We start from the raw sequence: 288,358 nt of genomic DNA on the forward strand, positions 1-288,358 counted from the left end.
GTCCGCAACTAGAAACTCTGCAACTAGAAACTCCGCAATTAGAAACTCCACAGCTAGAAACTCCACAACTTCAAACTTCACAGCTAGAAACTCCGCAACTAGAAATTCCACAACTAGAGACTCCGCAACTCTTAACTCCACAACTTGAAACTCTGCAACTAGAAAATCCCCAACTAGAAACTACACAACTAGAATCTCCGCAACTCGAAACTCCGCAACTACAAAATCCACAACTGGGAACTCCGCAACTAGAAAATCTACAACTAGAAACTCGAAAACTAGAAACTCCAAATTTAGAAACTCCGCAACTAGAAACTCCACAACTTGAAACTCCACAACTAGAGACTCTATAACTAGACACTCCACAACTAGAAACTCCACTACTACAGACTCCACAACTACAAACTTCACAACTAGAAACTCCACAACCAGAAACTCCGCAACTAAAAACTCCACAACTAGACATTCCACAACCAGAGACTCAACAACTAGAGACTCCACAACTACAAACTCCACAACTAGAAACTCCACAACTAGAAACTCAACAACTAGAAACTCAACAACTAGAAACTCCGCAACTAGAAACCCAGCAACTACAAACTCCACAACTAGAAACTCCACACCTATAAATTCCACAACTAGAAACTCAACAACTAGAAACATAGCGAATAGAAACTCCACAACTACAAAATCCACAACTAGAAACTCCACAACTGGGAACTCCGCAACTAGAGACTCCACAACAAGAAACTCTGCAACTAGAAACTCCACAACTAGAAACTCCACAACTTGAAACACCACAACTAGAGACTCCATAACTAGGAACTCCACAACTAGAAACTTCACAACTACAGACTCCACAACTACAAACTTCACAACTAGAAACTCCACAACCAGAAACTCCGCAACTAGAAACTCCACAACTAGAAGTTCCACAACCAGAGACTCAACAACTAGAGACTCCACAACTAAAAACTCCACAACTAAAAACTCCACAACTAGAAACTCCACAACTTGAAACTCCGCAACTAGAAACCCAGCAACTAGAAACTCCACAACTAGAAATTCCACAACCAGAGACTCAAAAACTAGAGACTCCACAACTAAAAATTCCACAACTAGAGACTCCACAACTAAAAATTCCACAACTAGAAACTCCACAACTAGAAACTCCACAACTAGAAACTCCGCAACTAGAAACTCCACAACTTGAAATTCCACAACCAGAGACTCAACAACTTGAGACTCCACAACTGAAAACTCCACAGCTTGAAACTCCACAACTTGAGACTTCGTAACTGGAAACTCGGCAACTAGAAACTCAACAACTAGAAACTCAACAACTAGAAACTCCACAACTAGAAACTCCACAACTACAAATTCGACAACTAGAAACTCCAAATTTAGAAACTCCGCAACAAGAAACTCCGCAACTTGAAACTCCACAACTACAAACTTCACAACTACAAACTCCACAACCAGAAACTCCGCAACTAGAAACTCCACAACTAGAAATTCCACAACCAGAGACTCAACAACTAGAGACTCCACATTTAAAAATTCCACAACTAGAAACTCCACAACTAGAAACTCCACAACTAGAAACTCCACACCTATAAATTCCACAACTTGAAACTTCACAACTAGAAAAGCATTAACTAGAAACTCCACAACTAGAAACTCCCCAACTAGAAAACTCCGCAACTAGAAACTTCACGACTAGACACTCCACAACTTGAGACTCCGCAACGACAGACTCCGCAACTAGAAACTCTGCAACTAGAAACTGCACAGCTAGAAACTTGCAACTCGAAACTCTGCAACTAGAAGCTCCGCAACTAGAAACTCCACAACTAGAAACTCCAACTAGAGACTCCACAACTAGAGACTCCGCAACTAGAAACTCCACAGCTAGAAACTCCGCAACTAGAAACTCCACAACTAGAAACTCCACAACTAGAAACACCGCAACTATAAACTTCACAACTTGAAACTCTGCAACTCGAAACTCTGCAACTAGAAAATTCCCAACTAGAAACTACACAACTACAATTTCCGCAACTCGAAACTCTGCAACTACCAAATCCACAACTAGAAACTCTACAACTGGGAACTCCGCAAGTAGAAAATCTACAACTATAAACTCGAAAACTAAAAACTCCAACTAGAAACTCCACAACTAGAAACTCCATAACTAGAAACTCCACAGCTAGACACTTCGCAACTAGAAACTCTACAACTAGACACTCCACAACTAGAAAACTCCGCAACTAGAAACTCTACGACTAGACACTCCACAACTAGAAACTCCATAACTAGAAACTCCGCAACTAGAAACTCCACAACTAGAGACTCCATAACTAGGAACTCCACAACTAGAAACTCCACAACTAGACACTCCCCAACTTGAGACTCCGCAACGACAGACTCCGCAACTTGAAACTCTGCAACTAGAAATTCCGAAACTACAAACTCCACAGCTAGAAACTTGCAACTAGAAACTCTGCAACTAGAAACTCCACAGACAGAAACTCCACAACTACAAACTTCACAACTAGAAACTCCACAACCAGAAACTCCGCAACTAGAAACTCCACAACTAAAAATTCCACAACCAGAGAATTAACAACTAGAGACTCCACAACTAAAAATTCCACAACTAGAAACTCCACAACTAGAAACTCCGCAACTAGAAACACCACAACTAGAAATTCCACAACCAGAGACTCAAAAACTAGAGACTCCACAACTAAAAATTCCACAACTAGAAACTCCACAACTAGAAACTCCACAACTAGAAACTCCGCAACTAGAAACTCCACAACTTGAAATTCCACAACCAGAGACTCAACAACTTGAGACTCCACAACTGAAAACTCCACAGCTTGAAACTCCACAACTTGAGACTTCGTAACTAGAAACTCGGCAACTAGAAACTCAACAACTAGAAACTCCACAACTAGAAACTCCACAACTACAAATTCGACAACTAGAAACTCCAAATTTAGAAACTCCGCAACAAGAAACTCCGCAACTTGAAACTCCACAACTACAAACATCACAACTACAAACTCCACAACCAGAAACTCCGCAACTAGAAACTCCACAACTAGAAATTCCACAACCAGAGACTCAACAACTAGAGACTCCACATTTAAAAATTCCACAACTAGAAACTCCACAACTAGAAACTCCACAACTAGAAACTCCGCAACTAGAAACCCAGCAACTAGAAACTCGACAACTAGAATCTCAACACCTATTAATTCCACAACCTAAAACTCCACAACTAGAAACTCAACAACTAGGAACTCCACACCTAGAAACCCCACAACTAGAAACTCCACAACTAGATACTCTACAACTAGAAACTATGCAACTAGAAACTCCGCATCTAGAAACTCCACAGCTAGAACGTCCGCAACTAGAAACTCTGCAACTAGAAACTCCGCAATTAGAAACTCCACAGCTAGAAACTCCACAACTTCAAACTTCACAGCTAGAAACTCCGCAACTAGAAATTCCACAACTAGAGACTCCGCAACTCTTAACTCCACAACTTGAAACTCTGCAACTAGAAAATCCCCAACTAGAAACTACACAACTAGAATCTCCGCAACTCGAAACTCCGCAACTACAAAATCCACAACTGGGAACTCCGCAACTAGAAAATCTACAACTAGAAACTCGAAAACTAGAAACTCCAAATTTAGAAACTCCGCAACTAGAAACTCCACAACTTGAAACTCCACAACTAGAGACTCTATAACTAGACACTCCACAACTAGAAACTCCACTACTACAGACTCCACAACTACAAACTTCACAACTAGAAACTCCACAACCAGAAACTCCGCAACTAAAAACTCCACAACTAGACATTCCACAACCAGAGACTCAACAACTAGAGACTCCACAACTACAAACTCCACAAATAGAAACTCCACAACTAGAAACTCAACAACTAGAAACTCAACAACTAGAAACTCCGCAACTAGAAACCCAGCAACTACAAACTCCACAACTAGAAACTCCACACCTATAAATTCCACAACTAGAAACTCAACAACTAGAAACATAGCGAATAGAAACTCCACAACTACAAAATCCACAACTAGAAACTCCACAACTGGGAACTCCGCAACTAGAGACTCCACAACAAGAAACTCTGCAACTAGAAACTCCACAACTAGAAACTCCACAACTTGAAACACCACAACTAGAGACTCCATAACTAGGAACTCCACAACTAGAAACTTCACAACTACAGACTCCACAACTACAAACTTCACAACTAGAAACTCCACAACCAGAAACTCCGCAACTAGAAACTCCACAACTAGAAGTTCCACAACCAGAGACTCAACAACTAGAGACTCCACAACTAAAAACTCCACAACTAAAAACTCCACAACTAGAAACTCCACAACTTGAAACTCCGCAACTAGAAACCCAGCAACTAGAAACTCCACAACTAGAAACTCCACACTTATAAATTCCACAACTTGAAACTTCACAACTAGAAAAGCATTAACTAGAAACTCCACACCTAGAAACTCCGCAACTAGAAAACTCCGCAACTAGAAACTTCACGACTAGACACTCCACAACTTGAGACTCCGCAACGACAGACTCCGCAACTAGAAACTCTGCAACTAGAAACTGCACAGCTAGAAACTTGCAACTCGAAACTCTGCAACTAGAAGCTCCGCAACTAGAAACTCCACAACTAGAAACTCCACAACTAGAGACTCCACAACTAGAGACTCCGCAACTAGAAACTCCACAGCTAGAAACTCCGCAACTAGAAACTCCACAACTAGAAACTCCACAACTAGAAACACCGCAACTATAAACTTCACAACTTGAAACTCTGCAACTCGAAACTCTGCAACTAGAAAATTCCCAACTAGAAACTACACAACTACAATTTCCGCAACTCGAAACTCTGCAACTACAAAATCCACAACTAGAAACTCTACAACTGGGAACTCCGCAGGTAGAAAATCTACAACTATAAACTCGAAAACTAAAAACTCCAACTAGAAACTCCACAACTAGAAACTCCATAACTAGAAACTCCACAGCTAGACACTTCGCAACTAGAAACTCCACAACTAGACACTCCACAACTAGAAAACTCCGCAACTAGAAACTCTACGACTAGACACTCCACAACTAGAAACTCCATAACTAGAAACTCCGCAACTAGAAACTCCACAACTAGAGACTCCATAACTAGGAACTCCACAACTAGAAACTCCACAACTAGACACTCCCCAACTTGAGACTCCGCAACGACAGACTCCGCAACTAGAAACTCTGCAACTAGAAATTCCGAAACTACAAACTCCACAGCTAGAAACTTGCAACTAGAAACTCTGCAACTAGAAACTCCACAGCCAGAAACTCCACAACTACAAACTTCACAACTAGAAACTCCACAACCAGAAACTCCGCAACTAGAAACTCCACAACTAGAAATTCCACAACCAGAGAATTAACAACTAGAGACTCCACAACTAAAAATTCCACAACTAGAAACTCCACAACTAGAAACTCCACAACTAGAAACTCCACAACCAGAAACTCCGCAACTAGAAACTCCACAACTAGAAATTCCACAACCAGAGACTCAAAAACTAGAGACTCCACAACTAAAAATTCCACAACTAGAAACTCCACAACTAGAAACTCCACAACTAGAAACTCCGCAACTAGAAACTCCACAACTTGAAATTCCACAACCAGAGACTCAACAACTTGAGACTCCACAACTGAAAACTCCACAGCTTGAAACTCCACAACTTGAGACTTCGTAACTAGAAACTCGGCAACTAGAAACTCAACAACTAGAAACTCCACAACTAGAAACTCCACAACTACAAATTCGACAACTAGAAACTCCAAATTTAGAAACTCCGCAACAAGAAACTCCGCAACTTGAAACTCCACAACTACAAACTTCACAACTACAAACTCCACAACCAGAAACTCCGCAACTAGAAACTCCACAACTAGAAATTCCACAACCAGAGACTCAACAACTAGAGACTCCACATTTAAAAATTCCACAACTAGAAACTCCACAACTAGAAACTCCACAACTAGAAACTCCGCAACTAGAAACCCAGCAACTAGAAACTCGACAACTAGAATCTCAACACCTATTAATTCCACAACCTAAAACTCCACAACTAGAAACTCAACAACTAGGAACTCCACACCTAGACACTCCACAACTAGAAACTCCACAACTAGATACTCTACAACTAGAAACTATGCAACTAGAAACTCCGCATCTAGAAACTCCACAGCTAGAACGTCCGCAACTAGAAACTCTGCAACTAGAAACTCCGCAATTAGAAACTCCACAGCTAGAAACTCCACAACTTCAAACTTCACAGCTAGAAACTCCGCAACTAGAAATTCCACAACTAGAGACTCCGCAACTCTTAACTCCACAACTTGAAACTCTGCAACTAGAAAATCCCCAACTAGAAACTACACAACTAGAATCTCCGCAACTCGAAACTCCGCAACTACAAAATCCACAACTGGGAACTCCGCAACTAGAAAATCTATAACTAGAAACTCGAAAACTAGAAACTCCAAATTTAGAAACTCCGCAACTAGAAACTCCACAACTTGAAACTCCACAACTAGAGACTCTATAACTAGACACTCCACAACTAGAAACTCCACTACTACAGACTCCACAACTACAAACTTCACAACTAGAAACTCCACAACCAGAAACTCCGCAACTAAAAACTCCACAACTAGACATTCCACAACCAGAGACTCAACAACTAGAGACTCCACAACTACAAACTCCACAACTAGAAACTCCACAACTAGAAACTCAACAACTAGAAACTCAACAACTAGAAACTCCGCAACTAGAAACCCAGCAACTACAAACTCCACAACTAGAAACTCCACACCTATAAATTCCACAACTAGAAACTCAACAACTAGAAACATAGCGAATAGAAACTCCACAACTACAAAATCCACAACTAGAAACTCCACAACTGGGAACTCCGCAACTAGAGACTCCACAACAAGAAACTCTGCAACTAGAAACTCCACAACTAGAAACTCCACAACTTGAAACACCACAACTAGAGACTCCATAACTAGGAACTCCACAACTAGAAACTTCACAACTACAGACTCCACAACTACAAACTTCACAACTAGAAACTCCACAACCAGAAACTCCGCAACTAGAAACTCCACAACTAGAAGTTCCACAACCAGAGACTCAACAACTAGAGACTCCACAACTAAAAACTCCACAACTAGAAACTCCACAACTTGAAACTCCGCAACTAGAAACCCAGCAACTAGAAACTCCACAACTAGAAACTCCACACTTATAAATTCCACAACTTGAAACTTCACAACTAGAAAAGCATTAACTAGAAACTCCACACCTAGAAACTCCGCAACTAGAAAACTCCGCAACTAGAAACTTCACGACTAGACACTCCACACCTTGAGACTCCGCAACGACAGACTCCGCAACTAGAAACTCTGCAACTAGAAACTGCACAGCTAGAAACTTGCAACTCGAAACTCTGCAACTAGAAGCTCCGCAACTAGAAACTCCACAACTAGAAACTCCACAACTAGAAACTCCACAACCAGAAACTCCGCAACTAGAAACTCCACAACTAAAAATTCCACAACCAGAGAATTAACAACTAGAGACTCCACAACTAAAAATTCCACAACTAGAAACTCCACAACTAGAAACTCCACAACCAGAAACTCCGCAACTAGAAACTCCACAACTAGAAATTCCACAACCAGAGACTCAAAAACTAGAGACTCCACAACTAAAAATTCCACAACTAGAAACTCCACAACTAGAAACTCCACAACTAGAAACTCCGCAACTAGAAACTCCACAACTTGAAATTCCACAACCAGAGACTCAACAACTTGAGACTCCACAACTGAAAACTCCACAGCTTGAAACTCCACAACTTGAGACTTCGTAACTAGAAACTCGGCAACTAGAAACTCAACAACTAGAAACTCCACAACTAGAAACTCCACAACTACAAATTCGACAACTAGAAACTCCAAATTTAGAAACTCCGCAACAAGAAACTCCGCAACTTGAAACTCCACAACTACAAACTTCACAACTACAAACTCCACAACCAGAAACTCCGCAACTAGAAACTCCACAACTAGAAATTCCACAACCAGAGACTCAACAACTAGAGACTCCACATTTAAAAATTCCACAACTAGAAACTCCACAACTAGAAACTCCACAACTAGAAACTCCGCAACTAGAAACCCAGCAACTAGAAACTCGACAACTAGAATCTCAACACCTATTAATTCCACAACCTAAAACTCCACAACTAGAAACTCAACAACTAGGAACTCCACACCTAGAAACTCCACAACTAGAAACTCCACAACTAGATACTCTACAACTAGAAACTATGCAACTATAAACTCCGCATCTGGAAACTCCACAGCTAGAACGTCCTCAACTAGAAACTCTGCAACTATAAACTCCGCAATTAGAAACTCCACAGCTAGAAACTCCACAACTTCAAACTTCACAGCTAGAAACTCCGCAACTAGAAATTCCACAACTAGAGACTCCGCAACTCTTAACTCCACAACTTGAAACTCTGCAACTAGAAAATCCCCAACTAGAAACTACACAACTAGAATCTCCGCAACTCGAAACTCCGCAACTACAAAATCCACAACTGGGAACTCCGCAACTAGAAAATCTACAACTAGAAACTCGAAAACTAGAAACTCCAAATTTAGAAACTCCGCAACTAGAAACTCCACAACTTGAAACTCCACAACTAGAGACTCTATAACTAGACACTCCACAACTAGAAACTCCACTACTACAGACTCCACAACTACAAACTTCACAACTAGAAACTCCACAACCAGAAACTCCGCAACTAAAAACTCCACAACTAGACATTCCACAACCAGAGACTCAACAACTAGAGACTCCACAACTACAAACTCCACAACTAGAAACTCCACAACTAGAAACTCAACAACTAGAAACTCAACAACTAGAAACTCCGCAACTAGAAACCCAGCAACTACAAACTCCACAACTAGAAACTCCACACCTATAAATTCCACAACTAGAAACTCAACAACTAGAAACATAGCGAATAGAAACTCCACAACTACAAAATCCACAACTAGAAACTCCACAACTGGGAACTCCGCAACTAGAGACTCCACAACAAGAAACTCTGCAACTAGAAACTCCACAACTAGAAACTCCACAACTTGAAACACCACAACTAGAGACTCCATAACTAGGAACTCCACAACTAGAAACTTCACAACTACAGACTCCACAACTACAAACTTCACAGCTAGAAACTCCACAACCAGAAACTCCGCAACTAGAAACTCCACAACTAGAAGTTCCACAACCAGAGACTCAACAACTAGAGACTCCACAACTAAAAACTCCACAACTAAAAACTCCACAACTAGAAACTCCACAACTTGAAACTCCGCAACTAGAAACCCAGCAACTAGAAACTCCACAACTAGAAACTCCACACTTATAAATTCCACAACTTGAAACTTGACAACTAGAAAAGCATTAACTAGAAACTCCACACCTAGAAACTCCGCAACTAGAAAACTCCGCAACTAGAAACTTCACGACTAGACACTCCACAACTTGAGACTCCGCAACGACAGACTCCGCAACTAGAAACTCTGCAACTAGAAACTGCACAGCTAGAAACTTGCAACTCGAAACTCTGCAACTAGAAGCTCCGCAACTAGAAACTCCACAACTAGAAACTCCACAACTAGAGACTCCACAACTAGAGACTCCGCAACTAGAAACTCCACAGCTAGAAACTCCGCAACTAGAAACTCCACAACTAGAAACTCCACAACTAGAAACACCGCAACTATAAACTTCACAACTTGAAACTCTGCAACTCGAAACTCTGCAACTAGAAAATTCCCAACTAGAAACTACACAACTACAATTTCCGCAACTCGAAACTCTGCAACTACAAAATCCACAACTAGAAACTCCACAACTGGGAACTCCGCAAGTAGAAAATCTACAACTATAAACTCGAAAACTAAAAACTCCAACTAGAAACTCCACAACTAGAAACTCCATAACTAGAAACTCCACAGCTAGACACTTCGCAACTAGAAACTCCACAACTAGACACTCCACAACTAGAAAACTCCGCAACTAGAAACTCTACGACTAGACACTCCACAACTAGAAACTCCATAACTAGAAACTCCACAACTAGAGACTCCATAACTAGGAACTCCACAACTAGAAACTCCACAACTAGACACTCCCCAACTTGAGACTCCGCAACGACAGACTCCGCAACTAGAAACTCTGCAACTAGAAATTCCGAAACTACAAACTCCACAGCTAGAAACTTGCAACTAGAAACTCTGCAACTAGAAACTCCACAGCCAGAAACTCCACAACTACAAACTTCACAACTAGAAACTCCACAACCAGAAACTCCGCAACTAGAAACTCCACAACTAGAAATTCCACAACCAGAGAATTAACAACTAGAGACTCCACAACTAAAAATTCCACAACTAGAAACTCCACAACTAGAAACTCCACAACTAGAAACTCCACAACCAGAAACTCCGCAACTAGAAACTCCACAACTAGAAATTCCACAACCAGAGACTCAAAAACTAGAGACTCCACAACTAAAAATTCCACAACTAGAAACTCCACAACTAGAAACTCCACAACTAGAAACTCCGCAACTAGAAACTCCACAACTTGAAATTCCACAACCAGAGACTCAACAACTTGAGACTCCACAACTGAAAACTCCACAGCTTGAAACTCCACAACTTGAGACTTCGTAACTAGAAACTCGGCAACTAGAAACTCAACAACTAGAAACTCCACAACTAGAAACTCCACAACTACAAATTCGACAACTAGAAACTCCAAATTTAGAAACTCCGCAACAAGAAACTCCGCAACTTGAAACTCCACAACTACAAACTTCACAACTACAAACTCCACAACCAGAAACTCCGCAACTAGAAACTCCACAACTAGAAATTCCACAACCAGAGACTCAACAACTAGAGACTCCACATTTAAAAATTCCACAACTAGAAACTCCACAACTAGAAGCTCCACAACTAGAAACTCCGCAACTAGAAACCCAGCAACTAGAAACTCGACAACTAGAATCTCAACACCTATTAATTCCACAACCTAAAACTCCACAACTAGAAACTCAACAACTAGGAACTCCACACCTAGACACTCCACAACTAGAAACTCCACAACTAGATACTCTACAACTAGAAACTATGCAACTAGAAACTCCGCATCTAGAAACTCCACAGCTAGAACGTCCGCAACTAGAAACTCTGCAACTAGAAACTCCGCAATTAGAAACTCCACAGCTAGAAACTCCACAACTTCAAACTTCACAGCTAGAAACTCCGCAACTAGAAATTCCACAACTAGAGACTCCGCAACTCTTAACTCCACAACTTGAAACTCTGCAACTAGAAAATCCCCAACTAGAAACTACACAACTAGAATCTCCGCAACTCGAAACTCCGCAACTACAAAATCCACAACTGGGAACTCCGCAACTAGAAAATCTATAACTAGAAACTCGAAAACTAGAAACTCCAAATTTAGAAACTCCGCAACTAGAAACTCCACAACTTGAAACTCCACAACTAGAGACTCTATAACTAGACACTCCACAACTAGAAACTCCACTACTACAGACTCCACAACTACAAACTTCACAACTAGAAACTCCACAACCAGAAACTCCGCAACTAAAAACTCCACAACTAGACATTCCACAACCAGAGACTCAACAACTAGAGACTCCACAACTACAAACTCCACAACTAGAAACTCCACAACTAGAAACTCAACAACTAGAAACTCAACAACTAGAAACTCCGCAACTAGAAACCCAGCAACTACAAACTCCACAACTAGAAACTCCACACCTATAAATTCCACAACTAGAAACTCAACAACTAGAAACATAGCGAATAGAAACTCCACAACTACAAAATCCACAACTAGAAACTCCACAACTGGGAACTCCGCAACTAGAGACTCCACAACAAGAAACTCTGCAACTAGAAACTCCACAACTAGAAACTCCACAACTTGAAACACCACAACTAGAGACTCCATAACTAGGAACTCCACAACTAGAAACTTCACAACTACAGACTCCACAACTACAAACTTCACAACTAGAAACTCCACAACCAGAAACTCCGCAACTAGAAACTCCACAACTAGAAGTTCCACAACCAGAGACTCAACAACTAGAGACTCCACAACTAAAAACTCCACAACTAAAAACTCCACAACTAGAAACTCCACAACTTGAAACTCCGCAACTAGAAACCCAGCAACTAGAAACTCCACAACTAGAAACTCCACACTTATAAATTCCACAACTTGAAACTTCACAACTAGAAAAGCATTAACTAGAAACTCCACACCTAGAAACTCCGCAACTAGAAAACTCCGCAACTAGAAACTTCACGACTAGACACTCCACAACTTGAGACTCCGCAACGACAGACTCCGCAACTAGAAACTCTGCAACTAGAAACTGCACAGCTAGAAACTTGCAACTCGAAACTCTGCAACTAGAAGCTCCGCAACTAGAAACTCCACAACTAGAAACTCCACAACTAGAGACTCCACAACTAGAGACTCCGCAACTAGAAACTCCACAGCTAGAAACTCCGCAACTAGAAACTCCACAACTAGAAACTCCACAACTAGAAACACCGCAACTATAAACTTCACAACTTGAAACTCTGCAACTCGAAACTCTGCAACTAGAAAATTCCCAACTAGAAACTACACAACTACAATTTCCGCAACTCGAAACTCTGCAACTACAAAATCCACAACTAGAAACTCTACAACTGGGAACTCCGCAAGTAGAAAATCTACAACTATAAACTCGAAAACTAAAAACTCCAACTAGAAACTCCACAACTAGAAACTCCATAACTAGAAACTCCACAGCTAGACACTTCGCAACTAGAAACTCCACAACTAGACACTCCACAACTAGAAAACTCCGCAACTAGAAACTCTACGACTAGACACTCCACAACTAGAAACTCCATAACTAGAAACTCCGCAACTAGAAACTCCACAACTAGAGACTCTATAACTAGGAACTCCACAACTAGAAACTCCACAACTAGACACTCCCCAACTTGAGACTCCACAACGACAGACTCCGCAACTAGAAACTCTGCAACTAGAAATTCCGAAACTACAAACTCCACAGCTAGAAACTTGCAACTAGAAACTCTGCAACTAGAAACTCCACAGCCAGAAACTCCACAACTACAAACTTCACAACTAGAAACTCCACAACCAGAAACTCCGCAACTAGAAACTCCACAACTAGAAATTCCACAACCAGAGAATTAACAACTAGAGACTCCACAACTAAAAATTCCACAACTAGAAACTCCACAACTAGAAACTCCACAACTAGAAACTCCACAACCAGAAACTCCGCAACTAGAAACTCCACAACTAGAAATTCCACAACCAGAGACTCAAAAACTAGAGACTCCACAACTAAAAATTCCACAACTAGAAACTCCACAACTAGAAACTCCACAACTAGAAACTCCGCAACTAGAAACTCCACAACTTGAAATTCCACAACCAGAGACTCAACAACTTGAGACTCCACAACTGAAAACTCCACAGCTTGAAACTCCACAACTTGAGACTTCGTAACTAGAAACTCGGCAACTAGAAACTCAACAACTAGAAACTCCACAACTAGAAACTCCACAACTACAAATTCGACAACTAGAAACTCCAAATTTAGAAACTCCGCAACAAGAAACTCCGCAACTTGAAACTCCACAACTACAAACTTCACAACTACAAACTCCACAACCAGAAACTCCGCAACTAGAAACTCCACAACTAGAAATTCCACAACCAGAGACTCAACAACTAGAGACTCCACATTTAAAAATTCCACAACTAGAAACTCCACAACTAGAAACTCCACAACTAGAAACTCCGCAACTAGAAACCCAGCAACTAGAAACTCGACAACTAGAATCTCAACACCTATTAATTCCACAACCTAAAACTCCACAACTAGAAACTCAACAACTAGGAACTCCACACCTTGACACTCCACAACTAGAAACTCCACAACTAGATACTCTACAACTAGAAACTATGCAACTAGAAACTCCGCATCTAGAAACTCCACAGCTAGAACGTCCGCAACTAGAAACTCTGCAACTAGAAACTCCGCAATTAGAAACTCCACAGCTAGAAACTCCACAACTTCAAACTTCACAGCTAGAAACTCCGCAACTAGAAATTCCACAACTAGAGACTCCGCAACTCTTAACTCCACAACTTGAAACTCTGCAACTAGAAAATCCCCAACTAGAAACTACACAACTAGAATCTCCGCAACTCGAAACTCCGCAACTACAAAATCCACAACTGGGAACTCCGCAACTAGAAAATCTATAACTAGAAACTCGAAAACTAGAAACTCCAAATTTAGAAACTCCGCAACTAGAAACTCCACAACTTGAAACTCCACAACTAGAGACTCTATAACTAGACACTCCACAACTAGAAACTCCACTACTACAGACTCCACAACTACAAACTTCACAACTAGAAACTCCACAACCAGAAACTCCGCAACTAAAAACTCCACAACTAGACATTCCACAACCAGAGACTCAACAACTAGAGACTCCACAACTACAAACTCCACAACTAGAAACTCCACAACTAGAAACTCAACAACTAGAAACTCAACAACTAGAAACTCCGCAACTAGAAACCCAGCAACTACAAACTCCACAACTAGAAACTCCACACCTATAAATTCCACAACTAGAAACTCAACAACTAGAAACATAGCGAATAGAAACTCCACAACTACAAAATCCACAACTAGAAACTCCACAACTGGGAACTCCGCAACTAGAGACTCCACAACAAGAAACTCTGCAACTAGAAACTCCACAACTAGAAACTCCACAACTTGAAACACCACAACTAGAGACTCCATAACTAGGAACTCCACAACTAGAAACTTCACAACTACAGACTCCACAACTACAAACTTCACAACTAGAAACTCCACAACCAGAAACTCCGCAACTAGAAACTCCACAACTAGAAGTTCCACAACCAGAGACTCAACAACTAGAGACTCCACAACTAAAAACTCCACAACTAGAAACTCCACAACTTGAAACTCCGCAACTAGAAACCCAGCAACTAGAAACTCCACAACTAGAAACTCCACACTTATAAATTCCACAACTTGAAACTTCACAACTAGAAAAGCATTAACTAGAAACTCCACACCTAGAAACTCCGCAACTAGAAAACTCCGCAACTAGAAACTTCACGACTAGACACTCCACACCTTGAGACTCCGCAACGACAGACTCCGCAACTAGAAACTCTGCAACTAGAAACTGCACAGCTAGAAACTTGCAACTCGAAACTCTGCAACTAGAAGCTCCGCAACTAGAAACTCCACAACTAGAAACTCCACAACTAGAAACTCCACAACCAGAAACTCCGCAACTAGAAACTCCACAACTAAAAATTCCACAACCAGAGAATTAACAACTAGAGACTCCACAACTAAAAATTCCACAACTAGAAACTCCACAACTAGAAACTCCACTACCAGAAACTCCGCAACTAGAAACTCCACAACTAGAAATTCCACAACCAGAGACTCAAAAACTAGAGACTCCACAACTAAAAATTCCACAACTAGAAACTCCACAACTAGAAACTCCACAACTAGAAACTCCGCAACTAGAAACTCCACAACTTGAAATTCCACAACCAGAGACTCAACAACTTGAGACTCCACAACTGAAAACTCCACAGCTTGAAACTCCACAACTTGAGACTTCGTAACTAGAAACTCGGCAACTAGAAACTCAACAACTAGAAACTCCACAACTAGAAACTCCACAACTACAAATTCGACAACTAGAAACTCCAAATTTAGAAACTCCGCAACAAGAAACTCCGCAACTTGAAACTCCACAACTACAAACTTCACAACTACAAACTCCACAACCAGAAACTCCGCAACTAGAAACTCCACAACTAGAAATTCCACAACCAGAGACTCAACAACTAGAGACTCCACATTTAAAAATTCCACAACTAGAAACTCCACAACTAGAAACTCCACAACTAGAAACTCCGCAACTAGAAACCCAGCAACTAGAAACTCGACAACTAGAATCTCAACACCTATTAATTCCACAACCTAAAACTCCACAACTAGAAACTCAACAACTAGGAACTCCACACCTAGAAACTCCACAACTAGAAACTCCACAACTAGATACTCTACAACTAGAAACTATGCAACTATAAACTCCGCATCTGGAAACTCCACAGCTAGAACGTCCTCAACTAGAAACTCTGCAACTATAAACTCCGCAATTAGAAACTCCACAGCTAGAAACTCCACAACTTCAAACTTCACAGCTAGAAACTCCGCAACTAGAAATTCCACAACTAGAGACTCCGCAACTCTTAACTCCACAACTTGAAACTCTGCAACTAGAAAATCCCCAACTAGAAACTACACAACTAGAATCTCCGCAACTCGAAACTCCGCAACTACAAAATCCACAACTGGGAACTCCGCAACTAGAAAATCTACAACTAGAAACTCGAAAACTAGAAACTCCAAATTTAGAAACTCCGCAACTAGAAACTCCACAACTTGAAACTCCACAACTAGAGACTCTATAACTAGACACTCCACAACTAGAAACTCCACTACTACAGACTCCACAACTACAAACTTCACAACTAGAAACTCCACAACCAGAAACTCCGCAACTAAAAACTCCACAACTAGACATTCCACAACCAGAGACTCAACAACTAGAGACTCCACAACTACAAACTCCACAACTAGAAACTCCACAACTAGAAACTCAACAACTAGAAACTCAACAACTAGAAACTCCGCAACTAGAAACCCAGCAACTACAAACTCCACAACTAGAAACTCCACACCTATAAATTCCACAACTAGAAACTCAACAACTAGAAACATAGCGAATAGAAACTCCACAACTACAAAATCCACAACTAGAAACTCCACAACTGGGAACTCCGCAACTAGAGACTCCACAAAAAGAAACTCTGCAACTAGAAACTCCACAACTAGAAACTCCACAACTTGAAACACCACAACTAGAGACTCCATAACTAGGAACTCCACAACTAGAAACTTCACAACTACAGACTCCACAACTACAAACTTCACAGCTAGAAACTCCACAACCAGAAACTCCGCAACTAGAAACTCCACAACTAGAAGTTCCACAACCAGAGACTCAACAACTAGAGACTCCACAACTAAAAACTCCACAACTAAAAACTCCACAACTAGAAACTCCACAACTTGAAACTCCGCAACTAGAAACCCAGCAACTAGAAACTCCACAACTAGAAACTCCACACTTATAAATTCCACAACTTGAAACTTGACAACTAGAAAAGCATTAACTAGAAACTCCACACCTAGAAACTCCGCAACTAGAAAACTCCGCAACTAGAAACTTCACGACTAGACACTCCACAACTTGAGACTCCGCAACGACAGACTCCGCAACTAGAAACTCTGCAACTAGAAACTGCACAGCTAGAAACTTGCAACTCGAAACTCTGCAACTAGAAGCTCCGCAACTAGAAACTCCACAACTAGAAACTCCACAACTAGAGACTCCACAACTAGAGACTCCGCAACTAGAAACTCCACAGCTAGAAACTCCGCAACTAGAAACTCCACAACTAGAAACTCCACAACTAGAAACACCGCAACTATAAACTTCACAACTTGAAACTCTGCAACTCGAAACTCTGCAACTAGAAAATTCCCAACTAGAAACTACACAACTACAATTTCCGCAACTCGAAACTCTGCAACTACAAAATCCACAACTAGAAACTCCACAACTGGGAACTCCGCAAGTAGAAAATCTACAACTATAAACTCGAAAACTAAAAACTCCAACTAGAAACTCCACAACTAGAAACTCCATAACTAGAAACTCCACAGCTAGACACTTCGCAACTAGAAACTCCACAACTAGACACTCCACAACTAGAAAACTCCGCAACTAGAAACTCTACGACTAGACACTCCACAACTAGAAACTCCATAACTAGAAACTCCACAACTAGAGACTCCATAACTAGGAACTCCACAACTAGAAACTCCACAACTAGACACTCCCCAACTTGAGACTCCGCAACGACAGACTCCGCAACTAGAAACTCTGCAACTAGAAATTCCGAAACTACAAACTCCACAGCTAGAAACTTGCAACTAGAAACTCTGCAACTAGAAACTCCACAGCCAGAAACTCCACAACTACAAACTTCACAACTAGAAACTCCACAACCAGAAACTCCGCAACTAGAAACTCCACAACTAGAAATTCCACAACCAGAGAATTAACAACTAGAGACTCCACAACTAAAAATTCCACAACTAGAAACTCCACAACTAGAAACTCCACAACTAGAAACTCCACAACCAGAAACTCCGCAACTAGAAACTCCACAACTAGAAATTCCACAACCAGAGACTCAAAAACTAGAGACTCCACAACTAAAAATTCCACAACTAGAAACTCCACAACTAGAAACTCCACAACTAGAAACTCCGCAACTAGAAACTCCACAACTTGAAATTCCACAACCAGAGACTCAACAACTTGAGACTCCACAACTGAAAACTCCACAGCTTGAAACTCCACAACTTGAGACTTCGTAACTAGAAACTCGGCAACTAGAAACTCAACAACTAGAAACTCCACAACTAGAAACTCCACAACTACAAATTCGACAACTAGAAACTCCAAATTTAGAAACTCCGCAACAAGAAACTCCGCAACTTGAAACTCCACAACTACAAACTTCACAACTACAAACTCCACAACCAGAAACTCCGCAACTAGAAACTCCACAACTAGAAATTCCACAACCAGAGACTCAACAACTAGAGACTCCACATTTAAAAATTCCACAACTAGAAACTCCACAACTAGAAGCTCCACAACTAGAAACTCCGCAACTAGAAACCCAGCAACTAGAAACTCGACAACTAGAATCTCAACACCTATTAATTCCACAACCTAAAACTCCACAACTAGAAACTCAACAACTAGGAACTCCACACCTAGACACTCCACAACTAGAAACTCCACAACTAGATACTCTACAACTAGAAACTATGCAACTAGAAACTCCGCATCTAGAAACTCCACAGCTAGAACGTCCGCAACTAGAAACTCTGCAACTAGAAACTCCGCAATTAGAAACTCCACAGCTAGAAACTCCACAACTTCAAACTTCACAGCTAGAAACTCCGCAACTAGAAATTCCACAACTAGAGACTCCGCAACTCTTAACTCCACAACTTGAAACTCTGCAACTAGAAAATCCCCAACTAGAAACTACACAACTAGAATCTCCGCAACTCGAAACTCCGCAACTACAAAATCCACAACTGGGAACTCCGCAACTAGAAAATCTATAACTAGAAACTCGAAAACTAGAAACTCCAAATTTAGAAACTCCGCAACTAGAAACTCCACAACTTGAAACTCCACAACTAGAGACTCTATAACTAGACACTCCACAACTAGAAACTCCACTACTACAGACTCCACAACTACAAACTTCACAACTAGAAACTCCACAACCAGAAACTCCGCAACTAAAAACTCCACAACTAGACATTCCACAACCAGAGACTCAACAACTAGAGACTCCACAACTACAAACTCCACAACTAGAAACTCCACAACTAGAAACTCAACAACTAGAAACTCAACAACTAGAAACTCCGCAACTAGAAACCCAGCAACTACAAACTCCACAACTAGAAACTCCACACCTATAAATTCCACAACTAGAAACTCAACAACTAGAAACATAGCGAATAGAAACTCCACAACTACAAAATCCACAACTAGAAACTCCACAACTGGGAACTCTGCAACTAGAGACTCCACAACAAGAAACTCTGCAACTAGAAACTCCACAACTAGAAACTCCACAACTTGAAACACCACAACTAGAGACTCCATAACTAGGAACTCCACAACTAGAAACTTCACAACTACAGACTCCACAACTACAAACTTCACAACTAGAAACTCCACAACCAGAAACTCCGCAACTAGAAACTCCACAACTAGAAGTTCCACAACCAGAGACTCAACAACTAGAGACTCCACAACTAAAAACTCCACAACTAAAAACTCCACAACTAGAAACTCCACAACTTGAAACTCCGCAACTAGAAACCCAGCAACTAGAAACTCCACAACTAGAAACTCCACACTTATAAATTCCACAACTTGAAACTTCACAACTAGAAAAGCATTAACTAGAAACTCCACACCTAGAAACTCCGCAACTAGAAAACTCCGCAACTAGAAACTTCACGACTAGACACTCCACACCTTGAGACTCCGCAACGACAGACTCCGCAACTAGAAACTCTGCAACTAGAAACTGCACAGCTAGAAACTTGCAACTCGAAACTCTGCAACTAGAAGCTCCGCAACTAGAAACTCCACAACTAGAAACTCCACAACTAGAAACTCCACAACCAGAAACTCCGCAACTAGAAACTCCACAACTAAAAATTCCACAACCAGAGAATTAACAACTAGAGACTCCACAACTAAAAATTCCACAACTAGAAACTCCACAACTAGAAACTCCACAACCAGAAACTCCGCAACTAGAAACTCCACAACTAGAAATTCCACAACCAGAGACTCAAAAACTAGAGACTCCACAACTAAAAATTCCACAACTAGAAACTCCACAACTAGAAACTCCACAACTAGAAACTCCGCAACTAGAAACTCCACAACTTGAAATTCCACAACCAGAGACTCAACAACTTGAGACTCCACAACTGAAAACTCCACAGCTTGAAACTCCACAACTTGAGACTTCGTAACTAGAAACTCGGCAACTAGAAACTCAACAACTAGAAACTCCACAACTAGAAACTCCACAACTACAAATTCGACAACTAGAAACTCCAAATTTAGAAACTCCGCAACAAGAAACTCCGCAACTTGAAACTCCACAACTACAAACTTCACAACTACAAACTCCACAACCAGAAACTCCGCAACTAGAAACTCCACAACTAGAAATTCCACAACCAGAGACTCAACAACTAGAGACTCCACATTTAAAAATTCCACAACTAGAAACTCCACAACTAGAAACTCCACAACTAGAAACTCCGCAACTAGAAACCCAGCAACTAGAAACTCGACAACTAGAATCTCAACACCTATTAATTCCACAACCTAAAACTCCACAACTAGAAACTCAACAACTAGGAACTCCACACCTAGAAACTCCACAACTAGAAACTCCACAACTAGATACTCTACAACTAGAAACTATGCAACTATAAACTCCGCATCTGGAAACTCCACAGCTAGAACGTCCTCAACTAGAAACTCTGCAACTAGAAACTCCGCAATTAGAAACTCCACAGCTAGAAACTCCACAACTTCAAACTTCACAGCTAGAAACTCCGCAACTAGAAATTCCACAACTAGAGACTCCGCAACTCTTAACTCCACAACTTGAAACTCTGCAACTAGAAAATCCCCAACTAGAAACTACACAACTAGAATCTCCGCAACTCGAAACTCCGCAACTACAAAATCCACAACTGGGAACTCCGCAACTAGAAAATCTACAACTAGAAACTCGAAAACTAGAAACTCCAAATTTAGAAACTCCGCAACTAGAAACTCCACAACTTGAAACTCCACAACTAGAGACTCTATAACTAGACACTCCACAACTAGAAACTCCACTACTACAGACTCCACAACTACAAACTTCACAACTAGAAACTCCACAACCAGAAACTCCGCAACTAAAAACTCCACAACTAGACATTCCACAACCAGAGACTCAACAACTAGAGACTCCACAACTACAAACTCCACAACTAGAAACTCCACAACTAGAAACTCAACAACTAGAAACTCAACAACTAGAAACTCCGCAACTAGAAACCCAGCAACTACAAACTCCACAACTAGAAACTCCACACCTATAAATTCCACAACTAGAAACTCAACAACTAGAAACATAGCGAATAGAAACTCCACAACTACAAAATCCACAACTAGAAACTCCACAACTGGGAACTCCGCAACTAGAGACTCCACAACAAGAAACTCTGCAACTAGAAACTCCACAACTAGAAACTCCACAACTTGAAACACCACAACTAGAGACTCCATAACTAGGAACTCCACAACTAGAAACTTCACAACTACAGACTCCACAACTACAAACTTCACAACTAGAAACTCCACAACCAGAAACTCCGCAACTAGAAACTCCACAACTAGAAGTTCCACAACCAGAGACTCAACAACTAGAGACTCCACAACTAAAAACTCCACAACTAAAAACTCCACAACTAGAAACTCCACAACTTGAAACTCCGCAACTAGAAACCCAGCAACTAGAAACTCCACAACTAGAAACTCCACACTTATAAATTCCACAACTTGAAACTTCACAACTAGAAAAGCATTAACTAGAAACTCCACACCTAGAAACTCCGCAACTAGAAAACTCCGCAACTAGAAACTTCACGACTAGACACTCCACAACTTGAGACTCCGCAACGACAGACTCCGCAACTAGAAACTCTGCAACTAGAAACTGCACAGCTAGAAACTTGCAACTCGAAACTCTGCAACTAGAAGCTCCGCAACTAGAAACTCCACAACTAGAAACTCCACAACTAGAGACTCCACAACTAGAGACTCCGCAACTAGAAACTCCACAGCTAGAAACTCCGCAACTAGAAACTCCACAACTAGAAACTCCACAACTAGAAACACCGCAACTATAAACTTCACAACTTGAAACTCTGCAACTCGAAACTCTGCAACTAGAAAATTCCCAACTAGAAACTACACAACTACAATTTCCGCAACTCGAAACTCTGCAACTACAAAATCCACAACTAGAAACTCTACAACTGGGAACTCCGCAAGTAGAAAATCTACAACTATAAACTCGAAAACTAAAAACTCCAACTAGAAACTCCACAACTAGAAACTCCATAACTAGAAACTCCACAGCTAGACACTTCGCAACTAGAAACTCCACAACTAGACACTCCACAACTAGAAAACTCCGCAACTAGAAACTCTACGACTAGACACTCCACAACTAGAAACTCCATAACTAGAAACTCCGCAACTAGAAACTCCACAACTAGAGACTCCATAACTAGGAACTCCACAACTAGAAACTCCACAACTAGACACTCCCCAACTTGAGACTCCGCAACGACAGACTCCGCAACTAGAAACTCTGCAACTAGAAATTCCGAAACTACAAACTCCACAGCTAGAAACTTGCAACTAGAAACTCTGCAACTAGAAACTCCACAGCCAGAAACTCCACAACTACAAACTTCACAACTAGAAACTCCACAACCAGAAACTCCGCAACTAGAAACTCCACAACTAGAAATTCCACAACCAGAGAATTAACAACTAGAGACTCCACAACTAAAAATTCCACAACTAGAAACTCCACAACTAGAAACTCCACAACTAGAAACTCCACAACCAGAAACTCCGCAACTAGAAACTCCACAACTAGAAATTCCACAACCAGAGACTCAAAAACTAGAGACTCCACAACTAAAAATTCCACAACTAGAAACTCCACAACTAGAAACTCCACAACTAGAAACTCCGCAACTAGAAACTCCACAACTTGAAATTCCACAACCAGAGACTCAACAACTTGAGACTCCACAACTGAAAACTCCACAGCTTGAAACTCCACAACTTGAGACTTCGTAACTAGAAACTCGGCAACTAGAAACTCAACAACTAGAAACTCCACAACTAGAAACTCCACAACTACAAATTCGACAACTAGAAACTCCAAATTTAGAAACTCCGCAACAAGAAACTCCGCAACTTGAAACTCCACAACTACAAACTTCACAACTACAAACTCCACAACCAGAAACTCCGCAACTAGAAACTCCACAACTAGAAATTCCACAACCAGAGACTCAACAACTAGAGACTCCACATTTAAAAATTCCACAACTAGAAACTCCACAACTAGAAACTCCACAACTAGAAACTCCGCAACTAGAAACCCAGCAACTAGAAACTCGACAACTAGAATCTCAACACCTATTAATTCCACAACCTAAAACTCCACAACTAGAAACTCAACAACTAGGAACTCCACACCTTGACACTCCACAACTAGAAACTCCACAACTAGATACTCTACAACTAGAAACTATGCAACTAGAAACTCCGCATCTAGAAACTCCACAGCTAGAACGTCCGCAACTAGAAACTCTGCAACTAGAAACTCCGCAATTAGAAACTCCACAGCTAGAAACTCCACAACTTCAAACTTCACAGCTAGAAACTCCGCAACTAGAAATTCCACAACTAGAGACTCCGCAACTCTTAACTCCACAACTTGAAACTCTGCAACTAGAAAATCCCCAACTAGAAACTACACAACTAGAATCTCCGCAACTCGAAACTCCGCAACTACAAAATCCACAACTGGGAACTCCGCAACTAGAAAATCTATAACTAGAAACTCGAAAACTAGAAACTCCAAATTTAGAAACTCCGCAACTAGAAACTCCACAACTTGAAACTCCACAACTAGAGACTCTATAACTAGACACTCCACAACTAGAAACTCCACTACTACAGACTCCACAACTACAAACTTCACAACTAGAAACTCCACAACCAGAAACTCCGCAACTAAAAACTCCACAACTAGACATTCCACAACCAGAGACTCAACAACTAGAGACTCCACAACTACAAACTCCACAACTAGAAACTCCACAACTAGAAACTCAACAACTAGAAACTCAACAACTAGAAACTCCGCAACTAGAAACCCAGCAACTACAAACTCCACAACTAGAAACTCCACACCTATAAATTCCACAACTAGAAACTCAACAACTAGAAACATAGCGAATAGAAACTCCACAACTACAAAATCCACAACTAGAAACTCCACAACTGGGAACTCCGCAACTAGAGACTCCACAACAAGAAACTCTGCAACTAGAAACTCCACAACTAGAAACTCCACAACTTGAAACACCACAACTAGAGACTCCATAACTAGGAACTCCACAACTAGAAACTTCACAACTACAGACTCCACAACTACAAACTTCACAACTAGAAACTCCACAACCAGAAACTCCGCAACTAGAAACTCCACAACTAGAAGTTCCACAACCAGAGACTCAACAACTAGAGACTCCACAACTAAAAACTCCACAACTAGAAACTCCACAACTTGAAACTCCGCAACTAGAAACCCAGCAACTAGAAACTCCACAACTAGAAACTCCACACTTATAAATTCCACAACTTGAAACTTCACAACTAGAAAAGCATTAACTAGAAACTCCACACCTAGAAACTCCGCAACTAGAAAACTCCGCAACTAGAAACTTCACGACTAGACACTCCACACCTTGAGACTCCGCAACGACAGACTCCGCAACTAGAAACTCTGCAACTAGAAACTGCACAGCTAGAAACTTGCAACTCGAAACTCTGCAACTAGAAGCTCCGCAACTAGAAACTCCACAACTAGAAACTCCACAACTAGAAACTCCACAACCAGAAACTCCGCAACTAGAAACTCCACAACTAAAAATTCCACAACCAGAGAATTAACAACTAGAGACTCCACAACTAAAAATTCCACAACTAGAAACTCCACAACTAGAAACTCCACTACCAGAAACTCCGCAACTAGAAACTCCACAACTAGAAATTCCACAACCAGAGACTCAAAAACTAGAGACTCCACAACTAAAAATTCCACAACTAGAAACTCCACAACTAGAAACTCCACAACTAGAAACTCCGCAACTAGAAACTCCACAACTTGAAATTCCACAACCAGAGACTCAACAACTTGAGACTCCACAACTGAAAACTCCACAGCTTGAAACTCCACAACTTGAGACTTCGTAACTAGAAACTCGGCAACTAGAAACTCAACAACTAGAAACTCCACAACTAGAAACTCCACAACTACAAATTCGACAACTAGAAACTCCAAATTTAGAAACTCCGCAACAAGAAACTCCGCAACTTGAAACTCCACAACTACAAACTTCACAACTACAAACTCCACAACCAGAAACTCCGCAACTAGAAACTCCACAACTAGAAATTCCACAACCAGAGACTCAACAACTAGAGACTCCACATTTAAAAATTCCACAACTAGAAACTCCACAACTAGAAACTCCACAACTAGAAACTCCGCAACTAGAAACCCAGCAACTAGAAACTCGACAACTAGAATCTCAACACCTATTAATTCCACAACCTAAAACTCCACAACTAGAAACTCAACAACTAGGAACTCCACACCTAGAAACTCCACAACTAGAAACTCCACAACTAGATACTCTACAACTAGAAACTATGCAACTATAAACTCCGCATCTGGAAACTCCACAGCTAGAACGTCCTCAACTAGAAACTCTGCAACTATAAACTCCGCAATTAGAAACTCCACAGCTAGAAACTCCACAACTTCAAACTTCACAGCTAGAAACTCCGCAACTAGAAATTCCACAACTAGAGACTCCGCAACTCTTAACTCCACAACTTGAAACTCTGCAACTAGAAAATCCCCAACTAGAAACTACACAACTAGAATCTCCGCAACTCGAAACTCCGCAACTACAAAATCCACAACTGGGAACTCCGCAACTAGAAAATCTACAACTAGAAACTCGAAAACTAGAAACTCCAAATTTAGAAACTCCGCAACTAGAAACTCCACAACTTGAAACTCCACAACTAGAGACTCTATAACTAGACACTCCACAACTAGAAACTCCACTACTACAGACTCCACAACTACAAACTTCACAACTAGAAACTCCACAACCAGAAACTCCGCAACTAAAAACTCCACAACTAGACATTCCACAACCAGAGACTCAACAACTAGAGACTCCACAACTACAAACTCCACAACTAGAAACTCCACAACTAGAAACTCAACAACTAGAAACTCAACAACTAGAAACTCCGCAACTAGAAACCCAGCAACTACAAACTCCACAACTAGAAACTCCACACCTATAAATTCCACAACTAGAAACTCAACAACTAGAAACATAGCGAATAGAAACTCCACAACTACAAAATCCACAACTAGAAACTCCACAACTGGGAACTCCGCAACTAGAGACTCCACAAAAAGAAACTCTGCAACTAGAAACTCCACAACTAGAAACTCCACAACTTGAAACACCACAACTAGAGACTCCATAACTAGGAACTCCACAACTAGAAACTTCACAACTACAGACTCCACAACTACAAACTTCACAGCTAGAAACTCCACAACCAGAAACTCCGCAACTAGAAACTCCACAACTAGAAGTTCCACAACCAGAGACTCAACAACTAGAGACTCCACAACTAAAAACTCCACAACTAAAAACTCCACAACTAGAAACTCCACAACTTGAAACTCCGCAACTAGAAACCCAGCAACTAGAAACTCCACAACTAGAAACTCCACACTTATAAATTCCACAACTTGAAACTTGACAACTAGAAAAGCATTAACTAGAAACTCCACACCTAGAAACTCCGCAACTAGAAAACTCCGCAACTAGAAACTTCACGACTAGACACTCCACAACTTGAGACTCCGCAACGACAGACTCCGCAACTAGAAACTCTGCAACTAGAAACTGCACAGCTAGAAACTTGCAACTCGAAACTCTGCAACTAGAAGCTCCGCAACTAGAAACTCCACAACTAGAAACTCCACAACTAGAGACTCCACAACTAGAGACTCCGCAACTAGAAACTCCACAGCTAGAAACTCCGCAACTAGAAACTCCACAACTAGAAACTCCACAACTAGAAACACCGCAACTATAAACTTCACAACTTGAAACTCTGCAACTCGAAACTCTGCAACTAGAAAATTCCCAACTAGAAACTACACAACTACAATTTCCGCAACTCGAAACTCTGCAACTACAAAATCCACAACTAGAAACTCCACAACTGGGAACTCCGCAAGTAGAAAATCTACAACTATAAACTCGAAAACTAAAAACTCCAACTAGAAACTCCACAACTAGAAACTCCATAACTAGAAACTCCACAGCTAGACACTTCGCAACTAGAAACTCCACAACTAGACACTCCACAACTAGAAAACTCCGCAACTAGAAACTCTACGACTAGACACTCCACAACTAGAAACTCCATAACTAGAAACTCCACAACTAGAGACTCCATAACTAGGAACTCCACAACTAGAAACTCCACAACTAGACACTCCCCAACTTGAGACTCCGCAACGACAGACTCCGCAACTAGAAACTCTGCAACTAGAAATTCCGAAACTACAAACTCCACAGCTAGAAACTTGCAACTAGAAACTCTGCAACTAGAAACTCCACAGCCAGAAACTCCACAACTACAAACTTCACAACTAGAAACTCCACAACCAGAAACTCCGCAACTAGAAACTCCACAACTAGAAATTCCACAACCAGAGAATTAACAACTAGAGACTCCACAACTAAAAATTCCACAACTAGAAACTCCACAACTAGAAACTCCACAACTAGAAACTCCACAACCAGAAACTCCGCAACTAGAAACTCCACAACTAGAAATTCCACAACCAGAGACTCAAAAACTAGAGACTCCACAACTAAAAATTCCACAACTAGAAACTCCACAACTAGAAACTCCACAACTAGAAACTCCGCAACTAGAAACTCCACAACTTGAAATTCCACAACCAGAGACTCAACAACTTGAGACTCCACAACTGAAAACTCCACAGCTTGAAACTCCACAACTTGAGACTTCGTAACTAGAAACTCGGCAACTAGAAACTCAACAACTAGAAACTCCACAACTAGAAACTCCACAACTACAAATTCGACAACTAGAAACTCCAAATTTAGAAACTCCGCAACAAGAAACTCCGCAACTTGAAACTCCACAACTACAAACTTCACAACTACAAACTCCACAACCAGAAACTCCGCAACTAGAAACTCCACAACTAGAAATTCCACAACCAGAGACTCAACAACTAGAGACTCCACATTTAAAAATTCCACAACTAGAAACTCCACAACTAGAAGCTCCACAACTAGAAACTCCGCAACTAGAAACCCAGCAACTAGAAACTCGACAACTAGAATCTCAACACCTATTAATTCCACAACCTAAAACTCCACAACTAGAAACTCAACAACTAGGAACTCCACACCTAGACACTCCACAACTAGAAACTCCACAACTAGATACTCTACAACTAGAAACTATGCAACTAGAAACTCCGCATCTAGAAACTCCACAGCTAGAACGTCGCGCAACTGGAAACTCTGCAACTAGAAACTCCGCAATTAGAAACTCCACAGCTAGAAACTCCACAACTTCAAACTTCACAGCTAGAAACTCCGCAACTAGAATTTCCACAACTAGAGACTCCGCAACTCTTAACTCCACAACTTGAAACTCTGCAACTAGAAAATCCCCAACTAGAAACTACACAACTAGAATCTCCGCAACTCGAAACTCCGCAACTACAAAATCCACAACTGGGAACTCCGCAACTAGAAAATCTATAACTAGAAACTCGAAAACTAGAAACTCCAAATTTAGAAACTCCGCAACTAGAAACTCCACAACTTGAAACTCCACAACTAGAGACTCTATAACTAGACACTCCACAACTAGAAACTCCACTACTACAGACTCCACAACTACAAACTTCACAACTAGAAACTCCACAACCAGAAACTCCGCAACTAAAAACTCCACAACTAGACATTCCACAACCAGAGACTCAACAACTAGAGACTCCACAACTACAAACTCCACAACTAGAAACTCCACAACTAGAAACTCAACAACTAGAAACTCAACAACTAGAAACTCCGCAACTAGAAACCCAGCAACTACAAACTCCACAACTAGAAACTCCACACCTATAAATTCCACAACTAGAAACTCAACAACTAGAAACATAGCGAATAGAAACTCCACAACTACAAAATCCACAACTAGAAACTCCACAACTGGGAACTCCGCAACTAGAGACTCCACAACAAGAAACTCTGCAACTAGAAACTCCACAACTAGAAACTCCACAACTTGAAACACCACAACTAGAGACTCCATAACTAGGAACTCCACAACTAGAAACTTCACAACTACAGACTCCACAACTACAAACTTCACAACTAGAAACTCCACAACCAGAAACTCCGCAACTAGAAACTCCACAACTAGAAGTTCCACAACCAGAGACTCAACAACTAGAGACTCCACAACTAAAAACTCCACAACTAAAAACTCCACAACTAGAAACTCCACAACTTGAAACTCCGCAACTAGAAACCCAGCAACTAGAAACTCCACAACTAGAAACTCCACACTTATAAATTCCACAACTTGAAACTTCACAACTAGAAAAGCATTAACTAGAAACTCCACACCTAGAAACTCCGCAACTAGAAAACTCCGCAACTAGAAACTTCACGACTAGACACTCCACACCTTGAGACTCCGCAACGACAGACTCCGCAACTAGAAACTCTGCAACTAGAAACTGCACAGCTAGAAACTTGCAACTCGAAACTCTGCAACTAGAAGCTCCGCAACTAGAAACTCCACAACTAGAAACTCCACAACTAGAAACTCCACAACCAGAAACTCCGCAACTAGAAACTCCACAACTAAAAATTCCACAACCAGAGAATTAACAACTAGAGACTCCACAACTAAAAATTCCACAACTAGAAACTCCACAACTAGAAACTCCACAACCAGAAACTCCGCAACTAGAAACTCCACAACTAGAAATTCCACAACCAGAGACTCAAAAACTAGAGACTCCACAACTAAAAATTCCACAACTAGAAACTCCACAACTAGAAACTCCACAACTAGAAACTCCGCAACTAGAAACTCCACAACTTGAAATTCCACAACCAGAGACTCAACAACTTGAGACTCCACAACTGAAAACTCCACAGCTTGAAACTCCACAACTTGAGACTTCGTAACTAGAAACTCGGCAACTAGAAACTCAACAACTAGAAACTCCACAACTAGAAACTCCACAACTACAAATTCGACAACTAGAAACTCCAAATTTAGAAACTCCGCAACAAGAAACTCCGCAACTTGAAACTCCACAACTACAAACTTCACAACTACAAACTCCACAACCAGAAACTCCGCAACTAGAAACTCCACAACTAGAAATTCCACAACCAGAGACTCAACAACTAGAGACTCCACATTTAAAAATTCCACAACTAGAAACTCCACAACTAGAAACTCCACAACTAGAAACTCCGCAACTAGAAACCCAGCAACTAGAAACTCGACAACTAGAATCTCAACACCTATTAATTCCACAACCTAAAACTCCACAACTAGAAACTCAACAACTAGGAACTCCACACCTAGAAACTCCACAACTAGAAACTCCACAACTAGATACTCTACAACTAGAAACTATGCAACTATAAACTCCGCATCTGGAAACTCCACAGCTAGAACGTCCTCAACTAGAAACTCTGCAACTAGAAACTCCGCAATTAGAAACTCCACAGCTAGAAACTCCACAACTTCAAACTTCACAGCTAGAAACTCCGCAACTAGAAATTCCACAACTAGAGACTCCGCAACTCTTAACTCCACAACTTGAAACTCTGCAACTAGAAAATCCCCAACTAGAAACTACACAACTAGAATCTCCGCAACTCGAAACTCCGCAACTACAAAATCCACAACTGGGAACTCCGCAACTAGAAAATCTACAACTAGAAACTCGAAAACTAGAAACTCCAAATTTAGAAACTCCGCAACTAGAAACTCCACAACTTGAAACTCCACAACTAGAGACTCTATAACTAGACACTCCACAACTAGAAACTCCACTACTACAGACTCCACAACTACAAACTTCACAACTAGAAACTCCACAACCAGAAACTCCGCAACTAAAAACTCCACAACTAGACATTCCACAACCAGAGACTCAACAACTAGAGACTCCACAACTACAAACTCCACAACTAGAAACTCCACAACTAGAAACTCAACAACTAGAAACTCAACAACTAGAAACTCCGCAACTAGAAACCCAGCAACTACAAACTCCACAACTAGAAACTCCACACCTATAAATTCCACAACTAGAAACTCAACAACTAGAAACATAGCGAATAGAAACTCCACAACTACAAAATCCACAACTAGAAACTCCACAACTGGGAACTCCGCAACTAGAGACTCCACAACAAGAAACTCTGCAACTAGAAACTCCACAACTAGAAACTCCACAACTTGAAACACCACAACTAGAGACTCCATAACTAGGAACTCCACAACTAGAAACTTCACAACTACAGACTCCACAACTACAAACTTCACAACTAGAAACTCCACAACCAGAAACTCCGCAACTAGAAACTCCACAACTAGAAGTTCCACAACCAGAGACTCAACAACTAGAGACTCCACAACTAAAAACTCCACAACTAAAAACTCCACAACTAGAAACTCCACAACTTGAAACTCCGCAACTAGAAACCCAGCAACTAGAAACTCCACAACTAGAAACTCCACACTTATAAATTCCACAACTTGAAACTTCACAACTAGAAAAGCATTAACTAGAAACTCCACACCTAGAAACTCCGCAACTAGAAAACTCCGCAACTAGAAACTTCACGACTAGACACTCCACAACTTGAGACTCCGCAACGACAGACTCCGCAACTAGAAACTCTGCAACTAGAAACTGCACAGCTAGAAACTTGCAACTCGAAACTCTGCAACTAGAAGCTCCGCAACTAGAAACTCCACAACTAGAAACTCCACAACTAGAGACTCCACAACTAGAGACTCCGCAACTAGAAACTCCACAGCTAGAAACTCCGCAACTAGAAACTCCACAACTAGAAACTCCACAACTAGAAACACCGCAACTATAAACTTCACAACTTGAAACTCTGCAACTCGAAACTCTGCAACTAGAAAATTCCCAACTAGAAACTACACAACTACAATTTCCGCAACTCGAAACTCTGCAACTACAAAATCCACAACTAGAAACTCTACAACTGGGAACTCCGCAAGTAGAAAATCTACAACTATAAACTCGAAAACTAAAAACTCCAACTAGAAACTCCACAACTAGAAACTCCATAACTAGAAACTCCACAGCTAGACACTTCGCAACTAGAAACTCCACAACTAGACACTCCACAACTAGAAAACTCCGCAACTAGAAACTCTACGACTAGACACTCCACAACTAGAAACTCCATAACTAGAAACTCCGCAACTAGAAACTCCACAACTAGAGACTCCATAACTAGGAACTCCACAACTAGAAACTCCACAACTAGACACTCCCCAACTTGAGACTCCGCAACGACAGACTCCGCAACTAGAAACTCTGCAACTAGAAATTCCGAAACTACAAACTCCACAGCTAGAAACTTGCAACTAGAAACTCTGCAACTAGAAACTCCACAGCCAGAAACTCCACAACTACAAACTTCACAACTAGAAACTCCACAACCAGAAACTCCGCAACTAGAAACTCCACAACTAGAAATTCCACAACCAGAGAATTAACAACTAGAGACTCCACAACTAAAAATTCCACAACTAGAAACTCCACAACTAGAAACTCCACAACTAGAAACTCCACAACCAGAAACTCTGCAACTAGAAACTCCACAACTAGAAATTCCACAACCAGAGACTCAAAAACTAGAGACTCCACAACTAAAAATTCCACAACTAGAAACTCCACAACTAGAAACTCCACAACTAGAAACTCCGCAACTAGAAACTCCACAACTTCAAACTTCACAGCTAGAAACTCCGCAACTAGAAATTCCACAACTAGAGACTCCGCAACTCTTAACTCCACAACTTGAAACTCTGCAACTAGAAAATCCCCAACTAGAAACTACACAACTAGAATCTCCGCAACTCGAAACTCCGCAACTACAAAATCCACAACTGGGAACTCCGCAACTAGAAAATCTATAACTAGAAACTCGAAAACTAGAAACTCCAAATTTAGAAACTCCGCAACTAGAAACTCCACAACTTGAAACTCCACAACTAGAGACTCTATAACTAGACACTCCACAACTAGAAACTCCACTACTACAGACTCCACAACTACAAACTTCACAACTAGAAACTCCACAACCAGAAACTCCGCAACTAAAAACTCCACAACTAGACATTCCACAACCAGAGACTCAACAACTAGAGACTCCACAACTACAAACTCCACAACTAGAAACTCCACAACTAGAAACTCAACAACTAGAAACTCAACAACTAGAAACTCCGCAACTAGAAACCCAGCAACTACAAACTCCACAACTAGAAACTCCACACCTATAAATTCCACAACTAGAAACTTAACAACTAGAAACATAGCGAATAGAAACTCCACAAGTACAAAATCCACAACTAGAAACTCCACAACTGGGAACTCCGCAACTAGAGACTCCACAACAAGAAACTCTGCAACTAGAAACTCCACAACTAGAAACTCCACAACTTGAAACACCACAACTAGAGACTCCATAACTAGGAACTCCACAACTAGAAACTTCACAACTACAGACTCCACAACTACAAACTTCACAACTAGAAACTCCACAACCAGAAACTCCGCAACTAGAAACTCCACAACTAGAAGTTCCACAACCAGAGACTCAACAACTAGAGACTCCACAACTAAAAACTCCACAACTAAAAACTCCACAACTAGAAACTCCACAACTTGAAACTCCGCAACTAGAAACCCAGCAACTAGAAACTCCACAACTAGAAACTCCACACTTATAAATTCCACAACTTGAAACTTCACAACTAGAAAAGCATTAACTAGAAACTCCACACCTAGAAACTCCGCAACTAGAAAACTCCGCAACTAGAAACTTCACGACTAGACACTCCACACCTTGAGACTCCGCAACGACAGACTCCGCAACTAGAAACTCTGCAACTAGAAACTGCACAGCTAGAAACATGCAACTCGAAACTCTGCAACTAGAAGCTCCGCAACTAGAAACTCCACAACTAGAAACTCCACAACTAGAAACTCCACAACCAGAAACTCCACAACTAGAAACTCCACAACTAAAAATTCCACAACCAGAGAATTAACAACTAGAGACTCCACAACTAAAAATTCCACAACTAGAAACTCCACAACTAGAAACTCCACAACCAGAAACTCCGCAACTAGAGACTCCACAACTAGAAATTCCACAACCAGAGACTCAAAAACTAGAGACTCCACAACTAAAAATTCCACAACTAGAAACTCCACAACTAGAAACTCCACAACTAGAAACTCCGCAACTAGAAACTCCACAACTTGAAATTCCACAACCAGAGACTCAACAACTTGAGACTCCACAACTGAAAACTCCACAGCTTGAAACTCCACAACTTGAGACTTCGTAACTAGAAACTCGGCAACTAGAAACTCAACAACTAGAAACTCCACAACTAGAAACTCCACAACTACAAATTCGACAACTTGAAACTCCAAATTTAGAAACTCCGCAACAAGAAACTCCGCAACTTGAAACTCCACAACTACAAACTTCACAACTACAAACTCCACAACCAGAAACTCCGCAACTAGAAACTCCACAACTAGAAATTCCACAACCAGAGACTCAACAACTAGAGACTCCACATTTAAAAATTCCACAACTAGAAACTCCACAACTAGAAACTCCACAACTAGAAACTCCGCAACTAGAAACCCAGCAACTAGAAACTCGACAACTAGAATCTCAACACCTATTAATTCCACAACCTAAAACTCCACAACTAGAAACTCAACAACTAGGAACTCCACACCTAGAAACTCCACAACTAGAAACTCCACAACTAGATACTCTACAACTAGAAACTATGCAACTAGAAACTCCGCATCTAGAAACTCCACAGCTAGAACGTCCGCAACTAGAAACTCTGCAACTAGAAACTCCGCAATTAGAAACTCCACAGCTAGAAACTCCACAACTTCAAACTTCACAGCTAGAAACTCCGCAACTAGAAATTCCACAACTAGAGACTCCGCAACTCTTAACTCCACAACTTGAAACTCTGCAACTAGAAAATCCCCAACTAGAAACTACACAACTAGAATCTCCGCAACTCGAAACTCCGCAACTACAAAATCCACAACTGGGAACTCCGCAACTAGAAAATCTACAACTAGAAACTCGAAAACTAGAAACTCCAAATTTAGAAACTCCGCAACTAGAAACTCCACAACTTGAAACTCCACAACTAGAGACTCTATAACTAGACACTCCACAACTAGAAACTCCACTACTACAGACTCCACAACTACAAACTTCACAACTAGATCTCCACAACCAGAAACTCCGCAACTAAAAACTCCACAACTAGACATTCCACAACCAGAGACTCAACAACTAGAGACTCCACAACTACAAACTCCACAACTAGAAACTCCACAACTAGAAACTCAACAACTAGAAACTCAACAACTAGAAACTCCGCAACTAGAAACCCAGCAACTACAAACTCCACAACTAGAAACTCCACACCTATAAATTCCACAACTAGAAACTCAACAACTAGAAACATAGCGAATAGAAACTCCACAACTACAAAATCCACAACTAGAAACTCCACAACTGGGAACTCCGCAACTAGAGACTCCACAAGAAGAAACTCTGCAACTAGAAACTCCACAACTAGAAACTCCACAACTTGAAACACCACAACTAGAGACTCCATAACTAGGAACTCCACAACTAGAAACTTCACAACTACAGACTCCACAACTACAAACTTCACAACTAGAAACTCCACAACCAGAAACTCCGCAACTAGAAACTCCACAACTAGAAGTTCCACAACCAGAGACTCAACAACTAGAGACTCCACAACTAAAAACTCCACAACTAAAAACTCCACAACTAGAAACTCCACAACTTGAAACTCCGCAACTAGAAACCCAGCAACTAGAAACTCCACAACTAGAAACTCCACACTTATAAATTCCACAACTTGAAACTTCACAACTAGAAAAGCATTAACTAGAAACTCCACACCTAGAAACTCCGCAACTAGAAAACTCCGCAACTAGAAACTTCACGACTAGACACTCCACAACTTGAGACTCCGCAACGACAGACTCCGCAACTAGAAACTCTGCAACTAGAAACTGCACAGCTAGAAACTTGCAACTCGAAACTCTGCAACTAGAAGCTCCGCAACTAGAAACTCCACAACTAGAAACTCCACAACTAGAGACTCCACAACTAGAGACTCCGCAACTAGAAACTCCACAGCTAGAAACTCCGCAACTAGAAACTCCACAACTAGAAACTCCACAACTAGAAACACCGCAACTATAAACTTCACAACTTGAAACTCTGCAACTCGAAACTCTGCAACTAGAAAATTCCCAACTAGAAACTACACAACTACAATTTCCGCAACTCGAAACTCTGCAACTACAAAATCCACAACTAGAAACTCTACAACTGGGAACTCCGCAAGTAGAAAATCTACAACTATAAACTCGAAAACTAAAAACTCCAACTAGAAACTCCACAACTAGAAACTCCATAACTAGAAACTCCACAGCTAGACACTTCGCAACTAGAAACTCCACAACTAGACACTCCACAACTAGAAAACTCCGCAACTAGAAACTCTACGACTAGACACTCCACAACTAGAAACTCCATAACTAGAAACTCCGCAACTAGAAACTCCACAACTAAAGACTCCATAACTAGGAACTCCACAACTAGAAACTCCACAACTAGACACTCCCCAACTTGAGACTCCGCAACGACAGACTCCGCAACTAGAAACTCTGCAACTAGAAATTCCGAAACTACAAACTCCACAGCTAGAAACTTGCAACTAGAAACTCTGCAACTAGAAACTCCACAGCCAGAAACTCCACAACTACAAACTTCACAACTAGAAACTCCACAACCAGAAACTCCGCAACTAGAAACTCCACAACTAGAAATTCCACAACCAGAGACTCAAAAACTAGAGACTCCACAACTAAAAATTCCACAACTAGAAACTCCACAACTAGAAACTCCACAACTAAAAACTCCGCAACTAGAAACTCCACAACTTGAAATTCCACAACCAGAGACTCAACAACTTGAGACTCCACAACTGAAAACTCCACAGCTTGAAACTCCACAACTTGAGACTTCGTAACTAGAAACTCGGCAACTAGAAACTCAACAACTAGAAACTCCACAACTAGAAACTCCACAACTACAAATTCGACAACTAGAAACTCCAAATTTAGAAACTCCGCAACAAGAAACTCCGCAACTTGAAACTCCACAACTACAAACTTCACAACTACAAACTCCACAACCAGAAACTCCGCAACTAGAAACTCCACAACTAGAAATTCCACAACCAGAGACTCAACAACTAGAGACTCCACATTTAAAAATTCCACAACTAGAAACTCCACAACTAGAAACTCCACAACTAGAAACTCCGCAACTAGAAACCCAGCAACTAGAAACTCGACAACTAGAATCTCAACACCTATTAATTCCACAACCTAAAACTCCACAACTAGAAACTCAACAACTAGGAACTCCACACCTAGAAACTCCACAACTAGAAACTCCACAACTAGATACTCTACAACTAGAAACTATGCAACTAGAAACTCCGCATCTAGAAACTCCACTGCTAGAACGTCCGCAACTAGAAACTCTGCAACTAGAAACTCCGCAATTAGAAACTCCACAGCTAGAAACTCCACAACTTCAAACTTCACAGCTAGAAACTCCGCAACTAGAAATTCCACAACTAGAGACTCCGCAACTCTTAACTCCACAACTTGAAACTCTGCAACTAGAAAATCCCCAACTAGAAACTACACAACTGGAATCTCCGCAACTCGAAACTCCGCAACTACAAAATCCACAACTGGGAACTCCGCAACTAGAAAATCTATAACTAGAAACTCGAAAACTAGAAACTCCAAATTTAGAAACTCCGCAACTAGAAACTCCACAACTTGAAACTCCACAACTAGAGACTCTATAACTAGACACTCCACAACTAGAAACTCCACTACTACAGACTCCACAACTACAAACTTCCCAACTAGAAACTCCACAACCAGAAACTCCGCAACTAAAAACTCCACAACTAGACATTCCACAACCAGAGACTCAACAACTAGAGACTCCACAACTACAAACTCCACAACTAGAAACTCCACAACTAGAAACTCAACAACTAGAAACTCAACAACTAGAAACTCCGCAACTAGAAACCCAGCAACTACAAACTCCACAACTAGAAACTCCACACCTATAAATTCCACAACTAGAAACTCAACAACTAGAAACATAGCGAATAGAAACTCCACAACTACAAAATCCACAACTAGAAACTCCACAACTGGGAACTCCGCAACTAGAGACTCCACAACAAGAAACTCTGCAACTAGAAACTCCACAACTAGAAACTCCACAACTTGAAACACCACAACTAGAGACTCCATAACTAGGAACTCCACAACTAGAAACTTCACAACTACAGACTCCACAACTACAAACTTCACAACTAGAAACTCCACAACCAGAAACTCCGCAACTAGAAACTCCACAACTAGAAGTTCCACAACCAGAGACTCAACAACTAGAGACTCCACAACTAAAAACTCCACAACTAAAAACTCCACAACTAGAAACTCCACAACTTGAAACTCCGCAACTAGAAACCCAGCAACTAGAAACTCCACAACTAGAAACTCCACACTTATAAATTCCACAACTTGAAACTTCACAACTAGAAAAGCATTAACTAGAAACTCCACACCTAGAAACTCCGCAACTAGAAAACTCCGCAACTAGAAACTTCACGACTAGACACTCCACAACTTGAGACTCCGCAACGACAGACTCCGCAACTAGAAACTCTGCAACTAGAAACTGCACAGCTAGAAACTTGCAACTCGAAACTCTGCAACTAGAAGCTCCGCAACTAGAAACTCCACAACTAGAAACTCCACAACTAGAGACTCCACAACTAGAGACTCCGCAACTAGAAACTCCGCAGCTAGAAACTCCGCAACTAGAAACTCCACAACTAGAAACTCCACAACTAGAAACACCGCAACTATAAACTTCACAACTTGAAACTCTGCAACTCGAAACTCTGCAACTAGAAACTACACAACTAGAATCTCCGCAACTCGAAAATCCGCCACTACAAAATCCACAACTGGGAACTCCGCAACTAGAAAATCTACAACTAGAAACTCGAAAACTAAAAACTCCAACTAGAAAATCCACAACTAGAAACTCCAAAACTTGAAACTCCGCAACTAGAAACCCAGCAACTAGAAACTCCACAACTAGAAACTCCACACCTATAAATTCCACAACTTGAAACTTCACAACTAGAAAAGCATTAACTAGAAACTCCACACCTAGAAACTCCGCAACTAGAAATCTCCGCAACTAGAAACTTCACGACTAGACACTCCACAACTTGAGACTGCGCAACGACAGACTCCGCAACTAGAAACTCCACAACTAGAAACTCTACAACTAGAAACTATGCAACTAGAAACTCCGCATCTAGAAACTCCGCAGCTAGAACGTCCGCAACTAGAAACTCCACAGCTAGAAACTCCACAACTAGAGACTCCACAACTAGAGACTGCACAACTAGAGACTCCGCAACTAGAAACTCCACAGCTAGAAACTCCGCAACTAGAAATTCCACAACTAGAGACTCCGCAACTCTAAACTCCACAACTTGAAACTCTGCAACTAGAAAATCCCCAACTAGAAACTACACAACTAGAATCTCCGCAACTCGAAACTCCGCCACTACAAAATCCACAACTGGGAACTCCGCAACTAGAAAATCTACAACTAGAAACTCGAAAACTAAAAACTCCAACTAGAAAATCCACAACTAGAAACTCCAAAACTTTAAACACCACAACTAGATACTCCACATCAAAAATTCTACAACTAGAAACTCCACATTTAGAAACTCCGCAACTAGAAACTCCACAACTTGAAACTCCACAACTAGAGACTCCATAACTAGGAACTCCACAACTAGAAAATCCACAACCAGAAACTCCGCAACTAAAAACTCCACAACTAGACATTCCACAACCAGAGACTCAACAACTAGAGACTCAACAACTACAAACTCCACAACTAGAAACTCCACAACTAGAAACTCCACAACTAGAAACTCAACAACTAGAAACTCCGCAACTAGAAACCCAGCAACTAGAAACTCCACAACTAGAAACTCCACACCTATAAATTCCACAACTTGAAACTCCGCAACTAGAAACTCCGCAACTAGAAACTCCACAACTAGAGACTCCGCAACTAGAAACTCCAAAACTAGAAACTCAACAACTAGAAACATAGCAACTAGAAACTCCACAACTACAAAATCCACAACTAGAAACTCCACAACTGGGAACTCCGCAACTAGAAAATCTACAACTAGAAACTCGAAAACTGAAAACTCCAACTAGAAACTCCACAATTAGAAACTCCACAACTAAACACTTCGCAACTAGAAACTCTGCAACTAGAAACTCCGCGACTAGAAACTCCACAGCTAGAAACTCCACAGCTAAAAACTCCGCAACTAGAAACTCCGCAACTAGAAACTCCACAACTAGAGACTCCGCAACTAGAAACTCCACAACTAGAAACTCAACAACTAAAAACTATGCAACTAGAAACTCCGCAACTAGAATCTCCACAGCTAGAAACTCCACTACTAGAAACTCCACAACTAGAGACTCCACAACTAGAAACTCCATGACTATAAACTCCACAATTATAAACTCCACAGCTAGAAACTCCACAACTTGAGACTTTGCAACTAGAAACTCGACAACTAGAAACTCCACAGCTTGGGACTTCGCAACTAAAAACTCCACAACTAGAAACTCCACATCTAGAGACTCCACAACTAGAAACTCCACAACTAGAAACTCCACAACTACGAACCTCACAACTAAAAACTCCACAACTAGAAACTCCGCAACTAGAAACTCCACAGCTAGAAACTCCACAACTTGAGACTTCGCGACTAGAAACTCGGTAACTAGAAACTCCACAACTAGAAACTCCACAACTAGATACTCCACAAATTGAAACACCACAACTAGATACTCCACAACTAGAAATTCCACAACTAGAAATTCCACAACTAAAAACTCCGCAACTAGAAACTCCACAACTAGAAACTCCACAACTAGAAACTCCACAACTTGAAACACCACAACCAGATACTCCACAACTACAAATTGGACAACTAGAAACTCCACAACTGGAAACTCCACAACTTGTAACACCACAACTAGAGACTCCATAACTAGGAACTCCACAAGTAGAAACTTCACAACTACAGACTCCACAACTACAAACTTCACAACTAGAAACTCCACAACCAGAAACTCCGCAACTAGAAACTCCACTACTAGAAGTTCCACAACCAGAGACTCAACAACTAGAGACTCCACAACTAAAAACTCCAACACTAAAAACTCCACAACTAGAAACTCCACAACTTGAAACTCCGCAACTAGAAACCCAGCAACTAGAAACTCCACAACTAGAAACTCCACACCTATAAATTCCACAACTTGAAACTTCACAACTAGAAAAGCATTAACTAGAAACTCCACACCTAGAAACTCCGCAACTAGAAATCTCCGCAACTAGAAACTTCACGACTAGACACTCCACAACTTGAGACTGCGCAACGACAGACTCCGCAACTAGAAACTCCACAACTAGAAACTCTACAACTAGAAACTATGCAACTAGAAACTCCGCATCTAGAAACTCCGCAGCTAGAACGTCCGCAACTAGAAACTCCACAGCTAGAAACTCCACAACTAGAGACTCCACAACTAGAGACTGCACAACTAGAGACTCCGCAACTAGAAACTCCACAGCTAGAAACTCCGCAACTAGAAATTCCACAACTAGAGACTCCGCAACTCTAAACTCCACAACTTGAAACTCTGCAACTAGAAAATCCCCAACTAGAAACTACACAACTAGAATCTCCGCAACTCGAAACTCCGCCACTACAAAATCCACAACTGGGAACTCCGCAACTAGAAAATCTACAACTAGAAACTCGAAAACTAAAAACTCCAACTAGAAAATCCACAACTAGAAACTCCAAAACTTTAAACACCACAACTAGATACTCCACATCAAAAATTCTACAACTAGAAACTCCACATTTAGAAACTCCGCAACTAGAAACTCCACAACTTGAAACTCCACAACTAGAGACTCCATAACTAGGAACTCCACAACTAGAAAATCCACAACCAGAAACTCCGCAACTAAAAACTCCACAACTAGACATTCCACAACCAGAGACTCAACAACTAGAGACTCAACAACTACAAACTCCACAACTAGAAACTCCACAACTAGAAACTCCACAACTAGAAACTCCGCAACTAGAAACCCAGCAACTAGAAACTCCACAACTAGAAACTCCACACCTATAAATTCCACAACTTGAAACTCCGCAACTAGAAACTCCGCAACTAGAAACTCCACAACTAGAGACTCCGCAACTAGAAACTCCAAAACTAGAAACTCAACAACTAGAAACATAGCAACTAGAAACTCCACAACTACAAAATCCACAACTAGAAACTCCACAACTGGGAACTCCGCAACTAGAAAATCTACAACTAGAAACTCGAAAACTGAAAACTCCAACTAGAAACTCCACAATTAGAAACTCCACAACTAAACACTTCGCAACTAGAAACTCTGCAACTAGAAACTCCGCGACTAGAAACTCCACAGCTAGAAACTCCACAGCTAAAAACTCCGCAACTAGAAACTCCGCAACTAGAAACTCCACAACTAGAGACTCCGCAACTAGAAACTCCACAACTAGAAACTCAACAACTAAAAACTATGCAACTAGAAACTCCGTAACTAGAATCTCCACAGCTAGAAACTCCACTACTAGAAACTCCACAACTAGAGACTCCACAACTAGAAACTCCATGACTATAAACTCCACAATTATAAACTCCACAGCTAGAAACTCCACAACTTGAGACTTTGCAACTAGAAACTCGACAACTAGAAACTCCACAGCTTGGGACTTCGCAACTAAAAACTCCACAACTAGAAACTCCACATCTAGAGACTCCACAACTAGAAACTCCACAACTAGAAACTCCACAACTACGAACCTCACAACTAAAAACTCCACAACTAGAAACTCCGCAACTAGAAACTCCACAGCTAGAAACTCCACAACTTGAGACTTCGCGACTAGAAACTCGGTAACTAGAAACTCCACAACTAGAAACTCCACAACTAGATACTCCACAAATTGAAACACCACAACTAGATACTCCACAACTAGAAATTCCACAACTAGAAATTCCACAACTAAAAACTCCGCAACTAGAAACTCCACAACTAGAAACTCCACAACTAGAAACTCCACAACTTGAAACACCACAACTAGATACTCCACAACTACAAATTCGACAACTAGAAACTCCAAATTTAGAAACTCCGCAACTAGAAACTCCGCAACTTGAAACTCCACAACTAGAGACTCCATAACTAGGAACTCTGCAACTAGAAACTTCACAACTACAGACTCCACAACTACAACCTTCACAACTAGAAACTCCACAACCAGAAACTCCGCAACTAGAAACTCCACAACTAGAAGTTCCACAACCAGAGACTCAACAACTAGAAACCCAGCAACTAGAAACTCCACAACTCGAAACTCCACACCTATAAATTCAACAACTTGAAACTTCACAACTAGAAAAGCATTATCTAGAAACTCCACACCTAGAAACTCCGCAACTAGAAAACTCCGCAACTAGAAACTTCACGACTAGACACTCCACAACTTGAGACTCCGCAACGACAGACTCCGCAACTAGAAACTCTGCAACTAGAAACTGCACAGATAAAAACTTGCAACTCGAAACTCTGCAACTAGAAGCTCCGCAACTAGAAACTCCACAACTAGAAACTCCACAACTAGAGACTCCACAACTAGAGACTCCGCAACTAGAAACTCCACAGCTAGAAACTCCACAACTAGAAACACAGCAACTATAAACTTCACAACTTGAAACTCTGCAACTCGAAACTCTGCAACTAGAAAATTCCCAACTAGAAACTATACAACTACAATCTCCGCAACTCGAAACTCCGCAACTACAAAATCCACAACTAGAAACTCTACAACTGGGAACTCCGCAAGTAGAAAATCTACAACTATAAACTCGAAAACTAAAAAACTCCAACTAGAAACTCCACAACTAGAAACTCCATAACTAGAAACTCCACAGCTAGACACTTCGCAACGAGAAACTCCACAACTAGACACTCCACAACTAGAAAACTCCACAACTAGAAACTCTACGACTAGACACTCCACAACTTGAGACTCCGCAACGAGAGACTTCACAACTAGAAACTCTGCAACTAGAAACTCTGCAACTAGAAACTGCACAGCTAGAAACTTGCAACTCGAAACTCTGCAACTAAAACTCCGCAACTAGAAACTCCACAGCTAGAAACTCCACAACTAGAAACTCCAAAACTAGAGACTCCATTACTAGAAACTCCAGAATTAGAAACTCCACAACTAGAAACTCCACAACTTGAGACTTTGCAACTAGAAACTCGGCAACTAGAAACTCAACAACTAGAAACTCCACAACTAGAAACTCCATAACTAGAAACTCCGCAACTAGAAACTCCACAACTAGAGACTCCATAACTAGGAACTCCACAACTAGAAACTCCACAACTAGACACTCCCCAACTTGAGACTCCGCAACGACAGACTCTGCAACTAGAAACTCCGAAACTAGAAACTACACAGCTAGAAACTTGCAACTAGAAACTCTGCAACTAGAAACTCCACAGCTAGAAACTCCACAACTACAAACTTCACAACTAGAAACTCCACAACCAGAAACTCCGCAACTAGAAACTCCACAACTAGAAATTTCACAACCAGAGACTCAACAACAAGAGACTCCACAACTAAAAATTTCACAACTAAAACTCCACAACTAGAAACTCCACAACTAGAAACTCCACAACCAGAAACTCCGCAACTAGAAACTCCACAACTAGAAATTCCACAACCAGACTCAACAACTAGAGCCTCCACAACTAAAGATTCCACAACTAGAGCTCCACAACTAGAAACTACACAACTAGAAATTCCGCAACTAGAAACCCAGCAACTAGAAACTCGACAACTAGAATCTCAACAACTAATAATTCCACAACTTGAAACTCCAGAACTAGAAACTCAACAACTAGAAACTCCACACCTAGAAACTCTGCAACTAGAAACTCCACAACTAGAAACTCTACAACTAGAAAATATGCAACTAGAAACTCCGCATCTAGAAACTCCGCAGCTAGAACGTCCGCAACTAGAAACTCTGCAACTAGAAACTCCGCAATTAGAAACTCCACAGCTAGAAACTCCACAACTTCAAACTCCACAACTAGAAACGCCACAACTAGAGACTCCACAACTAGAGACTGCACAACTAGAGACTCCGCAACTAGAAACTCAACAGCACTCCGCAACTAGAAATTCCACAACTAGAGACTCCGCAACTCTAAACTCCACAACTTGAAACTCTGCAACTAGAAAATCCCCAACTAGAAACTACACAACTAGAATCTCCGCAACTCGAAACTCCGCAACTACAAAATCCACAACTGGGAACTCTGCAACTAGAAAATCTACAACTAGAAACTCGAAAACTAAAAACTCCAACTAGAAACTCCACAACTAGAAACTCCAAAACTTTAAACACCACAACTAGATACTCCACAACTAAAAATTCCACAACTAGAAACTCCAAATTTAGAAACTCCGCAACTAGAAACTCCACAACTTGAAACTCCACAACTAGAGACTCCATAACTAGGAACTCCACAACTAGAAACTCCACAACTACAGACTCCACAACTACAAACTTCACAACTAGAAACTCCACAACCAGAAACTCCGCAACTAAAAACTCCACAACTAGACATTCCACAACCAGAGACTCAACAACTAGAGACTGCACAACTACAAATCCACAACTAGAAACTCCACAACTAGAAACTCCACAACTAGAAACTCAACAACTAGAAACTCCGCAACTAGAAACCCAGCAACTAGAAACTCCGCAACTAGAAACTCCACAACTAGAGACTCCGCAACTAGAAACTCCAAAACTAGAAACTCAACAACTAGAAACATAGCAACTAGAAACTCCACAACTACAAAATCCACAACTAGAAACTCCAGAACTGGGAACTCCGCAACTACAAAATCTACAACAAGAAACTCGAAAACTGAAAACTCCAACTAGAAACTCCACAATTAGAAACTCCACAACTAAACACTTCGCAACTAGAAACTCTGCAACTAGAAACTCCGCAACTAGAAACTCCACAGCTAGAAACTCCACAGCTAGAAACTCCGCAACTAGAAACTCCGCAACTAGAAACTCCACAACTAGAGACTCCTCAACTAGAAACTCCACAACTAGAAACTCAACAACTAGAAACTATGCAACTAGAAACTCCGCAACTAGAATCTCCACAGCTAGAAACTCCACTACTAGAAACTCCACAACTAGAGACTCCACAACAAGAAACTCCATGACTATAAACTCCACAATTAGAAACTCCACAGCTAGAAACTCCACAACTTGAGACTTTGCAACTAGAAACTCGGCAACTAGAAACTCAACAACTAGAAACTCCACAACTAGAAACTTCACAACTAGAAACTCCACAACTTGAAACACCACAACTAGATACTCCACAACTACAAATTCCACAACTAGAAACTCCACAACTAGAAACTCCATAACTAGAAACTCCGCAACTAGAAACTCCACAACTAGAAATTCCACAACCAGAGACTCAACAACTTGAGACTACACAACTAAAAACTCCACAGCTAGAAACTCCACAACTTGAGACTTCGCAACTAGAAACTTGGCAACTAGAAAATCTACAACTAGAAACTCGAAAACTGAAAAGTCCAACTAGAAACTCCAAAATTAGAAACTCCACAACTAAACACTTCGCAACTAGAAACTCTGCAACTAGAAACTCTGCAACTAGAAACTCCACAGCTAGAAACTCCACAACTAGAACGTCCGCAACTAGAAACTCTGCAACCAAAAACTGCACAACTAGAAACTCCATAACTAGGAACTCCGCAACTAGAAACTTCACAACTACAGACTCCACAACTACAAACTTCACAACTAGAAACTCCACAACCAGAAACTCCGCAACTAGAAACTCCACAACTAGAAGTTCCACAACCAGAGACTCAACAACTAGAGACTCCACAACTAAAAGCTCCACAACCAAAATCTCCACAACTAGAAACTCCACAACTAGAAACTCCACAACTAGAAACTCCGCAACTAGAAACTTAGCAACTAGAAACTCCACAACTAGAAACTCCACACCTATAAATTCCACAACTTGAAACTTCACAACTAGAAACGCATTAACTAGAAACTCCACACCTAGAAACTCCGCAACTAGAAACTCCAAAACTAGAAACTCCACAACTAGAAACTATGCAACTAGAAACTCCACAACTAGAAACCCCTCAGCTAGAACGTCCGCAACTAGAAACTCTGCAACCAAAAACTGCACAACTTGAAACTCCACAGCTAGAAACTCCAAAACTAGAAACTCCACAACTAGAAACTCCACAACTAGAGCCTTCACAACTAGAGACTCCGCAACTAGAAACTCCACAGCTAGAAACTCCGCAACTAGAAACTCCGCAACTAGATACTCCACAACTAGAGACTCTGCAACTATAAACTCCACAACTTGAAACTCTGCAACTCGAAACTCTGCAACTAGAAAATTCCCAACTAGAAACTACACAACTACAATCTCCGCAACTACGAAATCCACAACTAGAAACTCCACAACTAGAAACTCCACAACTAGCCCAACTAGACACTCCGCAACTAGTAACTCCACAACTAGACACTGCACAACCAGAAACTCTTGAACTAGAGACTCCACAACTTGAAACTCTGCAACTCAAAACTCTGCAACTAGAAAATCCACAACTATAAACTTAAGTAGAAACTCCCCAACTAGAAACAACACAACTAGAAACTCCGAAACTAGAAACTCCACAACTACGAACCTCACAACTAGAAACTCGACAACTAGAAACTCCACAACTTGGGACTTCGCAACTACAAACTCCACAACTAGAAACTCCACATCTAGAGACTCCACAACTAGAAACTCCACAACTAGAAACTCCACAACTACGAACCTCACAACTAGAAACTCCACAACTAGAAACTCCGCAACTAGAAACTCCACAGCTAGAAACTCCACAACTTGAGACTTCGCGACTAGAAACTCGGTAACTAGAAACTCCACAACTAGAAACTCCACAACTAGAAACTCCACAACTAGATACTCCACAAATTGAAACACCACAACTAGATACTCCACAACTAGAAATTCCACAACTAGAAATTCCACAACTAAAAACTCCGCAACTAGAAACTCCGCAACTAGAAACTCCACAACTAGAGACTCCATAACTTGAAACACCACAACTAGATACTCCACAACTACAAAGTCCACATCTGGAAACTCCAATTTTAGAAACTCCGCAACTTGAAACTCCACAACTAGAGATTCCATAACAAGGAACTCCACAACTAGAAACTCCACAACCGGAAACTACGCAACTAGAAACTCCGCAACTAGAAACTCCACAACTTGAAATTCCACAACCAGAGACTCAACAACTTGAGACTCCACAACTGAAAATTCCACAACTAGAAACTCCACAACTAGAAACTCCACAACTAGAAACTCCGCAACTAGAAACTCCACAACTAGAAACTCAACAACTAGAAACTATGCAACTAGAAACTCCGCAACTAGAATCTCCACAGCTAGAAACTCCACTACTAGAAACTCCACAACTTGAGACTCCACAACTAGAAACTCCATGACTATAAACTCCACAATTAGAAACTCCACAGCTAGAAACTCCACAACTTGAGACTTCGCAACTAGAAACTCGGCAACTAGAAACTCAACAACTAGAAACTCCACAACTAGAAACTTCACAACTAGAAACTCCACAACTTGAAACACCTCAACTAGATACTCCACAACTAAAAATTCCACAACTAGAAACTCCACAACTAGAAACTCCATAACTAGAAACTCCGCAACTAGAAACTCCCCAACTACAAATTCCACAACTAGAAACTCCACAACTAGAAACTCCATAACTAGAAACTCCGCAACTAGAAACTTCACAACTAGAAATTACACAACCAGAGACTCAACAACTTGAGACTCCACAACTAAAAACTCCACAGCTAGAAACTCCACAACTTGAGACTTCGCAACTAGAAACTCGGCAACTAGAAACTCCACAACTAGAAACTCCCCAACTTGAAACATCACAACTAGATACTCCACAGCTACAAATTCGACAACTAGAAACTCCACAACTAGAAACTCCGCAACTAGAAACCTAGCAACTAGAAACTCCACAACTAGAAACACCACACCTATATATTCCACAACTTGAAACTTCACAACTAGAAACGCATTAACAAGAAACTCCACACCTAAAAACTCCGCAACTAGAAACTCCACAACTAGAAACTCCACAACTAGAAACTATGCAGCTAGAAACTCCACAACTAGAAACTCCACAGCTAGAACGTCGGCAACTAGAAACTCTGCAACCAAAAACTCCACAACTAGAAACTCCGCAACTAGAAACTCCACAACTAGAGACTCCGCAACTATAAACTCCACAACTTGAAACTCTGCAACTAGAAACTCTGCGACTAGAAAATTCCCAACTAGAAACTACACAACTACAATCTCCGCAACTACAAAATCCACAACTAGAAACTCCACAACTAGAAACTCCACAACTAGACACTCCGCAACTAGTAACTCCACAACTAGACACTCCACAACTAGAAACTCTTGAACTAGAGACTCCACAACTAGAAAACTCTGCAACTAGAAACTCCACGACTAGACACTACCCAACTTGAGACTCCGCAACTAGAAGCTCCACAACTTGAAACTCTGCAACTAGAAACTCTGCAACTAGAAAATCCACAACTATAAACTTAAGTAGAAACTCCCCAACTAGAAACAACACAACTAGAAACTCCGCAACTAGAAACTCCGCAAATAGACTCCACAACTAGACACTTCGCAACTAGAAACTCCACAACTTGAGACTTCACAACTAGAAAAGTCCGCAACTAGACACTCCACAACTGGACACTCCCCAACTTGAGACTCCGCAACGACAGACTCCGCAACTAGAAACTCTGCAACTAGAAACTCCGAAACTAGAAACTCCACAACTACGAACCTCCAACTAGAAACTCGACAACTAGAAACTCCACAACTTGGGACTTCGCAACTAGAAACTCCACAACTAGAAACTCCACATCTAGAGACTCCACAACTAGAAACTCCACAACTAGAAACCCAGCAACTAGAAACTCCACAACTAGAAACTTCACACCTATAAATTCCACAACTTGAAACTCCGCAACTAGAAACTCCGCAACTAGAAACTCCACAACTAGAGATTCCGCAACTAGAAACTCCAAAACTAGAAACTCAACAACTAGAAACATAGCAACTAGAAACTCCACAACTACAAAATCCACAACTAGAAACTCCACAACTGGGAACTCCACAACTAGAAAATCTACAACTAGAAACTCGAAAACTGAAAACTCCAACTAGAAACTCCACAATTAGAAACTCCACAACTAAACACTTCGCAACTAGAAACTCTGCAACTAGAAACTCCGCAACTAGAAACTCCACAACTAGAAACCCAGCAACTAGAAACTCCACAACTAGAAACTTCACACCTATAAATTCCACAACTTGAAACTCCGCAACTAGAAACTCCGCAACTAGAAACTCCACAACTAGAGATTCCGCAACTAGAAACTCCAAAACTAGAAACTCAACAACTAGAAACATAGCAACTAGAAACTCCACAACTACAAAATCCACAACTAGAAACTCCACAACTGGGAACTCCGCAACTAGAAAATCTACAACTAGAAACTCGAAAACTGAAAACTCCAACTAGTAACTCCGCAATTAGAAACTCCACAACTAAACACTTCGCAACTAGAAACTCTGCAACTAGAAACTCCGTTTGAAACTCCACAGCTAGAAACTCCACAGTTAGAAACTCCGCAACTAGAAACTCCGCAACTAGAAACTCCACAACTAGAGACTCCGCAACTAGAAACTCCACAACTAGAAACTCAACAACTAGAAACTATGCCACTAGAAACTCCGCAACTAGAATCTCCACAGCTAGAAACTCCACTACTAGAAACTCCACAACTAGAGACTCCACAACTAGAAACTCCATGACTATAAACTCCACAATCAGAAACTCCACAGCTAGAAACTCCACAACTTGAGACTTTGCAACTAGAAACTCGGCAACTAGAAACTCAACAACTAGAAACTCCACAACTAGAAACTCCACAACTTGAAACACCACAACTAGATACTCCACAACTACAAATTCCACAACTAGAAACTCCACAACTAGAAACTCCATAACTAGAAACTCCGCAACTAGAAACTCCACAACTTGAGACTTCCAACTTGAAACTCGGCAACTAGAAACTCAACAACTAGAAACTCCACAACTAGAAACTCCACAACTAGAAACTCCACAACTTGAAACATCACAACTAGATACTCCACAACTACAAATTCGACAACTAGAAACTCCGCAGCTTGAAACTCCACAACTAGAGACTCCATAACTAGGAACTCCGCAACTAGAAACTTCACAACTACAGACTCCACAACTACAAACTTCACAACTAGAAACTCCACAACCAGAAACTCCGCAACTAGAAACTCCACAACTAGAAGTTCCACAACGAGAGACTCAACAACTAGAGACTCCACAACTAAAAGCTCCACAACCAAAAACTCCACAACTAGAAACTCCACAACTAAAAACTCCACAACTAGAAACCTAGCAACTAGAAACTCCACAACTAGAAACTCCACACCTATATATTCCACAACTTGAAACTTCACAACTAGAAACGCATTACCTAGAAACTCCACACCTAGAAACTCCGCAACTAGAAACTCTACAACTAGACACTCCACAACTAGAAACTATGCAACTAGAAACTACACAACTAGAAACTCCACAGCTAGAACGTCCGCAACTAGAAACTCTGCAACCAAAAACTCCACAACTAGAACCTCCACAGCTAGAAACTCCAAAACTAGAAACTCCACAACTAGAAACTCCACAACTAGAGACTCCACAACTAGAGACTCCGCAACTAGAAACTCCACGGCTAGAAACTCCGCAACTAGAAACTCCGCAACTAGAAACTCCACAACTAGAGACTCCGCAACTTTAAACTCAACCACTTGAAACTCTGCAACTCGAAACTCTGCAACTAGAAAATTCTCAACTAGAAACTACACAACTACAATCTCCGCAACTACAAAATCCACAACTGGGAACTCCGCAACTAGAAAATCTAGAATTAGAAACTTGAAAACTAAAAACTCCAACTAGAAACTCCACAACTAGAAACTCCACAACTTGAAACACCACAACTAGATACTCCACAACTACAAATTCCACAACTAGAAACTCCAAATTTAGAAACTCCGCAACAAGAAACTCCACAACTTGAAACTCCACAAGTAGAGACTCCATAACTAGAAACTATGCAACTAGAAACTCCACAACTAGAAACTCCACAGCTAGAACGTCCGCAACTAGAAACTCTGCAACTAGAAACTCCACAACTAGAAACTCCACAGCTAGAAACTCCAAAACTAGAAACTCCACAACTAGAAACTCCACAACTAGAGACTCCACAACTAGAGACTCCGCCACTAGAAACTCCACAGCTAGAAACTCCGCAACTAAAAACTCCGCAACCAGAAACTCCACAACTAGAAATTCCACAACCAGAGACTCAACAACTAGAAACTCGACAACTAAACATTCTACAACTAGAAACTCCACAACTAGACACTCCGCAACTAGTAACTCCACAACTAGACACTCCACAACTAGAAACTCTTGAACTAGAGACTCCACAACTCGAAAACTCTGCAACTAGCAACTCCACGACTAGACACTACCCAACTTGAGACTCCGCAACGACAGACTCCGCAACTAGAAACTCTGCAACTAGAAACTCCGAAACTAAAAACTCCACAGCTAGAAACTTGCAATTAGAAACTCTGCAACTAAAAACTCCACAGCTAGAAACTCCAGGACTAGAACCTCCACAACTAGAGACTCCACAACTAGATACTCCACAACTAGAAACTCCACAACTTGAGACTCCATAACTAGAAAATCCACAACTACGAACCTCACAACTTGAAACTCCACAACTAGAAACTCCACAACTACAGACTCAACAACTACAAACTTCACAACTAGAAACTCCACAACCAGAAACTCCGCAACTAGAAACTCCAAAACTAGAAATTCCACTACCAGAGACTCAACAACTAGAGACTCCACAACTAAAAATTCCACAACTCGAAACTCCACAACTAGAAACTCCACAACTAGAAACTCCGCAACTAGAAACCCAGCAACTAGAAACTCGACAACTAGAATCTCAACACCTATTATTTCCACAACTTGAAACTCCACAACTAGAAACTCCACAACTAGAAACTCAACAACTAGAAACTCCACACCTAGTAACTCCGCAACTAGAAACTCCACAACTAGAAACTCTACAACTAGAAACTATGCAACTGGAAACTCCGCATCTAGAAACTCCACAGCTAGAACGTCCGCAACTAGAAACTCTGCAACTAGAAACTCCGCAATTAGAAACTCCACAGCTAGAAACTCCACAGCTAGAACGTCCGCAACTAGAAACTCTGCAACTAGAAACTCCGCAATTAGAAACTCCACAGCTAGAAACTCCACAACTACAAACTCCACAACTAGAAACTCCACAACTAGAAATTCCACAACTAGAGACTCCACAACTCTGAACTCCACAACTTGAAACTGCAACTAGAAAATCCCCAACTAGAAACTACACAACTAGAATCTCCGCAACTCGAAACTTCGCAACTACAAAATCCACAACTGGGAACTCCGCAACTAGAAAATCTACAACTAGAAACTCGAAAACTAAAAACTCCAACTAGAAACTCCACAACTAGAAACTCCAAAACTTTAAACACCACAACTAGATACTCCACAACTAAAAATTCCACAACTAGAAACTCCAAATTTAGAAACTCCGCAACTAGAAACTCCACAACTTGAAACTCCACAACTAGAGACTCCATAACTAGGAACTCCACAACTAGAAACTCCACAACTACAGACTCCACAACTACAAACTTCACAGCTAGAAACTCCACAACCAGAAACTCTGCAACTAAAAACTCCACAACTAGACATTCCACAACCAGAGACTCAACAACTAGAGACTCCACAATTACAAACTCCACAACTAGAAACTCCACAACTAGAAATTCCACAACTAGAAACTCAACAACTAGAAACTCCGCAACTAGAAACCCAGCAACTAGAAACTCCACAACTAGAAACTCAACACCTATAAATTCCACAACTTGAAACTCCGCAACTAGAAACATAGCAACTAGAAACTCCACAACTACAAAATCCACAACTAGAAACTCCACAACTGGGAACTCCGCAACTAGAAAATCTACAACTAGAAACTCGAAAACTGAAAACTCCAACTAGAAACTCCACAATTAGAAACTCCACAACTAAACACTTCGCAACTAGATACTCTGCAACTAGAAACTCCGCAACTAGAAACTCCACAGCTAGAAACTCCACAGCTAGAAACTCCGCAACTAGAAACTCCGCAACTAGAAACTCCGCAACTAGAAACTCCACAACTAGAGACTCCGCAACTAGAAACTCCACAACTAGAAATTCCACAACTAGAAACTCAACAACTAGAAACTCCGCAACTAGAAACCCAGCAACTAGAAACTCCACAACTAGAAACTCAACACCTATAAATTCCACAACTTGAAACTCCGCAACTAGAAACTCCGCAACAAGAAACTCCACAACTAGAGACTCCGCAACTAGAAACTTCAAAACTAGAAACTCAACAACTAGAAACATAGCAACTAGAAACTCCACAACTACAAAATCCACAACTAGAAACTCCACAACTGGGAACTCCGCAACTAGAAAATCTACAACTAGAAACTCGAAAACTGAAAACTCCAACTAGAAACTCCACAATTAGAAACTCCACAACTAAACACTTTGCAACTAGATACTCTGCAACTAGAAACTCCGCAACTAGAACTCCACAGCTAGAAACTCCACAGCTAGAAACTCCGCAACTAGAAACTCCGCAACTAGAAACTCCACAACTAGAGACTCCGCAACTAGAAACTCCACAACTAGAAACTCGGCAACTAGAAACTCAACAACTAGAAACCCAGCAACTAGAAACTCCACAACTAGAAACTCAACACCTATAAATTCCACAACTTGAAACTCCGCAACTAGAAACTCGGCAACTAGAAACTCAACAACTAGAAACTCCACAACTAGAAACTTCACAACTAGAAACTCCACAACTTGAAACACCACAACTAGATACTCCACAACTACAAATTCCACAACTAGAAACTCCACAACTAGAAACTCCATAACTAGAAACTCCGCAACTAGAAACTCCACAACTTGAGACTTCCAACTTGAAACTCGGCAACTAGAAACTCAACAACTAGAAACTCCACAACTAGAAACTCCACAACTAGAAACTCCACAACTTGAAACATCACAACTAGATACTCCACAACTACAAATTCGACAACTAGAAACTCCGCAGCTTGAAACTCCACAACTAGAGACTCCATAACTAGGAACTCCGCAACTAGAAACTTCACAACTACAGACTCCACAACTACAAACTTCACAACTAGAAACTCCACAACCAGAAACTCCGCAACTAGAAACTCCACAACTAGAAGTTCCACAACGAGAGACTCAACAACTAGAGACTCCACAACTAAAAGCTCCACAACCAAAAACTCCACAACTAGAAACTCCACAACTAGAAACTCCACAACTAGAAACCTAGCAACTAGAAACTCCACAACTAGAAACTCCATACCTATATATTCCACAACTTGAAACTTCACAACTAGAAACGCATTACCTAGAAACTCCACACCTAGAAACTCCGCAACTAGAAACTCTACAACTAGAAACTACACAACTAGAAACTCCACAGCTAGAACGTCCGCAACTAGAAACTCTGCAACCAAAAACTCCACAACTAGAACCTCCACAGCTAGAAACTCCAAAACTAGAAACTCCACAACTAGAAACTCCACAACTAGAGACTCCACAACTAGAGACTCCGCAACTAGAAACTCCACAGCTAGAAACTCCGCAACTAGAAACTCCGCAACTAGAAACTCCACAACTAGAGACTCCGCAACTTTAAACTCAACCACTTGAAACTCTGCAACTCGAAACTCTGCAACTAGAAAATTCTCAACTAGAAACTACACAACTACAATCTCCGCAACTACAAAATCCACAACTGGGAACTCCGCAACTAGAAAATCTAGAATTAGAAACTTGAAAACTAAAAACTCCAACTAGAAACTCCACAACTAGAAACTCCACAACTTGAAACACCACAACTAGATACTCCACAACTACAAATTCCACAACTAGAAACTCCAAATTTAGAAACTCCGCAACAAGAAACTCCACAACTTGAAACTCCACAAGTAGAGACTCCATAACTAGAAACTATGCAACTAGAAACTCCACAACTAGAAACTCCACAGCTAGAACGTCCGCAACTAGAAACTCTGCAACTAGAAACTCCACAACTAGAAACTCCACAGCTAGAAACTCCAAAACTAGAAACTCCACAACTAGAAACTCCACAACTAGAGACTCCACAACTAGAGACTCCGCCACTAGAAACTCCACAGCTAGAAACTCCGCAACTAAAAACTCCGCAACCAGAAACTCCACAACTAGAAATTCCACAACCAGAGACTCAACAACTAGAGACTCGACAACTAAACATTCTACAACTAGAAACTCCACAACTAGACACTCCGCAACTAGTAACTCCACAACTAGACACTCCACAACTAGAAACTCTTGAACTAGAGACTCCACAACTCGAAAACTCTGCAACTAGAAACTCCACGACTAGACACTACCCAACTTGAGACTCCGCAACGACAGACTCCGCAACTAGAAACTCTGCAACTAGAAACTCCGAAACTAAAAACTCCACAGCTAGAAACTTGCAACTAGAAACTCTGCAACTAAAAACTCCACAGCTAGAAACTCCAGGACTAGAACCTCCACAACTAGAGACTCCACAACTAGATACTCCACAACTAGAAACTCCACAACTTGAGACTCCATAACTAGAAAATCCACAACTACGAACCTCACAACTTGAAACTCCACAACTAGAAACTCCACAACTACAGACTCAACAACTACAAACTTCACAACTAGAAACTCCACAACCAGAAACTCCGCAACTAGAAACTCCAAAACTAGAAATTCCACTACCAGAGACTCAACAACTAGAGACTCCACAACTAAAAATTCCACAACTCGAAACTCCACAACTAGAAACTCCACAACTAGAAACTCCGCAACTAGAAACCCAGCAACTAGAAACTCGACAACTAGAATCTCAACACCTATTATTTCCACAACTTGAAACTCCACAACTAGAAACTCAACAACTAGAAACTCCACACCTAGTAACTCCGCAACTAGAAACTCCACAACTAGAAACTCTACAACTAGAAACTATGCAACTGGAAACTCCGCATCTAGAAACTCCACAGCTAGAACGTCCGCAACTAGAAACTCTGCAACTAGAAACTCCGCAATTAGAAACTCCACAGCTAGAAACTCCACAACTACAAACTCCACAACTAGAAACTCCACAACTAGAGTCTCCACAACTAGAGACTGCACAACTAGAGACTCCGCAACTAGAATCTCCACAGCTAGAAACTCCACAACTAGAAATTCCACAACTAGAGACTCCACAACTCTGAACTCCACAACTTGAAACTGCAACTAGAAAATCCCCAACTAGAAACTACACAACTAGAATCTCCGCAACTCGAAACTTCGCAACTACAAAATCCACAACTGGGAACTCCGCAACTAGAAAATCTACAACTAGAAACTCGAAAACTAAAAACTCCAACTAGAAACTCCACAACTAGAAACTCCAAAACTCTAAACACCACAACTAGATACTCCACAACTAAAAATTCCACAACTAGAAACTCCAAATTTAGAAACTCCGCAACTAGAAACTCCACAACTTGAAACTCCACAACTAGAGACTCCATAACTAGAAACTCCACAACTAGAAACTCCACAACTACAGACTCCACAACTACAAACTTCACAGCTAGAAACTCCACAACCAGAAACTCTGCAACTAAAAACTCCACAACTAGACATTCCACAACCAGAGACTCAACAACTAGAGACTCCACAATTACAAACTCCACAACTAGAAACTCCACAACTAGAAATTCCACAACTAGAAACTCAACAACTAGAAACTCCGCAACTAGAAACCCAGCAACTAGAAACTCCACAACTAGAAACTCAACACCTATAAATTCCACAACTTGAAACTCCGCAACTAGAAACATAGCAACTAGAAACTCCACAACTACAAAATCCACAACTAGAAACTCCACAACTGGGAACTCCGCAACTAGAAAATCTACAACTAGAAACTCGAAAACTGAAAACTCCAACTAGAAACTCCACAATTAGAAACTCCACAACTAAACACTTCGCAACTAGATACTCTGCAACTAGAAACTCCGCAACTAGAAACTCCACAGCTAGAAACTCCACAGCTAGAAACTCCGCAACTAGAAACTCCGCAACTAGAAACTCCACAACTAGAGACTCCGCAACTAGAAACTCCACAACTAGAAATTCCACAACTAGAAACTCAACAACTAGAAACTCCGCAACTAGAAACCCAGCAACTAGAAACTCCACAACTAGAAACTCAACACCTATAAATTCCACAACTTGAAACTCCGCAACTAGAAACTCCGCAACAAGAAACTCCACAACTAGAGACTCCGCAACTAGAAACTTCAAAACTAGAAACTCAACAACTAGAAACATAGCAACTAGAAACTCCACAACTACAAAATCCACAACTAGAAACTCCACAACTGGGAACTCCGCAACTAGAAAATCTACAACTAGAAACTCGAAAACTGAAAACTCCAACTAGAAACTCCACAATTAGAAACTCCACAACTAAACACTTTGCAACTAGATACTCTGCAACTAGAAACTCCGCAACTAGAACTCCACAGCTAGAAACTCCACAGCTAGAAACTCCGCAACTAGAAACTCCGCAACTAGAAACTCCACAACTAGAGACTCCGCAACTAGAAACTCCACAACTAGAAACTCGGCAACTAGAAACTCAACAACTAGAAACCCAGCAACTAGAAACTCCACAACTAGAAACTCAACACCTATAAATTCCACAACTTGAAACTCCGCAACTAGAAACTCGGCAACTAGAAACTCAACAACTAGAAACTCCACAACTAGAAACTTCACAACTAGAAACTCCACAACTTGAAACACCACAACTAGATACTCCACAACTACAAATTCCACAACTAGAAACTCCACAACTAGAAACTCTACAACTACAGACTCCACAACTACAAACTTCACAACTAGAAACTCCACAACCAGAAACTCCGCAACTAGAAACTCCACAACTAGAGACTCCATAACTAGGAACTCCGCAACTAGAAACTTCACAACTACAGACTCCACAACTACAAACTTCAAAACTAGAAACTCCACAACCAGAAACTCCACAACTAGAAACTCCACAACTAGAAGTTCCACAACCAGAGACTCAACAACTAGAGACTCCACAACTAAAAGCTCCACAACCAAAAACTCCACAACTAGAAACTCCACAACTAGAAACTCCACAACTAGAAACTCCGCAACTAGAAACCTAGCAACTAGAAACTCCACAACTAGAAACTCCACACCTATATATTCCACAACTTGAAACTTCACAACTAGAAACGCATTAACTAGAAACTCCACACCTAGAAACTCCTCAACTAGAAACTCCACAACTAGAAACTCCACAACTTGAAACACCACAACTAGATACTCCACAACTACAAATTCCACAACTAGAAACTCCACAACTAGAAACTCCATAACTAGAAACTCCGCAACTAGAAACTCCACAACTTGAGACTTCCAACTTGAAACTCGGCAACTAGAAACTCAACAACTAGAAACTCCACAACTAGAAACTCCACAACTAGAAACTCCACAACTTGAAACATCACAACTAGATACTCCACAACTACAAATTCGACAACTAGAAACTCCGCAGCTTGAAACTCCACAACTAGAAACTCCATAACTAGGAACTCCGCAACTAGAAACTTCACAACTACAGACTCCACAACTACAAACTTCACAACTAGAAACTCCACAACCAGAAACTCCGCAACTAGAAACTCCACAACTAGAAGTTCCACAACGAGAGACTCAACAACTAGAGACTCCACAACTAAAAGCTCCACAACCAAAAACTCCACAACTAGAAACTCCACAACTAGAAACTCCACAACTAGAAACCTAGCAACTAGAAACTCCACAACTAGAAACTCCACACCTATATATTCCACAACTTGAAACTTCACAACTAGAAACGCATTAACTAGAAACTCCACACCTAGAAACTCCGCAACTAGAAACTCCACAACTAGACACTCCATAACTAGAAACTATGCAACTAGAAACTACACAACTAGAAACTCCACAGCTAGAACGTCCGCAACTAGAAACTCTGCAACCAAAAACTCCACAACTAGAAACTCCACAGCTAGAAACTCCAAAACTAGAAACTCCACAACGAGAAACTCCACAACTAGAGACTCCACAACTAGAGACTCCGCAACTAGAAACTCCACAGCTAGAAACTCCGCAACTAGAAACTCCGCAACTAGAAACTCCACAACTAGAGACTCCGCAACTATAAACTCAACCACTTGAAACTCTGCAACTCGAAACTCTGCAACTAGAAAATTCTCAACTAGAAACTACACAACTACAATCTCCGCAACTACAAAATCCACAACTGGGAACTCCGCAACTAGAAAATCTAGAATTAGAAACTTGAAAACTAAAAACTCAAACTAGAAACTCCACAACTAGAAACTCCACAACTTGAAACACCACAACTAGATACTCCACAACTACAAATTCCACAACTAGAAACTCCAAATTTAGAAACTCCGCAACAAGAAACTCCACAACTTGAAACTCCACAAGTAGAGACTCCATAACTAGAAACTATGCAACTAGAAACTCCACAACTAGAAACTCCACAGCTAGAACGTCCGCAACTAGAAACTCTGCAACTAGAAACTCCACAACTAGAAACTCCACAGCTAGAAACTCCAAAACTAGAAACTGCACAACTAGAAACTCCACAACTAGAGACTCCACAACTAGAGACTCCGCCACTAGAAACTCCACAGCTAGAAACTCCGCAACTAAAAACTCCGCAACTAGAAACTCCACAACTAGAAATTCCACAACCAGAGACTGAACAACTAGAGACTCGACAACTAAAAATTCCACAACTAGAAACTCCACAACAAGACACTCCGCAACTAGTAACTCCACAACTAGACACTCCACAACTAGAAACTCTTGAACTAGAGACTCCACAACTAGAAAACTCTGCAACTAGAAACTCCACGACTAGACACTACCCAACTTGAGACTCAGCAACTAGAAGCTCCACAACTTGAAACTCTGCAACTCGAAACTCTGCAACTAGAAAATCCACAACTATAAACTCAAGTAGAAACTCCCCAACTAGAAACCACACAACTAGAAGCTCTGCAACTAGAAACTCCGCAACTACAAAATCCACAACTAGAAACTCCACAACTAGGAACTCCGCAACTAGAAAATCTACAACTAGAAACTCGAAAACGAAAAACTCCAACTAGAAACTCCACAACTAGAAACTCCACAACTAGAAACTCCACAACTAAACACTTCGCAACTAGAAACTCCACAACTAGAGACTCCACAACAAGAGAGAGCACAACTAGAAACTCCACACCTATAAATTCCACACCTTGAAACTCCACAACTAGAAACTCCACATCTAGGAACTCTACAACTAGCAAATCTACAACTAGAAACTTGAAAACTAAAAAATCTAACTAGAAACACCACAACTAGAAACTCCGCAACAAGAAACTCCACAACTAGACACTTCGCAAATAGAAACTCCACAACTGGAGACTTCACAACTAGAAAACTCCGCAACTAGAAACTCCACGACTAGACACTCCCCAACTTGAGACTCCGCAACGACAGACTCCGCAACTAGAAACTCCGAAACTAAAAACTCCACAGCTAGAAACTTGCAACTAGAAACTCTGCAACTAAAAACTCCACAGCTAGAAACTCCAGGACTAGAACCTCCACAACTAGAGACTCCACAACTAGATACTCCACAACTAGAAACTCCACAACTTGAGACTCCATAACTAGAAAATCCACAACTACGAACCTCACAACTTGAAACTCCACAACTAGAAACTCCACAACTGGGAACTCCGCAACTAGAAAATCTACAACTAGAAACTCGAAAACTGAAAACTCCAACTAGAAACTCCACAATTAGAAACTCCACAACTAAACACTTTGCAACTAGATACTCTGCAACTAGAAACTCCGCAACTAGAACTCCACAGCTAGAAACTCCACAACTAGAAACTCCGCAACTAGAAACTCCACAACTAGAGACTCCGCAACTAGAAACTCCACAACTAGAAACTCGGCAACTAGAAACTCAACAACTAGAAATTCCACAACTAGAAACTTCACAACTAGAAACTCCACAACTTGAAACACCACAACTAGATACTCAACAACTACAAACTTCACAACTAGAAACTCCACAACCAGAAACTCCGCAACTAGAAACTCCAAAACTAGAAATTCCACTACCAGAGACTCAACAACTAGAGACTCCACAACTAAAAATTCTACAACTCGAAACTCCACAACTAGAAACTCCACAACTAGAAACTCCGCAACTAGAAACCCAGCAACTAGAAACTCGACAACTAGAATCTCAACACCCATTATTTCCACAACTTGAAACTCCACAACTAGAAACTCAACAACTAGAAACTCCACACCTAGTAACTCCGCAACTAGAAACTCCACAACTAGAAACTCTACAACTAGAAACTATGCAACTAGAAACTCCGCATCTAGAAACTCCACAGCTAGAACGTCCGCAACTAGAAACTCTGCAACTAGAAACTCCGCAATTAGAAACTCCACAGCTAGAAACTCCACAACTACAAACTCCACAACTAGAAACTCCACAACTAGAGTCTCCACAACTAGAGACTGCACAACTAGAGACTCCGCAACTAGAATCTCCACAGCTAGAAACTCCACAACTAGAAATTCCACAACTAGAGACTCCGCAACTCTAAACTCCACAACTTGAAACTCTGCAACTAGAAAATCCCCAACTAGAAACTACACAACTAGAATCTCCGCAACTCGAAACTTCGCAACTACAAAATCCACAACTGGGAACTCCGCAACTAGAAAATCTACAACTAGAAACTCGAAAACTGAAAACTCCAACTAGAAACTCCACAACTAGAAACTCCAAAACTTTAAACACCACAACTAGATACTCCACAACTAAAAATTCCACAACTAGAAACTCCAAATTTAGAAACTCCGCAACTAGAAACTCCACAACTTGAAACTCCACAACTAGAGACTCCATAACTAGGAACTCCACAACTAGAAACTCCACAACTACAGACTCCACAACTACAAACTTCACAGCTAGAAACTCCACAACCAGAAACTCCGCAACTAAAAACTCCACAACTAGACATTCCACAACCAGAGACTCAACAACTAGAGACTCCACAACTACAAACTCCACAACTAGAAACTCCACAACTAGAAATTCCACAACTAGAAACTCAACAACTAGAAACTCCGCAACTAGAAACCCAGCAACTAGAAACTCCACAACTAGAAACTCAACACCTATAAATTCCACAACTTGAAACTCCGCAACTAGAAACATAGCAACTAGAAACTCCACAACTACAAAATCCACAACTAGAAACTCCACAACTGGGAACTCCGCAACTAGAAAGTCTACAACTAGAAACTCGAAAACTGAAAACTCCAACTAGAAACTCCACAATTAGAAACTCCACAACTAAACACTTCGCAACTAGATACTCTGCAACTAGAAACTCCGCAACTAGAAACTCCACAGCTAGAAACTCCGCAACTAGAAACTCCACAACTAGAGACTCCGCAACTAGAAACTCCACAACTAGAAACTCGGCAACTAGAAACTCCACAACTAGAAACTCAACAACTAGAAACTATGCAACTAGAAACTCCGCAACTAGAATCTCCACAGCTAGAAACTCCACTACTAGAAACTCCACAACTAGAGACTCCACAACTAGAAACTCCATGACTATAAACTCCACAATTAGAAACTCCACAGCTAGAAACTCCACAACTAGAAATTCCACAACTAGAAACTCAACAACTAGAAACTCCGCAACTAGAAACCCAGCAACTAGAAACTCCACAACTAGAAACTCAACACCTATAAATTCCACAACTTGAAACTCCGCAACTAGAAACTCCGCAACAAGAAACTCCACAACTAGAGACTCCGCAACTAGAAACTCCAAAACTAGAAACTCAACAACTAGAAACATAGCAACTAGAAACTCCACAACTACAAAATCCACAACTAGAAACTCCACAACTGGGAACTCCGCAACTAGAAAATCTACAACTAGAAACTCGAAAACTGAAAACTCCAACTAGAAACTCCACGATTAGAAACTCCACAACTAAACACTTTGCAACTAGATACTCTGCAACTAGAAACTCCGCAACTAGAACACCACAGCTAGAAACTCCACAACTAGAAACTCCGCAACTAGAAACTCCACAACTAGAGACTCCGCAACTAGAAACTCCACAACTAGAAACTCGGCAACTAGAAACTCAACAACTAGAAATTCCACAACTAGAAACTTCACAACTAGAAACTACACAACTTGAAACACCACAACTAGATACTCCACAACTACAAATTCCACAACTAGAAACTCCACAACTAGAAACTCTACAACTACAGACTCCACAACTACAAACTTCACAACTAGAAACTCCACAACCAGAAACTCCGCAACTAGAAACTCCACAACTAGAGACTCCATAACTAGGAACTCCGCAACTAGAAACTTCCCAACTACAGACTCCACAACTACAAACTTCAAAACTAGAAACTCCACAACCAGAAACTCCACAACTAGAAACTCCACAACTAGAAGTTCCACAACCAGAGACTCAACAACTAGAGACTCCACAACTAAAAGCTCCACAACCAAAAACTCCACAACTAGAAACTCCACAACTAGAAACTCCACAACTAGAAACTCCGCAACTAGAAACCTAGCAACTAGAAACTCCACAACTAGAAACTCCACACCTATATATTCCACAACTTGAAACTTCACAACTAGAAACGCATTACCTAGAAACTCCACACCTAGAAACTCCTCAACTAGAAACTCCACAACTAGAAACTTCACAACTAGAAACTCTGCAACTAGAAACTCCACAACTAGAAACTCCACAGCTAGAACGTCCGCAACTAGAAACTCTGCAACCAAAAACTCCACAACTAGAAACTCCAAAACTAGAAACTCCACAACAAGAAACTCCACAACAAGAAACTCCACAACTAGAGACTCCACAACTAGAGACTCCGCAACTAGAAACTCCACAGCTAGAAACTCCGCAACTAGAAACTCCGCAACTAGAAACTCCACAACTAGAGACTCCGCAACTAAAAACTCCACAACTTGAAACTCTGCAACTCGAAACTCTGCAACTAGAAAATTCCCAACTAGAAACTACACAACTACAATCTCCGCAACTACAAAATCCACAACTAGAAACTCCACAACTAGACACTCCGCAACTAGTAACTCCACAACTAGACACTCCACAACTAGAAACTCTTGAACTAGAGACTCCACAACTGGAAAACTCTGCAACTAGAAACTCCACGACTAGACACTACCCAACTTGAGACTTCGCAACGAGAAGCTCCACAACTTGAAACTCTGCAGCTCGAAACTCTGCAACTAGAAAATCCACAACTATAAACTAATGTAGAAACTCCCCAACTAGAAACAACACAACTAGAAACTCCGCAACTAGAAACTCCGCAAATATAAACTCCACAACTAGACACTTCGCAACTAGAAACTCCACAACTAGAGACTTCACAACTAGAAAACTCCGCAACTAGACACTCCACAACTGGACACTCCCCAACTTGAGACTCCGCAACGACAGACTCCGCAACTAGAAACTCTGCAACTAGAAACTCCGAAACTAGAAATTCCACAGCTAGAAACTTGCAACTAGAAACTCTGCAACTAGAAACTCCAGGACTAGAACCTCCACAACTAGAGACTCCACAACTAGATACTCCACAAATAGAAACTCCACAACTTGAGACTCCATAACTTGAAAATCCACAACTACGAACCTCACAACTTGAAACTCCACAACTAGAAACTCCACAACTACAGACTCAACAACTACAAACTTCACAACTAGAAACTCCACAACCAGAAACTCCGCAACTAGAAACTCCAAAACTAGAAATTCCACTACCATAGACTCAACAACTAGAGACTACACAACTAAAAATTCCACAACTCGAAACTCCACAACTAGAAACTCCACAACTAGAAACTCCGCAACTAGAAACCCAGCAACTAGAAACTCGACAACTAGAATCTCAACACCTATTATTTCCACAACTTGAAACTCCACAACTAGAAACTCAACAACTAGAAACTCCACACCTAGTAACTCCGCAACTAGAAACTCCACAACTAGAAACTCTACAACTAGAAACTATGCAACTAGAAACTCCGCATCAAGAAACTCCACAGCTAGAACGTTCGCAACTAGAAACTCTGCAACTAGAAACTCCGCAATTAGAAACTCCACAGCTAGAAACTCCACAACTACAAACTCCACAACTAGAAACTCCACAACTAGAGTCTCCACAACTAGAGACTGCACAACTAGAGACTCCGCAACTCTAAACTCCACAACTTGAAACTCTGCAACTAGAAAATCCCCAACTAGAAACTACACAACTAGAATCTCCGCAACTCGAAACTCCGCAACTACAAAATCCACAACTGGGAACTCCGCAACTAGAAAATGTACAACTAGAAACTCGAAAACTGAAAACTCCAACTAGAAACTCCACAACTAGAAACTCCAAAACTTTAAACACCACAACTAGATACTCCACAACTAAAAATTCCACAACTAGAAACTCCAAATTTAGAAACTCCGCAACTAGAAACTCCACAACTTGAAACTCCACAACTAGAGACTCCATAACTAGGAACTCCACAACTAGAAACTCCACAACTACAGACTCCACAACTACAAACTTCACAGCTAGAAACTCCACAACCAGAAACTCCGCAACTAAAAACTCCACAACTAGACATTCCACAACCAGAGACTCAACAACTAGAGACTCCACAATTACAAACTCCACAACTAGAAACTCCACAACTAGAAATTCCACAACTAGAAACTCAACAACTAGAAACTCCGCAACTAGAAACCCAGCAACTAGAAACTCCACAACTAGAAACTCAACACCTATAAATTCCACAACTTGAAACTCCGCAACTAGAAACATAGCAACTAGAAACTCCACAACTACAAAATCCACAACTAGAAACTCCACAACTGGGAACTCCGCAACTAGAAAATCTACAACTAGAAACTCGAAAACTGAAAACTCCAACTAGAAACTCCACAATTAGAAACTCCACAACTAAACACTTCGCAACTAGATACTCTGCAACTAGAAACTCCGCAACTAGAAACTCCACAGCTAGAAACTCCACAGCTAGAAACTCCGCAACTAGAAACTCCACAACTAGAGACTCCGCAACTAGAAACTCCACAACTAGAAACTCAGCAACTAGAAACTCCACAACTAGAAACTCAACAACTAGAAACTATGCAACTAGAAACTCCGCAACTAGAATCTCCACAGCTAGAAACTCCACTACTAGAAACTCCACAACTAGAGACTCCACAACTAGAAACTCCATGACTATAAACTCCACAATTAGAAACTCCACAGCTAGAAACTCCACAACTAGAAATTCCACAACTAGAAACTCAACAACTAGAAACTCCGCAACTAGAAACCCAGCAACTAGAAACTCCACAACTAGAAACTCAACACCTATAAATTCCACAACTTGAAACTCCGCAACTAGAAACTCCGCAACAAGAAACTCCACAACTAGAGACTCCACAACTAGAAACTCCAAAACTAGAAACTCAACAACTAGAAACATAGCAACTAGAAACTCCACAACTACAAAATCCACAACTAGAAACTCCACAACTGGGAACTCCGCAACTAGAAAATCTACAACTAGAAACTCGAAAACTGAAAACTCCAACTAGAAACTCCACAATTAGAAACTCCACAACTAAACACTTTGCAACTAGATACTCTGCAACTAGAAACTCCGCAACTAGAACTCCACAGCTAGAAACTCCACAACTAGAAACTCCGCAACTAGAAACTCCACAACTAGAGACTCCGCAACTAGAAACTCCACAACTAGAAACTCGGCAACTAGAAACTCAACAACTAGAAATTCCACAACTAGAAACTTCACAACTAGAAACTACACAACTTGAAACACCACAACTAGATACTCCACAACTACAAATTCCACAACTAGAAACTCCACAACTAGAAACTCTACAACTACAGACTCCACAACTACAAACTTCACAACTAGAAACTCCACAACCAGAAACTCCGCAACTAGAAACTCCACAACTAGAGACTCCATAACTAGGAACTCCGCAACTAGAAACTTCCCAACTACAGACTCCACAACTACAAACTTCAAAACTAGAAACTCCACAACCAGAAACTCCACAACTAGAAACTCCACAACTAGAAGTTCCACAACCAGAGACTCAACAACTAGAGACTCCACAACTAAAAGCTCCACAACCAAAAACTCCACAACTAGAAACTCCACAACTAGAAACTCCACAACTAGAAACTCCGCAACTAGAAACCTAGCAACTAGAAACTCCACAACTAGAAACTCCACACCTATATATTCCACAACTTGAAACTTCACAACTAGAAACGCATTACCTAGAAACTCCACACCTAGAAACTCCTCAACTAGAAACTCCACAACTAGAAACTTCACAACTAGAAACTCTGCAACTAGAAACTCCACAACTAGAAACTCCACAGCTAGAACGTCCGCAACTAGAAACTCTGCAACCAAAAACTCCACAACTAGAAACTCCAAAACTAGAAACTCCACAACAAGAAACTCCACAACAAGAAACTCCACAACTAGAGACTCCACAACTAGAGACTCCGCAACTAGAAACTCCACAGCTAGAAACTCCGCAACTAGAAACTCCGCAACTAGAAACTCCACAACTAGAGACTCCGCAACTAAAAACTCCACAACTTGAAACTCTGCAACTCGAAACTCTGCAACTAGAAAATTCCCAACTAGAAACTACACAACTACAATCTCCGCAACTACAAAATCCACAACTAGAAACTCCACAACTAGACACTCCGCAACTAGTAACTCCACAACTAGACACTCCACAACTAGAAACTCTTGAACTAGAGACTCCACAACTGGAAAACTCTGCAACTAGAAACTCCACGACTAGACACTACCCAACTTGAGACTTCGCAACGAGAAGCTCCACAACTTGAAACTCTGCAGCTCGAAACTCTGCAACTAGAAAATCCACAACTATAAACTAATGTAGAAACTCCCCAACTAGAAACAACACAACTAGAAACTCCGCAACTAGAAACTCCGCAAATATAAACTCCACAACTAGACACTTCGCAACTAGAAACTCCACAACTAGAGACTTCACAACTAGAAAACTCCGCAACTAGACACTCCACAACTGGACACTCCCCAACTTGAGACTCCGCAACGACAGACTCCGCAACTAGAAACTCTGCAACTAGAAACTCCGAAACTAGAAATTCCACAGCTAGAAACTTGCAACTAGAAACTCTGCAACTAGAAACTCCACAGCTAGAAACTCCATGACTAGAACTTTACAACTAGAGACTCCACAACTAGAAACTCCACAACTTGAGACTCCATAACTGGAAAATTCACTACTACGAACCTCACAACTTGAAACTCCACAACTAGAAACTCCACAACTACAGACTCCACAACTACAAACTTCAGACTAGAAACTCCACAACCAGAAACTCCGCAACTAGAAACTCCACAACTAGAAATTCCACAACCAGAGACTCAACAACTAGAGACTCGACAACTAAAAATTCCACAACAAGAAACTCTACAACTATAAACTCCACAACTACAAACTCCGCAACTAGAAACCCAGCAACTAGAAACCCAGCAACTAGAAACTCCACAACTAGAAGCTCCACACCTATAAATTCCACAACTTGAAACTTCACAACTAGAAACGTATTAACTAGAAACTCCACACCTAGAAACTCCGCAACTAGAATCTCCACAACTAGAGACTATGCAACTAGAAACTCCACAACTAGAAACTCCACAGCTAGAACGTCCGCAACTATAAACTCTGCAACTAGAAACTCCACAACTAGAAACTCCACAGCTAGAAACGCCAAAACTAGAAACTCCACAACTAGAAACTCCACAACTAGAGACTCCACAACTAGAGACTCCGCCACTAGAAACTCCACAGCTAGAAACTCCGCAACTAAAAACTCCGCAACAAGAAACTCCACAACTAGAGACTCCGCAACTATAAACTCCACAACTTGAAACTCTGCAACTCGAAACTCTGCAACTAGAAAATTCCCAACTAGAAACTACTTAACTACAATCTCCGCAACTACAAAATCCACAACTAGAAACTCCACAACTGGGAACTCCGCAAGTAGAAAATCTACAACTATAAACTCGAAAACTAAAAACTCCAACTAGAAACTCCACAACTAGACACTCCGCAACTAGAAACTCCACAACTAGACACTCCACATTTAGAAACTCTTGAACTAGAGACTCCACAACTAGAAAACTCTGCAACTAGAAACTCCACGACTAGACATTACCCAACTTGAGACTCCGCCACTAGAAGCTCCAAAACTTGAAACTCTGAAACTCGAAACTCTGCAACTAGAAAGTGCACAACTATAAACTCAAGTAGAAATTCCCCAACTAGAAACCACACAACTAGAAACTCCGCAACTAGAAACTCCGCAAATAGAAACTCCACAACTAGACACTTCGCAACTAGAAACTCTACAACTAGAAACTATGCAACTAGAAACTCCACAACTACAAACTTCACAACTAGAAACTCCACAACCAGAAACTCCACAACTAGAAACTCCACAACTAGAAGTTCCACAACTAGAGACTCAACAACAAAGGACTCCACAACTAAAAACTCCACAACTAGAAACTCCACAGCTAGAAACTCCACAACTAGAAACTCCGCAACTAGAAACTCCACAGCTAGAACGTCCGCAACTAGAGACTCTGCAACTAGAAACTCCGCAACTAGAAACTCCACAACTAGAGACTCCATAACTAGGAACTCCGCAACTAGAAACTTCACAACTACAGACTCCACAACTACAAACTTCACAACTAGAAACTCCACAACCAGAAACTCCACAACTAGAAGTTCCACAACCAGAGACTCAACAACAAGAGACTCTACAACTAAAAACTCCACAACTAGAAACTCCACAGCTAGAACGTCCGCAACTAGAGACTCTGTAAACTAGAAACTCCGCAACTAGAAACTCCACAACTAGAGACTCCATAACTAGGAACTCCGCAACTAGAAACTTCACAACTACAGACTCCACAACTACAAACTTCACAACTAGAAACTCCACAACCAGGAACTCCACAACTAGAAACTCCGCAAATAGAAGTTCCACAACCAGAGACTCAACAACAAGAGACTCCACAACTAAAAACTCCACCACTAGAAACTCCACAACTAGAAACTCCGCAACTAGAAACCCAGCAACTAGAAACTCCACAACTAGAAGCTCCACACCTATAAATTCCACAACTTGAAACTTCACAACTAGAAACGTATTAACTAGAAACTCCACACCTAGAAACTCCGCAACTAGAAACTCCACAACTAGAAACTATGCAACTAGAAACTCCACAACTAGAAACTCCACAGCTAGAACGTCCGCAACTAGAAACTCTGCAACTAGAAACTCCACAACTAGAAACTCCACAGCTAGAAACTCCAAAACTAGAAACTCCACAACTAGAAACTCCACAACTAGAGACTCCACAACTAGAGACTCCGCAACTAGAAACTCCAAAACTAGAAACTCAACAACTAGAAACATAGCAACTAGAAACTCCACAACTACAAAATCCACAACTAGAAACTCCACAACTGGGAACTCCACAACTAGAAAATCTACAACTAGAAACTCGAAAACTGAAAACTCCAACTAGAAACTCCACAATTAGAAACTCCACAACTAAACACTTCGCAACTAGAAACTCTGCAACTAGAAACTCCGCAAATAGAAACTCCACAGCTAGAAACTCCACAGTTAGAAACTCCGCAACTAGAAACTCCGCAACTAGAAACTCCACAACTAGAGACTCCGCAACTAGAAACTCCACAACTAGAAACTCAACAACTAGAAACTATGCCACTAGAAACTCCGCAACTAGAATCTCCACAGCTAGAAACTCCACTACTAGAAACTCCACAACTAGAGACTCCACAACTAGAAACTCCACAACTAGAAGTTCCACAACCAGAGACTCAACAACTAGAGACTCCACAACTAAAAGCTCCACAACCAAAAACTCCACAACTAGAAACTCCACAACTAGAAACCTAGCAACTAGAAACTCCACAACTAGAAACTCCACACCTATATATTCCACAACTTGAAACTTCACAACTAGAAACGCATTAACTAGAAACTCCACAGCTAGAAACTCCGCAACTAGAAACTCCACAACTAGACACTCCACAACTAGAAACTATGCAACTAGAAACTACACAACTAGAAACTCCACAGCTAGAACGTCCGCAACTAGAAACTCTGCAACCAAAAACTCCACAACTAGAAACTCCACAGCTAGAAACTCCAAAACTAGAAACTCCACAACTAGAAACTCCACAACTAGAGACTCCACAACTAGAGACTCCGCAACTAGAAACTCCACAGCTAGAAACTCCGCAACTAGAAACTCCGCAACTAGAAACTCCACAACTAGAGACTCCGCAACTATAAACTCCACCACTTGAAACTCTGCAACTCGAAACTCTGCAACTAGAAAATTCTCAACTAGAAACTACACAACTACAATCTCCGCAAATACAAAATCCACAACTGGGAACTCCGCAACTAGAAAATCTAGAACTAGAAACTTGAAAACTAAAAACTCCAACTAGAAACTCCACAACTCGAAACTCCACAACTTGAAACACCACAACTAGATACTCCACAACTACAAATTCCACAACTAGAAACTCCAAATTTAGAAACTCCGCAACAAGAAACTCCACAACTTGAAACTCCACAAGTAGAGACTCCATAACTAGAAACTATGCAACTAGAAACTCCACAACTAGAAACTCCACAGCTAGAACGTCCGCAACTAGAAACTCTGCAACTAGAAACTCCACAACTAGAAACTCCACAGCTAGAAACTCCAAAACTAGAAACTCCACAACTAGAAACTCCACAACTAGAGACTCCACAACTAGAGACTCCGCCACTAGAAACTCCACAGCTAGAAACTCCGCAACTAAAAACTCCGCAACTAGAAACTCCACAACTAGAAATTCCACAACCAGAGACTCAACAACTAGAGACTCGACAACTAAAAATTCCACAACTAGAAACTCCACAACTAGACACTCCGCAACTAGTAACTCCACAACTAGACACTCCACAACTAGAAACTCTTGAACTAGAGACTCCACAACTAGAAAACTCTGCAACTAGAAACTCCACGACTAGACACTACCCAACTTTAGACTCCGCAACTAGAAGCTCCACAACTTGAAACTCTGCAACTCGAAACTCTGCAACTAGAAAATCCACAACTATAAACTCAAGTAGAAACTCCCCAACTAGAAACCACACAACTAGAAACTCTGCAACTAGAAATTCCGCAACTACAAAATCCACAAGTAGAAACTCCACAACTAGGAACTCCGCAACTAGAAAATCTACAACTAGAAACTCGAAAACGAAAAACTCCAACTAGAAACTCCACAACTAGAAACTCCACAACTAGAAACTCCACAACTAAACACTTCGCAACTAGAAACTCCACAACTAGAGACTCCACAACAAGAGAGAGCACAACTAGAAACTCCACACCTATAAATTCCACACCTTGAAACTCCACAACTAGAAACTCCACATCTAGGAACTCTACAACTAGCAAATCTACCACTAGAAACTTGAAAACTAAAAAATCTAACTAGAAACACCACAACTAGAAACTCCGCAACAAGAAACTCCACAACTAGACACTTCGCAAATAGTAACTCCACAACTAGAGACTTCACAACTAGAAAACTCTGCAACTAGAAACTCCACGACTAGACACTCCCCAACTTGAGACTCCGCAACGACAGACTCCGCAACTAGAAACTCTGCAACTAGAAACTCCGAAACTGAAAACTCCACAGCTAGAAACTTGCAACTAGAAACTCTGCAACTAAAAACTCCACAGCTAGAAACTCCAGGACTAGAACCTCCACAACTAGAGACTCCACAACTAGATACTCCACAAATAGAAACTCCACAACTTGAGACTCCATAACTAGAAAATCCACAACTACGAACCTCACAACTTGAAACTCCACAACTAGAAACTCCACAACTACAGACTCAACAACTACAAACTTCACAACTAGAAACTCCACAACCAGAAACTCCGCAACTAGAAACTCCAAAACTAGAAATTCCACTACCAGAGACTCAACAACTAGAGACTACACAACTAAAAATTCCACAACTCGAAACTCCACAACTAGAAACTCCACAACTAGAAACTCCGCAACTAGAAACCCAGCAACTAGAAACTCGACAACTAGAATCTCAACACCTATTATTTCCACAACTTGAAACTCCACAACTAGAAACTCAACAACTAGAAACTCCACACCTAGTAACTCCGCAACTAGAAACTCCACAACTAGAAACTCTACAACTAGAAACTATGCAACTAGAAACTCCGCATCTAGAAACTCCACAGCTAGAACGTTCGCAACTAGAAACTCTGCAACTAGAAACTCCGCAATTAGAAACTCCACAGCTAGAAACTCCACAACTACAAACTCCACAACTAGAAACTCCACAACTAGAGTCTCCACAACTAGAGACTGCACAACTAGAGACTCCGCAACTCTAAACTCCACAACTTGAAACTCTGCAACTAGAAAATCCCCAACTAGAAACTACACAACTAGAATCTCCGCAACTCGAAACTCCGCAACTACAAAATCCACAACTGGGAACTCCGCAACTAGAAAATGTACAACTAGAAACTCGAAAACTAAAAACTCCAACTAGAAACTCCACAACTAGAAACTCCAAAACTTTAAACACCACAACTAGATACTCCACAACTAAAAATTCCACAACTAGAAACTCCAAATTTAGAAACTCCGCAACTAGAAACTCCACAACTTGAAACTCCACAACTAGAGACTCCATAACTAGGAACTCCACAACTTGAAACTCCACAACTACAGACTCCACAACTACAAACTTCACAGCTAGAAACTCCACAACCAGAAACTCCGCAACTAAATCTCCACAACTAGACATTCCACAACCAGAGACTCAACAACTAGAGACTCCACAACTACAAACTCCACAACTAGAAACTCCACAACTAGAAATTCCACAACTAGAAACTCAACAACTAGAAACTCCGCAACTAGAAACCCAGCAACTAGAAACTCCACAACTAGAAACTCAACACCTATAAATTCCACAACTTGAAACTCCGCAACTAGAAACATAGCAACTAGAAACTCCACAACTACAAAATCCACAACTAGAAACTCCACAACTGGGAACTCCGCAACTAGAAAATCTACAACTAGAAACTCGAAAACTGAAAACTCCAACTAGAAACTCCACAATTAGAAACTCCACAACTAAACACTTCGCAACTAGATACTCTGCAACTAGAAACTCCGCAACTAGAAACTCCACAGCTAGAAACTCCACAGCTAGAAACTCCGCAACTAGAAACTCCGCAGCTAGAAACTCCACAACTAGAGACTCCGCAACTAGAAACTCCACAACTAGAAATTCAACAACTAGAAACTATTCAACTAGAAACTCTGCAACTAGAATCTCCACAGCTAGAAACTCCACTACTAGAAACTCCACAACTAGAGACTCCACAACTAGAAACTCCATGACTATAAACTCCACAATTAGAAACTCCACAGCTAGAAACTCCACAACTAGAAATTCCACAACTAGAAACTCAACAACTAGAAACTCCGCAACTAGAAACCCAGCAACTAGAAACTCCACAACTAGAAACTCAACACTAATAAATTCCACAACTTGAAACTCCGCAACTAGAAACTCCGCAACAAGAAACTCCACAACTAGAGACTCCGCAACTAGAAACTCCAAAACTAGAAACTCAACAACTAGAAACATAGCAACTAGAAACTCCACAACTACAAAATCCACAACTAGAAACTCCACAACTGGGAACTCCGCAACTAGAAAATCTACAACTAGAAACTCGAAAACTGAAAACTCCAACTAGAAACTCCACAATTAGAAACTCCACAACTAAACACTTTGCAACTAGATACTCTGCAACTAGAAACTCCGCAACTAGAAACTCCACAGCTAGAAACTCCACAGCTAGAAACTCCGCAACTAGAAACTCCGCAACTAGAAACTCCACAACTAGAGACTCCGCAACTAGAAACTCCACAACTAGAAACTCGGCAACTAGAAACTCAACAACTAGAAACTCCACAACTAGAAACTTCAGAACTAGAAACTCCACAACATGAAACACCACAACTAGATACTCCACAACTACAAATTCCACAACTAGAAACTCCACAACTAGAAACTCTACAACTACAGACTCCACAACTACAAACTTCACAACTAGAAACTCCACAACCAGAAACTCCGCAACAAAAAACTCCACAACTAGAGACTCCATAACTAGGAACTCCGCAACTAGAAACTTCACAACTACAGACTCCACAACTACAAACTTCAAAACTAGAAACTCCACAACCAGAAACTCCACAACTAGAAACTCCACAACTAGAAGTTCCACAACCAGAGACTCCACAACTAAAAGCTCCACAACCAAGAACTCCACAACTAGAAACTCCACAACTAGAAACTCCACAACTAGAAACTCCACAACTAGAAACTCCGCAAGTAGAAACCTAGCAACTAGAAACTCCACAACTAGAAACTCCACACCTATATATTCCACAACTTGAAACTTCACAACTAGAAACGCATTAACTAGAAACTCCACACCTAGAAACTCCTCAACTAGAAACTCCACAACTAGAAACTTCACAACTAGAAACTATGCAACTAGAAACTCCACAACTAGAACCTCCACAGCTAGAACGTCCGCAACTAGAAACTCTGCAACCAAAAACTCCACAACTAGAAACTCCAAAGCTAGAAACTCCAAAACTAGAAACTCCACAACAAGAAACTCCACAACTAGAGACTCCACAACTAGAGACTCCGCAACTAGAAACTCCACAGCTAGAAACTCCGCAACTAGAAACTCCGCAACTAGAAACTCCACAACTAGAGACTCCGCAACTAAAAACTCCACAACTTGAAACTCTGCAACTCGAAACTCTGCAACTAGAAAATTCCCAACTAGAAACTACACAACTACAATCTCCGCAACTACAAAATCCACAACTAGAAACTCCACAACTAGACACTCCGCAACTAGTAACTCCACAACTAGACACTCCACAACTAGAAACTCTTGAACTAGAGACTCCACAACTGGAAAACTCTGCAACTATAAACTCCACGACTAGACACTACCCAACTTGAGACTTCGCAACGAGAAGCTCCACAACTTGAAACTCTGCAGCTCGAAACTCTGCAACTAGAAAATCCACAACTATAAACTAATGTAGAAACTCCCCAACTAGAAACAACACAACTAGAAACTCCGCAACTAGAAACTCCGCAAATATAAACTCCACAACTAGACACTTCGCAACTAGAAACTCCACAACTAGAGACTTCACAACTAGAAAACTCCGCAACTAGACACTCCACAACTGGACACTCCCCAACTTGAGACTCCGCAACGACAGACTCCGCAACTAGAAACTCTGCAACTAGAAACTCCGAAACTAGAAATTCCACAGCTAGAAACTTGCAACTAGAAACTCTGCAACTAGAAACTCCACAGCTAGAAACTCCATGACTAGAACTTTACAACTAGAGACTCCACAACTAGAAACTCCACAACTTGAGACTCCATAACTGGAAAATCCACTACTACGAACCTCACAACTTGAAACTCCACAACTAGAAACTCCACAACTACAGACTCCACAACTACAAACTTCACGACTAGAAACTCCACAACCAGAAACTCCGCAACTAGAAACTCCACAACTAGAAATTCCACAACCAGAGACTCAACAACTAGAGACTCGACAACTAAAAATTCCACAACAAGAAACTCTACAACTATAAACTCCAAAACTACAAACTCCGCAACTAGAAACCCAGACTAGAAACTCCACAACTAGAAACTCCACACCTATAAATTCCACAACTTGAAATTTCACAACTAGAAACGTATTAACTAGAAACTCTACACCTAGAAACTCCGCAACTAGAAACTCCACAACTAGAAACTATGCAACTAGAAACTCCACAACTAGAAACTCCACAGCTAGAACGTCCGCAACTATAAACTCTGCAACTAGAAACTCCACAACTAGAAACTCCACAGCTAGAAACGCCAAAACTAGAAACTCCACAACTAGAAACTCCACAACTAGAGACTCCGCTACTAGAAACTCCACAGCTAGAAACTCTGCAACTCGAAACTCTGCAACTAGAAAATTCCCAACTAGAAACTACTTAACTACAATCTCCGCAACTACAAAATCCACAACTAGAAACTCCACAACTGGGAACTCCGCAAGTAGAAAATCTACAACTATAAACTCGAAAACTAAAAAATCCAACTAGAAACTCCACAACTAGACACTCCGCAACTAGAAACTCCACAACTAGACACTCCACATTTAGAAACTCTTGAACTAGAGACTCCACAACTAGAAAACTCTGCAACTAGAAACTCCACGACTAGACATTACCCAACTTGAGACTCCGCAACTAGAAGCTCCAAAACTTGAAACTCTGAAACTCGAAACTCTGCAACTAGAAAATGCACAACTATAAACTCAAGTAGAAATTCCCCAACTAGAAACCACACAACTAGAAACTCCGCAACTAGAAACTCCGCAAATAGAAACTCCACAACTAGACACTTCGCAACTAGAAACTCTACAACTAGAAACTGTGCAACTAGAAACTCCACAACTACAAACTTCACAACTAGAAACTCCACAACCAGAAACTCCACAACTAGAAACTCCACAACTAGAAGTTCCACAACTAGAGATTCAACAACAAGAGACTCCACAACTAAAAACTCCACAACTAGAAACTCCACAACTAGAAACTCCACAACTAGAAACTCCGCAACTAGAAACTCCACAGCTAGAACGTCCGCAACTAGAGACTCTGCAACTAGAAACTCCGCAACTAGAAACTCCACAACTAGAGACTCCATAACTAGGAACTCCGCAACTAGAAACTTCACAACTACAGACTCCACAACTACAAACTTCACAACTAGAAACTCCACAACCAGAAACTCCACAACTAGAAGTTCCACAACCAGAGACTCAACAACAAGAGACTCCACAACTAAAAACTCCACAACTAGAAACTCCACAGCTAGAACGTCCGCAACTAGAGACTCTGTAAACTAGAAACTCCGCAACTAGAAACTCCACAACTAGAGACTCCATAACTAGGAACTCCGCAACTAGAAACTTCACAACTACAGACTCCACAACTACAAACTTCACAACTAGAAACTCCACAACCAGAAACTCCACAACTAGAAACTCCGCAAATAGAAGTTCCACAACCAGAGACTCAACAACAAGAGACTCCACAACTAGAAACCCAGCAATTAGAAACTCCACAACTAGAAACTCCACACCTATAAATTCCACAACTTGAAACTTCACAACTAGAAACGTATTAACTAGAAACTCCACACCTAGAAACTCCGCAACTAGAAACTCCACAACTAGAAACTATGCAACTAGAAACTCCACAACTAGAAACTCCGCAGCTAGAACGTCCGCAACTAGAAACTCTGCAACTAGAAACTCCACAACTAGAAACTCCACAGCTAGAAACTCCAAAACTAGAAACTCCACAACTAGAAACTCCACAACTAGAGACTCCACAACTAGAGACTCCTCCACTAGAAGCTCCACAGCTAGAAACTCCGCAACTAAAAACTCCGCAACAAGAAACTCCACAACTAGAGACTCCGCAACTATAAACTCCACAACTTGAAACTCTGCAACTCGAAACTCTGCAACTAGAAAATTCCCAACTAGAAACTTCACAACTACAATCTCCACAACTACAAAATCCACAACAAGAAACTCCACAACTGGGAACTCCGCAAGTAGAAAATCTACAACTATAAACTCGAAAACTAAAAACTCCAACTAGAAACTCCACAACTAGACACTCCGCAACTAGAAACTCCACAACTTGACACTCCACATTTAGAAACTCTTGAACTAGAGACTCCACAACTAGAAAACTCTGCAACTAGAAACTCCACGACTAGACATTACCCAGCTTGAGACTCCGCAACTAGAAACTCCACAACTAGAGACTCCACAACTATAAACTCCACAACTTGAAACTCTGCAACTCGAAACTCTGCAACTAGAAAATTCCCAACTAGAAACTACACAACTACAATCTCCGCGACTACAAAATCCACAACTAGAAACTCCACAACTAGACACTCCGCAACTAGTAACTCCACAACTAGACACTCCACAACTAGAAACTCTTGAACTAGAGACTCCACAACTAGAAAACTCTGCAACTAGAAACTCCACGACTAGACACTACCCAACTTGAGACTCCGCAACTAGAAGCTCCACAAATTAAAACTCTGCAACTAGAAACTCTGCAACTAGAAAATCCACAACTATAAACTCAAGTAGAAACTCCCCAACTAGAAACCACACAACTAGAAACTCTGCAACTAGAAACTCCGCAACTACAAAATCCACAACTAGAAACTCCACAACTAGGAACTCCGCAACTAGAAAATCTACAACTAGAAACTCGAAAACTAAAAACTCCAACTAGAAACTCCAAAACTAGAAACTCCAAAACTTTAAACACCACAACTAGATACTCCACAACTAAAAATTCCACAACTAGATACTCCACAACTACAAATTCGACAACTAGAAACTCCGCAGCTTGAAACTCCACAACTAGAGACTCCAAAACTAGGAACTCCACAACTAGAAACTTCACAACTACAGACTCCACAACTACAAACTTCACAACTAGAAACTCCACAACCAGAAACTCCGCAACTAGAAACTCCACAACTAGAAGTTCCACAACCAGAGACTCAACAACTAGAGACTCCAGAACTAAAAGCTCCACAACCAAAAACTCCACAACTAGAAACTCCACAACTAGAAACTCCACAACTAGAAACTCCACAACTAGAAGCCTAGCAACTAGAAACTCCACAACTAGAAACTCCACACCTATATATTCCACAACTTGAAACTTCACAACTAGAAACGCATTAACTAGAAACTCCACACCTAGAAACTCCGCAACTAGAAACTCCACAACTAGAAACTATGCAACTAGAAACTACACAACTAGAAACTCCACAGCTAGAACGTCCGCAACTAGAAACTATGCAACCAAAAACTCCACAACTAGAAACTCCACAGCTAGAAACTCCAAAACTAGAAACTCCACAACTAGAAACTCCACAACTAGAGACTCCACAACTGGAGACTCCGCAACTAGAAACTCCACAGCTAGAAACTCCGCAACTAGAAACTCCGCAACTAGAAACTCCACAACTAGAGACTCCGCAACTATAAACTCCACAACTTGAAACTCTGCAACTCGAAACTCTGCAACTAGAAAATTCCTAACTAGAAACTACACAACTACAATCTCCGCAAATACAAAATCCACAACTAGAAACTCCACAACTAGAAACTCCACAACTAGACACTCCGCAACTAGTAACTCCACAACTAGACACTTCACAACTAGAAACTCTTGAACTAGAGACTCCACAACTAGAAAACTCTGCAACTAGAAACTCCACGACTAGACACTACCCAACTTGAGACTCCGCAACTAGAAACTCCACAACTTGAAACTCTGCAACTCGAAACTCTGCAACTAGAAAATCCACAACTATAAACTCAAGTAGAAACTCCCCAACTAGAAACCACACAACTAGAAACTCTGCAACTAGAAACTCCGCAACTACAAAATCCACAACTAGAAACTCCACAACTAGGAACTCCGCAACTAGAAAATCTACAACTAGAAACTCGAAAACGAAAAACTCCAACTAGAAACTCCACAACTAGAAACTCCACAACTAAACACTTCGCAACTAGACACTTCGCAAATAGAAACTCCACAACTAGAGATTTCACAACTAGAAAACTCCGCAACTAGAAACTCCACGACTAGACACTCCCCAACTTGAGACTCCGCAACGACAGACTCCGCAACTAGAAACTCTGCAACTAGAAACTCCGAAACTAAAAACTCCCCAGCTAGAAACTTGCAACTAGAAACTCTGCAACTAAAACCTCCACAGCTAGAAACTCCAGGACTAGAACCTCCACAACTAGAGACTCCACAACTAGATACTCCAACACTAGAAACTCCACAACTTGAGACTCCATAACTAGAAAATCCACAACTACGAACCTCACAACTTGAAACTCCACAACTACAGACTCAACAACTACAAACTTCACAACTAGACACTCCACAACCAGAAACTCCGCAACTAGAAACTCCACAACTAGAAATTCCACAACCAGAGACTCAACAACTAGAGACTCCATAACTAAAAATTCCACAACTAGAAACTCCACAACTAGAAACTCCACAACTAGAAACTCCGCAACTAGAAACCCAGCAACTAGAAACTCGACAACTAGAATCTCAACACCTATTATTTCCACAACTTGAAACTCCACAACTAGAAACTCAACAACTAAAAATTCCACAACTAGAAACTCCGCATCTAGAAACTCCACAGCTAGAACGTCCGCAACTAGAAACTCTGCAAATAGAAACTCCGCAATTAGAAACTCCACAGCTAGAAACTCCACAACTACAAACTTCACAACTAGAAACTCCACAACTAGAGACTCCACAACTAGAGACTGCACAACTAGAGACTCCACAACTAGAATCTCCACAGCTAGAAACTCCGCAACTAGAAATTCCACAACTAGAGACTCCGCAACTCTAAACTCCACAACTTGAAACTCTGCAACTAGAAAATCGCCAACTAGAAACTACACAACTAGAATCTCCGCAACTCGAAACTCCGCAACTACAAAATCCACAACTGGGAACTCCGCAACTAGAAAATCTACAACTAGAAACTCGAAAACTAAAAACTCCAATTAGAAACTCCACAACTAGAAACTCCAAAACTTTAAACACCACAACTAGATACTTCACAACTAAAAATTACACAACTAGAAACTCCAAATTTAGAAACTCCGCAACTAGAAACTCCACAACTTGAAACTCCACAACTAGAGACTCCATAACTAGGAACTCCACAACTAGAAACTCCACAACTACAGACTCCACAACTACAAACTTCACAGCTTGAAACTCCACAACCAGAAACTCCGCAACTAAAAACTCCACAACTAGACATTCCACAACCAGAGACTCAACAACTAGAGACTCCACAACTACAAACTCCACAACTAGAAACTCCACAACTAGAAATTCCACAACTAGAAACTCAACTAGAAACTCCGCAACTAGAAACCCAGCAACTAGAAACTCCACAACTAGAAACTCAACACCTATAAATTCCACAACTAGAAACTCCGCTACTAGAAACTCCACAGCTAGAAACTCCACAGCTAGAAACTCCGCAACTAGAAACTCCACAACTAGAGACTCCGCAACTAGAAACTCCACAACTAGAAACTCAACAACTAGAAACTATGCAACTAGAAACTCCGCAACTAGAATCTCCACAGCTAGAAACTCCACTACTAGAAACTCCACAACTAGAGACTCCACAACTAGAAACTCCATGACTATAAACTCCACAATTAGAAACTCCACAGCTAGAAACTCCACAACTTGAGACTTTGCAACTAGAAACTCGGCAACTAGAAACTCAACAACTAGAAACTTCACAACTAGAAACTTCACAACTAGAAACTCCACAACTTGAAACACCACAACTAGATACTCCACAACTACAAATTCCACAACCAGAAACTCCACATCTAGAAACTCTACAACTACAGACTCCACAACTACAAACTTCAGAACTAGAAACTCCACAACCAGAAACTCCGCAACTAGAAACTCCACAACTAAAAACTCCACAGCTAGAAACTCCACAACTTGAGACTTCGCAACTAGAAACTCGGCAACTAGAAACTCAACAACTAGAAACTCCACAACTAGAAACTCCACAAGTTGAAACATCACAACTAGATACTCCACAACTACAAATTCGACAACTAGAAACTCCAAATTTAGAAACTCCGCAACTAGAAACTCTGCAGCTTGAAACTCCACAACTAGAGACTCCATAACTAGGAACTCCGCAACTAGAAACTTCACAACTACAGACTCCACAACTACAAACTTCAGAACTAGAAACTCCACAACCAGAAACTCCACAACTAGAAACTCCACAACTAGAAGTTCCACAACCAGAGACTCAACAACTAGAGACTCCACAACTAAAAGCTCCACAACCCAAAACTCCACAACTAGAAACTCCACAACTAGAAACTCCACAATTAGAAACTCCGCAACTAGAAACCTAGCAACTAGAAACTCCACAACTAGAAACTCCACACCTATATATTCCACAACTTGAAACTTCACAACTAGAAACGCATTAACTAGAAACTCCACACCTAGAAACTCCTCAACTAGAAACTCCACAACTAGAAACTTCACACCTAGAAACTATGCAACTAGAAACTCCACAACTAGAAACTCCACAGCTAGAACGTCCGCAACTAGAAACTCTGCAACCAAAAACTCCACAACTAGAAACTCCACAGCTAGAAACTCCAAAACTAGAAACTCCACAACAAGAAACTCCACAACTAGAGACTCCACAACTAGAGACTCCGCAACTAGAAACTCCACAGCTAGAAACTCCGCAACTAGAAACTCCGCAACTAGAAACTCCACAACTAGAGACTCCGCAACTATAAACTCCACAACTTGAAACTCTGCAACTCGAAACTCTGCAACTAGAAAATTCCCAACTAGAAACTACACAACTACAATCTCCGCAACTACAAAATCCACAACTAGAAACTCCACAACTAGAAACTCCAAAACTAGACACTCCGCAACTAGTAACTCCACAACTAGACACTCCACAACTAGAAACTCTTGAACTAGAGACTCCACAACTAGAAACCTCTGCAACTAGAAACTCCACAACTAGACACTACCCAACTTGAGACTTCGCAACTAGAAGCTCCACAACTTGAAACTCTGCAGCTCGAAACTCTGCAACTAGAAAATCCACAACTATAAACTAATGTAGAAACTCCCCAACTAGAAACAACACAACTAGAAACTCCGCAACTAGAAACTCCGCAAATATAAACTCCACAACTAGACACTTCGCAATTAGAAACTCCACAACTAGAGACTTCACAACTAGAAAACTCCGCAACTAGGCACTCCGCAACTAGAAACTCTGCAACTAGAAACTCCACAGCTAGAAACTCCATGACTAGAACTTTACAACTAGAGACTCCACAACTAGAAACTCCACAACTTGAGACTCCATAACTGGAAAATCCACTACTACGAACCTCACAACTTGAAACTCCACAACTAGAAACTCCACAACTACAGACTCCACAACTACAAACTTCACGACTAGAAACTCCACAACCAGAAACTCCGCAACTAGAAACTCCACAACTAGAAATTCCACAACCAGAGACTCAACAACTAGAGACTCGACAACTAAAAATTCCACAACAAGAAACTCCACAACTATAAACTCCACAACTACAAACTCCGCAACTGGAAACCCAGCAACTAGAAACCCAGCAACTAGAAACTCCACAACTAGAAACTCCACACCTATAAATTCCACAACTTGAAACTTCACAAATAGAAACGTATTAACTAGAAACTCCACACCTAGAAACTCCGCAACTAGAAACTCCACAACTAGAAACTATGCAACTAGAAACTCCACAACTAGAAACTCCACAGCTAGAACGTCCGCAACTAGAAACTCTGCAACTAGAAACTCCACAACTAGAAACTCCAAAACTAGAAACTCCACAACTAGAAACTCTACAACTAGAAACTATGCATCTAGAAACTCCGCATCTAGAAACTCCACAGCTAGAACGTCCGCAACTAGAAACTCTGCAACTAGAAACTCCGCAATTAGAAACTCCACAGCTAGAAACTCCACAACTACAAACTTCACAACTAGAAACTCCACAACTAGAGACTCCACAACTAGAGACTGCACAACTAGAGACTCCGCAACTAGAATCTCCACAGCTAGAAACTCCACAACTAGAAATTCCACAACTAGAGACTCCGCAACTCTAAACTCCACAACTTGAAACTCTGCAACTAGAAAATCCCCAACTAGAAACTACACAACTAGAATCTCCGCAGCTCGAAACTCTGCAACTACAAAATCCACAACTGGGAACTCCGCAACTAGAAAATCTACAACTAGAAACTCGAAAACTAAAAACTCCAACTAGAAACTCCACAACTAGAAACTCCAAAACTTCAAACACCACAACTAGATACTCCACAACTAAAAATTCCACAACTAGAAACTCCAAATTTAGAAACTCCGCAACTAGAAACTCCATAACTTGAAACTCCACAACTAGAGACTCCATAACTAGGAACTCCACAACTAGAAACTCCACAACTACAGACTCCACAACTACAAACTTCACAGCTAGAAACCCCACAACCAGAAACTCCGCAACTAAAAACTCCACAACTAGACATTCCACAACCAGAGACTCAACAACTACAGACTCCACAACTACAAACTCCACAACTAGAAACTCCACAACTAGAAATTCCACAACTAGAAACTCAACAACTAGAAACTCCGCAACTAGAAACCCAGCAACTAGAAACTCCACAACTAGAAACTCAACACCTATAAATTCCACAACTTGAAACTCTGCAACTAGAAACATAGCAACTAAAAACTCCACAACTACAAAATCCACAACTAGAAACTCCACAACTGGGAACTCCGCAACTAGAAAATCTACAACTAGAAACTCGAAAACTGAAAACTCCAACTAGAAACTCCACAATTAGAAACTCCACAACTAAACACTTCGCAACTAGATACTCTGCAACTAGAAACTCCGCAACTAGAAACTCCACAGCTAGAAACTCCACAGCTAAAAACTCCGCAACTAGAAACTCCGCAAATAGAAACTCCACAACTAGACACTTCGCAACTAGAAACTCCACAACTAGAGACTTCACAACTAGAAAACTCCGCAACTAGACACTCCACGACTGGACACTCCCCAACTTGAGACTCCGCAATGACAGACTCCGCAACTAGAAACTCTGCAACTAGAAACTCCGAAACTAGAAACTCCACAGCTAGAAACTTGCAACTAAAAACTCTGCAACTAGAAACTCCACAGCTAGAAACTCCATGACTAGAACCTTCACAAGTAGAGACTCCACAACTAGAAACTCCACAACTTGAGACTCCATAACTAGAAAATCCACTACTACGAACCTCACAACTTGAAACTCTACAACTAGAAACTCCACAACTACAGACTCCAAAGCTACAAACTTCACAACTAGAAACTCCACAACCAGAAACTCCGCAACTGGAAACTCCACAACTAGAAATTCCACAACCAGAGACTCAACAACTAGAGACTCCACAACTAAAAATTCCACAACAAGAAACTCCACAACTAGAAACTTCACAACTAGAAACTCCGCAACTAGAAACCCAGAAGCTAGAAACTCCACAACTAGAAAGTCAACATTTAGAAACTCCACACCTAGAAACTCCGCAACTAGAAACTCCACAACTAGAAACTCTACAACTAGAAACTATGCAACTAGAAACTCCGCAACTAGAAACTCCACAGCTAGAACGTCCGCAACTAGAAACTCTGCAACTAGAAACTCCGCAATTAGAAACTCCGCAGCTAGAAACTCCACAAATAGAAACTCCACAACTAGAAACTCCACAACTAGAGACTCCACAACTAGAGACTTCACAACTAGAGACTCCGCCACTAGAAACTCCACAGCTAGAAACTCCGCAACTAGAAACTCCACAACTAGAGACTCCGCAACTCTAAACTCCACAACTTGAAACTCTGCAACTAGAAAATCCCCAACTAGAAACTACACAACTAGAATCTCTGCAACTCGAAACTCCGCAACTACAAAATCCACAACTGGGAAATCCGCAACTAGAAAATCTAGAACTAGAAACTAGAAAACTAAAAACTCCAACTAGAAACTCCACAACTAGAAACTCCACAACTTGAAACACCACAACTAGATACTCCACAACTACAAATTCCACAACTAGAAACTCCAAATTTAGAAACTCCGCAACAAGAAACTCCACAACTTGAAACTCCACAAGTAGAGACTCCATAACTAGAAACTATGCAACTACAAACTCCACAGCTAGAACGTCCGCAACTAGAAACTCTGCAACTAGAAACTCCACAACTAGAAACTCCACAGCTAGAAACTCCAAAACTAGTAACTCCACAACTAGAAACTCCACAACTAGAGACTCCACAACTAGAGACTCCGCCACTAGAAACTCCACAGCTAGAAACTCCGCAACTAAAAACTCCGCAACTAGAAACTCCACAACTAGAAATTCCACAACCAGAGACTCAACAACTAGAGACTCGACAAGTAAAAATTCCACAACTAGAAGCTCCACAACTAGACACTCCGCAACTAGTAACTCCACAACTAGACACTCCACAACTAGAAACTCTTGAACTAGAGACTCCACAACTAGAAAACTCTGCAACTAGAAACTCCACGACTAGACACTACCCGACTTGAGACTCCGCAACAAGAAGCTCCACAACTGGAAACTCTGCAACTCGAAACTCTGCAACTAGAAAATCCACAACTATAAACTCAAGTAGAAACTCCCCAACTAGAAACCACACAACTAGAAACTCTGCAACTAGAAACTCCGCAACTACAAAATCCACAACTAGAAACTCCACAACTAGGAACTCCGCAACTAGAAAATCTACAACTAGAAACTCGAAAACGAAAAACTCCAACTAGAAACTCCACAACTAGAAACTCCACAACTAGAAACTCCACAACTAAACACTTCGCAACTAGAAACTCCACAACTAGAGACTCCACAACAAGAGAGAGCACAACTAGAAACTCCACACCTATAAATTCCACACCTTGAAACTCCACAACTAGAAACTCCACATCTAGGAACTCTACAACTAGCAAATCTACAACTAGAAACTTGAAAACTAAAAAATCTAACTAGAAACACCACAACTAGAAACTCCGCAACAAGAAACTCCACAACTAGACACTTCGCAAATAGAAACTCCACAACTAGAGACTTCACAACTAGAAAGCTCCGCAACTAGAAACTCCAAGACTAGACACTCCCCAACTTGAGACTCCGCAACGACAGACTCCGCAACTAGAAACTCTGCAACTAAAAACTCCACAGCTAGAAACTCCAGGACTAGAACCTCCACAACTAGAGACTCCACAACTAGATACTCCACAACTAGAAACTCCACAACTTGAGACTCCATAACTAGAAAATCCACAACTACGAACCTCACAAATTGAAACTCCAACACTAGAAACTCCACAACTACAGACTCAACAACTACAAACTTCACAACTAGAAACTCCACAACCAGAAACTCCGCAACTAGAAACTCCAAAACTAGAAATTCCACTACCAGAGACTCAACAACTAGAGACTCCACAACTAAAAATTCCACAACTCGAAACTCCACAACTAGAAACTCCACAACTAGAAACTCCGCAACTAGAAACCTAGCAACTAGAAACTCGACAACTAGAATCTCAACATCTATTATTTCCACAACTTGAAACTCCACAACTAGAAACTCAACAACTAGAAACTCCACACCTAGTAACTCCGCAACTAGAAACTCCACAACTAGAAACTCTACAACTAGAAACTATGCAACTAGAAACTCCGCATCTAGAAACTCCACAGCTAGAACGTCCGCAACTAGAAACTCTGCAACTAGAAACTCCGCAATTAGAAACTCCACAGCTAGAAACTCCACAACTACAAACTCCACAACTAGAAACTCCACAACTAGAGTCTCCACAACTAGAGACTGCACAACTAGAGACTCCGCAACTAGAATCTCCACAGCTAGAAACTCCACAACTAGAAATTCCACAACTAGAGACTCCACAACTCTAAACTCCACAACTTGAAACTCTGCAACTAGAAAATCCCAAACTAGAAACTACACAACTAGAATCTCCGCAACTCGAAACTCCGCAACTACAAAATCCACAACTGGGAACTCCGCAACTAGAAAATCTACAACTAGAAACTCGAAAACTAAAAACTCCAACTAGAAACTCCACAACTAGAAACTCCAAAACTTCAAACACCACAACTAGATACTCCACAACTAAAAATTCCACAACTAGAAACTCCAAATTTATAAACTCCGCAACTAGAAACTCCACAACTTGAAACTCCACAACTAGAGACTCCATAACTAGGAACTCCACAACTAGAAACTCCACAACTACAGACTCCACAACTACAAACTTCACAGCTAGAAACTCCACAACCAGAAACTCTGCAACTAAAAACTCCACAACTAGACATTCCACAACCAGAGACTCAACAACTAGAGACTCCACAACTACAAACTCCACAACTAGAAACTCCACAACTAGAAATTCCACAACTAGAAACTCAACAACTAGAAACTCCGCAACTAGAAACCCAGCAACTAGAAACTCCACAACTAGAAACTCAACACCTATAAATTCCACAACTTGAAACTCCGCAACTAGAAACATAGCAACTAAAAACTCCACAACTACAAAATCCACAACTAGAAACTCCACAACTGGGAACTATGCAACTAGAAACTCCGCAACTAGAATCTCCACAGCTAGAAACTCCACTACTAGAAACTCCACAACTAGAGACTCCACAACTAGAAACTCCATGACTATAAACTCCACAATTAGAAACTCCACAGCTAGAAACTCCACAACTAGAAATTCCACAACTAGAAACTCAACAACTAGAAACTCCGCAACTAGAAACCCAGCAACTAGAAACTCCACAACTAGAAACTCAACACCTATAAATTCCACAACTTGAAACTCCGCAACTAGAAACTCCGCAACAAGAAACTCCACAACTAGAGACTCCGCAACTAGAAACTCCAAAACTAGAAACTCAACAACTAGAAACATAGCAACTAGAAACTCCACAACTACAAAATCCACAACTAGAAACTCCACTACTGGGAACTCCGCAACTAGAAAATCTACAACTAGAAACTCGAAAACTGAAAACTCCAACTAGAAACTCCACAATTAGAAACTCCACAACTAAACACTTTGCAACTAGATACTCTGCAACTAGAAACTCCGCAACTAGAAACTCCACAGCTAGAAACTCCACAGCTAGAAACTCCGCAACTAGAAACTCCGCAACTAGAAACTCCACAACTAGAGACTCCGCAACTAGAAACTCCACAACTAGAAACTCGGCAACTAGAAACTCAACAACTAGAAACTCCACCAATAGAAACTTCACAACTAGAAACTCCACAACTTGAAACACCACAACTAGATACTTCACAACTACAAATTCCACAACTAGAAACTCCACAACTAGAAACTCTACAACTACAGACTCCACAACTACAAACTTCACAACTAGAAACTCCACAACCAGAAACTCCGCAACTAGAAACTCCACAACTAGAGACTCCATAACTAGGAACTCCGCAACTAGAAACTTCACAACTACAGACTCCACAACTACAAACTTCAAAACTAGAAACTCCACAACCAGAAACTCCACAACTAGAAACTCCACAACTAGAAGTTCCACAACCAGAGACTCAACAACTAGAGACTCCACAACTAAAAGCTCCACAACCAAAAACTCCACAACTAGAAACTCCACAACTAGAAACTCCACAACTAGAAACTCCGCAACTAGAAACCTAGCAACTAGAAACTCCACAACTAGAAACTCAACACCTATATATTCCACAACTTGAAACTTCACAACTAGAAACGCATTAACTAGAAACTCCACACCTAGAAACTCCTCAACTAGAAACTCCACAACTAGAAACTTCACAACTAGAAACTATGCATTTAGAAACTCCACAACTAGAAACTCCACAGCTAGAACGTCCGCAACTAGAAACTCTGCAACCAAAAACTCCACAACTAGAAACTCCACAGCTAGAAACTCCAAAACTAGAAACTCCACAACAAGAAACTCCACAACTAGAGACTCCACAACTAGAGACTCCGCAACTAGAAACTCCACAGCTAGAAACTCCGCAACTAGAAACTCCGCAACTAGAAACTCCACAACTAGAGACTCCGCAACTAAAAACTCCACAACTTGAAACTCTGGAACTCGAAACTATGCAACTAGAAAATTCCCAACTAGAAACTAAACAACTACAATCTCCGCAACTACAAAATCCACAACTAGAAACTCCACAACTAGACACTCCGCAACTAGTAACTCCACAACTAGACACTCCACAACTAGAAACTCTTGAACTAGAGACTCCACAACTGGAAAACTCTGCAACTAGAAACTCCACGACTAGACACTACCCAAGTTGAGACTTCGCAACGAGAAGCTCCACAACTTGAAACTCTGCAGCTCGAAACTCTGGAACTAGAAAATCCACAACTATAAACTAATGTAGAAACTCCCCAACTAGAAACAACACAACTAGAAACTCCGCAACTAGAAACTCCGCAAATATAAACTCCACAACTAGACACTTCGCAACTAGAAACTCCACAACTAGAGACTTCACAACTAGAAAACTCCACAACTAGACACTCCACAACTGGACACTCCCCAACTTGAGACTCCGCAACGACAGACTCCGCAACTAGAAACTCCTAACCTAGAAACTCCGCAACTAGAAACTCTACAACTAGAAACTATGCAACTAGAAACTCCACAACTAGAAACTCCACACCTAGAACGTCCGCAACTATAAACTCTGCAACTAGAAACTCCACAACTAGAAACTCCACAGCTAGAAACGCCAAAACTAGAAACTCCACAACTAGAAACTCCACAACTAGAGACTCCACAACTAGAGACTCCGCCACTAGAAACTCCACAGCTAGAAACTCCGCAACTAAAAACTCCGCAACAAGAAACTCCACAACTAGAGACTCCGCAACTATAAACTCCACAACTTGAAACTCTGCAACTCGAAACTCTGCAACTAGAAAATTCCCAACTAGAAACTACTTAACTACAATCTCCGCAACTACAAAATCCACAACTAGAAACTCCACAACTGGGAACTCCGCAAGTAGAAAATCTACAACTATAAACTCGAAAACTAAAAACTCCAACTAGAAACTCCACAACTAGACACTCCGCAACTAGAAACTCCACAACTAGACACTCCACATTTAGAAACTCTTGAACTAGAAACTCCACAACTAGAAAACTCTGCAACTAGAAACTCCACGACTAGACATTACCCAACTTGAGACTCCGCAACTAGAAGCTCCAAAACTTGAAACTCTGAAACTCGAAACTCTGCAACTAGAAAATGCACAACGAGAAACTCAAGTAGAAATTCCCCAACTAGAAACCACACAACTAGAAACTCCGCAACTAGAAACTCCGCAAATAGAAACTCCACAACTAGACACTTCGCAACTAGAAACTCTACAACTAGAAACTATGCAACTAGAAACTCCACAACTACAAACTTCACAACTAGAAACTCCACAACCAGAAACTCCACAACTAGAAACTCCACAACTAGAAGTTCCACAACTAGAGACTCAACAACAAGAGACTCCACAACTAAAAACTCCACAACTAGAAACTCCACAACTAGAAACTCCACAACTAGAAACTCCGCAACTAGAAACTCCACAGCTAGAACGTCCGCAACTAGAGACTCTGCAACTAGAAACTCCGCAACTAGAAACTCCACAACTAGAGACTCCATAACTAGGAACTCCGCAACTAGAAACTTCACAACTACAGACTCCACAACTACAAACTTCACAACTAGAAACTCCACAGCCAGAAACTCCACAACTAGAAGTTCCACAACCAGAGACTCAACAACAAGAGACTCCACAACTAAAAACTCCACAACTAGATACTGCACAGCTAGAACGTCCGCAACTAGAGACTCTGTAAACTAGAAACTCCGCAACTAGAAACTCCACAACTAGAGACTCCATAACTAGGAACTCCGCAACTAGAAACTTCACAACTACAGACTCCACAACTACAAACTTCACAACTAGAAACTCCACAACCAGAAACTCCACAACTAGAAACTCCGCAAATAGAAGTTCCACAACCAGAGACTCAACAACAAGAGACTCCACAACTAAAAACTCCACCACTAGAAACTCCACAACTAGAAACTCCGCAACTAGAAACCCAGCAACTAGAAACTCCACAACTAGAAACTCCACACCTATAAATTCCACAACTTGAAACTTCACAACTAGAAACGTATTAACTAGAAACTCCACACCTAGAAACTCCGCAACCAGAAACTCCACAACTAGAAACTATGCAACTAGAAACTCCACAACTAGAAACTCCACAGCTAGAACGTCCGCAACTAGAAACTCTGCAACTAGAAACTCCACAACTAGAAACTCCACAACTAGACACTCCGCAACAAGTAACTCCACAACTAGACACTCCACAACTAGAAACTCTTGAACTAGAGACTCCACAACTAGAAAACTCTGCAACTAGAAACTCCACGACTAGACACTACCCAACTTGAGACTCCGCAACTAGAAGCTCCACAACTTGAAACTCTGCAACTCGAAACTCTGCAACTAGAAAATCCACAACTATAAACTTAAGTAGAAACTCCCCAACTAGAAACCACACAACTAGAAACTGCAACTAGAAACTCCGCAACTACAATATCCACAACTAGAAACTCCACAACTAGGAACTCCGCAACTAGAAAATCTACAACTAGAAAGTCGAAAACTAAAAACTCCAACTAGAAACTCCACAACTAGAAACTCCAAAACTTTAAACACCACAACTAGATACTCCACAACTAAAAATTCCACAACTAGAAACTCCAAATTTAGAAACTCCGCAACTAGAAACTCCACAACTTGAAACTCCACAACAAGAGACTCCATAACTAGGAACTCCACAACTAGAAACTCCACAACTACAGACTCCACAACTACAAACTTCACAACTAGAAACCCAGCAACTAGAAACTCCACAACTAGAAACTCCACACCTATAAATTCCACAACTTGAAACTCCGCAACTAGAAACTCCGCAACTAGAAACTCCACAACTAGAGACTCCGCAACTAGAAACTCCAAAACTAGAAACTCCGCAACTAGAAACTCCACAGCTAGAAACTCCACAGTTAGAAACTCCGCAACTAGAAACTCCGCAACTAGAAACTCCACAACTAGAGACTCCGCAACTAGAAACTCCACAACTAGAAACTCAACAACTAGAAACTATGCCACTAGAAACTCCGCGACTAGAATCTCCACAGCTAGAAACACCACTACTAGAAACTCCACAACTAGAGACTCCACAACTAGAAACTCCATGACTATAAACTCCACAATTAGAAACTCCACAGCTAGAAACTCCACAACTTGAGACTTTGCAACTAGAAACTCGGCAACTAGAAACTCAACAACTAGAAACTCCACAACTAGAAACTCCACAACTTGAAACACCACAACTAGATACTCCACAACTACAAATTCCACAACTAGAAACTCCACAACTAGAAACTCCATAACTAGAAACTCCGCAACTAGAAACTCCACAACTAGAGACTCCACAACTTGAAACATCACAACTAGATACTCCACAACTACAAATTCGACAACTAGAAACTCCGCAGCTTGAAACTCCACAACTAGAGACTCCATAACTAGGAACTCCGCAACTAGAAACTTCACAACTACAGACTCCACAACTACAAACTTCACAACTAGAAACTCCACAACCAGAAACTCCGCAACTAGAAACTCCACAACTAGAAGTTCCACAACCAGAGACTCAACAATTAGAGACTCCACAACTAAAAGCTCCACAACCAAAAACTCCACAACTTGAAACTCCACAACTAGAAACTCAACAACTAGAAACTCCACACCTAGAAACTCCGCAACTAGAAACTCCACAACTAGAAACTCTACAACTAGAAACTATGCAACTAGAAACTCCGCATCTAGAAACTCCACAGCTAGAACGTCCGCAACTAGAAACTCTGCAACTAGAAACTCCGCAATTAGAAACTCCACAGCTAGAAACTCCACAACTACATACTTCACAACTAGAAACTCCACAACTAGAGACTCCACAACTAGAGACTGCACAACTAGAGACTCCGCAACTAGAATCTCCACAGCTAGAAACTCCGCAACTAGAAATTCCACAACTAGAGACTCCGCAACTCTAAACTCCACAACTTGAAACTCTGCAACTAGAAAATCGCCAACTAGAAACTACACAACTAGAATCTCCGCAACTCGAAACTCCGCAACTATAAAATCCACAACTGGGAACTCCGCAACTAGAAAATCTACAACTAGAAACTCGAAAACTAAAAACTCCAATTAGAAACTCCACAACTAGAAACTCCAAAACTTTAAACACCACAACTAGATACTCCACAACTAAAAATTACACAACTAGAAACTCCAAATTTAGAAACTCCGCAACTAGAAACTCCACAACTTGAAACTCCACAACTAGAGACTCCATAACTAGGAACTCCACAACTAGAAACTCCACAACTACAGACTCCACAACTACAAACTTCACAGCTAGAAACTCCACAACCCGAAACTCCGCAACTAAAAACTCCACAACTAGACATTCCACAACCAGAGACTCAACAACTAGAGACTCCACAACTACAAACTCCACAACTAGAAACTCCACAACTAGAAATTCCACAACTAGAAACTCAACTAGAAACTCCGCAACTAGAAACCCAGCAACTAGAAACTCCACAACTAGAAACTCAACACCTATAAATTCCACAACTTGAAACTCCGCAACTAGAAACTCCGCAACAAGAAACTCCACAACTAGAGACTCCGCAACTAGAAACTCCAAAACTAGAAACTAAACAAGTAGAAACTCCACAGCTAGAAACTCCGCAACTAGAAACTCCGCAACTAGAAACTCCACAACTAGAGACTCCGCAACTAGAAACTCCACAACTAGAAGTTCCACAACCAGAGACTCAACAACTAGAGACTCCACAACTAAAAGCTCCACAACCAAAAACTCCACAACTAGAAACTCCACAACTAGAAACTCAACAACTAGAAACTCCACACCTAGAAACTCCGCAACTAGAAACTCCACAACTAGAAACTCTACAACTAGAAACTATGCAACTAGAAACTCCGCATCTAGAAACTCCACAGCTAGAACGTCCGCAACTAGAAACTCTGCAACTAGAAACTCCGCAATTAGAAACTCCACAGCTAGAAACTCCACAACTACATACTTCACAACTAGAAACTCCACAACTAGAGACTCCACAACTAGAGACTGCACAACTAGAGACTCCGCAACTAGAATCTCCACAGCTAGAAACTCCGCAACTAGAAATTCCACAACTAGAGACTCCGCAACTCTAAACTCCACAACTTGAAACTCTGCAACTAGAAAATCGCCAACTAGAAACTACACAACTAGAATCTCCGCAACTCGAAACTCCGCAACTACAAAATCCACAACTGGGAACTCCGCAACTAGAAAATCTACAACTAGAAACTCGAAAACTAAAAACTCCAATTAGAAACTCCACAACTAGAAACTCCAAAACTTTAAACACCACAACTAGATACTCCACAACTAAAAATTACACAACTAGAAACTCCAAATTTAGAAACTCCGCAACTAGAAACTCCACAACTTGAAACTCCACAACTAGAGACTCCATAACTAGGAACTCCACAACTAGAAACTCCACAACTACAGACTCCACAACTACAAACTTCACAGCTAGAAACTCCACAACCAGAAACTCCGCAACTAAAAACTCCACAACTAGACATTCCACAACCAGAGACTCAACAACTAGAGACTCCACAACTACAAACTCCACAACTAGAAACTCCACAACTAGAAATTCCGCAACTAGAAACTCAACTAGAAACTCCGCAACTAGAAACCCAGCAACTAGAAACTCCACAACTAGAAACTCAACACCTATAAATTCCACAACTTGAAACTCCGCAACTAGAAACTCCGCAACAAGAAACTCCACAACTAGAAACTCCACAACTAGAGACTCCACAACTAGAGACTCCACAACTAGAAACTCCACAGCTAGAAACTCCGCAACTAGAAACTCCGCAACTAGAAACTCCACAACTAGAGACTCCGCAACTAGAAACTCCACAACTAGAAACTCAACAACTAGAAACTATGCAACTAGAAACTCCGCAACTACAAAATCCACAACTAGAAACTCCACAACTTAGAACTCCGCAACTAGAAAATCTACAACTAGAAACTCGAAAACTAAAAACTCCAACTAGAAACTCCGCAACTAGAAACCCAGCAACTAGAAACTCCACAACTAGAATTCTCCACACCTATAAATTCCACAACTTGAAACTTCACAACTAGAAATGTATTAACTAGAAACTCCACACCTAGAAACTCCGCAACTAGAAACTCCAAAACTAGAAACTATGCAACTAGAAACTCCACAACTAGAAACTCCACAACTAGAGACTCCACTACTAGAAACTCCACAGATAGAAACTCCGCAACTAGAAACTCCGCAACTAGAAACTCCACAACTAGAGACTCCGCTACTAGAAACTCCACAACTAGAAACTCAACAACTAGAAACTATGCAACTAGAAACTCCGCAGCTAGAAACTCCGCAACTAAAAACTCCGCAACAAGAAACTCCACAACTAGAGACTCCGCAACTATAAACTCCACAACTTGAAACTCTGCAACTCGAAACTCTGCAACTAGAAAATTCCCAACTAGAAACTACACAACTACAATCTCCGCAACTACAAAATCCACAACTAGAAACTCCACAACTGGGAACTCCGCAAGTAGAAAATCTACAACTATAAACTCGAAAACTAAAAACTCCAACTAGAAACTCCACAACTAGACACTCCGCAACTAGAAACTCCACAACTTGACACTCCACATTTAGAAACTCTTGAACTAGAGACTCCACAACTAGAAAACTCTGCAACTAGAAACTCCACGACTAGACATTACCCAGCTTGAGACTCCGCCACTAGAAGCTCCACAACTTGAAACTCTGAAACTCGAAACTCTGCAACTAGAAAATGCACAACTATAAACTCAAGTAGAAATTCCCCAACTAGAAACCACACAACGAGAAACTCCGTAACTAGAAACTCCGCAAATAGAAACTCCACAACTAGACACTTCGCAACTAGAAACTCCACAACTAAAGACTTCACAACTAGAAAACTCCGCAACTAGACACTCCACGACTGGACACTTCCCAACTTGAGACTCCGCAACGACAGACTCCGCAACTAGAAACTCTGCAACTAGAAACTCTGAAACTAGAAACTCCACAGCTAGAAACTTGCAACTAAAAACTCTGCAACTAGAAACTCCACAGCTAGAAACTCCATGACTAGAACCTTCACAAGTAGAGACTCCACAACTAGAAACTCCACAACTTGAGACTCCATAACTAGAAAATCCACTGCTACGAACCTCACAACCAGAAACTCCGCAACTAGAAACTCCACAACTAGAAATTCCACAACCAGAGACTCAACAACTAGAGACTCCACAACTAAAAATTCCACAACAAGAAACTCCACAACTAGAAACTTCACAACTAGAAACTCCGCAACTAGAAACCCAGCAGCTAGAAACTCCACAACTAGAATCTCCACACCTATTCCACAACTTGAAACTCCACAACTAGAAAGTCAACATTTAGAAACTCCACACCTAGAAACTCCGCAACTAGAAACTCCACAACTAGAAACTCTACAACTAGAAACTATGCAACTAGAAACTCCGCAACTAGAAACTCCACAGCTAGAACGTCCGCAACTAGAAACTCTGCAACTAGAAACTCCGCAATTAGAAACTCCGCAGCTAGAAACTCCACAAATAGAAACTCCACAACTAGAAACTCCACAACTAGAGACTCCACAACTAGAGACTGCACAACTAGAGACTACGCCACTAGAAACTCCACAGCTAGAAACTCCGCAACTAGAAACTCTACAACTAGAGACTCCGCAACTCTAAACGCCACAACTTGAATCTCTGCAACTAGAAAATCTCCAACTAGAAACTACACAACTAGAATCTCTGCAACTCGAAACTCCGCAACTACAAAGTCCACAACTGGGAACTCCGCAACTAGAAAATCTAGAACTAGAAACTTGAAAACTAAAAACTCCAACTAGAAACTCCACAACTAGAAACTCCACAACTTGAAACACCACAACTAGATACTCCACAACTACAAATTCCACAACTAGAAACTCCAAATTTAGAAACTCCGCAACAAGAAACTCCACAACTAGAAACTCCACAACTACAGACTCCACAACTACAAACTTCACAACTAGAAACTCCACAACCAGAAACTCCGCAACTAGAAACTCCACAACTAGAAATTCCACAACCAGAGACTCAACAACTAGAGACTCCACAACTACAAACTCCACAACTAGAAACTCCACAACTAGAAACTCCACAACTAGAAACTCCGCAACGAGAAACACAGCAACTAGAAACTCCACAACTAGAAACTCCACACCTATAAATTCCACAACTTGAAACTCCACAACTAGAAACTCAACAACTAGAAACTCCACACCTAGAAACTCCGCAACTAGAAACTCCACAACTAGAAACTCCACAACTAGAAACTATGCAACTAGAAACTCCGCAACTAGAAACTCTACAACTAGAAACTCCGCAACAAGAAACTCCACAGCTAGAAACTCCACAACTAGAAACTCTGCAACTAGAAACTCCACAACTAGAAACTCCACAACTAGACACTCCGCAACAAGTAACTCCACAACTAGACACTCCACAACTAGAAACTCTTGAACTAGAGACTCCACAACTAGAAAACTCTGCAACTAGAAACTCCACGACTAGACACTACCCAACTTGAGACTCCGCAACTAGAAGCTCCACAACTTGAAACTCTGCAACTCGAAACTCTGCAACTAGAAAATCCACAACTATAAACTTAAGTAGAAACTCCCCAACTAGAAACCACACAACTAGAAACTGCAACTAGAAACTCCGCAACTACAATATCTACAACTAGAAACTCCACAACTAGGAACTCCGCAACTAGAAAATCTACAACTAGAAAGTCGAAAACTAAAAACTCCAACTAGAAACTCCACAACTAGAAACTCCAAAACTTTAAACACCACAACTAGATACTCCACAACTAAAAATTCCACAACTAGAAACTCCAAATTTAGAAACTCCGCAACTAGAAACTCCACAACTTGAAACTCCACAACAAGAGACTCCATAACTAGGAACTCCACAACTAGAAACTCCACAACTACAGACTCCACAACTACAAACTTCACAACTAGAAACCCAGCAACTAGAAACTCCACAACTAGAAACTCCACACCTATAAATTCCACAACTTGAAACTCCGCAACTAGAAACTCCGCAACTAGAAACTCCACAACTAGAGACTCCGCAACTAGAAACTCCAAAACTAGAAACTCCGCAACTAGAAACTCCACAGCTAGAAACTCCACAGTTAGAAACTCCGCAACTAGAAACTCCGCAACTAGAAACTCCACAACTAGAGACTCCGCAACTAGAAACTCCACAACTAGAAACTCAACAACTAGAAACTATGCCACTAGAAACTCCGCAACTAGAATCTCCACAGCTAGAAACTCCACTACTAGAAACTCCACAACTAGAGACTCCACAACTAGAAACTCCATGACTATAAACTCCACAATTAGAAACTCCACAGCTAGAAACTCCACAACTTGAGACTTTGCAACTAGAAACTCGGCAACTAGAAACTCAACAACTAGAAACTCCACAACTAGAAACTCCACAACTTGAAACACCACAACTAGATACTCCACAACTACAAATTCCACAACTAGAAACTCCACAACTAGAAACTCCATAACTAGAAACTCCGCAACTAGAAACTCCACAACTAGAGACTCCACAACTTGAAACATCACAACTAGATACTCCACAACTACAAATTCGACAACTAGAAACTCCGCAGCTTGAAACTCCACAACTAGAGACTCCATAACTAGGAACTCCGCAACTAGAAACTTCACAACTACAGACTCCACAACTACAAACTTCACAACTAGAAACTCCACAACCAGAAACTCCGCAACTAGAAACTCCACAACTAGAAGTTCCACAACCAGAGACTCAACAATTAGAGACTCCACAACTAAAAGCTCCACAACCAAAAACTCCACAACTTGAAACTCCACAACTAGAAACTCAACAACTAGAAACTCCACACCTAGAAACTCCGCAACTAGAAACTCCACAACTAGAAACTCTACAACTAGAAACTATGCAACTAGAAACTCCGCATCTAGAAACTCCACAGCTAGAACGTCCGCAACTAGAAACTCTGCAACTAGAAACTCCGCAATTAGAAACTCCACAGCTAGAAACTCCACAACTACATACTTCACAACTAGAAACTCCACAACTAGAGACTCCACAACTAGAGACTGCACAACTAGAGACTCCGCAACTAGAATCTCCACAGCTAGAAACTCCGCAACTAGAAATTCCACAACTAGAGACTCCGCAACTCTAAACTCCACAACTTGAAACTCTGCAACTAGAAAATCGCCAACTAGAAACTACACAACTAGAATCTCCGCAACTCGAAACTCCGCAACTACAAAATCCACAACTGGGAACTCCGCAACTAGAAAATCTACAACTAGAAACTCGAAAACTAAAAACTCCAATTAGAAACTCCACAACTAGAAACTCCAAAACTTTAAACACCACAACTAGATACTCCACAACTAAAAATTACACAACTAGAAACTCCAAATTTAGAAACTCCGCAACTAGAAACTCCACAACTTGAAACTCCACAACTAGAGACTCCATAACTAGGAACTCCACAACTAGAAACTCCACAACTACAGACTCCACAACTACAAACTTCACAGCTAGAAACTCCACAACCCGAAACTCCGCAACTAAAAACTCCACAACTAGACATTCCACAACCAGAGACTCAACAACTAGAGACTCCACAACTACAAACTCCACAACTAGAAACTCCACAACTAGAAATTCCACAACTAGAAACTCAACTAGAAACTCCGCAACTAGAAACCCAGCAACTAGAAACTCCACAACTAGAAACTCAACACCTATAAATTCCACAACTTGAAACTCCGCAACTAGAAACTCCGCAACAAGAAACTCCACAACTAGAGACTCCGCAACTAGAAACTCCAAAACTAGAAACTCAACAAGTAGAAACTCCACAGCTAGAAACTCCGCAACTAGAAACTCTGCAACTAGAAACTCCACAACTAGAGACTCCGCAACTAGAAACTCCACAACTAGAAGTTCCACAACCAGAGACTCAACAACTAGAGACTCCACAACTAAAAGCTCCACAACCAAAAAGTCCACAACTAGAAACTCCACAACTAGAAACTCAACAACTAGAAACTCCACACCTAGAAACTCCGCAACTAGAAACTCCACAACTAGAAACTCTACAACTAGAAACTATGCAACTAGAAACTCCGCATCTAGAAACTCCACAGCTAGAACGTCCGCAACTAGAAACTCTGCAACTAGAAACTCCGCAATTAGAAACTCCACAGCTAGAAACTCCACAACTACATACTTCACAACTAGAAACTCCACAACTAGAGACTCCACAACTAGAGACTGCACAACTAGAGACTCCGCAACTAGAATCTCCACAGCTAGAAACTCCGCAACTAGAAATTCCACAACTAGAGACTCCGCAACTCTAAACTCCACAACTTGAAACTCTGCAACTAGAATATCGCCAACTAGAAACTACACAACTAGAATCTCCGCAACTCGAAACTCCGCAACTACAAAATCCACAACTGGGAACTCCGCAACTAGAAAATCTACAACTAGAAACTCGAAAACTAAAAACTCCAATTAGAAACTCCACAACTAGAAACTCCAAAATTTTAAACACCACAACTAGATACTCCACAACTAAAAATTACACAACTAGAAACTCCAAATTTAGAAACTCCGCAACTAGAAACTCCACAACTTGAAACTCCACAACTAGAGACTCCATAACTAGGAACTCCACAACTAGAAACTCCACAACTACAGACTCCACAACTACAAACTTCACAGCTAGAAACTCCACAACCAGAAACTCCGCAACTAAAAACTCCACAACTAGACATTCCACAACCAGAGACTCAACAACTAGAGACTCCACAACTACAAACTCCACAACTAGAAACTCCACAACTAGAAATTCCACAACTAGAAACTCAACTAGAAACTCCGCAACTAGAAACCCAGCAACTAGAAACTCCACAACTAGAAACTCAACACCTATAAATTCCACAACTTGAAACTCCGCAACTAGAAACTCCGCAACAAGAAACTCCACAACTAGAGACTCCGCAACTAGAAACTCCAAAACTAGAAACTAAACAAGTAGAAACTCCACAGCTAGAAACTCCGCAACTAGAAACTCCGCAACTAGAAACTCCACAACTAGAGACTCCGCAACTAGAAACTCCACAACTAGAAGTTCCACAACCAGAGACTCAACAACTAGAGACTCCACAACTAAAAGCTCCACAACCAAAAACTCCACAACTAGAAACTCCACAACTAGAAACTCAACAACTAGAAACTCCACACCTAGAAACTCCGCAACTAGAAACTCCACAACTAGAAACTCTACAACTAGAAACTATGCAACTAGAAACTCCGCATCTAGAAACTCCACAGCTAGAACGTCCGCAACTAGAAACTCTGCAACTAGAAACTCCGCAATTAGAAACTCCACAGCTAGAAACTCCACAACTACATACTTCACAACTAGAAACTCCACAACTAGAGACTCCACAACTAGAGACTGCACAACTAGAGACTCCGCAACTAGAATCTCCACAGCTAGAAACTCCGCAACTAGAAATTCCACAACTAGAGACTCCGCAACTCTAAACTCCACAACTTGAAACTCTGCAACTAGAAAATCGCCAACTAGAAACTACACAACTAGAATCTCCGCAACTCGAAACTCCGCAACTACAAAATCCACAACTGGGAACTCCGCAACTAGAAAATCTACAACTAGAAACTCGAAAACTAAAAACTCCAATTAGAAACTCCACAACTAGAAACTCCAAAACTTTAAACACCACAACTAGATACTCCACAACTAAAAATTACACAACTAGAAACTCCAAATTTAGAAACTCCGCAACTAGAAACTCCACAACTTGAAACTCCACAACTAGAGACTCCATAACTAGGAACTCCACAACTAGAAACTCCACAACTACAGACTCCACAACTACAAACTTCACAGCTAGAAACTCCACAACCAGAAACTCCGCAACTAAAAACTCCACAACTAGACATTCCACAACCAGAGACTCAACAACTAGAGACTCCACAACTACAAACTCCACAACTAGAAACTCCACAACTAGAAATTCCGCAACTAGAAACTCAACTAGAAACTCCGCAACTAGAAACCCAGCAACTAGAAACTCCACAACTAGAAACTCAACACCTATAAATTCCACAACTTGAAACTCCGCAACTAGAAACTCCGCAACAAGAAACTCCACAACTAGAAACTCCACAACTAGAGACTCCACAACTAGAGACTCCACAACTAGAAACTCCACAGCTAGAAACTCCGCAACTAGAAACTCCGCAACTAGAAACTCCACAACTAGAGACTCCGCAACTAGAAACTCCACAACTAGAAACTCAACAACTAGAAACTATGCAACTAGAAACTCCGCAACTACAAAATCCACAACTAGAAACTCCACAACTTAGAACTCCGCAACTAGAAAATCTACAACTAGAAACTCGAAAACTAAAAACTCCAACTAGAAACTCCGCAACTAGAAACCCAGCAACTAGAAACTCCACAACTAGAATTCTCCACACCTATAAATTCCACAACTTGAAACTTCACAACTAGAAATGTATTAACTAGAAACTCCACACCTAGAAACTCCGCAACTAGAAACTCCAAAACTAGAAACTATGCAACTAGAAACTCCACAACTAGAAACTCCACAACTAGAGACTCCACTACTAGAAACTCCACAGATAGAAACTCCGCAACTAGAAACTCCGCAACTAGAAACTCCACAACTAGAGACTCCGCTACTAGAAACTCCACAACTAGAAACTCAACAACTAGAAACTATGCAACTAGAAACTCCGCAGCTAGAAACTCCGCAACTAAAAACTCCGCAACAAGAAACTCCACAACTAGAGACTCCGCAACTATAAACTCCACAACTTGAAACTCTGCAACTCGAAACTCTGCAACTAGAAAATTCCCAACTAGAAACTACACAACTACAATCTCCGCAACTACAAAATCCACAACTAGAAACTCCACAACTGGGAACTCCGCAAGTAGAAAATCTACAACTATAAACTCGAAAACTAAAAACTCCAACTAGAAACTCCACAACTAGACACTCCGCAACTAGAAACTCCACAACTTGACACTCCACATTTAGAAACTCTTGAACTAGAGACTCCACAACTAGAAAACTCTGCAACTAGAAACTCCACGACTAGACATTACCCAGCTTGAGACTCCGCCACTAGAAGCTCCACAACTTGAAACTCTGAAACTCGAAACTCTGCAACTAGAAAATGCACAACTATAAACTCAAGTAGAAATTCCCCAACTAGAAACCACACAACGAGAAACTCCGTAACTAGAAACTCCGCAAATAGAAACTCCACAACTAGACACTTCGCAACTAGAAACTCCACAACTAAAGACTTCACAACTAGAAAACTCCGCAACTAGACACTCCACGACTGGACACTTCCCAACTTGAGACTCCGCAACGACAGACTCCGCAACTAGAAACTCTGCAACTAGAAACTCTGAAACTAGAAACTCCACAGCTAGAAACTTGCAACTAAAAACTCTGCAACTAGAAACTCCACAGCTAGAAACTCCATGACTAGAACCTTCACAAGTAGAGACTCCACAACTAGAAACTCCACAACTTGAGACTCCATAACTAGAAAATCCACTGCTACGAACCTCACAACCAGAAACTCCGCAACTAGAAACTCCACAACTAGAAATTCCACAACCAGAGACTCAACAACTAGAGACTCCACAACTAAAAATTCCACAACAAGAAACTCCACAACTAGAAACTTCACAACTAGAAACTCCGCAACTAGAAACCCAGCAGCTAGAAACTCCACAACTAGAATCTCCACACCTATTCCACAACTTGAAACTCCACAACTAGAAAGTCAACATTTAGAAACTCCACACCTAGAAACTCCGCAACTAGAAACTCCACAACTAGAAACTCTACAACTAGAAACTATGCAACTAGAAACTCCGCAACTAGAAACTCCACAGCTAGAACGTCCGCAACTAGAAACTCTGCAACTAGAAACTCCGCAATTAGAAACTCCGCAGCTAGAAACTCCACAAATAGAAACTCCACAACTAGAAACTCCACAACTAGAGACTCCACAACTAGAGACTGCACAACTAGAGACTACGCCACTAGAAACTCCACAGCTAGAAACTCCGCAACTAGAAACTCTACAACTAGAGACTCCGCAACTCTAAACGCCACAACTTGAATCTCTGCAACTAGAAAATCTCCAACTAGAAACTACACAACTAGAATCTCTGCAACTCGAAACTCCGCAACTACAAAGTCCACAACTGGGAACTCCGCAACTAGAAAATCTAGAACTAGAAACTTGAAAACTAAAAACTCCAACTAGAAACTCCACAACTAGAAACTCCACAACTTGAAACACCACAACTAGATACTCCACAACTACAAATTCCACAACTAGAAACTCCAAATTTAGAAACTCCGCAACAAGAAACTCCACAACTAGAAACTCCACAACTACAGACTCCACAACTACAAACTTCACAACTAGAAACTCCACAACCAGAAACTCCGCAACTAGAAACTCCACAACTAGAAATTCCACAACCAGAGACTCAACAACTAGAGACTCCACAACTACAAACTCCACAACTAGAAACTCCACAACTAGAAACTCCACAACTAGAAACTCCGCAACGAGAAACACAGCAACTAGAAACTCCACAACTAGAAACTCCACACCTATAAATTCCACAACTTGAAACTCCACAACTAGAAACTCAACAACTAGAAACTCCACACCTAGAAACTCCGCAACTAGAAACTCCACAACTAGAAACTCCACAACTAGAAACTATGCAACTAGAAACTCCGCAACTAGAAACTCTACAACTAGAAACTCCGCAACAAGAAACTCCACAGCTAGAAACTCCACAACTAGAAACTCCACAACTAGAAACTCCACAACTAGAGACTCCACTACTAGAGACTCCACAACTAGAAACTCCACAGCTAGAAACTCCGCAACTAGAAACTCCGCAACTAGAAACTCCACAACTAGAGACTCCGCAACTAGAAACTCCACAACTAGAAACTCAACAACTAGAAACTATGCACCTAGAAACTCCGCAACTACAAAATCCACAACTAGAAACTCCACAACTTGGAACTCCGCAACTAGAAAATCTACTTACGAGAAACTCGAAAACTAAAAACTCCAACTAGAAACTCCACAACTAGAAACTCCACAACTAGACACTTTGCAACTAGAAACTCCACAACTAGAAAACTCCGCAACTAGAAACTCCACAACTAGACACTCCACAACTTGAGACTCCGCAACGACAGACTCCGCAACTAGAAACTTTGCAACTAGAAACTGCACAGCTAGAAACTTGCAACTCGAAACTCTGCAACTAGAAACTCCGCAACTAGAAACTCCACAGCTAGAAACTCCACAACTAGAAACTCCATGACTAGAAACTCCACAATTAGAAACTCCACAATTAGAAACTCCACTGCTAGAAACTCAACAACTTGAGACTTTGCAACTAGAAACTCGGCAACTAGAAACTCAACAACTAGAAACTCCACAACTAGAAACTCCACAACTTGAAACACCACAACTAGATACTCCGCAACTACAAATTCCACAAGTAGAAACTGAAAGACATGACAGCCAAGGTAAGGCCACTTAAAAAACATTTAATTGTGATTGCACATACAGTCGGTTGTTTGCCACTTCAAGTGAAAATAATATTTGGCAATCACAGCACATGTTTCGCTTTTGTGGTGAGTCGTAGGTGTGGCCGTGCTATTGTGTGCTAGAAATTTGCAGCATACAAGTTGGTTTACCGTGAAGAAAGCGAGTGACACCAAACTCCGATAACCTAGGAGTGATGCAGCACACGGAGAGCCATTGAAATGGTAGCTGGTGCAGACTGCGTGCATCTCATGAGCCTTTGCGAGTTTATGCCTCACTTATTCATGGAACATAGCATGATCATTACTGCAGCATTCTAGGCCTAACTCTCAAATGCCTACAGAGCGCAAATAGGAATAATCAAAGAGAGATTTTGTCATAAGACACCGTTTTTTTCCAAGACAACATGTTACCACAGTTGAAGCAGTGGGAAGCTTTCAGTCACCCTTCACCATGCAGACTCTACTTAGCTATCTCTCATTACCATATCTTTAATAACCTAAAATGCTGGATAGGAGGCCTGTGGTTTCAACCAGTCCTGTACTCCGCTCTGCTGCTTGCTGCAGACTCACTTACAGAACCTCTAGGCGGCGTGTTAAGGAAGTTGCAAGGCAGACAGTTCTGATGAAGCCCTTGATAAACATTTGTTGTACTGAATACTAAATCAATAAAACTCTAACATTACTAAGTCACAAGTGTGGTTGCTAACCAATAATGCTGTTCTTTTTTTTCTTTGTAAAAATATTTCTTGCAAAACTGACATATTTGCGTAAGTTGCCAGTATTTTTGGTAATTATTTCTGTATCATTCTTCTTTCTTAAAATTACACTGAAGCTTTGGGCTATGCTAGGCTGCAGTATTATGAAATAAACAAATAAATCAAATGGTGCTACACTCTGACAAATGCCTCAATCAAAATGACAAATTTGTAGAGATGTAGCTGGTATATGTACCCGAACGTTTCAATTGATGCAGTCTTCATTTTCGCCCAGGATACTGCTTCGCGACTGAACGATACTTTAAATAAATGTAACATCGGATGACTGACCCTTTCCTAGCAAATTGGCACAAATGTACTTCAATGAGCGACTATTGTGTAGACTTGTAGCTTAATAAAGCAACCAGGACATTGGTAGTAAGTATTTTGTATGTGTTATGAAAATCAGTTCTACTAATAAAGCGCATTTCCCTTCTGAGATTTGACGTTGTATTCAAAGTCGCCAGAGCTATCAGGGCCTACCCGAATGTGGTTTTTTGATGGCGATCAGCAGTGGCAGCGACAACTTATGCCGCTGCGCAGCCGCACACAATAGAGACATTTTAATGCAGATTGGTCATGATCTCATTTGAAAGATTCCATGAGGCACGAGCGTGCAGTATCAGGTGCAGCACGCCAACATACACAACACATAGATATAATGTGGCACATAAAAATAAAACACACACACAATCAAATGTGTTTGTTGTGCCTTCCTTTGTTCTCCTAAGCGCACGCCAGTGAAAACGTCATGGGAAATAAAATCCCAGTCAACTCGAGAAAGGTGGGAATCCTTGTGAAGACAGCTCATCTTCATGTCGTTACCCAGCTCATTTTGCCGATAAAGGCCTTTTTTACCATATCGGCAACGCTTAGCGAAATGAAGTCTTTTACAAGGTTGTCCACAACGGCGCCGTAAACGTCTCCGCAAACGATGAACGTGACTTCTGGTGCACCCCGCATTTCAAATGACTCTTCACGGTTTTACTGAACCATATCTATTTCAAACCTGCCGCGCAGTTCAAAAATGCCGCACAGTTAGAAAACGTATAAACCCGGTAGCACAAGACTAGCAACAAAACCCGCCGCACATCCCGTAAGCGCCATGTTGCCAACTAATGACTCAGAAACAGGCTTGTCTGGGCCGGTTGGAGTTAACCGACTCTCTCGAAGGTCACATGAAAAAAAAACTTGAAGCTGGCGAAAAAAGGAAAACTCATTCACACAAATTCAAATTCAATAACTCACGTTTTTTGCACGCGTAAAAGCATGCAGTATGTTTGATTGGTCTCAATCATTTATTTTTTTTCACGCCACCAAAAATCGTATTTTAGCTTCCATAGTGCGGCTATCAGGTGTGGTTCACATATGGCTTGTAAACATCCGGTTGCGCAAAAACGCAAATGGCAGCTAAGCATTCTGCGATAATCCCGTTGACTCTCGTCAACGCAGTAACCAACCGGATCTACCTACAGCCCAGAGCATGTGCAAAAAAAGCTTTTTGAACTTCACTAAGCTTTCTAGCTGCGCAATTTTCAGCAGTGCGCAGTGATGGCATATGTTAACTGGCGTACTTAAGCATACATAATCATCACAATAACGCGACTAGTACACCCACTTTCGAGGGGAACAACAAGGAAAAAACACATGAATAATATTATTCATCTATGTTATTCTAGAATAATGATGAAAGCAAAGAGCGTCGATCTGCGAGATGTTGTCTATTTTGCGTTCAAGACACAGGGTAATGGTAGAGATATTCTCGTCTGCGCCCCGTGCAAGCTGTCAAGTCTGATGTTGTGTAGTATATTTTCACGAGCCGTAAGTGTTACATAGATGATTATTCGGCTGACCTTACTATGCTTGTAAGCATTATGTTTTCTTTATCTTGTATATGCATAAGCCAGAACTCAGCGTAAGCAATAGTGTAAAAACAGCTGAGCTGTGGAGAAGAATTATGTTTGGCTAAGGTATAAATGATGCGTAAAGCTCTTTTTATTTAAGTGGAGCTTCTTCAAAGTGCTGCTAGTAGGAAGAAAATTAAAACACGTGAGACAGCTTAACGCAAGAGATTGGCCCGCCTAACTTCTGAGCTACTATTCTGTTAACGAAAGACCTATAGTTTTAAATGCCTGGTACAATTTTTATGTTTCTAGAGCTGCAAGTCAGTAATTTCTATCATGGCACATGCTTTACCCCATGGCCAAAAAGTGATCCTTCTCGTCTTAGCCGCAGTAATTTCTCATGCACTTTTCCCAGTCACTCTCTATTTTTACTAACCAAAACATTCTACGAAGACTACGATACTACCTAACGCGAATTTCACGCGCAGCTTCTTGTTGAAGCATTGCTAACTGCAGCCACGCTGCACTCCGCAGTTGTAGAAACGTAACATTAATGTTCTATATGTTGCCACTAAAACTGCCAGTGCTCAAGCTTCACGCACGCCACTATGTGCGTTCAAGGTACCGCGAACTAAGCAGAAAGCTTAAAGCCACTTTGCGACAATCGAAGCCTGCCGCACTGCATGCCACAAATATCGACCATAAGGAACGAAAGCAAGGGTTGGAGAGACAGCCTGCGTGACTGAGAAAGAAAGCGAGTAGTCAGTCGCTCTTAATATCTACAGACTCCGCGTTTACTCTATCGACTTCAATCCATCGGTTACGCCGCCAACGCCGACGGTGATGCCACATGACCCAGGAGCACACGCCTGGAAATCAGCTCTCAAACACAAACGTATTATCGTTGCTATAAGTGCGCGTTCATCAGCAGGATTCGCTCTTAGGGGGTGCAAGTGGCTGGTGTAGGGCAAAAGCACTTGCGTAGCTTGGGTGAGTGCAAGTGCTAGTGAGGCTTGAAAGAGACAACTACCCATTTGTTTCCCCTACCGACACCTGTGCGTAAGTGTGCAAAACAAAATTAGTAATTGATGATGAGAGTCTTTTTAATAATAGGGTAAACGAGAAACAACGTAGTATGCTTCCTTATGTGTCTCCTAGCTGGCGTATCATTCAATGTTTCTCATGAGTGCTAAATAAAATTAACATACTGACATGGAAGTGACCCACAAGAATTCACAAGTTCGAAGATTTGATTGCAAACATATTACGGAAATTCAAGCTGGGCAGAAAGTATTTTTTGCTTTTTTTCTATATGTGTATGACTCCCTAAATCAAATAAACAAGGCTAACACTAGATACTTCTATTCAATTCTTTAGAAATTGGATTCACTCTGCAGTTACAGTAAACCACCTTGTTTAGAAACTATGCTTGCATGGCATTGGAAAATTACGTCCCTCAATAAAAAGAGAGATGTCTTTAATTTACATACTCTATGCCTTTAAAAAAACTCAAAACGGGCAAACAGAAAATGCAGAAGTTTGTGTCACACAAGTACTCAGATGACACATTTAAAACAATGCATGGACACATGAACAGAAAATTCAAGGTATTCATCCTTCTTCAAGAACACAAGTACTGCAACACATATATAGTTCTATGCTTCGCAGAAAGCTTTCATGCATACGTGCAATAAGCTGTACCAAGCTACTTTGGAAAGCTAAGATGGATGCAGAAGGAACGAAACTTTGAGAAATATTTGCTCCTGCGCACCTTCTCTCTGATAACAAAGTTGAAGTACCGATTACAAAGAAGAAAGCTTTAGCCACCAAAAGAGTCTGAAGATTTTCAAACAATGTAAGAACTGAAACGAAAATTTGAGCGGCTTATGTTTTCAAGACAGAAGTACAGTGACAAGCTGTCAAGTGAGCAAAATGCTTCCGTGCATTGGTACAAAATCTCTTTACAAAGGATCACATGCAAGCCCACGAAACAAAGCGTAAATAATGATTTCCTCTTATCCACCTTCTCCGTGATAAACACAACCACTTATATCAGACAAGAATTCCTGTGCCACAAAAACACTCTCATCAACAATATAAAATAATACATGGAAGCCGAAAAAGCCCCCTTGTTTGCAAGAATGAGTATCATTACAAATAGCTGTTCGAAAGGATAGATGATGTACATACAACCGTACAACAAGCCGTGTTCAAAAGTTCAGATGAAAGTGCACAAAAAATCGCAGAGAAATAATTGCTTTTGTACAACAAGCCGTTTTCAGAGGTTCAGGTGGAAGTGCACAAAACAAAGCGTTGAGATTATTTGCTGTTGTGCACCCTCTCTGTGTAAACACAGCAACGTATCAGAAACAAGACACCTTGTGCCAATGAACACTCTGGTCAATCATTTCAAGCAATGCGTGAAAGCTCAAAACAACAACGTGAGCCACTCTTGATAGCAAGACATGAGTATCGTGACCATTAGCATTTAGGTTGGATTGATGTGGCACATGAATGCATACAACGAGATGTTTTCAAGGGTTCAGATAAAAGCGCACAAAACAAAGCATGGAGAAATACTTTCTTTTGTACACCCCAGTGATTACACAGCCAAGTATCACAGACGAGAATCCTGGTGCCACAAAAACACTCTCACTAACCATTTAAAGCAATACGTTGAAACTCAAATTGAAAACTTTAGCCCCTTTTGTTTGCAAGACATGAGTATTGTTACAAATAGTTGTCCATTGGGGATGATGCTGTACATGCAAGTGTACAACAAGCCGTTTTCAAAAGTTCAGAATGAAGAGCACAAAACAAAGCGTAAAACATTATTTGCTATTGTGCACCTTTCCTGTCATAGCACAACCACGTATCAGGAACAAGAAGGCTTGTGCCACTAAACGCTGTTTATGACCAATTCAAGCAATTCGTGGAAGCTCAAAACAACAACTTGAGCCACTCTTGTTGGAAAGACATGGTCAGCGTGACCATTAGCTGTTCATTTTGAATAGTGCTGTACATGAAGGCTCCGATGGATGCACACAAAACAAAATCTTGCGAACTATTTGCTCCTATTCATCGTTTGAGCAATAAATACAGCAAGGTCATTTCACGAGCAAGCAAGCTTGTGCTACCCAAACACTCTTTCAACTATTTAAAGTAATGTGTTGAAACTTAAACTGAATATTTAAATCGATTTCGTTTTCAGTCTTGAGTACCATGATGAATACTTAGTTGGCCAGTGGTGAGGTTGCTTTCCTGCATACGTACAGGAAGCTGTTTCCGAATGCTCAGATGGAAACAGACGAAACTAAGATTTGATAATTATTGGCTCTCATTCTGATTCTGAGAAATAAACACAGCCAAATACTGTTCAGAAGTGAGCAAGCTTGTGCCAAGCCAACCAAACTTTTAGATTGATCATTTCGAGCAGTGCACGGAAACTTTAACTAAATGTTAACTTGGTGATATAACTGCAAGAAAAAAGCTAATTATCTTTGGTAATTGAATTCAATATTTAAGTAGTTTTTTAACAACACCCGCACTGCGAAACCTTTTTAATGAGGCTTTATGTACTTCTTTTGTACTGAGATAACCTAATATGGTTAATAAAATTTTCAGTGTGTGTGTTTAGAACACAGAGCGCAGTTGCTATGTCAGAACAGAGAGGCCTTGTTGTGTGCACTTATGCGTCGAGGCACATGTTAGGGCTGTGCCTCGAGACCTAGCTGCTGGAGTTCAATCGCACTCTTCCTTGGTAGTCCTGCATGGCCACTTGTGCTTTGTGCCTTGGGGCAATGACAAAGCCTGTGAGCGAGACTTGGTCTATCTCTCCTGATACAAAGGATGAAGTGTCTTTTATATTTCTTGTGTATTGTTCATAAAATACAAAATTACTCAATCATTATTTACCGTTAGAGATTTGTAATAGAAAGATTACTCCCTGCACAAATACAGCATTTAAATTATTGTTTTTTATAGACTGCACAGCATTATTTGTGCAAAAGTAAGTTGAGTACAACTAAGGGGTATAAATGAAATTAAAGTACATTGGTAATTATCTAATATACTTATCTGTAATACTTAAGCACATAGTTTTATCTCATGATATGTATTAAATAAAATTGGTTATTTCCTGAAGTTGTGTGCAGCCAAGTAATGGGGCTGAAAGTTCAGTATTTTAGGTTTTTCAATGCCAAAAAAATGTTATGCATGCCTAGATATTTGGTCTAATAAGTTTATGCATTTTCTACCTTGACTCTTATGGTTGACATTGAGCCCAATGCTAGTCCTATGTATGGCCCCCATTCAGCCCCCTTAGCTCCTGTATTGTGCTAGATGGGACCTACATACCAAACCCATAATCCCTACATAGCTCCTACATGCCCCTATATGTCCTGCCCAGGTCCCATTCAGCTCCTACATACCACAATGTAGGTGGTATGTATAAGGTCTATTTACCACCATTTGGTTCTTGTACAGTTCCCATGTGACTTCTGTATCTCCTGTGTTGAAGCATACGGGTCCTGTATGGAATTGTATAGGTTTTTTTAGTAGGAGTGCCTTATGTCAACAACGGAAACGACCCACCACTGCTCCTTCTGGTTTTTTTCAACCTCTTCCTTGTCTTGCTTTGCCGCACTAAGTCGTCAGGATGGACTTGTATGGCCTCCTTCCTCTGACCTTCGATGAAAGTCATTTGATTGTGTAGGCTGTCGACCACCTCACTCGCTACCCGGAAACAGCCTCGCTAGACGCTGGTGCAGCCACTGAAGTCGCCGATTTTTTATGCGCTGCACGTTTGATGCCATGGAGCTGCAGTTCTTCTACTCAGTGACCACTGCAGGGTCTTTCTTTCCTTTACAAATACAAAATCCTCTAGAGATACAAATAATAACTTCAACATCATAAAGAAATTTTTTTCCTTTACAGGTGAAAGTAAATAAAATCCGGACTGAATAAACACGAATATTTGTGTCAAGGTACTATAATCATCCAATGGACAAAAGGACAACAACTTGGTAATGAACTGAACAGAAAATAGTGGCATGCCTTGTATTTGTCTCGTGATCAATATTTCTCACTTGGTTGTGGCTGGGAGGTCACTGTTTTGCGCGAACTACACTGAGCAGTTGCTCCACTGATCGCGTCTCGCTCTTTCTAACCGGGTGTCAACTACCTTACCTTTCAAAGGCGTATTTTTCTGTAATTAATCGTCCACATTTATTGAGCCTCTTTTCACAATGCGTGTGAGGCAGTAATCATGAAGCTCCGTTCCTTTCAAACTGATAAGCTTCTTTTGATGCGCAGCGTGTTTCGCTACACAGATATTGTAAGGTTTATCTGTTTTGGTAAAAAAAAGTTCTTGTTTTGAACCTTTTCAGCTCCGTCAAAACAAGCTGTACCTGAGTGAAATGTGCCAGTTTTCCAATGCTGCTATATCGTCTGTGTTCAATAAATCATGCCATAGACAGTAAACAGCAGTCACAATTATCATTGTATACACTGCATGCATCACTGTTAAAAAATTACCGACAAGGCAATGGCTGCCATGGTATTCGGGTCCTCCTTTGTATTTAACACATAGCAGTTTCGCCAGTGTCTTCTTCTTTGCCTATGCACTTTCCCACTGATATTGTAAATCCAACAGATAAAATTTTTTCTTTCGTCAAACTTTTGTTAAAAGTGTATAAAAAGTTTCGTTTTCATTGGGACCTGTATTTGTTTTTTACGGCCCAGCAGTGGACATCTTATGAAACTTGCAACGTGCCTTGTTCATACTTATTACTGAATGCTTAAATTGTGTTTTGTAACACTCACATTCAAGTTTTGCTCTGTGACTACGACGTATGAATAAGAAGTAAGTAATCTTCGTAAATAAATGTCTTTTTCTTCTTTCATAAGGCATTCGGGCACATCGACATGTTCTTTCCTGCCTAAGTTGTGCGACTGCATGTCCACATGATTGCTGCTATTCTGCACATGAAAATACTGCACCCTCAACTCATGCTCACCTATTGTAGTCATTGCTTACACAGAGTATTACACAGAGCAAACCCACAATTTTCAATGTTCTAAAACATGTAATATGTATATCACACGTGTTGGAAGCTTTACCAGAGCTTTTTTACTAGCCAGAAGCTTCGGGGTGGTTCCCGTAACCAGTCAACATTCCTTTACTCTGTAACACACACACAGTAGTGTATAGTTTCTGCGCACTTCACATGAAAGTCAACACGTCTCACAGCAATGTTGACATCACGTTGCTGGTGTGCTGCCAACACGCTGCTGGCATGTTGATATTACGTTGCTGCTATGTTGCGAAACATATCCGAGATGTTGAAAATGTGATCCTGGACGTTGCCATATCGTCCTGAATGTTTCAAGCAACGTTGTCATGTGATCGAAAAAGAGGACGTTAAGCACGTTTAGGCAACGTTGCTGACTGACATCTGGGCGTTTTTATTCAACGTTGTATAACATTCTGGGTTACTGGGGTGCCGCTGTCGGTCGCCGACCAGGCCAATAGGTGTTCTCTAACACAGCATCTTTGAGGAATGGACAAAGGCACAAAAGATGTGACGAGAAGAAGTAGAGAGAACCGTAACTGCGTATACGCTGCACCTTAGAATTACGCCCTACATGCCTACGTATGGTAGCGCTTTCGAAGCACGCGTCTTCGTTGCAGCGAAAGCCACGACCGCGAATGCTTATTATCTCTGTTCTCCACTGCGCAAGGCCTTAAAGGCCAACTCCGGCAATTTCTCGAGGTCACTGAATCTGGATGAGATCAGCTAGGTATGTTCCTTTGCACACTTTAGTACTTTACGACAAATCACAGGCTTGAGTGATGCACTGATCGTTTGCAAATAAATTTTAAAGATTGCCTCGAAAAGCCAACCTCACTTGCCAGAATAATTGGCAATACTGTCTCTGTGACGTCAAGTTTGGAATGTGTACGGAAGTGACGCAGCCGATAGCGTCACTACTTTGGCTGCTATCGCGTTATTGTGCTTTCCACAGGGCGACGGCGGCGGTGTTTGGCATGGATATAGCGCGGAAATGCTTTCTTCCTCCCACAGTGGTGTTTAGTCGGTGCTTCGCTGCACTAGCTTTCACAGTTTTATACTCCGCGCCGGCGGAACCAGTATACTTCCATTGGCTCAACCAAATAGTACGTCATACGCAGACAGGGTGCTCGATTGCGTTTCGGTTTCGGTATTTCACATTTTTGCTTGATTAAATGTATTATTCACATTTCCTGAGAATTTCAGCTATTGGGCACGTGACAACAGTGTCTCAAGAACATAGAAACACTATAACCTTCAAATGATAATAAAATCGCCGGAGTTGTCCTTCAAGAAATGAGCTCGGCGCTTCGCTGTGAATCTTTTTCTACCTTCTCATTCTCTTCGATTGCGCTCAGCATGCATGCTCTCTAGTACGAGTTCTGCCGTGACTGCCCGGTCCTTATTTGCCACGTTGTGATGGAATTTAGTTATTTTGTGGTGCGTTTCGAATATTTTAGTTAATTTGCGCATCACTTGTTGTGAGCACGTTGGAAGCTACACCTCAGTTTTGTGCGCTCTATCATTCGAAATGCTGCATTCACATTCTCTTGCGACTTCAAGCGAAACTGTCAATTACTTTGAAAAATGTTCCTTCTTGTCCATGAAGCAAGCAGCCGTCATGTCTCATGTTCTTCTGCCCCAGTAATGCTGTGATGCTTAAAATTCTAGGCAAGAGACCACTTATTTGTTTAGTGTGTAATCGTAGGGACCTCCGGTGCCTATTTTTCTGTTCAATGAAAGCCGAAGCGTTAAGTTTTGCAACAAGCTGCGTACACGTATATAGTTACATACTCATATCTCGAGAGCGTGCGCTTGAACTAATATCACCTGGGTGCATGTTACCAAAAATGCTAACTTTAAACTAAAAATAAACGTGCGGATTTGTGCATGACAACTGCTCGAGCATTTTTTTTAAACCTATGTAATTTGTGTGCCCACTGGCATGCGTTGCGTGCCGGAATGTTTCACCATCTTACTCTTAGTTATGCTTTTTGGGTTCTCCTGAACGGTCAAAAGCCCTAATGTTTACCTTCTGAGCACATTTTATTGGTGTATTTGCCCGCGCACGCACAAAAACAACTAAAAGACGTGATCTTGTTCTGGATTCTATCGGCTTGGTTGATTGAGTGACTGAACGAGTTCGCCGTGCATCATGACACTTGTTCGCCTAGCATGCGGCCAACTTGATTCAGCTTCGAAATGCGCGTTGACTGTCAACGTTTGAAAGCGGCCACAGATTATCATAGCATGTATTTTTATAGCAAGGTTGTAGTCAGAGGCGTACTTTTATTTGTTCAGGAGCGCCCCCTGTTTCGTACAGAGACTTGGTTATATCGGCCTTGAGTGTTCTGGAAGCTGGAACTTTGTCCTGTGTTTTCAATTGTTGCATTCGCATAGCGTGGATGATGCGAATTGTTTAGGTACCTGCTGGTAATAATTATAAAGACTGGACGCTTCTACGAAATATTTGAGTTGAAGTAGTTTGAAAATTTGTTATAAATGTCCATGCAAGAAATTTTCGTGAGCCAGAGCAAAACAGCTGGAATAAGCGATTAATTATGAACTCTTAAAAAGCCCTAACCGCATGCACGCGTTTTTCTCGTGACAGCAACGACCGACCGCCATGAGCCACAAGCTTTGCTTTCGCGGACGCCCATCCGTCACCCCGCTTGTAGCGGCACGCGTTTTCAGAAAACTAGACACAGTCGCTTGTCACTCGGAAGCCAGCATGGCGATTTCCAGCAACATGGCTAGGCCCTCTCCTCACTTCGGCTGCATGCAGTTTGCTCTCGATGCTTGTTATCCACGCATACTTCAGGAAATGATGCTTTTTTACATTCTTATCTGATGCGGAAAGTGAGAGAGCAGCCCTATATTGCCGTAAATGTCGTCATGGAAGATATGTTTTGATGTCTCGACGGCAGCTTGTGACAATTTGGTTGCTTGCTACTATGCGAAATTGTCGTGCTAAGTGCGTCGTAGCCAACGTTGCGTATGCTTCTGGGCAGCCTGTCGTAGTTAATTCAAAGGATTCAAAAAAAGAAGGTGGCAAAATGCTTTTGTGGCTTTCCTATGACACACAAGACAATGATAAATTTGGCATGTTTTCACCAACTAAGTTTTAGACTTTCATTTGGAATTTATGAGTATACGCACGCGATATTTATGAGTATATGCACCCGACACCACGCAATTTATGGGGCATACGCACGCGACATGCACGCGATGACGCGGTGGAGCAAGTTTGTCGCTGCCGATTATCATGGTCGCTAGGAAATCGCGTGGATGCTGTTAGGGCTTAATTCGAGTTATCCGGACCTCAAAGGTATGAGGCGGTTTTTTTCAAATAAGAAGCAATTTTTACCAAACTTCGGCAAATTTTAGCGTATTTATCTATCTATCTATCTATCTATATATATATATATATATATATTCATCTATCAAGCCGCCTACAACATTTAGCTCTCCTGGCTGTTATATTAACGGTAGCAATACCAAGATGACTATGAAGTAATATGAGTGTATGACGAACATAAATCACTAGTCATAACATAAAAATCAAGACATGCGTGCCTTGAATGTCATGATTTACATTTTGTGGTGTTACTACCCTTGTGATGCGTTTATTTACATTACTTAACGCAAAACTGGTATGATGTAACATGACTGCATGACGAGCAGAAGGGCAGGCAGTCACGTAGAGATCACAACATGCGTGTGATATAAGAACATGACTACAGGCCACTCTCATGATGCGCTCATGGTAAATTCGCTTTCTTGATATATACCTAATTTGGTATTACGTGACGCCACTGCATCACGAAGGTTTTTAACTAGTGCAAACATAATAATCATTAGGTGCATGTCATATAATTTTGAAGTGTTGCTTAACGTCCCGAAAGAAATATATTATTATGAGAGGCGCAGTAGTGGAAGACTCAAGAACTTTCGACCACCTCGGGTCCTTTAACGTGCACCCGAATCTGAGCACACGGGGCGGCAGCCTTTTTGCTTAGATAGAAAATGCAGCTGCCGCTGCTGTGATGCAGTTATAGTCAGTTAGTCACAGTCACTCAGTCACAGTCAGTCACAGCCAGTCACAGTCAGTCGGTCAGTCAGTCAGTCAGTCAGTCAGTCAATCATTTATTCAGTCAGTCAGTTGCCGTTGCATTCGGAAAATGCTTTGCATTTTCCGACTACACCGACAACGACAAGCGCGACGGCTCTAAGTCAGTCAGTCAGTCAACGTTAGTCTGATGACAGGGCACGGCGGCATCGAAAACATGCGGATCACTCAAAACCCCCTTGTCTTGATTGCGCAGATCCTTGGCCTTCAGCAGGATCCAGTGTCATGGTGCTCGGAACCGCTCATGGCTGCTACCAGCATGCTTCACCTTGATGGACAGCCTCGGTGCGTGCTTCACGATCTCAACTGGCTGCCGTGGGAACGACTGAATCATCGCTCTACGTCACCGCGCAAAGAGTGCTGCGCAGCACCACCACAGGCGGCGACACCGTGCTGGCCGGCTATAAAATGCCTGCCAGCTTACTTTACGGCCACAGGGCACGGCGGCATCGAAAAAACGCGGATCACTCAAACCCCGCTTGTCTTGATTGCGCAGATTCTTAGCCTTCAGCAGGATCCAGTGTCATGGTGCTCGGAACCGCTCATGGCTGCTACCAGCATGCTTCGCCTTGATGGACAGCCTCGGTGCGTGCTTCGCGATCTCAACTGGCCGCCGTGGGAACGACTGAATCATCGCTCTACGTCACCGTGCATGGAGTGCTGCGCAGCACCACCACAGGCGGCGACACCGTGCTGGCCGGCTATAAAAGAGCTGCCAGCTTACTTTACGGCCACAGGGCACGGCGGCATCGAAAACATGCGGATCACTCAAAACCCGCTTGTCTTGATTGCGCAGGTAGGAGGGCATTACGGTAAATGCTTTCGTTCTGATAACCGTTTTCTTTTGATGCTGCCGTGCCCTCGGCTGTGTGATATGTTAAATGTACTCATTTACTCGGCGAGAAAATTGCTGTTGCTTGGAGGTGACATAGAAAAAAATCCGGGTCCAGACACAGCGCAAATTGCTAAACACCTTGAGGAAATTGCATCAGACAAAAAAGAAATCAAGGAAACGCGTCTTTCAGACATTGAAAGGAAATTAGATTCGATTTCCGCTCTCGAACAAAGAGTAGCATTGTTTCGAGAGCAAATTAACTGCATGTAAAACACTAATAAAGTACTTGAATCAAAAATAGACGACATTGAAAACCATAGCAGATGCTCCAACTTGATCGTTTGTGGACTTCCAGAAAAAGAAGATGAAACTAACACCGCACTTGAAACTGCAGTAAATAAAGGTATTTTTCAGGATATCCTTGAAATTGAGAGCATACAAATCGAGCGTATACAACGAGTAGGCAAGCAACGACATGACTTCACGAGACCTGTCATTCTTAAACTGTTAGATTCAAGAAGTAGATATGCAATACTAAAAAGAGGCTTTAAACTCAAGGACACGGATTGGTGAAGATTTTTCCCAAACAATTCGCGACGTCCGAAGGAAATTGTGGGCTAGTTCAAAGTAGAACCATGACAAAAGAGAAAAGGTTTCACTAGCGTTAGATAAACTATACATAAACAACGTGCCTTACGTCTGAGATTATCATGTGAATGATAAAGTTCCGTTGCGAAAAAACGGCAATGCGGGCATGAACCGCCCGAATACCAGAGGCTACACGGAGAAGCTAAGCAAGAATTGAGACTGAGGGGTGATAACGAGGGCCCTTCCACATCCGTTAAACGCATTCATTTATCTCGTCAAGTAGATCAGAATACCCACAAACCTAAGAAACCGAAGGCAAAGAACTTGCGAATCCTAAATATAAACGCACGAAGCAATGTAAACAAAAAAGATTCTATTGAGGCCACACAACTCGAATACGACCCGCACATTACTGTATTCACCGAAACCTGGTTACGAAATGAAATAAGTGATGATTTAGTTTTTACCCCGAGTTACAGGGTCTTTCGTAAGGACCGGACGAATAAGGGCGGAGGTGTTGCTATCCTTGTCAAGCCTTCAATACCTGCCATTGTTTTAGCGGATGTCATTGACCTCGAGTGTTTGTGTATCAAGATAACTTGTTGGGATCAATGCTTTGTTCTATACGCGTGTTACAGACCATCAGACACTGCTCCTGAATATTTGCTGAACTTGCAAGAACATAGGACACAATTTCAGAGTAAAAAAATTTTTATCGGGGATTTCAACTTACCTAATGTTGATTGGGAACTCCTTCAGACAAGCCGCAAATCGAACAAGAATGCTAGTTTAGTCTTTGACATCATGCTTACTGACGACCTCGTTCAAGTGGTTAGGCAGCTTACTCGAAAACAAGGTTCATCCAGTTCAATATTGGACTTAGCGTTCCTAACCCGCGATATTTATGAATATACAGTTCTAATTGAAAGTGTCGTGTCTGACCATCATCTTGTAAGTGTTACCATTCCCTTAATCAACTCAGTCGGTCACAAACGCGCAGCTACACGAAGCTTCAAGGATTACGCAAGATCTGATGATGCGTATTTTGTGCAGTACAAGAGAAGTTGTTATGATGACTTTTTTGAAAATGAGGGTGATGTTGATGTGCTATGGAACTAATTCACTAGAACGTGAAATCACTGTATAAGCCAATTCGTACCGACCAAATCTAAAAAGATTGCTAAAAGCACCCCATTGATTACGCGCAAGGTCATCCATCTAAAACGCAAATTAAAATGGCTCAAAAAGAGTAATCCCCAATCAGCTATTATTCAAGAACCTAAAATAAAATCGGCATGTGCTTTGCATGAATCAAAGGATTTTTACTTTAAAAAAACACTGCCAAACTTTTTAAAAAACGATTCTACGAAGTTTTGAAACTTCTTGAGCGATAGTAAGAAGCAGGTATCACATATATTAGTCAATGGTAATACAGTTACAGATCTGAAGCTCATTGCGGAACATTTCAACAAATTTTTCCACAGCGTGTTTGCTGAGGCGAGTCTTAATACGCCTCATCAAAAAGTGTTTCAGCCTAATGAAGTGGACTTTATATTATAATATGGTGTTGTTGCAATGATCTTGAAGTTGAACACTAAATCTTCTTGTGGTCCAGACAATATCCCTAATGTTTTTCTTCGCCGTTATGCAGAGAGTATTGCTCATTTAGTCACTGTGATCTTTCGATGTTCGCTGTTGAGTGCAAAACTACCCAGTGATTGGAAGAGGGATTGTATTGTTCCTGTGTTTAAGAAAGGAAACCATTTACTTGTAGAAAACTACCGTCCCATCTCAATAACATCACCATTATGTAAAATGCTTGAACATGTAATATCCAAGCGCATTGTGGAATTCCTCGAACAATACTCTATACTAACTAGTTTTCAGCATGGCTTTAGAAAAGGCTATTGAACCATAACTCAGTTAGTCTCAGTGGTACATTCATTTGCAGAACCTTCAGATAAAAATGGACAAATGGACGTCATATTCCTTGATTTCAGTAAGGCATTTAATAAAGTTATTCATCACAAACTACTTACAAAACTAAAGGACATCAATCTACCAGACATTTTCATTGCCTTGATCTAACACTGTTTGGCAGAACGTTCACAGTTTGTTTCAGTAGATGGGAACGATTCGAGCTCTTTTCCTGTAACATCAGGCGTGCCACAGGGTAGTGTTCTGGGATCGCTATTATTTTTAATTTATGTAAACGACATTGTAAACAGAGTACTACCAGGACCTCAAATCAGACTGCTCGCGGATGATTGTGTGCTATTTCGTCAAGTTACCTGTTCTAGTGATCAGCAGAACTTGAACTTGAGTCTTAATAACATACTAAAGTGGTGTAATGACAATGGCATGGCAATCAACGCACAAAAAACAGTTTATTTTTGTATAACTCGTTCAAAAACACCTCTACATTTTACTTATAACCTCGGCTCATCATCACTACAACAGGTTAACAACTACAAATATCTAGGCGTAACAATAACTAATGACCTCTCTTGGAACTTACACAGACAACGTATGTTCTGCTGCCTTCCGTAAGCAGTGTTTTCTAAAACATAAGCTTAGAAATTCTCCTTCGGACATAAAACTACTGAGCTACTTTACGTACATACGACCAAAACTAGAATATTCTTGTGTTGTATGGGACCCCTTTACTAAATCTAACATCAAAAAACTAGAGGCAGTGCAAAGAAAGGCTGTTAGGTTTGTTTATTCAAAGTTTAAAATTACGGACTCGCCGACTGAACTTATGACTGCTAGCAACATTGAAACGCTTGAATTACGACGAAAAAAGAACCGCCTTAACCTTCTGTATCTTCTTGTTAATTATGAGTTAGCCCTTGACCCGCGTGCATATGTATCTCCTCTGTTCACTAGGCATACACGTCATCATCACGCAAGTTCTTCAACCCCATAGTTTGCTAAAACCAACGCATTCCAATTTTCCTTTTTTCCGCGTACTGTATCAGAGTGGAACTGTCTAACTGATCTTAGCCAATTTTCCGTTGCTTAGAGCTAATCTACGCACTGTTAATTTTATGTTATGTATCCATAAAATGTTACATTTTTGCCGTGTTATCTTTTATGTGTTCTATTAATCGGTGTTTTAATTCCATTTCTCGTGATCTATTCTTATTTTTTCACATGTGTTTTTGTTTATATCCTGCCTCTTGTACCTGTCCTGCTTGGACCAGTTCTTGGTCTGTAGTATTCAATAAATAAAATAAATTAATAAATAGAGGCAGCTAAAAAAGAGACGCAGCTAAGAGTGTAGCTGTCGCCGTTGTCACTACCGCTACCATGTGTATATCTCCTAACCTGAGTAGTATGCCTTTGTTCCCTGGCCACCGGTACATGGGTCCCGGGAATCCACTGCGCAACGAATATCCAGTGGACGATGACGATGGCATAGCCAAGTCGCGCGACGAAGTCTACGAGCGAGCAACAAGTCACGAGCACATCTTTCTGGCTGACCAGACATCTGCAGCTCTCTTCTTGAATGACTTCAGTTGCACTGGTACTCTGCACTGGCACTCTGCATTAGGTGCAGTCAGTCTGGGTACGTAGAATATTGTAGAACAATACGTTTTGGGCCGCAGCCTCTATGGAATACCAGGAGATAGATGGAAACGTGCACATAACGGACAATCAAATACAGCAGATGCAAAACGGTACCAGCCTGACTCAAGCACCGGCGACACCGAAATGTCGGCGCAGATGCAATCGGACGCTCCCACCCGTCCAGGCAGAGCAGGAATTCAGGCAGAGCAGAAAATTCTGCACAACTCGTTCAGCAGATTTTGCGCGTGCCTCGCGACCATGGAATGGTCACGGTGTTTCGTGACAGCAAAATACTCATCACAATGGCCTATGCAATGCTGAAGACGAATTTAGTATATGAGACCGAGAAAACGTTACCAGGAGTTCTAACTAGCCTCGCACGCTTTCCAGTCGACCGGCCGTATCTTTACATTTCTCACGGCACCTACCTTAACTTACCATCACACACAAGAGCTGTAAATCACACCGTCAAGATTACTCCTCAAGGTCTACGCACCCCATGGAAGACTGTCTCTTCGGTCGTCCAACCTGTCGGCTCTGACATGCTTGTTTATGGTCTTAGCTGCGCCGGAATAAACCACTCCTTAGATACAGGCATGTGCCGCGTTACGAAAGGTGAGACAAACAACCCGAAGAAACCGTAGTCTTACACTCCATTTCAGGAGAAGGATCCCGCCGATCTGGCTATGAGCTACAGGGGTCTTAAAATCACACTGGTAAACGAGGAGCAAGATGGCGACGACGAAAAGAGCATACCTGCGTGCATGGATGTGCGGAGACACAACTTTGCCTACAACTTGAATCACATTGACAAGGCTAGTCCCCGCTTGACCAAGTTTGTCAACCAGTTTCTTTTCAATAGCCACGTGGACACACCCTTAGTCAACTATCAGTATCAGTTTCGAGGTGACGCATGGCTAAAGATGGGTGCTACTTACAACGCAGAGAATGAGTTGTTAACTTGCACACGGCTAGGACTGCCTACTGACATGTATCCTACACTACTGGCAACCTGTGAAACTACGAGTCGTACGTGCTAAAGCCAGACATCAACGTCACCATGCGCCTTCGGCCGACGATATGCACATGCGCCACGTGAAATATTTGGACTCCATGGAAAGTACTTACTTTACTCGTGGTTTAAAACAGATGATACACTCCACTATTCAGCCGAGTTTGAGTTTCGACGTGTTCGCGGTAAGCAAGTCGAACATGGACGATCCCGGCAGTACCAAAACTTTCCGAGGTAGTTCCACTTTTTTTCGAAATGACACAGAATTTTGGTTCATTCTGACGTGGACGCCATAGTAGCCGACATCGTGACTCTGCTGTCAAGCGTGGGGCCGTACTTGCGTTACACCAACAAAAACATCAAAGCAAGGGACAACAGGCTCACACGTCACGGGCATCCGGTAAGCCTTGCTCGCATGGAGAGTGAGGTCACCGAACCCAAGACAGAGCTCTAAAAAATGGCGGAAGCGCCACAGCATTTCTTGGTCTCAATCCAACGCTCGATGCCTTTTTTTCAGAATAAAAGCAAGATGAAAGAGAGCTTTTTCTTTGACTAGACTCTACTGCAAGCTCTAGCGGGTTTTTTCATCGTAAATAAATCACCTTGTCCACTTTGCATAATCATTCGTCATCTCGCAAGAACACTGAATAATAACTAGTAGTTGCCCAAGACTTTCCAGCAAACTCTTGTGGGTTTTTTTTATAGTAACTAAAAAGTGTCGTCTGGTTCCATAATAATTCGTCCTCTCACAAGAGCATTAAGCAATAACTAGTAGTTGCGCAAGACTTTCCTGCCAGTGCTCACGGAGTTTTTCCATGCTAACAAGTTTCTAAGGGAGTTGCGTCGGGAGTTGCGTTTAAGAATGACGCAATACACCTGCACTTGTTCGTCTGTATCAGCATCCTGAGCTCAGTGATTACAAGCCTTCGTGATAATTGAATTTCATTTGAAGTATTTAGCCTAAGGGCGAACGTAGTTTGTGGAATGTGCTCACTCACAGTTTAGAAACAATGGAATACACCAACATGCCATTCACATATAGGCTCGCTTCTTTGAAGTGATTTACTTATAATAATGATTCACTTATCTCAAACGTTTTTCGATACCAACAGTAAGGCACGCACGCGTGGTCGCAGCGGCGAGGAGCGGCCCCCTTCCGTATCCTGCACAGCGGTGGCGCTGCTGCTTCTCTCGGATTGGTGAAGCAGCGTGCGTCGTCAGCTACGTTTGCATGCAAAACAGCGGAGAATTCATTTCCAAATAAGCGTATTTCAGCTGAAGTGGCTAGAGGAGGAGGGAATAAATACTACTTATAGATAAATAAGGGCGACGCCGGTACACAACAAATGTATAATTACTTCTCTACCTGCAGTTGATTTGTGACGTGACCAGGAGGGCACACGGGGCCTGTACCGTTCTTACCGTCCCCCTCCCCCCGAAGAAAATCTTTCCCGCTATTGTTTATACAGAAAAAAGGGACACGTGCCCACACTTCCCTTTCGGCACTCACTTCAGATCACGGTGGTAAGCCTACCCTTCGAAAAAAGTTTTTCCTGTGCCTTGAGAATCAATAGCGCTTTACTGCGCCAGCAGGTTTTAGATGACTTTGGGCGAACGGGTCTGTTGTATTTACACTCTTCACATATTGCGCGCAAAATTATATTAGAAAAGCTGTGCCTATTTTTGAACAGCTAAGCCTGAAATACACAGGCCGCACTGGCAGTCCTGCGTGACTTAGCGTCACTATCCTGCTATATGCTTTATATCGGTGAGTTTTCAAGCCTCACAGCTTGCACAGTTTACATATTTGGTATATTTTTTATGTGAACATGCCTTTCATACAAAAACTCCTTGGTATATAGCTAAAATTATTCAAGCAGTCACAAAAAAGCTTCCGACGTGAAGAAGAAACCATTAGAAAAAAAGAACGCAGCGCAATGCATGGCATACAGACAGTATTTAGATAACTTCTATTTGGAAAAGACTTCTTGTGCCGGTGGTAGATTTTTACCATTGCAGTGAACAGAAGTTTTACATCAATTACACTTTCTTCCTTACAGAAGAAAGGACGCCACAAGCACGCAATTGTTTTATGCGTCTTTTGCAGAAAAATGCATTCTTAACACCATGTATGGCTATGATAGCGCAGCAGTGAGAGTGGTTTTGTGAGTGCTACATCACATCGCTTTCACGCCAAAGCTTTCAAGCGAATCCAGGTTACCTCACAAGATCTCCACGTACAGGCAGTTTTTTGCAGAAGATTTGAGACATTAGTTTCAACAATTCCGAAAAGGTTGAAAAAGTCTGACGAGGAATATTTGAGGCATTCTTCTGTTAACTCCTTTTGTAGAGTAGGAAACGCTTCTGGACATTCTCTAGTGAAAGACTTGATGGCCGTGATGCATTCAAAACTCTTCTCATGCTTAAACAAAGAACGTACAAAGTAGCCACGCAAACAGTATATGATGGAATCTTGTGCATCAGACTAGCCATTTTCATGATCGCCTGCGGTGTTTCTAGCAGCTCCGTCACTCTCCAGTGCCCTGCAGAGTGTCAACAGCTTCAACTTGACTGAACATGGGAGTTTTTAGTGTGGAGACAACCTTTCTGTCTTGCCTTTTTCCATCGTCTCTTGAACAGTAGCAAGCATGAATGTTGGCTCGGTCACAACATTTCAAGTCACCGACGTCTCAGTGGGCGTGTACAAACTCAAAAGCGAGTATAAGTGCGAGAAGTTTACAGTAGTCGGGTGGTCTTCAACACCTCCAAAACTTCTAGTGATGCCAAAAAAATTTCTGCATGAAAACAAAGCAGAATGACTTCTTTTTTTTCAAAATTTTTATAAACACTTCCAACTCCATACTAGCAAGTATGTAGCAAGTGTAAGCTTTCCAAAATATAGTTTATAGCTCCAAAGGTTCCTGGTTCAGTTTTCCAGTGAGAACATACTGTACTCCTTTGGAAGAAAGATCTCTGAAGAAATCCAAGACAGATGTGAGTGTCACTCGAAGCGACTCCATAGTCACCTTGGAGGCACCTATGACTGTCCCTTCTCTGATGTGGTTTTGTTCGGTAAAGTTCACTAGTCGACGAAATTATCCAATCCCCTTAATTGAGATTCAGTGTACAATTCTCATTAGGGCATAGGATTCTTAACAATCAACATGTTATCAACACTGCACACATACACAAGCTGAGAAAGCCACAACATCAGTTGTCCTAAAAGTCATATTCAGATTGGGCCGCAGTTCGTTCAAATGAGACTTTTCGTAGCCACCATGTTTTCTTTTCTTTTACGGCAATCACCTGTGTGTGCCTTATGTTTATATATACATGCTAACATTTACTTGCAAACATCTTTCCTCGTAATAAACACCCCGCTATCATAGTCATTGTTACACCTCTTGGGGAAAATTCGACTTTTATACGTACCTCTACTTATTTTGATGAGCTTCGCATCTCGAAACGAGCTAGCTTCACATTTACGGACTAAGAGAATGTTCAGCAATACTGTGAATGGCGCAGTTCCGTCAGAGTCTTGCAGGCCAAGGTGCTGAATTCGTTCATACACCTTTAGGCCAGTGACAACGCTAGGACTTAAGAGCTGGAAGAAACACGAATGATATTGTTCCATGCATGTAAGATTTTCGGTGAAGTTTTTGCAGCGTGGTAAATGTTTACAATCACACTTACCTGCACAGCGAGGCCCACATTATTTTCCAAATTGTCGGGGTTCACATGTTCCCTTGTTCGCTTCAGGGCTACTTGAACAGTTCGCTACTCGACTTCTTGAACAGTTCGATAATGACCAAAATTGATTTTGTGATCTCCACTCTGCAAAGTACAAAAGGTAATAGAAAATTGCGGGCATATATTTTAGGTAAGTGAATTTCAATGAAAGATGGCCGAGAAAATAGCCATTCATCATGCCATTCTTGTGGCCAAACAGGTGGTTTCTACGCACCTAATGACGTGCGGCACATCACGAAATATTTACAGACTACTGTCTAGAATGCATGCATGTTCGATGTGCTTTGGTGCATGAAAGTTGCCTGTCACAGCAAACGATGGCCACATACACGTGTTTGTGCTTGCTTTATCACTGATGACAGCTTTGACTGTTGCATTTCCTTGATGAAGCTCGACGACAGCTGCCAGTACCATTCTTGCGAGAACTTTTCAAGGCGCAGGGTTTTTCGTCGCAAAGCTGGCGATAGAAGGCATCCGAGAATGAAGTAGAGGGACAAACATAGATGCAAGTGCATGGTTCGCCGTAGCTATTGATTCCTCATCATCACCATAGTCGCAAAACCACCAACCTTGTAGGTTTCCTTGTTGAATGCGAGAGCTCGGCTCACTTTCATTTCATCCAGTATAAGTGTTCCACAGCAACTGACCCCTTCATCTCCTCTCATGAATGCACTGGTGCTGCGGAGCGAGTCCTTATTGAACCCGAATTCGCAAGGCACTCCCATATTAATTTGCTCGAGCCCTGCCGCGGTGGTCTAGTGGCTAAGGTACTCGGCTGCTGACCCGCAGGTTGCGGATTCGAATCCCGGCTCCTGCGGCTGCCTTTTCGCTGGAGACGGAAATGTTGTAGGCCCGTGTGCTCAGATTTTGGTGCACATTAAAGAACCCCAGGTGGTCAAAATTTCCGGAGCCCTCCACTACGGCGTCTCTAAAAGTCATATGTTGGTTTTGGGACGTTAAACCCCACATAACAATCAATAATTTGCTTGAGGCTTGAGGATTTCAGCTGAGGCAGTATGTTCACATTTGACATCAGCCTATAAGCAGCAGTGCTCTTAATTTTAAGCAGCAGGCAAGTCAGCAGCCACTCGGTTTCATAGCGCTTCTCTCTAGCTGACTTCACTTTTAAAGCTTTCATCGCAGCACGAAGAGCGAGTTGTTGTGATAGAGGAAGGCCGGTGATGAGTTCGTCCACTTCACTAGCAGACCCTTTTGAAACAAGTGTTTTAATTTTCTGAATTTCCTTCGCTTTTTATCAAAAAACAGTGGCCAATAACTTCTTTTCGTAGGTTTTCAGCAGTCCAGCATAGTTTTTGGTGCTGCCTCTCGGGTTTCATGTACTTTCTAGTTTTATTTGTTCTCCCGTGCTCGCAGATTTTTTCTAGTGTTCTTGCAAGGTGGGTATAAATCTTCTGGGGACAGTCCGAAAGACTTAGTGCTCCTCCACACGTCCCGAATTTTCAGGGCTTCTGTCGTGGTCGAAATGGAAGGGAATAAGCTTATATGGCATCCCGTGCATAATTTTAGGTAATCAACATAACCGAGGAAAGCTGATACCATCCGCAAGCTCAAGATTTTCGCTGTCTTCCGAAACCATGTTTGCTGTATGAGCACGAAAGAACAAGCTTCCCCATAGAACTGAGGACAACGCTGACGTATTTTCTTACCACCACTGCCTTGTAGATTCGGCAAGCACCTTTGTTGTGAAAAACTTTCAAAAAAAAAAGAACTTCTTGAATAAGCTCGTCGTTCCAGGATTGGAACTGTGTTCAGTCTTTTTATGCTGGGAACCAAAGTTCTACTTCTGCACACAGCTCTGAATCGGCTTGGACGCCAGTAGCTTAGTCAACATCACTGTTCTCCATGTGAACGTCAGACACATCGCCACAACTCGTCGACACACGGTCCTCGAAATTCACATTTTCTCTCAGTTTTGGGGGTTTTCTTTTCTACTTGAACGCCACTGTCTTAGACAGGTGAGCCGAAATATTGATGAAATTTTTTTGGACAACACCGGGCTTCAGTGACCACCTACCACATAGAATTTTGACAACGTTTTTACCTAGGATGTGCTCATAGCAAGTAATTATATCCGCAGATTCGAAATGTAGATCGCAAATGTAGGTATTGAAATACACCTAGAAGGCTTTTTGTGGTATAACAACTGTCCAGGCATTAGGAACAGCAGGGTAATTTGGGGTTTCAAAAAAGCAACGCCCATCACGTGTGTTTTCTTTTGAAACAGCCAATTCGACAGCCTGGTGCCCTGCAGGTCGGCGTGTTTACTATGGTCCTTTTGATTCACTGCTAAATGACTCACTGCCTATTCGATCAAGCATGCTTGTCGTCATGTCACATTTTAAATACAGTCTGCGATGACTGAAATCTAACCTTCAAGCTCCCGCCGCTGTGGTTCGAGCAAGCAAACACGAACACAAAACGTTTGACACTGCCGCAAGAAGCTGGTGGCGGTGGCGGCTCGATATCAACGCTGCGCCATCGTCACCCCTCGGAAGCGGATACAAGTTGGGGCCGCTTCCGGAGCGCGCTTTTCCAACCGACAGTATCTAAAAACGTCGCTTACCACCTCCTTGGTACTTGTTCCTATTTTATCTTGTAGTTTCATTTACGACGGCAATTTCAGTCGGGCTCTGTCAGGCAACCGGTGTTGTTCGCGGTGGCCGTGGCGGTGCCCATGAACTGGCACATGTTAACTCTCTGTTCTCACTTCTTTACTATAAAAACACCTGCTGGCGCACGCGCTTATCCTTACCCCTCCTAACCAGAGTATTTGGTGTGAGAGAGTACAGGGGAGTGTGGGTGCAGTGCTTCGCCGCTCCAACTCTCGCCATTTATATTCTCTCCTCCCTGCGTGGCTTTTTCTCCTCCGCTTGCACCTTGTCCTCGACCGTTAACTTACTGGGTGCTCTCAAGAACATCCGAAAACGTGTGCTTGAGACGCCGCTGTGAAACGCCAGCGCCGAGTCAAGAAGGCAGTTCGGGTGTCTGACTTTATAGTATTTTTAACCATGCATGCTTGCTAGTACCGACGAAAATGCATACCACGTTTTTCGCCACGTGTGGCGAACGGTGTTATTGGCTGTACGGAGTAAGAAAATAGAGAAAACATTATTATTCTGCAGTTGCGTTTTCACGTGCAACACGCAGTTGTGAACGCTACGCAATGTATTCACATTTCCTCAGGATTCCCTTCGGGGAGGTGAAGGCATTTTTCAGGGGCGAAGCTCCTTGAGCTGTAGGTTGTCCGTCCTCAATGTATGTTGTAGTAGTAGCAGTAGTCATCGTAGTAGTAGATACTCTGTAGCCACTTGTCGTTTATTTGTTTGAATGTCGGCTTAATTGTGGTAATTGTATATGATGAACATATGACGGAAAGATTCGAGATGGTAGCACTTAGAGTGTTTCCTAGATGGACAGATGGGCAGACAGACAGATGCACGAATGGATGGACGGATGAACGAATTGACGCCCGGACGGACAAACGAACGCAGGAATAGATACAGGAGTGAACGCACAAATAGACGCATGAACGAACGAAAGTGACAATGAACGAACGGAAGAATGCAAGCATGGACGGACTGATGGACACTGCACACCACACATAAACATTCACTCCGTGCATATGCTGTGATTTCTTTTGTCATTTGATACATTGTACCGTGTAACATTCTGATTCGTAATGGCAAACTGACAAACAGTGTGTTTTTCAATATGTTTTACATAGCTGTGTTGCAGAAAACATGAATGAAATATCATAGAAATCTCCATGTTTTCAGTTGAAAAAAAACCTTTGTTGCGGTACACGTTCTTGGCAATTATTCTACCAAAGATACATTTACTTACAGGAGGTGTGAAAAAAAATCTACAAAAGTGGCAACAATGCAAATGAGAGCAGCTCTGATATTTGTAGAACTTGTGGTTAATCAGAAGGCTTGAATTGAACTATGTGAGGTGGAACTCGCATGATTCGCGATGCCAAGTTTATCTGTAAATGAACTTGCTGAGACGTGTATGTAGCTCCACCTTGCATGAGACGAGCGCACTGCTACTATAGTCTTCAACACTGTGTTTTTTTGTTTACACACACACACACACACACACACACACACACACACACACACACACACACACACACATACAAAGCACCTCTGCTGTATCGACTCACTGGGCCTCCAGTAGAAACACGAGATGGTTACACTAATGAAGAATTGAAATCGTTGGATTTATTGGTGTACACGTAACAGGCAGGAAATATACTCTGCTGCAATCAGAAGGCTTGAAGTAACATCCATGCATTTCGGTAAGCTGGTTAACACACAAACACACACCAATCTTCTTTAGGTTACCTGCGCCTCTTCTACACCTGCATGCATATACATCATGGCACAATAAACTTATGTGAATTCATCCTGTTACGCTTGAACTGGCAGGATGGGCCAACTGCACAATATACAGAATTCTGCTACAAAAACTTGATACATATATATATATATATATATATATATATATATATATATATATTGACGCGCGTTTACATGTGGACGATAACGATGATGGGGCATTTACGGGGCACGAGGTAGTGGGCCTCTAGCTTCTCTCAAGGCCGAAGAAGACGATCTTGTGGCTCAGCTGCTGAGGACACGCTGCTTTCGTCGTCCCAAGGTGTATCTGTAGTTTATTCACGTTGTACCGTGACACTGGTGGAGGAGCTGGGCCGCAACCCTGTCTGATGCTCCACACACACGCTGGGAGCCGCTCATCGAGTCCAAACGCATTGTCACCTGTAGAAACACCGGTGCATCGCTCCAGTCGACGGTTGCGAGGCCTCGCGCCAGAGCTGACTCACTCGCCGGAACCTGCTAGGCACCGCACACCTCAACCAATGGTCAACGCAAGCTCGCAACAGGTGCCCCAAGGCAGCTTTCCGACGCACCCATCTCAGGTGACCCTCTTTCAACCCCTCGTTCCTGATCGCTTTAGTGGCGGTGCCCACGAAGACGTTCACGACTGGCTTGACCACTATGAGCGTGTTGCCAAGGCAAATCAGTGGTCGGAACAGGAAAAGCTTTCACGCGCCTATTTCTACCTTGACGACGGCGCTCGTACTTGGTATGAGAATAGAGAAGGAAACCTGTCAGCTTGGCCCGACTTTCGACAGAAGTTCGTCGATACCTTCGCCAATATCGATAGAAGGGACCGTGCGCAGCAGTTATTGGAGCTACGGGTTCAAAAACCCAACGAAACCATTGCAATGTTTGCCGAGGACATGACTCGTCTCTTTCAACGAGCTAACCCGCACATGACGGAAGATAAAAAGTTGAGTTACCTCATGCGCGGTGTCAAGGAACAGCTTTTTGCCGGGCTACTGCGCAACCCTCCGAGTATCGTGGTTGACTTCATTAAGGAGGCTACGGCTATCGAGCGGGCCCTTCATTAGCGCTGCAGGCAATATGACCGCATGTCCTGCAATGTCCCAATCAATGCTATCGCCATGACGTCTGAGAGTCAGAGCTGCTTGCGAGACTTGATTAGGGAGATAGTTCGCGAGGAACTGCAGAAGTTGCAGAATCCGGTTGCTGAAAACCACATCGCGTCGATCGCTGAAGTCGTACGCGACGAAATCCACCAAGCATTGTCTACGGCTAGTCCTGATGCTCAGCAGCGTCCTATGAGCTACGCTGCCGCTCTCCGACGTCCACCACCCGCTATGCCGATGCTGTACCACCAGGTGCCGATGGCCCCTTCGTATCCGCCGCAAGATTAGACACTGCATCAACCACCCGCGCTACAGCCATACAACCAGCCGTCCACAGCCACCCCATGGGCATCGACGCGTCCACCGACCCGGAAAACAGATGCATGGCGCACAGTGGACAGACGTCCACTATGCTTTAACTTCGGAGGTGCAGGACATATTGCCCGTTATTGCTGGCATCGAGGTGATTCATTCCGTCCTCATCGACCTTGGTTTGGCGGTCGACGTGGCAACGACGAATACACTCCGCGCCGTGACGACACCTCTTTCTATGGAGCCCTTTCCCACTTTGAGGACGGCTCTACCACTGCAAAGAAGGCAATGCCTGCTCACCCTCCTGGTCCGAGACGTCAGTCCCGATCTCCGTCCCCCGCGCGTTCGTCTTTGTCGCACCGCCGCACCTATGCGGACCTTAATACAAGAAGGTCACCTAGCCCGCGCCGGGGAAACTGAGAGCGGCGACCTCCGGGGGCAAGGTTGCAGGCCATTAAGATGACGACAAGAAGCCCCCACAGCACGACGCCATACAGCCGATAAGCCGTGAAGACGATGAAATTGTGACTGCTGACCTTAGTGTCCTTCTCGACGGCCAGAAAGTAACAGCTTTAGTCGACACTGATGCCGACTTCTCCATTATCAGTCAGGACCTCACCGACAGCCTCAGAAAAGTGAAGACGCCGTGGACGGGCCCTCATATAAGAACAGCAGGAGGCCAGTTATTGATGCCCTCGGGAAGATGTACCGCAAGAATTGACATCGGAGGTTCTCCTTTCACTGCGTCGTTCGTCGTTATCACCGCATGCTGCAGAGACGTAATTCTTGGCATGGACTTTTTACGGGAATATGGTGCTGTCATCAACATACCAGCAAGCTTGATTACGTTTTGCAACAGTTCGGGCTTACCCGATTCTCCAGAGGCGCGACAAAACCAACTACGTCTTACTGATGACGATGTGGATATCGTGCTTTCTGGGTTGAAGTGGAAAACATGCCTAGTATATCTGGACAACGTCATAGCGTGCATGACCTCCCTCCGAGGTCATGCACGCTTGTTTCTGTAGCCGCCGCAGCTCAGTTTGACGCCGAAGGAGTTGCAGACCGAATAAGCTCGCTGCTCTTCACCCACGGTATTTCTGTCGCACGAGGTATCTTCAGAGTTGCTGCTGGACGCACGGACTTGCTGCTGACCAATTTTAGTGCTAAGCGCCGGCACCTTCCTAAAGGCACGGCTGTCGCTTCTTTCGACGATGTCGTAGATGCCAAAGGCTGCATGGCGGTAGTCGACGAGTCGCTAAATCTTGATTCAGCGCCTGTTCTGGACGTTAGCATTACTTTGCCAAAAGACGACCGACGCAGACTTCTTGAGCTACTGGCCAAATTTCAAGACTGCTTTTCGACAACATCAAGAGTTGGCCGCAAGCTTCTAACCAGGCATCGAATAATTACCGAGGAAACGGCGAGACCTATTCACCAGAACCCTTATCGCGTGGCTCCAAAAGAACGTGAAGCAATACAACAGCAGGTAGACAGAATTCTTGAAGATGACGTCATTCAGCCTTCACAGAGCCCCTGGGCGTCGCCTGTAGTCCTCGTTAAGAAAAAGGACGGCAGCCTGCGCTTCTGTGTGGATTACCGGAAGCTGAATCAGGTGACCAAGAAAGACGTATATCCACTACCGCGTATAGACAACTCTCTCGACAGACTTCAACATGCTCGATACTTCTCTTCAATGGACTTGCGGAGTGGATACTGGCAAATCGAGGTGGACCCGAGAGACCGCGAGAAGACCGCTTTTGTGACACCAGATGGGTTATATGAATTCAAGGTCTTGCCATTCGGTTTGTGCTCAGCCCCTGCTACCTTTCAAAGACTCATGGATACCGTGCTTTCTGGGTTGAAGTGGAAAACATGCCTAGTATATCTGGACGACGTCATAGTGTTTTCCGCGACGTTTGACGAGCACCTTGAAAGACTTGAGGTGGTCTTACGAGCCATACAGTCCGCGGGCCTGACGTTGAAGCCGGAGGAAGTGCCACTTTTGCTACGAAGAGCTGCGATTTCTTGGTCATGTTGTCAGTCATGCTGGTATTCGTCCCGATCCTGAAAAAATCGCAGCCGTGGAACAGTTCCCTATGCCGACCGATAAAAAGGCTGTCAGACGCTTTCTAGGCCTCTGCGCATATTATCGACGATTTATCGCGGACTTCGCACGCATAGCATCACCGCTAACTCGCCTCACAAGAGAAGGCGTCACCTTTAGGTGGATTAACGAAGAGGAAGCTGCTTTTAACGATCTTCGCCAGCGACTACAAACACCCCCAGTCCTTGCCCACTTCGACGAGAGAGCCCCTACGATGCTTCACACCGATGCTAGCAATGTTGGTCTGGGAGCTGTGCTTGTGCAGCAGCAAGAGGGCGCAGAAAAGGTAATCGCTTACGCAAGCAGAACGTTAACACGTGCTGAGGCTAATTACTCCACGACTGAGAAAGAATGTCTCGTCGTGGTATGGGCGGTTACGAAATTTCATCCGTATTTATATGGCCGCCGCTTCAAAGTAATTAGCGACCACCACTCACTGTGCTGGTTAACTAATCTTAAAGACCCTACCGGCCGATTAGCGCGTTGGAGTCTCAGGCTGCAGGAATTCGACATGGCAGTCGTACATAAGTCAGGGAAGCGACATATGGACGCCGACTGTTTGTCTCGTTCACCCATTGAGCCGGCAACCCTACCCGAGGAGGAGGAAACATCATTTCTCGGTGTCCTCGACACGACCACCATTGCGCAGCAAGAACGAGACGACGCTGAGTCGCTTGGCTTAATTACCTACTTGCATGGCAGATCTCGGAAGGCGCCAAGAGTTTTCGCAAGAGCGTTGTCATCATTTTGTTTACGTGGCGGAGTACTGTATAAAAGAAATTTTTCGTCGACGGGATCTGCCTATCTGCTCGTCATCCCAGCAGCTCTTCGCACCGAAGTACTGAAAGCATGCCACAACGAGGTTACCTCTGGCCACTTGGGTTACACAAGAACGTTGGCCAGGGTACAGCAAAGGTATTACTGGCCAAGACTAACCACAGCCGTGAAACACCACGTTCGTACCTGTCTCGACTGCCAGCGACGCAAGTCACCGCCAACTAAACCAGCTGGCCTGCTGCAACCCGTACAGGTCCCAATGACTCCATTCCACCAGATCGGCATGGACATTTTGGGCCCACTTCCTACTTCTACTGCAGGCAACCGATGGGTTATCGTCGCGACGGATTATTTGACCCGTTATGCCGAGACAAAGGCTATCCAGAGAGGTACAGCAGCGGAGGTGGCAAGATTTTTTATCGAGAATATTGTACTGAGGAATGGTGCACCAACCGTCGTAATCACAGACAGAGGAACCGCATTTACAGCAGCTCTTTTGGACCATGTTTTGATGCTGAGTGAAACAACGCATCGTAAGACCACCGCATACCGCCCACAGACGAACGGGCTGACAGAGCGTCTAAACAAAACCATTCAAGACATGCTTTCGATGTACGTTGACGTCGAACACAAAAATTGGGATACAATCTTGCCTTACATAACGTTTGCATACAACACGGCCAAGCAAGAAACAACCCGCATGACACCTTTCAGCCTCGTTCATGGACGGGAAGTACGAACCATGTTAGATGCAATGTTACCGCACGAAGGCGACGACATCGTCCCGGACGCCGACACGTTTACGGAACGCGCAGAAGAAGCTAGGCAACTTGCACGCTTACGGATGGGCCAGCAGCAAGACTACGATGCAGGCATCTACAATGCTCACCGCAGAACAGTCGTCTACCAACCTAACGACAAAGTATGGGTTTGGACGCCCATACGAAAACGAGGACTTTCCGAAAAACTCTTATGAAGATACTTTGGACCGTACCTAGTTGTGCGACGACTGAGCGATGTGACTTACGAAGTTGTTCCCGACTGTTCGTATAGTACAAGGCGTCGCCAGCACCATCCTGAACTGGTTCACGTAGTCCGCATGAAACCCTACATCAGCGAGTGATTGCATGATACTTTACTTTAGAAAAAAAACTGCATTGCAGACTGCGCATCGGGGCGATGCTCTTTGAGAGAGAGGCAAATGACGCGCGTTTACATGTGGACGATAACGATGATGGGGCATTTAGGGGGCACGAGGTAGTGGGCCTCTAGCTTCTCTCAAGGCCGAAGAAGACGATCCTGTGGCTCAGCTGCTGAGGACACGCTGCTTTCGTCGTCGCAAGGTGTATCTGTGTTTTATTCACGTTGTACCGTGACAATATATATAGCGAGTGTCTTCTGTGAATCCAGTGATGAATAGAAATTGGCTTAAGTGGGCAAACGTGCGAAAACTTTTATTACTCCTACGTTTCGGCCGGGTCCGGCCTTCCTCAGGGAATATATATATGTATGAATATATATGTATATATATATATATATATATATATATATATATATATTTAACAGAGAATAATGCCAAGTAAAGTAAAGAGAAGGCTATTAGACCGATGTGTAAGCTGAATATGAACAAACAAAAGTGGGCGTATTGATAACTTGCCGTGGGCTGGAATTGAACCTGCGACCTTCGAATGACGCGTTTGATGCTCTGCCACTGAGCTACCATGGCGGCCATCTTCCCAGCCACTTTATTGGGGGTATATATGTGAATTTAAACGTGGGAATGTCAGTAAGCGCCATCTGTAGCCATGGCAGCGAGTGTGGCACACTCTTTTATGAGCACGTGTGGCGTAACATAGCACGTGAACTTATTACAAGCTGGCAGCTGACCATTGGTCCCTCATTTACAACCTAAGACACCAAGTCTGCAGCACGAGAACCTCGTTAATGAAAAAGGGAAAGAAGTGTATACTTAAGGGCTCGTTTTTCCGTGTCTTGACACAATATAAAGAAATTTAACCGACAATGACGTCTGAGAAAATATAGGGGAGACCATTAGACCGATTTGTAAGGTGAATATAAAGAATGAATAGTGGGCATATTGATGATTGCTGTGGGCTGGAATTGAACCTGCGACCTTCGAATAACGCCTTTGATGCTCTACCACTGAGCTACCATGGCGGCCGTCTTCCCAGCCACTTTATTGGGTATATCATCATCATCATAATCAGCCTGACTATGTTCACTGCAGGACAAAGGCCTCTCCCATGTTCCGCCAGTTAACCCGGTCCTGTGCTTGCTGCTGCCAATTTATACCTGCAAACTTCTTAATCTCATCTGCCAACCTAACCTTCTGTCTCCCCCTAACTCGCTTCTCTTCTCTGGGAATCCAGTTAGTTACCCTTTATGATCAGCGGTTATCCTGTCTACGCGCTACATGCCCGGCCCATGTCAATTTCCTCTTCTTTATTTCAACTATGATATCCTTAACCCCCGTTTGTCCCCTAATTCACTCTGCTCTCTTCTTGTCTCTTAAGGTTACACGTACCATTTTTCTCTCCATTGCTCGCTGCGTCGTCCTCAATTTAAGCTGAACCCTCTTTGTAAGTCTCCAGGTTTCTGCTCTGTAGCTAAGTACCGGCAAGATACAGCTGTTATATACCTTCCTCTTGAGGGATAGTGGCAATCTACCTGTCATAATTTGAGAGTGCTTGCCGAATGTGCTCCACCCCATTCTTATTCTTCTAGTTACTTCGATCTCGTGGTTAGGCTCTGCGGTTATTACCTGCCCTAAGTAGACATAGTCTTTTACAACTTCAAGTGCACTATTACCTATCTCGAAGCGCTGCTCCTTTCCGAGGTTGTTGTACATTACTTTCGTTTTCTGCAGATTAATTTTGAGACCCACGTTTCTGCTCTCCTTGTCTAACTCCGTAATCATGAGTTGCAATTCGTCCCCTGAGTTACTCAGCAATGCAATGTCATCGGCGAAGTGCAGGTTACTAAGGTATTCTCCATTAACTGTTATCCCTAACTATTTCCAATCTAGGCTTATAAGAAAACCTCCTGTAAGCACGTGGTAAATAGCATTGGGAAGATTGTGTCGCCCTGCCTTACATCCTTCTTGATTGGTATTCTGTTGCTTTCTTTATGAAGCACAATGGTAGCCATTGATCCCGTGTAGATTTCTTCCAGAATGTTTATATACACTTCATCTACGCCCTGATTCTGCAGTGTCTGCATGACGGCTGATATTTCTACTGAATCAAACGCCTTCTCGTAATCCATGAAGGCTTTGAATAGTGGTTGGTTATACTCTGAGCATTTCTCTATTACCTGATTGATAGTATGAATGTGGTCAATTGTTGAGTAGCCTGTTCGAAATCCTGCTTGTTCCTTTGGCTGATTGAATTCTAATGTTTTCTTTACTGTGTTAGCAATTACCTTTGTCAACAGCTTGTATAATACAGAGAGCAAGCTGATCGGCCTGTAATTCTTCAAGTCCTTGTCATCTCCTTTCTTATGTATCAAGACGATGTAAGCGTTCTTCCAAGACTCTGGTACCCTTCCCGTCAGGAGACACCTCGTAAACAGGGTGGCTAGTTTTTCTAACACAATCTGTCCTCCATCTTTCAGCAGATCTGATGTTACCTGATCCTCACCAGCAGCTTTGCATTTTTGCATGCTCTCCAAAGCTTTTCTGACTTCTTCTATCATTACTGGTGGGGTGTCATCTGGGTTACTGCTAGTTCTTATAGTAATAATGTCGTGGTTGTCTCGGCTACTGTACAGATATCTGTAAAACTTCGCTATTTTAACTATCCTATCCACATTGGTAGTTATTTTGCCTTCTTTGTCTCTTAGTGCATACATCCGACTTTTGCCTATCCCAAGTTTCCTCTTCACTGCTTTGACGCTTCCTCCATTTTTCAGAGCGTGTTCAAGTCTCTTCAAGTTATACCTTCTTACATCGCATACTTTACGTCTATTAATCAACTTCGAAAGCTCTGCCAGTTCTATTTTGTCTGTTGTACTTGACACTTTCATGATTTGACGCTTCCTAATTAGGTTCTTCGTTTCCTGAGAAAGCTTGCCAGTGTCCTGTCTAACTACCCTGCCTCCAACTTCCACTGCACACTCCGTAATGATACTCGTCAGATTATCATTCATTGTATCTACGCTAAGGTTGGTTTCCTCACTAAGAGCCGAGTACCTGTTCTGCAGCGACACTCTGAATTCCTGTACTTTCCCTCTCAGTGCTAGCTCATTGATTGGCTTCTTGCGTATCAGTTTCTGTCGTTCCTGCTTCATGTCTAGGCGAATTCGAGACCGTACCATTTTATGGTCACTGCAGCGTACCTTGCCAACCACTTCCACATCCTGCACGATTCCTGGGTGTGCCGTCATTATAAAGTCTATTTCGTTCTTATTTTTGCCATTAGGGCTCCTCCATGTCCATTTGCGGTTTTCTCGTTTTCGGTAGAAGGTATTCAAAATCCGCAAATAATTGCGTTCTGCGAAATCCGTGGTTCGTGGTTCAAATCCCGGTGCCGTGCAGTTCCCTACCGGAAAAAAAAATCCGCGTGTTGATGGAACTGCATTAAGAGGCCTGGGGTGCGGCCTCACCTGTAACCACCACCGGGAACGCACTCCCTCACCAGAGAAGGATTGGCCACCCTGGTGCAGTATCCGGCCACTACCTCCCACATGCATACGTCAAATAACTCACGGCCCTCAGTCCCCAGCAGCTGCGAAGCAACTGACAATGGCGGCGGTCAGATCTGCAACGCAGCAGAGGGTGCTAAAAATCTCTGGATTACAGGCCGCCATTGGAACCTGAACTTGGCAACGTTCAATGCTTGAACCTTATATAGTGAGGGAAGTCTAGCTGTACTATTCGAAGAGCTAGAGGGTGTTAAATGGGATATAATAGGGCTCAGTGAGGTTAGGAGGACAGATGTGGCCTATACTGTGCTACAGAATGGGCACGTCCTTTGCTATCGGGGCTTGGCTGACAGAAGAGGACTGGGAGTGGGGTTCCTGATTCACAGAAACATAGCTAGCAACATAGAGGAATACTATAGCATTAATGAAAGGGTGGTAGGTATTGTAATTAAACTGAATAAAAGATACAAGATGAAGGTAACACAGGCTTACGCGCCAACATCCAGCCATGATGACGCTTCAGTTTAAAGCTTCTATGAAGACGTGGAATCGGCAATGAGTAAGGTGAAAACACAGTATATTATAGTGATGGGCGACTTTAATGCAAGGGTAGGGAAGAAGCAGGCTGGAGACCAGGCGGTAAGAGATTATGGCATCGGCACAAGAAACGCCAGAGGAGAGCTACTATTGGGTATATATGTAAATTTAAACGTGAGAATGTCAGTCAGCACCATCTGTAGCCGAGGCGGCGAGTGTAGCACACACCTTTATGAGCCTGTGTGGCGTCACGTTGCACATGAGCTTATTACGAGCTGGCAGCTAAGCAATAGTCCCTTGTATACAACCTAAGACACCAACTCTGCCAGTACAAAACCCTCGTTAATGAATAAGGAAAAAAATTTTATACTTCAGGTCTCGTTTTTTCGTGTTCTGACACAATAATGACAATATCTAACAGTCAATAATGCAAATGAAGGTATAGGGGAGGTTATTAGACTGTATAGTAAGGTAAACGTGACGAAAGAAAAGTGGGTGAAAAGATAACTTGCCGCAGGTAGGAACTGAACTTGCGACCTTAAGTATACACTTTCCTTGGCATCATTGTCTTTTATATTTCAGTGATATAGTGTTAAAACACGGAAAAACGAGCTTTTATGTATACACTTCATTGATATATATATATATATATATATATATATATATATATATATTATAGACGCTATGATGACTGGGCGACGTGGCCTGGCTCATATGCCTTGTTTATTTCATTTTCACTTCTTCCTCTTCAGCTTCTACCAACCATCGCTTCATAGGTCCCATGATTCCCCCTCTTCCTGAAAGAAGGCATAGATTAGAAACAAGAAAAAAACAAGGAGAGGTTAAAAAGTCACAAATGTCAAAATTCACAATTGGTTCTATGCTCCAGGGAAGTTCCGTAAACATTCAAAGACTTCAGGGGAAAGTGCAGCAGTCCGGCTAACGCAGGAGTTCTGGTGCGCGAGGCTTGTGGTTGCGTCCTGGATAACACAAAAATGCTTTGGACGTAGAGGTAGGGGTAATCACAGCTGGTATTGTTGTTTAGAACGAACGAGGCTCGAACATCTTGCAGAATCGACAGTTCCGATACTGTAGGCATCGAATGTTTCATCGTGGTTGATACACAGGCCGTGCAGGCAGCTTGCGTGCGCGTTGATCGAGGTTGATTGGGCGCTGCCTTTGTTCCTGCCGAGTACAAGTGGTGCTTTTGTGGCTTTTGGAGATTTCGCTACAGTGATGTCGCAGATGTTTTGATTGAAGGCGCATTTTTAATATCTGGTGGAAAATGTATTCTCGACGACGGGCCTTTTCGCAATGTTCTTTGAGCCTTAAGAGTGGTTTTGATGAAGGTTTCTTTCGTCGTTGACAACGCTGAAGAATACGTTGACGATGTAGTTTCTTGGTTTTATCGACTTGCTTGTGCTGTGACATTGATCGTGGTGTGCCCGGATTCTTAGGAAGCCTTCCGCAGGCTTCTACGACGCCAACCAATGCAGCTGTCGCTGGCGCAAGACAATGTGGAGGGTTTCGCGCAATTGAATCTTCTGTATTCATAAACCGCTCATTGTTGGTCGTTGCCTGAAGGGTACTTGTGTCATCAGAAGTCGCACCTACGCTTTTGTTTTCAGTGTTGGCAGGGAGGTCGTGCACTGGATTGACGTCGCTTTGATCCTAGGATTGATGAACGTTAGAAGCTTCCGCTAAAGACTTTTCTTTACAAGATGCTGATTGTGAATGCTTCTGCTTTGGTGGAACTGCTGAGCTGAATACCAAGTCAGTTTGAAAAGTGCGCATGCGGCACGAATTATTCAAAGCATCTGAGTCATCGATAGTGGATTCGATTCTTTTATGGAGCGGAGAGTTAAGCATTGCCGATATTTGCACGGTTGAGGAACCAGGTGGAAAGTTGGGAAAACGGCAGCGTGGTCTTTCCGTGAGCATGTGGCTAACTTCACCTGAGGAGAACTGTAAATTCATGCTCTATGCTCGAATGCGTGAAGGCTGCTTATAGCTGCGATGATTGAGTTCGAATGCACTGAGAGTGTGTGTTCTAATCGAATGTTTATTAGAGTCTTCCAACCAGACGATCATTACTCTTTTATCTTATGCCAAGACTCGTCGTTGTTGAATATGTGGGTGAGGTAAACATTAAATGCCTCACCAGTGACGTAGTCGCTGAAGTTCGTAACCATCTCTCGTTCCGACCATGATGCAGCGGTAGCGTGGAACTCGAACAGGTAAAACCAGTCTTGTACGGGTCCATTGTCCACTGCTCCGGTGTACTTGGGGATGGGAAGGTCAGTAGATGCTTCTGACATGATGCTGGTCGATGTGTAATGCTAAGCGCTTGTATGGTAGTCCATGTATGCACAGGGTGTCATGCGAAGGACTGCGGAGATGATGAGCGACTGATGAAGGGGCGCTGGCAGGTCTTCATCCTGTCGACTCGTATGACGCTATGATGACTTTGCGACGTGAGCTCGCTCATAGGACATGTTTATTCCATTTTCACTTCTTCCTCTTCAGCTTCTACCAAACATTGCTTCATACGTCACACACACACACACGCATATATATATATATATATATATATATATATACGCAGTGAACAAGACGCACGTACAAAGTGGTTTCATTGAAATTTCGGCCGCGAGTCCGGCCTTCATGAGAATTGGTGATTAAGGCGGGACTCGCGGCCGAAACGTCAAAAGAACCACTGCGTACGTGCGTCTTCTTCACTGCGGATAATCTTACCCGAGCCAAGCATCATATTTTGGTATATATATATATATATATATATATATATATATATATATAGACAAAGAGAGAGCGTGAGAATACTGTTAGACGCTTAGACGCTACGCCGACGTAAAGCAACCGTTTAGTGGGCCTAACAGCAGCGAGAAATCAGCCAGCGGTTTCAGCAGCAGATGCAGCACCACGAGCCTCCGCCACAACAAATGTCTTCTTTGACGTTTTTATATCATAGTCCGTATTTGTCACTACATTGACTTCCCAGTGCAAAAGGAGCCATCATCACAACCTATGGCAGAGACAAGACTGGTGGGTCGTAGTGAAGTTTTAGACGGTCGACCTCCACAGTCTCACGCCTGCAGCGCCGTTGATAAGTAGGTGGCTAAATAGGTTACACTATGTAGTTGACTGGTGATGTCTGGCGCAGAATCCGGTACGGACCGTCATACTTGGGTATGAACTTTGAGCAAAGTCCTGGGGCAGACGACGGCATGCGAAGCCACACGATTGTTCCAAGCGCGTATGAAGAAGGGGGTGAGCATCGGTCATGGGACTGCTTCTGGCGAGCCTGATTATGTGTAGTGAGCGAACGTGCGAGCTGCCGAGATTCTTTGGCATATATTGCGGCTTTAGACAAAGTAGTTGATTCTGAAGGATCTGGGCGGTACAGAAGGATAGTGTCCAAGAAGGATGAAGGTTCCCTACCATAAAGAAGGAAGAACGAGGAGAATTCAGTTGTCGACTGAATTGCGCTGTTGTAAGCGTAAGTCACGAATGGCAGTACGCGGTCGCAGTTTGTATGGTCATCGTAAACAATACATGAGAGCATGTCACCCAGCATACGAATAAATCGCTCGATATTCCGTGGGCTTGGAGGTGATATGCTGTGGTTGTTCGGTGTACGATGTTGCATTCGCATAGGAGGGTTTCTACAGCTTCCGACAAGAAAGAATGCCCACGGTCACTGGGAAGCTCGCGGGGTGCACCATGCCGGAGGATGAGGTTGTGCAGAATGAACAAGCCGACTTCACGCACAGTGGCCTCGGGAAGCGCCGAAGTTACGGCGTAGCGCGTAAGGTGCTCCACGGCTACGACGACCTAGCGGTTTCCATTTGTTGTGTATGGTAGTGGACCGTACAAGTCGATTCCGATGCGGCTGAAAGGCCGAGAAAGACAAGGCAGTGGTTGCAGTGGCACTGCGGTTGTGAGAGGGGAGCTTATCCGGCATTGGCATAGAGAACATGAACGCACGTACTGTCTAACGAAGTGGCACTTTCCGCGCCAGTAATATCGAATTCGTAGGTTAGCATACGTCTTCACTACAGCTGCGTGGGCGCATTGCGGATCCGCATGAAAGGAGGCACAGACGTCAGAACGTAGGTGGTGAGGGATTATCTTTTGCGGCCATCATACAGGTAGTTTTGCTGGTACGGAAGAACGTCGCCGATAAAAACTGGCGAACAGTACGTCAAAGTAAACGGTTGTCGGTACGTGAACACGTCTGAGACAGGTACTCTGAGAGACGCTAACCATGGATCCTGGCTTTGCTTAGCGGACATGTCAGCATGCTGAAGTGAAGAACATTCGCAGCTGCAAACAGATGCTGTGACATAATCGTGGTGAAGTGGCGAGCGAGAAAGAGCGCCGGCTTCCGAATGCTTGCGGCCTGACCGATAAATTGAGACGATAAATGAGACCTAGTTGCCAGCGAGCTAAGCGAAATGATGGGTCTTTTAATGACGGCAATCAACACAATGCGTGGTGATCACTCACGACGTCAAATGAGCGGCCATATGCGTAAGTTTGGAATTTTGTTATAGCCCGAATAATGGCAAGGCATTCTTTCTCAGTGACTGAATAGTTCTTTTTAGTTTTAGTAAGGATGCGACAACATACCCATCGAAGCCACATTTACGCTGAGCAAGAAAAGTGACGAGGCCAACTCCACTAGTGTCCGTATGGATTTCGGTTGGAGCTTCTCGATCAAAGTGGCTTAGGATAGGTGGTGATGTCAGAAAATGGCTTAAAAGCGAATGCTTCGTCGCATGCTGGGGACCACGCCGAGATGTCTTAGTTGTCGGCAAGCAGCTGCATCGGGGTTGCCATTATGGTGGCGAAATTGCGCACAAAATGGCGAAAATATGACCAGATGCCGATGAAGCTGCTGAGTTCCTTTAGTGGAGCCGGCCTGGAAAAGTCGGCTATAGTGCGAACCTTGATTGATTGATTTGTGGGGTTTAACGTCCGAAAACCACCATATGATTATGAGAGACGCCGTAGTGGAAGGCTCCGGAAATTTCGACCACCTAAGTTTCTTTGACGTGCGCGCAAATCTGAGCGCACGGGCGTACAACATTTCCGCCTTCATCGAAAATGCAGCTGCCACCGCCGGGATTTGATCCCTTGACCTGCGGGTTAGCATCCGAGTACTTTAGCCACTAGACCACCGAGGCGGGGCAGCAAAAAGCTTGGCTGGATCAGGACACCATGCTTGCTAACAACATTGCCTAAGATGGTAAGCTGGTGGGCAGCGAAGTGGCATTTTTTTTATATTCAGCTGCAGACCAGCGTCCGAAAGACAAGTCAGGACGCTTGCGAGGCGACTGAGGTGGGTGTCGAAGTGCTTCGAGAAAACGACGACGTTATCCAAATAGCACAGGCATGTGTTCCGTTCAAAGCCTCTAAGGATGTTGTGCATGAGACGCTCGAAGGTGGCAGGCGCATTACAGATGCCCAATGGCATGACGTTAAACTCAATCAATCCTTCGGGCGTTACAAGCGCAGTCTTGTAGTGGTCAGCTTCATTCATAGGAACTGGCCATTAGCCAGATGAAAAGTCTACAGAAGCAAAGAACTCTGCTCCTTGCAGGCAATCGAGGGCGTCCTCGAGTCTGGACAGCGCCTTTTCTCGTGATCCTAATAAGACGCCTGTGATCAAAGCAAAATCTATTGCTGCCATCCTTTTTTTTTCAGCACTACAACTGGACAGGCCCAATGGCTGTTTGAAGGTTGTATAACACCACGTTGAAGCATATCGTTCACCTGATCATTAATGGCATGTCCCCGCAGGGGCGCCTGCGCAAGTAGGCGTTTGGTGTGTAGCGACTTCATGGACCCGAGCTAACGGGGGAGTTTTGACTCCCTCCCACGCATAGCCGTGGGTGGCTTTGCCGTGTCCGGGGAAAAGGAAATCCTGGGGGTTGAGCCGACGCCGGGTGATTGGACCTTTAAGGCCCTCCGGCAGAGACAACACACCCCTTTGGCCCCGGCTTTACGTAGACGGCACCCCTGGGCTGACCAACCCAGGCAAAACCGGCAGTCGCCTTTTCCTATCTCTCTCCTCTCTCATCTTCGTCTTTATCTCTTATTGTTTATCTATCCTATCATCTTCTATCTTCAATTTACTTCCAAATTTCCTGGCGGCAAGGGTTAACGTTGTGTAGTTACCCAACCTCGGGTAGTTATATCTGGTTATAGCGGCGATGTATGACTGGCGCCTTCAAGTGTTCTACCTTTTAGCGTACCCCTGTTGGGCTCGGTGGTGGGTGGTCACCATCACTGCCTAATGTGAAATGCACAACACGGCAAAATCTTTCCCCCTTCTCAATGATCAGTCCCTGAAAAGGAACTGCTCCGATGAAAGCTCCAAACGAACCGGAAGCGATTGTGACCACTTCTCACGCTTTTTAGTCATACACTCAGAGGCAGATAACGTGTCTGTTGCAGGACTGTCGGTTTTCCTGATAGCTAAAACCCTTGCTAACCTAATAGGCAAAACGTACGACGCAGAGAAACTGTCATTCGGTGATCTTCTTGTTGAAGTAAGCCAGAAACAACATTCAAACACTCTCCTTAAACAGAAGCAGTTCGCCAACCTGGACGTGTCTATCACCCCCCATCGCAGTCTTAGCACTGTTCAAGGCGTCAATTCACAACGTGATCTGTTGCGAGAAACTGAAGCTGACCTCCTTGAAGGCTTTCCAGAGCAAGGCGTAGTCGCCATCCGTCGGATACCCATCAGGCGAAACAATGAAGAAGTGGTGACGCCCCATATAGTACTAACATTTACCCGCTCCATCCTGCCCGAATCCGTGAAAGCTGCGTTCCTTCACTGCAAAGTCCACCCATACATACCGAACCCTAGAAGGTGCTACAAATTCCAGAAATACGGATTGGGTAGAACACCTGTCGCGGAAAACAAACATGTGCATAATGTGGTGATCATGAGCACCTAACTGAGAGCTGTGCTTCCATGCAAACAGAGTGCCCTAACTGTCACGGGCCGGACGCACCGTACTCGCGGACATGTGAAATTTTCAAAAAGAAAAAGGAAATCATCCAGATAAAAGTAATGGAAAACATCACATTCTCTGAAGCCCGGAAGAAAGTGTCGCTCTTCTCCGGAAGAACGTACGCTGACGCAGCGCGCCGGGGGGCCCTGCAGCGTCTAGCAACGGTGGGCACGCAGTACAGCGTTGTTGATGCGTGCACATCTCGGCTCCCCACGAAGCAGCCGCAGGCGGCACCAACGTTTGAAGTCTCGAAGGTCGACCTCCACCAGACCTCAGAGACAAAACAGACAATCCCAACCCCGCAAGTCAACCTCCATGAGACCTCCGGGACGACGCAGACAACTGAGAGGGCACTTGTCCCTCTTGAGAAACCTCCATCAGCCTCCGAGTGTTCACAGGGGCAATGCATGTGACACTGGCGTCCTCAGCGTCTCGGATGCTCACGGAATCCCTCCTAGTGAAGTGGAGCCCAACAGAACGCCTCACAGGCAAGAAACACCCTCGAGTCTAGGCGCTTGACAAATGCGGCGAAGTCTGAATAACCCTCCTACCTTTTTTCCTTCTTAAAATGACAGCCGAGAGTATCATCTACTGGAACTGCCGAGGTCTACTGAAGAACCTGGAAGACATGTATGAAATACTTGCGCAACACCAAGCTAACATACTTTGTCTGCAGAAGACACACCCATATTCAACACACACTCTCTAAGAAGATATGTGGTATACCAAAAGGACAGGCATTGCACTGCCCATTCACCCGGCGGTGTCGCTATCGTGGTGCAGAAAGAAATCCCGTCTCAAAACCTCACTCTGGTTACCGGCTTAGAGGCAGTGGCAATACGAGCCCACAATTTTGGACGAATGACAACTGTGTGCTCATTATATATCCCTCCAGACTACCACCTGTTTACTAAAGAGTTTGAAACTCTAGTCGACCAGCTCCCGCATCCATTCCTCTTGGTTGGAAATTTCAATGCGCACAACCACCTATGGAGATGCAGAAGAACAGATTCTCGAGGCTCCTTAATCGAGAACTTCCTCTTGTATTGCGGCTCCTGTATACTTAACAAAAACACTAACGTACTTTAACGCAGCGTGCAACTCATGCACAGCCATAGATCTTGCTATCGGCTACCTTCACTAATGGCAACCACAGATTGGTCTGTTATTCATAACCTCTATGGAAGTGATCACTTTCCTGTCTGCCTAAAACACACAGGAAGTACAAGACGACTACTAATGTATTCAGGTTTAGAGAACAGGATGCTGACTGGACAAAATTCCGAGAACTTACAGAACTGTCGCGTTCTTCTATTGAAAACCTAGACATTGATGCTTGTGAAGCATTGGTCGTACTTCATATCATACAGACCGCAGAGCAATCGATCCCACAGACATCTGACAAGACGCGAAACAAACGACGGCGCTGGTGTTATGCGGAGTGCAAAAAAGCTCGGTAGAATCAAGACAAAGCTTTTTCGAAATTTCGCAGGTCCCCGACAGCTGACAATCTGATAAATTTCAAGCGTGCAAAAGCAAATGGTAGGCGTATCTGACGACAATCTTAGAGGCAGAGCTGGCAGTCCTTTCTCTCGTCAGTTAACTCCTACACTGATACGCATAGGGTGTACAACAGAGTAAGAGCACTTCAAGGGCACAACACTCATTCAGACCCTCTCTTCAGTACTGCTGGTGATACGCTGGAACACCAGGCAGATGCCATAGGCCAACACTTTGAGTATATCTTCAGCTCAGCACATTATACAGACTCCTTTAAATGACGTAAGCTTGCTGAGGAACGTAAGCCTATCCGCGATAGAAGGTCATCTGCTGTTGACTACAATACTCTGTTTACGATAGACGAATTGAAGGCAGTGCTGGCACAAGTTTCCACTCAGCTGCAGGCCAAGACAAGATTACATGTGGCATGCTGAAACACTTACACGAACACACGCTTGATGTCATTCTCTTACTCTTCAACAGCGCGTGGTCCTCCTGGCGTCTAACCAAGGCCTGGAAAGAGGCAGTTTTAATACCCAACCTCAAACAAGGAAAAAAAGCCACACTTGTCGCTAGTTATAGGCCTATCACCCTGACTAGCTGCTTGAGCAAGGTATTTGAAAAAATGATAAACCACCACCTCATGTATTACCTAGAAAATAATGGCCTCCTTGACCATCGTCAAGCTGAATTCATATCAGGCCGGTCGACAAGTGACCAACTGGTAGCATTCCAATCCTACGTCATGGATGCCTTCATTCACAAACAACACTGCCTTTCTGTATTTTCTGACTTGGAGAAGGCTTATGACACGACATGGCGTATGGCATTCTCCATGACTTGCAATCCCTAGGAGTGTCAGGGAACAGGCTGAATACAATTCAAAGCTACCTCTCTGAAAGTACCTTCGTTGTTCGTGTTGTAAATATCCCTTGAAGACGGTTTACGCAGGAAAATGACGTCCTCAAGGTGGCGTGCTTAGTTGCACACTATTCATTGTAAAAATGAACTCCATAAACACTATACTGCCTAAAACGATCCCTGACTCTGTATATGTGGATGACATTCAGATCAGCTTCAAATCGTGCAACCTAGCCATCTGTGAACGTCAGATTCAGTTGGCAGTAAATAGGCTCTCAAGCTTGGCAGACAAAAATGGTTTTAAGTTCAACTGTGACAAGACTGTCTGCCTACTCTTTTCAAAACTACGTGGCATAAGGCCGTTCCCCAACATTTCAATGAACGGACACACCATTGGTACTAAGAAGGATCATAAATTCCTAGGTGCTGTGATGGATGAAAAGCCCAGCTTTGTCGCACACATCAAACAGCTGGGACTGAAATGCTTGAAAGCCTTGAACTTGCTCAAGATTCTCTCGCGTCAGTCACGGGGTACAGATTCGTGACTGACTATGAAACCTTCTTAGTAGTGTAGTGCTCTCACGTATTCATTATGTCTTGGTTGTGTACGTATCAGCATCGATATTCGCACTTAAGATGCTCCATCCAGTGCACCACCATGGGCTTCGTCTGGCTAGTGGTGCTTTCCAAACCAGCCCAACAGCCATCCTGTATGTTGAGACAGATGGGTGGTCAATAGAACTACGACGGCAGTTCACAAGCTTCAAGTATGCAACCAAGGTGCTCTCCAATGTCGACCACCCATCTCGCGAGCTATTGCAGGATGCATCAAACACCCACCTATTCTTGAAACGACCATCAGCTACGCCAACGTATCCCATCAGAGTAGCCTCACACTTTGAAAATCTTCATATACCCGTCTCCAATCGTCAACAATGTTCCCACAAGCACACTGTGGTACCATGGAAAATGCGAGCTATCAATTGCGACTTGTCTTTCCTTGAGGTAGGAAAGCATAGCCTCCCAGTCGCAATCGATCAGCATTTTATGTACTTGCAAGCAGAATACAGGTGTTCTGAATACTACACTGATGCTTCCAAGTCCTCGGTCGTCGCATGTGCTGCATACGGCCCAGAGTACTCTGAATCTGCAAAAATGAATGAACATACCAGCATATTTACTGCTGAGTGCTATGGCATACTGCTAGCTATAAGGCACATCTTAAAGAAGAAAGAACCAGCGTCCATCATATGCACAGATTCCCTCAGAGCAGTGACTGTGTTGTCTTCCGCAAAGACACATAAAAATTCAGTGACTAGTACCCTTCTTAACTACCTTATGTCAGCCTACAGATCCAAGCTGAAAATCACGCTATGCTGGATTCCAGGACACTTCAACATAGCTGGGAATTAGACAGCAGACCGGCTTGCGAATTCTGCTGCAGTCCGCCCAAAAGTAGACGTAGTCGTCATCCCATATGAGGACTTGAGGTCGCTAACCAGAAACCGAAAGCGTAAGCAATGGCAAGAGGAATGGAACGCAGCAATTGAAAACAAATTGCACACAGTAAAGCCAAGAATAGGTAGATATGCTCCTGAAAAACGTACCAGGCATCAAGAGGTTGCACTGTGCAGACTCAGAATCGGTCATACACTTGCAAAACACTCGCACCTTTTAAGCTACTCTCCTGCACCATGTTGTGAAAAATGTGATGTGCTATCTGTTGTTCATGTTTTAATTATGTGCCCGTACCTCGAACCACAAAGACTGCATAACTTTCCAAAGCTATACAAATGCCACATACCGCCTCAACTTTTATTTTTTGTTGGGGACGATCCCAAGTTTCCCATAAAAGTAGTTTTAGAGTTCTTAGCTGATGTTGGATTCTTGCAATTAATTACATCTCGTAACCTATAGCCATTACTTCGATATTTCAGAACTTTGTCCAGACTGCCAGAATCGCAGTGATTTTAACAACATGCTCTGGAGCTGCCCCTCTTTACAAAGAAAAATGAAGAATTTTCTGAGAACTCCTTTCATTTAATGCTCACGAGTCCGTTTCTCATACAACAACTCAAGGCTGTCCAGAAGGCCCACGATGCGGCGGTGAGGCTGGGCCTCCCCGTCGCAACGTGGGAGCGGCCCGCGATCATACCCCTATAAAACGGGGGTGGAATCCTTCAGGACCCCAATAAAAGTTTTCCATCCATCCATTCATCTCACTAATCTCAGCCCTCTGTCAATCCCGAGAGAACCGCTGAGACTTATTCACCAAATGTCACGCAGCACGCACACCTTGTCCTGAGAAGGACCGCTGCCGCCACTGCGTGACTTTTTAAAACCCATAGGTTTAGACCGTTTTAAACTCATCACACATAGTTCAATCCCAATGCCTCACTTTTTTATTCTTGCCACCCTGAGAATTTTTTTCTAATTGAACCAACGAAAAACCCTGTCTTTGGCGCTCTTTGCCCTGAGTTGCCCTTGCGCCACTAAAGCCTACCATCATCATCATCATCATTCATGGCACGGCGTTCAGTGTGAGAAACTGGATATAAGCGCTGGCGGAAAGGCGCATGGCTACCGGTGTCGAGTTTGTGAACGATGAACGACATGCGACCCAAAGAAGGTTGGCTATTGTCAAATGACATCTTGAAGGAACTGAGTAAAGCCTGGAGTTATTTGCACTGAGCAGCGAGATGATTAAGGTCAATCGATCAGAAAAATGCTCCGGTGTAAAAGTGGGAGTGGTATCAGAGGTAATGGTGTTTAAGTGAGACGATGGGAAGCCATCAGGCAGGTGACTCAATTTCCTCAAGGTTACTGAGGACTTCGCCACGGAATAATGTGGCTGGGGAAGGAAGCGAATTCGTTATATAAATGGAGCCACGTGAGTTTTCTGCAGTGATAACTGAGAACGGGAGAAGGAAGCTTTTGCGAGAGCCGAAGGTGTCGAAGAGAATCCAAAAGGCGTTGACAGAGAATGCGTCGTCGCAGAAGAGTGGCACAAGAACACAGGATAGAGGAACGATGTGAATGTCGGCGGCCACGGTGACTCGGGAAGATAGCGGCTGGAAAGAAGGTCTTTCAGACGTCGGCGCTTCACACAGGGGCAGTTCACACATCGTCGACATTCTAGTTTGGCACGCGCACAGTGAACGACGGCATGATGAACGCAGAAGTCCCAGCCTAAAATGATATCTTGTGAACATTGGGAAACCACAATGAATTTGACTACATACAAAATATTTTGGATGACCAGTCGAGCAGTACACGCCGCAGAAAGTTGGATGTGATGCGCAGTGGCCGTGCGGAGAGAGACTTTGGAAATCGGCAGTGTAAGCTTCTTCAACTTGCGGCGCATTTCACCACTTCGCACATACATGGCAGCACCAGTATCAACGAACACTTTCGCCGGTACACCATGAATATGCACTGTTATTTCATTCGCAGATAAGAACGGAGGCCTTGAAGATTTCAATATGTGCGCAGCTCTTGGCTTGGAAAGTGCGATGGTCTGTTTTCCGCTTGCGCTGGTGGTGATCGACGAAGCATCGGAGAAATAGAGCGGTGCCGTGGCGAGGGCGACCGATCCCTGTCAAAGCCGCGGTGAGGTGGAGGCGAGTGATTCGACGTGGGGAAGAAATGAAGAGAACTTTGATGGCTCAGGACGATAGGAGTCGTAAGTCAACTCACCAGCAGTGTGGTTGTAGTCACTACGGCAGTAGCGTGCTACCTGTCCAGGAAGATCCAGAAATTGCAAATTGGCCTATTGTCTGGAGTGCGCCAAGAGTTAAATGACGGTGGTGAGGGGTGGCGACCAGGAGGTGCGTGGGAAAGAATAGGTGGACAAGCTGCGTATAGGGGACGGGGCTGTCTAGCAAGATCCGTGACGGTCGGTAGCGACGGCGGCGATCGTCTGGCGGCCTCAGTGTGCGTGAGAGGGGCGGTGATAGGCGAAGGATGGTATTTGGGAGACAGGGCTTCAGAAACTTGATTTTTGATTGCGCTGTGGAGCGTTGGGGTCAGCTTGCGCGCACTGGTCGGAACGTACGGCACAAGAGACAATTGGCGCGACACTTCTTCTCGGATTAACTGCTGAACTTGCTGCATTAACGTCGTTTGTTCCGAGGAAACTGCACCAATGGTTAACGCAGATGTAAAGGTCGTGTCGAGGTTTGGACGTCGAGTAGAAATGCTGCGTCTCCGCAGCTCGTCGAAACTCAAAAAGTGCTGAATAAGCTGGGCAACGGTTTGCAGGTTTTTTCGCAACAAGCATGTGAAAGGCGTCGTCATCGATACCTTTCTTGATGTGCCATATTTGGTCAGTGTCAGACATGTTGGAATTCATACGACGGTAGAGCTCCAGAACTTCCTCATTACACTAGGTAAAGGTCTCGCACTAGCGCTGTGCCGGCAGCGCAAGCGCTGCTCGTCGTGGGGCTTGCGAGTAGTGAGTCGGCCTAAGATTTCTGCAAAGTGCGTCTTGAAGAATGACCAAGAGGGTGTTTCTACTTTGAGGTTGTTAAACCACAGACATGCGACATCCACGAGATAGCAATTAAGGTAAGCGAGCTTGCCTGTGTCATCCCATTATTTTCGGGCACTCACTGCTTCATACTAGGACAGCCAGTCTTCGGCGTGCTGGTCATTGGTCGCGTTGAAAATCACTGTATCTCGCTGTCGTGGCATTACGGAACAGGTGACAGATGGGATAATGACTGCAGATGGCTGGGTATAGTCGTCAGGCATTGGCGAGACGAGGGGTTCATGTAGAGTCCGGGAACGGAGTTACAGTTTGAGACAACCAGCACTCTCCACCAAATGTAAGAATACTGTTAGACGCCACGCCGAGGTGAAGCAACCGTTTACTGGGCCTAACAGCAGCGAGACAGAAGCCAGTGGTTTCAGCAGCAGCTGCAGCAGCACGAGCCTCCACCACAACAAACGTCTTTGTCGTTTTTGTGTCAGTCCGTATTTGTCATTACGCACACACACACACACACACACACACACATATATATATATATATATATATATATATATATATATATATATATATATATATATATATATATAAGCGAAAGAAGTGTGTACCTAAGGGCTCGTTTTTCCGTGTTTTGACACAATAATAATGAGCGAGATCTAACAGACAGTAATGCCAAGGAATGTAAGGGGAAGTGATTATAACCAATGGAATGTAAATAAGAAGAAGAAAAGTGGGTGAAAAAATAACGAGCCGTGAGCAGGAATCGAACCTACGACCTTCGAATAACGTGTTCGATGCTATATATATCACTAATTGTATCACTAAGCTAATCATATATATAAATATATATAGTGCAGTAGATCCTCCGTGAGTAATCACAACGTGGTTTATTCCGACGTTTCGGCCTAGAGTCTGGCCTTCATCAGGAATAAAGGTACAGCTTGTTGGTGCTCAACTTTACACAATCTCAAACATTGTATATATATATATATATATATATATATATATATATATATATATATATATATATATATATATATATATATATATATATATATATAATATATATATATATATATATATTTAATTGAGATTGTATAAAGCTGAGCACCAACAAACTGTATCTTTATTCCAGATGGAGGCGAGACTCTAAGCCGAAACGTCAAAAAAACCACGTAGTGACCGCTCACGGAGGATCTACTGGACTATATGCAACGCTACGGCCACTCAGCCACCATGCCGGCCTTTATGTATATATATTTATATATATATATATATATATATATATATATATAGTTTGTTTTCTGGCTACCACAATACTCGAGAATAGTGCAGTATACGAAACAAAATAGAAAATATTTATTTATTCCTAACAGTATTGGCTGGTGAACCAGCCTTCTTCAGAGGATCTAAGCGAAATTCCGCTCAGATCCTCCGAAGAAGGCTGGTCCACCACCCGAAACTGTTAGGATTGATTAAATAAATTATTGTTTTCTTTCCTATACTGCACCAATTTTGAAGTATATAAATGAATAATAATAAGCGGATAAAAAATAACCAGCCGTGAGCAGGAATCGAACCTACGACCTTCGAAGAACGCGTTCGAGAGCATTGAACGCGTTATTCGAAGGTCGTAGGTTCGATTCCTGTTCACGGCTTGTTATTGTCGTTGTCGGCAGCGTCGTCAACGGCGGGGGCGGCGGCTGAGGAGGAGAAGAATATTGAGCATTTCATCGTACAGAAACCACACCTCCATCGGCTGACGCCCTTAGTATACGGGCTAGGCAACCGGCTTTGGTTTGGGCTACTGAAATGCCGATGGTGCGGTGACACGTAGCGGCCGGTTGAGCGTGACTGAGACGATCTCCGGGATGTCCTTCGCGCTCCGGCAAGATAGTCGGCGATGTCACGTGATATTTTATCCCGCTATTGACGCGATGCATTGATAGCAAAACCACGTAGTCCCATCTCGCGGTAGTAGCAGTGGCGTTACGTGTGACCTGCTTCGCCTCATGGTAGCACATTGGGTGGTGGTCGCCGGCGCGCCAGACGACAGTCTTCCTTGAAGCGTAACGCTGCCCTGGCGGATGGCGGCATGGTGTCGGCGGTTGTCGTGGCGGTGGTAGCGGCGGTGCCTGGTGGAAGAACTGCGGCGCTCCAGAGTCCTGACGAGGGCGTGAAAGAGCGCGCACTGTGATGACGTAGATGATTGCTTCTTGTTCAAGCTGCGGCGTATCTGGGATTCCAAGTGACTGCCGAACTTCTTCGCGGACATTGTCGGCGATCGAATTGGCTTGAAGCGGCGTCGAAGGCAACAGCTTCCAAAGCTCCTCGCGCATGATCGGTCGAATTGTCTCGCACAGATCTTTGGTACTGAAGGCACCGGTGGAGTTGAATGAGGCGCCGCAGTTGTACTGAGCTGTGCGTATCTCAAGCGTCTTTTTTATAGTTGTAGCCTGGGTAATAGATTAGCTGACAGTCTTGGGTGGTTTGCGTACAAGTCCCGCAAACAGCTCTTGCTTGATCTTTCGCATGAAGAACCGCAGCTTCTTTTCCACAGCCATGGTGAAGTCAACGTGTCGAAAAAGTCGGGCCATCTCTTCGACGAAGATGATTACGCTTTTATTATGGAGTGGCACCCATGTCTCCTGAAATGTGGTGGCCCTATCTGTGGACGAGCTCGTGCGCGTGTTCAAGAACGTCCTACGAAAGAGTTCCTAGGTTCGTAGCATGGACTTCTAGTTTTCTACTTACACCTTTGCAGCGTCTTGTAAGTAGAAGTACACACGGCGTAATAATTTTCCGGGGTCCCAACTTTTCAAGGCGGTGACTCAGTCGTATGTTTCATTCCAGCTTTCCGGGTCCCAACCTGACGATCCATGGAACTTTGGAGGTTCCTTGGGCTGTCGGAGAACGACTGCAGCGGGCTGCATGGGTGCATTCATTGTTGCTGCTGTTGATTGCGAGATCCAGGGCTGCCTGGCTATTGGAGGGAGGGGCCCGTACTTTGATTGCACTCCCGTCTGCCTGCGGCTTGTTCGATGCTCAGGGTTAGCTTCACTGTCTTTTTGGCCGCTTGAAATGGGTTCGCGGCTCAAAGGGGCCGTCCGGAACATCAACGAAGCAGCACCTCCACAAGATGTTACGGGTTCGTATCATCAATGAAGAAGCAGACAGCACGTTGAAAAAAAAAACAGTTTATTCGGGCGAACTTGTACTGATAGTGACGAATGCAGCTTCGGCCGTTGAAAAACTGACAAGCGGCGAAAAGCGTCACCATCTTAGACTTGCTATCGAATGTTCTAGCATTATCCCTAGTGGCGACGTAGGTTTAGGATTAATCTGAAATGTTCACGAAGCGATCGCAAACTTAACAAAACGGTCTACTACAACCTCGAAGCTTTTCGAACATCGTAGGCTCAGTCCACGCTGAACATAATGTAATGGGGTGATAAGAAAACTTGAGGAAAAAAATGTGTGTAATATGATTATGAGAGACGCCGTAGTAGAGGGCTCCGAAAATTCAGATCACCTGGGGTTCTTTAACATGCATCAGAATCTGAGAACACTAGCTTTAGCATTTTTCCCTCCATCCAAATTGCAGCCGCCGCAGCCGGAATTCGATTCGAGACCACCGCGGCGGGGCATGGTATAGTTCCGAATATACGGCGTGCAGGACGTGTGGATTTGGGTGTGACTCCGTTTGCAATAGCGTTAAAGTGAGAGCTTGAGGCCGACTTGGCCTAAGGCTAGGCGAAGGGAAGAACCGATGGCAGATGTAAATGTGCTTGGCAATACCATTATTAGTTGTGGCAGGTTCCTGTTTTCTACGGCCTCGAATCAGCCAGTATCTTCACGGTCAGGCAATAAGCGCGCAGCACTGTGAGCATATTAATTTATGTTATACGTCCTTTTTCGCTATCATGTTGAGTCGGCGATTGTAAAGGCAAAAGGGTAGGGCTCCATCCGTTTTTCTTCCCTAACACCACAGGTGACGCCCATGGGCTCCAAGTGAAGCCAAGGATTAGTCCGTCGTGAGCAGGGAATCGAATAAGCGTATGATAACAGAGTTATTTAGGACTGTTTTGCATATTGCGTATGGCCTGTGGCAAAATTCTGCCTTTACCGAGGGACCAGTTTGCAGATAAGGAGTCACTAAAATGACATTGTCGTCAACCATAGTTAGTGCAATAGGAACCTGCTCGACCATGAGTGGGCCCTTGGTGTAGAGCGAGGTACAGTTGGTCAGCTCTGATTTGTTGTTAATAACAACCACGATGACATTGAGACCACTTCGACACGAGGTGGCATCTACCAAACAGGCTTCGCGGTCGTGTTGATGATTTTTGAGGGTGGTGGCTCGTCGGGCTTGGCGTCTTGGGTAACTGTGTTCTGGATCAACGTTTCTAGGAATTTGAGTGGCTGTTATAAGCTATCGAAAATTCGGTGGTATTTCTACAGAGTCACCATGATATGAATGTTTCATGTAGCCAAGTTTCTTGAGGATATATATGTATGCCCGTCAACAAGGAAGAACGACGTGTGATCTTAGAGCACACCTGTGTCTCCACAATTTCTTCTAGGGTGGTGTGGATACCAAGCTGCAGGCACCGATTCGTACAAGTAATGCAGGGACTGCCAATGGTATTTTTATCGCTTTTTTAATGAGTGCTTTCAGTTTGTCTCGTTTACTCCTATACTAGTTGTACATAACAGCAATATAGGAGAAATGGCAGAGGACAAAGGAGTTTACCAGATGGAGAATATTGCCGTCCTTTAATGCAATTTGTTTGTTGAAAACTCAATTGAGCGGGCATGTAGCATTGTTAGTTTTGCTCACGAGCTTGTTGAAAGTAACAATATTTGTGCGACCACGCCGCGGTGGTTTAGTGGCTAAGGTACTCGACTGCTGACCCACAGGTCACGGGATCGAATCCCAGCTTCGTCGGCTGCATTTCCGGTGGAGGCTGAAACGTTGTAGCCCTTGTCCTGAGATATGGATGCACGTTAAAGAACCCTAGGCGGTCGAAATTTTCGGAGCCCTCCACTATGGCGTCTCTTATCATTTTAAGTTGGTTTCGGAACAATAAACCCACATATCAAATATGAAATGACTATTTGTTCCGTTTCTTCAATCATCGTACCCACTACGCGCATATCCTGGACCTTGGGTATTTCTGTACCAGTGCTCGTATGAAAGGTAACGCTCTCCCGAGATTTTTGCCAATCAAGGGGCTTTTGACCCCGCCTGACAGGGCGGTAAAACAGCAATTCAGGCTTCGCTGGTGAGCATTTCAGCCTGGTGGGAAGGAGGTAGGACTTGATAGTCATTACTACTATCAGCAGAAGCCTGACTACATCCACTGCAGGACAAAGGCCTCACCCATGTTCTTACAGTGAACTCGGTTCCTGTGCTTGCTGCTGCTAATTTACACCCGCAAACTTCCTAATCTCCTCTGCTCACCTAACCTTCTGTCTCCCTCTAACCAACTTGCCTTCTCTATAAGTTCAGTTAGTTACCCTTATTTACCCACCGGTTATCCTCTGTATGTGCTAGATGCCCTGCCCATGTCCATATTCTCTTCTTCATTTTAACTATGATATCCCTAACCCCGGTTTGTTCCCTAATCCACTCTGCTATCATCTTGTCTCTTGAGGTTACACCTACCATTTTCCTTTTAATTGCGCGCTGCGTCATCCTCAATTTAGGCTGAATCATCTTTGTAAGTCTCCAGGTTTCTTCTCCGTAGCTAAGTACCAGCAAGAGGCAGCTGCAATATACTTTCCTCTTGAGGGATAGTAGAAATCTACTTGTCATAATTTGAGAGTGCTTGCCGAATATGATCCATCCCATTCTTATTCTCCTAGCTATTCAGTCTCGTGGTTCAGCTCGGGGGTTATTTCCTTTTCTAAGCAGACATAGTCATTTACAACAAGTGCACTATCACCTACGTCGAAGCGCTGGTCTCTTCCGAGGTTGTTGTACATTACTTTCAATTTCTGCAGATTAATCTTGAAACCTATTTTTGTGCTCTTCTTATCTGACTTCGCAATCACGAGTCGCAACTGGTCTCCGGATTTGCACAGCAATGCAATGTTGTTGGCGAAGTGCAGGTTACTAAGGTACTCTCCATTGAATGTTATGCCTAACTGTTCCCATTCTAGGCTTCTGAAAACGTCCTGCAAGCACGCGGTAAATAGAACTGGGGAGATTGCATCCCCCTGCCTTACACCCTTGTTGATTGGTACTCTGTTGCTTTCTTTATGAAGCGCTGTAGCAGCAGTTTATACCCTGATATTTCCCAATAGTATCTACTGCTAGTTGCAAGGCATCTTCATTGTCCACCTCGCAACCACTCGTCAACAAGATGGTGGCATCATAATTTTAAACTTGTGCTCAATGCCATCTACTTTCTCCAGCTCTCTCGCCAGACCAATATTTCCAATGATGAACAGGGATGGCGAAATGACTGATTCTTGGTGGGGGGGAGGTGCACCTAGTTCTACCTTCACAGAAGCAAAGCCCCCTGCTTTAGGAATGGCCGTTCTATTGAATAACAGGCATTTAACGTAGTCAAAGAACTTGGTGTCCCGGTAAAGTTGGATATTGTGTGAAGTATAAACGAATGTGAAGTTTCTCGAAGGCTTTCTCCAAATTGAGGCCAAAAATGACTTTAATAGCACGGATGTTATTGCTGAGTATTTGTAGTTTTCCTAGAATTATAGTGTTTTGCATAGAAATATTCACTCTAAAGCCAATCAAACTGTGTGGATAAACTCTATCGTCTTCAAGGTGCCGAGTAATTCAATTGAGTATAGCACGCTCCATAGTTTTGCCAATGCACAATGTTAGCGAAATAGGGTGTATTTTGTCTATACTAGGCGTTTGCCAAGTTTAGAAAATGTTATGGTGTGCGATACCCTCTATGCCACAGGAATAGTCCCATTATTCCAGTTTTCACTTATCATATCAGTGAGGAATTCAGTGAAGGGGTCATGAAGAATACACAGGGGTTTGTAATGCCACCAGGACCTGGGGGGTATCTACTAATAAATACTGCAGTGCTGTTCCGATTTCTTCAATGCTTAAGTCGGCATCAAGCTTCGAATCGAGAGAGCCTTTACAATCCGTGTGTGTCGCTACAAGTACAGTAGGAAGATAATTGGGAATGAGGTTATCTATGATGGCTTCTTCAGAGAATTCCTTGACAGCCAAGTGCAGAGTCCGTCTCAAGCGATGCCTCTGACTGCATTTGGTATTGGTGGCGTCGAGCAGATGCTCGAGGAAATTTCCATATTTACGATTACGCATCTAGCCGTTTATAAAATTGCAAACTTTGTCCCACTGTGGATTGTTAAGGACTCGGCAGTGTTCCTCAATGTGCCTATTGTTCTCTGATATTTTTTACGAAGTTGTATGTTCTGGCGCTGATTCTTCTGTCTAGCTTCTAAGAATTGTTCAGCTTCAATAAGATGGACTAGTCTGCTATCCATTTTATTAACGGGAAGGCCTTCATGGATAGTCTTCGTAGAGCTGGAAGCATCGTCCTTTTTTGTTCTATCTAAGCGTCGAGATCACCGTGATGAGTGGAAGAAGATTGGTATCTGCTGTTTCGAATTTGGGTAAAGAAATCGCAGTTGGTCCAAGCAAATGGTTTTCGTTGTTTGCGGTAAGGGTGAACTCAAAACTGTGTAATAAGCAAGTAATGATCACGGCCTAAATCTCTGGCCGAGTTGGTCAACAAGGTGTCCGCAACATTTTGGTAAACGTCTGGTGTTTTGTGGAGTTCCTACAAGTTAAGGTGCCTAGTCTGGTGGGGAATGTGTCTGTGACCAGTGTTAGGTCCAAGTCAAGTGAAGCCTACCACAGCCCAACCCCCTTCCGAGTGTTGTGGTGATGTTCCCACGTTGAGCGTGAGAAAATAGTGGGAAACTGCAATAATTGGTTTTCCTATTGAAAATTGGTTTTCCTGTGGAAACCAATTGTTTTCTTGTGTAATTGGTTTTCCTGTTGAGTTTCTGATCTGCGGGTGGAGGGGAGCCTTTCTGTAGGTATACCCCTACAGCCCTATTGAAATATGTAGAAGTTGCTAGCAAAGCAATTCATCATGGGCATTGCTAACATCTGTCCACCGACATCCACGGGTTGCCTATATGGATTGATGTGTACCGCTTTTAGTGTATGTATGCGATCTAAGGGGCGAAAGAGCGCCACAAGTGAACGCTGGTGCAACTACGTTGTCTTAAGTAAGACTCAATCCTAGTCAACCTTTCATTATGCGAGCTAAGTGTGCACTGCATCAAACCTAGAGTGTTTTTCATTTATTTTGTGCTTCCGTCGATGGCGACCAGCATTTCCTTTACTTGAAATTTTGCTTTAGTGGCTACGTTTTTAGTCTTGGTGGTAAATACGCCCCTTGACTTAGAAGCCGGCGCCATATCGCAGTCGTGTTCCTTGCCAGGAGAGTCTTTTGGAAGAGGTGACTGACTTTCAGGGCTTGCATTCTTCCTAATTTCAGCTAGTTCCACCATTATTTCTGGATGGTGTTCTTCATCAGCCCTTTTTCTCTTTTGAGGAGAGTGATTTCACTGATACGGTCCACGCTACCGTAAGTGGCTTGTGTTGGAGATTGCCGACGCTCTTCCCGTATTAGCATGCCCCGGGAGTGACACCGACTCTACCTTTGAGTAGTCTTGACCTGGTCAGCCCAGCTGAGAGATCCAGCCCTACTCGGACATTTCAACCTTTTCGGGTTGGCTCCGTCATCGGGAACTGAATCTGCGGTGTGACTGAGACCCGCATTTCCTTCCCGACCTTGGGCGATGTCGGGAGCTTGAGCGAGTACGTCATTGGCTTGTGTTCTGCACCGTGGTGGGTGGTGGTTGGAGATTTCCTTCAGTGCTTTGGTTTTCATACTGGTTCGTTTCTTCAGCAGCACGCGCTCTTTCCCAACGTCATCATCTTATCTGAAATGTCTGTTTACATTCCTTGTAGGCTGTCAGGTGCTCGCGCTGCAGAGCGTGCACTTTGGAATGCTCTGTTTAGAGTTGTCTGGTTTGAGTATCCCACATCCTTGGCATATTGGGTTACCAGGGGTTGGGAAAAGGTCCACTCAATGTGCTAAGCGCGCAGGCGCATAATTTTTGTCGACTTGCTAACAGTAGAGCGAGCATTTCACTAGAGTTGGATCATGTCGCATGAAGTTAGGGAATTTGAATACATCGAATGCAAGATGACCGCAGTGGTGTTGCGGATGCATTTGGTTGCCAGAGCCAAGGGATTGCGTTCGTTCACAACCTTGGTGTCGATAGTGGAAGGTTCATCGAGGAGTGGGATCCCTCTAATCACACCTTTGCATGTGATGTGGAGTGCAGCCTCGTATGCGCTGATGTCGTATGTTCAATGACTTTATTTTGCTTCATACGTACGTATCTGTCTGTGTGTTCTTTCTGCGGCGCACTAGCCACGACTTTTTTTTGCTGCAAATTGGGACATATTGAGTCGCTGTCTTTATCTTTTTCTCGGAGACCAGCGACAAAGGATGATGACATCGGCCACGACGATGGGACTGGTATAGGTGATGTCGAGGTCTCCTTTGGGTTCGGTTACGATCTTGGAGTCTTCTTTCGGTAGTTGTGGCATTCTGCTTGAGTTAAAATTCTTGCCCAAACGTTTCTAAGTCCCCGTGACGTTAAATCATTGCTGCTTGTCGCAGCATCTGGTACGTTAAAACTAGTTGCAGCTCGATCTGCTGTTGCCCATCTAGAGGTGGCATGTTGCCACCGGAAGTCTACGGAGAACTCGTTGGGGGACAAATCTTCTCAAAATATTATATATTCCATCTTCACAAGTAAGCGAACCAAAGCGTTTTAGCCCCCAAGTGCGTCCACAGGGGCGTAGGAACAGGAAGGCCACAGTGCTTTTACACGGGCGTCCACCTAGCAATCGTAAAAACTCAACAAAGTCGGACGCACCTTGAAATTGGGCGTCCACAGACTCCTTGTCACTTCACAGAGCTGGCTAGAACAAAATGAGACATGAATTTGTTCTGAAGCTCTGCGAAGGCATCGAAGCAAGCAGAAGTCAATGAAAATGCGTCCTCTTGTTCGGAACGAGCGCTGTACTAACACTAGGCTAGAAATGTTTGCTCTGACCAAAATGGCGGGAGTGAGTTTTCGTCGGGACCAGTCGGAATAGGGCCTGGCTGGGCAAGCCGTCGTAATTTGGTCGACGTGTGTTTTGGTAATGGTTAATACTGTGCAATTTAAAACTGCTTGACATTGGAAAGTGTTTTGAATAACCATAGATGCGGGCCCTTCGTTACCGTTGAAGGAAACCTAATTATAATATAATGTGCAGATCATTCAAGTACATTTGTGTCTGCCACAAAAAAAAAACGTGGCAAGAGGTCGCTGTTTCAGTCATAGAGAGAGAATTGTGGAAAAACTGCAATCCATGTGTAACAAAACCGCCATTAGCGGTGGTTAGGAACAGAGCTAGTAGAGCGAACGGAATACTTTTTCGCTGCAATGACGGTATGTTAACCTGTCTTACTCTTCATTTCTATTTAATGTAAAAGTTTTCGCTGTATTGTGATGTAACAATACAAATAAGCATCTCTGCAATTTTGTTTATTAGTTTCATGTTACGTTTACTCTCGCTGACAGTTATATAACGTTATTTCTACTCTTTATATACTCTGACTCGTAATAACTGTGCTTCGACAATTTAATTATTATAATTTTTCTGTGTATATGATGATGTTTGTTGTTTTATGGCGCATGGGCCATTCAATGGTGAAAGAGCGCCCGATCATTAGACTATAGATGGGAACAGTGATTATGATAAGTGGCTGTATAAGCGCTGAACATTTCTCCCGCTAAAGCAGGTAAATTCATAGAAAATTGATAACCATGACGTGAAATATGTGTAGGGTGAATGTAAATCAAAAATTTGTGATTATAGAATAATATTCGACATGTATGGCATCAACATACGTGCCTCAACCGTCTACGCCTTTGTCTCAAAGGGTCACAAGGCGAGTGCTTTGTTCAGTGTAGCCATCGCAGCCTCCACTTCTCAGAGAGGTCGTGCTGCGGGTATGCCTGAAAACATGACGTGAAACTATTTCATCCTTGGAAAACGCGAAGCAGTATTGGTAAATAAAAAGCGGTTTTCTACCTATAGATATTGATGGGCGCAAGAAAGTTCGATGGTGGAAGGAAAACGAATAGTGTTTTCTTCTAATTATATCCAGCTATTTGCACTGTACTAAAACATGAAGCACGGTGAGAGGTTCACCGCACTTTTTACCGAGAGATGTATTGTCACCGAACGAAAAGGGGTGAGCGTGTGCTGTGTGTATGTCCTAGTCTCAATCAGGTTAGTGTTACTTCTGTGTAGGGTGACTTCGATATTGGTGCCCGATTCGCGATATGGGTTTTGGTAAGGAGAATAATAATTGTTTGCCTATCCCATAAATGCTGCCAATAATTTCTGAACTTTTGTTTTTTGAAGGGTTTGAGCTCTAGCGCAGGGGCTGGTACAGCACTACACTTGACCCAGGTTACCAGGCTACAAGAATGGCCAGTAGGGATCTCCTCCTCGAGATAAAAAGTCAGAGCCAGTATGAAAACCTCTCGAAACTAGATTGTTTGGAAACATTCCTATCTCAATTACACCACACCGTTCACTCAACACTTCCTGAGGCGTTGTATCCGATCAAGACTTGCTTGGCCTGACTGAAGGTGAGCTCCTCGAGGGCTGGAAGGACCAGCAGGTTACACAAGTACAAAGAATCATAATTAGGCGTGATAAGAAGGAAGTCCCAAGAAAATACATAATTTTGACGTTTTGCACCAGTACACTGCCTGAACATCTCGAAACAGGACCATTGAAGTTTAATGTGCGACCCTACATCCCCAACACACGACGTTGCTTCAAATGCCAGAATTTTGGTCACGGCTCTCAGAATTGCCGCGGCCAACTCACCTGCGGAAAGTGTGCCACCACAGGACACGCCACAGACGAGTGTAAGGTAGAGGATGGGGCCCACTGCGCAAACTGCGATGGTGCCCATCCCACATACTCCCGAACCTGTCCAACATGGAAAAAGGAAAAAGAAATTGTTACAATCAAAATCACACAAAACATTACTTTCTGAAAAGCCCGACAACAAGTATCTGGTCTTTTCTCAAACAAACCATTGTTCGCTGATGTAGTGCAATAGGGGGCAGCACTACAACGGCTGCGGCAACTGCCCATGCCAGGCACAGTGTGCCCAGGCGGTTGCCAATCCCCCCCCGCTTCCACGATCGGAACGACCAAAGCTGCCCTGCCGCTCGTCCCCACAGCCCCACAAGCGGTTGCTGCGAGCTCTTGCAGCAGCCAGCGTAACCCAGTAGCAAAGGAGTTCCTCTCAACCAGAGGCCATGCAGTGCCTCTGAGGAGGCTATGGACACCACGGTACCCCTGGTGCCAAAAGATTGGCGTAGCTCTCTGGAGCACACCAAGTGAAATAAAAAGCGGATAACGGGGCCCGATGACGGCCCTGTTATCTGAGTATTACCGTTCAGCTCAAAAAGCAGACACACCCATTTTGTACACACATCACTACTTTACTTCCAATAGGGAAACACACATTATAGAATGGAACGTCAGAGGACTGCTTAAAAACCTCGATGACATCGACGAGCTCTTAAACAAACACTCACCAAAAGTTCTGTGTGTGCAGGAAACGCACCTAAAACCCTCGAATACAAATTTTCTACGTGATTACGTCATATTCAGAAAGGACCGAGATGATGCTGTGGCGTCATCCGGTGGCGTGGCCATTATGGTTAATCAAGGAGTAGCGTGTACATACTTACTACTCCAGACATCCCTTGAGGCGGTGGCTTTCCGAGCAGTACTTCTAAACAATCTTGTCACCATCTGTTCTCTGTACATACCTCCCCACCACCGTCTTGAAAGACATGAATTCCAGTCTTTGATAGACGAACTACCTGAACCTTATCTGCTCCTTGGGGATCTAAATGCAGAGAGCGGTCTGTGGGGCTATTCTCGTTGTGATGCACGTGGTCGTCTCATTGAACAATTTCTCTTCTCTTCCGGTGCCTGTTTGTTGAATAGGAAAGAGCCAACATACTATAATGTCGCCAACAAAACTCACTCGTCTATAGACCTCAGCATCGTATCACCTTCACTTCTACCCCTACTAAAATGGAAAGTCATAAATATTCCATATGGAAGTGACCAGTTTCCTGTTATGTTGAGTTCCACAACATATGAATGTTCACCACATGTTTCCAAATGGCTTATAGACAAATCGGACTGGCAGCAGTTTCGCAACACTACTAGTTTAGATTGGACTGACATGTGTAGGTTAAGTATAGATGAAGCTTTGCAGTACTTCACAGCTTTTCTTACTGACGCAGCGGCCAAGTGCCTACCGCAAACATCTGGAATGCCTTCGAAGCGACGTGTCCCATGGTGGAACACTGAGTGTCAGAATGCACGAAAGGAGCATAAAAGGGCATGGAGGTTGCTTCGAAACTCACCGACAGTCGAAAATCTAGACAGCTTTAAGAAAATAAAGTCTGAAGGCAGGAGAACGCGTCGGCAGGCTAGAAGAGAAAGCTGGCACAAGTTTTTATTAGGGATAAATTCATATACACAAGAGGCTAAAGTCTGGCACATGGTTGGTAGGGTAGCAGGAAGACAAGTACACTCATTCCCACTCGTAAACCCACAGGGTGACAGCCTGGAAGATTAGGCGAACTTCCTCGGTGCACACTACGAACAGGTGTCTAGCTCGTCACACTGCACTGAAGCTTTCTAAAGATACAAAGCAAAGATAGAAAAGCAGAAACTAGAATACAAGTGCACAAATTACGAGGCATACAACCAACCTTTGAACTTAGCTGAGCTACAAACATCACTAAACTCATGCAGTAATTCTGCCCCATTGTACGACCAAGTCACGTATGAAATGTTAAAAAACCTGCCGCTCAAAACGCGAAAAATGTTTCTCTCTATATACAATGCTATCTGGCTTTCAGGCACCATCCGTGCTTCCTGGAAAGAGGCTATTGTTATCCCTATTTCGAAAGAGGGCAAGGACCCTTCTTCAGTTTCAATTTATAGGCCTGTTGCACTAACCAGCTGCCTTTGTAAACGTTTTTGAAAAAAAATGATAAACCGCCGACTTTTACATTTCCTTGAAACACAGAATCTGCTCGACCAATTCTAGTGTGGGTTTCGAGAGGGTAGATCCCCCAACGACCATCTGGTGCGTATCGAGGCACAGATTCGCGACGCTTTCGTCCACAAACAATACTTCCTCTCAGTGTTTCTCGATATCAAGAAGGCTTACGACACAACATGGCGTTTTGGCATATTAAGAGACGTGTCTCACCTGGGTGTGCGCGGTAGATTGCTTTCCATATTCGAGAGTTACTTCTCCAATCGGAAATTCCGTGCCCGTGTTGGCAGTTTTCTGTTGCAAACATTTGTGCAAGAAACGGGAGTACCGCAAGGTGGTGTACTTAGTTTAACACTTTATTATCAAAATGAATTCTTTGCATCTGTCCATCAACCGCAACATGTCCTATTCCACATATATCGATGACGTCCAGCTTGGCTTTAAGTCATGCAACCTAGCATTGTGTGAGCGGCAGGTTCAGTTAGGCTTAAACAAGGTCTCCAAACGGGCAGAGGAAAACTGATTCCGGCTGAACCCAGAAAAAAGCACGTGTGTCTTGTTCTACCGAAAGAGAGGCATGCACTCACAACCTGACATTGAACTGAACGGTCAACGTCTGTCTGTCAATGCGGAGCATTAATTCCTAGGCCTAATCTTGGACAACAAGTTGACCTTCGTTCACACATCAAGTATTTAAAAACAAAAGGTTTAAAAGCCATGAGTGTTGTAAAAGTGTTGTCACGTACTACGTGGGGTAGTGACAGGCAACGCCTCATGAACATATATTGAAGCCTCATTCGCACCCGCTTAGATTATGGGGCCGTTGTTTATCAGTCTGCGACTCAAAGTGCTTTGAAGATGCTGGATCCAATGCACCATTTGGGCATCCGCCTTTCTACGGGTGCTTTTCGCACCAGCCCTGTAGAAAGCCTTTACGTTGAGTCAAATGAGTGGTCGCTTCATCTGCAAAGAACTTACATGTCCTTTCTATATTTCCTTAAAGTGAAAGCAGACAAGAAGCACCCCTCGTACTCTACTATCAATGAATTGTCGAGCTCCATTCTGTTTTAAAACAGGTCTTCGATGAGACAGCTCTTCTCAATTCGCCTGAAATCTAGCTGAGGACACTGGAGTGTCACTTGAACACAGTTTAATGGCTCCTGTAGCATATCCGCCACCGTGGCAGTGGGAGACTATAGACTGCAATGTGTCTTCCCTAGAAGTTACTAAACATGCGCCTATTGCCTATATCCGTGCATACTTCCTGGAACTTCAACACAAATACACACGTCCTGAGTTCTTTACAGATGTCTCTAAGTCTAACTCCTTTGTGCCCTACACTGCTTTTGGCCCTTTCTTTTCGGATGCTGGCCCTCTACATCCAGGCACAAGCATCTTCACAGTGCAAGCTTACGCAATACTTGTGGCAGCTAAACACATCAAACACTTACAAATACAAAAAGCAGTAATTTTTACAGACTCTCTCAGCGTGGTAATGGCTCTGCACAGTCTTAAAAAACGAAAAACCCTGTCCTCTTCTCACTTTACTCCATTTTATGCACACTCTGCACACTCAATCAACATGTTGTAGTGTGCTGGGTGCCAGGGCACCGTGAGATTCAAGGTGACGTGATGGCGGATCAGTTTGCTGCATCCGTCCACGAAAGCACCGCCACTACACCCATATCAATCCCGGCCTTTGATCTTGAGCCGTCTCTCAAACGAAAGCTCAGGGACTACTGGCAGAGCAAGTAAGATAGACACATATAAAACAAATTACACTTTATCAAGCCACCAGCATCAAATTCACGTCATACAGAGGTAACAATAATGAGGCTCATGATAGGATACACACACACGACACACTCATATCTTTTGTCCGCTGGCGATCTGCCATTGTGTGACAGATGTGGTGAAGCACTAACAGTTCTTCACATTTTAATTCAGTGCAAACAATTGGACGCTCTAAGAAAACAACTACCCTACCGACAACATATACCTTTACACCCTGCAAAGTTCATCGGTATGGAACCACTGTTCACTCATAAATCGGTGCTAGCTTTTTTAAGGTATGTTCGCTTTTATCAAGTCATATACCTAGGCAATGCGTAGCGCGACCTCTCAAGAGAGGTTGCTGCTGCAGTGACTACATTGAAAAGCACTTGCTTCGCAGCACTTAGACACAAGGGAGCTGATGAGGCACTTGTGCTAGTGCAAAATACTTTTACACGTTTTGATTATCAAAACAATTTGTCACCAATTTTTACTATCGATATTACGCCACTGTCATGATTGTAATAGCTATGTTTTTACCCGCTTTATAGCGAGAAAATTTAAGGCACCTATACAGCCACGTAACATATCATTGTCCTACTCTAGTCATTGAAATGGCGCTCTTTGGCCATCAACTGGCCCTTGCGCCATAAAGCGCCACACATCACCATTATCTTAGAGGTGATCCGTTAGTCTATTGAGAAACGATGCTCCACCAGTTTACCGACACACATTGTGAGGAAGATAACAAACAGGTTCTCCAACTGCAATTTCTTTCTCGGTTTCCGTATAAGTTTTAGCTCTGCTTGTTTACATCGCGAGACGCTCCGGGCAGGGAACCATTCAAGACGTGTTTCCCATAGACTCCGCGCTTTTGTAGTGGTCTAGTGGATGTTTTCAACATATGCCTTCGGAGTTTGCTGAGAAATATCGTGAGCACCACCAGAGCAAGTGGAGTGTGTGTATTCTTAGGCATTTATTGGATAATTTTTTCATCGACGGTAGTTTACGCTTTCTGATTGTTTGGGCCTAACGCGCTGGCTCGGCTGCAGTACGTCCACGCTGGTTCTAGGTCGCGTGCGTGACAAAGCCTACTGCAATCATGGACTCAGTGAACGCGTCTGCACATTTAGACTCACTTCAGCAACACAAGTAACCCACAGCATCACTCATAGCCCTTAGTATGAATGAAATCGCGACGGAATACTGGAATGCCAGCTATACGAAGCCTGGAACGCACTTGCTACTTGGAGCAGACGCTCTGCCAGCGTCGGCTGCTTTAGCGTCATCGACACTGACAAAACTCGCTACAGCGAGTCGCGAGGACAGCATGTATCGCAACAACAAAGAGCCATCGAAGTTAGACACGGACAACTACCGCTGATACCCGACACGAAGACTTAAGGGTGAGCTGCGCTTGGAGAGTGACTAGGTCTCATTTTTTCGAGCTTATCAGGGCGCTTGACCAAATGTCAATTCAGAAGATCCTGAAGTAAGCGATTGCTCACCGTAGAGGACAGACCACTCTTAAGCGGTGCTGCCGAAAATTCTGCATTTAGGTATATTTAGGACTAAGTCAGTTAGATTGTCCTTTTGAGATAAGCAGCACCTGATCAATTTGCTTTCACACAGAGAGCTGACGTTGGGATCAGCAGTTGAAGCGCGTAGCATTCCTGTTGAAATAGTGGACGCAACCGAACCTGCTCAGGTCACTTGCAAGAGCGACGTGAAGAAACGAGCTGAGCGCACTGAGGAATATTGTCCCAATAACATTCGTTGCGAATCCCCTGAAATTCTGGGAACTTGGATATTGGGAATACACAGATGCTTTCCATCAACTTCGATACTCCATGTCCTCCCAAACGACTATCCATGGACTATGAAAATGTCCCAGTATATAAACACAGGCCTAGGGCAATTACGTGCTTTTGGTGCCACGAACTGGGGCACATGGTCAAGCTCTGCCTGTCGCAAGCTATATGTCATCACTCTGGCCGCACGCAAGAGCAAGACAGTCAGTACGAAAAGACGCCGTTCTGCGTGGCCTGTCAAGCAGTAGGCCACATTTCTCTTGACCCAAACTGCCTCACTAAAGCATTTAAAGCCTAGCCCACCACTGCGCAAAAATAGAGCTGCCACAAAATCGAAACAGAGAGAGAAGCCAGCAAAAATTGCGAAAAAACCAGTCACTTCATGGCCGACACAGGCACAGGTGATGGCATCGACTGCGGCATAAACCGTCAGTAAAGTTGAGGAGAGACTAGAGCATTTTGAAACAGGTGCATAAACCAAGTTGCAACAACAAATGGAAAACTTCATTCTATAGGAACTAGATCCACTGCAACAACAGATAACATCTTTAGTTCAGGCCTCGCAAGAAATATGTTAGCAAACAGCGGTGAACTCACTAACGCTGGCAAAGCCTGAAGATTGGATGGGCCTCCACTGTCGAAGAAAGTGTCAGCACCCGCTGCAGAGCACCTTTTCCAATCCAACACTGCGACACAGCCGCCCATCGAAAACCAAGATGAGCAATACAGGACTTCTCACACCCTCGAAAAAGTATCACTTATTTTGACGGACCAGACGATGAACACCATCATGCAGCTCCTCTAGAAACTGAACTTTCACAATGAAGCGATTGAGCTAGTGATTGCGCAACCGGAACAAATAATAATGCAACATCAAGTCGTAAGCATACGAAAAATCACACAAATTAAAACGACTGCAGAACAATGCAAGAGAAACTACCGGTGCGTCCAGAATCGCAGTGTGGAATAATCTTAAAAATTCCTAATAATTCATTGCTACATTAGAAATGCAGGAGTATCTTTCAGAATATTCAAGCAATAAAGCATCGAATGGACCAATATAAAAATCTTATTCTGCTTTAAGAAACAAGAGGTTCAGTTTCGCTGCAAATTCATCGGACACTCACCTACCCTTCTATCTGTTACTCTTCCAAGGCACCCTCTGATAATGCTCCTTCGCAGAAGGAGCAAGCCGCAGTAATACTTCACAGGTGTTGCGCTGCAATACTTATGGAAACTACATGAGCGAGCAATCAGTACAGGGAGAACGTGGCAGTCAAGCTCCTTCTGTCAGTGAAAGGCTGACAGCACGTACTGGTGGTCGTTTCGGTCTACTAACGCCTTCGTCGGGGCGCCACATCACCGCATGAATTTATATGGATACAACAGCTCTTGCACAAGGGCAAGGGCACTCACATATTATTTGCCGGAAACTTCAATGGCAAAATTGATATCTGGGGATATGCTACTATCAGATCCAGAAGACGTCTTCGTGCTGATCAATTGGAATCACTACCACTTCATACTTGCAACCCAATTTGGATTGGCACCAAACCTAGGCTACATGAAAAGTAGGCTGATATCATGCTAGACTTAACCATCATCACCACTGAAGCAGTGAAGAGTTGGAATAGTCACTCTACCACATGTGGCAGGATTTATTACCTCACTATTTTTTATTAGTAAGAAAATTCGCAAGCAGCCTTCATGTATAACATCTTAAACTGGTCCTTTATTCGGGTTGATTTCGAACTGAAATTTGTGGAACTTCTGCACAGAAACCTTTGCCACAGAAGAAACCTTTAGTGAGCAAGGTGATGAAGGTGTTCAATCACGTATGATAGCTCTTTGGAGAAAAACCAACGAACTCACACAACAGTACATGACCAACGGCAGACGCAACCAGACTGACCGTTACATTACAGAAATCACCAAGCGCACTAAGCAACATGGGGAGAAGCTGAGTCTAGCCCTGTTGTTCTACACTTGTGAGCGTCTAGGAAAAATAAAAGCATGAAGCACCTTGGAGCATTTCTAAAAATTCTAGGCAAACGCAAAGGATCTTCTCCACTCGAGACACTTGCATTGCGATATGACAAGGAGGAGCACACAGAGAAAATCAATAAAACAATTTTTCTCATGCCAGCATTACGGCACCTTCATCACTCGAAACGCTCAAAACCAAATTCACAAATGCTAACCTAGATGCTCCTTTCACGTTGAGAAAGTTTCATGCATCAGTAAAAACATGGCATATGTTTTCTGCACTGGCAGTACAGAACACGGCAGCATCGCTTGGAAAATGCTACGCAATCTGTCCGAAGCAGCCGAAACAGCCCTTCTAGAAGTCATCAAGAAGCAATGGACTCGGGGAGTAGTTCCTGAACATCTACGTCTGGTCAATTATCAATCCTATACCAAAACCTAGAAAGTAATCTACGACCATAGCCAATCTCCGCCCCATATCGCTTACACCGACTATTTGTAAACTGATTGAAAGGATGATCCAAACAAGGATAACAAACTATATCGAATATACACCTTCAGGTTTACACCCGTCTCAAAGCGGCTCCAGACTGAACATAGGAACTCACACCAGCTTCCAGTTGCTTCGAAGGGTCCTCAATCGGAACTCACATTACGGACATTCCGACTAGCAGTTGACATGTTAAACGTATTTTATTCTGTCAATCAGGACCACATCCTCAGAAATGTCGCAAAAGTATGTCCTAGCGAACGAACGCCTGAGGGAATCGGAAGAATTTTAGAAGCGAGACCAATACGACTTCGTGCTGACGTGGATAGAACCAGTGCTACTTACAATCTCAATCGAGGCGTTCCTCAGGGCTGTATTTCAGGTCCTCTACTTTTTAGTTTTGGTGTGCTAATAGTGGCCCCAGAACTTTCATCGAACACTGGCGCCCACTATACTTTATAACTTGGAAGGTTCAGCTAGTCCTACATAATTAAAAAGCCCCAGTGATATTTATTCACCGTTTCTTGCACAGGTCTTTCAGCAATCCATAGATATTGGCGCTCTCCCGCAGGACTGGCAAATTCAGAAGGTAGTTGCGACACACAAATAAGGTAGTAAAATGTTCACACTTTTGCTACCTGTCAATATGATTACCGAGTATTCCTTGCAAAGAACTAGAGCACACTCTTTACAGTGACGCCACCTTCTTTTTCAAAACACATTTTTTTGTAGACGCGCAACATGGTTTTTTTCAAACGTCAATCTTAAGAAACAGATCTGGCATCCTTCATCCAACAACTTTATGTCACTTCAGATTGTCGGTCAGTAGCTGATATTATTTTTCTCGATCTCTTGAAGGCTTTCCACAAACTGAGTCATATAATGCTGCTCCTGAAGCTGCAACAACTGAACTTTGATAATACCATCATCAGATGAACAGAACTTTTTCTACTTAACCGCATGCAGTTTGTAACCACCAATGGGCGTTATTCTTCATCTTGCGCCGTTCACTCCGAAGCACCGCAGTGTTCCGTCTTGGCATGCCTTTTATTTTTAATATGCTCTAATGATTTACCTTTATATGTTTCTTTAAACATAAAACTGTTTGCAGCTCACTGCGTTGTGTTCCGCGAAACTAACAGCCTCATTGACGTCACTACCCTACCCTTCGAAATGGCATAGACTTCATTTTCAACTGGTGCACGACTTGGCAAATGAAACTGAATACTTTCAAATGCAAGGTATTACGCGTTTCCCGAATATGATCTTCGCCTGCTACTTACTCACTTAACAACATCCTACTCGAATCAGACACCTCTTGCCTATATCAAGGCGCGTACATCACCACTTGTTTAAACTAGTCCCTCCCCCGCTTCACTATTATTAGCAAACCGCATGCTTGGGTGCATCCGCTTCAACTTCTCCTCTGCACCTCTTTCAATGGAACTACTAAAGTAAAAGACGCTGATTCGTAGCAAGCTGGAATACGCCGCTGCAGTATGGGTTCCGAGTTCAATCATTCTAATTTATGCTCTTGAATTATTCTAAAACAATACTGTTAACTTCACTCTTCACAACTAAAGCCGTAACGCCAGCATTTCTGCTATGAAGAATTCACACGAACTGCCGTCTCTTTCTTGCCTCTCGTCGTACGTTATTCCGACTCTGTCTATTTCATAAAATTTATCGTGTTCCAACTCTTCGCGAGTCACTAGTTTTTCTGTCTTCTTATGTATCAACTAGAGTTGCTGATCCTACTAATGTTGGTGTATTGTTATGTCTATTGTGAACATGTAGCGATTCATGTATTCTCAGAACATCGGTACACAGGAACTATATTCCCGAATCTGTGGTCATCTCGACCGAGCATCACTTGTTTCGTTCTGCCGTAACTGGCATTGAATAAACGCCCACACCTACTTACCTCTTCTCTTTGTGCACAATCTTGATATATTGTTCTTTTTATTATTTCCTTATCAGCTAACCTTGTATAAGTAAAAAAATCACGTTTTACTTTCCTCCAGAGGACCGAAAAGTATGAAAAAATAAAGTGTAAAAAATGAAAAAGAAAAACATTTGGACAGAAGCATAGGACTATTGTAGGAATATTCAGGCTACGCCAAATGAACATAAAGCTCCTCTGATTGCACTCGAAAATACAATTTCAAGATTAGGGGTTGACTTTGGCGCCAGAGATTGCTCAACTAAAAACTCAATGCAAATGAAGTGCCCTTCCACCGGAACAGGTGATCACACTAATACTAGGAGCTCATGATGTCGCAGCAGTGCACGGGCATAATAAAGTTCTCGAGATTCCCATCCGCAGACGTATTACGGGACATCTTTTGACCACCGAGCTAAAAAAATGACAAAATTTACTGAACAAAATAAAGCGCCTATCTAATGAATTGGCGACGGAGTGATTGAATGATTGATCGATTCTTATGTTTAGTTCATGGTAGATTATCATAACAACACATTTTTTTCGATCAGCGATTGCCAATATAATTCAGCATGGCCGCTGGAAGGCACGAGAAGAGAGAGAAGAAAAGAGATGTTCACTGAGTGGACGAAAATCTTATTCTTTTCAAGACGGCTTCTCTTCTTGCAAACACAATCACCCCGCGGTGTGCCTCAAGGCTCAGTACATTCACTGGCATTGTATCATTTTGCTGAAAACTTTCGCTGTTCAGCCACATGTGAGAGAGAAAGAAGTAAACATTTCTTTTGAAACAGTGCCCCGAGCAATGCCCGGTGTCACCCTGAGCTGGGAGGGCTCCTTAGTCCAGGAACCCTCTGGCTTCTACTGCCCTCTTGGCCCTGGCGACCATGTGTTGTTCCTCTTCCAGGTCCTCGAGGGCGAGCTTCGCCTCCCAAGTTTCGGTTTGGTCTTCGTTCGTCCGTCCTGTTTTGTTATCAGTCGTGTGTTGTTGCAGATTACGTCTGGCAATACAGTGGCATGCAAGAAGCAAGTGCGCTAGGGTGTCTTGTACGTTGCAAAGCGGGCACATAGAGCTATATCTCGTTGGGTAGAGACGGTGCATTAGGGCCCCATGTGTGTGTGTGCTGCTTTGCAGGCGTCTCAGTATTACGCTTTCCTCTTTTGTCAGTTTTGGGTGTGGTGGAGGGTATACTCTTCGCTCCAGCCTGTAATGCTGGAGTAACGACGAGTAGGTGTTTTGAACAACTTTCGTCTCTTCAACGACAGGTCAAATGTCCTGTGGGCAGGGGGCAGCCCGGCTGACGTGCTCGCGGGCAGCGGCGTGGGCCGCTTCATTTCCCTGCAGACCCTCGTGTCCTGGCACCCATAATACACAAGTGTATGGGAGTGGAGTGCTTCGCCATTTCAAAATATCGATGGCATTGGCTGAGATACGGCCCTTAGCAAAATTCCTGCAGGCGCCTTGTGAGTCGGTGAAAATCACCGCGGGGTCTGTACATGTTGTGTTTGCTAGAGCGATTGCCGATTCTTTTGCGGCGTCGAAATTGAATGTGTTGACCGTGGCTGACGCTAATTCTCGGCCTTGAGAATCGACGACGCTGACAGCGTACGCGTTTCTATGCGGATACTTGGCTGCGTCAGTGTAGCGGGCGTCCGGGTCTAGCTTGAACTTTCGTCGAATAGCGTTAGCTCTAGCCTTGCGTCTACTTTTGTGGAGAGTAGGGTGCATGTTGCGTGGAATAGGTGCGATGGAGAGCGACTCTCTAATGTACAACGGGATGCGCTTTTTCCGCTCTCCATCGGCGATGAACATGTCGCTGTAGTTGATGTACCGGAGCACCAAACTCCCCGTCGGCGTCAGCTTGAGCCTCTACAGCTGACTGTTCCTATGCGCTTCGATGAGCTTTTGCCACGTGTTGTGGACGCCCATCTGCAGGAGAGGTGTGGTAGAGGCCATTGGCGGAAGTCCCAGGGCTACTTCAGTGGCCTTTCTTATCATGATATTAAGTTTTTCAATTTTGGCGGTTTTCAAGTTCAGGTATGGCGTGCCGTGCGTAATGCGGCTGGTGAACAGAGCTCGCATTACACGTAGCGTGTCGTGCTCTTTGAGTCCGTTTCTCTGGTTCGCGATCCTCTTGACGAGGTGCGTGAGTTGTGATAGTGTCCGTTGGAGTCTTGGTATGGTGGCAGCTCCCGATCCATCCTTGTAGATGTGAACTCCAAGCACTCGCAGGGTCTCGACATTTAGAATTAAGGTCCCTTTCAGCGTTACGCTAGGGTCGGGTTCGTCGTATAGAGGGGGTCTGCCTCTTGTTCTCGCTTTGAGGACGAAGTGCTCGTATTTCTCGGGGGCACAGCAGAGACCGCAGTTTCTGAAATACCGTTAGATAGCATCTACGGCGGTTTGTAGGCAGGTCTCTTGTCTCCCAATGTTCGAAGCCCTGGTGCAGAGCGTGATGTCATCAGCGTAGATAGCGTGCCGTAAATTAGGTATTTTGTCGAGAATTTTCGGCAGATTGATCATAGCCACATTGAACAGTAACGGCGAGAAGAGCGAACCCGGCGGCGTTCCTTTTTTTTTGGTAGTCGGAATATTTTGCTGCGGATGTTGCATATGCCCAAAGTTGCTGTACGGTCTGTCAGAAAGTTTTTGTCATACATGTAGGTTCTAATGGCTCAGCCAAGGCCTTCAAAGTTGTTGAGGATCGCGTCGTGGCTGACGTTATCGAAGGCCGCCTTGACGTCAACTCCGAGTATGGAGTACTTTCTTCGATGGGTGAGGTGATCAAGGAGGTCTCCTTTGAGTAGTAAGAGCACGTCGTGCGTCGAAAAATGCTGCTTGAAGCCAAACATGGTGTCCGGTAGGTGTCCACTATCTTCCAGGTGCTGGGTTAAGAGGTCGTGCACCATGTGTTCGAACAGCTTTCCCACGCACGAGGTGAAAGAAATCGGGCGTAGGTTCTCGTTGCCGACTGGTTTGTTAGGCTTAGGGATTATGGTGATTTCCGAGTGCTTCCTTACCGCAGGTAGCTCTCCTTTATCCCAGCAGTCGTTGTAATATCGGAGAAGAGCCGTGGTGGCCTGGTGCGGTAGATTGCGTAAGTGCTTGTTGACAATCCTGTCTATTCCGGGGCTGGTATTTCTTGTCAACTTCGTTAGGGCTGTGTGCAGCTCAGCCAGGCTGAAGGACCGGTCGAGTTCAGTGTTTGGTGCGCCAGCGTATTCTTTGGTGTAAATTGAAGCCCCAGTGGGTGCATCGCCAAAAAGCTCCTTTTGTAATTCTTCTAGGAGGTGTTCTTCTGTACCGGCGTAGTTTCGAATAAGCCTCTGAAGGTGCTGCTTCTGTGCTGCTTTGGAGGTTTGCGTGACTAGTAGTGTGCGTAGCACATGCCAGGTCATCTTGGTGCTCAGAGTCCCCTGCAGCTTGTCACAGAAAGCGTGCCAGTTCTGCCTGGCCAATTGGTTCGCATAATCTTGTGCTTGCTCGGTGAGGAGAGAAATGCGTTTCCGTAACTTTCTGTTTAGTTTTTGCCCCTTCCACCGTTTTAGAAGTCCTCTTTTAGCCTCCCAAAGGTGGAGGAGATGTGCGTCGACGGCGGGTGTATCGACGTCAAGCTGTACGTCCTTAGTGTAGCGTTCGGCTATTTTGAGCACATTCTTAAACCAGTCTTCAATGTTGATTATGGTGGTTTCAACGTCGAGGTCATTCCTAAAGGATCGCCATACCGTTAACCGCGCTATTCCAGTCTTGGTCTGTTTACGAGTGTGCGCTACGGAGAGTTCGATGCTGTGATGATCACTACCTAAAGTTTCCGGTAGCACACTCCACTCGGCCCTAGTGACGTTCGCCGTAATTGTAAGATCTGGATTTGTATCCCTGGAGACGCTGTTCCCGATTCTCGTCTTCTGAAGAGGGTCGTTCCACAGGGTTAGTCTGTGATGCTGAGCAGTAACGTGCACCCTAGAACCCTTCCTCGTGGTGATAGGATAGCCCCATGCCGTGTGAGAGGCGTTAAAGTCTCCCCTTATTATGATCTGGTGGCCATTCGTGCGCTTCCTAATTTCTCGTATGAAGTTATCGAAGTCTGGTAGTTGGTCTCGTGGGGGGCTGTATATATTGGTTATGAAAAGACTTTGCTGCGTCTTTCGTTCCGGCGGAATCTCTATTAGGGTATGTTATATCTGAGTGTCTCCGATTTCGTGTTTTTGCGTTGAAAGTGCTTTTTTGACAAGTATGGCAGTGCGTTGGGTTTGTGCGCAGGTCGTGTACCCTTGCAGTCGTACGTTCTGCGCGTTGGTTTCCTGAAGTGCAATGATGTCTGGTTGGTTAAGCTTGATGAATTCTTGTAGGCTCGCGTGTCGAGGGCGGTATGACCGACAGTTCCATTGCCATATGCGTAAAGTTGAATGCTGGTTCTTATACTTATGGTTAAGGACTGCCATCTTCGATCGATTCGATATCACGCCTGCCATCGCGACTCGGCGAGACTGAGCGAGAGGCATTATGACTGTTCGCTCGTGCCTTCTTCCGAGTCATTTGGCGTGGGTTGTTCAAGTTGTCGAACTGTGCCATGGTTACGTAAGTTTTCTTCACGTGCGCGATGAAATTGTTGACTTGCGCAGCAATCCCATCAATTTTGGCATTGAGCGTTGTGATCTTGTGTTCAAACATTGAGGCTGGTTTTTCTATTGCAGACTGGACAATCTTATTTATCGTGGCGTGCATGCTATTCACGAAAGATTCTTCGAATATCGTTCACCTTGCGTTCACTAGGGCTTGGACGCCTACCTTGGTCAGCGTCGTTGCCGGCTCAGCGCTTGAGTTTGCTTGTGCTTGATATTGTTGTTCTGCATTGTCCGTATGTCCTTGCTGATGCGTGCACTTTTCAAGTAGTTTGTCAATGAGATCTTGTTGCCGTTTTTGCCTGTGAAGCAGTTTATTTATGAGGCTTTGTTGGCTTTGCAGTTGGCTGTGCTGACTCTGGAGCTTTTTTTGCTGGTTTTTCAGTCTATCTTTGAGAACCTGTATAGATGACATGTCCAACTTCGAGGAGGTTAAGCTGCTGCTGTCATTAGATCCACTTGCCATGGCAGCGTAGCTCGCACGTTTAACGGAACGCGAGCGCGTGCGAGAGCGGGAGCGCGAACTGGAATGCAGTATTGATTTGGATCTACTGCGCGTCGAGACGGAACGCGTGCGAGAGTGGGAGCGCGAACTCGAACGCAATATTGACTTGGAACTGCTGTGCGTGGAGACGCGGCCCTCATTGTTACAATTAGAGGTAGCGACCGATATGCTAACCTCAGGGAACTCTTCTCCGCTGGCGTTCCAGTTGTTGTCTATTTCTTGAAGCCTGTTGAGTCGCTGTTGTCTTACGTTGAAGGGTGGTGGACTTGGCTTTAGTCTCCTTTTGCATTATTTATTTGCTGTTTCGTGTCCTTCTACTCATATCTTGCAGATGGGTGTGCATTCATGTCCCTGCGTTTGTCTGGCCTTGCCACATTTATAGCAGAAATCCGGGATAGGTTTCGGACAGACGTCCCGGCGGTGACCCGTGTTGCCACAAGCTTGGCCATACTGCACTGACTTACGATATGGTCTGCAGCGAAAGTCTACACTCTGGAAAACTATGTAGTAGGGAACGTGCGGTCCTTCAAAGAAGACGACTGCCGCGGTCGATTGACCTAGCATTCGGGCGTGAAGAACTGCGTATCTTGCCGGTGCGCGAATTCCAGCCATGAGTTCTGCGGTGCTCGTACCGGGTATCAAGCCACTGATGACGCCTCTGGAGACATCGTCTGGTGTTCTGATGTTGCCATTCACAGTGTAAAAATTTCCTCCAAGCTGTATTTTCTGGATGCTTACCAGCTTCTTGGCGTCTTCTTTCGTGGCGGTGCTTGCGATGATTAGGTTTTCCATTCTCTAGACTTGTACGCGTACCTTAAGTTTTGCTGTGATAGTCCACTCACTCTGCCGATGGCATGCGTGACAGCGACGGTGTTCCATTTGGCGAGCAGGTCTTGACCTGCTTTCGGGCGGTAGACGATCTTAAAGTCATCGAGCGGCAGAGGTGGCATCTTGGGCCTCCGTTGTTGCTGCGTTGGTGAAGACTTTAGCGTCTGCTCATTGATAGGTGGCTGCTCTGTGGGTTGGTTGGCCGGTGCCCTTGGATTGGCGACAGCCTTCTTGTCTGTCTTATTTCTCGTGATCCAAGCGCTTTCCGTTGCAATTAATCTGCCACTGCCAGCGTCATAGGTCCACGAATTTTCTGTTGTTTTGTTTGCCTCAGCTGGGTCAGTTTGCATTGTATTTTCTTCGTCTTGCTGGTTTCTTTGCATTTCGCTTGCTGCGGCTGCGTCTCGACTCATTCTAAGCTTTTCGCCACGGTGAGCGCGAGCGCTCGCGCCGTGCCGTCAGGAATGCCTGAGCGCGTTTTGCACGCGCCGTGCAGCGTTGCTCAGGAACGAACTTGGCGTTAGGCTTAATAAACTGGACGCGAGCTTGTCGGGAATTAAGTCTTATATCTTGAGACAGGATGCACTCACCCAAAAGAAGCTGGTGTCCGCCGATTCCTTGTGTCTTGGCGGCTGAGGCTGTGAAACTCTTGGGTTCGTCACTGACCTTGTTTCGGGATAAAAAGCACGAAAAGCAGGAGCCCATGCAAGACGCGTCTGGTCTATACGGCCCCCTTGCGGTGGATTTTTTAGCCACATATGAAAACGTATGTTTATGCCGATCACATTGCTCTTGTTGCTTTGACCAATGACATTGTCATTTTAATATTGTTACTGCATACGTGATTTCGGTATGAGTGTCTGGGTAGCGGGAAACAGGGCAATTAGAGAGGATGACGTTTGGCTGGCGAAAACAGGCCTCCGGTGCACGACACCTTCAAGTCCACCGGTACGGCACAGCGGAATGAACCCTTTCGTAAACGTAACAGAGTAGTGGATGTTGTGGGTGGTAGGGCAAACAGCTACTAGGATGATTAGTGGAGTCATTGACCAGTATGTCTTCTCGCTGTAAGTCTTCGCACACGATTGCTCCAATAGCAGCGGCAAGTCGGCGGGTTGTTTGCTATGACTGAACTGGCCCATAGAGCACGTTTGAAGTGTTTTATTCCCAGAGATACCCTTCAGGTTTCCCAATGGGCTTCGTATGCGCGGGGGGAAATATTACTGCATACGTGATTTCGGTATGAGCCTCTGGGTAGCAGGGAATAAGGATATTAGAGAAGAGGACCTTCGGCTAGCGAAAAAAGACCTTTGGGGCACGACACCTTCTTGTCTACCGGCATGTCGCAGTGGAATAAACCCTTTCGTAAACGTAACGATACTTCGCAAGCATACTTGAAGACGTTTGAAAACTGGCAGCACTGAGCTGAACCTCAGTATTAATAAGTATGCTATTCCTGCATTCCTGTTTAAGACCCCGTGTACATATCTATTATTTAAAAGCTTCCATATATTCCACAAGCAAACCATCAAAATACCTTGGGAGCAATATTCATGAGAAGTGACAGGAAATTTTGCCAAGGGAAGCATAGAGGATGACATCAAAGTAATTCCATTCTAAATGTAAAGAAAGAAAAGTCGATAATGAGAGCGATAACTTTCCGTGGCATGGCTCAAACCTTCGATCTTCAAATAACGCGTTCAATATTGCTCTAACTAAGCTTTCACCATTTACTTTATTGATACGTATGTGCATTAAACGTGGAAGTGCCAGTCAACGCTGCCTGTTGCCATTACGGCTATTGTTCGTACTGCAGCGTTACTTGAAGGTTGTAGGATTGGATTCTGTCTATAGCAAGTTATCTTATCCACACTTATTTCTTCACATTTACATTACAAATATTTCTAATATTATCCCCTACTCGTTCTCCGGGATAATTGTCTGTCAGTTCTTCCTAGTATTGTTTATAACAATAAAGGGAGCCCTGAAGTTTACCTTTTTTGTCCTAAAATACCTGATGTTATTTTTAATGAACATATGAACGGTTGCCCTCACACTGAACACGTCGCGACAAAAGGAATATACACGATGGGTGTTTTGTGGAGGCTGAGAAGGCGTATATTGGGCAAGAGAAGAAACACACATTTGAATACCTAAAAAATAGACGTCCGGCTGGTGTTAGTGTTCAGCTGTGTCCTTTTTTCTGGTGCGCCAGCCTACAGGATTGGGCCCACAGTTGTATCGGGGAGAGAGGCTTTACGGCTATGCTCTGAAATATAGCGGTGCTGCGCTTTGAAGCGGAAACGTCAACCCTTTCTATGCCACTTTAACATTCTAACGGTGCAGACTTCTTTATAATAATATACAAAGTGGCCTCTAACCACACGCAAAACATTTTTATTTGCCATTCTTACTTATATTTCTCTGCCAAAGTGTCATAATTAACAAGGTATGTTGTTCATTTATTACTTGATTTAAGTGTACGAGTTCAAGGTTTACTTCCTATTAAGACGCAAAATATTTCTGTACAAATTGTTTACTACGATATCTTGCGAATCACACCAAACTATAGCCTTCCGCAATTCAAGTTGCGTGTTGCAAGATTATCTAAGCACTATGCCAACCAATGTAGCTCGCGCAACGGACGCCTCACAATTGGATGAAAATTTTGGCAATGTAATATTTTGCCTTGAACTTAACTGGTCTGTTTCCTTGAGATCACTTGATTTTATTACTGTCTATCTTGCTGAAATCTTAACAACAGTATTAGTTTCACGCACGCAAAGGACTTCGATTTCAAGAGAAACTGAATAAATTGACTCATTGTCAGTGTGCTCTTCGCTTTCTACACCCGGCGTAACCAGTATACTGAAACGTTTTGAATTACCAGTTTCATCTCATCTTGAGTTTATTCATTTCAAGTCGGTTCTTGGTCATAATAGTCTATTTTACAAGCAAATGGATTATTTTCCTGCAAAAATGTCACCATTCGCGCCAATAATTTCTATTTTCCCCAAAAGAGCACTTATTACAATGGCATACTTTCAAACACATGCGATCAGACAAAGCTTATCAGGTGCAGCCCTGACTACTTCTCTGGAATAAAAACAGCTTTCATTTCTCTGGCACAATGATTTGGCTTGTTGAAGGATGATGATTGTTGCCATCATAGAATTTCGTTCCAGCGTTACCTAGCTCAATTTTATATATATATATATATATATATATATATATATATATATATGTATATATATATATATATATATATATATATATATATATATATATATATATATATATATATATATATATATATATATATATATATATATATATTATTACCCTCACTGCATAGAAGAAGCGTTACGAATGGGAGGGGCTGCATCAGTAGTGAATTATAAGGCACGTAAAACGAGGAACTCAGAGAAATAAACCAACAGCAAAAAGGCATAAGCCAAGACACGCATGTTATGGTACAATAACGAGTATAAGGTGAACACAACTGAAAACCACGCTGCTAAGAAGCAATGTGAAGAAACAATACGAATATAAGGTAACATAGGCAAGAACTCAAAAATAGATCGCATTGGAAAAAATTCAGTGTTGACTTTAGCACACGCACTTTCAAATCATCAGCATAAAAAAAGATAAGCAGGTAAGACGTGGGTGTGTACGTTCTAGATAAGGTTTGTAAGTGCACCACGAAAAAGATGAGTGCCTGCAATAGCCACCAATGAGGCACGCAGGTGACGAGGTTTACTAAATTCCCCTTCATGCCTTATCTGTAATGAGGGCGTAACGGTTGGTCATTTTTCTATACCTTGTCGCCAATTCAATGCATTGAGGAAGAGTACACCAGTACCTTCTTTTCGAAAAGTGGGCATCGAACTATCAGAAAATGTCCTTCTTTCTGAGTATTATTGAAAATGGGCAAGTTGGTAACGATAAGTACATTAAAAATGTCCTTCTTTCGTTTGGGGCCACTGCTCTGGGGTACAGCCCCAGGGATGCTCTCATTGCTATTTAGGCCTATATCAATGCGATTGAAATAATCTCCTGCTCTATTTGGCACGCATAGATATATATAGTACTTCAAATACGCAACTAAATGCAATAATAAACTAGTCGACCTAAGAACACATGACCCTGCAATCATAAAAATAATTCACCTTCTGCTCGGTCAATACCCTCCAATGGGTGTGTGCCATGCGTGGAGGACAGGAATGAAAAGAAGAAGAAGACCGCTGCAGTTTCCATGGTTAAAGACAACTCTTTTTTTCAGCTACCTGCTCTTCGTATCACCTTGTTTCCCAGGTGAGTGGCACGTGTTCTGGAATATATTAAGTGAGCTCACAAACGAAGCAACGCCACCCCATAGTGCAACCTATGACAGACGTAGCGGGCCAGTGAGACATAGGTTGAAGAGAAAACCAAGTAAATAGTTGCATTGTTGATGGCCATTTTTTTCTTAGAGCGGGGGGCGGGAGCGGAGGCATTTATGAGCCAGAATGAGAAAAGAGCTCATGTGACACGCTGGAGCCACTTTCACTGTGTCTTTCGAAGGGTCACTAGCACACAAATGCTTATGAAAATTTTATTGAAGGCATTCGCCAACACGTCTGAACGCCTCATAACTTTACTAGCGCGGGTTACGTAGATTGAAAGTGTAGTATTGTGCGGCGCGTCCGCCACACAATACTACAATTTGGCGACAAAGATCTTCAATCTACGTGCATAAGACGTCAGGGTGGGTATCCAGCCTTCTTCCTCGTGCTGTCGACTCAGCACCTGTGCAAGCTGTCTCACCGGTAGTGTATTTCCTGTATCCAATTCTACTTTTCTACAATTTTCGGGCGAGTTCAGTCATGAGGCCTACCAACGTGTGCATTTCCCTGAACTGCCTTCTCAACGCTTTCTTCGGCAAGCATGAACGCCGCTAATCATCCGCCTCCGTTTCTTCAGTCCCCCGGTGTACCACTTATCCCATGAATGCAGTACCGTCCTGTGTTACAGGTTTAAATTGACACCGCTGCCAGAGACCCCACGCCAAATCACAAGAGAGATAGAGAGAAAAACATTATTATATATAGGCAGGGAGTGTGAGGGAGATGGTCTGGTGCGAGCCATCCCTCACACACACTAGGTGGGCTCCTCGTTACAGGAGTTCATTGGCAACCAAGGCGAGTCAACGTCGGTTGATCAGGGCCTTCTCGAGTCCTTAATGATGACGCGCGAGTCCAGGTCTGCGGCAGCTAGCGCGATGGCGACTTTCTCTGCACGTGTTATGTCATGTGCTCTGAGTGTGAGACCATTCACCGCGATGTTTTGGTGGACGACTGCAGCCGTGCGCCACCCCTCATGACGAGGGCTGGAGGCGACCACGTAAAATATGCCGTGTTTGTTCCCATAGTGGCGAGCTCAAGCCTCCACCCGTGCCAGGCGCCTGCCATTGTGGTCGTCGCGTGTCAAGTTGACCGGAAGAGGGCGCACGTGCAGGGCGTATCTCCAGAATTCTGGGATGTGTACGCGCTCTTCCGTCTCTGTTGGGTGGTGGATGTTTAGTCGAGCTAATAGGCGGCAACCAGACGGGGTGTTCGAAAGTCTCGTTTCTTGGTTAATCAAGTGTGCCTCCCCGAGCTTTGCACAAGTCTTTACCATCCCCAGGCCCGTAAGGAGCTGGTTGGATGTGATTATTGGGAGATTAGAAGTGTGCTTGCGCATTTTGCTGAGAATCACATCAAGTGTGTTCTCGTCAACTTTGCTCAGGTGGAGGTAAGGAGTCCAGTGGAAGACTCGACTGGTTACAAACGCTTGCGCCCGCTACAAGGCATCTCTGCAACATAACCCCCCGCGCTTGTTGGAAACCCAGTGACCATATGGCCCACCTGGTCCCCCATTCTACGCAGTTTTGTGAATGTTGTGTCGACTCGGCGATATTTCTGAATCAACAGACCCAGTACCCTGATCTCATTGTGTTCTAGGGTGGGTCCGCTTCGTAAGGACAGTTCACTTTCAGTGGTCTGCCGAGGGGCATATGTGGACAAATTCTAATTTGGTCGGGGAGCACCGGAGGCCGGAGAGGCGGGCGTAGGCGTTCACGATCTTCGCTGTGTTTAGCCCATTAGGTAATATCATCCGCATACAGCGCGTGTTGCATTCATTCAACATTATGCAGCTGAGCAGGGAGTTTCATCAGATCCAAATTGTTGTGTCCACAGTTGGTTTGAGAAAGGTGCTTGTATATTAGGTGATGTGTGACGTTGTCAAAAGCCCCCTTCAAATCAAGGACGAGTACTGCCTTGGTGCTAAAAGGGTATTCGACATGATTTTGACTCACATGGTCTAATTGAAGCAGGACATCCTGAGTAGACTGGTGCGGGCGGAACCCAAACATAGTGTCTGAAAATATATGTTGGTTTTCCAAAAACTCAGACAAGCGATCTCACACCATTCTCTCCCTCATCTTTTCTGCACAAGACGTGCGAGACATGTGATGAACGTTGTCTGTGTTTATGGCTTTGCTGGCTTTCGGAACTAAAGTGACCAGAGCGGTCTTCCATTCGATTGGAAGGGGTGTCCCACCAAGCCATATATAGTTTATGTACCCGAGGAGTGCGTCGTAGGCCGGGTCGGGAAAGTTGGCCATTAATTTCACTGTTACTTTGCCTCTCTTGAGCACCGTTCCTCACTTTGTCTGAGTAAAGGCCGCCTTCAGGTCATGGAGCTGGAACGATTGATCCAGCTCCGCGTTCTCGGAACTTGCATACGTGTACGCTGGCCCTGGGGTATAATGTGGGACACAAATGTATTGGTCGCGTAGTTTGCGTGCTTATTTTGAGGTATCTCCATCGAAGGCACGGATTGCCCATTTGAAATGTTATAGTATCTCGGCTGTGATTTGAGTCGCATGAATCAAAGCACGAAAGAGACGCCAAGTGTTCTGGCTGGATATTTGTCTAGCAGCCGTGTTGCATGTGTCTACCGAATCCGAGTCGGCGAGCTGAGCCAAGTACACTGCCGCTCGGTGGGTGAGCTCGCTAATGCAAATTCTGAGTTTCCGATTGTGTTTTTGGCGGTGCCATCTGCGGACGAGGCTGTACCACGTTTCCCAAAGGTGTAGAAGGTGATTTTTTGGCCCCGGCGTGACCTCCGAGAGCTGAACTTCAGTTTTCATTGAACGAAGGTGTGTGACCAATTCTTGTGACCAAGCGTAGTAAATTGTTTCGCGAATGGGGCCAGATGAGTGTATGTTTTCAGAAACTTTGTCCAGTCGGGTGTAGAGGCTTGGGCCTAGAGTCTTGCCATTGTTTTGGATTTGACGGTGGTGTTCAGTATGCAGTGGTCACTGCCGAGGGTTTCATCTCTGTTGGCCCAGCCTGCATGTCTAATGTTTTCTGTAAAGGTATGGTACGGACACGTGTCCCGAGTCACGGAGCTACCTACCCGTGTTGGATGTGCAGGGTCAGTGTGAAGAGTGAGGCCCAGCGTGGACACAAGTTCCGCTAGCTTGCGCCCACGCTTCTTATCATGCACATATCCCCATATAGTGCTGTGTGAGAGAGACAGAACTCTTTATAGAAAAGCAGCAAATTTAGCCGACATGTGTGTGTTGCTGTCTTGCTACTATGCGTGGGGAAAGGGATTGGGGACAGAAAGGCAAGAAGAGAGGGAAAAAATATTAGGAATTAAATTGAAAAGGAAAGAAGTAAATATAGACATTTTTTGTTTCTTGGGTGGGGACGTGTGCTGACAGCATGACTTCAGTTTTAAGGCACCCCTACAGTTTGTCTAAATGACTGATATTGTCTAAATACGCAAATGAAAGTTTCATCGCTTGCCTATGTTGCGTGAAGCTGGGGAAAAGGCCGAGGACATAATCAACTGGTAAATTTCATTGAATTAACCGGTGCATGCAGTGTTCATAGAGCGCACGCTCATCGGCATACGCTCGGCACTTAAACAAGATAAGTTTTGCAGTTTCTATGGAGCCACAATTATTGCAGTATGGACTGTCTAGTTAACCTAAACGTTACCGTAAATTGTTTCCATAAGCACAGTTCAACCGGAGACGGTGGTAGACAGTTTCCAGGTGTCAAGAAATTCAGGATGGGAGTCTTGTCCTTAGATGTGGGTGGATAGAGTGAAGGAAAGCCTAATGATGTGTCGGGAAGTTTTATAGCCTCTTCTCTTCTTCTGAAGTTTTATAGCCTCTTCTTTCTTTTACCCAGCTGGGAAGCATTTGATTTAGCGAAATGGGTTCGCCTGTAATTTTGCTATTGAAGTCCTTTGCGGGCCGCTTCATCTGCTTTTTCATTGGCCAGTATACCGCAATGAGCCGTTTTCTGTGTAAATGTGATAGCGTGACCCGCGATAATAATCAACTGGTGTAAGTACTCTATATCAAATGAAGTCGGGAGATAATTTGTTTTTGAAGGGACTTAATAGTATGTGTAGTCACCGACTCACATACTATTCACCGACTCACATACGATGGGTGATCTTCACCGACTCCCTTTGGAGTCGGTGAAGATCACCCTTCGGTTCGGCTTTTGGTGTAAGGGGTAGAGGACGGCTTCTTTAATTCTAAGAAGTTCTGCTGTCGTTGATGATGTCCTGCCTTGTAGCTGATAGGATAGACTTTGCCCTGTAGAGAAACATAGAGGACATATCACGAGATCTCCTGAGTAGTTGAGGAGTCAGTATAAATATGAGAATACGAGGGTAATGCTGGGCTAAGTATAAGAGAGTCGTCTGCAGCAGTGTGGTCTGTGCAATACGTCTTTTCTCTTCATTGATTTCTGGGATACCCTGTTTATTATCATGAGCTGAAAGCCTCCACGGAGTAAATCTTGGAGGCATCAATTTCTTCGGCTGTCTAATAGCTGTAAGTTTCTGCATTTGCACAGCTTGGGCGAATGCTGAATTGTTGTGGGTGAGTTGTATGCGGTACAGGAAATGCTTCTTCTCATGTATGACATGGTGGAAATGAGTGCGCAATATTTCTTCAGTGCGAATTACATCTAGCGGAGGGCATCCTGCTTCTACTACAGTTACCGAGCCTGATGAGCTCTTCGGAAGGCCCAGACAAATTCGCAGGCAATTGTTTCGTGCGGCCTCTAAAGTTCTTTCGTTTGTTGGTGATAACAGGTGAAGCACCGGTAGGCAATGACGCAAGATTTCTTCAGTATACGCTTTCTCGAGCAGGACCATTGATCGGCTCCTCCATCCCCATCGTGTTCCCGCCATAAATTTGAAGAGTTGTGATGCTGCAGCTGTTCTCGCTTGAAGTTTGTTCACCTGAGGAGACCAGAAAAGACTTCTGTCGTTGAATATTTCAAGAAATCGCTCAGACCGTACATAGGTCAGTGGCCGGCCACAAAAGAGGACCAGATTCTTGGTCATTTTTTTTGCTCGTGAATGCGATGGCTGGGGTCTTTTCTGGATAAAAGTGCATACCCTGGGGAGCCAAATACGCATAGAGGTCCCGGAAAGCTTTTTGAAGGCGTTGTTTGGTAATAAAACGCGAACTTGAAGCACTCGAGATACAGATATCCTCGGCGTAAATTGCGAAGTGCAATCCTAGCGGCAATATCCTTGTTATATGTATCAGGGTGATGTTGATAAGGAGTGGCCTGAGCACTGCGACCTTGGGTACGTCCTTCTCTACTGCGCGCGACTGTGTCTTCCGTGTCCTTCTTGTCTCTGTGTCGCCGTTTTGTTCTCGCCCTATAACTGTTGTCGTGCCATACCAACTAGCCCAAGCTGCCACGCTTCTATGTGTGGGACCATCTGGAGTTCACATATATATCTTCCATTCTTTTAAATAGCTCTCAATTCATTTATACAGTCTCCCTCCCAAGCCAAGACTGACCATAGCTGCAAGAATGCATGGTGAAAGACGGAGTCAAAAGCTGCTTTGATGTCGAGAACGATAGCTATTGGAATGCGTCAAGCAAATGATATTCTTCAAGTGAAGAGACGAGGGTGATGACTTTATAGATAGCTCATCTGCCTTGACGGAATCCGTTCATTTGTTGAGGAAATTTGTCATGGCTTTCTAAAACCAAGTCATCCTTTTATGAACCATCCGCTTCATAAGCTTGTCAATGCAACTCAGCAGGACAACGGGTCGGAAAGAGGCGTATCTTGTTGCCTTATTTGAAGGATTCAGACTGAGCACTATTTTAGCGAGTTTCCATTCTGCGGGAACCTCGCCAGACAGCCATGAATAATCATAATATTCTAGGGGTCATAGTCGGGAGATGTGGGGTAAGGCCGGCTGTGGGCCACCACAGTTTGCAGATATAAGTTCTGCTTTTGACGTGAATTTTTTGGGCGAGTGAGGCCCAGCACACACTTTGCAGCGCACAGGGCCTGTGCAGTGTCTCGATATGTAACCATGCGTTTGACACTTTGGCACTGTGTAGCTGCCCCAATGTATTCCGCAACCGCGTAACTGCAAAAGCGAAGCGTAACTATTTTAGGTAGCGGTGAATCCTTGCAAAATTTCAAAATGACAGATCAATGCCGTAGATTTTTTTACTTTTCCTTCCTCTTCGGGTGTGAAGGTGGTGAGCCTCCTCGCTGAAACGACTTCATTATCCCGTAGATAGTCTTGTAGTTTTTCATTTGAGTAGCTTAGATGGACATCTTGTACGTAACTTGGGCTTCTACAGCTGCGCTAGCCAGTTCAGTCACAGTGAGCAAACGGTTTGCGGCGGGTAGGGTTGACACTGTAACCACCAAGCTTCTATTCTTGTTGAGGCAACGGTTGAGCATGGTCTTTTGGACAGACGATACAACCGCTGACGCCACATTGTTAGGGTTGACCTTTCGTAAGCTTTCACCTTCCAAAGTGGGTCGGAAGATGACAGAAACGCCAGTACATTTTTTATGGTGGGACACAACCGTGAAGGGCGCTTGGTCTATATCCTCTTCATTTTACTCCGAAGGGCCGGAGCTGTCTTGCTCATCGTGCTGTTGCTTGTTTACTAGGTCATGGTCTGTAGTTCCCTCCACAGGGACTGCAGGAGTAGTACTTTCCATCGCTTCCATAGATGCGGCATCGAGTGCATCTGGCGGTGATGTTCCATGTTGTAGTGGGTACGGCGCAGCGCGCCTAGAAGTCCACTTCACGTGTTTCTCCAGATAGATTTGAGCCTCCAGCTGGATTCTGGTAGAGCGCGAAGCCCTGAAGAGTGATAGCGACTGTCATACTGAGAAGAAAATGTAAGCTGATGCATTAGAACTTCTTCGCCTTCGATCATAGTGTGCTGTGAGTGTTGAAATCACCCACGACAAGGAGGGGATCTCTGCCGGCAGCCTTCAGGACGCGAACGTTACATTTTCAAGTCTGGAAGAACTGTATATGCTAAGGTCATGGAGTGGTGCATCAAGTTTGCTCAGCAGAAATTTCAGCACCACGTATAAATACACAGTTTGAAGTTCCAAGTCGACAAGGTTAGCGGTGTAACTTTTATGCACACATACGCAGGGAGAAGGGTCCTGCTGGAAATTGATGTAATTGGTGAGGGTAGTGCCACTCCTAGGCTTCTGGAAAGTACCACCGCCGGAAGTGAGTCAAGAGTTCATAGAAAAAATCTAAGGTGTGCCGCTTCGAACGAGACTCAGATCCTTGACAATTCCACTGAACATTGTTAACGGGGATGGCAAAAATGGTTTTTGCGAAGCGCGCCACCTTAGGGCTGCTCGCCACAGTGAGTTAGATTGAGGTGAGATGGTTGTGGCACTGCTCCGGAGCTAGCATTCGCTGTAAGAGAGGGGTCCTCCACAAGAAAGCGCTGCTCTTTAATGGCTTATGCGTTGAGGGACTCAACACTCACCTGCATGCCACCGAAGATGAACAGCAGGCAAAAGCCCACCCGCCAGCCGAAGAGATGACACTGAATGTGTATGACGCAGCCCTTGCGCTGTTTAATGAAACCTTTGACCTTCAACTGGACGCGGCGCGTCTGCACGTGCACTTCAAAGCCCTGCATCAGGGACCAGACCAGTCGGCAGTAGAATTCATTGAGGAAGTTGCCTTGTAGCCAAGCTTTGTGAATTCGGCGCAGCGGGCGATATCCTCGCTTTCGACCGGATTGTCTCTGGCATCGTTTCGCTGCACCTCCAAAGAACGTTTTACAAGATGGGCAACGACTTCACCCAAATGAAGCTACTTGACGTAGCCAGAAAGGAAGAGCACGTCGACCACGCTTTGTTACAGTTATCGGGTGTACAAGTCGACGCCGTGTAATCGCGCCCGGTTCAAGATGGTGGCTGAGCTCACCGAGCTATTCAAGATGGCCGGCCAAAAGGTGGCTGTCCTCCCCAAGCTTCGGTGCAAGATGGCGGCGGTGAAACTTCTCCTGCGTGCACCTCCTCGCCCTCCGCTGCGGCATCCACCTTTTCTTCAGCTTTACCGTCGGCTCGCGCGAGTGCTTGCTACCGCTGCGGTTCGACGTGGCATTGGGCCAACTCCGCCACTTGCCCTGCCAGGAGCTGAATGTGTTCGCGGTGCAAACGTCATGGACACTTCGCGTGGTCTGCTGCACTACTACGGAGTCGACCGGCCATCAAGGCACATCGACGACAACCAATACAGTTACTGTCCTTCAAGTAGACGAAACGGTCACCACTATGGGACTTCTTCGTCTTCCAATACAAATCAATGAATCCACTTTCAACATGCTTATCGACACTGGGGAAGCTGTGCCATTGCTCAACGTCCAAGATTATAAGAGGAACATTTCTCATATCAAGTTGCTACCTTCGCACCTCCTTCTACAGTATTACTCGGAGCAAGCCATAAATAATCATGGCTATTTCAAGGCAACAGTCTCGTACAACGGCAACTGCGCCACGATTCCTTGCTACGTCAAGGAAGAAGGCACCTGGCTCCTGGGATTAGATGCCATCCGAGCTCTGAAAATAATCATCAGAGGTGAGGCCCTTACTTGTTCTCTTGTCGACTTCTCGGTGGTTCCGGCGAATGCACTACTGAAGTATCACCACCTGTTTTCGTCCGACATAGGCACCGTCCGGAAATACGTTCACCGTGTCAAGCGTCAACCTGGTGTGCAGCCAGTGGCTACCGGCTGCTGCGAACGTCTTGTCAGCCAGCGCGTCAGCGCCGTGCTCTGTGTTCTCTGTGCGGCGCGTGCGCCACACGATACTATCCAAGGCGGGAGAGATACGTCCATCATGAACTGTAGGAACACGCAGTCCAAAATTATTTAGCCTAGAATATAAATTACCAGAAAATGGACAACTCTCCTCATGCTTAATATGTACTAATGGCCAAATTTGTGAGTCATGATCTTCCGATGAAGCAGTGCACAGAATAAAACAAGCAAACACAAACAAAGGACGCAAACAAAGCGCTTGTGTTTGCATCCTTTGTGTGCATGTGTTTGTTTCCTTCTGTGTGCTGCTTCATCAAAATTCTATCCTCAACTTGACTTGCGAGCGGTCACCTGACCACCTATTTTCACCCTGTAACGTAGAAAACTTTTTATATAAAAGTACAGAAATCTTCATGCACAGGAAAAAGCTTGCATGCCATAATGACCATTATTTTCAACGTAATGATGATGCAGTTGCAATGGTGATGATTTGTGGGGTTTAACGTCCCAAAACCACCATTTGATTATGAGAGACGCCGTAGTGGAGGGCTCCGGAAATTTTGACCACCTGGGTTCTTTAACGTGCACCCAAATCTGAGTACACGGGCCTACAACATTTCCGCCTCCATCGGAAATGCAACCGCCGCAGCCGGGAATCGAACCCGCGACCTGCGTGTCAGTTGCAATGGTAAACAATAATGTGGTGCTTGAAGAATGAAGCACATATACGAAGTGAGACAGTTAGCAAACGCTTCTATAATGTTTTGCAGTTTTACTCATCTTTATTGTTGCGATGGCGTCTATATATCAGCGCTCATATATGGGTCATTTCAAGTGAAACGTCGCAGTCTAAAATTTCACCATCAGCTATGATGCTTAAAAAAGTTTGGCTGGAATGTAACTATGTATTTATTTGTTTATTTATTTATTTATTTATTTCAATACCCCTGGGGCCCGAGGGCATGGTAGTGGGTTACACAACATAATAAAAAGCGGAAAATTGGTGGTTACAAGGATCAGTGAAGGAAACCAACAAGAAATAATGCACGTTATAAGAGCAAAAACAGGTAAAAAAGAACTACAAAGCTTAACAGGTCTACTGAAAAATGGAAATACTATATTCCTAAAAGTTATGGCGACAGGTTAGTTATGGCAGCCTTAAACATAGCGGTATTAGACATCTCGACTACAGATCGGGGAAGGTGATTCCAACTTGCTGACGTACGGGGAATGAATGAATTGTAAAAACGGTTCGTGTGGCATGTGGGAATGCCAACCTTATGACGATGGTCGATGCGAGCGGATACGTAAGAAGAAGGGGTTATCAATTTATTCTGAAGGGCTGAATTGTGGCAATATATCTTGTGAAATAGGCAGAGGTGAGATATTTCTCTACGTTGTGAGAGTAGAGGTAATGATAAAGTTGTTTTCATGGAAGTGACGCTGGAGGTGCGATGATAGTTGGAAAGAATGAAACGAGCAGCCCGACTATGGATTGATTCAAGCTGATGAATGAGTGTTTCTTGGCCGGGTTCCCACACAGATAAGCATATACCATTTTGGAACGTACTAATGATTTACACAGAACTAGTTTTACTGGAAGGGAAAAACATGAAAATTACGGCGTATAAAGCCCAGCGTGCGATTAGCATTATTGGTTACATGTGTTACATGCATCTTCCAGGAAAGATCAGAAGTGATGAGTACGCCTAGATATTTGTAACATGACACAGGTTCTAGGTTAGTATTAATAAAATGATAAGAGGGCAATGTTGTATCGCGACGTGAAACGCGCATGTGCTTGCCTTTGTTAGTGTTTAACTCCATTTTCCACGTGTTAATACAGTCACGAACACGGTTTCTATCTGATTGAAAAAGACAGACGTCAGAATCGCTGTTAATAACACGGTATATAACACAGTCGTCAGCGAACAGGTTTATTGATGAACATAGATTATCAGGTAAGTCAATTACGTAGATGAGGAAAAGCAAAGGTCCCAGCACAGAGCCTTGAGTAACGCCCGATTCAACTGCAGAAGTGATGGATTAGGTGTTATTCACAGTGACAAATTGGGAGCGATAATTGAGAAAAGAGTGTAGACATTGAAGAACGTTCAAATCAATGTTAAATTTACTGAGTTTTAAAAGAAGCAGTTGATGAGAAACCTTGTCGAACGCTTTTGAGAGGTTTAAAAATATGCAGTCGACAATGGAACCCCTGTCAAGAATGGAATTGAGGTCATGTGTGAATGTCAAAAGTTGTGTTTCACATGAAAATGACTTGCGAAATCCATGCTGGTGATCTGTAAAAAACGAGTTTGACTGTAGAAAAGATGCGAGATGAGAGCAAATAACATGTTCCATAACTTTACATGAGATACATGTGAGTGAGATTGGTCGATAATTATAAGGAGAATGCCTCCCCAGACTTGTGCAAGGGAATCACCTTCCTTACCTTCCAGTCTTCCGGAATGCAACCGGTATGAAGCGATTGCTGAAATATATTAGTGAGAATGATGGCACAGTACACTTTAGTACTAATTAAAAACTTTGAATCGATGCCATCAACACCACATGAAGATGAAACTTTTAGATTTTTATGATTTTTTTCTATACCGGGAGCTTTAAGGACAATGAGGTCTATTGTTAAAAAATTCGAACTAGCATATGTGGGAGTTACAGAACACACATTTTGTGAAAAAGCAGAAACAAGTACAGAGTTTCGAACATTTGCGGAATCATCAAGTTTGATTATGCGATTGTTTGCATCTTTAAGGGTGATTGAGGAATTGTCTCTTTTGTTCACTACATTCCAAAGTTGCTTAGGGTTGGTAATTAAAAGAGATGGTAATGTAGTATTGAAAAATGTATTCTTAGAATCTTTTAGGGCTTGTTTGTATTCCGTAGCTACGGCCTGATAATCACTCCAACGTTCTTGAGTGCCAGTTACCTTTGCAGAGCTGAAAATGCGTTTTTTTCTTATTGCGTAGTCGTTTAGGCGATTTACTGAACCATGGTGATTGCAGGTTAGATGTGATGACTATGCGTGGCACATATTTTTTTTATGAGTGATAGAACCCTTTCTTTGAATAAATTCCAGTTAGTGTTAACGGAGCGATCATAAAAGTTGTGCAAGTGCTCACTTAAAAGAAGCTGAAAGATCATGATTAATAGCAACCAAAACTGCACGCTTATAGTCCCGGATATACTTCTTGTGGTTCCTACTGTAAGGTACTGTGCAGATTGATTGCTTGATTTGTGGGGTTTAACGTCCCAAAACCACGATATGATTATGAGAGACGCCGTAGTGGAGGGCTCCGGAAATTTTGACCACCTGGGGTTCTTTAACGTGCACCCAAATCTGAGCACACGGGCCTACAACATTTCCGCCTCCATCGGAAATGCAAGGTACTGTGCAGGTGAAATAAAAATGAAGTAGCAAGTGGTCGCTTAGCCCCTGCAAGTAGGATATGGAATGGAAAAGATCAGGCGCAGTGGTGAGCACTAAATCTAAGATGTTAGATGTTGTAGACGTAATTCTTGTTGCCGGTGTTATTAGCTGGGACAAGTTAAAATCGTTGCACAAATTCAAAAACGCGTCTCCCGCTCCGGAGAAAGGATGTTAAGTGGAATGCACGTTTGACCAAACCATATTCGGGAAATTGAAGTCGCCTAGTAAAATGAGCGGACTATTCGGATACCGTACTGTTAGCGTGGAAATGACATCAAGAAGCTCGTCAACAAAAGTGGATGAACAGGATGGTGGTCGATAACAAGCGCCCAATATCAACTTCTTGGAACACGTTTGTATTTCTACAAAAATGAGTTCCAAAGCACTACAAAAATGAATTGAAAAAGACAAAATCGTATCTGAAACCGCGATAAGCACACCGCCTCCACACCGAACACCTCTGTTACAACGGTAAATTTTGTAGTGTTTTTTGCAATCAAATTATTCACTGTTATCTACCAGCGCAGACAACCAGGTTTCAGTAAGGCAGATTATGTCGGCGTTAGAAGCATCGATAACAAGCAGAGATCGTCACGTTTTGGAATTAGGCTTCGAATATTTGTGAAAAGAAACGAAAGTTGATTTGCGACTGGTAGCTTTGATCCACTTCCCCTCACGTGGCGCTATTCGGTGTTGTGCAAAGATGCATGCGGCGACTCATGCGAGAGATGTGAAGTTTTGACTGATGACTTAAAGGATTCGGAGATTTCACACACGCACTCATTCGAGGGGTCGTAGATGTAGCACTTTCTATTTACGTACAGTTTGCTAAAGCGAAGCTTAAATCTTGAGGATTGCGTTTTGCCCAATTCAGCCAGTTTCTTTCTGGCAAGGCAAGTAGCTGGTGCATAGTCTTCACTAACGGCAACATTTACTTCCTTCAGCTTCGAACTTCTCAGAAGTATTTGCTGCTTGAGCTTGAAGGAATAAAATTTGGCAATGATTGGCCGGCACTTATTGGGATGATAACCGCCAAGCCTGCGTGCTCGTTCGATTAGTATTTGAGAGGGTGCTATTTCTAATTTTGATGAAAACACATTCATTACCTTCTCTTATGTCTGGGCCCAGGACTCTGACTGGGCATCAGGCAGCCCATAGAATAAGAGGTTGTCTCGCCGCTGCATATCCGCGAGCTCACCTTGCCGAGCACGCAGTTGATCGTTTTCGCTGCTAATATGACTAATCGATTGGCGAAAACGCTGTATCTCTTCCTGGACTTCCACAATCGCAATCGTTTTGAGCTCTACTTCAGTTATGCGTTTGTCTAAAACAGTAAGGTTTTCTTGAAAACTCGCCTGTCTTTTTTAAGCTCATCAACAGATTTGATTAGATCAGTCTGGTCCCTCTCAAATTTTTCGGCACGCGTGTTTACAGCTTGTAACATCATGAACATATCATTAAACTTTTTAGTCTGTGAATCAGTAAGAGGACTTTGCACTTGGGCTTTAGTGTTAGGTCCGGGATGGAGCTCAACATCACCGGACAACATGAACAATTAAGTTACAACGTCAAAGCACTCATGAAAAACAGAAAACAAAACTCCCGGGCATGGGAACAGCAACAAACAAACGTTATTCGACTTTTTAGCATACAGAGACGTAACCGAACTAACCTGGACGACAAAGCAGAATGGATTAAAGAACTGCATCGTAGTGCTGTTCACACGCCCTCTAAAGGCGCCGGGATTCCGCCAGCTCTTCATATAGGCATGCGTTGATGATGTTGTCATCGATCCGATTTCTTCGTTTGGTAGAGGGATGACCGTAGACACGTCGCTGTCGCACGGGCAGGCTGATACTTTCATATCGTTGAGATGGCAGGACAGCCCGCTGGTGTCACTTTCGCTGGAGATATAGGTACGGCGGTGAAATGAATCCATGCCATAACCTGGACGACAAAGCAGAATGGATTAGTGAACTGCATTGTAGTGCTGTTCACACGCCCCCTGTGAGAGTGATTTAATGGATCCGTTTTTGTCCAAAAATATTTGGTGGCAACGTTACCACCCTTCACATGTGCCAGCGAAGAGGAAAACTTAGGCAAGGTTAAATTATGCGTATGCAAACTTCAAACATGCAATGGCGACACATTTGGTTTTAAAAAATATATTGTCATTGATCTTCCAACTGACGTCCCAACTGAAACCATATATTGCTTCCATGGCCCAAATAGGCTTAACATAAAAGCAACAAAAACACTTTGGTTAAAACTATTTTTGTAATACCTGCGACAACGTTCAAGCCAACATAGTATCTGCTAAAAATATCTAAACATCCATATGGAAACACTTATTCAGAATTGCTTGTGTGAAATTGACAAAAATTTACTTTTGGCGGAGAATCAATCATAGCTGGATTTGTGGTGTTTAACCAAATCAATTACATTGTAGTAATCGGCAGTTTAAACTTCTCGAGTACTATCAACACTAAATATTATGCACTAAGTGCTTGCAGTGCATAACAGGGACAGGACAAGATATTGCTATTGCATTAAACTCCAAAAGATGAACTTAAATGGTCTCCCGTTTTTTAATGTGTTATCTAACTCTGGCATGAGAAGAGCGTTATTACTGTATACCTTGGAAAAAAAATCCCCTTTTTGAAATGCCTCAAAATCATGTCAATACTGCTTAAAAACCTTGTACTGAGCTAGAATGGCTCAAATACATGCAAATACAAAAATAAGTGATAAGAATAATAAAATCGATTGATATGTGGAGTTTAACGTCCCAAAAACACCATATAATGATGAGAGACGTCGTAGTGGAGGGCTCCAAAAATTTAGACCACCTGGGGTTCTTTAACGTGCACCCAAATCTGAGCACACAGGCCTACAGCATTTCCGCCTCCATCTTAATTGCAGCCGCCGCAGCCGGGATTCGAATTCGCAACCTGCGGGTCAGCAGCCGAGTACCTTAGCCACTAGACCAACGTGGCGGGGCGAGAAACAATCATTAATTAGGCAGCAAGGCACTCGTGCTAAAATACATGAAACAGTTAGTTACATTATCGAATGTTGTTTCTTCTGGTGTGAAAGATTTTATTCTGGTATATTTTGTTTAAAACAAAAAAACTTCTTTGCGGTGCACAGCCAACGTCAGCGGTGCGCATTAGCAGTGTTCACATATGTGCTGCTGTCAGTCTCCTTGTCGTCTGCTACTTTTCTGATAGTCTCCTGCGAAGCAAACGGCACAAAGTATATAAACACAAATGGAGATTTTGAAGCCACTTTCAATTCGCTTTTGTTTTGTAGGAAGAGAAAAAGCTCTTTATGCTCGTTTTGGAAAGTTTTTGTTTTGTTCTGAGTTACACGTGTGCTTTCGCACTTGGTAGTGCAGCGAAGTTTCTGCAACAACTGAGTCGATACTCACATGGGACAGTAGGTTACGTAAGCGTCGGGCTGCTTGTGTTATTTCAGACAGAGATAGAGCATAGAAATGTCTGTTATGTTACAGTAACCAACGGCACTTGGTGCCATGTCTTGAGAATGAGTGGCTGAATGCAAAGTCCCGTGAAAAGCTACCCTTAGCTTCCACTCTCGCAATTTCGAAGCTGAGAAAGCGATGCTAGAATGTAGTGGTAAATTACAGGGAACCGCCATTCAGCAAGATTACTTTTATGAATCCTAATTTGCTCTGCCATTTAATGTTTAGATCATCCTGAAAAATGCATCACATAGGTATATATATATGGAGTAGAAGGGCTGACATGTGGGCTTGTTGGTATATGTTCATATTAAAATATTGCAAGCACAAAATAACGCTCGCATATCTTCTGCTTTTCGTCTCGTTAGTTCGCGCTCCCAATATTTCATTAGGAACATGTAAAATATGCAGAAATTGTGAAATTTCTGATGTTTGCTAACATATTCGTTTACACTGTGGTATATGACATTGAAAATTTTCGTAATCTTTTTATATATGAGTATTTTCGAACCTTTGCTATCACGAGGAGGACCACAACTTATCTGCACATTAGAACTTCTTAGTCGTTTACATGGCGAAATTTCCTGTGATGGTGTCGGTGGTACAATAAAAAGTCTGGCAGCAAAAGCAAGCCTACAGAAGCCGTATGGTGGTCAGATTCCGACACTAAACGATTTATTTCTGTGGACTAAAAGCAATTGATCTAAAAAGCATTACAGTATGTTGGGCGCGTAATTCACAAATTCAAAAAAAAGAAGCTCACTTCGGCATTCGCTAAGGTGCTAGCTTTAAAAGGCACCCGACAACTGCAGTATTTTAAACAGTTAACTTTTTCTGTCCTTCATGTTAGTCTTACTAATTCCCTAAAACTCATGAAATTGAACTTGAATAGCCGGTATGATCACCGACGTAGCGTATCTTGATGCTAATAATTAGGGTCCAACAGATGATGACACATCACAAAGCACAAAACGTGAACGAGAAATCATTTACATCATCGAAGCCACAATTTTCTTTTTTTATTAGTGGTAAAATATGAAGCACTGTTTCTCTGCAATGTACCTGAGAACAAGAAACCATTTGATTCACACATCTGTGAGAGATAAAATAAAACAGTCAGTGAATGGATTCCGTTGCCCAAATTTTGTTCATGGGCATTACTTTTTCGAGCGCCATGAAAGCAAGTTGTGAAGAGGAACAAACAAGTTGCTTCTCATATATATACACTGATGCGAAGCGCCTTAGCCAGATCTTGCTTGTACAACTGACGTGGTCATGATGCAAGCCCAACAAATGACATAATAGGAGTACATGTTTTATAGGCAAGGGGTGTGACTATCGTTAGTCGCCGATATGCTGTCCATGAGATGCATAGCCGGGGCACGTTCCCACATCCTGAAACCCCAGTGTCTTTCTCTCGGAATGAGCGTCCAGCGGGGCGAAGCAAAAAAGAGAAAGAAAGTTGCAACGCCCTCGGTCCCTGAGCCAACAGCCCTGCAGGCGTTTTCTCTATGATAGCTTGTTTGGTTAGGTGGCATGGCTGACCGACCTTGCAGGTCTTGACTACATATCCAGCTTTCAGAATGGATTGATGTATCTGAGTGTGCCCGTTATAACGGTCGGTGGCTTACACAACCTATCCATAAGTTCAAGTACCATCACTATGTGTTGAAGCATTGCATTTCACTCACGCCTTGATTGTAGCCATCAATATGATTGTAGCCGTTAATATGTTAGCCTACTTTTGGTTATTCCTACACATTTAAAGTCTCTTTTGCCTTCACTGCCCCTTAACCCCAATGCTCTGAAAATTTTCAAAAATTGCACGCCACGATCTTGCACTTAAGAATAAAGCCCTTTACAGGACATTATCAATTGTTCAGCCATTTTTCTTCTCTCCACGCGCACTACATAACGTGTCTTTGCCCTTGTATTCGGCTCGATACGTCTTGGTCCACCGTACTCCCCTTCTGGTCTTGAACATCAAAGGACTACATAGAGACTTATGGTAATTTTTTTCGCTTGCAATTTTCTGTTGAAAGTTCGGTAAGTCTCCAAAGATGGTTTTTTATTACTCCAATATTCCAGGTGCCCCTGTTTCCTTCACCTTCTTTTTAACCAATATCTCCTTTTGGCTTGATATTCTGTTGTTGTCTAAATAGTCGCTTGAAAATTTTTGAGTTCGCTTACTCCATTAGGTATCAACATGCTTCATGTACAAGTAGCTGAACACTTTCCTAGCCCAACGCTCTTCTCCCATTTTCTCCATCGCTCCTCAAAATATATTTTGCTGCTACCTTCCCTTCACTCTAAAGATGTCCATTCCATGTCATTCTGCACCCCATATGTAGGGTTATCCCGTGTACTGCCAAAAAAAGTCTACCTATGCCACGCTGTTTATTTTCTATCTCACTTGAACCTCTTATCTTATGCACAAGACCCCATTATCCAACATCAAACCAGGGACAATAACACCTTTTCAAATTTCTCTCACAACGTCACGCCTATTGTAATTCCACAGTGCCCCATTTTTTATTACAGCTGCATTCCTGTTACCCTTAGTCGTCACACATTTTTCGTGCTCCCTGAGGTACTCAGCCCCATTGTTTATTCATATGCCCAAATATTTGTATTTATCCGCTATTTTTTACGTTACTTCTTCTATCTCAAGCTCACTGCCTCCATTGTCATTAAAAATAAGGATTGCCAATTTTTCTCAACTGAAATTCAAAAGTCTACGAAAAGCGAATAGCCCGATTTTAATCATAACCGTATACAAGTCCAGGGTCGTAAACTAAATCTTCTTTTTGGGGTTCTCTGTTCGCTTTATTTGTGGTCTGGCATCTGTTTGTATGGGTGCGCATATTTACGCAAGTACAAATATACTGATATGGGCATGGTGTGGTGAGAGGTTGAACCTGCTTCTAGCTTCGCTACTGAACTTTTCACTTGAAATGTTTGTTTTCTTCTGGTTCGGCCCAAACCACTTTGGTTCTTCAACCTCCATATAACGCTAGTGAACATAGAGAAGAAAAAGCGCTGTCCACGGTCTTGTTGCTGTCAAATTGCGATTGAAAAGCTGTTTACCAACTGACCAGGCATGCCAGTTCCAAAGCTTACTGGTAGCTTCCATGGGCCGATGTGGGGAGGAAAGGTTGAAATTAAAAAGCTAAGTATAGACTTTGTTGCAATGTTTGCTTGCTATATTTTCTGAAATCAGAAACATCTTCACTTACGGTTAATAATACCTGAGGTTTAACCTCACAAAACCGCGATATGATTATGAGAGATGCCGTAGTGGCGGGCTCCGGGAAATCGCACCACCTGGAGCTAGTTGATGAGCCCCTTAATCTAAGTGCGCGGGTCTCAAACATTTTCGTCTCCATCGAAAATGCCGTTGCCGCAGCCAGGATTTCACGCCGCGACCTTTGGGTTTAAAGTTAGGTGCCATAACTACTAGACCACTGCGACGGGGCGTTCACATACTGCTCTCTTTCATCAAACTGTGTCACCTCTCCTAATGTTTCTGTGTACTCGTTCTTTCCCCACTGCAATTTACCGATCATCATGCTTAGGATAGAGTTTACTATGAGAAATGGTTTGCGTGAGAAATTTTTGAGAAGGCTTCGAGGTGTTTGCGTCATCACGTAGAGAAGGAGGTGTAACGTGTGAACTCACTGTCGCTCTCTAAATTAACCTTTGCGTTACTAGTCTGCCGAAGAAGTGGCCTTCTCGGAAACGCTTGCATCAAGTGATCTATATGTCAGAGCACACGTTGACTGCCCCGCCCATTTCTCCAGTGCTGGGCCTCGTGCATATTAGCACTAAAGAGATACAGGAAGTGTAACTACAATGGCAAATTATCCTATTTATTACATTCATGCCATTATTGCTGGGAACTTGGTGTATCAGATTGATTTCACACGTGCGATGGCGTCTCGGCAGCGAGTGACGTTTATTATCAGCAGCATGCATTTACACAGTCGTTGCATGTACAATGTTGCGCGCTCCCTTTGGTACATATGTTACATATTTTTTAACAAACAGAAGCATTGTTAATTACAAATAAACGAAAAATAAGCTTCAACAGGTTAAATAGTTTGTCAAAATGATTCACTGTAGTTCAGACGGCAAGGCTGTCGTCTCTTTCTTGTCACCCTGTGGACCATGGGGCTTCAAGAGGCGCAGACAGCCTGCTCATCCGGAGACTGAGGCTGTGCCGAAAGTGTTGCTGGAGTCGTTTCTTCCCTTCTGCACGATGAGCCGTTGTGTTCAGAGGGCGAACCTTTTCTAGTATCACATCCTTCCCCTGTCACGTGCAAAGATGTCTCGCTGTTTTCCGCCGGCACAAGCAGGGGTGCTTCGCTGCTTCCCGAAGCCACCATTGACAAGGTGGCACTGATTTCTTATGAGCACTCAGTTTTCACACTGCTTTCAGACGGAGAATGCACCAGGGACGTCTGCTCGTTGAAAAGTTCAGCTGTTCTTCTGAGGTCTCGGCCGTTTCTTTGAAGCAGTCTTCACTCTTCTGTGCGAACCAAAAGGAAAGTGAACACTATCTTAAGCACCTTCGCTTTCAAGCGCCAAGAGTTATGTTTCATAACTCTTACAGTGTTGCCTTGTTGAAGTAGCGGTAGCTGCGTGCCCTTATGTTTTGTCTATGCAAGACGGGCTGTGACTCTGTAGATTGTTGAAACTCAGAGATGGGTGTGCAAAGGTTTCGATGCATCAACACCTCTGCTGGTGACATGCCACCTTCGAGTGGTGATGTTCTCTAATTCAAAATCCTTAGTCAGACGTCACTTCCCGCACCTGCTTTTTTAAACACCTTTTTATTTCCTGGGCTTCTTTCTTTGCGAGGCTATTTGATCCAGGAAAATAGGGTCTCAAAATAACATGTTCAAAGTCAAATATCCCAGAAAATATCTTCGCAATGAATTGCGGCCCTCTGTCCGTGCAGAGATCTTTGGATATGCCGTATCGAGCAAAGACACATCAGACATTTTTAATTGCTGCTCTTGCAGTAGTTTCTTGGAGCTGCTCAAAGTCCGGAAAATTTGAGTAAGAGTCATACACAGCGATGTAATGTCTGTTGGCATATTCTTTTTTTATTGTGACAAAGACTTGCCTTTAAGGCATAATATTTTTATGGTAAATGTGTGCTGATAGGCCAATGTTATATATAAAGTGAAGTAGTGTCTTGTGGAATCTGTTTTTATGCATCCAGTGGTTGTGACTGGCTGTGTCGCTGTAGCGAAGGCCGGCTTGAAGGAGGTGAAGGGAGCGTTCTGGCTGCAACCCTATACATGCACATGAAAGGCGATATGTATCTGCTTGAAATGCAGGAGTGGGACAATACGGACACTTATCATGAACTCGTAAATGTGACCAGTTCCATAAGAATATAACGGCTGGTGTAAGGGCCACTCCTACACGAAGCCTTCTAAGCACAACTTCCTCCGCCGTAGTAACGTGACGGGGGAGAGAGCAGACACACGGTGGATTGAGAGTACGTGTATCCTGCCGGGAAACCATTTTACGGGTACGGAGTACGTTTAGGGGCTGAGGTCGAAGGGAAATGGCTGGAAGGTCTATATCTGGAGGGCAATGTGCCTGCTGGTCGGCAGCAATGTTGTGTGTTCGCAGCATGGCCTTGAATCTAGTGTACTTTTACGCAACTAGCCATATTATGGTTCAGCTGATGAATCGCCTCGCGGATCTCCATCGCCTTGTGTAATTTCTTGAGTTCTTTAATAGCTCCTAAAGAATCAGTGAATACGTCAATCTGCTTAATTTCGGGAGCTTAGAGGTAGCATCCTGGATTGCGTCGTGGATGACTTGAAGCTCCATCATAAGAGGAGTGGCTTCCGTAGATATATAACGCTGGTGGCTTCTGACAAAAGTATGCGTAGTACTCAGGAATGATGTCCTTCTGCTGCCTTGTAGAATAGCAGCATCTGTATATAGTTTGCAGGTATTAGCGCACGGGGCCTCGATGATGAAGCATTCACCACTGTAGAGGATGTGTCGGAGCGCCGTAACTTTGTTGTTTTATTAGATGTGATGGTGGTGAATTCCCAGGGAGGCATAGACTCGGGATGGTTGTCAATGCGAGAGCCGCGTTGAAAGTGAGCATGCAACGCAGCAACAACCGGTACAAGTTGCCTTTTGATTTCACGAGCTTTTTCTTTTTGCGTAACCAGCTCCGCAAGTGTGTTAAGCTGGAATGCTCCTGTAAAGTTGGTATGGCAATGATGCGAGGTAACGCTGTTATTGTGCGCATAGCATCACGGGTAATAGTCTCCAATTGTGCCAACTGGGCCAAAGTTGACCGTTGAAATTGCGCCTGGTATAAAACTCTTGGCTGCAGAACTGTGCGGACGAGCTGCCAAGCTACACGTGTACGAACTCCAGCTGCTTTCGATGCGATGCGGCGAATAAGATGAAGTCTCTTTAAAACAAGGCTGCTTCCAATCGGTTCCATGGATGATCAGGTGTATCCCTCAAATGCAATGGTTCATCGGCTTGTCTCTACGCATGCTACTGACAGAAAGGGAACCACTCTATTATCAGTTATGTCATCGTGTATTCTAGGCCAGTACATGAGCTGCCGTGCTCCAGCTTTGCACTTGGCACTAAGAAGGTGACCACGAAGAAGGCGCTCTAACGTTTGTTTGTGCATTGAAGTGAAAATCTCAACTTTTGTTTCCTTAAGCAGTACGCCCTTGACAACTGATAGCTCATTTGAGCAACTTTTGCGCTCACCTTCATTGGGCTGCAACGCTTCCAGCCTTTTTATCACAATCTGCAGTTCAGCGTGTGCCATGATAGCCTCAGCTAGTTCTGCCATTGTTTTTTGGCTTACTCGATGAGACAAGACACTAATAGCATGAATTTCAACGTCCTCAGAACAATCACCGGCAATTCTCGCCCCTGAATGCGCGAAAGCATGGCTGCTATATTAGCTTCTTCCCAGGAGCGAGCTCAAACTGATAGTGTCACCCTACATGCGCAAGAAAAGTCTTTTGCAGCCTTGGTGGTATATCACCGAGCCTTTTTTTAGAAATGAATAGCAAAAGGCTCTAATCACTTTCTATGACTGTATGCTTGCCCACAACAAATTTGCTGAACAATGAACACCCACAAACAATGCTCTGAACATCATTTCCTTTCTGCGCGTACCAATACTCCGTGTCTAACATTTTGGAAGCATAGCCTTTCAGATGCGATTCTTTCCCGTGCCTTTGAAGCAATGTAGCTCCTACAGCGAAAGCCAATGCGTCGGCAGATAGCTTTGTGGGCACTGAAGCATCGTAAACTGCAAGAACACGGGCTTTTGTAAGCATGTCGCTTACGACATTTAATTCTCTGTCATGCTCAAATGTCTATTCTAAAATTACATCATCTCGCAGCAAGGAATGCAGTGCTTTAGTAAGATAGGCCAACTTTGGCAGGTGTTTCAAAAAGTAGTTCACAGCGCCTAAAAATCTTTGCTCATCATTTTTTGTTGACAGCGTCGGGCACGCCACAATGCATTTCACTAGGCTGTCGTTTGGTTCGAGTCAAACAAAGCTGATTTTATTACCCATGAAGTAGATTAGTGACATCGCTATCGTGCACTTATCCCAGCTAAGAGTTGAGCCTGTGGCTCGTGCAGCGTTCAAACTGCTATACAGCCTCTCGGTGGGCTCATCTAGCGTGGCTCCCAAAATTAAATTATCCACGTACTCTCGCACGTCAGGCAGACTGTCAAAAACTTCCAAAAACTTCCGCGGCTGAAACTACCCCAAATTGCAGCAGTGGAAAGCGGTAACGCCCAAAAAAGCTGCTGAACGTGCATATCGGTGAAGTTTTCTCATCAAGCGAGTTTTTATGAAATCCGCTATTTGCATCCAGCTTGCTTAAATATTTCGTGCGTGCAAGCTCACTCTCAATCTCTTCCCTTTGTGGCAGTTGGAAGTGCTCCCTCTACATGGTCCGACTCAAGTTGTGGGGTATATAGAAATACGCATGTTTCCGTTTTTTTACGGACAACTACCTATAGACTCACCCACTCGGATGGTTCTATAGTTTTCGGGATGATAGCAGCTGCTTTCAGGCTGGTCCAGCCCTTCCTTGAGTTGGGGTTATAGTGAGAGGAAAACCCTGCTCGCTGGCTCTGCCACTGGCAGGATGCCGTTCTTCGAGGTCACTCTGTATTCCCGCTGCAGCTTGCCCATACCTGTGAAAAAAATCTTTAAACTGAATTTGTATGCGTTTAGACAGGTTGCTCTCAATTTTGAAGTCATCAACGGGGTGAACATTCACCAAACCAAACTGCCCACTGTCTTCAAGCCTCAGTATAGCCTGCCGTCTCTTCTTTACGGCAAAGAACACGACTGGATGACTCTGGGATCCTAGTTGAACAACCAGCCAAATTTTTCTCAAGTGTTTGATTTCGCTCCCTTCGTAGCTGCGTAGAATGGCTTTTGTTGGTAGTGGAGGCTGTCTAGAATGCAATGCCTTAAGTTTACCAAGAGAAATTAGGTTGGCTTGGCAACCCGTGCCAACTTTTAGCTTTACATATTGGCCAAGCATTCTAATGACAACCAGCCAGCCCCTCTTTAAATCTGTCTTCCTGCTGCTGGCTGCCATGAAAATTTTGAGCACGTCGACATCGTTATCGCAGTTTTGCTTTTCATCACTTCGCTGGTCGACGTTATCTACCTTTGGCGGGATCGTTCTGCAGCACAATGCGAAGTGGTTTGTTTTGTTGCACTTTATGCAGATTTTCCTATAAGCAGAGCATTATCTAGCCTTGTGCACTCTGTCGCAAAAGCCGCATCTACTATTACTTTGATGCCTATACTGGGATTTGTCTTTGTGTTTTACGGCGGCGACACTTCTTTCCTTGTCCCATATTTTGCTGCTCGCAAGTGCAACTTCCTCTGCTTTTGCTCCCTCTACAGCCATCTCGAGGGTCAATTCTCTCTTGGCTAACAGCTTTTCTCGCAGAAACTTGCTTGTAGCTGCAAAAACTATCTGGTCTCGTAGCATAAACGCGCGCAGAAAGTCAAAATTACAGCTCCTAACGTTTAAGTGCAAGTCATCTAGAAGTGCCCAACTGGCTCGCCATCCGCTTGCACTCTGCTGTGAAACACGTACCTTTCCTATGTCTCGTTGGTTTGTGGCAGACAGTAGGCTTCCATGGATTCCACTAGTTTGTTATAGCCGACTTTGGTCTTCTTCACTGATGCTCAAGGTGTTGAACACATCAATGGCCTTTTGTCCGGCAAGATGAAGGAAGATAGCCGCTTTCTGTGCCTTGGTGCGTGGTTTCTATTGCTCGGTGGCGGAAAATTAAAGCTGCATACGCTACTTGACATTCAACCAGTTTTTAGAAACGTTCTCACCAAGCCCCAGTGGTTCCGGGGGGGGGGGGGGGAGCTCAGCAGTTGCTTTCGAAAAGGGTTTCGACGCGGCCGGCCCATTACTGAAACCATGTATCAGATTGATTGCACACGCGCGTCAGCGTCTCGGCAGCCAATCACATTTATTATCAGCGGCATGCTTTTACACAGTCTTGGTATGTACAATGTTTTCCGATTTAAAGCTACAGAAGTTAAACTTGGCTTTAACGCGAGAGATTATGGCGATAAACTGTAGAATATGTATTATCGCCGTCGAAACAGATGCGAACAGCGGTAAGTAATAAAAATTGTATACTGCGCACCCTGCAGTCACCAACATACTGATAGGCGCGCATAAGCTCTACTTTGAATCACTTCATATCTCCACGGCGATGACTGCACGGGACACACTAGACCATTGGTGATTCTTGCCGCTCCACAGGTTCCATATCTTATGTCGATAGTACCAACATCTCTTTACGTTTCTCGTAATGATAGCAATTGCAGTCCAGCCGTGTTTTGCCGAGAAATAGTCACCTTGATATCTTGCACATTCATTTCCACACTAATAATATAAACTCTCCCGCTAAGGTATAGTTAATAAAAAACTTAAAGACTTCGAAATGAGCAGACGTTCCGGGACCAATTTGGTGTCTTCTTCGGGGGTGACTTCTCGGCCGACTGTGAAGTACGCAATTTTTTTCTTGGTGATGTCACCTTCTCCGTCGTCCTTCTTTCCACCATTGTTGTTGCAGTGTTTTCTCAGCCGGTTCTGTAAACAGTACACGTACAGACATTTCGGACAGTGCCTGCCAGTCTCTGGCAGCAATGTGCGTTGTCCGAAAATTGCCCCTGAAAACTTCCGCTTTAACTTGTTCTTGCGTGGTTTTAGGCTTTGTTACTGGCCGCGGCTACGTGTATTCCGATGTTATATGCGGATAAAATTATTTCGATGAAGCGCTCACAACTCGAGCAAAGCTGTGTCAAGCGCCCCGCCGTGGTGGTCTATTGGCTAAGGTACTCGGCTGCTGACCCACACGGCGCGGGTCGGAATCCCGGCTGCGGCGGCTGCATTTCCGATGGAGGCGAAAATGTTGTAGGCCCGTGTGCTCAGATTTTGGTGCACGTTAAAGAACCCCAGGCGGTCTAAATTTCCGGAGCCCTCCACTACGGCGCCTCTCATAATCATATAGTGGTTTTGGGACGTTAAAGCCCACATATCAATCATCAGCTGTGTCAAGCCAGGCTGCAGTCTGCAAGGCTGAACTAATTTCATGTGTTAGTGAAAAAGTTTCGTTTACCAACTCATGACGATAGAAAAAGCGCGTTCATTGCAGCGATCTCACGAGAAAACTGCATTCCCACTAAAGTTGTTGCAGATGTTTGTTCTTCCCACTTCAATAAAGGCTTTGTAAGGCTTAGCGCCGATTGACTAGTCGAAGGCCCCCAGTTACTGGGACCACATTCGTCGCTGCTGTCTTCCACTCGTGGCAGATATGTATGTACTGACGCCTGAAATGGGTAGCACAATGTGAAATCTACGCTGAAAATTTATCGGAAAGGTGCTTAAGCGACATAATTGATGTGTACTCTTCGAAACAACGTGTGAAGCTAAGGAGCCGCGCTCAACTTGAATCGCCGTGCAATGTACGTCGCAGTCGTGACCCGGTGGCGCAACGGTAGCGCGCCTGACTTCAGATCAATGTACGTCGCAGTGTCTTCGTTTTGTTGTTGCTTAATTCGATTTTATTTTTTTGAAAGTGACGCCAGTGAGAGCGCTCTACACTGTGCGAGCAAATAACTCATCGCCACTCTTGCCGCTAAAGAACATGACCACAATTAAACTCAATTATTGAATGATTTCCCTAGCAAATTTCGGCAACTTTGAGCGTATCTATCTATCTATCTATCTATCTATCTATGTATATATCTATCTATCTATCTCAATTTATCTATCTATCTAGCTGCCTACAACATTTAGCTCTCCTGGCCGTTTCGATAATGGTATCAATACCAAACTTGGTATGGGATAACATGTCTCTATGAAGAAAATATTCGACTAGTCATAACATGAAAATCATGGCATGTATGTCATGAATGTGATGATATACATTTCAAAAACCCTGCACATCTTGCGGTGCTTTCGTACACATGGCACGTTGCAAAACTGGTATGGTATGACATGATTGCATGCCCAACACAAGCGACCGACATGAAAATCATGACACGTGTCATGTAACAACATGACTACTTGCCACGCTCACGAAGCGCTCACGTCCGTTTCGCTGGCGTCACCAATACCAATTTTGGTATACGGTTCGTGAATGGATGACGACAGCACGTGAGTGGTGCAAACATGATAATTATGAGATGCGTGCCATGCAGCAATATGACTGCATGGCACGCTCATGATGTGCTGGTGGCCATTTCGCTAGCTTCACTTATACCAAATTTTGTATATCGGGCCGTGTATGGATGAAAAAGGTATGATGCTGGTGCGAACATCAGAATTATGAGATGCCTGTCATGTAACAAGATGACTACATGCTACACACAAAATTCGCTCGCGGCTGTTTTGCTAGCTTAACATGTGCCAATCTCGATATTACGTGACGCGAACGGACGACAGAACGGATGACACATCAAAACATGATAATCACGACATGCGTGTCATGTAACAACATGACTACATGCTACACTCATGATGCGCTCACGGCCGTTTCGCTAGCTTCACGTATGTCATATTTTGTATTACGAGACGTCAATGGAATATGAAGGTATGTGACTAGTGCAAACATGGTGATCATGAGATGTTTTTCACGCGAAAGCATGACTACAAACCACAGTGAAGGCGCCAACACATTTCTACGTGCACGGTGCGCGTGCTCACCGGCGTTCATTTCGTCGCGGCACGCCGATCTTGCCATTTACTCGCAGGTGCGCGCCGCGCTGCGTTGCTTTGACGCATGCGCGTTTCAGCGCGTCCGGCGTCCCTTCTTCACGAAAATAGGGAGACGCAGTGTTCTCTGGGTAACGCATCAGCGCGAAATGAAGCATGTCGCATTCCGAACCGGTTGCCGTCGGGCCGCGCCGACAGACGCTGGTCACGAAGGTCGAGCCTGGCGTCAGATGATTAAGTGCTCGCGTTTTGCTAACCTAGCCTCACTGTGCCCACCATGCAGGTGCGTCAACGCTACACTGGAGTATATTGGGCCCATTGTGATGCACTTGCGGCCGTTCTGCTAACTCCACATATAGCAAATGTGGTGTTACGTGACGTCAATGGATGTCGAAAGTACAAGACTGGTTCATACATGACAATGTTGACAAGCGAGTCAATAAAGAAAATAACAACATACCACGATCATAGCGTGCTCGCGGCTGTTTGCTAGCTCCGCGTATTCTATATTTGGTATCACGTGACGTGAATAGATGATGAAGGTAAACGACACATCCAAACATGATAAACATGACACGTAAGTCATGTACGCAATCGTTTACCTTCATCTCGTAACATTTTGCTGATTTTAGAGTGACATATCAATCTTCCTCATTTGTGCTTCGCATATCATCGATTCCCACTGTACGTGGAATCTGCCAATTTTTTTGTGTGTGAACATGGACTGTAGAATGTTTGGTTATTGAATTGTTTACCCGTGAGTAAGCCATATTATTTTCCGTGACCCAGCCGCAGTTCACGTCATTACATAATCAGTACAATTTATAATTTCTTAGTCACACGAACACTTCGGATCGCGAGTGAATCTGATTACCGCTGATCTCTATAAAAAGTGTTACGTGTGACACAGGCGCAAAAATAAGCATTGTGTTAGGGGTTCTGTGCTTCGACGAAAACACATATATGTTCGTGGGTCGACAGGAAGGGTCTTTTGAGTTCCAGTCGAAATGCTCAATTGTACAACGTCACTATGACTCGGGCGATTCTTGTCCTGCATATTGACCATTTGGGTGTGCTTTGAACACGCGCACAGGGAAAAGACAGGCTTGCGCTGTCAATTCTCCGTCCACGTCTACAAAACGCATATCTACGTCTTCAACATTCAGAACCAACTGGCCCAATTGCATTCGCTGACAGACTTCTCCTCCAGTTTGTGCATTTTTTGTCGGCCACTGTTAGAGGTAACATACAGCTGGGGGCCGCGCTCATTGGAACACCTCGAGGGGTATTTCGCGCGGCGCCCGTCGACCACGCGATCCGGGTTACCTGCAGACGTTGCCGCGACTGTACCACCCGTACGCTACGTCGAGCCTCTTCATAGAGCCGCTAGACGTTCTTTAAAGACATTCCAAGTAGTGCTCCAGTAAATAAAGCAACGAACTGAAACACACCACGAAAACACCGGTGGTACTATTGAAAAAGCCTTACCGGACGTGGCGTACCGGAAGTCTTCTGAGCCTGACCATTCAGCGCGAGCCAGTTTGTTTCCAATTACCGGAACGGTCTATACACTGGGTAAAGTCTCTAAGGTCTCCAAAACTCTAAGAACTGTCTTTTTTTGTGGCTACCCTTCGTGTGGATAACACGGGCGTCGGCAAAAGATTATATATATATATATATATATATATATATAAACTTCGAGAATAGTGCAGTATAGGAAACAAAACAATAAAATATTTATTTAATCCTAACAGTTTCGGCTGGTGGACCAGCCTTCTTCGGAGGATATAAGTGAAATGATACAAGTTCCCGTAGCAGAGGGTCACCCTCACAGTTTAAAGACCCTCCAAAAAAAAAAGAGAGAGAGACAAACGGGCGAACGAGGTAGCAGCAGACAACAAGAAGCAGAAGAAGGAGAGGAACTAGAAAGGAGCGGCGGAGAGCCGCCGGAAACGAGCGGGTAATTCTGGCATTGTTACTGGGTATAGGTAAGACGCGCCGCCAGCGGAGGCGACCAAGAAAAACGGAAAAATGTGGAACATGTTGCCGCTCACTCGCATCCCACACATGGATCGAGTTTAAGTTCACGTGGTTCGGCGGCTGACCCGTGGCATCGGGCCACACACACACACACACACACACACAAGAAGCATACGACCCGATCCAGCTTTCGGAATATAATGGCCACGTTGGAAAGCTAATGTGCCCTCTCCCCCTCCCTCCATCTGCCCTCTCTTGCAGAAAATGTACAACCAGTCATACTGAAAATAAATGAGTGGGTATTCTTGTAAAGGATGAAAACGTAAACAAAAAATATATAAAAATAAATAATACTAAAAAAGTACTCAGAAATGAAAATAGAGTCTAACAATACTAACACACGCCGTTTGGTTCACGTAGCATCGAATTCTTTTAGTTTCACGCGCTATATTGACCAACTTGCGTGTGCGACTTCCCGTATGTATAAATAAATTAATTGAGTAATTCAATTTCTGTGTTTCACGAAACGTCGCGGAGGCACGTCAGTCGCCCAGGGCTCTCGTTGATTCCGTGGGTAAGTGATCTGAATTTCTTTATAAAGTATGACTCCCGCTGTTCGCGCTCCCGTGTGTTCTGGAAGCCGGATTGTAGGAGTATGACACTTACGCATTCGAAAGAGTGACCAGGAAGATTGATACGTTTGGACAACGGCAAATTGGGGAGGCCCTTTATGTGTGCCCTGTGGTTGTTGAAACGCAAACGGAACGCGGTTTCCGTGTGTCCAATATATTCCTGTTTGCACACCTCACAGCGAATTTTGTATACCACATTGGCTGAGTCACAGTTGAGGTCGTCTTTAATTTTGTACACATAGTCTGAACAGGAGGCTTCGGCCGTATCTGCGGTCATCATGTGTGTGCACACCCTGCAGTGAGGTTTCCCGCACGGTCTACAGCCCTGATTGTGGTCGGATTTGTGTGTTTTCGCCCTGACCAGTAAGTCTCTCAGGTTTTTATTTCTTCGGTAAACCACCTTGGGCGGAGTCTGAAAAATGGCAGAGAGGCGACTACTCTGTTTAAGTATGTTGAAGTGGCGGTTTAGTATAGAATTAACCCGAGGGGCGGCGGCACAGTATGTGAGGATTAAATTTGCCCCTGAAGGTATATCATCTTTATTCCCACCTTTTTCTCCCATTGTTGATTCTCGGTCCAAAGAGCGAGCGCGCTCAATTGCATTGTCAATTATTTTTTCGGGGTACTTTTGACGCAAGAAGGCTGTTCTCAATTCCTGTGCGTGGGTGTCAAATTGCATGATTTCAGAGCAAATTCTTCTGTATCTGTGGGCTTGAGAGTAAGGAACACCTGTTTTGCAGTGATGGGGGTGACTGCTATAAAAATGCAGATACTGTTGGCTGTCTGTTGGTTTTTTATACAGGGAAGTAGATATGGTGGTGCCACTGAGTGATACAGTGACATCCAGAAAGTGAACACTCTTCTGCGAATACGTGTGCGTGAATGTTATCGAAGGATGCACGGAGTTGAAACCGGAAATGAATTTGGAAAGATTATGTTCACTATCGGCCCACACGAAGAATATATCATCGAGGAAGCGTCGGTAAAATATAGGTTCGAATGGAGAATTTTCGAGGAAAGGAATCTCCAAAGAGGCCATGAAAATATTTGCGTAATTTGGGGCCATTTTAGTTCCCATGGCAGTTCCCTTTACTTGTAGATAATGTTTTTGGTCGAATTCAAAGTTATTATGTTTAAGTACCAGATTTAGGAGCACCTCTAAAGCACTTTCGTCGAATTCACTTGTCGATTTACTTTTTCCATAGGCGGCGACTGTGGCGGCGATTCCCTCGGTGTGGGGAATGTTTGTGTACAGTGATGAGACATCCATTGTGACCAAATAGCAATCTAGAGGTACCACAAGTTTTGAGACTTCTCGAAGGAAGTGGCTGGTATCTTTGATGTATGATGGGAATGATTGTGGGATGTGCCTAATCAGAGAGTCAATGAAACTAGAAATTTTTTCAGTAGCAGTACCCTTGCTGGAAACTATGGGTCGGCCGGGATTGTTATTCTTGTGAATTTTGGGTAGTAAATAGAAACGCCCGGGAGACGATTTGCCAGGGGACATCATTTTAAGCTAAGGGTAGGTTATCTTCCCATTTTTACGTAATGATATTAGTGAGGCCTTAATAGTACTTTCATACTCCTCTGTCGGATCACAAGGGAATTGTTTATAGAAATTTTCATCTGCCAGTTGGCGAAGCCCTTCTTTGATGTAGAAAGTCCTGTGGAGTACAACCACAGCACCACCCTTATCAGCTGGTTTAATAACGATGCTCTGGCTGTCACCTAAACTGCGCAAAGCCTCCCGCTCCTCTTTCGACAGATTGTTGCGAATGGGTCGGTGCTTTTCATATTCCCTGATTATATCACCCTGGACGGCTGAAATGTACATGTCTAGATATTTGTCTCGTTGTTCACCTGGAGTCCAAGATTTATCTGAAAATTGATTTTGTTTCGTGCTGCTTCAATCATGAAAATATTCTTTTAGACGCATGGTTCTGGCAAAGTTGTCCAAATCTTGGTAAAGTTTAAACTCATCAATTTTGCCAGAGGCGGGGCAGAAGGTTAGACCTTTTGATAGCAGCTTTGTTTGCGCAGGTGTCAAAGATTTGCTGGAAAGGTTAACCACATTGGTGACATCGGTGCTCTTTTGTGGAGATTGATGAGAGGTAACAGGTTGATCTGTATACGTTTACGTATACATATCTGTATACGTGATCCCACAACGTATACAGATCAACCTGTTACCTCTCATCAATCTCCACAAAAGAGCACCGATGTCACCAATGTGGTTAACCTTTCCAGCAAATCTTTGACACCTGCGCAAACAAAGCTGCTATCAAAAGGTCTAACCTTCTGCCCCGCCTCTGGCAAAATTGATGAGTTTAAACTTTAGCAAGATTTGGACAACTTTGCCAGAACCATGCGTCTAAAAGAATATTTTCATGATTGAAGCAGCACGCAACAAAATCAATTTTCAGATAAATCTTGGACTCCAGGTGAACAACGAGACAAATATCTAGACATGTACATTTCAGCCGTCCAGGGTGATATAATCAGGGAATATGAAAAGCACCGACCCATTCGCAACAATCTGTCCAAAGAGGAGCGGGAGGCTTTGCGCAGTTTAGGTGACAGCCAGAGCATCGTTATTAAACCAGCTGATAAGGGTGGTGCTGTGGTTGTACTCCACAGGACTGACTACATCAAAGAAGGGCTTCGCCAACTGGCAGATGAAAATTTCTATAAACAACTCCCTTGTGATCCGACAGAGGAGTATGAAAGTACTATTAAGGCCTCACTAATATCATTACGTAAAAGTGGGAAGATAACCTACCCTTAGCTCAAAATGATGTCCCCTGGCTAATCGTCTCCCGGGCGTTTCTATTTACTACCCAAAATTCACAAGATTAACAATCCCGGCCGACCCATAGTTTCCAGCAACGGTACTGCTACTGAAAAAATTTCTAGTTTCATTGACTCTCTGATTAGGCACATCCCACAATCATTCCCATCATACATCAAAGATACCAGCCACTTCCTTCGAGAAGTCTCAAAACTTGTGGTACCTCTAAATTGCTATTTGGTCACAATGGATGTCTCATCACTGTACACAAACATTCCCCACACCGAGGGAATCGCCGCCACAGTCGCCGCCTATGGAAAAAGTAAATCGACAAGTGAATTCGACGAAAGCGCTTTAGAGGTGCTCCTAAATCTGGTACTTAAACATAATAACTTTGAATTCGACCAAAAACATTATCTGCAAGTAAACGGAACTGCCATGGGAACTAAAATGGCCCCAAATTACGCAAATATTTTCATGGCCTCTTTGGAGATTCCTTTCCTCGAAAATTCTCCATTCAAACCTATATTTTACCGACGCTTCCTCGATGATATATTCTTCGTGTGGGCCGATAGTGAACATAATCTTTCCAAATTCATTTCCGGTTTCAACTCCGTGCATCCTTCGATAACATTCACGCACACGTATTCGCAGAAGAGTGTTCACTTTCTGGATGTCACTGTATCACTCAGTGGCACCACCATATCTACTTCCCTGTATAAAAAACCAACAGACAGCCAACAGTATCTGCATTTTTATAGCAGTCACCCCCATCACTGCAAAACAGGTGTTCCTTACTCTCAAGCCCACAGATACAGAAGAATTTGCTCTGAAATCATGCAATTTGACACCCACGCACAGGAATTGAGAACAGCCTTCTTGCGTCAAAAGTACCCCGAAAAAATAATTGACAATGCAATTGAGCGCGCTCGCTCTTTGGACCGAGAATCAACAATGGCAAAAAAAGGTGGGAATAAAGATGATATAACTTCAGGGGCAAATTTAATCCTCACATACTGCGCCGCCGCCCCTCGGGTGAATTCTATACTAAACCGCCACTTCAACATACTTAAACAGAGTAGTCGTCTCTCTGCCATTTTTCAGACTCCGCCCAAGGTGGTTTACCGAAGAAATAAAAACCTGAGAGACTTACTAGTCAGGGCGAAAACACACAAATCCGACCACAATCAGGGCTGTAGACCGTGCGGGAAACCTCGCTGCAGGGTGTGCACACACATGGTGACCACAGATACGGCCGAAGCCTCCTGTTCAGACTATGTGTACAAAATTAAGGACGACCTCAACTGTGACTCAGCCAATGTGGTATACAAAATTCGCTGTGAGGTGTGCAAACAGGAATATATTGGACACACGGAAACCGCGTTCCGTTTGCGTTTCAACAACCACAGGGCACACGTAAAGGGCCTCCCCAATTTGCCGTTCTCCAAACATATCAATCTTCCTGGTCACTCTTTCGAATGCGTAAGTGTCATGCTCCTACAATCCAGCTTTCAGAACACACGGGAGCGCGAACAGCGGGAGTCATACTTTATAAAGAAATTCAGATCACTTACCCACGGAATCAACAAGAGGCCTGGGCGACTGACGTGCCTCCGCGACGTTTCGTGAAACACAGAAATTGAATTACTCAATTAATTTATTTACACATACGGGAAGTCGCACACGCAAGTTGGTCAATATAGCGCGTGAAACTAAACGAATTCGATGCTACGTGAACCAAACGGCGTGTGTTAGTATTATTAGACTCTATTTTCATTTCTGAGTACTTTTTTAGTATTATTTATTTTTATATATTTTTTGTTTACGTTTTCATCCTTTACAAGAATACCCACTCATTTATTTTCAGTATGACTGGTTGTACATTTTCTGCAAGAGAGGGCAGATGGAGGGAGGGGGAGAGGGCACATTAGCTTTCCAACGTGGCCATTATATTCCGAAAGCTGGATCGGGTCGTATGCTTCTTGTGTGTGTGTGTGTGTGTGTGTGTGTGTGTGGCCCGATGCCACGGGCCAGCCGCCGAACCACGTGAACTTAAACTCGATCCATGTGTGGGATGCGAGTGAGCGGCAACATGTTCCACATTTTTCCGTTTTTCTTGGTCGCCTCCGCTGGCGGCGCGTCTTACCTATACCCAGTAACAATGCCAGAATTACCCGCTCGTTTCCGGCGGCTCTCCGCCGCTCCTTTCTAGTTCCTCTCCTTCTTCTGCTTCTTGTTGTCTGCTGCTACCTCGTTCGCCCGTTTGTCTCTCTCTCTCTTTTTTTTGAGGGTCTTTAAACTGTGAGGGTGACCCTCTGCTACGGGAACTTGTATCATTTCACTTACATCCTCCGAAGAAGGCTGGTCCACCAGCCGAAACTGTTAGGAATAAATAAATATTTTATTGTTTTGTTTCCTATACTGCACTATTCTCGAAGTTTATAACTTTTTTACGGCAGCCGGAAGAAACTCTGATCATCTATTTCATCTATATATATATATATATATAGCTATATATATATATATATATATATATATATATATATCTGAAGACACGTTTACTGGGGAAAACGCAGCCGTATAACCGACCAGCTGTCAAGCCGAGCGAGTGCGAGCAGCAAAACACTTAAGAGTGTTGAAGAGAAGTAATTCCTTTTTTTCCTTCGCTTGCGATCATCCCTGTGCCATATATAAATGCTACGATATAAGTATATGTGCCTTTCTAAGTAAATAAGTAGATGCGCTTTCACATAACAACTGTTCACTCAGCCAACGTTTTGATGGGAGCACCGTCTTCAAGGCATGATAATATTTAGACACTTTCCTTGTCTTATACGTTCTCGAGACAGGAGGGAAGGGGACACAAAAAAGAAGAAAAGAAGAAAAAAAAAGAAGAAACGCCGGACAGAGAAACTTTAGAAATAAAAAGAAATGGCAGAATATCCACGGAGTGAATGATGGAGAGTGGAACGAAGCATTCGTCCGTCCATTCGTTCTTGCTTCCATTCGTCCATGCGTCCGTCTGTGTGACCGTCCATGCGTCCATCCGCCCGTCCGTGTGTGCGTCTGTTCGTGCGTCCGTCCCTGCGTTCGTCCATGCATCCGCTCCTGTGTCCGTTCATGCGTTCATCCATGCATCTGTCTGTGTGTCCGTTCGTCCATATATTCAACACTCCAAGTACCACAATCTCGCAACTTTTCATCACATATTCCCCATATACAAGCACCGCCATCCAACGGATATTCCAAGTACTAAACCAGAGATGGCACACGAACACTTTCTTACAGCTTGCGCTTCGGGTCTACTTCCCACCTTTAACCACCTCGTCGAGTTCATGGCATATACTACTTCACTGTATTCATGGCACTGCGGCCCAACGCTTGCTAGACCTTTCTAAAACCAAGAAGGTTACGCCCACCAAGTATAACGTAACAACCTTTTCCTGTCAGATAGTGCTCACTATACATGCCGAAGGCTGCTAATGGGAAATGAGAGACAGGAGAAGTCGGCTTTTACTTTCTTACGGCTTGCGCTTCGTATCTACTTTGCACCTTTAACCACCTCGAGTTCTTTCTGGTATATAATAGTTCATTCTATTTATGGCACTGCGGCTCAACGCTCGCTAAACCTTTCTAAAACTAAAGAGGTTACATCTTATACCTAGCGAGTATAACATAGCAACCATTTCTTGTCAGACAGGGCTCAATGTACATTCTAATGGCTTCTAATTGGAATCGCAGCGTGCGCGTTAACTAAAAGCCGAATGCTCCTTTCTCTTATTCCTATAAGCAGTCATTGGCATGTACATTGAGCAATATTTTTCATTGTTCGACAACGTACAGAAGTAATCTCTCACCGGCACCACCTTGGAGGTTAAAATATTATACTTGTTACATACTACAACAGCTGCGAGGGATGAACGGGTGCCGCTATAAGGAGCTTCGCCCTTAAAACCAAAGATTAGAAGAAGAAGCAAGAAAAACACGATGGAATTGGGAAGGGACAGCATCTCAAGAGAGTAAGGTGAACGTAAAAGAGTCATGCCATCATTGCCAACAACACCTCCCATGCACCCACCCTTCCCCAAGTGTCTTCGTGTCTTCGGATTTTTCAAATGTGCCGACGCCACCAACATGCACTAAAAGCACTTAAGCTTCTCCCCACCGATTTGTCTTAAACGTCAAAGGTGGACAATCGCCCCGCCGCGGTGGTCTAGTGGCTAAGGTACTCGGCTGCTGACCCGCAGGTCGCGGGTTCGAATCCCGGCTTCGGCGGCTGCATTTCCGATGGAGGCGGAAATGTTGTAGGCCCGTGTACTCAGATTTGGGTGCACGTTAAAGAACCCCAGGTGGTCAAAATTTCCGGAGCCCTCCACTACGGCGTCCCTCATAATCAGAAGTGGTTTTGGGACGTTAAACCCCACAAATCAATCAATCAATCAAAGGTGGACAAGCCGCCAGCGGATTGCACCGGAAGATACAATATTGAAGCGGTAGTCACACTGTCCACTTAGAGAAAGCGTGGGTGCGTTGGAAGTATTGTTGACAATGATGGCATCGCGTGTTTGCAGTCGCCTTACTCTCTCGAGATGCAGTCCCATCCTAATCCAATCGTGTTTTTCTTGCTTCTTCTCTTTTGTTATTTTTTATTTTTAAAAGTTTCTCCCTCCCAGCTTCTGTTCTTTTTTTCTTTCTTTTTTGCTGTCCTTTTCCCTTCTGTCGCGAGAAGCTAATTAAGACACGAAAAGTGTGTGTAAATAAGAAGCCTTCAAAAAATGACAGACATATATATATATATATATATATATATATATATATATATATATATGTATATATATATTGTATATATATATATATATATATATATATATATATATATATATATATATATATATATATATATAAAGGCAGGCATGGTGGCTGAGTGGCCGTAGCGTTGCATATAGTCCAGTAGATCCTCCGTGAGTGGTAACAACGTGGTTTATTTCGACGTTTCGGCCTAAAGTCTGGCGTTCATCAGGATTAAAGGTGCAGTTTGTTGGTGCTCAGCTTTACACAATCTCAAATCACAGGAAAAGGAAAGAGGAAAAAGACAGAAAAAAAGAAAAAAAATTGCCCGCAGCTTCCCTCGGGGGAACACTGAGGAGGATGCGGACCATATAATTGGTTAACGGGGTGTTAAAGTGCGACTTACTTGGGTCGATGGCTAAATTGGTTAACGTGGTTGTGAAATGGGGTGTTAAATTGCGACTTACTTGGGTCGATGGCTAAATTGGTTAACGTGGTTGTAGGAGGGGGTGTTAAATGAGTGAACACGTACACACGTATGCGAAAGGGCGGCGCTGGTCGAAGGGACGTCGATCATTGTGTTTGTGGATTCGTTGGAATTCATTTCACCGCGACCTTGGACGTCGACGCGCCGTACAAACCAACCGACGAGCGGCAACTGAGCGAGCGAGCGCCGACCTTGAGTATATATGCAGCGCGACGGCGCATGCACTGTCAGCTGTTGAATGTTCTCGAAGCGCGACGCCACATGCGCGTCCACTGGAGAATCAGGAGAATTGTAGATGTCGAACGCGGTGTGTAGAGGAGGAAGGGTGCACAGATGGTGGAGGAGTGAAGCGCGCGCGGTGTGTAGAGGAGGAAGGGATGCACAGATGGTGGAAGAGTGGGCGACGGCGCGACGGCGCATGCGCGCGCGTCAGCTGTCGAATGTTCGAGAAGCGGTGCGGACGGCGCACTACAAGGCGCGAGTATAAGATGCTCCGCATCTAAAAAGAAAAGAAGACAAAAGAGAAAAAGAATATAAGGTGGACTCCCCTCGGGCGCCCCCTTTCCCTCTTCCTTCCACTTCCCCCTTCATCTCTCTCCCCTTTCTCCCCTTCAGCTTTCTGATATCAGCGGTTTGTGTATGCTTCCTTTCACTAACGCATTCTTACCGACCAGACGGCGCCTCCTGGTACTGGCGGTTCGGTTTGGGGCAAAAAAGAGCTTTTTTTAAGAAGTTCTAAGCCTTTAACTACTCGGAGCCCCATCAACATTTCGTCGTAGAAAGAGGGGTGCCGTGTAGTGCGGCAGAGGCTGTTAAGCGGGCGCAATGCGAATTCCTTGCCCGCTTCTGGATTACATGTGCAGTGGGGGCCTCCGGCTGTACACATGGTTGCTGTTGGGCATGTCATACATGGCACAATTGATTGGGTAGTAAAATAAAACAGAAAACAGACGACAGCTGCCCTTAGGAAGAGTAGTTACACTTGGAATTGTTTTGACTTGTACAGTGCCCTTCACAGCTGCAGTGCCGTGAACTCAGTTACTATTTTCATTATTGCCGTTGTTGTTTTCTAATGCTTTAATTGCTGCAAGTGTACCAGGATTCTCAATTATCATCTATCGAGGGTGTTAAATCGGTGGATAAGGTATGACTCTCGTTGTTCACGTTCTGGATTTGATTTAAATCCCGTCTCTCAGAGCGCTACTGATAGTTTGTCGAATGCATGGTCGGAAAGATTGAGATCTTTTGATAAAAATAGACTTGAGGCTGATTTCGCATGGGCTCTGTGAATATTGAAGCGAATCCCAAATGGTGTTTCTGTTTGTCCGATGTACTGCATACCACACAGGTTGCATTCGAGTAGGTAAATCACATTAGAGGAATCGCATGCTAGTTTTCCTCGTATGTTAATCGAAAACTTGGATTGTGTTCTGGTTGCTTTGTGTGTTTCTCGCATCGCCTTACATACAAGACATCGTGGCTTTAAACAAGGTCGGCATGAATTATTGGGGGGTGATGTGTTAATTTGACAGTGAACAAGTGTGTCTTTGAGGTTGCGTGGTCGTTGGTAAACGACGCCTGGAGCGAATGGGAATGCGCGTTTCAGACGTTCACTTTGTTCCGGAAAGTTGTAATGTCCTTTAAGGATTTTGTTTACATTGGGGAAGTTTGTGCTGTAAGTCAAGCAGAGGTTTGTTCGTTGTGGGTCTTCTTGTGGTCGTCGTTTCATAAGTAAGTCATCACGCTTTAGTTTTCTCGCTTTTTCAACAGCATCATTAATTACATGTGGGGGTATTTTTGTTTCTCGAGCATAAGCTTTAGCCTTTTTGAGCTCGTGTCAAAGTCAGCGTCTCTAGAGCAGATTCGCTAAAACCGGTGAGCCTGGCTGTAAGGAATACTGTTTGTACAGTGGCGTGGGTGATCGCTTTGGTGATGAAAGTGTTGTTGTCAATCCGTTCGTTTGCGATATAAGGTTGTAGAGACCTTCTCTTCTTCTATCGTCATGATAACATCAAGAAAATTGATGGTTACTTGCGAGTATGTGTGTGTGAAGTGTATGTTCGGATGTACAGCATTGTAAGTGTCGATAAAGCTGAGAAGTTCGTCCTCGCTGTGGGTCCAAATAAGAAAGATGTCGTCTATGTATCTTCTGTATTACATTGGTTTCAAGGAATTTTGTGCAAAAAATTCAGATTCTAGCTTTCCAATAAATATGTTGGCATAATTAGGTGCCACTTTGGTGCCCATAGAGGTCCCTCTGATTTGTCGAAAATACTCTTGGTTAAACTCGAATGAATTTATTTCAAGTATCATCCTCGTCAAAGATGCGATGGCAGAAAATTGTGGTGTGTTAGATTGTCTATGGTTTGTGTACAAGTCTTGTATTGCAGCTATGCCGTCATCGTGAGGAACATTTGTATACAATGAAGAGACATCAAGAGTAACCAAGTACGAGTTTTTCGGCACACGCATACCTGCAATGTCTCGAAGAAAATGTGTGGTGTTTTTTAGGTACAACGCGAGGGTGCATGGAATGTGGCTTATTAGTTTGTCCACGTACACTGATATGGGTTCATTTATTGTGCCAATGCCTGATATGATTGGTCGACCGGGGTTACTGGGTTTATGAATTTTTGGGAGGATGTAGAAGCGACCTGGACGAGGGTATGCTGCTCGCATCAGTTTGTGGTCAGTGTTGGTTATCTTTTCTGCATCCAACAGTTTCTTTAGTTCTGTTGATACGATACGTTTGTATTTGTCTGTCGAATCACCTGGGAGGCGGTCGTGAAATCTTGAGTCATCTAGTGGGCGGTATGCTTCTTGTAAGTAGTTGGTTGTATTAAGGACTACAATTGCTCCTCCTTTTTCGGCGGGTTTTATTGTTATGTCTGTCCTAGATGCCGAATTTCTCATACTTATTTTTTCAAATTTTGGCAAGTTTTTTTCGGTTTCTTTTCTGTCTGTGGTATTCGTGTACTAAATCTTTCTGTACTGCGGTGATATAAAGGTCCAAGCACTTGTCTTGATTAATATTTGGTGTCCAATCATTTGATTTATGATGGTGAATTGTTTCGTGGTTAGAAGGCCTGTCCAAGAAATATTCGTGCAACCTTAAGCTTCTAGCGAAGTTGTCGAGGTCTCGGAGCAAGTGGAATTCATCGAAAAATTTTGTGGTCGGGCAGAAGCTTAGTCCCTTAGATAGCAGTTTTTCTTCGTCAGGTGACAAGCTCGTGTTCGATAGGTTTACAACCACAGTGTCACAGGGTGTGTTCCTAGATGGGTGCTCGTTTCTACCGTTAGTGGTTTCCTGGGTGGTGGTGTTGTAGTGATAAGGAACTATATCAGGGAACGCGGGTTTGGGCACATGGTCTCTTTTGAGTTTATGATTTTTTGTGGTCATGATGGCTTGGTATTGATTCTGTTGAAATTCTGTGGAATGGGTGATTTCTTTGTTCGATAAAGTGTTGTGGCGGAGAATGGTGTTGGCCATAGCGACCAGTTTCTTTACCTGCTTATCACTGTGATTAAGAGCGATTTCTGTTATTTTAAGAGATGCCTCAAGGAGGACATTTTTCCATGTTATTTGGTCGTGTTCATCTAGATTTGTAGCGGCAGGTGTGAAGGAGAGTGTCATATCCTTGGGGGCCATTCCAGCAGGACGGTACACTTGCATTGTTGATTTATGCATTTCATGTCTAAATCGTTTGTCAGCAAGTTTTCGTACTTTAAGGAAAGTCGCACTGCAACTGGGAAGCGATGAGCTGGACTTACATTTCAGAAGTCAATCTTCTTTTGGGTGCGCGGATGGCACTGATGAGGCGTGCAGGTTGTAGTTATGTCCGGCAGGCCTTCGTCGTTGTAGGGAGTATTTCGGCGTTGGGCTCCCGGCGAACTTGTTCGTAGGCAGTTCGGGGGTCCGCAATAGGGGGATGCGGTTTCGTAGTTCGGCAGGCTTCCCTTTGAGGAATGGTGTAGTGGTGCTGTCGTGTAGTGCTTTTGGTCTCGACATCCGCAATAAAGGACGCGTGTTGGCTGTTCAGCAGACTTCCCCCCTTGTAGTGTTGCGCTGTTGATGATGGTGAGGGGGTGCTTTTGGCTCGCGGGAGTCACAGTTTCGCTGATCGTCGGGAACTCGTCTGTGATGTTGGGTGGGTGTGGGGTTCCTGGTGTATGTTGCTATGCAGAGTTCTTGTCGTGGGTGCCTTGTTGTGTTGAACGGTTATTGACGGGAGCTGCTGGTTGTGTCGACCACCCCTTGGTAGCTTCGAAGTCTCCGCGACCGAGTGCACTCTTGAGGGTTTTGGCAATCAAAGCGACACCCATAAAACTCGGATGAAGCCCATCCGCAGCAAGAAAGCGTCTTGGTGGCAACTGCTCGAATTGGTCGTCGATGTATGACACCTTGCTGGGTCTTCAGCAGTAGGCCGTGACTGTCTCGTTGAATTGACGAGCGTCCCGGTTGAAGCGGTGCAGGAATTGTTCGTTCGATCGTTCCAGGTGTAGGTTGAGGTAACGGGGCAGCACGCATGAAACAACGAGCCTTTCGAGTTCCTGGCGTGTCCGAAGCGTGTCGTTCACAAAGCGGCGAAGGTGGCGTAGTGACTCCTCTAGTCCGTACGACGCCAGCTCACTCGTACCGACGTGAAAAACGAGCGTGGTCACAGATCGTGGTATGCCGAAAGCTCTTTCTCGATGCCGAATGTGGAGGCTCCGCGAATGGAAATGATCGCATGTGTCGTCTTCTCATGCGGGTTGAAATGCCGATGTAAATACCTTGTTTGCGAGTTTCCGATGATGGCTGATGTCGATGCATGTTTAGGGAACTTCCGTGAGACCTGCTCGACTGGAGGCGCGCCTGTGGCCGGTCTTGTGTATGCAGGCATGGTGGTTGAGTGGCCGTAGCGTTGTCTATAGTGCAGTAGATCCTCTGCATTGCGCCCGCTTCCAATTCGCATTGCGCCCGTTTACCAGCCTCTACCGCAATACGCGGCACCCCTCTTTCTACGACGAAATGTTGACGGGGCTCCAAGTAGTTAAAGGCTTAGAACTTCCTAAAAAAGCTCTTTTTTGCCCCAAACCGAACCGCCAGTGCCAGGAGGCGCCGTCTGGTGGGAAAGAATGCGTTATTGAAAGGAAGCATACACAGACCGCTGACATCAGAAAGATGAAGGGGAGAAAGGGGAGAGAGATGAAGGGGGAAGTGGAAGGAAGAGTGGAAGGGGGCGCCCGAGGGGAGTCCACCTTATAATATTTTTCACTTTTTTTCTGACTTTTTCCTCTTTTCTTTTCCTCTGATTTGAGATTGTATAAAACTGAGCACTAACAAACGGTACCTTTAATCCTGATGAAGGCCAGACTCTAGGCCGGAACGTCGAAATAAACCACGTTGTGACCACTCACGGAGGATCTACTGAACTATATATATATATATGTGTGTGTGTGCGTGTGTGTGTGTGTGTGTGTGTGTGTGTGTTTCGGCAAAAGGGGCACACTTCGCACGTTCGTCCGTCGTTTTTCAACGAATAGAAATCACTGCACCCGCAGAATTGATTTGTGGGGTTTAACGTCCCAAAACCACCATATGATTATGAGAGACGCCGTAGTGGAGGGCTCCGGAAATTTAGACCACCTGGGGTTCTTTAACGTGCGCCCAAATCTGAGCACACGGGCCTACAACATTTCCGCCTCCATCGGAAATGCAGCCGCCGCAGCCGGGAATCGAACCCGCGACCTGCGGGTCAGCAGCCGAGTACCTTAGCCACTAGGCCACAGCGGCGGGGCGTGCACCCGCAGAAGAAATTCTTGATATATATATATATATATATATATATTTCTGTGTGTGTGTGTGTGTGTAAGTATGGGAAGACTAACTTTACACAGAATAAAGTTGGTGTTGGGCAAAATGGCTTCTGGTTAGCTCTCAGAGTCTGTCCACATTGTCTTCCTCCCAATCCTCTTCGTCGTTCTTGTCCACCCCTTACATGATTTTCAAGGCGGCTGGAGCACCGACCCGGTGATAATGAGGATTCACTGGAGTGATATCGCTTGAGTTGCGTAACATTTATTACGTCACAAAAACAGTAGAGGAAATAATTTCGTGCAGTAGCACAAGTATAGGCCAGAACTGGCCTCGAGACCAGCAGGATAGTGAAAGTTCATCCACGTTTATGATTGATTTTTCTTATGTGGGGTTTAACGTCTTAAAACCACCGTATGGTTAAGAGAGACACCATAGTAGGGCTCAGGAGATTTCGGCCACCTGGGGTTCATTAACGTGCACCCAAATCCGACCCCACGGGCCTAAAACATTTCCACCTCCTACGGGAATGCAGCCGTCGCAGCCGGGATTTGACCCCGCGACGTTCGGGGCAGTAGCCGAGTACTTTAGGTACTGGACCACCACGGCGGGGCAAAGCGCATCCACGTTTACAATCGATGAAAGCGTGTGACACTCTGGTAGATTGTGTAGCGAAATATGCTTAGTGAGACCGGTCACTACACAAATGCAATACTACACTCCACCACATATCGCCACAGGCTTAGGTAGCTCGCTATGGAAAAGACTCAGCTCCTTTAAGAGAGAAGAAAGATGAGAATCTGGCACTTCATTTGAGGCTGCCCCCGCCCGCAGGTTGCTCTGAAGTGAAGACTCTGGTCTGGGCGGAATTGTCTCATCACCTTCGCAGCTGCTAGCACACATGTGTCCTGCTTTAGGCAGAGTGGAAGGGCGCAGTTCAGTTGCGGACAAGCACATGCCACTCAGGTGACAATAACCTGCGACTGGCGAGCAAGGTAATGTAAGCGCCCACAGTCACTGGGGGCGCGGTGCAGTTCGGTCACAAAGCGGAAATTCTTTCCCTCGCTCTGCTGACTAATTCACCTCGTAATTGTAGCAGCGACTGTCGTCATATACCTCTAAGCAGCTATGGAGATCATGACCAACATCTTCCGAATTTTTTCGACGTTTTTGCATGTCGCCTACTTCACTCAATGTAAAGTGCACCCGCTGTATTTTTCATCCGCGAACTTTCTACAGAGCGAAAGCCAAGACACATGAATAAAGCAGCTAACCATGGAATATCCTGTGATTATAATCATCACGCAGAAAACTTTTATGTCACATGAATCCACAAAGAGCTCACCGTTTATTCTCCAAAGGCAGTTTTTGCGTAGTTTTAGCCGAGTGCTACGAAGAACAAAACAACACGTACAACTTTACGCGCAAAACTCTGCTCGTTGTTATAAATGTGTTAACTGTAAGACTGCCATTGATTAATGATGATGATGTGCGGGGTTCAACGTTTAAAAAACACCATATGTATATGAGAGCCGCTGTAGTGGAGGCCTCAGAAAATTTCGACCCTCAAAGGTTATTTAACGTGCTCCCAAATTCGAGCACTCGGAACTACAGCATTTTAGCCCTTATCTAAATTGCAGCCGCCGCAGCAGGAGCAGGAATTCAATGCCGCGACATGCGAGTCAGCCCCCGAGTATCTTAGCACTTAGACCATCACGGCGTGGTACCCGTTGATTTACAAAGAATTCGCTTTCTGTTTCGTTTTTACCTTTAAATGCCGCTCGCCCTTGCAGTGCCACTTTTACTGCACCAGAATCAAAGCGTCAGTGGAATAATTTTGGGAAGTACGTATTTCAGGCGTGGTACATATCTGAAATTTGTGGTTTGTAGCAGCGCTGTATACGTATACGGGCGCGCTTTCTTTACAGGCAGCAGTGCACCGAATACTTATTTTCAGGAAGCAGCTGAGATTTATTTTGAATTTAAGTGTGCATGCCTCAGAAATAAGATCTATTTAGCAAGTACTATTCACACTTGCGGTGCCTATTTTACAGCCGTGTCAGCCAACGTTTTTGTGGCAGCCATGCAGCCAAAAAGGGAATCGATGAGAGTAGCAATTAGGGCTTGTATGTGTGGCAGTGTCATAATTATTGGCAGCGATGCTAAGGGAAACCACAAAAGAAGGAACAATCTAGAGACCACAGCGCTCTTCTCGCGTGGTGGTGGCTCGAATTCTTAATCATTTGTTCTTGTGCTTAGCCTGCGCTACCAATGATTATCATACTGCCAAATATGGGCCCACATTTGTGAACATTTGACAATGATGTCTTAACATAAGGACGCAGTGCCACCTGAACATAACTGGTGCAACACTGTAAATTGTTGTTGAATCTTGAGAAATATTTGATAACAATGACGCAATGTTGAAAACTGTTGCACCAAATTTAAGAAAATTTGCGACACTATCAACATTGCGGGAAGATTTCATGCAACTAGGCTTTTCGACTGGACGCAGAGGCCTGTGAAATTACCGAGAATGACAGCGACGACGAACGATCAGCTGCGCACTCACGAGGATTGAGACGCACTTTACGCCTCTTGGTGCATTGTTTTCTCATGCTCTGCAGTGAGTTATATTCCATGTATTGTGTATTATCTTTGAGCTATACTAATATTAAAACACATAAATACCCTTGCGTCATCTCGGGACCCAACGTTCTCATCATCACTTTCATAGGTACTCTTGTGCATTGCATTAAGCCCAAATACAGAAGATATTTATGAAGCACCTAAAGGCAACACAACGGAGCTCGACCAGTGGTAGAGCAGTGGAATCGGAACGATTAGAGCTATGAAACGTGCATTCGCAGCAGTAATCTACGTCTCTCCCCTACTTTCTGTGCTAATATGGTACCCTCTGAACGGTAATAATACTCGAAGAACTTAGGCATAATCGAAAAAGTTTGACGTTGCGAAATTTCACAGGAAAAATTAACATCACGTTCCTCACTGCGCACGTCATGACGATGACGTTCCACGTTTGCAAATCATTCCAGCGTTAAACATGCAGTCTCCTGCAGCAGCAATGGTGCTCCTTCCTAGATGCCTACAACTGCAGCGTATCCGCCAAGCAGGATTGGCACTTACGACGTTAGAGTGTTATTCAATTCATAAGCCAAAGAAGTTCACGCAGTTTTTGTAGGCCACACAGAATTTCGCAACTCATCGTTTAATCACGGTAACGAAGCTGAATCATAACCTTGCACACCATGGGTGACGAGCTTTCATTGTTTGGGAAAAGTATTTGTGTGTCATAATCATTTCATTGGAGCTCATAGTGGAAGTAGGACGGATTGAATGCCCACGCGTGCAATCGGTGCCTATTCCGTCCTGTGGGTGCCATCTTGATTCACACAGCGCGACACCTATATTTCATGGGCGCTCACTACAAATTTGCAAAAAGCTTCAACCCCCCTAAAACTCTCTGAAATGGCTAAATGATTGGGCGAAAAGGTTAATGTCATTGAGAAAGCCTAACGGCTGGCGCAGCAACGGTGTTCTACTTTCCTCCTGAAATATTTAGCACCTCAATACTGTCAAATTTCACACAGTACCATCAGTATTTATTATTAAAAAAACGCCTCAGCATTGCTTTCAAGGCCACATAATCAGAGACCGTTCGCATATAACCTGTACGGTCCTCACGAATTGAAAAATGCGGCATCAAGTAATTTAATACTAAGACTCGCATGCACACTTACTCTAGATAACTTCATCACTTCGTGGCCTATATGAAATATGAAGACTATTTTGGATTTATTTTAGGTGTTTGTATTGCAGCTACCCCAATATAACGCGTGCTGAAAAATGTGAGAATGAAAGTATGCGCCTTCTCTAGCCCCAAGTTTTTGTTTTTTTGTATGCCACTACTGTTCTCAGACGTGTACGTGTTCGCACGAATAGATAAATACATATATACACGTTCACTTATGCGCGCACAGACACTTTTGCATGCATATACAAGCAGTAAAACTAATGATAGAAGGTCAACGGCGGATCAATACCTAGGAGCCCTATAAAGCCGTCTGTTAGGTGGCAATTGTCATATCGGTAGACACATAAGCCATGCGGCAGGCCGTAAGAAAAAGAACGTCGGAGTGTCTTCGATTGGTCGTTTTAGACGCGTTCACGGCTTCCGAATAAACCTCGCCTTCAGCAATCTGGAGAAGGCACTACCCTTCCAGCCAAGTCTCTCACCTTTCAGATGACGACCTGCTTGACGCCTGCTACTGGTACTCCAATACGACGACGAATGCCATTTCTGGTCTAGCGAGTCGCGAGGGCAACGCGCGCGAGCTTCCCGCATGGGTATAGAGAGAGATTGTGGTTATAAGAGGGAAAAGAAGAGAAAAAAGAGCCCTGTGATTGTGTGCATCTGGCGCGACACTTCAACAGTAGCTCACAAGACATGAGGGTATACCAGAATTAAAATGGTAGGACTAAAGGTATATATATATAAATAGAAATGCACAGGGACAGCGAGCGACGACGCAAGTGAACAGCAGATAGGAAAGACGAAACACGGTCACAGGAGTCCGAGGACGGGGCATCACTGGCGAGAGCTCTGGTCTTCATTAGGGGGTGACGTAGGACCGATCCAGTCGGCCAGAGGTGCGCTGTCGTCAAAAATAGCGAGGGAACAACTGGTTGGCATGGAATCCAGCGTGCGAGTCCCCGCATGTGGCCGTAACTGCGAATATCATATGCTTGTACAGACATATAGTAGACCCAGGTTAGGTACACACCAGTAATAGGAAGTTCAAAACAACTTATCTGTAAAAAGGCGTTTCCACATTGCACTTTCACCAACATATTATTTCGTTAACCTGAATAGCGAGTTACTTGTGCTGACCCCTTTATCTGGAAAAAACTATCTTTTTGCCGGGTTTTTCTACAGCCAGCTTAATGGTCCAGGAGCCATCAACGCTCGATTCCCGTTCAAGCTCCGACGGGTCGTCGGCATCGCTCGCTTCCAGCATCGCGGAGTCTGCCGAAGATGACAGCCAAGTGTGAGTTGCCACGATTATTTATACTAATTGTGCATGACTTTCCTAGTGTCAACTCCCGCCGCCTCTCTCTGTAGCTCTATAGAAGCACCAAGGTATGTGTCATGAAGAAGGTGTTACAGTTCTTGAGTAGCGCGAGTAGACAGATTACCAGGAAGGAACAAACGAGCGCAGGCGTTCACTAACAATTGAATTCCATAAAATGAGATCCACACTTTTAGATCTAAACAAGCTACAGAAGCACATTGTCACAAGCCACAAAAATAGCAGAAGAACAGCAATTCGAAGAAGGTGTGAAAGCTATTGATTTTCAGTATTACATCGCTATGGAAGGGTGACTTACACTGTCCTCACTCATTTTTCTGATGATAAAATTCTTTGTACGTTTACCAAACCATTTCTTGCGTAATTTTGCCTAAAATGTTTGCACAACAAACGCGGTTCACAAAGGTGGTCTTGTGTTTGCCATCGCATGTGCTAAAAGGCTCGCAAAAGAATGGGTCGAGCGCTTGCCTCATATAGTCTATACGAGTTCCGCCTCTAACGTGGCCATTGCTACATCGACCAAACTGGCCGTTGCGTAAATGACTGCATTAAAAATACTGAAACGTAATGAAGGATTCTTTCGCCAGTCGCACACCACTTCATAACCGTTTGTGATGCGATATTTTATAAATGCACTTAACTAAGGCGTTATGCTGACCAAGAAAAACTTTATACTACGCATATGGCGTTGATATTAGAAAAACAGATATGCGCGTAAGTGTGAGGTCGATAGTGCTCCCTACGAAAAAGCTTTCATTTATTTCACGCGTGTACTAGCGCTACTATGTATACTGCCTGCCTCACACACCAGGCCATTGGTAGGTGTGGGTGCTACAAAAAAGATAACATGTAGAAATTCGACAAAAAAAGGAAAGCCTAGCATGCGTAACCAATTCATGGAGAAAGAGTGCATACCAATGGAACAGCCGCACTTACGTAATAATAGCGATTTTCACGTACAAGCACAGGAAAAAAGTTGAAATGGAGAACAAAAACACAAAAACAATGATGACAAGTATCTGCTCATAAAAACCAGAAAAGGAACCGTCACATAACAGGGTAAAAACCAGCAACGATTCAGAATTCAATGACTTGATCACAAGCATACTGTGGTAATATTTCAAGTATACAAAAGGTTCTAGAGGGTGAAACGCAAATTGAAGCCTCTTCCAGGTGCGTGACGAAATAGAGGGCGAGAATAAAAAAAGATGAAAGACATGGAAGATGCTGGTGTTTTGTTTTTGCCATGAACGATTGAACATTTTTGCAGGTTATCAAATCCGCAGAGAGAACATTCCAATTTGTGACAGTGCGCGGCAAGAAAATGAGTTTCAAAAAGCCTTTATTTTTAAGAATACTCCTTCAGATTCTTTTTGTTGGGAACACGTTGATCGGTGGGAAACAGTTTCTATGCACGCATCTTTGTTTGTGCACAGCTTATCGCGGTAAATTAGAAACATCTACTTCAATTATTTGTGTTGCCGTTTTTCTTGCAGTGTATATAAGTGAGCTCTTTCAACAGTTCACTGTGTGACGTAAAATAACTTTAGAGATTTTAAACAAGCAAATTTATCTTTTTCAAATCATTTCAAGAGTCTTTTTATTTACTTGGTGGTGAGGATCCCAAACTACAGAGGAGTATTCAAGGATCAGACGTGTAAAATTAAAGATATCAGTTTCCTGGTGCCCTCTCTCCACATGTTTCCTATTTTATGCAATATGTGTCCTTGCCCGTTTGAAAACTTCGGTTGTTATTAGGCGCTTGGCCAGACTTTGTTTTTTTTTCTGTGGTTTGCGGTGTATCTCGTTTGCTTGTATAATGCTTACAAGCCTTGCATGGGTCAACGATATCCCCCCCCTTCGACGCTTATTCTTCAGATTTATTTCATATTCTCTTATTCGGTCGATCAGTCAGTATGGCTGATGTGTACGTTGCCGCAGCACAGGGTAATCCGTATATACAGAGACGAGTCATCTGGTTGACTACTGCATGACGTACTCGCATTGTGAATAATGTTTCTGATGTGTGAAAATAGTAGACAGAAAACAGCTCCTCAAACGTTAATTTTTTTAGAAAAGCGCGGAAAGGGTGTGTAGAGGACACTTCGTAACAATGTACAATGCCTGAGCATATTTATTTTGTTCCTTGTTTCATTCTGTTTTTTATTATTTATATCAGCTGTTGTGACGGTGCCGCTGTGCAGCCTGTTGATATATAAAACTGTGAATCTGCCTTAAATAATATCAGTTGTTAGTGTAAGGCTGTGCTCGCCTGTTCCTTCCTGACACGTGCCTGGTCTAGTGGCCACGTCAAGTGAATCTTTAGGTTCATTACACCAACTAGCCCAATAGTACATCAACTCTTTCAGCGCGTATGGTCATAGATGACAAGAGAACCTGCGTTAAGCGTCACCGAGGTTGCATATAAATTACTGAAATAGACAATACGCCATTGCATTTCATGAAGGCGCTTGGACCTTTACTTGTCTTCAAATGAAACACCATCTTCGTCGTGAGCCGGGCAGCATCCCTCCTGAGATCAGATGCCAACCACAGTGGTCTAGTGACTGAGGCACTCGGCTGCTGACCCGCAGGTAGCGGGATTAAATACCGGCTTCAATGCAGGCGAAATTGCTTGAAGCCTGTGGGCTTAGATTTAGCTGCACATTAAAGAACCCTACTTGGTCGTAATGGTCGAAATTGCCGGAACCCACCGCGACGCCATCTATCATAAACATATCTTGGTTTTTGGACGTTAAACCGCAACAATGGTTATATTATTTTATCCTCAGGACAAATACTTCTTTGATGTATTCCCAATCAACATTGTGCTGTGATTTCTGTGGCAAGGTCAACTCCGCCTAACCTAATCTTATTCGCGGAGCTGACCTGCTGCGTCCCTTACGTGCGGTAGCCTTTTCTTGAAAGCCATCAGCTACGTTGCACACCTGCTAGATTATTTTTCCAGGTAAGCTTGGTCTTTATTTTGACTAAAATCTCCAAAAACTCGTGCGCTCCCTCACCCAACCTATATTTTCTTGTCCCACGAAGAAGGAGCTATTATCTTTCAAGGCTTGCTGCGTGATTATCAACTCGAGTCCAGCCCCGTTTGCAATACTCTAGATTTCTACTCAGTAGGTATGTGCCAGGAACATGGCCCTCAGATATTTTTTCTCGTGAGGTAGAGCAGTATAGTACAAAGGCTGATTTCGGTGCATTTTCTAGTGTGAGTCATTCCTTTCTTGTTTTTTTTAGGCAGTCGAATCTCAAGTTTAGGGTTTATGGTTACTTCCTGTCCGGAGCAACTGCATTCCTTCTTTCACTTTTAGTGTGTCGCTATTTATCGCAAGGAGTGTTCTCTTACGAAAGTGTTGAGCATCTGGTTTCTGCATAATAATCATCAGACTTTCCGTTCAGTCTTCTTATTCCGAATTCAATCAAACATTTTGGTCAAACTGCAAGCACAGTTTAAGATTGGACCCCTAAGTCAAGGCAGTAAGATTACATCAAGAATCTCAAGTTACTAAAGCAGTCTCCATTAGCTAGTAACTTGTACCAATATAGAGCGCTGAAAGGCCTCTGCGAGTGCGCGGCGAGTAGCATTTGGGAGATTGTGTCCCCTGCGTAACACCCTTCTTTGCTGTAACATTTTCACTTTCTGTCTGAAAGACCATGGCGACTGTGAAAATACCACAGCTTTCTCCCAGTATTTTTATACAGGGATCGTAATAGCACAAGCACAATATGCGCGGCGGCATAGAAAGGACACATGACGGAGCGCTTACAAGCCAATGGAAATTTCAGTACAGACATAACGTGCCTGTTTACGCATAACATGACTGCACGTCACTACAAACACCCCTACTATCTCAGTCAAAGGAATCATCCAAAGACCGCTATACTGAACGATTGCATAGAATACGGAAGAACGTGTGAAAGCTCCAAATTAACAAGAATAGAAATGCACTGAGCTATGTGATGTCCATGAAAGCGAATTTTGAATTTCTTAGCAGAACAGGCGCCTGGCTGACGCACTTGTCACTTTCTTTGAGTTAAAAGGCTTCAAATATTTCTGTAGCCATCCACTATTTTTTCTTGTCGATTAATTATCTGTTACAAAGTTTTGGCAGACAAGTGCAGTCCTTGCAGTGTGTCGAGAAGGGCAAGTACAGGGCCCCCTTTAGTGAACTGTCCTGTTCGCTATGGCGCACATTCAGGCAGTGGCCTGTTCGGCCAATATTTTCCTTGCCACATTAGAAAGGAATTCCGTAGATAAGATATTTTGCCCTGAGACCTGTTTTATGTAACATTCATTGCTTCTTTTCAGTGCTTTTCTTGTCAGCCAACTTTTGCACTGCGGGACGGATTCCCACTATTTTTTTCTGGGTGAAAATACAACCCGCGCGCCAAACCTTGACCAGACATTTTTCAACCGATATGAAGCTTTATGCAAGTAGGGGACATCCACTACCCGCTCTGTCTGGCCCACAACTTTTTTTTTCGGTCTTTCTTACTTTTATTGTCCTATTTATTACTCGACGATTCTATTGACAAGCCAACTTTATCGCGAAAGCCAGTGGCACTGGCCCAGTGTCATACGTGACTACTGCACCAGTGTGGCACTGACACTGGGACAGTGCCATGCTGTATGAGGCACGCTGGCGCTGCACATTGGGACATCCAATATTGGTCCAAATGTGGCTTTCATATCGTTTTTAAAATGTTTGCTTATGCGCACATCGTAATTAAGGCTGAAACAGGCACGCAGTGAAAAATAAAAGAAAGTGAGCTAGCCGGAGTCGAACCTACTACCTAAGACATCACACACATTCTGAACTTGACAAGCTGCTCACCATTCCACACCTGAAAGACGAGAGTGGGTGTATTTTTCTTCATTCTAAAAGAAAATGAGGTATCCAATATTTTGATTATGTCGTTTACATACGCAGTGCTTCGTCTCTTCGTGCTTGCGCTAAACTGGTGATTGTTAGCTTAGTTTTTGGGAGTTGCCTTGGATCAAATTTATCTGGCACATTTTTCCACACAGCTTGTTAGCGTAGCTGCCGATGTGCCGCGGCAATCGTAGTGACTCGCTATGCGGCTAGTATTGCCTATGTAGAAAACAGCGTTTATCGGTACTGCTCACTGTAGATTTTGTTCCTCGATAGTTCGAAGTATTTTCTGTCCTCCTTATTTACGTCACGCGTACGACAGCCGCAGCACTTCGCGCTAATCAAAACGACCATTAGGCTTAAGACCGTACTTCTAGCGCCACGGTTTCTGTGAAGATCGTAAATATGTGAAGATCGTAAAAACGTCTAATAATCGTTAAAGTGTAGTTTAGATAAAAACTGACCCATGACAGGTCATATTTTTCCTTTCGACTACACAAATAAGAAGCTAAAAACACCTAGGTTGGGCATTACAACGGATAACTGCTGCCGGGGACGAGCGGTCTCCTACGGTACGAGCCGCAACGGCTCACTGCTAGAGTAGGTTGGTCGATTATAAGGCTGATACTACTGTCATACTGTGTATCCAATTATCAGTTCTATTGGTGCCATTTATGAAGTACATTGACAAATTTCGACCAAACTTCAAGGAAATTAACCCCACCCACGGCGGTGTGGGGGATGCATTCTTGGGTGGGCTGGAGCCTTTTTTCCTGAAATTCTCGCGTGCCTCCCATTGCCGCCCCCCCGGAGAAGCGTAGTTAAAACACGACGCATCAGTTCCGCGCCTCCCTGCCTCCCTACATTAACACAGTTGTCGTTAGTCCCCCCAGAAAAATTTTGGCGGCACCCGTGACCTGCGCACTCGACATATGAATGCTTCAGCGTACTCGCCTCCAATGCCTAACTAAAAGCTGTATATGTGTAGTACATAGATGAGAGAACCATCATATTCGGTAAATTTTGCGCTTGACATCTCGCGATTCAGTATGAAGTCTTACAGAAAGTGCGCTGATCGCGCCTAGTTTCTTCTAAAGTGCCGCTAACGTTATCACTGTGCGATAGCGACTGTGCAGCGGGACCAGTGTCTCCCACCACGCTTGAAGACACTGGACTACGCTGTACAGCGTGGCCCAGTGCGTTTCAGCGCACTGGGCGATGGTGGCCGCGCTGTACACTGTGTCTCAGTGCCTCGCAGCGCACTGTACTACACTGGGACACAGTGTACAGCGTTTCGAGTTTTGCCAAGCACGCTAAAACGCAATTGGGAATACTAGAAACGCTGTTTTTTTTATAGTGAATAGCGGGCACTCGCCTGGATAACTAGGTTAGAGTGTACTAGTGCACTGTGACTAGGTGTCTTTAAGCGCAACATCCACGCGGAAACAGGGTGATTAATCTAATGCACGCAAGAGTTTGTGAGGGTGGCCTTGATGCAGAGAGCTGCTCTCGTGTAGTATTATCCTCTAGGGTGGCGAATGTCTACTTCGCAACAATTCAGTGGTTGGGGCGTGCTACACTCAACACGTTAGAAATAGACAAAAGTTTATAGGTGCGTAAACTGCATACTTCTTTTTCATTTGCCCTGTCAAAGTTAAGCTGCAGGTCGCCCCTTTTTAATGCTTTCAAATATTCACTAGTGTGCTCGTTCTCAAACTGTATTTTACCAAGGCAAGGTAGTTATCAACTTTTCTCAACAGATTAGGACCCTTGCCATCTAACTCTTTCCTTATAGTTGTTTCGAGTGTGATAAAAACATTGAACAGCAGCTGGGTGGCACTAAAATTAATACAAATTCCCTAATTCTGGGCGTACACTTCGTCATTCTAGTCTACTTGCGTGGTTTTTGGATACATTGGTTTTATCTCTATAAAACCTGCTAGAGCCGTCACAAAAACCCACATCGACATTTTTGTACTTGATGCACTTTATTACACTTCGTAGGAAGAAGCACGCGGAACAAAATTGTAGAGATCACCAACAATAACCCTAAGTACATCACAAGCTCTTACGTCATCTTTTTTTTCGGAAGTCTCTGACTTCCATTAGGTTTGAAATGAAAATGGGTCAGAAAAGTGAAGTGAATCTCAATGCTATTGAAGGAAACGAGTCTCTAGGTGTAGCCATGAATCTCTTGCAGAGATGATGGTGTATATATTGGCAGATCTGGCTCGTGTGCATTTATTGTAAAAATGCTCCTACCAAGAAACTACTTTCAGTTTTCACCACTGCGAATAACTTGCTGAGGGTTTACTTTGGTTGTGTTGTGGATAGGGTGCTCGGTTTCTGACCCTAACGTTGCGAGTGCGATCACGGCCACAGCGGTCGCACTTTGATCGAAACGAAATGGAAGAGTCCCTGGTATGGTGCAGTGTCAGTGCGCGTTAATTAACACCAGATGGTCAAAACTTCTGGAGCCCTCCTTTGCGGCGTTTTTCAGAATCTTATACTTGTTCCGGGACGCAAAATCCTACATAATAACAATACAACTATACCTTGCTTAGATTTAAGTCAGCCAGATTCCTAACAGTCTGATGTTAAAGAGTGGCCTTTCTTCAACGAGAGTACTAAAGCAATGCGAGTGTCCGAACAGAGCTTCGAGAAGTCGAGCTCAAGCAGGATCACTCCGCTTGTGGCGCGGCAGCAATGATTCGTCGTTGTAAGAGTTGCGAGCGACTACACCCAAGTGATGCAATGGTGAAATGCCCGCTTGCCACTGAAAAGGCGCACGTTTAAAGCGCACATGTAGATGGCGAATTTTTATTCTTGGTGTCATTTGTACCACTGTAATGGTTGGCCTTTGTTTCTTGAATGTACCTTGAACTGATAAATTTTGCTACAAAAAGTATTCGAATTGTGAAGAGCAGGTAGATACCTTTGACAGCGAGTGTTCTTGCTTGCAGACCCAATGCACGTGATTCAGTAAAAATGTAAAGTGTGGCATTGAGATCTAATTGAATAAGAGGCTCGTCCTCCGTGTGTTCGATGCGCTGCTATTAACGGTCGTTGGCTGTTTCCAAGGAAAAAAACTGGAGGTTATAACCTTAGGTTGGTAGAAAACCGCAAAGTTCCTAATTCCACAGAGGTCGGAGCATTCTGTCAGTTCTTCCATCATTAATCCCTCCTGAAATACAAGAAAAAAGTATTTGGCTGGAAACTCTTACGAAGCGATAACAACGTGTACGTAAACAGATAAACATCTAGACTTTGCAGATACTAAATAGTATTCTTGTACAACTGAAAAAATTAGAGAAACAGATACTTGCGCTCACTATAAACAGGTTCACTGTAAAATTTCGTCGTTTTTACTTGAAACTAACGTTATTTATTGTAAAATACGTAGCAACTAAAGTTGGAATTATTAAAGAACGACAAACAAATACAAGTGTAAACGTGATAAAGAGATAAGATTCACCATCTGCAGCTGCGATTTGAACCCAAACGTTTCGAGTGGGAAGCGGGCATTCTACCCTTGAACCGCTTCGGCGGAGCTTCGTGCCACTCTTCAAACGACGCCAGATTGCAGACTACCGAGCGCATCTCCACAAGCGGATCAACGTTGTTTGGGCTTCATTTTCTATTCATTGAACCGGTCGCCATTCCAGGCACTCTCTTCTTTTACTATACTTTATCTTCAACAACGTGGAAATTGTTATGATTAGCGGCTTGGACCTTCGCCGTATGTACAAATATTTTCAAAAAAAATCACAAAAAACCTTGCTCATTTTACGCAGGGATGGACTACCGCTATTGGCAGGGAACTTGATCACCAGTCCAAGCTTTTGTTATGTTTGGTTTTACATTGCTAGGGGAAAACGCATTCAGACAATCAGCACTGCACCTCAGTTCAGTGGCGGATTCACAGAGAGGCAGCAGGGGTAATCGTCTCTCCCCCCCCCCACTAATCTGTCGGCACTCCCTCCTCCCTCTTTAGTGCTCGCCGTCCAGCTGCTGTCACCAATCAGGCCAAATGAGTGGGACGATATAGACCACATTTTACAGTATTTGTGCTATGACAGAGTTCTTGTGCCCGTAAAAACAATAAAGTAATAACCACGCTCACCTCTCCGGTGTTACTTCAAGCAACTCCCCCCCCCCCCACCTAAAATAAGTGGCTCAATCCGCCCCCGCCCCTTTCTCAGTTTTTCCTCGTTCTTGGGGGAATTGAGTGTGCCCTCTCATTTGGCGTTTTCCTCAGCAATGTTGCGACTCCGGGTCCTGCAGGTCTCAGTTTGGTAGCGGGTCTCCGTCCTAGGACATATCTTCGAACAAGTGAGATGAGGCACTCGTAATAACGACAACAATTTATTTACATGGTTAGTAACTGATAATTTGAAAGGAGGTCATCGAGTGATCAAGTACGAGAAGTCAAGAACTGTACAGGAGAACTGATGAAATGTAGTATACAAAAGTCTGCCGCTTATGTAGCGCCACGTTGCCAACCATTGGCGCATTGTCCGCGGCTTTAGCCAATACGGCGCTCCATGCTCTAGGTGATACACCCACGAAGGCGGGAAAAGACACCACACGATGCGTGTGGTAAGGACACAGTCTACATAATGCCGAAATATGGTCACAAACGCACTGCATCGACGTTTCGCACACGTCACCAAGATTTCCCACGCGTCCGATGATCTTAGATGACCCTGCTCTCCAAGAACTCTTCTAGCAGTTAAGTGCGGTTCGAAAAAGCGGCTCCCGGTACACGTGTCAAACTTGCCTGACTGCGTTCGCGTAGGACAATGTTGTGGTCCACCAGTATATTGTCCAAACAAGCCACTCTATTCAGACGATCCTTTGGAGAAAGGGGGAAGAAGGAGTGGTCGACTAATCTCTCGCTGTCGAGGTGGGCTCCCGTACGGCTGCAGCAGATAGTGCATTTTCCTTTCCTTCCACCCCACAGTCCATTCCTCGTTGTTTGCTAAACGCTGCGGCTTAGCTGTGAATATCCGGGGCTCCGCTTCTCCTCGCAAGCTGCAGCCACTACCGGTTTGGTTTTAGCTTTCAGCCTGAACTGCAAATACCGGGCTGGTTCACATATTTTCAGATACTCGGTGACCTCGAAAATGGTCCAGCCGCCTCCTTGTCTGCCTCGAATGCCTTGCATAGAGTCGAGCTCACAATGGCCTTTCTTGCCTCGTGCGTTTTCTTTCTCGAACCAGTCTTGGACCACTCGTCCATGTCTTGCTGACAGGAAATCACCCCGTCTTGACGGCATTTCCGCAATTGGAATGCATAAAATATTTTCGTTCATTTCACAAAGGCCGAAAGACTTCAATAGGGATTACGGTCATAACAGTCTTTCATTTTATTTCATATCATTTAAGTTTTATTGAACATTTGCTTCACAGAGTTGCGGAAAGAAAACGCAAGGTTAAGAGCAAAAAGCTGCTATGTTAGCAGCTTGATGAGGCCACAAGCCCTTTTCACTTGACATTACGAATCCGCAGAGCGCAAGCATGAAAAATCAACTTGACGTTGATTTTCAAAACTTCAAGAAATTAGGAAATAAAAAGAAAAGCCATCAAAAATACATCAATTTCAGGTTTACATAAAATAAGCAAACCACAAAGAGAAAAAAACAACAAATAAAACAAGAAAACAGCACACGGTCAATCATGAAAGAATGCACGCGTTTCTACACGGCTAACAAAGTATTACAAAATGATTATAAGTCGTTTACAACACTGGTTATGCGAAAAGCACAAGTTTTGATGTACAAGAGAAACAGTGACGAGGGAAATGTTAATGTTTTACTTGTGAAAAAAGCAACGAAAATGGCAAAGAGAGCAAACAACATAGAATGCCATGTTACACACGAGCACTATAAAAGGGTGTTTCTTTCACATATTGTCGCGAGAGGAAACGATACGTAGGGACTGGAAGTGTAGGACTGTTTACCAAGCTACAGCCACCGTTCACGTCTTTGCTCTCTTCTTCTACCACTAACCGAGCGTGGCATTACCCTCTCCCCAAAGAAAAAAATAGAGGAAGCATCGCATGAGTGCAGCGGCTCCAAAAAACAACGAGAGGTACAAAAATTGTATGTGTCCATTGAGAAAAAAAAGATGAAAAAAAAGCGAGAAAGAAATGTACAATTGTCTTGAAGGCAAGTGCCATATCACAAAGTTCTTGACTTGCAGTGAACGCCAATAGTAATGCTTCATCCTCGAGACATGAACCAAATGCGAGGAAGGTGGTCTACGAGAATTGTGCGATGTGTCTGCTGGGACAACTTCGTAGTTAACTTCCCCGATGCGATGAAGAACTTGGTAGGGTCCGAAGTGCCAACATAAGAATTTTTACGAGCGTCCACGTTGGCGCACAGGAGTCCAAACCTAGAATAGTTTACCGGGTTCGTATATTACTGCTCTGTGGTGGATGTTGTACAGTCGAGCATCTTGATTTTGCTGCAATAAAATGCGAAAGCGTGCTAGCTGCCGGGCGTCTTCAACACGCTGAACGAATACATCAGCGTCTGGGGTAATTATGTCCGGTAGAGTTGGTTGCAGCATGCTGTCAAGCATTGTGGTGACGTCGTGGCCGTAAACCAGACGAAAAGCAGCAAAGCCGGTGGTTTCTTACAGGGCCGTATTGTAGGCAAATTTCATATACGGGAGGATTTCGCCCTAATTCTTCTGATCCTTGGCGACATGCATCGAAAGCATATCTGCAATCGTTTTGATAAGGTGTTCGGTTAACCCGTTAGTCTGCGGGTAGTACGCAGTTGCTGTTCGGTGCGTCGTGCCGCTCAGCAAAAGTATCTCTCAAAACAACTGCGCCGTAAAGGCAGTACCACGATCTGTGATGACGACAGTGGGAGCACCATGGCGGAGAACGATGTTCTTGATAAAAAAGTCAGCCACATCGGAAACAGTTGCTCGCTGGGCGGCTTGTGTTTAGCAGCATCTGATCAAGTAGTTGGTGGCAACCACAATCCAGCGGTTACCAGGCGTACACTTTAGAAATGGGCCGAGTAAATTCATCCCGACCTTTTCAAAAGGTGCGTGAGGGGGCCGCAAAGGCTGAAGCCGACCAGCTGGTGTTGTCATTTAATTTTTGCGGCGCTGGCAGGCTGTGCTTGTCTTGACGTACTGCCGGACGGTTCTCGTGAGTTTCCACCAGTAGTATTTGTCCTTGATCCGCGCCAGAGTACGGGCAATGCCAAGATGCCCTGACGATGGTTCGTCGTGACAAGCACGCAAATTGTCCTCGCGGAGAGCAGCAGGAACAACGAGCAGGTAAACTGTTTTTGTTGAATGAATGTTGCGCTTTTAGAGGATGTCTTGGCGTAGACAGAAAGATGAGAAATCACGCGGAAACTGACGTGGTAGTTGTGGGCGACGTTCCTCAAGGTATTCTATCAGTGATTGCAGGCCTGAGTCTTCGCGTAGCTGCTCAGCCACGTTTAATGATGCGCGAAAAGCAAGACAGCTGAAGTCTTCATCCTCGTCTTCTACAGCGATCTCGATGGGTGCGCGGGAAAGACAGTCAGCATCGGTTTGTTTCTGGCCAGACTTGTGAACCATCGTTATATCAAATTCCTGTAACGGATGGCTCCATCTTGCGAGACGGCTCGAAAGATCTTTCAGTTGGCTAGCCAGCAGAGAGAGTGGTGGTCACTGACGATTTGGAGGGGGCGTCCGTACAAGTAGGGCCTGAATTTTGTAATGCAACAGCTAGACATTCTTTTTCAGTCGCCGAGTGGTTCTTCTCCGCAGATGACAATGTGCGGCTAGCGTAGGTGATGACGCGTTCCCCGCCATCTTAATATTGCACGAGAATAGCTCCGAGGCCTAGGTTACTCGCGTCATTGCGGTCTTCTGTGTCTGCTTCAGTGTCGAAGTGACCAAAGATGGGCGGCGTTCGTAGGCGCTGTTGAAGGTCGTGGAAAGCATCGGATTGTTTGGGACTCCAGATGGAGGCGACGTCGTCCATGACGAGTTTTTGTAGAGGGTCGGCGATTTTTGAAAAATTCGGTACGAAGCGGCGGTAATAAGCACAAAGGCCCAAAAAGCGGTGTACATCATGCTTTGTTCTCGGTATCCGAAACAAAGCAACTGCCGTAGCCTTCTCAGGGTCGGGGCAAACACCACTGCTGTTGACAACGTGGCCGAAAAATTTGAGTTCATCGTATCCAAAATAACACTTTTCCGGTTTGAGAGAGAGGCCGATAGTGCGATAGCCAGAAGAACCGCCTCAAGCCACTCCATCTGCTGTTCAAAAGTCGTAGAAAAAACGACTACGCCGTCTAAATACACTAAAAAAAGTGCCACTTCATGTCGCATAAAACTGTGTCCATCTTTCGTAGGAATGTGGCTGGAGCGGAGCACAAGCCAAAAGGGAGAACTTTGAATTCATGGAGACCGTCAGGTGTAATAAACGCCGTTTTTTCTAGGTCCCGTACATCTACATCAATCTGCCAATATGCGCTACGGAGAGCCATAGAAGAGAAGTAACGGGCATGTCGCAGGCGATAAAATGAGTCATCAATTTGAGAAAGAAGATAGAACAGACCGGACTATCTGCTATCAGCATTCATCCTAGGCGATATTGTCTTCTCCTCCTCTCCATCGTTTCGTGCGCTTTACTTTCTTTCTTTTGCTTTCTTTCCCCCTTCCCCGCTGTGAGCGCGGCTACTTAAGCCCAGCAAATAAACGGCCAGGGGTCTTCTTTCGTCATAGCGAGGCCCTACCAAGTGTTCATCGTCGTCTTGTCTTTGAGTTAAACGTTACATGGTGTCAGAAGTGGTCCTGACGTTCGAAATGGACCTCGTCCAGCCCCCGGAACCGCTGCAACTGTCCGGAACATCAGAAAAAACTGGCTGGTATTCAATCAGAAGCTTCAGCTGTTCATCACCGCTACGGAACCAGAGAAGCCCCGCCCATCGGCCGTAAAAGCAGCGATTCTTCTGAGCACCGCGGGGGATGAGGCGTTCGATGTCTACAACAACTTCTCGTCGCCCGCAGGTGAAAGCAGAGAAGATTATGACACGTTAGTGCGGAAGTTTGAAGAATATTGTGTCGACCAGGGTAATTAAGTCTACGAAAGGCACATTTTTTGACTGCGAACACAGGAAGAAGCCGAGCCTTTTGAGCGGTTCCTACGGGACTTAAAAAAGCAAGCAAAGCTGTGCAACTTCGGTACGCTTGAAGAGTCCATGATCAGGGATCAAGTGGCGTTCGGGACAAATGATGCGAAACTTCGAGAAAAGTTGCTGAGTGACAAAGACTTAAACTTGCAGAAAGCAGAAGAAACTCACAAAGCCGCTGAGCTTGCTGCCATTCAGAGCGCAGCATGATCAAATGAAAGCCTGCACGTTGACTTTACACGCCGCACACACCGCACGAAGTTTGCGAATGGAACTCGGTGTCGAAATTGTAACAAGGTACATGCCCCCGAGCGGTGCCCGGCGTATGGAAAAACTTGTTATGCATGCAAGAAACGAAATCACTTCGCCGTATGCTGCAACAATGCACGCAAGATAAGCGAAGTTCACAAAGCCGAAGAAAGCGATGAAAATTTTGACATCTTGGGCATCAGCATTTGCGGCGTCACCGGAAACATAGGAGTGGATTGGATGGTTCGCGGAAAAATAGCCGGTCAGGAGATACAATTCAAGGTAGATACCGGGTCTCAGGTGAATTTGCTGCCCCTAACCCTGTTCAACCGAATCGCCCACGCAAGCACTCCGCGAAAGAGCGCCGCTGTCCTCACCGCATACAATGGCAGTGCAATCAAACACGTTGGCGTGGCGCTGAAGATCTCGAGATAAGCTAAGCACAGCATTCAGTCTCTTTCTTTATCGTGAAAAAGGGGCGCCAAGCCATCCTTGGCTTAAAGACATGCCAGCAGTTTGGTCTGGTACCAGTGACGACGGACGCCGTGAATGTAGGCGATGTGCAAACGAAATTCCAGCTTGCATTTCCTGACCTCTTCAGCGGCACCGGCTGTGTCAAGCGAACCTACAAAATGGTGCTACGAGAGGATGCCGTTCCAGTCGTGCAGCCTGCCCGCAGAATACCCATAGCGTTGAAAGGACGCCTGCGACAAGAACTGCAACGAATGGAAAAGGCCTCAATCATCGTCAAAGTGGACGAACCAACTGACTGGGTGAGCCCCCTGGTAGTTGTGCACAAGAAGGATGGTACCCTTCGCATTTGCATGGACCCTAGAGCAGTGAACAGGAGCATTAAGCGGAAGCACTATCCTATGCCTTCGTGAGAGGACATAGAGAGCGAGCTGGCAGGAGCACAATACTTCTCCCGGCTCGATGCTAATGCCGACTTTCATCAGATTCCTTTAGATGAAGCCACTTAACGAATATGCACTTTTACAACACCATTTGGGCGGTACCGTTTTTTGCGTCTGCTTTTCGGAATTTCCTCAGCCAGCGAGGTGTTACAGAACTCTAACAGAGATGTCCGAAGGGCTGCCGGGAGTGCGCGTCTACGTAGACGACGTTTTAATATGGGGCGACTCAAAGGAAGAACACGACGAGTGCGTCATTGCAGTGTTAAGGCGGGCGCAAGAGAAAGGGCTGACATTTAATCCAGCTAAATGCATGTTCTGCACCACGCAGGTTGCATTCCTTGGCGATGTTATCAGAAGAGACGGAATTCGTCCTATTCCCGATTTAATCGAAAGCGTCCGTGCCATGCCAGCCCCAAAAGATAAACAGGGTGTGCGCAGATTACTCGGGGTTGTGAACTACTTTCGGAAGTACCGGCCAGCTTTGAGCGACAAAACGGCGTTGCTGCGTAGCCTGGTGAAAGAAGCATCGGTGTTTGAGTGAACAACAGCCCATGAGCGCGAATGGGACCAGATCTGCGCATCGCTCGCTAAGCCTCCGTTGCTGGCTCTTTTTGATGAAAAAAAGAAACACTAAGATAACTGCGGACGCCTCAAGAACAGGTATCGGCGCTGCCTTATTGCAAAGACACGGGGATGACTGGCGCCCAGTGACCTACGCTTCAAGAGCGCTGACGCCGAGTGAAGAGCGATACGCCCAGATAGAAAAGGAAACACTGGCAATTGTTTTCGCTTGTGAAAAATTTCATCAGTTCGTGTATGGACGAGGCATTACGATGGAAACTGATCACAGGCCATTACTTGCGATTGCCGAAAAGAACATGCAGTCATGCCACCCAGGCTACAGCAGTTTTTCATCCGTCTTATGAAATATAATTTTTTGTTGCAGTTTGTTCCTGGTAGGGACCTGTTACTCGCAGACCTGCTGTCTCGTGCCGCACTACCAACTGGTGGAGGCGACCAAGTCGAGAACGTGGACGTCCACACAACGCAAGTAGTCACCAACATCACACGGAAAGCGACTATGTTGCAGCTGCAGATGGAAACCCTCGAAGATCCGCTTCTCAGCCACACCATGAAACAAATGAAAGATGGCATGGCAATAGACGGCGTACTGAAACCGTATGCGGAAGAGCTATCCGTGGTTAATGAAGTGGTGCTAAAGGGTTGCAAAGTTGTGGTGCCTAAATCAATGCGTGCGGAAATCCTTGATCGATTTCACGAAGGCCACTTGGGTATGAACAAGTGCAAAGCTAGCGCCCGTAGACTGGTTTTCTGGCCGGGAATGAGCAGTGACATTGAGCAACGAGCGCGAACGTGCAGCGTATGTCGAAAGTATGCATACAGTCAACCGAGTGAACCCTTCCTGCTACAGCCAACGCCCGAGCGACCGTGGCATCGCGTAGGCATAGACCTATTTACATTCGCTGGAGAACACTACGTAGTTGTGTTTGATGCCCATTCTAACTTTCCTGACGTCGAGAAACTCGGAGGTACCACGGCGGCGAAAGTAATCGACAAGATATCTGCTATCTTTTCGCGATATGGCATTCCCAACCAAGTTTGCACCGACAACGGGCCTCAATTTGCATCGCGGAAGTTCGCGTCCTTCGTGCGTCGATATAATTTCGAGCATATCACCTGAAGTCCAGAGATACCACGTTCAAATGGCTTAGCTGAAAAGGGGGTACAGATTGTGAAGCGTATTCTAAAGAAAACCCACGAGTCTCAGGGTGATGTATGGCTTGGTCTGTTGGCTTATCGATCTTCTCCCCTTGACAGCGGTCACTCATCCGGAGAAGTACTGCAAGGTCGCCGCCTGCACGACACTCTTCCAGAATACAACGTCGACGGAGGCATACCCGTATGGAAACAGCGACAGTCTTCCCGAGGCAGGCCACTGCCACCCTTGGAAGCCGGAAATGTGGTCCGGATGAAACATGGAAGCTGGTCACGCCGAGCGAAAGTGGTACAAGGAACTGCACCACGATCATACGTGGTAAGAACGGAAGACCATGGGCTCCTGAGACGGAACCGACAGCACTTGCTGCGAACGGACGAAAACTTCGACGACGAGGTCAGCCCCGAGGGTAATCCGAACCCCGACGCGAGGGCCCCGACGAAGTTCAGTGATGGACACCAAGTCAACATCACGCCGGACAACCCACTGGGAAGTCACTAGGCGCAACCAGCTCAGCCAGAGGAAGATTATAACGCCATCATTTCTCCAGGCACTACAGGAAGCCCACTGGCTGGCCTGCGCAGGTCAAGACGCCAGCGCAGCGAACCGAAGCCCCTTAACTACGGGCCATCCTTCCATCAAGTAAATGAGTGCAAAACAAATCGGTGTTTTGAAAATGTGTGAAGAGAAGATGTAACAGACCGGACTATCTGCTATCAGCATTCACCCTAGGCGATATTGTCTCCTCCTTCTCTCCGCCGTATTGTGCGCTTTACTTTCCTTCCTTTGCTTTCTTTCTCCCTTCTTCGCTGTGAGCGCTGCTACTTAAGCCCTGCAAATAAAAAGCCAAGGGTCTTTTTTCGTCATGGCGAGGCCCAGCCAAGTGTTCATCGTCGTCTTGTCTCTGAGTTATACGTTACAGATGATATACGTCTTTTTTCGTTATCTTGTTCAGTTTGTGGTAGTCGACGCAGTATCGTAGTGAAGCATCTTTCTTTTTAATGGGAACCACTGGTAACTACCGAGGACTAGTCGATGCTTGAATTACGTCGTCGTCGAGCATTTGTTTCGCTTGATGACGGATGGCATCCTGCTCCTTCTGCGACACGCGGTAAGCATGTTAGTGCACGGGTTGGACGTTGGGCTCAGTGATAATTCTGCGCTTCATCAGAGAAGTCTGCCGGACTTTCGAAGTAGTGGCAAAACAGTCACTAAAGGATGAGAGGAGACTGAGGAGCCTTGTCCTCTCAGGTTCGTCTAACTGGCGATTGACGTTGAGGCGACTCGTCACGTCAGTATCGCAACTGTTCTCAGTCGAGTATGTCTTAATCAAAGGGAAGGCTTCCAAATCATCCAATGCCTCTAAGTAAGCTATAGTTGTGAGTTTCGCAAAATGCTTGGATTCGCCACTGAAGTTCGTATCTAAAACCGTAGTCTGGCCATTTCGGAGTTGAACGAGACTTCGACCAATGGCCACCTCCCGATCAAGCAATGACGTCAGGTTACTTTCGGCGATGCCAGTAATTGACTGCTCCCGTGGACACTCAACAAGCACGAAGATAATATTGCGAGGCGGCACCGTGACGAAATCATTGACTATGCGTAAGGCCACGCCGCAATGCTTGTTCTCGATGTCGCAATCTGGAGAAACACAGTTAGAAAAACTGACGAACAATCACGCAGATTAATTATCGCTCCATACTATTGCAGGAAATCCATGCCCAAAATGACCGGCCGAGAACAATTGGGCAGTACAAGGAATGGTGCTACAAAATCCGAAGCACAGATCTCAAGCCTGGCGGTGCACCTTCCTATAGGAGATATGAGGTGTCCTCCAGTGGTGATTAGCTGAGGGCCATCCTAAGTTGTCAGCACCTTGTGTAGACGGGTGGTCGATGAAGCACTCATCACCGAGTAATCAGCTCCCGTGTTGACAAGCGCAGTCACCGGATAACTGTCGACGGAAACGGTAATGGCTAGGAACGTTCTGTTGACGGTTTCACAAACAGGCTTTAACGGCACAACGTAAGGCAGCGGCGGAGGGTATTTGTCGATTTGCGTGACAGCGGCTGGAGTTCACCGTTTTCAGTTTCCCCGGCGTGGGCTTGCACCACTGACACCAGGGGACCCAAAGGCGGGTCGGGCGCGGTGCGTTGATGCGGACGGACGGGGTGGTGGTGACCGTGACTGTCGTCGCGGCAGGACAGGAGCGTGATGGCTACCTTCCAAGTAGTCCGCAATTTCTTGCGGGTGCTCACCATAGCGTGGACAATGGGCATCTGGTTGAAATTCGCGTAGGCCTATTCGTCGGTAGTAACAGTCGCGGTACATGTGTCCAACTTCGCCACAATGATAGCACAAGGGACGATTGTCGGGTGCACGCCAGACGGTGCAGTTCCGCGGGCCAGGACGAAAATTGATTGATTGATATGTGGGGTTTAACGTCCCAAAACCACTATATGATTATGAGAGACGCCGTAGTGGAGGGCTCCGGAAATTTAGACCACCTGGGGTTCTTTAACGTGCACCCAAATCTGAGCACACGGGCCTTCAACATTTCCGCCTCCATCGGAAATGCAGCCGCCGCAGCCGGGATTCGAACCCGCGCCCTGCGGGTCAGCAGCCGAGTACCTTAGCCACTAGACCACCGCGGCGGGGCAGGACGAAAATTGTCCTGAGAAAGTAGGCGATAGGCTGGACTTGGAAAGCGTCTGGTGGTCCCAACAGGTGGCTAAGCGAAATGTGCCGTCGACGGCGTAGAAACGCGTAGGGCATCCGCGTATGAAAGCGTGAGAGGTTCGACTTGCGATGGTGGTGAAGTATGAACGAACTGCCTGATTTTGTTACAAAAGACGTCCGTAAGAGAAGCGCTACTGGGAGGAGACGCTGCATCAGATTTCAGAAGTTCTTCGCGTAGAACTTTCTGTATGAGTTCAGTGAGGACCTCCCTGTTATCACCTCCTGGTACAAGCGAGCATGCAGCGGACATGGCCGTCTGACGCTCATACTGCGATAATCACTACCGAAGCATGCGCTCCGTTATTGTGGCCTCATGTATGAACTTCGACACAGTCTTCGGAGGGTTACGCACAAGGCTCGCGAAAAGATGCTCTTTTACGCCTCGAATTAGCAGGTGCACCTTCTTGTCTTCGGGCATGTGGGGGTCAGCACGTCGAAACAATCGCGACATCTCTTCGACAAACATGGTAACGCTCTCGTTCGGCATTTGAAAGCGCGAAGAAAGTGCTTGCTCCGCTCTTTCTGTTCGGGGTTACTGAACACCTCGCATAGCTGTTGATGGAATTCCTGACAACTTGTGAATGGAGTTTCGTGGTTCTCGTACCACACTGTTGCCGCGTCTAAGATGGAGGTGTACACGTTCTTTAACTTACAGCGATTGTCCCCGTCGTTGATGGCAGCGACCCAGTCGAAATGGTCAAGCCAGTCTTCGACATCCTCACCTGCATCGCCGTGAAATGGGTTGGGTGTGCGAGGCGTGTTGATGACACAGGGCACGCTAGTGAATGGTTCATGCTTGGTTTGGCTTGTGGACGGGGCAAACATTGTCCTCCCAGAACTTGCCAAAGGGCCGTACTGTGGTGGTAGTCCTTGAAGGCGGCGGCTGCTTCGATGGATATCAGCAGACCCTGGTGCACTGGCGGTGGTTGCTTCTGGTTCAGGACCAGCAGGCATAAGACGTTGCAGTACTGTGCCCGGCACCTCCTCCAATCTGTCGCGAGAGGAAACGATAGACAGGGACTCAAAGTGGGCGACTGTACTAAGCCACAGCAGTCATTCACTTCTTCGCTCTCTTCTTCAACCACTAACCAAGCGTGGCAATGTAGTTGTTTAGCTGTACAATTAGAAGAAGCTAAACTACACGCCACCATTCTCGATGAGAAGCTTCTTAAGTTGTTTTTATGTATATTAAAGATGTTGATGTTTTTATTTTCAAACATGTTAAAACAAGCAGGAATAGAGTGTTCAAGTCTTCTCAATACATAATTAGATCGCAAATAAGGAACGAACCAGGAAGGCCTTTTCCGAATGTCATAAAGGGGTTGTGTGATTTTTCTGAGGTTACACAGTTTAAGAAAAGAAGCGTTGTTTGATAGCAAGCTTTGTTTGTATTTCATAAGGTTAAATCTTTGTGTGTGATTGATCGGTAAAATGTTATATTCTCTGAATAAATCACTTTTAAGTGCGTCGTATGGTACGTTTGCAATACGACAAATTGCTTTTTTCTGCAGTAAAAATATTTTGTTTCGATTTACTTTAGATGCATCTGCCCACACTAGACTACAATAGTTTATGTGAGATGAAAACAATGTGTTAAAGAGTAAAAGTTTAATGCTTATAGGAAGCATCTGTCGAAGTTTAGAGAGTGTACCACACGTTTAGCTATATTTCTAGTTACTTCATTAACGTGCTCACCCCAATTAGGATTTTCATTAAAAATTATTCCTAATAATATAACTTCTTTGACAACCTCGATTTTGTGGCCCTAGGTGTATACCCAAACCACGACGGACAGCCTTCTGAACCGGTGCGAATACGTCAGCTTGTAGATTTTTTTCTGTTGATCATTAAATAATTTGCAGTACTCCGTATGAAGATGTCGTTAAGAATGTTGTTGGCTGTGTCTGCAAGCTTACCGAAATCATTACCATGAAAAAATATACTAGTGTCATCTGCATAAACTACAAAGACCGCATATTTGCTGACACTTGTTATGTCGTTTATATAAATACTAAACAGTAGGGGTCCTAATATGCTGCCCTGAGGTACACCTGACGTTATGGTTAGTACGGAAGATTCGCTGTCATTTATAACTACAGATTGCTTTCTTTGTGATAAATGCGATTTAAAAAATTCAAGTAGGGTTGCCCGAAAATCATATTGACGCAATTTTGTATACAGTATTTTGTGGTTGATTCTGTAGAATGCTTTGGAATAGTAAATAAGAACACACAGTGTTAACACATTCTTTTCAAATAAGTTAAGTATGAGTTCTTTTTGTGAGAGGAGAGCCAGTTCAGTGGACATGCCCTGTCGGAAGCCGAATTGATGCAGTGATAATATAGAGTACTTTTCACAAAAAGACATGACACGTTGATATCTAATTTTCTTTTGCCTTTTAAATATAACAGGAAGTATGGAGAGAGGACGGTCATTAGAAAAGATATTTCGGTCACGAGATTTGTATAAGACACTAACTCTCGCATAATTCATTATTTTAGAACAACTCGCGTAGATAAGCAGGTATTAAACACATGGGTAAGAAATGGTAACAAAAGATCAAGTGCTGCTTTATTGGCCTAATTTGTAGGTCATCTATGTCCCGAGCAGTAGTGTTTTTGGTGACATAAATACAGACAATACTTCTTCAAGAGTTGTGTTTAAAAATTTGCAGTGCTCATGTTTGGCACACCTAGAAAGTCCCTTTAATCGCTATAACAGGTACCAGAAGGGTTTGATAAATCGGAGGACACCAGCGTCGTGAAGTACACGTTAAATTTATTAGCAAGACTTCCCCTTTTACTATCTTATTATCTATGTTTAACTCAAGTGCGTTGTCTCGAGAGCAACGACTATTTAGAAGCTTATTTATTTCTTGCCAAAGCACGTCACCACAAGTGCTAACCCTCTTGAGGAGAGCTTCATGGTACGCATCTTTATTTTTTCTCAGGTGACTCGTTACAAAATTTCTGTACCGCTTGAATTCCGAAAGATCGTTATGGTGTCTTGTTTTCATGAATTTTGCGTACAGTAGATTTTTTTTCTTAATTAATTCCAGACATTGTCACGTAATACATTGTTCCCGACCTTTCTTGATAGTTTTGGTCGTTTTATTTTTAAAGCACTTATGGTAAGTTTTTGTTACAAGGCCATTGAATATTTTATACGCCTCATTAGCGTAAACTGATTTATAGACAGGATTCCAACGAATCTGGGTAATTCACCACAACTAATCAGGGCCCAGAGGGTGTCAACATCTCGATGGGCTGAGGTTTGTCGCCACAGTCCAGAGAGATCAGCGCTGACGTCAGCTCTGATGAAGACTTTCCTTGATGAAGTAGTGACCACCTGCTTTATATTGGCTCAACAGACGTGACATATGCACGGGAAAACACGACCACTCATCTAGTAAGCGCCAGACAATGCCGTGAAACCCCACCGTGCAATTTTACCCTTTTACAAATAATAAAAAGGATCACACTAGTTATTCTAAGTTCTTCTCTTACGTTTGTGTGAAACAGAATAACAACACTAAAAGCCCGCCCAACCAGAAACCTTGGATAGCAGTGTCTTCACTGTATTCACCACGAGTTCAACGAACTCTCAAAAGAACAAAATAAAGAAAACCCTAATCAATGACCCTCGTTTAGGCTAGGAAAAAAATTGCAGAACTTTCAAGAATGCCGTTGGCGTCAGGCACAGCGACTCAAACCATCACCATTGCCATTGAGCACCCCCTTTTTGTAGCGTATGTCAAACGTATACTGCTGAAAAACAAGGCTCTAGTGCAGAAAGAGGCCATTCTTAGAGAACCAGGGCAGTTGCTCCGAAAGAGGACAATCCTCCACTTCTACAAAACTCAGTTGGTAATCTCCTAAGCTTGTTTTCGAGTTGCCTTCACTAAGCTTTTCGCGCCAACGTAAAACGGGATACTTGCAAAATAACGAAAAGCACAATAACGAATAATTCTCGCATGAGTTCAGTTTAGGCACAAAGAAAAACTTAAGCCTTTGTGTCAGCTGTCTGTGCACGCGATAACCAAAGCTGAAACGCAAATGTTACTCACGTTCCAGTAAGACACACCTTGACAGACTCAAATCATTTACACTAGATTCAGCTGCATCTTATAACTGTCCGAAAGTTTCTCCAACTTCGCCTTTTGGTAACGTGTAACGCACCGCTTAAACTATTGCACGATAATTCAGCATTCTATTTAAACAAAAGTGACGAAAATAAACTTTGCGTAAGCCTTGTTCTTTTAATGTTGCCTTTATCATGCCAGCACCTCGTATAAAGAACGCACTGGGTTCCTTTGGGCGTATTAGCTCTACTCACGGTGTAAGAATAGTTTAGGTGAGAGAACGCCCCCGCTCTTCGCTTCGCGACAACGCTCTGCTTCTCAGCTCCCTCAACAGATGGCGCTAGCAACTAATGCCCTTTCGGCGCAGAAAAGCAGGCACAGCTCGGAGCCACTTTAGCTGAGGATCGGTATGTAAGAAGCAGTTTTGCTTGGCTATGGCACCGAACGCGGCTTTTATAAAGCAGATCATTCAATAAATATGTTCTTTGATCTTTCTGCCTTATAACATCATATGATTGAATTCATCAAGCATGCAGCATTCAGGTTTATGTAGCCGGTCCAAGCAGCGCGTCTTCGGCAATGTTCCAATCGTCTGACCGATATTAATAATTGCGGAGGTGGCCAGAGGTTTCTGCAACAACAAATATCACGTCAAAGAACGTTCGCAATATTTACGCTTGCCCTGTTAACGGTTGTAGGCAGTCAAGAGTATGTGAAGTTACATTCAGATTTGATTTTCCGCCTCTCACGAGGGTTTTATTATGCGATAACATGAGCGTTGGCCATAAGCGCGAGAGAAATTTAATGAGTTAAAGGAATAGACATAAAACGCTAACTACATCTTGGCCAAAAAGCGGTTATCAATTGTCACATCCCATTCAACATTTTCTTGTTCTGTGTAACATGCATGTCTTCGACAATCAAAATTCGACGCTTTCCCATGTATATACATTTTAATATTCTTTATGACTCCTATACTTCACGACGCAGATGCACATATTTGTGTGGGTGGCAATCCTGAATTTCATTTATTTGGAATGGAGCAGTAGTACATTTATAAATGAAACACTTTACATACACACAAAAAAGGTTACATCACAGCACACCCTTATCACAGTATACATAAGCATTATTGCACACATAACATATTATCTATTGCACACATAACATATATCTTAATACAAAGACAGCGTTCTCCTATATCCATCGCACGAATACCGTAAAAACACCAGCAGCAATGCTAACGGTCGAAGACTCACACACCCCTCCCCCCACCAAACACAACGAGTGTGCCCATGCACCTCGTCGCGAGGCGACTTTCCCTTCACGACGCAGGAGCAGCTGCCACCATTCAGTAACGTTGAAAAATTGGCGAGTCGTTGATAGTTCATGTTTGTTTGTGCAGCAGTGCATGGAGACAAGACACAAAAGGAACGAAAAGGACACCGCTGTACTTTATTCGTTATTCTGCAGAAAAACACGGTAAATATACAGCATGATAGGGTACCACGCGTAACCATGACGTTCAAGTTACAACACTTGTCGGTAATTTTGCATGAAAGGCATAAAAGATGGTGATGCTGCAGGAATAAAAGTAAAAACCAATCGTGGAACCGATGCAGAGTGTTGCGACTGGTTCTGCAAAAGAGCGCAAGCGTTAAGGTGGTCCCCGTTCGGAATGGACAATTATAAGTTTAGAAGCATTCCAAACCAATCCATCATGGAACTTCAAAGCCTGGGATCCCACTGCAGACATAACGGTAAAATAACCTCCATACTCTTGTTTTTTTTTTCACTGAAACACTAGCCACTACCAGATGAGCCGCAGGGCTATCCCCTTGCCACATCGAAATCTCACGAGGCCCCAGGCCGTGACTGTGAGGCTTCTGCAGACAAAGTCGTATCCCACATTCTCCTTCTTCAGTAGGTACACAGAGGTCTCCCCTCTGTGTCCCGACTGTGGGGTGGTTAGCGACTTTAAGCACGTGCTCTGGGTGTGCCCCTATTTGCAGCACCACACAATCCACGGCTTGACGGAGGAAGCCTTCTCTGCTTTCCTCACGAGCCACGACTCGTTTGACCATTTCCGGGCTGTTCAGAAGACCGACAATACGGCGGTGAGGCTTGGCCTCCCTGTCCCAACGTGGGAGCGGCCCGCAGTCTTGGTCCTATAAAAACGGGGTGAAGATTCTGCCGGACCCGAATAAAGTTAACTATCAATCTATCTATCTGGAACACGTATTCTGACTCTTTGGCCAACCTGTATAAAAGAAGGTTTGGATCCTCGCTTCTGATCGGCATATTTCTTCAAGTACTTCTGCCTATCAAAAACTCCCGTCTTCTTGGTATTGTCCGAAAAGGACAGAAAAGTAGAAGGCAACCGCAGATCAAGATGTCAACCTCTGTGCGGGGTTAACGCTCATGAAGCAACATTGCGGGAGACGATCCCGTAGTTTGCAGGAGAAGGAGAACGGTAAGCACCCGAATACTCTCTAATTACCTTCTTTTGCGGACGCTGTTCTATTTGGGCTAGTTTAATGCTCTCTTTCAGGACCCCGTTGGACCACTCAATCTGCCCATTGGCTGATGCAATCATATTTCCTTTTAGTGATATAAAAGACCTCAATAACTTCGCTGGTCAGCCGATGCCTGCTACTTGAAAGAAGTTTAGTTTCGGGGATCAGCCGGGCACAGCCACATTCTAAGCAATGCCGTCTCATGTGAGAGTAAGCATTAGTTGCTAATGATCTCTTTCACTTCGAAACACTTGTGTTCACGCAGCGGCCGGTTTGGCCAATGTAAATATTTTCCCATGACCGGGGCACACAATAAATCACGGTACTTCCACGTTCTACATATGTAGAAACAAGCCTAATTAATGGAGCATCACAAACTATCCTTTTTTGCTTACAGGTTTCTATCCTGCCTCGCGCATACTTCGCTGAGTTTGTTTGGCACAGAAAAGACACGTAGGACGTATCTGGAGCCAAAGGTTTTAGGGAAAAGTTCCTTCTACCGTGGGTGGCGCGTAGGCGATGTATTTAATTGTAGTAGTAGTAGTAGTCATCGTCGTAGTAGTAGTAGTCGTCGTAGTAGTAGTAGTAGTAAAAGTAGTCGTATTCGTAATAGTAATTATACACCTCTAGTTTGGCTCTTGCAATATTCTCTGGATAGCGGTACTCCTATATGATGAATATACGTGGAAAAGATTCGAGATGACGGTACTTGGAGAGTTCACTAGTCGGACGCACGGACGGACAGACAGACCAGCAGACTTAACGATAGACGGACGCGCAGATGGACGGAAGAACGGGCAGACAGAGAGATGCAAGGACGGACGCATGGAGGGATGGACGCACGAACTGACGCTTAGACGGACGTATGGACGGACGGACGCATGAACAAACGGAAGGGTGGTCTCACGGATGGTCGCATGGACAGATGCACGGACAGATAGAAGCAAGAACGAACAGATGGACGGAAGCGCAGGCGGTCTGACGGACGCTTCGCCCCGCTTATTTTCATCAGGTTTGTGGATATTATGTGATTTCTTTTAGATTATGTTACATTCTGTGTGCATGAGGTACTGAGGCGCACTTCCTTGTATTTTCTTCAGAATCTCTATCTGAGACTGTTTCACACAGATATCCTTGCGCATGCATATGGAACCAACTTCGGCGCTGATCTGCGCAGAACATTCTCTTCGTAACCAGCGCTATTCACTCCTAACTTTGTTTACATGATATTTGATAAATTTTTAACGGGACATGATTTGGCATCAAAAAAGATTAAAAAACGAAACAGCTTACTCATGCCTGCGCACAGTCTTGGCCCCATTGGGTTAATCAACTGCACATATGTGCTCAATAAGATCGAAAACAGTCTCATTCATCGACCGTCCGCCCGATAACGTGAGGATGGCTACGTTGTTTTTCTTTCTTTTTTTCGCTATTCGCACAAGATCTGGTTTTTCTGGGCTGCGACTACAATGAACGTATGACCCTGGTTGTCTGCACTACTGTATAAATTTCTGTAGGACTTCTCGAATGTTTTACCTAAACAACCTATGCACAAAGAAAGTGACAGTAATTGATCAGATGTTTCTTTTCGCCGCTAAGATGTTTCGTCTATTGTTTAGAACATGTTCAACTTTCTCCATATCATACACTTTTGCCTCTGTGATATAAAGCCTTTTGACTAGGTTCAAAAGCTCCACTAGTTCTTTTTTGTCTGTTTACTTGCCGATTCTGTTTTGTTTCTTGGGTCGGAAAGTTTCGTTTATTATGGTAGATCGTGACGTCGTTCTACTAAACCGATGCTTCAACCGCGAAAAATTGCGTAAAGGGGTGCACCCTTCCTTTTCAAGTTCTCAGAATACATAATGTGCCTCCTCAGTGTCCAGGTTTCCTGCGTGGCAAGAAACAAACACCAGCTTGACAGTGGCATCCCGCCGTTACTTTTCAAGAATCCTAGCTCCAGGGATGGCTGAACTTTAAAAAAATTCAATAATGCAATCTTAGAATCGCCCATGATGGTCAAAACGAACGAGCTTGCCAATACGATGTCAAGGTTCTTGTTTCCAGAGTAGATAATGTTTTTACAGAGCTATGAAGTGGTCAGAATCTACTCTCTCCGATCACGTCACTCACAACGCATTGTCGTTAGCTCCACATCCAAGACGTCACATTATTGCGACAGCAATTAAATGGAAAGTCTCGGATGGTTTTTGTCCTTGTCGTTATTCACTATATATATATATATATATATATATATATATATATATATATATATATATATATATATATATATATAATTAGGAATTAAAGAAGCACACTTACGGAAATTGGATAGCTTTTACTCTACGTTTCGGCAATGGCATGGCCGAAACGTAGAGCAAAAAACTATACACTTTTCGTAAGTGTGCTCCTTTATTTCTTAATTATATTTCCACCAGACCCACAGAACTTCTTTTTTGTAAAATATATATATATATATATATATATATATATATATATATATATATATATATATATATATATATATATATATATATATATATATATATGTATCTGTGCGTGTGTGTGTGAAATAGATCATCAGAGCTTTTAATGGCTACCGTAATAAAAATGAAAAACTTCGAGAATAGTGCACTATAGGAAAAGCATGATTTATTTATTTATGCCTAAGAGTTTAGGCTTGTCGACCAGCCTTCTTCGGAGGATCTGATCGAAATGATACAAGTTCCGATAGCAGAGGACCACCCTCACAGTTTGGGAACCCCCAAAACGATAAAAAAATGAAACAAACGCGTTAACGAGGCAAGCGACAGACAACATCAAGAAAAAGGAGCGAAGAAGAACCGCCGGGACCGGGTGGATAATTGTAACTAAAGGTAGTTAGGCGCGCCACCAGAAGAGGCGACAATGCAAAACGGAAAAAGTGAAACATATTACCGCTTTTCGCATGCCACATATGAATCGAGTTAAAAACCACGTGGTTCAGCAGCTTGCCCGCGGCGTCGGACCACACACACACACGAGAAACATACAACCGGCTCCAGCCTCAGGAGAACATTGTCCACGATGTAAAGCTAAATGTGCCCTCTCCCCCTCCCCCATCCAACCTCTCGTGCAGAAAAGTGTATAGTCATACTCGAAATGAATGAATGAATAATCTTTAAAAGACTACCTAACAAAAAAATAAACAAGGGAATAAAATGTACCTAAAACAAAAATAAATTATAATATTGGTTACACGCACCGCTTGATGCACGTATCATTAAATTCGTTTATTTTCCCGCGGTAAATTGCGACTTCACGTATGTGTGAATAATTTTTGAGTAATTCACTTTCTGCGTTTCACGAAACTTTGCGGAGGCACTTCAGTCGACGAGGGCTCTCGTTCATTCCGTTGGTACGTGATCTGAATTTATAAAGAAATAAAAAATAAAGAAAATATAAAGACTCCCACTGTTCGCGCTCCCGTGTATTCTGGAAGCTGGACTGTAGCAGTACGACAATTACGTATTCGAAAGATTGGCCAGGGTGGTTGATATGTTTGGGGAACGACGAATTGGGGGGTCCCTTTGCGTGTGCCCTGTGGTTGTGTAAGAGCAAATATAACGCGGTTTCCGTGTGCCCAATATATTCCTGTTTGCACACCTCACAGCGTATTTTGTAAACCACATTGACTGAGTCACAGTTATGGTCGTCTTTAATTTTCTACATAAAGTCTGAACAGGAGGCTTGAGCCATATATGTGGTCACCATGTGTGTGCACACCCTGAAGCGAGGTTGCCTGAAGGTCTACAGCCCTGATAGTTGTCGGAGTTGTGTGTTTTTGTCCTAACCAGTAAGTCTCTCAAGTTTTTTCATTTCTTAGGTAAACCACTTTGGGCGGAGTCTGAAAAACGGCAGAGAGGCGACTACTCTGTTTTAGTACGTTAAAGTGGCGGCTTAGTATAGAATTTATCCGAGGGGCGGTGGCGGAGTTTGCTCCTGTAGGTATATCTTTATTTCCGCCTTTTTCTCTCATTGTTGATTCTTAGTACAAAGAGCAAGCGTGTTCAAAGGCATTTTTAATCATTTTCTGGGTACTTTTGACGGAAAGAGGCTGCTCCTAATTCTTGCCCGTGTATGTCGAATTGCGTAATTTTAGAGCAAATTCTTCTGCATCTGTGGGCTTGAGAGTAAAGAACAGCTGTTTTGCAGTGATGGGGTGGTTACTGTGAAAATGCAGACACTGTTGGCGGTCAGATTTTTTTTATTCAGGAAAGTATATATGGTGTTGCCACTGAGTGACGCAGTGACGTCCAGGAAGACGGAAATGATATCGGAAATGAATTTGGAAAGATTATGCTCATCATCAGCCAACACGAAAAATTTATCATCGAGGAAGCGTTGGTTGAATATCGGTTTGAATGGAGAACTTTCGAGGAAAGGAATCTCCGATTACGTCATGAAAATAATCGCGTAATTTAGGGCCATTTTGGTTCCCATGGCAGTTCCGTTCTCTTGTAGGTAATGTTTTTGGCCAAATTCAAAGTTATTATGTATAAGTACAAGATTTAGGAGCCCCTCTACGGCACTTTTGTCGAAATGGCTCGTTGATTTACTTTTTCCTTAGGCGGCGATTGTGGCGGTGATTCCCTCGGTGTGGGGAATGTGAGTGTACGGTGCTAAAACATCCATGGTGCCCAAGTAGCATTCTAGAAGTATCACAAGTCTTGAGACTTCTCTAAGGAAGTGACTGGTATCTTTATTCTCTGATGGGAATGATTCTGGGATGTGCCTAATGAGAGAGTCACTGAAACTATGGGTTTTTCCTTCAGTAGCATTGCCTTTGTTGGAAACTATAGCCCAGGTAACGCAAAACGTTGGCTCAACGTAATTTGAATGTAACGAATGTGAGGTAACATTAGATAATAACATATAACAATGCACCGACGTTTATAGTATTACGTTGCCATAACACAGTATTTTAACGTTGCAGCAACATTCAAATAATGACGTTATCCTAACTTGTTGTTTTTAACAAGGCAACAACATTCAAATTATCGCGTTGCCCTAACGTGATGGTATTAATGTGGTAACAACAATGAAATATTGACACTGCATCAACGTGGTATATAAACATCAAAACCATGTTTAACAGCGATTGTAGAGACAACATAGTCGCCGAACATAATCGCCGAACATTGTCACCGAACATATTCGCCGAAACATCCAATAACACACATGGCAACTTATTCAACTTCGTGTACTCATTTGATTAATGACTGATAGAGGCTAATTAGTGTGGTTGAGTAATAAATAGACGCATGAAAAATACAAACAACAGTTCATTCTATGTTTATCACGTGCTAATCCTTCTATGAATCTGAGTTCTTTGTACAGCTGCAGTCTATGTTTTTTATTTATTTATTTGTTTAACAATACAGGATTGCCGTAGTGCAGAACGCAAAAAACATTACCATGAGTCACCTGACTAAGCCTCTATAGCTGCGCCCCGTACGTTCTTCACACAGAGTGACTGCATTGGCAAAAAAAGAAGCACAAGAACACAATCACATGGTGAAACCATTGCGTCGCATTCTTACGTAGGCTGCTAGATACACTAAACACAGTGAATTCATACGTGAGAAAGATATGTGCAAGAGTCAGCCTTTTAGGACTCCGAATTTTCAGGCTATTAGAAGCCTGCTGTAGGAAGGCTTCATATTAACAGGTATGCATGCAGACTTGAATAACTTACCTGTATACTTTAGTTATTACTGTGTGGTTGTAAAATTAGCATGGAAACCATTACAGTAGGAAGTGAGTAAGCAGTAGTTAAATAAAACTGTGCCTCCATTATGATGCATCACCACAATCGTGTTTTAAAGAGTGCTTTCAGATTAAACACACAAGAAACGTCTACTAAAACGGGACCTACATACTTGCATAATGCATGGCAAGAGCCACAACAAACCCTACGATTGACAAGAATTATGGAAGCGGAAACAGTAGGAACCATGGAGCCAGAAAAACAGCTGTTCCACAAAGCCCTTATTCTTGCGGACATAAAAAGCAACGCAATGATTTGAAAAAAAGATACAAACAGGAAAATTAGTAACTGGATATAGTAATAAAGTAAAACCACACTCGAAAGAGAGAGAGATATGTGGTACGAAGAAAGGCAGGATGGTTCACAGGAAAGCACGTATCTGGTTTGCTACTCTGCACTTGGGAAGGGAGACAGAATGGTAACAAAAACAAAAGAAGAGAGAAAAAGAAAGAGGGAGAAAGTAAAACACACACGCACTAGAATGTCACAAACTTCGACGACGCGGGTCAATCGCAGAAATTTTAAGAGGACGGTCGAAGTCGCAATAAATGTATAGACATGCTGAGGTTTCGGACAAAAAAGGGTGCTCATTCTGCTTCGAAACTGCCTAGACAACTGTTTGCAGTACTCAAGTATTTAGTAGTGTCTGTGACTGATGAAAGTGCAATAGGACAGCTATTTCACGTGTTCTGCTCTTACAGCTTTGTTGGGAACTCGCATCGTCATGAAAGCATTTCATGTCTTCTTAATAACTGCGCGTAAATGAACATCGACCAAAAATTAGGCAATCATAAATAAGTGTGTTATTCTGTCACTGTAAAAGCTATCGTTCACGGCACACACAGCAAACACCAGGCCTGCGGAACACAATGTCTGCGAGCAAATATAAACATCGAATTGCACCACGATGAAAAGTCACACTATTACAGAATGACGATCACTCACAACAAACACACTAGACACCAACATAGAGAAAGCACGCCAGCTGAAAACACTGTGTTGTTGGTAAGAAAACCTAAACCACAAATTCCAGTACCTTGAAAGGGCACAGTGATCTGGAAACAATATCGCCCACCGCAAATCTGGGAGACGCCAACAAGGCGATGCCAAGCCTGCACAACACACTGTGCAGCACACAAATAACACCAGTCCACTGCAGTCCTCTTGCCATTTGTCCAAAACCTGGCTTCAGCTTCGCTTTGACTGTAAGGCTTATGTTGGCTTGAACAAATGCACCTACGATTGCGAATTTCTTGCTCAAGTAGGTCGAGCCAGAAAACACACGACTGAGGCAAAGCTGCTAATGAAATGCCATTCTTTCTTCACATGACTTCACGCAGCTTTCTATGTAATAGATCTAGAAGTAGCACCAGGTTTACGCAGCTCTCTGGGCGACTCATACGTTTGGTCAACTGCAGTGTTCTTCTGGTTGGTCACAACACAAACGGCTGAGCCATATGTCACAGGTGTGCTCCTTTCTCCTTAACATGCTACTGTGCACTTCAATGCTGTAAGTTCTGGCCGTCACTGGTGCCACGACACCACCTTTTTTCTATGGGATTCGGGGCGTGAACGGTTGCAGTCTTAAAGGAGTCTTCTCTCTTTAGTAAAGGAAGCTTCGATGCTTTATCTCTGTAGAAGGTTCTTACTAACTTCATTTTTTTCTACTAAGTCTGCTAGTGCAGGACAGGTTTCTTAAGCAGCATATTTGTTGTCGACAGAGTAGGTATGATAACTTGTCAGCAGTTAGGCGAGCTTCCCTTTCTGTTCCAGCGTGATGTACATTCATAAGTAGCACCACGTAGGTGCAGCTGTCTGGACGACTAATACATTTGGTCAACTGCAGTATTTTTCTAGTTGGTCACAACATAACGAAGGCTTAGCTGCATTCATAAAACTGTCAACTATTAAATTAGACTGAGGCTGATTTGAGCTGGAAGTCGTGTGCGAGCTGCCACTGCTTGGTGAACTTGGCGAGCTCTGTACATGACCATTGTGGACTATTGTCGCTAGTTCGCACATGTGGCGATTCATTCCTGGGGAGTTCTGTTGTCTGAACATCTTGTCGCGCTGCTGCTCATTAATAAATTCATGCACTTCTAGGATTGAGGCAGTGGGGGAAGCGCCGAGACGTTATTTAGCTTGCCGCTTTGAGCAGCGCAGGGTGCAGCGGGTATACCCTTTGTTGCGTGTCAGCGTAGAATGTGCATGAAGTGTTCATTTCTGGTTGTTGAGTCACCTCAGTTCGAGGACCGAAATCTAAACTGTTGTAGATAAGGACAATAGGTCCGCCGGCTACGGAAAGTCGGAGTATCACCGTTCGTTAGATAGATGCAGTTTCTTGACTTGCAATGGGGAAATAAAGCTGAAATCGCTGTGCGTACAGCATCCAGTTTGCCCACAAATCGCCGATCATGCACTTACGCGCTCAGATGTCTCTGCTGTGGACGTTACTTTGTGTAGGAAGGTCCGCATCAAGTGAGCGCACTGATGATGCTTAGCTGTTGCGTGGAGGTACTCTGCTTTTTTCACTAGAGGTTGTCGTTATTGGTCACACTTGCACGACTCCTCACGCTTGACAAAGCCACCCAAGCTTGACCCTTTTGACCGAGAATGCAGAGCGAAAACACACAAAAAATAAGATGCTCCATGCTACTATAGTGTACTAGAATATGGGGCAGTGTGTTCAGGCACCCTCTCTCGTGATGCATTGCGTGAAGCGGTGCACGTGGACAAAAAACCGGTTCTAAGGGCGGCGCTGCCGTAGCATGGGCTGGCAGGTCTGTGCCGCTGTGCCTTCTCGGGTGCTGTTCAGTGATCTGTTGCTTGTGTTCGCGCCTGCCTAACGAAAATTTTTCTGGCAATATTTTTGCTTGCCACGCGAGAGTGAGGCGATGCCGAATTATTGGCGGCAATGACACTGCTTTGCACCTAGGAGCGAAACAGGGTTTACCTTTGAAAAAAAGGTGTGCAGACGTCGCTTTTTGCTGCACCCAAAGACGAAGCATGGAGAAAGGTTTGGGAACAAAATTTACATCGAAAGGATGGCACCTTGAACGAAAGCTCCTCTGTAGGTGAGCTACACTTCGATTCTTCATGTGTTCTCGGAGACTACGTGCACGTTATAAACGGCGAAGAAGTTCACGTACCACGTAGGAGACCAGAGCTAACGCCGGATGCCATGCCGATGTTACTGCCTCTAAGCTACTTATCGAAGAATGCGCCGCATACGAGACCTCCAAGAAAGCGAAAGACCTCGGTGGTCGAATCTACCATCTCCAAGAAAACTGCAGCATTCTGTGTTGACGGTGATGCCTCTGATTCAGGTTCATCGATGGACCTTACTTACTTCTGACTACAAACCCGAGGTGGTGAACACTACAGGGACTGCAACTTCGCTTGAACGCTTACTCGTGCTTTGTTTACCTTCAATTTATATGAGCTTGATCGCACAGATTCTCGTGTCAAAGAGAGCGGTAAGTTACTTGCTGTCACGCCTTCGTTTTTTCGTGAAGGGTATCAACCAGTCTCGAGAGGCAAAACGAAAAAAAAGCAGCACGCGAAAATCAGTCAGTGTTCATAAAGGTGCCAGTGGGATCGTGAACTGATAATTCCACGGAATGGCGACGAATTCAATTGGTATTACAGCTCACTGCAGTATGCGCGCTCGTAAATAAAGGGTTCTTCTTACAGTCTGACAGTGGCGCCAAGTGACGTTTCCTTTTGTCTGTACAGTGCAATATCCTGGCTACAGCAGCAGTATTTCGGCGGGCGCGTAATCGTTTAAAGACCCATGGTTGTCAAAATTATTTCCAAGTGTACAGCTACGGCGTGCCTCTCAATCAAATGGCAGTTTTGCCCCCTTAGCAGCATAATTAATACTTCATGATGCAACTATCGACAAGAACGCTGCCGCGCGCGTAACGAAGGAAGTTGAAGCTGTTGCAGTGTACAGACTACGACTCGATATAGCAGTAATACAACAAGAAACTTTCAGGTTTATAGATGCTCCTTTGATACCTAATTTTCCTAATTTTTTATTCGTTCATCAACCCAGCTATAAAATCTGCAGGCAGTTTCCCCAGGGATCACTGCTTCGCCGTCGTTTGTTATTACATGCATTTGCACCATGTGTTGTCGCTTTGACATTTCGTTTTGTTTTGAATGCTGTACCAACAAACCCATTAGAAAGCTTTTCGCGAACGTGTCAGCAGTTACGTATGCAAGCGCATATCACGCGATCGAATCCCGGCCACGGCGGCTGCATTTTCTGTGGAGGCACAAATACTGAGGGGCGTGTACCTACATTTAGGTGCACGTTAAAGTACCCGAGGTGATCGGAATTTCGGAGAATTCCTTTATGGCGTCACTCATAATCGTATGGTAGTTTGGGACGCTGAACCCCTGCTATTACTAATATCAAAGCAAAGAAGTGCATAGAAGGCAAATCGTGAGGTGACAGCACATGCTGGGGTGGCGCCACCTGGCGGCTGTCGACACCAACTGCGTCAGCCACGGCTCCTCCCTGAACACACTACCCCATATTCTAGTACACCATAATGCTGCTGTGTTACGATGATGATGACGATAATAGTGAGTCGAAATCGAAATTGCCAAGTTTCGATTTCAACTTCATTTTTGAAGTGCTTTTGTAACAGTAAAACAAAGACAGGTAAGGTAGTATAAAAAAGTGAGACAAATGTTGTTCGCAAATGACCGAATTACTGTACGCACAAAAATACCCGCAGGACAACGCTGTCACTTGTACAGAGTAACTGAAGTTTCAGTTACACGCTCATCACTTGCTTTTTTTTTGCACCTTCATGATGCGTTTTCACGATGGTTTCCTTATTGCGCTCACCAAATGTCACTAAAACGAAAATGCAGCCATGATAAAAATAATATTACGATTTGCGCGAAGAATGCCTAAAATTACCTAGTTATAAAATAAGCAATAGCCTTTAGGATCGGCACAGGCTTTATTTGTCTCGGAGGCTATACATTGTCAACATCCGGCCGCGCCTTGCCTCATCGGCTGTTATAGTCACGTGATAGTTTCACGCTCAAAATAATGGTTTTCGTCGCGGTTCCTTCATCAGTAGCTAACATTGTAAAATTTTAGGTTATATAGAGTCTGCGCGGCGGCATTTATCGGCTTTGTGTTCTGCAGTGCCTCAGATTTGGGTGCACGTTAAAGAACCCCAGGTGGTCGAAATTTCTGGAGCCCTCCACTACGGCGTCTCTCATAATCATATGGTGGTTTTGGGACGTTAAACCCCACTTATCTATCTATCTATCTGCGGTGCCCTCTCTTGTCCGTTTACAAGTAACCAAGGCGTTCGGCAGCGGCAACGACTTGCACTTGACCACTCCTCAGCCTGCATGATCGGGTAAGTAGCGGGGTTGGCAGTCTTCTCTTTTGTAGCCCTTTTTGCCATCACATGTTTCGTCGCACTAGTTGTGACGTAAGTCATGATCACTGCTGGTGTCACACGGGCACTTTTGATCGTGATTTGGCTGCCCGATTGCGGTTCGACTCTCGTTTCGGGTGAACTCCATTCAGATGAATTCGTACCGCTTAGCAACGATCATGGTTGATCGCGATCAAGAAATCAGACCCGTCGTCGTTCTGTTCTCGCGCTATAACTATCGTCATGTCATACCAACTAGCTCAAACTGCCACACTTACAAATCAACCCTTTTGACGCATGAAAGTGCTCGTGTGACACCGATACTATGTACTGTATGCAACCGAAAATCATAAATGTGTCATTTTTGCGTACATTTACATTGCTTATCTCAATTTATGCAGTGTATACGATGTATGCACTGAATAAAGTAAAATAATATAAACTGTTCTATTATCAGAATCATTTTAGGTTCCTCTGTGTGATTATGTCTGCAAAAAAATGGCCCTTTCAGTGATTGGCAGCCCCATGTTCGTTTAAACAACGGTTTCATCTCGTTTCCTTTACCACCAGTTTTGCCGTAACCTCTTCTGTCGCGTCTGTTATCATGGTCTTCTGCCTTTGAGTCAAGTCAGCGTTATTATATTTGTACACGTTTCTTCATTTTACAGCAATAACATAATGTTACTTCAATTAGTCTTTCAGAAGAACAAGTATGATTCTACTATAGTAGTTCAAACAACCGCCACCTGTAAAGCGTATTCATATTGACGTCCTGACGCGTGGCACAACTATTCGTTTGCTTTAACCACTTGCAAATAAATGAAAAGTGAATAAATGAATGCAACTTTGTTAGGAATTGTGTAACCGATCTCGACACTTGAGTGCTAACCACTCAAATGTTGACCATCCCCTGAATGACTTAAAGTTTAAAAATTAACAGAGTAGAATAACCACCTGCTAAAAAATACTCGAAAGTACTACGCTGGCTTCAAAGACACCTGCAATCCCACCTATTGATTTGGAAATGCCTCGTCACTGTTGCTTGTATTCTATAAAGGTTTCATGAAGTCTATTCTTAAGACAGCGTCCACTCTGACCCATGTAGCTCCTGCCGCACTTCAGTGGCTGTGTACATCATGCCTTTAACACAGGTTACACACTTATGCCGGTGATGAGTGTGGCAGTGTTTCTTTCCTTTCATCTGATCAAAGAATCTGCGTAGGTCAGAAAGTTTCAAGGGCCATAAACACTAGTTCAACTCCAGCACTTTCTCCATATTTTCTAGTATAGTTTGTGAGAAACACTATGCATGTTAAGTGCGACAGCCGTCTTCTTTTCTTGCAGCCCTTCAGATGGTCTGTAGCTCCTTTTACAAATAGGATACCTCGCATTACTAATCAAATCCTCGGCTAGAGGCAACTCGCCTTCAGTTCAGCCTGCAATAGGAAATTTAGACGCTTACTTGGAAATCGCTTCTACCACCTTGTGTTAAACTGATCCACACAGAGAACTCTGCAAGGCCCTGTGCATGGCTGCCCTCTTGGCCCTTGGTTAGGCCCCAAGGAGACAGACAGCAGTGGCTTCCACGGACGAGACCTATACCGCCAACTTGTGCACCAGTTTGTAAAAAGCTGTGTTAAGCGCAGGGATTCGATTGTGAAACATTCGGGAATCTCATGTGTTGCCACAAGATGCTATATCTTGTGCTGCAAAACCTTCAAACTGGGCTTGACAACCTACTTGCAGTCCGCAGATTCTACCAAATTAAACAGTAAAAAATTATCCACATAGGAAGAGATTGTACAGCATTGAAACCTAGCAATCTGTTGTTATTGCTGTTTTAATTACCTGTCAAGTGCAGGTCTCTTAGAATTTATGCAGTGTTCTATTTATAACTAATACCCTGCTGTTACAAATACACCTCCATGACCTAGCCAAGAAAGGTGGACTCAAGTAACAGCGTGAGAAATACCTCCAAACACCTGCCAGTGACATTCAACCCATTCCAGGAAAGGATTCTGCTCAAAGAACTTCGATAGAATTGTTGACGCAGAACAGTTGATTTTTGTGCTGGCAGGCTGTTTATATTTGGTTAATCAAGGCATTGATCTTTAATGACTTCTACTTGGCTTGTGCTGGAAGAAAAATATTAATCAAAAGTTGGTGACCTCTAGTGCAATAAGATCCTCCTGCTTTGTGGATGATGTTTTGGTGTTTCACTAGGCAGAATCAATTGGCTGGAAGTAAAATGTCGTGCCCACTTTGAGGCTTTCTTAGGATGTGCTCCAACTTCTTGAATTAGCGTAGCTGCTTCTTGAATGAGGCACGATTAAATTTTTGAACTTTAGGTGGTTTCTCAGAGAATAACACTCATATTGGTGGTATGAACCTTGTGCTTGGAAGCCGTCGCTGCTTTTGTGTCGCGGGTTTCAAAAGTGGTTAAAAGGGGGAACATGCTCTTGCCTTTGCCGAATGCTCTGTGGCAATCGACTCATCTCAAACAATTTATGATGCATTCTCTATGTAAACATCCCATTTGGTAGCTGTAGGTTTGCTTACGTATGTGATGGATTTTAGGTGTGACGAGGAGTTGCTGACCACAACGTAGGCCAAAGAAAGGAATTAGGCAACTGTGTACATTGCATGTACGGTGCCTCTTGCAGACTCAAGGAAGTAGGGACAAAATGTTGAAGCACAGGCAGTGTAATTTCTTGCCTGTGCATATCCACCTCTTGAATGAACTAAAAATGCTTCAGCTCTGATCACAGGCAGAAGTGGGTAACATGTTTTAAACACATGGTGAAAACAATCCCTTTAACAAAGAAAACTGAGGCTCTAAAATTTTCTTTTCTTCACCTATGGCGAAAGTATTGTTCATGTAGACTTAATGCCTTTGGGTAGTGTAAAAGGGCTTATTGTTAGCCACTACACGTAGAAAGATCACGAATCGTGCCCACTAACACTTCCAGGTTTACGTGCTCGGAAACACTCGATAATGTCGAAAAAAGGACAGCCGCCGCTTTAGTTATTGATAAGAGTATCGAATGCATTGTCCGAAGGTTGTAGGTTCAGTCTTTGCCGGTGGAAAGTTGTGTGTTTTTCCACCTTATTTTCTGAACATTTTTATCGTAATTGCTGTACTATAGTCGAAAAGCGACTAATAACGTCTCCTATATTTTTCATGGGCTGATTGTCTGTTCTCATTGAAGGACTATATATACATCTGCACTGCTTTGTAATAAATTTCGGTTGTAAGATGGTTCTGCATCTTTGTTTCTTTCGTCCCTTCAGTTGCGTTTGCTTGGAGCAGCCTTTGCGGGCTTGTCGGATAGATATGCGTGGGCACGGTTGTTGTCTACAAAATATCAACAAGTGATATAGGGAGCTCGCATGAACAGTGGCGGCGCTATGGATTCTGGGTAGGTAGCCATTATTTTGTCAGAAAAACGCTGAAGGCAGCCAGGGAGTGCAGTAGCGCCGTCGTGTTTTCGAGTGTTGGCGTAGATTGCAGGCGTGATCAAGTGCGATCGTGACGCAAAGTTTACTCCAAGAAGTGTCGTGCACGATATTAGCCTCACCGCAAATCTACGCCGCAGCGCTGTGCTAGAGAGACCTCGACCAGTAGGAAGAAGAGACGACAATTTTCTCCGAGTGACCCATTCACGCTTCGTGCGGGCGACTGTGTAAACAACGTGTACTTGTGGCTGCGCGTCGACAGCTCCGATATTCATGCATTTTTCGTTCCGAGAACGAGTTTGAAAACACGGGAGCATATGAAGCCCAGAAAGGTGCTCAAAGGTCACAAGTTTGTGTAGAGTGGCCAGATACGAGAGCCGTGAATGAAGAAAGTCGCCGCCGACATCGTGGTTGTCGTCACTCAAGTAAGGCGTGTTAAATTGAGGACCGCTCTTCTCGTGCACGTGCGTCGTCCTCCACGTAGAATAACATCGCAGTGGAGTGCGAGCTGGCTTCGCTGTTCCTGGCCATGCATGTGCAGTGCGTGGCCAGGACCACGCCATCACTCTTGCCCATGAACAAGACGTCGACGGTGGCTTGTTAACACACTGGAAGTTTAACCTGAACTGAAACAAAAACATTAGTAGCATCTACGGCAAAATGAACTAATTTAGCACTTCCTACTAGAGTGACGATGATTGCAGTATAGGCAGCCAATTTCTTCATTCACGACTCCCACAACCAGCCGATCGTCACAAAGTTGTGGTCCTTGATTGCCTATCTCGACTTCAACAGCTCCCGGGTAATCAAACTCGTCCTCAGAACGAGAAATGGATGAACATTAGAGCTGTCGACGGGCGTCTACAAGGGCACGTCACTTACACAGTCGCCCGCACGAAGGGTGAATGGGTCCACTCGGAGTGAATTATCGTTTTTTTTCGTACCGCTCGAGGTCTTCCTGGCACAGCGTTGCGGTGTAGTCTTCCGGTTAGGCTGGCATCGCGCACGACTCTTTTTGGAGTTAAATTTGCGTGCAATCGCCTGCAATCTACGCAACACTCGCAAACATGATGGCGCTGCTGCCCTTTCAGACCACCTTTGACAAAAAAATGGCTGCCTACCCAGAATGCATAGCGTCGCTGCCGTTCATGCAACCTTTCTGTATGCTGGAACACACTTAAAATAAACTTTACAGTGCTTGTCATATCATTTCCTGACGAACACCCCTTTGGTTTCTGTGTAAACAATCCACTGATCTCTAAGTCATAAGTTGGTGTTGACTTCCAAAGCTCTTGCAAATGCTCTCCTAGCAGACTTCTTTCAAATGAAGATGGGGCAGACTTGCAAGGGAGCACAAAGGCTGATGTCCTTGCTTTGGCTGCGCATTATTATCGGTCATGCATATTTACATCTCAGAGGCTATTATCACCGCACCCAGAAAGCCTTCATTGAAGAAAGATGTCTGTGTGGTGACAACGTTCATGCGGTTTTGTGTTCATGTAGCCAGCTATGATCGCATGAAAACTATGTTACATCCCACCTCACTTGTTTAAGCGCCCTCTAAAACCGAAACCATGACTGAGCACTTTAAAACCTTTTTTCTAGTTAACTAACTGTTCCATCCACGAGGAGTGTGTCATTAACTACTTATTGCAACAGAAAAAACGCTATGCAAATATTTTGTGTGAGTGCTCAGTCTGTTTCCATGAAAGACAATTGAGCACTCAAAAGCTCCTTTTGTTCTGTGACATGCAGGAGGGTGAGTGGCTCAGACTGGAACCTTAAATAATGATGCACTCTGTGAGCACTATTGCAGTCTATAAACAGCAGTTTAGAGGTTTCTCATAATGGTTGCATGGGTTGATGGGTTAGGCCCATTTTTGAAGACAGTGTGTTTCTTGCACTTAGCCCAGGTCAAAGGCTCAGGGAGGTAGTAGTCGTGGAGGCGGTTGCAAGGTCAACTGACGCATGTGGAAACCTGCTATCGTTGCACCTTTAAGAGAAATAGCATTCTCTTTTGGTCGGATTTAGAGATACGAGCAGTCAGGCTGGATAAGTTCGTTTAGCTTATAATGATGTTTTTATTCTGGTGCATGATTTGATGCTTTTATTTTTTGTATTTTTGCTGTATACAGCTTACCCTTGCTCAGGTGAACAGAAAACTTTGGTGTTGCAAGGGTTTCGTTTTTGGAAAATAACACAGTGCTTACTGAAATACGCAAAGATGCATACCATTGGGAACAAAACTGAGGACAGAACAGAAAAGTCGTCACTCGCAACTAACTTTATTCTTGGAAAATTGGCTACATATATACGCTTAGCAACCATCCACGTGCAGATTGCCTCACATGCTAGTCAAAAAATATGCCATCAAATTGACAACAGGAGAGTGATCAAAAAATTGCCACTAAACAAACAACGATTTTAGGAAACAAAATATTCCCCACCACGCAAAGCAACAGATGTAACACTTACATGGATATATCCCTTTTTTCAATGTAGAGTGCTTCTATACTTTCACGTGCCAAGGTATCATTACTCTTTCCAAGGACGAATACACTGGAAAACCTAGCCACACATATACAGAAATCACAATGTGCTGGTGAATATGCCGGAAGTTTATTTTTCACAGTAAGTTCTTGCTCCCTAATTCTTTCCTTTAAGCACCGGCACATTTGCCAGCACATTGTGGTTCCTGCAAGTGTGAGGCTAGGATTTTCAGTGTATCTTTCCTTGGAAAGAGTTATGACACCTTAGCACGCAAAATTATGAAAGCATACTACATTAAAAAGAAGAGAGATATGTATGTTAGTATTACATTTATTGCTCTGCATGGTGGGGAATTTCAATCTTCAGAAACTTTTTGTCGTTTATTGGCTTTTTGTCATAATGCTTTTGTTGTCAATCTTATCGCATGTTTTTGACTAGCATGTGAGGTACCATGTGCGTGCGCAAGGTTGCTACGGTTATATATTTCGCTGATTTTCCGAGAGTAAAGTTAGTTGCGAGTGACGCCGTTTCTGTTCTGACGTCAATTTTCTTCCCCGATGGTATGCATTTTTTTAGAATTAAGTAAGCGTGTAGCAACTAGCCCAACAAAATTATTTATCAAGATGGCGGTCCCACTCCGGCAGCACCCACTCTGCATTTTATTCACTGTTTGCTGACGTTCTATGCT

This window comes from Rhipicephalus microplus, unplaced genomic scaffold (assembly GCF_043290135.1).
Source record: "Rhipicephalus microplus isolate Deutch F79 unplaced genomic scaffold, USDA_Rmic scaffold_30, whole genome shotgun sequence".
Lineage (NCBI taxonomy): Eukaryota > Metazoa > Arthropoda > Arachnida > Ixodida > Ixodidae > Rhipicephalus > Rhipicephalus microplus.